Here is a 288358-nt window from a genome sequence, read left to right on the forward strand (position 1 = left end):
TTATGTCAAATCTCCCATGATGACCAGATTATAGACTAGTTCAGTAGAGAAAACTTGTACGAAGTGCCACATGTCACTGTTTCAACCTTAGGACCTAAAACTGATACACAGAAAACTACATTCTGCTTGATTTTTGTAACTTCTAATGAAATTTCAATCTGATGCTGAAAGAGAAAGTTATGATGATTTTCCCAAGGTCACCTGTTTGGGATGTAATTTGGGGGCTTGCAGAAACCCTAAATGTCTTGTACTGTATCTCCGAAAATATAGCCCAGAAAAATATGAAATTTGTGCCCGAGCTTCAACAAGATTGTGGCTCAAATGGGTTTAATTTTAGAGTCTAAACCTTCGTAGAAAACAATTTATAGCGAAAATTCCATGATGACCTGTTTGAGATGAAATTCTGGAGCTTGCAAAAACCCTAACTTCCTTAGATCATATCTCCGAAAATATAGCGAGACAAGATCTGTAGTCCGGACCTAAGGTTCAAATTGATTTCTTCTCAAATGGGTTTTTTTTAGCTTCTAAAACTTCGTAGTGAAACAGTTATTGCGAAAATTCCACGATGACATGTTTGGAGCGGCAAAACCCTAGAATCCAAAGCTCTGATACTAAATGTTATGAAACCAGCTCACAAAAAGATAGTAAAGATAGATCAACGCCTTAGAAATAAGTCTCTTCGAGGGGGCAACCTCTTTTACATTACACAAATGAACAATTCTTGGATGATACAAATGACAAGACCTCCTTTCTATATATAGGAGTCTAAGAGGTCATAATATAATCAGAGCCGACATAACAATAATAATGTAAGGGTACAATAATAACAATAGTGGGCTTCTATGGGGCATAATAATAGCAATATGGGGACTACATGGGCACAATAATATAATAAGGGGGTTGTACTAATAACAATAAGGGGTTATACTAGTATTATAGGGACCTAACAACATGACAAAGAATGAAAACGAAAAGTGGAGCGGAGATTGCTCTTCTCAATATTCAAAATGATTAAATAGATTACATTGTAAACATCAATAATAAATAACTAAAGTAAAACTCGACACCTAAGGGGTAGAACTCAAGTCAAACTGAATTGTCTATGAAACCTAACAGACAACATAATCAAATATGATGACACCTAATTAACAACTAACTGACAGTGAGATTAATATCTCAATACTTACCTTTCCGTTTCCACTTTGTACCATCTATTGCTACCAAAGGTTCATAGGTGTTGTCACTATAATATGGTTTGTGCTATCAAAACGAGCCTAAATGTGGTCTAAGTGTGGTCTAGGTGTCCTCAAATCGATCTGTAGGTGAAGAGGAAGAAGCTTACAAGTAGCTCCTGATGTGTTGATAGCATGGCATCCAGAAAACAATACAAAGGAGGTGATGTAGTGCATTATGAGCCCACATATATGAAATTGCTTGAAGAAGACCCTGCTTTTGTGTAGTCATTTGCCAACATGGGATGTCTACGATTTTTCCAAAAATTGCAAGGTTTTCATACGCAAATTACTAAAGACTTCGACATCAATTTCACCGGGATTGGTACGAAGGTTGGCATCTTGAGTTTGACTATCTCTCTAGACACCATTTCCCATGCTACTAAAATCCCAAGGTCAGGGGAGACGTGGTTTAAATTCCAAAATTTCTAGTTACAGAATTGTGATGAATTTTTGAAGGAAGAACATTGAGGGATTGATATGACAATAGGCATCTCCAGAACCTACCTTAAGGAGCATTATTCCAAGTTGTTGATGGTTATTCAAAAATATTTTACATGTGAAGGAAGGTTCCATATGATATACCAGTACCACTTCAGATTGTTGCTCTACTTCATAGGTAAACAACCCTTAGATATGCCCTTCCATCTCTTCAGAAATCTAGGGAAAATGGCTAACAAGGTTCAAGCTAAACCAGATACAAGAAATAACTTTGTTTTTAATCATGGACTTACCAAAATGTTGGCGGTTAAAGAGTTAAATAGATTAAACAGAGACTTCCTTACCTTCTTGTTCCATATGAATTAGATGTTTCTATCCCCCTATAGGAGAACTCCAAAATATAAATCCACAACCCTTAGAAAAGAGAAACAACCAGTAGCAGAGCAATCAGTAGCAGAGAAAAAATCAATGGTAGAGCAACCTGTAATAGAGACTTCCACAAGCACCAAAAGGAGGATGACTAGAAGACAAAATAGAGAACAGAGTACAAAGAAGGGCAAGCTAACTGATATTCTAGAAGCTATAGAAATTGAAGAAAACCTAGTTGAGAAGCCTATAGAAGTAACCCAAATTGAAACCAATAAGAAAAGAAAGAGGGCCAAGAAATTAGACTTTACTCAAGAGGAACATGGTTTCATTTTTAGGCCAAGGAAACCTGTCACAAGATCAACGCAGCAAGGTGAGGAGATATCTGAAGTACCATTGGACAAAACAAAACCATCAAAGAAGCCAACAAAGAAAAAGAAAGGCAAGGAGGTTGTTCAAGAAAAAAGTGAAATAGAGGTTCTACAGGAACAGTTAAGAGAAGCTAGACAAGAAGTTATCAAAACCAAACTTGAGTTTGAAGAATGGAAAAATGAAGTGTCAAAGGAGATAGAATTTTATGATGAAACTGCAGACAAAATATAAAAGGATGATAAGGAGGAATTTTCCTTTGTTCAAAATATTGTAGCACATTTGTAAAAGGAATAGCTGGTTACAAGAAGATAGGAAAAGCTTATAGGGATAAGTCACAACACTGGAAACCTAAACTGAAATGATCAAGGTTGAACTCAAAAAGATAAATCTCAAGATCATTGCTAAAGTATATGCTACTCCATGATATGGTAAAATTCTCAATTTTGTCTTCACTATACCTAAACCAATAAAATCAACCTTATATATATTCAACATGGTATTAGGAGTAATAAGGAAGCATTAAGAATCATGAAAATTTGAAAAACTCAAAATTTCGAAATTTCATAACGATTCGCCATAATGAAGCTGAGAATTTGCTACGAAATTGATGTAGCTTTTCATGGAGGTTAAGGCTGGTCTAAAACTCAACAAAGGAAGTTATAAAGGCATATGTTTAGCTTAAAAACATCAAATAAGACCTCAGAACTAACAGAGAGAGAAAAGAGGTAGCATAAGGGTGTTTTTTGAAGTTGTTACCAAAGTTTTCTACAAAACTCATGAAGACTCTGTTTCTTGCTACGAAACTATAAAAACTCTATTTTTTCTGCCTTTTTTGAATATTTTGAATATCAAACCTCCAAGCTCCAAATGGATTAAAGATCATGAAGGATGTCCACTTCATCATTCAAAACTCCTATTTTCAGAATGCCAAGTTAGCACATAGCCACATTAGCATAACAACCAGCTCATTAAAGAAGACAATCAACAAAAAGAAATTTCGTCATCAACAACATGTCGAAGGTGTAATGACAGTCTAGCAAATTTAGCAAGCAGTTGAGCTCGCTTATATTCATCAAAAGAAAGTGGTTAGAGTTTTAAAATCTAGTAGAGTCCTAGTTGAATTCCAACTATGTAAAATAGAAAATCCTTATGAGGACTCTGTCTGTTAGAAGAAAAATAGAAATAGGTATCTTAGATAGTGGATCGAATCTGGCCTAGGTGGCAAGTTGATGTAAAGAGATCTTTTATCTATAAATACGTAGCTTTTAGATTTTGAGAGGGGTCAATGGATAATGTGAAGAACTTACCTTATGTAATCTTTTGATCCTATTAATATACATGTTGCAGCAACTCTATTTTACTACCTGAGACTCATGTGTTTGGATTTTTGTTTTATGTTTTCTCATCATGTTATTTATGTTTCTATGTTTCTATCAGTGTTCATGGCAATTTGATTACTTGGAATTCACAACAAGGCTCCAATTTCCTTCATTTGTTGTGTATGACTGTAAATGTCTATTTGATATCATTTTTAAAGCCAGATATGCCTCAGTTTCCATTAAGCACTATTGCTTGTCAATGATTTTTCTTTATCTGACTCCATGCCCAATGGAAACAACCATCACATTCTCCTTCACCTGTAAAATCACATAAAAAAGAAAACCAAAGTTAGCCATTTGAATTTTTAAGCTTATCATAGTCAAATTTTTAAGTATATTGAGAGAGCCCTCTCATATTAGAAGGGCTAACTTCCAATCAAAAGTTGGTTTGAAATGGTTATGCTAGGTTGAAGGTTGACACAACCCAACCTATTCTAGCTCAATGGTAATAAGGAGCATGGAAAATCAGTGAGCAGTTGAATAGAGAAACCACAAAATATTTTCATGAACCTTTCATAGAAGGCCTTCAGCTGGTGATTGTTGTTTCATACTTCACATGATAATTTTTAGACTCTTTTGGTACATTCAAAATTATATGATAGTTACCTCAATTTCTTTTTTGTCTTTTTGATGGTTTTGATGATGCCTTATATGAAGTTGCTTTTGTATTAGATCTATGATTTTGCAACAACTTTATATATGTGATATGCGTAGTTGAGTATGTCTCTCAATTTGTCAAAGAGATTTGGTTTTGGAGAGTAATGCATTATATGCATGCATTTAGTACATAGAATACGCAATTTTATTCTCATTAATAAATTTATAGTTTTTTCTTCAAAAAAAAAAAATTAATGGTTGTTGGAGCCTTGACAATGTCTCGTATTCTCAAATCCACTTTATGATTTCGTCTTACACCCTCGTGATCTCCCTTCTATGGAGATTGTGCTCTATAAATATCGTGATTTTATATATCACCCAATGCACTAATTTTCTCCTCATCATGGCATTATTAGTCACTGTTATCTAGCCTTATGTGTGATATCCCGTGTTTTTCTTTTAAAATATGTGACTATCTTTATAATATTGTTATTATTGTTTGAACTTAATGGTTGTGGAGGCCGTGATTGGAATTAATGGATTATGTAATTAAATTTTATATGATGAATAAATGATTTTGGTTTTAGAAATAAATTGGAAAGAGCACATGAGTAATAGAGACTTATTGCTATTCTAGAAAGTTGTTTAGTAGTCAAGTCCACATAGTGGACCTTTCCAAATATTTTCCTAGAAATCCCAAGAGAAAATTGTTATTTCAAGAATAGCATAATGGAGAGAGAAAGATTGCGCTACGATAAAGTAGAACTTAGATGGAGAGAAATTCTAAGTTGGGTGAAAAGAAGAAGAAATCACATCAGGAGAGAAAGGTGTGCATTAAAGGAAAATGGAAAGAATTTTTCCTAATTAAAAATAAAAAGACTAGGTAATTAAGGCGTGCATACCCTAAAAGTAGCACACTCTAAGGGAAAATATTTAGGGAAGAATTATAAATACCACTAAAAATATAGAAAAGGTTATTATTCTTGAGGGAAAGAAGTTTAAGCTTGGGGGGAGTTGTTTCTGGTAGCTCACTGGTTGGGAGGAATGTGTTGTCTCCCTAAGTTTTCCCAAGTGATTGATTGCTATCAAATGATTGTGATTTTCCTATGCTTGCTAAGCTATAAGTATGTTTATTAATTATTTTTGTTATTATGAATTCAGTTTGAATTTATTGACTTATACATGGATGGTAAATAAGATGGTTGGTCAAAGCATATATTTGCATGCGCAATAGTATTTTATATATATTATAAAGTAATGAAGTTGAATGTTTAATTCAAATTGATCTATTCATTTGGAATGGCGTGTGCATATATCTATCTATATATATATATCTATATGCGTTAATTTTGAAAACTAAAAGTATAGTGGTTCACCCTATTCCATAAGAAATTAGGATCAAGAGTCAGTGGGTGGAATTAATACAAAAACTAGATTGTAGAACTCTATCCTCAAGTAAAAAGAAATGAGGATGAAGCTAAAATATATACCACATGCAAGAAGTGTGATATTAAATTTGAAATCATCAAGTGGAGTAGATAAAAATATAATGTTTAGTCAATTTCTCTAGAATTAAGTATGGACAAGAATCTTATACAAGGAAACATGGAATATATAAGTAATTTTAAAAAAACAATTAAATACTAAATTATGTTTGTGATTTTGGTTAAGACCCACTGTCTAAAATATTTCAAATATTTGTATTAGTAGAAAACTATCATCATTCTACTATAACTAGGCAATAACTTAGGTAATAAATTACACAAGAAGAATATATAAACAATTGTATGTAAATGCCATGCAATATATGTATAGAACATAACCTTTAAATGAAGTTCAAGAAACATAAATTATAATGAATTACTATGCTTAGGGTAAAATATGTATGCGAACTTTATGGTTAAAGAATAATGACATGCTAGAATAAGTGGATATATATATATATAATCCCTTGAGAATATGAATTCATTTATGTATGTTATATATTCATAGTATGGGTTCGTGGAGAGTTATTTCATGCTAACATTGTATTCTTGGACTGTAGACAAAAGTTTATTATAAAAACAAATAGCCTACATGGGAGACGTATGTCCTTGTTGGCTTAGGGGTCCTGACCCAAGTTTAGAGTTAGTTGTGCCAAATAAATCCCTACACTACTAGCCCTTTCAGCATCAATTTGCAGTGCACGGACTGAAGTCTCACCCAAAGCAGTATGGGGGGATGCTGGAACCAAGTTTTCGCACCCAAATATCATTGTGGTTTCCTTTTGGCAACCTAGATCTACCTTCACACAGACCTCTAGGCTATTGTGGTCTAGTGTTGTAACTCCCTTTAATCAACCTCTAGACCTCCGCGAAGGTCTACGACTAGCTCCCGCGGACCTTGAATAGGTCAATTAGCTACTTACATGCGTTTTAGAATACCCTTAGATCAATAATTACTCAAAATTACCTAAGTATTTGATAACTTTAACAGAGAGTGTTATTATCTTTGCATAATCACTTAACATTAATTGCATTCAAATAATAATACAAATCAAGTAAATTCGCGTGCCAATACATCATTATTTTATAAAACCATCATTCATCACATCATATAGCGCATTCGTACATAACAAAAGTAAAGGGACTAAACACAAGAATTTCAGTAACAATCTTCTTTATTGATATTCAACTAAGGTTTATACACTCAAAACTTCCCTGTGCACTGAGTTGCAGGGGTCCGTGCACTCAGTTGTAGACACTACTCTAGGCCTCTGCGCATTTAGCTACAGAGCCTTTCCTTCCCTTAAGACTTATACCTATGCGTTAATCTTCTTCGCTCGTACCCATAGACTTCTTACTTACTTCCCTCAGACTCTCTAAGACACACCTATTTATACAATCCCATGGTCTGCGAACCATGGGTAGATCTTCAAAAGCCAACTCTAGTTACATAAAAGAAGGGTAAAACCATTTTTGACTCTTAACTACATGCTCCACAACCACAATTGGCGGAGACTTTACATCTTTTTACATCAAAACTTAGGCTTTTTCCCCAAAACTGACCCAAGGGACCCCATCCCAATAGGCTCCCAACACAAATCTTGTGAATCACCCTCAAGTCACTCAGTTAGCATAGAGATCTTGCTGCGAAGATCCCCCAGCTCCACCTGCACCACTGATACTTCAACCCCGCTCTGCATGGCTGCCTGCTTCAACTATTCGATCAGCTGTTCTATGGATGGTCCTTCGTTGTCTTACCTGATCTTCTATTGTGTAAGCTACACGCTCACTAACTTTTCATGTATGTTGGTGAGACTTGGTAGGCTTCTTCCAACCAAGGATCTAATTGTGCCTTAAGGACTGCCTCTTTTTCCTACACTGCTTCCACTTGTGTAAGGAGCTGCTTCCCCTCCTACAACTTGGTGAGGCATTACGTTGTAGCCATTGAGTGTGTCGTCGCTCGCACTTCGTCGTACTAGTACTGAAGCTCACTAGTCTCTCTTTTTTATCTCTATAGGTATGGATCTTCTGGTTGGGTTGTTACTACTTCCATGGTCTGCTCAAACAATGTGGTGGAGTCCACAACTGTAGCATCCACAGTGGCTATTGCATCCTTAACAACAACTTTGTGCTATTCCCTAACTTTTGGTGGGGTCGAAGGCTGTGACTTGAGATCCAGTTATGTGATTTTCATGTTGAGCTCGAACTGAACTCAGGCCACCTCTACCTAAGCATTACAGACACCTGCTGCAAGTTTCCTAATCTTGGACTCAAGCAGCACCTCCTCAAGTATGTGCAACTTTGGCACTATCCTACAAGCCTTTGCAACTGCAGCTACTAGCTTGGACACTCTACGCCTGGATCGTTTCTTTGGCCTTCAGGGCCTCCATCTTTTCGGAGAGAAGTTTCTCATTGTTCACCCGATATTCACTTATTAGGATGAGAGCATGTTTCTCACGTGCTTGTAACTCTGTTGTCACACATGTCTACAGCGTGTGAAGATATTCATTCGGGAGCGCTGCGAAGTTGAGGCCGTTGTTCTTCAAAGTACTCATGATGACCTTGTCATTGGCCGATTCCATGCTCAAGGACCCTTCTGGTAGCGCAAATGCTCAAAGATCCACTGACCTGACCATCTCGACAGCCTAACTAGTCCCTGGTACCAAACTCGTCTATGTGGTGCTCACCTGCCATGCGCCCACCTGGATCTTGTTGGTCTAGATCTGCAGTTCATGCAGATCCTTCTGAAGAGTGCCTAGCGACTGCAGGTTATTTTGTGCTATGATGTCACGCACTTTATGTCCAATCTCGTTGCGATTTCCTTCTGTGAGTGTAATGGGATCGAGTGGTGGCTTTGTCGATTTTGACTTCTTCTGGGGCCCCTTCTTCTGTTGTTCCCTGTACCTCTTCACCTAGAATGGGGTGCTCTGTCCTTCATCACCACCACCGCCCTACTCTGACTGTTCTTCTTCCTCAGTCTGAGGCGAAGGGGATTTACTACTTCACTCAGAATCACGTTGTTCCTGTTTAGCCTACTGCTTTGCAGTGCACTCCTTTTCCAGTTGGGCCTTCTCCTTGGCCTCCTTCCTTTACTTCTCAACCAACTGCTGGACTGCCTACTTTGTTGCCTCCTTCTTCTTCTTCTCCATAGAACTCCCCATGCTTTTGTTGGTACCCGTGGCTAGAATGGATGGAGAGTGCCAATCTACTGACCAACGCTTGATGATTTCCTAGATGTCATCATCTGTGGCAAGATAGGGCAAATAAAACTACTTATGTTGTGGATCCTTCCGTGCCCTGATATACGTGCGTTGAAAATTTGCCTTGAACTCTGTGTATTCTGCCAACTGATCATACACAATTGGGGACAACCATGGTCACTGGTTGTTTACCAAGAAAATGCTCACCTCCATCAGAACCTAATTTTTTTTTGTCTCTATGACTCGCGCAGAGTCCTTCGTGGCCCACAGGGAGGCAAACTAGGCGACCTTTGGTAATACTTTCTCCAAGGGAGGAAAATGACTATCCTCCAGCAACTCCCAAGCGACGAGCACAATGGAGAGCAACAACCACACATAGTGGAAGGTCTTTCTCTCGTCTTGAGCCTCATGAAAATTCGCAACGAACTCGCTGCAGAGGTAGCGTGACCAATTAAACTGCACGCCCTCTGCGTACTATGCAGCTAATGAAATTACAAGTGTCGGAACCTTGTTTGTGTGACCTTTCCTAATTACTTTACCAGCTAAGATTTGCGTAGCTATTTATACCACGGGGTCGGTGATGGACATAGTACCCGCGCGGCTCTTTGACTACGTAAAATTTCTTCTTCCTCTTTTCTGCCAAGTTGTCCTCACTAGTCTTTTCGCCAAACTCCTTGGCAGGATTCAAGCCTGAATGTGGTAGGAGTGTGATCTGATGGATCATCATGTCTGTGAGGGTGATAGTGGGGCACCCACAGTAGGTTCAGCAACCTTGATTGATTTGCTCCACGAATCCACTCCACTGGCTCCAACGCAGTGACATCATATTATTTATAATATACCTGCTTCATGTAATTTTCCATCGCAAGGTCAGGAAACCTCTCATGGTCTGCCAAATCCCCGTCTTGCATTTTTAAATGGGGAATCTGCTCCAGGTGCAGGCCTTCAAAGGTGATTCTTTCTGGTAGCAGGGGCATACTAATGAGGAATTTCACCATGTCTGGGTCCTTAGTGACCTTCACCTTTCCCTTGTGTGGAGGCATATAATTCAGAAACTTAGAGATGGACTCCACACCCTCAGCATCTATATCCTCCGCACTGTCTTTAGCCTCTAAACCTACGACCTTCTCCTTATCCTTCGCTAGTGTCTTTTCTTTCTATTGGGTTTAGGTAGCAGAGTGATTTCTCGGTGACTCACGCACTGGCATCGGCCACTTCTGCTTGTCTTTATTCGTCTTAGGGTTCTCACGCACTAGTGTAGGCTTTGGCATAGACGACCTCGACATCATAGGCACAAGAGCCGAGGCCTCCATGCTTATAACTTCTGGAGCCGCTCCTTCAGAGGCAATAGTTCCTCTAGTGCTCGTAGTCTCACTTGGTCCGGACATAGTGCTAAGAATAAATTGCTGGGTATGCTTAGGTAAAGTATCAAACATAGATCTTGTGACCAAATCTGTGAAAACCTGAGGATTCATAAATGAAGGAAAACATAGCTCAAAAATTCTAAGGATGCAAAGTGTTCTTTGCTGGATGGCCATGCGTAATTTGTAGGAAAATTTGAATTCAAATCCGACCATTCCCCCAAAAATTCATCCATAAATGCTGCTTTGGCGGCAGATCTTCAAATATTTTAGCCTTAAATTTCACCCCCCTGCTCCTCTTAACTGTCTCGTAGTTGTCAAATCATGAACAGTGACAGTAACGGTCCTTTTTTGGCTACGATGTGCAGTATCTACCCTCATAGCGCAACTTCCTTCATGCACCTTCTAATACTGTGACATCATACTTTTTCGCACAGCTCCTTTGTCACATAGCTCTACAAACCAGGTAGTGTAGTTTATAGTCCTGCGCTCCATTACAACTGTATGGAGCGTTAAGACTATCCTACTGTCATGTAGTCATTGAGCTGGATCCCTTGTGTATGGCTTCAATTGGCTTCCATTTACCCTTCCCAGAAATGGTTCTCCATTCAATTTCGCGAGCTGAACTATGCCACCATTTGTGATTTCTTTGATGACATATGACCCCATCCAGTGCATCTGAAACTTTCCTAGAAACTTAGCGAACTTACTATCATATAATAAAACCAATTCATTTACCTTAAAGGTGCGTAGTTTGATGTGCCAATCATGCCAAGATTTTTCACGTTCCTTCTGAACCTGCTGATGGAATCCAGCCAAAAACCTATCTTCTTCAAGCTCCATTAGCTGCGCGAGCCATTCTTCCAAGGCTCTGTGGTCCCCCATTCCTATGAAATCCGCTATGCGTAGACTGGGCACGATATACTCCATAGGCATTACAGTCTCCATACCATAAACCAATCGGAAAGGCGTTTGACATGTCAGCTTTTTGCAAGTAGTCCTATATGCCCATAATATTGCTGGTACACACACATCCCAATCATTCTAGTGCGCATTGCTAATCTTCGGTAGCGCATTCTCCAATATCTTATTGAAAGCCTCAACTATTCCATTGGCCTATGGATGATATGGTGTACTTTTCTGATGGTAAACCTAGAACTCTTCTATCAGGGCATTGATTGTTTCATTGAGAAAGTGTGTACTGTGATCACTCATCAATACCTTCGTGAAACTGAACAGCGAAAATTTTAAGGATGGAAATTTATCTTAAAGTTTAGAAACCTTGGCGAATCCCACTAGTCCATAATATGAAATCTATAAAATGTTTGGAGATATTTTTGTAAAAATATTCAAATTTATAATATTTTATATAACCTATATATAATTTTTTGGTGATTTTTAGGGTAAAATAATTTCATTCTATAAAATTTGGGTGAATCAGTTTTACAAAAAAATGGAAATTTGTGAATCTTTTTTTTAGAAAAAGTATAGTAAATTAGCCCATGGGGGAATATTAGTCCCTAAAATTTTCCTTGCAACCGAACCTAGTCAACACATATTCAAACAAAAACTTTGCCACTAATGTCCTTGTACATTCTTTCACAGGATGTGCCTCTGCCCATCTGGTGAGGTATTAGGTTGCGGTGATGATATAACACACACCTGTTTTCTTGTCTAGGGTTGAATTGGTCCTACAAAGTCAATAGCCCATTTCTCAAATGGTTACAATGGCACCTGAGGATTCAAAGGCATCTCATCCCATCGTGATGGTCTACCCATTCTTTGACATGCATCACATGCCCTACAATATGCTTTAGAATCTTTGTGCAGCGTAAGCCACCATAGCCCAGTGCACAAAATCTTCTGCGTTGTTGCCTTTCCTACATAATTCACTCCTCTAGCTCCACCATGAGCTTCAGTGAGGATGCTATTTCATTCAAAATCAAGCACATAATATCAAAGTATCTCATCTGATCTGATATTATACAAATGTCTGGCAATTACGGAGAAATCTGCCGCACGCACTACCAACTCTCTTTTCTGTTGACTGGTGTATCCTTTTGGAGCTGTCTCTGTAGTTAGAAAGTGGATAATATCCGCAAAGTGGTTATCTGCTATGCACATCGCGAAGAGTTGCATGTTAGGTATGCCTTCCTCCAAATTAGTAGGTTCCTCTCTTGTCTCAATGTGCGATAGATGGCCAGGTCCTGCATTCAACCTTCCTGGCTTCACAATTACCTCAAAAACATATTCTTGAAATAGCAACAACTGTCTGCATATTCCCCACCCCCCCAGCATAGGCTTATTGACTAGGTACTTCAAGGCGGAGTGGTCTGTGTGCATCTTGAAATGTCCACCCAATAGATAGTGCCTGAACTTTTGGAGTGCATACACCATAGCCAATCCTTTGTGCTCTGTTGTCGAGTAATTCTTCTCAGCCTTTGACAATTTTTTTCTTGAAAATTCTATAGAGTGATCCAATTCTCCTTCACCAACCTGTGTCAACACTGCTCCTAACACAATACATGAGGCATCTACATGCACATGGAATTCTTTCTTCTAGTTCGGGAAGACCAAGATCAGCGTGGTAACCATTTTCTCCTCCAATACATCTAGACTGAGCTGCCATTCTTCATCCCAACAGAATGTAGCATCATTATTTAGCAACTTTTCCATGGGCATGGTAATCTGCGCATAAGCCTTGATGAACTTTTGATAATACCTAGTATGGCCTAGCATTGCGCGCAACTTTTTAACACTCCTTGGGGCTTCCAAATTGATTATTACTACGATCTTGGTAGGGTCCACCATGGGTCTTTTCCTATATACCACATGACCCAGCAAAATCCCAAAGGGGACACAAAATGAGCACTTCTTCAAGTTGAGCAGAATCTGATATCTTCGGCACATATCCAACATTAAGCGTAGATTGGCTACGTGGTGCTTTACCAGCCTAAACACTGTCTAGTCATCAAAATATACTTCCAAGAATTTGTGAATAAATTCTTTGAATGCCGTGATGACTACGCAAGAGAATATTTCATCCAGCACGCATGCACTTTCTATATCTACGGTAACTCCTTGCAATCATCCCATGGGGATGATCTTTTGCTAGTTCGTCATCCTCAGTTGAATCAGAGACCACTACAACGCAGGTCTCCCCATTCTCTCCTAGGTTTGTTTAGGCAATACGTTCATGTCAGACCCCAAATCCAAAATAACTTGGTCCATCTCATAATCTCATATTTGTGCGATAAGCCTCATCTTGCATCTTGTTCTTGCCTTATTCTTACCAATATTTCTAACTACGTAAGGTCCATTAGGAGCATTATCCTTACCGACACACTTGTTTATCAACTCTTGTAGTCCTTTCACAGCCTTGCTATCGTGGAGTAATTTCATAGAAGATTCCAAGAAGGTGGTAAGCATAGAAGGGTCAACCTCTGTAGGCATGTTGGTGTCTAAAAGTTTGTTCTGACTTCCTGAGGTAGAGGCCTCAGCGAAGCTTTTCTTTACTTCCATGAACATTTCCTTCACACACTCCAGATCAAACCCAACCTCCTTTTCTGGAGCCTTGCAGACCCATCCACCTTCTTCATGTTGTTTTCCCTTATCGTCACCAATCACAACCCTGCTTCATAGCAAAATATTCACATTCGGGTCCTCTTCGTGGGGCTTGGCCTTCATCATCTGTAAGTTATAGGTAGGATGATGAGGCTGCATCTTCTTCTCCTGCATCTTGGTCGTTAGCACAGGACATTCTTCATTGTGTGGTCAAACTAGGTGCAGTATTGACATGATGGGCATGTCTGATTCATACACTCCCATGCATAGTGTCATGGCATTCCACAATTGTAGCAAATGACCTGCCCATGACCCCTACGAGGTCCTCCTCCTCCTCACCAGCCTCGTCCGCGACCCTGATATCCTCCTCACGCTCCCCCGACGCCTTGATCCGAAGGTCAAGTTTCTGCTTGCATTCGATACATAGGTGTCCTCTCCATCATTAATCCATAGCTTCTATGGTGGCACTCATCATGGCCCACCAATTTGCAGAAATCGCAAAAAAATTGTTGCGGTGTCTGCACAAAGTTTTGTAGTAAGTGACAATTATTGGTTACATGTTTTCCTGCCACTTGACAGATAGTGCACCATAGTGTGGGCCCCACACTTGGTCCTGTTGGATCTTTCTGCCTTAGGGGCATCGACTTCCCTCCTCTTATATAATTCGCAAAAATAGGGCAATGATCTTTATCATGCCCCTAGTTTTTACACTTGAGACAAGAAACTTCTTCACGCACTTCTGGATAAGCCACTTTTTCTTTTTTCAAGCTCTGCAGTTCCAAGAAAAGGTTCTGCAAATCTCCGTGTATCTGTAGAACCCCCATCAACGCATCCTGAATAAGAGTTTCATGCAATCTCATCGCAATTTCTATGGCTTCCGCTTGGGTTCCTATATTTTGCCGCGATAAAGCAATCCTTAGGTGGGGCAGGAGCGCGGCTATGAACCAATTGCGGTGTTGGCTATCTCTGGGATTCGCGTTAGCTACATTGATCCCACACTTCAGTCTCTGGTCTAGCTCCCATGACGTTTCACCGTGCCTCATCATGATTTCCTTAAATCTAATTACCGACTGTGAAGCTAATTTAGGCTTATCGAATTCCTTGTTTAAAGCGGTTTGAGTATCTGCTAATGATGCCAATGGATTATTAGTGTAGTACTTAATGTTATAGGTCTATTTGGGCACATCACTCCTGACATTCAAATCAGTACTATTAGGGCTCATCAAACCCTAATTTAGTTTTTACATACCCTAGACAAGTCAACTCATTGAATGCTTCCTTCTATAAAAGTTTCCTGGCCTGAAACCTTCCTGAAATGCCTCCTTGGGACACCAGCAAAGCCTAAGCCTTGAGATAATGTGCTGTAGAGAAGGCAAGCCCACTGTGGCCTGCACTACAGTGCACTTAGGCCCTCTTTAGCCTGCGCTGGGCGAGATTGAGTGAAATTTTTATCGGGTTCTGGGAATATTCCTTCATTCTAGATGATTCTAGAAGGTTCCCATCTCTTATCTCCTCCTATGAGCTCAAAATTGGATAGGTTAAGGATCCATTAACCTCCTATCCTCTCATCCCTTGCTCCATGGAAACTAACTCCAAGTTTGGAAGGCCATTCAATACCATCATTTATGACAAAACCACTTCCATTTCTTATAAATTAAGCACTCATCATAGTGATCAAGGGGCTAGAATCTGAAGTTTGTAAGGATATTCTATTGGTTTGAGGATTGAGTTTATGTTAAGAAATGTTATGCTGCTGGAGTTGTGTGGTTTCGATGTGGCAAGGGTTGAACTGAAGCTGGAAGAGTGGCACAGGATAAAACTTTATTGGGTGATACTCTTCCTTCTACATCAATAAAGAGTTTATTCCTTTTCTCATATTATTGTTCATATCTATGATGATTATGTTTTTCAATGTCTTCGATTCCATTGTTTTATAGTAGATAGATCATGTATGCTTTCGTCATTTTTTGTTTCTGTTTCTCTTGATACAAGTACCAATTGAGCGTGTTTAGTTCAAGTGGGAGCAATGGGAGCGATTCAAAGGGGATTAAGGAAATGAAAGACTACACGTAAGTTCCTTCATCTCATCCATCTACTATAGGAAAAGGTTAAACTACTTTCTTTCTGTTGTTCTAGATGTAGCTACCCACCTAGGGAAAGTGTGTTTATCTGTAGATGAAAATTCCATGTAAAAAATTGGCGACCATACTAGGGAATGAATGTCATTCTTTATGGCTTACCCTCATCATAACACACCCTAGTATACTTTGCTTAGCTTTATTTATCTTATCTCAATATTTTTGAAGTGTTTTTAGTCAAAAATTGTCTCCCTCTCTGGCCTGCGCTGATTCCTCTTAGGCTAAAAAACCCACCTTTGGTTTGATTTTTCCAAAGTTGCTTCTCTTGTTGTTTGCTGAAAGATCAATGATTTGTATGGTTCTAAAATCAAGTTGTATTTATCTTCCTAGCCCTGCTTTGGCCTTGATTGTTTAGTGTTTCTTAAATGATTTCTTTATCATTATTAATTCATTGTCAAAGTTAGCTTATAGTCGATTAATCTTTTCTGAAAATAAAGTGTCATAAAAGTCTTGATTTCTTTCGAAAATGAATTGTGGTTAAGTCTCTGTTTCTTGCAAAAAGATTGATAGATTGTATGTGCATTTAGTTTCCAGGGTTTTGTTCATCTAAACATTAATGGAATTGAAAATAAAAACTTGCATTATGAAATTAGAGGTTTGTGCGTGCTTATAGGAATAGTATAGGGAAATTGCATTGGATGTGCTCTTTGCTCTTTGATTAAACACTCTAATTTATCTATCCCTTGTAGTTAAGGTTTTCACTGTTCAAATTAAATGAAAAGAATGTTTCTCATCATAGTTGCATTCTAGGAATTTCAAAGACATCATGTGGTGAACCTAAAAGACAAACTCTTAATCAAGATCAACTTAAAAGTTATCTCAATTAACCTAATGGAGCATTGTCACCTAACAAATAACATTTAGAGGTTCTAGGCTAGAGACGTGTTCCGTCATCATAAAAAATATCAGTTATCATTAATTTTTTGCGATACATTCTGAGTGTGATACCTCATTCCATGTACATAGGTATATTGTAGCTCGTCCACGTACCTTCGGGTATATAGGGCGGTGTTATAGTACGAAAAGTATAAAGGAATGATCTCACTATGTGGTTTCACATTAGATAGTGCTAACATGGATTGGACCTCCATGTACTATCGGGTATATATGGGAGGAATACATTAGGTTGCTATCCATCCTTAGGTAACCAAGTCAGCCGCCTTGTAAAATGTGATACACCAAACACAACATTCAAGGAGATTGCCTGCACATATGTTAAGTCCTTGTTTTACTGAGGCAATATATTGCAGTTCACAGTTGCTTGGTAATCCTTTTGCCTAGATTATCCCTCTTTTTTTTTGTTATGTTATTTTGATTAAAATGAAATTAATTGACCACGGATAACATCCTCCATGTCACTCCTTAGTCGATCTTAGGTTGAGACATATGGCAACAACTCCGAAATCCACCGATCAAGGAATTCCTTTTGATGGGAATCCTACTCCTTTTCCTCCTTTCAGAAATATTGGTGCTCTATATATGGCTACATTATCCCTTCCAGGATTTACTATTGGCTTGCTATTATGGTTGTTTTCAACCTCCTTGGTTTTAAATGTTGTGATTTCTCCGCAATTGAGTACTCCACCTAGACAAAATCAACCTTCAGTTGATCTTAAAGTTGAACCTTTACCTTCTTCGTCGGTTGTTCCTTCCTCTTCGCCTAGTGAAAGTATTAACACTTGTAACTAGGTGGATAAGAAGAAGAAGAAAGGGAAGAAGAAGAAGAATAAGAAAATTCAGGAGGGGACAACCAGGTAATCATTGCTTCAAATGCAAATTCTAATGAGAAACCATCTGGTAAGCCCCACAAACTTTGATATCCTTGCAAACTTTGTACGGGAGACCATCTTCTTTGAAACTATTTTGGTATTCCTCAGATCTTAGAAGAATGGTCTTCTCGTTCACATCATCCTGTGTTATCAACTTTTGGAGATCATGTTGGTGACACACCATCACCTAGTGGTAGTAAAGTTGATGGAAAGAAGGGTAAGGTTAAGTTTCCCTGTAGGTTATGTGAAGGGAATCACCCCATTCACCTTTGGCCCTATCTGGATGAAGCCCAAAAAGTGTTGGATAACCATCCTGCTTCTCTGCAGCGACTTCCATCTGGTTACAGGAGACTCTCCCCTAATCCTTCACTAGTTTATGAAGTGACTGACCCAAATCAACCGTTGGTCAAAATCTACTCTCTCTAAATATAAATCCCATGAGTCTATACTCAACCCATCATGGGTCAAGGAAACAGTTGACCTGATTTCACCTTCAGTTAATCGCACCTTTCCTATAGAGAGTGAGTATGATACCACTCAGGTTCTTTTCATTTCTTCAGATTCTAATGAGCTTGGAGGCAACCCTCATATTCCATCAAGACAGGAAGAAAATCCTCCCATTCTCGTAACTCAAGGGGGTAATTCTCCTGTTCTTACGGTACCCCGTCCAAGTAGTTTGGTCACTTCCTTTGATTGGAATCAACTGGCAGGATGTCATCTTCCTTCTTATGTGCCTTTCCATATCATTGTACAAGTTTATAATATGATTGTATCTGGCACTATTATAGATGAAGGTGCATCTGTGAGTATCCTTTCCTCCATTGCTTGGCAAGCACTCGGTTCACCGCCACTTGTGCCTGTTACCCAGAATCTGTTGGCATTAAACAGAGGAACCAGTCAAACATTAGGGATCCTTCCTTAGTTGCCTATTACTTTGGGAGAAAAATTTGTTTATCTCAATGTGATGGTAGTCCCATACCCTTTATATTACAATTTACTTCTTGGGCGTGACTATGTTTATGACATGGGAGCTATTGTTTCAACACTCTTTCGAGTGATGTGTTTCCCGCATGAAGGCAGAATTGTCACCATTGACCAGATTACATTTCCTGGTCCAAATATGGCTTCCATTCAACCATCTTCCATAAATGGTCCTTTTGTCCCATTGGTATCTTCCCCGCCACGGGTCAATTATGTGGTAACCCGTTCCATGCCTACATCAACTGACGATAAATTCCGTGATGTTATGCATTATGTACTGGGGTCATTGGAACTAGATCTCTCTAATGGATTCCTTGCTACGTATCCCTCCCAGAGCATTGTTCTCCCATCTGATGAGAACCTCTTGGAAGTCATGACATCTTATGGGTCGTGATCAAGGAATCATGAGCAGAGTTCCTTATCTTGTGTCAAGCTCATTAAAAAATGAAACAAGGAATATGAGGATAGTTATTTTACTGTGTCAACCTGATTAAAAAAATGAAATGGGTCCCAGAGCATAGTTCCTTGTCTTGTGTCAAGCTCGTTAAAAAATAAAACAAGGAATATGAGCAGAGTTCCTTGACTTGTGTCAAGCTTGTTAAAAAATGAAACAAGGAATATGAGGATAGTTCTTTTACTGTGTCAACCTCATTAAAAAAATTAAATAGGTCCCAAAGCATAGTTCCTTGTCTTGTGTCAAGCTCGTTAAAAAATAAAACAAGGAATACGAGCATAGTTCCTTGTCTTGTGTTGAGCTCGTTAAAAAATGAAACAAGGAATATGAGGATAGTTCCTGACCTTGTGTAAACCTCATTAAAAAATGAAACAAGGAATATGAGCATAGTTCCTTGTCTTGTGTCAAGCTCGTTAAAAAAATGAAACAAGGTCCCCTGGAGCAAAGTTCCAATTTGAGTCTTTGATTAGATCTCGTAAAATCCTAGCCAAGTCTTTCACTTGATCTTGTAAATGAACCTTCATTCTATCCACTTGATATCCACAAGTAGTCTACTTAGGTGAATGTAATGAAGCTTAGGGGGCATGCACCTAGAATCGAGTCATCATGCTGGGGGCATGTAAACCAATCCAAGCATAGTGTTTTCGTTTCTAGCTTGTGTCAAAATGACACTGAATCCAAGCATAGTTTTTCATTTTAAGCTTCCGTAAACATGAAACTGAATCTAAGCATAGTTCCCTATGGTTCAAGCTTGCGTAAAAATGAACCCATCTCCATTTCAACCCTCGTGATTGCCATTCTATCAACATCTTTCGTCAGATGAGCCTTGGTTTTTCTCCTTACATCGTCACTATCTACTTGGCCGATCATACAATTTCACTTGGTTGTTTTACCCTTTTCGAGGAACAGTTGTAATGAGTGGTCTTATTAGCCAGCCTCTACACATAAATCAACATGTTTTGAGACGTTCTAACATCACCGTAACCAGTTTCTATCCTAGAAACCACTCGTTCCTCTAAGTGGAGTCCTCTTTAAGCTTTTTTCAGACTCTCGAATTATGAAAATATTGTCGAGCACTTGTCCTTTTCAACTCATTAACGGATTGGAAATGACATCTACTCAATATAAGTTTAACCCTTTTCTGGACTGAGATAGATTATTTACGAAACAGGAATACATTGATCAAACATGGTCAATAAGTTCTCTCTTGTATTATTTTACGCTTTTTTAGACTTGAGAGACAAATTTACGAAAGAGAACTTGTGGAGTTTCCTTTTTGTCCCTTTTCAAACTCTCTAAACATGAAAATTACCAAGTTCTCATTGTCGTTAACTCGTTAAAAACATCAAATAGTGACAAACTTGTCCATCATGAAGAGACAGAGTTTCACCTTCACTAGACTTGTTAAAAGCATCAAATGGTGACAAACCAGTCCATCATGAAAAGACCGAGTGTCACCTCCACTAGACTCATTAAAACATCACATAACAATGGATTCACCTGAAGGGTGGAATTATACTACAAGAATATGTTATCCTCCTCAAGCTTGTTAAAAAATAAAGAGGTATTGGTTAGCAATGACTAGGGAAATGGGAGAAGGGATAAATCACTTTATGGTAGTGTTATCACCCCAAGAAACTCTCCTAGGTTGTATCTCAGAGATGCTCGGGAACATTAAAAGCTCAACAAAGTTTTGGAGATGGATGAATGGAATGAATGATGCTTGTTCAAGCCAGATAACCACTTCTACTATGCTTAACTCCAGACATGGGTGAACATCCCAGACTACAAAGCTTTAGACCACCAATTACTCACAATTTGAGGATTAGGTGAACATGGAGAATACTATTCATACCAGTAGATGCACAAGACCATGTGATGGCTGGCTGCAACCAGTAAAGAGGTCTGCAAATCTATTTCCTAATGCACACACAGGATGACAGCTCTCTAGCACTAAGTAACAGAAACCTGCATAACACATTCAATGATACATACTAGACTTCAACACAGAGGTGGGATGATAACCCCTATAATGCTAAATATCAAGAGCACATGAATAAATGCATAACAGGCACAACCTAGAACAGAGTAGAAATGGAGAGTGAGCAATTAACAGCAAAAGAAGCTTGTATTAGCTAAAAATGAAGACCAGATGCTACAAGTATCAAAGTAGTTACAATCTCCAGAAGTTGAACCTTACTTCAAAACAACAACCATCAACCCTGACTACATCTATTTTTTGGGTATATATAGAGTTTGTTTACCAAGATATGCTGTTGTGTTATGCGTGGAGGGGTCATAATGGACTACCAACCACCTTAACTCTCTGAAACAGTATCTGCTACAGTCTGCGTGCTTTAATGAACAAAATTGATCTTTCAGCTACTCTATTGTCCTTCTCGAATAGGTGGAGTGTAGTATAGGAGACATTCCATGACTAATAAATGCTTGTAACTGCTCGAGGCACGTCCTTTTCTTCTCGGCCATACTTTGTTGAATGCAGTTGTTGAGGAGTAATTGCACTGGGTACAGGTAGCTAGCCACCTTCATCCTTCGAGAGCATAGAATGGTTATGGACGTGGATAGTCGGGACAGGCGGAGGAAGAAAATCAGTCGTTGGATTAAACGAATGAACAGCGGGGATCTCTTGGCAAGAGGCATCGAGAGGAAGTGGGGCAGAGTGATTATGAGCCATTGGATCTCGTCGATGGATGGTGGAGATCAGTTTACAGGAGGTATCGGACGGAAACGGGAATGGACAAACGTGAGCCATTGGATTTCATGCGGACAGATCCGATGGCTATCGGGCCGAAAAGATGCACGGGATTAACGGCCGGGGAAAATGGTTTGCGCGGTGGGGTGGTATTGATCGCACCGCTTACGGGGAATGGGCGATATTCTTATACAAGTGAGCGATGCGAGTAATCGGCCGACGCGTGGCAGATAGGACAAGGAGGAAACTGCTTTCCCCACGAGCTAACGTGCGGTTATGTTATGGCAGCGGGGGAAGCGTATGCCGTTGGATCTCATGGTAAACGATCAGATGGTGGGGTTTGAATATGCACATTTTTTACTGATGTGATATGAAAAGCTGGAGAAAGTGCGTGGTCATGTGAACTTAGTCATATGATGGCTAAAACTTAGTGCTCGGGGGTCAGACGAACCATGGAATTACACAGAGTTTCAGAGGTAAAATGGAGGTAGCGGGTTTGAAAATATAAGTGGGGGTGAAGGGGAATAAGGAATGTGACTGGTGTAGACCTTTTCTGAGAAGAAACTGAGGAAATGAGCTTGCTTAGTCCCCTTGAACATCAGCAACCTGTAGCAGAGCTAACACTGGCTCCTTCTGGGGATGACATCCTCCCTATGAGGTATCAAGAACCTAGAGATCAATGCCTTTCTGATGAAAAACAAATTAACAAAATTCCTAGTGTTCCATTTGGCATGGAGTCTAACTAATCCTACACTAAAACTGATAAAATAAAATATTTACAACTTTAAGGCCAAAAGACCTTAAACAACATAAATTTTCAGAAAACGCCCATTAACTGGGCCATCAAAAACTGTCTCCCCTCCCATACTTTTCAACATGAAGGTATTGTTCCCTTGAATCTGAGAAATGATAAAAGGCCATGTCCAGAAAGCATCAAACTTCCCATGGTTGCCTTTCTTGTCTTTCAATGCATCCCATTTCATAACCAAGTCTCCAACTTGAAAATTATTTGTTTTTGCCTTCTTGTCAAAGGCTTCCTTGATCTTCTTCTGATGTGTTGCAACCTTTTCAACCAGCTGATCTCGAATTTGATGTACCTCCGCCAAATTAGTGATCCTTCGTGCCATGCCTTCTTCCTCATTCTGCTCTTCTTGAAGGAATTTTGCCACAGGGAGAGTTAATTGAATTGGGAATAAAGCTTCAGTACCATATACCAGCTTGAAAGGAGAATTCCCTGCTGTGGATTTCTTGGTGGTTACTCTGTCAACCCATAGTGCATACTTGAGCTTGGAATCCCAATTCTTTTTATTATCCTCCAACAGCTTCTTAATTATCCTTATTAGGCTTTTATTAGAGGATTCTGCTAGACCATTGCCTTGAGGATAATATGAGGTGGAATGAACCAGTTTAATACCCATTGAATTGCACATATCCACCAATTCTTTTGCTCTGAAGGTTGTTGCATTGTCTGTAAATAATTTATGTGGATAACCAAATCTGGTGAAGATATTCTCTATCAAAAACTTCATGACCACATTATGATCGGCCTTTCTGGTAGGGATTTCTTCAATCCACTTAGTGAAATAATCAGTGGTTACTAATATCCATCTGTGTTGGCCACTGGCATGTGGATTGACCTCTCCAATGAAATCCAAGCCCCACTACTGAAAACTTCCTTTTGCATGTATTGGTTTTAAGGGAAAGGACTTCAACTGCTGTTTCCCTTCAAATATTTGGAACCTGTCACAAGATTTAACAAATGAAAAGACATTAGAAAACAAGGTGGGCCAATAATACCCAGCTCTAAGGATCTTATGGGCAGTGGTTTTCTAATAATGTTGTCCTCCACACATGCTGGAATGAAACTGTTGCATAACCTCCATTGATTTTTCTTTGTCCATACACCTCAAAAGCATTCCAGATGGATCCCTCCAACAGAGCAGATTTTTATTAATGCAATATTTAGCTGCCCTAAGCTTAATAGTTCTAGCTTGACTTGTGCTTGAGCCTGGAGGGATTTCTAGCTTCAGCAAGAATTTAACTATTGTAGAATACCAATCACAAGAAGTTAGATTTTCTGCCACCGACTGCTTTCTCTCTAGTTCAGTTGCTTCCTCTTCTTCTGTTTTCCCCCTTTCTGCATCAGTGCTTATGAGATTTATGTCCAATGTTCTGCAATTTTCTTCAGCCAATAGTCTGGCAAGACCCTGACCTCTGACCAGCTTAGTGGGCTTCAATTCTATATTAAATTCGATCAACTTTGCAATCCATCTAGCCCTTCTTCCATCAACATCAGGCTATGTTAGGACGTCTTTTATTGAAGTAGAGGGTACATATGCAATTATCTTGGAATGCAGAATGTAGACTCTGAAAGATTTCAAAGATTTGACAAGAGCATATGCTTGTTTCTCAATAATATCATACCCAGCTCAACTTCCCTTAATGTTTTGCTGAAAAATGCTATTGGATGCTCTGAGCCTTCCTCATCTGCTTGCAATAAAACTGCTGCAAGGGTGTCTTCAGAGGCAAATGAAAATATATGGAACTCCTTGCTATAATCTGGACTGCTTAGAGTGGGAGTTTCCATAATGGCTTTCTTGATGGACTCAAAAGATCTTCTTGCTTAATCATTCTAATTTATCTCTGACCCCTTTCTCAACATGGAGGTAATATGCTTCATCAGCTCTGCAAAATTTGGGATAAACCTCCTCACAAAATTTATTTTTCCTAGAAAGGACTGGATATCTTTCTTTGATCTTGGGACAGACAAAGTCTGTATTGCTCTTACTCTTTCTAGGTCAATTCAGACACCTGCAGCAGAAACAATATGTCCCAATAGCTTGCCTTCTTCTAAAGCAAACTGTGACTTCTTAGGATTGACTGAAATCCCAAACCTTCTGCACTTCAGGAACACCTTCTTCAAATGTTGCAAATGATCTTGATGGCTGCTGGAGTATACTATTATATCATCTAGGTAGATGAGGACAAATTTATCCTTCTCTCCTACAAATGTTATATCCATAGCTCTCTGAAAGGTGGCTCCAGCATTCATTAATCCAAAAGGCATCTTGTCATACATAAAAGTGCCCCAAGGAGTGGTGAATGCAATCTTCTCTTGGTCATCTGGATATACAACAATCTAGTTATAGCCTGAAAATCTGTCCAGGAAAGACATTACTTTGGCTCCTGAGACCTTCTGCAGCAAATGCTCCATCCTGGGAAGAGGGTAATTGTCTTTTTTAGAGCACTTGTTCAAGTTTCTGAAATCAACGCAGAGTCTGATTTCTCCACTTTTCTTCCTCACTACCACCAAGTTGGCTACCCATTTTGAATATCTGAGAGGGACTATGATTTTGGCAGCTAGCAACTTTTTAATTTCTTTTTCAATCAAAGGAAGGAGCAAAGGATTTATTGGTCTCAACTTCTGTTTGAAAGGTATGGTGTCTTTCTCTAGAGGGATTTTATGTTGGATGATCTTTCTATCATAAGTTTTCAGGTCACTATATTCCCAGGCAAAGACATCAACAAATTGTTTCATTAAATTGCAGTATTCAGAACTTTGGTCAACAGACAGGTGAGCGGATAGATTTATGTATCTAGGCTGACCTGGGCTCCCTATACAATGCTTACAGACTGCAGATTGATCTTCTTTTTGGGTAGCCTTGTAAGGCACATCATTTTAGTCAAACAGTCTTTCTAAAGGAATTAAACCCTTAGGTATATAATTGCTGGGAAGCTGGACAATGCTATCTTTGCCAATTTTGTTTCTAAGCTGGGATTGGGGACTTTCTTCCAAGGCTTCATTTTCTTGGTCAATTTTCATTTCAAAAAACTCATCAATGACTTGTAGAAACCTATTTATTTCATCATCATCTTCAAAAACTTTCCAATGCTGGACATTATCAGGCAAGGATGGCCTATATTTTATTTTGACTTCATAAACTAGGCTAGGAGGCATGGGAGGGATAAACATGCTAGCAGACACAACAAGGGAATCAGCAAGTTGGTTTTTGGCTCTAGGGATATATGAAATACAGAAATTATCAAAGGAATCTTTGAGTCTCCATACCTCATCTCTGTATGCTTTCAGCCTTGGGTGCTTTGCTTGAAATGTTCTGTTTACTTGCTGAATGATTAGATCAACATCTCCAAACACCTTCAGGTTCCTGATCCCTCTGTATTTTACTGCATTAAGGCCCAATATCAGAGCCTCATACTCTGCTATATTGTTAGTGACTTGAAAAGCCAGCTTAAAATATAGTTGTGTGCTTTTTTGTTCTAGAGATATTAGCACCACCCCTTCTCTTGCAGTTTCCCTAGAACATGCTCCATCAAAGAACATCTCCCAAACCTAACTTCCTTGCTCTTTCTCAACCTGATTTGTTGGTTTCTTGAGCTACATTGACGCCTTCTGTGATTCTTCAATTTAGAGAATACATGCTCCAAAGTCAGTGTCCACAGCATAAATGGGATGATTAAAGGGATTCTTCTCATCACTGATGATGTATGCCAACTATGATTCTTTGTACAATCTCCTGCTTTCTCCTCAAAAAACTGGGACAGTGGCATAAGATAGATCATTCTGTAATGTCCCACCTAATGTCTTAATCCATCCCCTGGACAGCAGCATGCCAAACTTGGGAGGGACATCTGCTACCACAATATCCATCATCATACTCTTCATGGGTAGCTGAGTTAGGGTAATGGCTAGGTCTTTGATCAATCCCAAACATTTCACCTTTCTTGAATCAAATGAGAATAAATCATGATATGGTCTGGTGATGTCAAGGCCTAACTCTTCCATGACAGCTTTAGGCATCAAATTGTGGTTGGCCCCTATGTCTAGCAAGAAATTGTGGAGGATTTTGTCATGAATGGTCAAGGAGACATAAAATGATGGAGAATTATTATCAGTAGGTTCAATCATGGGGCTAAGCACAATGGAAGGCTTGTCATCTTTCAAATTGATAGAGTCGGTGGAGGTTTGTGTGGTTTTCAGCTCAAGAGATTCAAGGATATGCTTTCTAAACACTTCAATCTTTACCAACTCTACCAAAGGCACATATATTTTTAACTTTTGGACTTCTGATTCAAAGCTGAAAGAGGGAGGTAACTTGTTAGAACCTCTTACCTCTTGAACTGGAGCTTTAAGGATGACTGGGTCAGTTGCTAGTCTTCTTTGTCTGATATTTTGTGCCTCTGTTTGGACAACAGCTCTTTGGGAAGGATTCTCCTTGAATTTTTTTGCATTTGACGTCAGATTATATCTCCGCTGCTCCTCAGTTTGTAGAACAACTTCTCTGTCCCACTCCTAACTATCTTGTTCCTGCAGCAATGATTCTTCATATGCAGCCAATGTCAAAAATGCAGCACTGCCTTTATCTTCCATGTAGTGAATTTCATCCTCATCTTCAAACTGTTCCTCCTCCATGACTACATTCTGGAAAGGAGATTTAACCTTTTGTTCTTCATTTGTTTCTTTACCCCTCTGAATGATTTGCAACTGTTCATTTACTCTTCTGAATGGATTCGGATTTCTAGGAGCAAATGTGTTCTGTTGCCTTGTCTTCCTAGAGTTCTGCTCAATCTTCAGCTTAGATATCTCTGCAACCAATGACTCTATCATTCTAGTCATTTTATCTAATTTAGGCTCTAAAGATGAGGCAGAGGAAGAAGAAGCCTCACCTCTCTGCCTCCTTCTATCAGCATGTGTTTTGAGCTTTTCTGCAGCCATAATATTAGATTCTACTTCTAGGGCTGCATCTTGCATATCCGCTAGAGTAGCACATCTTCTTTCTCTCAATAACAGGTAGAAATCAGAGTCAAAAGCATTGGCATAGGTGAGTTTGGCAGAAGTGGGGGTAGGCTTTACCTCAGCTGGTATCTTACTATACATACGGTTAAATCTTTTATTAAAATCAGACAATGATTCCCCATTTTCCCTCTTTAGGTTACCAAACTCAGTATGATAATATAGCAAGTCTTTTTTATCTCCCCAGTGCTTCAAAAATGCATCATCCAATGCTTCAATGCATGTTATGGACCCATGGGGTAATTCTCTGAACCACTTCCTAGCCTCACCATCAAGGCTCTGGACAAAAACTCTCATCCATACATCATCTTCACTGATATCTAGGTTATCTGCATAGCTATAAAAAGACTCAAGGTGTTCTTCAGCAGTTACTCCCTCTGTACCAGTGAATTTAGGCATATATTTTTGATACTCTCCTACAGGCATGGCATTCAAAGGAACAGGCAAGACCAGGGGTCCATACCTAGTAGCAATAATTCTTTCCATCTTCGTAGGTGCTTGCTATCCTGCCATGACTAGGGTATGTGGAAGGACACTGACAGATTGAGTAGTTTGAAGCAATGTAATGGATGGCAAAGACAAGGGAGTATGATGGACTGTATGGGAGACTTTGCTTGGACTAAGATCCAAAGGGGAACTAAATGAACCAGGAGCTGTATGAATCTCTAAAGGAAATTTCTCACTAGCAACACTAGGATCAATAGCTTCAAATTGTATATTCTCAACTATAATATTCTCTTGTAGAGATACATAAGATTTCTTGGGCTTACTTGATCCTGATGCTCGTTTCTATGATGTTTTCTTCTGCTTAACGATCTTTTCAGGGTCAGGCACTAGTTCAACTGGTGATTTCTGAGGATTTCTTCGAGTATGTCTCACAAACTGAGCCAGGACTATACTGTGGAGTCACCAAAGGTTGGTCTTCCTCCAGTGGAGTCGCCAAATAGATGATTACAACCAGAAATGTGTCCAGACTTTGTCTATCATCAAAATCTGGAACTGTGTCATTCTCCCAGGGAAGCTGAGTTTCAATATCCTCTCCCCGGCAACGGCGCCAATTAATGTTATCACCCCAAGAAACTCTCCTAGGTTGTATCTCAGAGATGCTCAGGAACATTACAAACTCAACAAAATGTTGGAGATGGATGAATAGAAGGAATGATGCTTGTTCAAGACAGATAACCACTTCTACTATGCTTAACTCCAGACATGGGTGAACACCCCAGACTGCAAGGCTTTAGCCCACCAATTACTCACTGTTTGAGGATTAGGTGAACATGGAGAATACTAACCACACCGACAGATGCACAAGACCATGCAATCGTCAGCTGCAACCAGTAAAGAGGTCTGCAAATCTATTTCCTAATGCACAGAAAAGATGACAGCTCTCTGGCACTAAGTAATAGAAACCTTCATAACACATTCAATGATACATACTAGACTTCAACACAGAGGTGGGATGATAGCCCCTCTAATGCTAAATATCAAGGGCACATGAATAAATACATAATAGGCACAACCTAGAACGGAGTAGAAATGGAGAGTGAGCAATTAACAGCAAAAGAAGCTTGTATTAGCTGAAAATGAAGACCAAACGCTACAAGTATCAAAGTAGTTACAGTCTCCAGAAGTTGAACCGTACATCAAAACAACAACCATCAACCCTGACTACATCTGTTTCCTGGGTATATATAGAGTTTGTTTACCAAGATATGCTATTGTGCTATGCGTGGAGGGGTCATAATGGACCACCAACCACCTTAACTCTCTGAAAGAGTATCTGCTACAGTCTGTGTGCTTTAATGAACAAAATTGATCTTTTTAGCTACTCTGTTGTCCTTCTCGAATAAGTGGAGTGTAGTATAGGAGACATTCCATCACTGATAAATGCTTGTAACTGCTCGAGGCACATCCTTTTCTTCTCGGCCATACTTTGTTGAATGCAGTTGTTGAGGAGTAACTACGCTGGGTACAGGTAGCTGGCCACCTTCATCCTTTGGGAGCACAGAATGGTTATGGACGTGGATAGTCGGGACAGGCGGAGGAATAAAATTGGCCATTGGATTAAACGAATGAACGGTGGGGATCTCTTGGCCGGAGGCATCGGGAGGAAGCGGGGCAAAGTGATTATGAGCCATCAAATCTCGCAGATGGATGGTGGAGATCAGTTTACAGGAGATATCGGGCAGAAATGGGAATGGAAAAACATGAGTAGTTGGATTGCGGGCAGACAAATCCGACGGCTATCGGGCGGAAAAGATGCACGGGGATTAACAGCCGGGGAAAATGGTTTGCGCGGCGGGGTGGTATTGATTGCACTTCTTACGGGGAATGGGTGGTATTCGTACATGGGCGAGCGATGCGAGTAATCGGTCGACGCATGGCGGATAAGACAGGGAGGAAACCACTTTCCCCGCGAGCTAATGTACGATTATGTTATGGAAGTGGGGGAAGCGTATGCCGTTGGATCTCATGGTAAATGATTGGACAGCGAGTTTTGAATATGCACGATTTTTACTGATGTGACAGGAAAAGATAGAGAAAGTGCGCGGTCATGTGAACTTAGGCATATGATGGCTAAAACTTAGCACTCGAGGGTCAAAGGAACCACATAATTACACAAAGTTTCAGAGGTAAAATGGAGGTAGCGGGTTTGAAAATATAAGCGGGAGTGAAGGGGAATAAGGAAGGTGACCGGTGTAGACCTTTTCTGAGCAAAAACCAAGGAAATGAGCTTGCTTAGGCCCCTTGAACATCAGCATCCTGTAGCAGAGCTAACAGGTAGCAAGTCGCTCTTGAACATGACACTTTCACTTCATCTCTGTGACTATTTGGGTTGGGTTATCTACTTGATGGTTATCATACCTATGGTCTATGACACCATCCATCACTTTGGTTTTGGTTCAATGCCACCAATTCATGAAACGAGTGTAATGATTTTGAATGAATCCCACATGATGTATCCCACCAAAATCATTACACTTGTTTCATGTCATTGATGTGGGATACATCAAGGCCCTCCTGCGAGTGTAATGATTTTGAATGAATTATAACGAGTGTAATGATGTATCCCACATCAACGACATGAAACGAGTGTAATGATTTTGGTTTCAATGCTACCAATGAAATGAGTCTCCAAAATCATTACACTCGTTTCATGTCGTTGATGTGGGATACATCAAGACCCTCCTGCGAGGAGTCGCTTCTTGTCGACATCAACACATTATCCAAGAAGTTGACTTAGAAACACCCTTACAGTACCTTGAGGCTTGGATACATCAATGGCAAGTTGTCCGCTTCCGGCGATAGGTTGACATAACTGGCCTTCAACTGAAATACTTTGTATGGTGTTCGACATCAAAACATTTATTCACACCATCCAGAATGTACTGCAATACCTGAAGAATCATTATCATTATCAGTGATCTCTCTTGCCTCTGCTAACAACTTACATCATTGGCTGGTAATCAGACGGTGTCTTCCCATGTTCAACTTTAGATCATATATTCACATGGCTAGACTTGTACTTGAGCAAACGCTTGGACGAGATAGAAGACCCCGAATCTAGTTTCATCTATCCAGGCTGCAATTTTAGGAGAGTACTAAATCATCTGTATGATGGCTTTACACTGATGGTCATCCCATCATGGGTCTATATCTATAGACGACTATCTATGTACATGTAATGAAATTTTATATGTTGAGTATGGGTATGCCTTCCCTCAACAATTCATGAAAAAATCCAAAATATCATGATGTTATGTATTGTAATCGATGCAAGTCACCATCCACTTCAGTTCCTCTCTATCACATCGTAAAGCATATCACTCGACATTATCATTTTCGACTTCATGCTTTAGGGGCAACTGTTACAGGTCTATTTTGGCACATCACTACCGAAATTTAGATCAGTAGTATTAGGGCTCATCAAACCCTAATTCAGTTGTTACATACCCTAGACAAGTCAACTCATTGAATGATTCCTTCTCTGAAAGTGTCCTGGCCTGAAGCCTTCCTGAAATTCCTCCTTGGGACACTAGCATGGCCTAAGCCTTGAGATAGTACACTACAAAGTAGGCAAGCCCACTGTGGCCTGCACTACAGTGCACTTAGGCCCTCTTTAGCCTATGTTTGGTATTGAGCGAAATTTTCATAGGGTTCTGGGAATATTCCTTCATTCTAGATGATTCTAGAAGGTTCCCATCTCTTATCTTCTCCTATGAGCTCGAAATTGGATAGGATAAGGATTCATTAACCTCCCGTCTTCTCATCCCCTGCTCCATGGAAACTAACTCCAAGTTTGGAAGGCCATTCAATACCATCATTTATGACAAAACCACCTCCATTTCCTATAAATTGTGCACTCATCATAGTGATCAAGGGGCTAGAATCTGAAATTTGTAAGGAAATTCCATTGGTTTGAGGATTGAGTTTATGTTAAGCAATGTTATGCTGCTAGAGTTGTGTGCTTTTGATGTGGCAAGGGTTTAACTGAAGCTGGAATAGTGGCACAAGATCGAACTGTATTAGGTAGTTCTCTTCCTTCTACATTAATAAAGAGTTTATTCTTGTTCTCATATTATTGTTCATATTTATGATGATTATGTGTTTCAATGTTTTCGATTCTATTGTTTTATAGTAGATAGATCATGTATGCTTTGATCATTTGTTGTTTTTGTTTCTCTTGATACAAGTACCAATTTAGCAGGTTTAGTTCAAGTGCAAGTGACAGGAGCAATTCAAAGGGGATTAAGGAAATGAAAGACTACAAGTAAGTTCCTTCATCTCATCCATCTACTATAGGAAAAGGTTAAACTACTTTCTTTCTGTTGTTCTAGGTGTAGCTACCCAACTAGGGAAAATCTGTTTATCCGTAGATGTAAATTCCATATAACACTTAATGTACCATGTCAGCACGCGATCTTGCAAAGAAGTAACCAACTGCACCTTCTTTACATTATCATCCGTAATTTGTTGTGTTGTCCAAACAGCTTTCGCAACAAACCAAAACTGATCCGGGTCCTCACTTCCTTAGCCCTTGAAAACTGGAAATTTCATTATATTTGACATGTTGACCAGCGGTGGTGGTGGTGGCAGTGTGGGCGAAGGTGTATGTTGTGGAGGTGAAGGTGGAGGTGGTGTGGACGGATGAGGTATTCATGGAAAACCCTACCTTATCAATTGGACATCGCTCTACGGCAAAGCCTGTGCTTCTCCCTCGTCATCACTCATAGGAGTTTCAATCAATGGGCTATATTTAGGGCATGTTCTCCCTCTATTCATGAAGAGTTTTCCACTTTGCATAGCTCCAAACATCAAGGAAGTGGCATAACCCATTTTTCACATAACAACATCTTAATCCAAGTATTCAAATATCATAAATACTTACCTCACGGTCCTTTGAAGAAGCGTCGCTCTGCTTCGTTGTAAGTGACTAAGGTATCAACCACGAACTCTATAAAAAATCCTCCTATGACTCGATCAAGACAGTGATCAACTGCGCACACGACATTATCTTCAGAAGCTTCCAACCTCTACACAAGCTCCGGGGTCCACACTATCAGACCGTCAAGCCTCCAACTTCCTTGGTCATCTACCAATTTAGCAATCCACTCGTATGGTTTGATTGGGAAAGTGCAGAAAAAGATTTCGCATATTTCTGTGTATAAATATATGTCCATCCACTGTTCTTTTGTCAAGCATGGATTCATCTTTTCTTGTGCCGCGAATTCGTTGATCTTTCTATCCAACAACTTCTCAATTTCCTTCTTGGTCGGATTCCAGTGATGCGACATCACACATCTCTTTATGCAGATCCTGGTCCCGGCAACAGAACCATTTTTTGGATTAGGGGGTCCTGATCCAGGTTCAAGGTTAGTTGTGCCAAACAAATCCCTACATTTCTGGCCCTTTCGACATCAATCCATGGTGCGCAGACTGAAGTCTCATCTGAAGCAGTATGGGTGGATGCCAGAACCAAGTTTTGCACCTAGAGATCATTGTGATGTCCTTTTGGTGACCTAGATCTACCTTCACATAGACCTCTATGCTCCTATGGCCTAGTGTTGTAACTCCCTTTAATCAGCCTATAGACCTCCACGAAGGTCTACGACTGGCTCCCGCAGACCTTGAATAGGTCAATTAGCTACTTACGCACGTTTTAGAATACCCTTAGATCATTAATTACTCGTAATTACCTAAGTATTCGATAACTTTAACAAAGAGTGTTAGGATCTTCGCGTAATCACTTAACATTAATTACGTTCATATGATAATATAGATCAAGTAAAGTCGTGCATCAATACATCATTATTTTATAAAACCATCATTCATCACAACATATAACGCATTCAGAAATAACAAAAGTAAAGGGAATAAGCACATGAATTTTTGTAACAATTTTCTTTATTGATATTCAACAAAGGTTTACAAACTCAAAACTTCCCTGCACACTCAGCTGCAGAGCCTTTCCTTTCCCTAAGACTTTTATCTATGCGCTAATCTTCTTCGCTCGTACCCATAGAATTCTTACTTACTTCCCTTAGACTCTTTAAGACACACCTATTTATACAATCCCATGGTCCGCGGATCATGGGTAGATCTTCAAAAGTTGATTCTAGTTACATAAAAGAAGGGTAAAACCCTTTTTTACTCTTAACTAGCTACGCTCTCCGCGACCACAATTTGCGGAGACTTTACATATTTTTACATCAAAGCTTGGGCTTTTTCCCCAAAACTTGGACTTTTGCCCCAAAAATGACCTAGGGGACCCCATCCCAACAATCCATATGTAGAGGCAAGAGAAAGAATTGAGGAATCTAAGAAAAATTCATTAAACAAATTTCTAAATAAGTAGGGTGATAGCCCAATATCTGTTAAATAGGACACAAGAGAAAAACCCAGATGTGGGTATAACTAAATATTTAGTTATGAAGCAAACTTTGGAGGAACTAACAATTCCAATTACAATAATCATATAAGAGTATGGCAATAATAAAATCAAATAATTTTTTAACTAAATTTTCTACGCAGAAGCAAGAGTGAACGACTGTGTACAAATCGGCCGAATAATTGCTATTCAAAGAAAGTCCCATAGTATATATACAACAAAGGTCGATATGGACCTATATTTGCAACAAAATAAGTACAATTATAGGCTTTTATCCTTTCTAACAATGTTTATAACAAACAAGCGACATATTTCCTTTGACAATTAAATCCCTCTTAGGGAATAAACAAAGCATTTCTCTTAATGTATAATCCATAAAACATCGGTGTTGTATTCTCTACCAAGGATCCAAGGAACAAAAATTACAAATAGATTCTTGACAAATAGCCATAAATCAAGTGTGATCATCCTAAGAGAAGAAAAGTCAAGTTTAGTTTAAGGAAATGAAGGAAAATACCAAGGATGGATCAGAGTAATGCATATGAAACTCCATTAAACTAGTATACTTGTGACAATGTCAAAACAAACCAAACCAGAGAGAAATTTCATGTGTATTACATTATAAATATCACTTTGCTAGAGAAATGAAGGAAGAATAGAAGAAATACATAAAAAGGGAATTTACCCCAACTTTTTGCGATCTATCGATAGGTTATCATACGAATAAGTTATTAGTATATTTCATATATGGGCAAGATAATTCATTTGCAAAAAAGAAAAAATCCCGGAAGAATGATTTAAATCTAATTTAAGTTCAGACATTCAATTTATAATAGAACACTTCCATGGTTGATTTCTACATAGAGTATGACAGTGGTATGCCAAGGCTATACCCTTAAAACCCTAGGTCAAGAGATGACCAAACCCTGTGATGTAAATGAAGAAAATGCATAAAGAAAAAAGGAATGAGATGAGCTTACCTTAGTAAGAGGAAACCATGTCAAAAGAATAATATATTGACATCACTTCCGCATAGGATGCCTATACAGTAAAAATGAAATGGGTTAATTAAAAACCATGCTATAAATGTGAAAATCTTATATAAATTATAAAAATAACCATGAAGGCAAGGATTACCTAAAGGGGGTGTGAGCAATGATAAATTTGGATTGTAATGATGAGTCCAAAAGGAATTTTTTTGCCTCACCATGAGAATTCCTCCTTATTAACCTACATTCTAACTAAGTAAAATAGATTAACTTGAACATCGAAACTCAAGAATTGAGAGAAGAATGAAGTGCATACAACACAATACATAGTTAATATTTACTCTTACCAAATGTTTCCATGGAGTTGAAATGAATCTCCTTCAATTTTGGGCAACTTGATGTGTGAAGGGAATGGAAATTAGAACTATTGCATTGAGTGGAAAGGTGGCAAAACCAAATCCTAGTAGCAAAGCAAAGCCAAGTAACACTCTGTCCATAAGTTTCTAAGTGAGAAAAGACCAAATGAGTTGGTGGTTCGATTTTCTTTTAGCATAATAGAAACCCCCTTAATCACCACCATTGAATTTCCAAGACAGATTGAAGTCATTGATCCAATGGATACACATGACTATGCATGATCATCTGAAGGAAGGTTGGGAGTATGTTTGTGACCCCATCAAACTCAATTACATGACCAAGCATTGGTCCCACAATACAGTCACATGCCACCTCAAATGTGGAACAAGGCGAATCAAGACCCATAAATACATCAAGCATTAAATTGAAAGTTTTGTTCCATAGTCATGGTATGAATATTATTTTTATGAAAGGATTAAGGGGAAAAAGAGAAGATTCCATAATCCTTGTATATATATATTTTCATATAAGTGAACCAAAACCTCACATTAGCTTAGTAATGAGAACCAAACAATATGCATAGCTTTATTTCTATAATGAAATGGAAGCATCATAAAATACTTGAGAGAGTCAACATGTTATCAAAGGCATAAGCCCAATTCATTCCATAAGGAGTATATGGAAGCTTGTAAGTAACTCAAAATGCAAGAAAGAGATTAATGTATAAACATGATATTTACATATAGTTTATTTCGTGTTGGAAATTATAAATTATACAGTTGGGGTGATCCATGTGGATATTGGTGGTCACCTGCCTATTCCACCTAGACTTCCTAGCCAGTTTCATCTGTTTCCTTGTTCATTTCAGCATTTACTATTTTTATCATTTTTTCGGGTCCTGCACTTCCCGAGCAGTTTTGACCCCCTAGACAACATTTTTTTGGGGTCTGCAGCAAGCCCATGGACATAGGTAGGGGCATGGAGATTAAACCTGTAGTACTCAGCGAGACCTTTCCAACAGGGTATCGTACACACCAAATGGAGATAATATGACCAAGTTACAACCCTGGGAAGTTGGCGGTCCAACTAACCCCAACCGGGCCCACAAACTCTTGGTGTTACATATCCTGGGGTTAGGGTTTTGGTTGTTTAGAGTTTTCTCATATTTTCCAATAATAAATAGGCCCTTGAGCCTCATTGTAACATAGTTCAGAGGCATGTAGCCACCACATCTCTTCTTAGAGATAAGCTACCATCACCCAAGCTATCTTATTTCCATTATGTTTGTAAGCATAGTTCATTATTTTTCTATTAATGAAATGAAATTTTTTTCTGTTGCATCTCTGTGTTTATGATTATATATGTAAGTTGTTGCATTCCTATTTAAGTTCGGATCAGTGTTATCAGAGCGGTCTTCTCTTTCTCTGCTTTTCTTTGCATGTCCCCAACGATGTCAGGATATAAGGAGTTAGGGCTTGATCTAGTTGAACCATTACAAGATTAGCTTCGTAAAACCTGATGAGCTCCCATGGTGGAAGAAAATAAAGATGAGGGGACAGGAGATCCTTTCAAAATGGACACGATGATGGATAAACTTTCCCATATCCTTCGACGACTACCCACAGGCAATGCATCTTCATCTAGCAGCCACTCTGGAGGTGCCACTCCTATTAAGGTACAAGTTAACTTTGATATTCCCATATTCGAAGCCCTGATAGTTGTAGATTCCATAGATAAATGGTTAAATCTGTTGGAAGGATGTTTTTTAGTTCATGACTTTTCCAATCGGGAAAAGGTTACTTTTTCACTTTTCAAAGCTGCCCCACACGTCAAGGACTAGTGGGAAACCTACTGTGAACAAAAGGATGAGAGTGAACCCTCGCTGTTTTTAGCCACACCCACTTGGAATTATTTTTGAGATGCCATCAAGGAACAATATTACCCTGTCGAGAGCTATGAAGATAAATACATAAAGTGCACCATGTTACGTTAGGGAAGGGACCAAGATGTGCCAGAGTTCACAAATATTTTCCATACCCTTCACACGAAGCTGGGTATCAAGGATACTGAGTGGAGTTTTTTACTCAAGTACCATGGTTTTCTAAACAAGTACATCTAGGATGAGATGGAGTTACTGGACATTTCCTCGCTCGGCACAATGTATCAGTATGCTATCAAGATTGAGCAGAAGTTTAAACAGAAGAAGTGAGACTTTGGATCTACAAATCCAAAGCAAGGAAAAGGCACCCCCAAACCATAGAAAAAAGGATCAAGCCAAGACGGGGCTACCCAAGATAACCTATCGAAGTTGCAAGCAAAGAAAGACACTGCGGAGATGAAGAAGGACACGGAAAATGGTGTGAGTTCCATAAGAGCTCCACTCACAATACAAGTGAGTTTTGGGCCAAGCAGTCATTGATGACCGAGCTGAAGGCTTCCAAATCAGACACAGGTTTTGACTCTGAATTAGAACCTGATAAGGGAAATAACAAAGGGAAGTAGATCATTGATTTGGAGCCCAGTGCCACCATGGACACCTCCAAGATCTAGAAGATTAGCCTGAAGATCCAGAGGAGGGGGAGTGCATCTTCCACTCATAGATGTGGATGAAGGGTTCTCTGTTGTAGTTCATTGTCGATAGAAGGAGCTAAAAGAACCTCATTCAGAGAGAGGTCATGAAGTGGATGGGCCTAAAGACTACAACACATCCATATTCATACACCATTGGGTGGCTTCATGAAGGACAAGATCTTCGCATCAGCCAGCAGTGTTGTCTTCCTTATAGCATCAAACCCTTCATGGATGAGGTACTATGTGATGTTGGTCCTCTTGAAGTTTGTCATGTATTGCTAGTATAACCATACTTGTTGAAGGAACATGTTGTATATGAGTCTAGATCTCACTCTATGATTATTACTTTGGCTAATAAGTTGTACAAGATACCGTAGGTAGCCTCGCCTACCGCCATCTCTTTGATCATTGCAAAGCAATGCAATAAGATCATTTCCCAGACCAGGAAATTTTTTTTCCTTATGGTTCACCCCCAGAGAAAGAAGAAGTTTATGGCCACAGCTTCTAGGCAGGGCTCCTCTACATAGAAACAACGGATGGAAAAGGTCGTGGAGGAGTACAGCGATATTTTTGCCTCACCCATAGGGGTACCTCTGCACTATCAGGTCAAGCATTAAATCAATATTACCCTAGTCACGTCGCTGCCCAATGGATCGATATATCAATGCTTTGTTCTAGAGAAAGATGAGATCAAGAGGAAGATTCAGGAACTATTTTAGAAAGGCACATCGGGCCAAGCTCATCACCTTGTGAGAGCCCGATTATATTTGTACAAAAGAAGGATGGGACCTGGTAGCTTTATATTGGCTATCGGGTGCTAAAAAATATCATTGTCTGGAATAGGTACTCAATCTCGTGGATTGATGACCTTCTAGACCAGCTCAAGGGATCCAAATATTTCAGCAAGATTGAATTGAAGTCAGGTTATCACCAGGTGCCTATCAAACCCTTCGATGTGTGGAATATTGCCCTCAAATCCAAGGAGGGTCTTTTCAAATGTTTGGTCATGCCGTTCGAATTGACGAATGCCCCTGTAACCTTCATGATACTGATGGACGACATCTTGTGACCCTTCACCAATGCATTCATGGTGGTGTATTTAGATGACATCTTGATCTTTAGCTAGAGTTTGGAAGAGCACCTCCACCATATTCAACATGTCCTTCAAACCCTACGACAACACAAGTTGTGTGCTAACTTGGAGAAATGCACCTTTGGCTTGGCCCAGGTTCAATATTTGGGATACATCATTAATGAGAATGGTGTACATGTGGACCCATCCAAGATACAATTCATTCAAGATTGGCCAGCCCCAACCACTCTAACAAAGCTCTACAGCTTTTTGGGTCTTGCAAATTTCTACGCTAGGTTCATGTTGGGGTTCTCTCATATCACTTGGCCTTTAAGTCAAGTCACCAAGGGCGGATTGAAAGAAAAAAAAAATTGGTTGAAAACCCAACAAAAATAATTCTCCGAGTTGAAGAATTACTTCTGTTCTGCACCAGTGCTCACATTACCAGACCTGCAACAACCATTTGAGATTGATACATATGCCTCTGACTATGCTATTGGTGTGGTTCTTACTCAACATGGGCATCCACTTGCTTACCATAGTGAGACACTTTCAGACACAGTCCAAAAGCACCCCACTTATGACAAAGAAATGTATTCCATTGTGCAGGCCTGTCGTCAATGGAAGCATTTGTTGAAAAGTGTGCAACAAGAAATGCTTGTTGAGAATGCAACAAGATGATGGATCTTAGTGGAAAGGAGTCGCCTTCACTAAGTGGGCTTGCAGGAAAATTATGGCGCAAAGTCTATTTTTGGATCACAGCAGGAGGGATCACAGTAGGAGTGATCACAGCAGGAGTGGTCACAGCAGGAGTGATCATAGCAGGAGTGATCAGAGTCTATTTTTAGACTGCTAGTCAAAAATAGTGTCTCATAATAATATTTAGACTATAAACTTTATCTTATCCTCTTGGAGCACTTCAGTTTGAGCTACAGATGTGGCACATGCAGCTGTCAAAAGGAAATACGTTTTCTTATTTGTTAGTTGAGCTATTGCATGCAGGACATCAGTTAGAACTCATGTGGTTGAGTTCTGTGGAGTTGGATGAGCAGTTAATGGAGTTGTGTTCAATTTGACTTAGTTGAACTAGTTGTATTTAGTCTAACTGATCAATAGACTAAGTGATGAGTTGTGTGAATTAGTTATTAATTAATTCACTAATTATTAACTCATAATGCAACTGAAGAATGTACAGTTAAGTGGAGGCAGGTGTTAGAGGTTGAGATTGCTATCAGTTGTGCATGAGATTGTGCACATGCATGGGATTGAGTTATGCCAATGATCTCTGCGTAGTGTGGGCCAATACCAAGTGAAATATAGCTTGTGCTCACATGATTTACAGTGTGGGTGATTTTCACAAGGTAAATAGGAGTTTGGATCAGCCATTCTTATTCATTCTCTTGCAGGCATTGTGCAGCGGAGGAGATTTGGAGATCAGATCTGAGCTGTATTGTGTGTAGCATGAGGAGATAGTACTGAGTACTTGGGATGAGTATTGTACTATGTATTGTTACATGATTCAATCAATATAATATACAGATAGTTGGGGTTTTTAGCGAGATGCTTTCCCCGAGAAAATATTGTGTTGATATGTGTGATTGATGCCTCAATGTGTGCATGTGAATGTTTCTGCTTCTACAAAATTGATGATCAACGTAGAGGAGGTTATGTATTATGCATGTTCTGCTTATAAGTGTATAATCGGGATAATCTCTGTGAATATGTGTCATATTATTCAAAATTTCTACAGCATTACATTCTGGGGAAGAAAACGGTCATCCACACAGACCACCAACCTCTACAGTTCATACAAGCACAAGGGAAGTTTCAGAACGATCGCCATCAAAAATGGTCCACCCATTTGCAACAGTTCCAGTATAAGAATGGAAACACCAAGAATGCCGCCAATTGCCTCAGCCGACCACCGTTCATGATGTTGATCATTGTGCTTGACTCTTGTGGGCACGAGATAGTGGGGTGGACACATCTTTTCAAGAATGATCTAGAATTTGGTAGCATATACTTGACACTCCTGGAAGGGAAGCAAGTTCCAAATTTTCACCTTGAGGATGCACTGTTATACCACCTGGGACACATCTGTGTTCCTTCAAGTGAGCGTGCCAGGATGATTTTGGAGGCGTATTGCAATCGGGTCATTCGAAATTTCATAGTAGAGAAAATAGTGGTGGTATTGCAGAAGTATTTTTATTGGCCAAAACTTCTTTAGGATGTTGGGAAGTACATTAGATATTGTAGCGCTTGTGCCATTTCCAAACCAACCATCAAGAATCAAGGCATGTATACTCCTCTACCTACTCTTAGCCAGCCTTGGGAATCTGTCTCCATGGATTACATGTCGGGCCTTCCTTCTACTAAGCACAACAACGATTTTGTTTTCATGGTCGTCAACAGATTCTCTAAGTTGGTCATCATGGCAGCCTGTAGGAAGAGTATCACAACAGAAGCCACTGCTAAGCTCTTCTTTGAATGAGTGTGGGTACACTTTGGGATCCCATAATCCATTGTCTCAAATCGGGGCAACGGATTCCTAAGTACATTTTGTTCAAGTCTCTGGTCGATGCTGGATACAGAACTTACTAAGTCCATGACTTTCCATCCCTAAACTGATGGCCAAATAGAGGTTATCAATAGGATGATTGTACAGATTCTGCGCATGTACAATGCGAAGCATCCACAGACATAGGATGAAAGTCTCCCCTATGTCCAAAATAGCTATAATAGAGCTCTTCAAAGCTCAATAAGCCACAACCCCTTTCAGGTAGGGCTAGGATTTCAGCCATTATGCCCCATTGATGTGGCCATACCATTTGCAACCACTTAGGTAGATTCAGCTCACATTTAGTCCAAAGTTAAAAGGGCTAACAACTTCATTGAGCACATTCAACACATCTGCCAATAATTCCATGATATATTGGACAAATCCAATGCTAAGTAAAAGCATCTCCATGATCAACATCGAGTGCCACACAAGTTCTAGGTGGGTGAAAAATTTTGGCTAAATTTGCCGAAGAAGTTCCTTGCTAGACCCCACCACAAGCTTCGCTCGCTCTGATATGGGCCATACACCATCACCAAGGTCATCACTGACAATTCCTTCGAGCTTAGCATCCCACTGTTCCTTGGTCTACACCCAGTGTTCAATGTAGATTGCCTTCGGCCATACTTTCCACCATTATTGGACAGATCTGACATTGCAGAATAGCTCACACCCACAAAGCTCAACCCAGACTGCATGGAATAGGCCAGAACTGATAAAATCATGGACACACAGATCAAGAACACTTGCCACCAGAAGATACAGTTATATCAAGTTGTTAAAGTAGTCCAACTCCTTCACCAGGGCAAGTGGTTCACCAAGGATCAGGTTCAACAGAAATTTCCTCACATCATGGTCACTCTACATGCAATGGTAACCATTTCTTCCTAAGGGGGGATGAATGATCCAGGTAGATATTGGTGGCCAGCCGTCTATTCCACCTAGACCCCCCAGTCAGTTTCATCTGTTTCCTTGTTCATGTCAACATTTACTATTTTTAGTAGTTTTTCAGGTCCTGAACTTTTGGAGCAGTTTTGACCCCCTAAACTGTGTTTTTTTGGTGTCTGCAATAGGCATATGGCCATGGGCAGGGTCCTGTTGTGAAACTTGTAGTACTCGATGAGAGATTTCCAACAAGGTATCATACACACCAAATAGAGATAATATGACCAAGTTACAACCCCGTGAAGTTGGTTTCCCTAACCCCAACGGGGCCCACAAACTCTTGATGTTACATCTCCTGGGTTAGGGTTTTGGTTGTTTAGGATTTTCTCATGTTTTCAAATAATAAATAGGTCCTTGAGCCTCATTGTAACACATTTAAGAGGCATGTAGTTGCCACATCTCTTCTTAGAAATAAGCTACCATCACCTGAGCTATCTTATTTCCATTCTGTTTGTAAGCATAGTTCAATATTTTTCTATTAATGAAATGAAGTTGTTGCATTCCTGTTTAAGTTCAGATCATTGGGCGAGAGTGTAAACTCAACCTTGTAGCCCAATATTATAAAGACAACTTGAATAATGATCATGTTGATATTGTAGGCATATATATTATCTAGATGGAAATTTGATTGCTAAATATACCAGCAGAATATATATGTGTGTGTGTGTGTGTGTGTGTGTGTGTGTGTGTGTGTGTGTGTGATAGAGGTATGTAAAATTTTGATTTAAATTGATAACATACACATTTGTATGCCATAGAGATAGGACGAGAGGGAAACAATAATCTCAATGTTCTCATCGTGGAAAGATACAAGAGAAAACAATGTTGTGGTCCATGTGTGTCAAGTTTGTAACGTTTTTGATGCCTTACAATCCATACATCTCAAGTATAATTGGGAGTGTATCAATATTTATACAGTGAGGGCCCACTAGTAGAGCACTGGAAAGAGACCAAGGGACTAGCATAGTGAGAAAAGTCATATATGCACCAAAAGAGAGACATACCTTTAGGTTGAATGCATAAACCAAGTTAATCATTTCTTCAAATTCCTTGGGTTCCGTTGTCCATTTTTTCTATTTTGTGATTGTAGGTAAAGAACCATACTCAAATCTATTTAATATAGGGTTCAAAATTGTAGATCTGAGTGGCAGAGGGGAAATTCTAACCAGCCTGCCTTGATAGCATGTTAAACACACACAAATTGATAGGCAAGATTCGATAACTCCTATGATTCAATTCTATTAAAAAATTGTACATATCGATACATAGTTTTCTAACCCTTGGTTTTCATTTTCCAAGAGGCCACTTGGACTCAATGACTATTGGAATTCCTCCACAACAACCCTAATAGATTAGGTGTCCAATAGTATTCATATGGGATGGTATGAATATATTTTACTATGATGATGTCAATAAGTAATTTACAATTGATAATTATTTATTTGAACTTTCTTTTTGGTAACATTTTCATAATATTACCATGGATCGGGTGACATGCATGGATGAAAGGGAGATGGGATTTCACTACCCCACATAGAAAATGGGTCGTGGGACATGGAATCCTACCCCTAGTGATAATAAATGGCATACATGAAGAACTTAACATGCACTCATCAATGCAGTCAAAGCAACATTGGGAGGTGATAAGCACACTGGGCAAGGGAACGAAGCATGTGGAGCACATGAAGTTGGTGATTTCAACCATGGTGATTTACTTTAGGGTATTTACATAGATCGAAGAAGGGGGAAAAAGAGTGAAATAAATCAAATGGATGTCAATCTAAAGAGGCTTTTATCTCTGAGAAGATTTGGGTCATTAGAAAAGTGGGAAGTCTGCACAGAGAAAGATAGGATTTAATCCAACTGAGAGCACTCCTGGTGGTAGGGGTACTGGAACCATAGGCTCTACAAAATGGTAGAGCATGGAGGATAATAGAGTAATTTCACTCTACACTTATTTTCATGGTTGTAGCTAGTTTTAATCCCTAGAGTGCTCAACATATGTAAGGTAAATCAATAAGGTGCAACAATATTGCTTTTATTCAATCCAATGGGGTAATATGCAGGTGCACTAAAGAGTAATTTAGGTGTGACAATCTTTTGCAGCTCCATTTATGGGATCTAGTAGTTTCCTCTCCCCTTTACTAGCATTTAGTGAAGTTTTGGACATGTTCTCTAGCTAAAGTAAAATGGTTTTGAGCTCAATTTCTAATTTATGGTAGTATTTATGTTAGTTGTTTCCTTTTAAATTATCAATTGATATATTCTATTTTTCAATATATCCATGGGGGTGCATGATTTCTATGTGTGTATCGTTGTACTATTTTGTATTTTCATTGGGTTTCTTACTGGGGGTGGAGGGTTTTAAGTGTTATTTTTTCTGGGCCACCCAAGTCTCAATCAGACACCCTATATTTGATTTACCAATGTGTTGGAAATAATATTGAGAGGGGAGGGCGGGGGTGAATCGGTATTATTAAATCAATATAACTTTTTCATTTCCATATTAAGATTCATATACGCTACTTCAGTTAAGGCAAACCGCGTGTATATGCAACTGTTTGTAATGCAACAAGCGTATATCCAGTAAAATTATGATTCATTTAGTTGATCCTTAATGAGTGCATCAGAACATTATTAACCATATGAACAGTAAACAAGAGCAGTAAAATAGAATAGATCATCGCACACAAGAAGCACACATGAACACCATGATGTAAGGTGGAAACTCAATGTGGGTGAAAACCACTTGCTACAAGTCATCTCAATCTTCTTTTTAATAAGAAACTTCTTTTATAATGGTTCTGTACTGGTGCAGTCTTATACCAATACGCAGGCTCCTACCTACAGAAGGATACAACCTTCTCTCGTTCTCCAGACTCTCCTGGAAGGGAGCTACAACCCCCTTAGCTCTTGTACAAGCTGATCCATTTACTAGTACGTAGGTGTCGACCTACAGAATACTCCAACCTTCACTCGTTTTCCAGCTGCTACTGGAAGGGAGCTGCCACCCCTTAGCTCTTGTACTAGCTGATGTACTAGTACATAGGTGCTGACTTACAGAAGGCTACAACCTTCTCTTTCTTCCTCTAGGTACCACGTTTCATAAATTTTCAGACTAGATACTCCTGAAGCACAACACCATAATCTGAAGGCCACGTTTCATCCAATTTTCATACTGGACCCATCAACAACATTGAAGCACAAAATCAATCACTACTGCAAAACACCCATCAACTACACCTACATCATCAATCTCTGAATCACCCAATATTGAAACACTGAAACCCTGTCAACAACACAATCACCAGAACGCAGAACAGACAACAGAACTCTGCAACAATAACCAGATCCAACTGCAACTTCAAATATCATGTCTCATAATGTATACGCTACTATGATGAATCAAACCAGCGTATATACGTGATTTCACCAAATCCAACCCGCGTACAGATCTGCAAATATTTACTCATAACTCTGCAACTGTTCTAGACATCAGTCATACCCAGATCATAACATTCATATAATAAACATGCGTCAATAATTCAGATCTAGTCTATCCATAATCAAACCATATAATGATAAAACATTCCAAGCCTTAAGATCTTGATCCATCGTTCATCATCATTCACATGGGTGCATCCTTGGTTCAGATCAATCACAACATCACCAACCCATAACCAGCATACTAGATCTCACATTTCATCAGATATTCATCACTTCTCAAAAATTGCCTTTGCCTAAAGATCTTATTCTCCTTTTATAGTCTTAGGCCTTACTCAATACCATGGTCCAAAACCATTTAGAACCAATACTAGGGACCCAATGCCTTGGTTCAACTCTTCGAATGCAATACCAAGGACCAAAACCATAGGTCTAAATACCATGGACCCAAAAATAAGCTTTCCCACATGTACGCGCTTTTCCGTGCATGAAAGTGTGTGCATACGCATACGCGACTTTTGATCAGCAATCTCGTGTGTATACGCGCCTTTGTATAGTGAACCTGCATGTATAACCTACGTGTATACCCTACTTGGTATATAGCAAACTTGCATATATATGCGACTTGGTACATAGTGAACCTGCATATAACATGCATATGTATGCGACTTGGTATATAGTGAACTTGCGTATATACTCTTCTTTCTTCATTTTTGTATCTGATCATCAATTCTTTTCTATTGACCTGCTGCACTATAATCTGTCATCTTGCCATCAAGGACAACACTTGTATCATAATGCCAACAATCTCCCCCTTTGGACTTGATGGCAAAGCTAACTTGTCATACTGAGAACTGTCATTTGATTCCTTTGAGCTGTCCTGCATCCCATGTATTCTATCACATCTGATATCTCTTCTGTAGATTCATCTAGATATATATAAGTGAGTTTTTCTTCTACGAGTGGGTTTCCATCAAGTACAACACATGCATCATAATGCCAACAATCTCCCCCTTTGGACTTGATGGAAAAGCTAACTTGTCGTACTGAGAACTGTCATCTGATTCCTTTGAGCTGTCTTGCATCCCATGTATTATGTCACATCTGATATCTCTTCTGTAGATTCATCTAGTTATATATAAGTGAGTTTTTCTTCTACGAGTGGGTTACCATCAAGTACAACACATGCATCATAATGCCAACAATCTCCCCCTTTGGACTTGATGGCAACAACACCAAATCACTCTCCCCCTTTGACATCAAGGGCAAAGGGTGGACCAAGATATTCTCTTTCCTTGATAAACCTTCCGCTATCCATACTCCCCCTGAGTACCTGCTGAAATCTCTGAATGAGCTCCCCCTTTGTATATGCCAAGGTGTACCAATCTGTCCATGCTCCCTCTAAGTACATGCTAAAATATCTGCTCTGTTGAAGTGTGTTGTTCATGCTCCCCCTAACTGTAAGCAATGTCTGCAAAAAGATGTTCTACAAGAAGAACATGACTCTATACATCATAAATGACCTTCCTATCACCAAAGACTCATACATACATCCATCTCTCAACCAAGTGGGGATATACCAATATTGACTCATCCACCCAACCAAGTGTGGATATACCAGATACCAATTGTTTATACATGACTAAAATATTACATCATCCTTCCCATGCATAGTGGGGGTACAAATTACATCATGTGACCAAAAGGGATTCATCAAATGACTACAATAGATAGAGACAAACTATACATCCCGAGTCTTGATATGACCTTTACATTGAATATATATGACATTTATAACAAAGACCAAAGATCTAAATAAGACCATGATAGTCATCAGCAACTATCAAACACAGTGTATGATCTGCTCCATAAGGATTTGTCAACAGCATCCAGACCAACAACCTGTATATGTCCATTAGTGTAGATAGCATAAACTTGTGACAAGATATGTCTGCATATAGATATCAATTCATTATCATAGCCTTCCATGAATGAATTCTACATATACAAAATCATTCACATTATATCATATGTGAGGAACACCATAGCCATCTCTTCAACATCAAGATCTGCATGATCTTATATATCATCCATGTATCATTACTTGGTAACATCTGCATCAATCAACATATGTAAGTATCAACCTATCATCATATAGGTAAGAACTCATCATCATCATGTCTCCAACAATGCAACTTTGAGTAATCATCCATGTAGCCAACGTACTATATATAGCACTATGTATCTTGAGCTCAAGATCTTTTGTCAAGACTTCATCAATAGCAACAATCCTCATCCATGAGAGTACCAAGAACTATAGGAATCTTGCATCATAACTGTATTATATGTTCTTTATGCATATGACAACAGCAACATATGAGTGACTCATCACCAAGTACTTTGTATTTCTCCTTATCCTTATGAAGATCACCATGTAAGCACCATATATGTATCATCAAAGAATCAACCACAAACACCAACTATGTAACCCCAAGAATCATATGAGATGGAAAACTCATAACCATATCATAGCAAGATATATCATTTAGCCATACAAGCATCATCACCAAGGACTACTAACCATAATGCCAACAATGCATTATTAAAGGCATATGCTCCCCCTGAACCTGTGCCATCTTGCTCACTATCAGATCTGATCATGCATATATCAGCAAGAAGTATCATCATCCACAAGTTAAGATCAAATCATTCCTAAACATCTTACAAGTATCAAGCCATTTCCACACAACATCAACAGATTGTAACCATTATGAAACATATCAAATAATGGACTGAATCATATCAGACCCCTTTTCCTAAGCCTGTCCCACTGCTTTTCCTCAAACTAACATATACGCAACTATGCAGTAGCCAACTCGCATATATACACAACTTCCCTTTATGAAACTTGCGTATGAGATTTAGGACACTGAAGTTTTGCACTTTCAGGTCCCTCTGAGTCTGTTATGTTTGTATATTGTGTTGTGCCACATCTTTCTGATTGTACTTCCTTCTTCTTCCATATCTTCAAGTGTGATGATGTTTTCTCCTTTTGGTATGGTGCCCGTACTTTGTTCCTGCATTCCTTTGTTGTATGTCCAATCTTGTTACATGCATAACATCTTACATGTTTCATATTCCTTCTATAGTAATCAACAGATATGTGACCAAACATATTGCAAGCAAAGCAATATCCCTTAAAGTACCTGGAACATGATGATCTTTCTGAGTGATAGTCTTGAACCATTCTTCTTCTGCATCTGGCTGCAACATGTCCAAGATTATGACATGCATAACATTCAACATTATTCATCAGAGGAGTAAAAGATTTTCTTTGAAGAATTTCTTTCCTCGGCCGTTGATGGGGTTGTCCTCTCATCTCCTTATTGATTATTTTAGATTTCTCATTAGAGTTCCTTGCCTCTCCTTGTGAGCTAGATTCATCTTCAACAGATTCATAAAAACCAAGGCCAGTTTTGATAGTAGGAGACCTTTGACTACTAAGAATATCATCCAAGATCTTAGTACTATCTTGAAATCGTAAGAGCTTATCCTTTTCTTCTAAGTTATCTTTAAGAATATTTACCTCAACCTGATGTTGCTCCTCCTTTTCATGATACTGCTTCTTCATGTTTTCTTCAGCTTTTCTTCCTTCTTCCAACTGATGTCTTAGTTCAAGAACTTCGTTTTCTTGTTTTTCAAGAGCTTGGAGTAGTTCTTTATTCTGCCTTTTTGATTCTTCAAGATCTTCTTTTAGTGAGAGGATCGTAGCTTCAAGACTTTCATAGTAACTGGATCTATCTCTGAGTTTCTTGATTGTAGTGCTCCTTTCATTGACTTTATTTCTTAATGATGTCACTTCATCCTGCAACTTTTGACATTGATCTTCCTTGTCCTTGAATAACTTCCTTACCTTGTTTCCTTCCTATAGTTGGGCTTTTAGTTTGGTAGCTTCTTCTTTGAAGGCACATTCCCTTTTGCTCAATAGATCTTGTTGATCTCTAATTTTGTCTATAAGCCTTTTAAATTCTGCCTCTATTTGATATCTTTCTTGCTCACCCATAAGAGCAAATTCAGTCGTTTCGTTATCACTTTCATCATCTTCAAATGGATGGATACCAGAGTATAACAAATTCATACCTGCTAGTTCTTTTGCTTGTTCATCTTCATTCTGAAGTGATTCTGAATCTGAAGTGCTTCTTCCACATATTCCCCAATCGATTCTCCCACTATCATAGCTCATCTGAGATGTCTTCTTCTTCTTAGGTGCTTTCTTCTTAAGCTTCTTTCCCATTGATCTATGGATCTCCTTCAAGCGATCAAGCTTCTACCAAAGGACCTGCTCTGATACCAATTATTGGAAATAATACTGAGAGGGGGGGTGAATCGGTATTATTAAATCAATATAACTTTTTCATTTCCATATTAAGATTCATATATGATACTTCAGTTAAGGCAAACCACGTGTATACGCAACTATGTGTAATGCAACAAGCGTATATCCAGTAAACTTATGATTCATTTAGTTGATCTTTAATGAGTGCATCAAAACATTAGTAACCATATGAACAATAAACAGGAGCAGTAAAATAGAATAGATCATCACACACAAGAAGCACACATGAACACCATGATGTAAGGTGGAAACCTAATGTGGGTGAAAACCACCTGCTGCAAGTCATCTCAATCTTCTTTTTAATAAGAAACTTCTTTTACAATGGTTCTGTACTGGTGCAGTCTTATACCAGTACGTAGGCTTCGACCTGCAGAAGGCTACAGCCTTCTCTCATTCTCCAGACTCTCCTAGAAGGGAGCTACAACCCCCTTAGCTCTTGTACTAGCCGATCCATTTACTAGTACGTAGGTGCCGACCTACAGAATGCTCCAACCTTCGCTCGTTTTCCAGCTGCTACTGGAAGGGAGCTGCCACCCCCTTAGCTCTTATACTAGCTGATGTACTAGTACATAGGTGCTGACCTATAGAAGGCTACAACCTTCTCTTTCTTCCTCCAGGTACCACGTTTCATAAATTTTCAGACTAGATACTCCTGAAGCACAACACCATAATCTGAAGGCCACGTTTCATCCAGTTTTCATACTGGACCCATCAACAACATTGAAGCACAAAATCAATCACTACTACAAAACACCCATCAACTACACCTACATCATCAATCTCTGAATCACCCAATACTGAAACACTGAAACCTTGTCAACAACACAATCACCAGAATGCAGAACAGACAACAAAACTCTGCAAAAATAACCAGATCCAACTGCAACTTCAAATATCATGTCTCATAATGTATACGCTACTATGATGAATCAAACCAGCGTACATACGTGCTTTCACCAAAGCCAACCCGCGTACAGATCTGCAAATCTTTACTCATAACTTTGCAGATGTTCTAGACATCAGTCATACCCATATCATAACATTCATATAATAAAACATGCGTCAATAATTCAGATCTAGTCTATCCATAATCAAACCATATAATTATAAAACATTCCAAGCCTTAAGATCTTGATCCATCGTTCATCATCATTCACATGGGTGCATCCTTGGTTCAGATCAATCACAACATCACCAACCCATAACCAGCATACTAGATCTCGCACTTCATCAGATATTCATCACTTCTCAAAAATTGCCTTTGCCTAATGATCTTCTTCTCCTTTTATAGTCTTAGGCCTTACTCAATACCATGGTCCAAAACCATTTAGAACCAATACTAGGGACCCAATACCTGGGTTCAACACTTCGGACGCAATACCAAGTACCAAAACCATAGGTCTAAATACCACGAACCCAAGTGCGTGCATACGCATACGCAACTTTTGATCAGCAATCCTGCGTGTATACGCGCCTTTGTATAGTGAACCTGCGTGTATAACTTGCATGTATACCCTACTTGGTATATAGTGAACCTACGTATATACACGACTTGGTACATAGTGAACCTGCGTATAACATGCATATGTACGTGACTTGGTATATAGTGAACCTGTGTATATACTCTTATTTCTTCATTTTTGTAGTCTGATCATCAATTCTTTGCTATTGACCTGCTGCACTATAATTTGTCATCTTGCCATCAAGGACAACACTTGTATCATAATGCCAACACAATGTGGGGTTGTGGTATGGTCTTTATGGATTTCTTACGGGTCTGTTAAACCTATGATTTGTGGGTTGTTACTTCAACAAAGGTGGGAAACCTACATTGAAATCTTTTTTGTGGTAACCTTGGAGGGGATTAATTATCTATTTTTTCTCTGGGGTTGTACTAGCTATATATATGTATATATATATATATATATATATATATATATATATATGTATATATATGTATATATATATATATGTATATATATGTATATATATATATATATATATATATATATATGTATATATATATATATATATATGTATATATATATATATATATGTATATATATATATATATATGTATATATATATATATATATCTATATATATATATATATATATATATATATATATATATATATATATATATATATATATATATATATATATATATATATATATATATATATATATATATATATATATATATATATATATATATATATATAGATATGGATATGGAATTTGTTATTGGTCCCCTATAATACTGTGTGTAGGTACAGGGCGAAGTCATGTACGAAGCAAGAAATTATGGGGAGAAATCACCTATATCAAAACGTTGACCTCCTCATCTAGGTCATCCCCTAGTGTAGCTGGTGTAGTCCCTTGAACCCACGTCGAGTGAGAAGTGTTAATCATCTCAAAGGAACATTTAATTGGGTGAAGGTGTAGATAGCTATAAAAAAATCTACAAACTAGGCAGTCATGCCAAGACAAAGGGCTCACATTAGGAAAGGGAAAACTTACTACCAGGAGAGATCCTAGTGAGGAAACACTTGAATACACCACCACATGGAAGGGTTTTCTTCTCTATATCAGGAATTAACCCTAGATAATATTCAAGAAGAAATCACCTAAGTGAAAGGGGAGGCCTCTTATTATAGAACCTCCCTCTCAAACAAATAGGTGTTGATGGAATGGATAGACTAGATACCAGACATTGGTCATATTAGCAGTGGTTCAACTAGTACATGTAGATGGTGGATCTGTATTGGAAAATGATTTTTTTGTTAGGGAGGATGATCTTGGACCACCATGAATCCTATTTAGACATTTTTCAATCATCAGAGCATATGCACAAACACTTTCTGAATCTTTATTAGAGAATGGATCAAACCAAGTGCCACTTAGGCATTCTCCTAGCAGCAGGGAGACCCCCAGATGGCCCACTTAACCCTATCCTAGTGGAAGGCCTGGATTTGGACCTCATGGCATGACGATGAATTGAAATTGTTGGTTGTTTTTATTTTTGTTTTACTTATCTATATGGCTAGTTAGGCATGTGTACCAGCTTCAGCTTGGATAATTTTGTAATAATGTTCTCTTAATTGTCTATGTCATTGTTAAGGAGAATACTTTTTTGGCTATGATCATGTCTCCCATGCAAATGACTATTTGAAAATATGTTGTCCTTTTTGTACACCTCATATTTTTCATATAAGAGAAATTCACTTCACAAAAAAAATGTTTTTATAATAGTAACAAAATTTCCATATTTTCAAATTCCAAATAAAAGTGTCCTTATTAAATATATAATATTTCTCAAATAGGGACCTTTTTGGAGAAAATGAGGGTTTCTATAGGTTCAGTTGGCATTAGGGCTCTATAATAACAATCATAGGTTACATGTTGCAAGCTCAACTTCCTCTCTTTTTGTGACATCTCTCTATAACCACTCTTTTTTTGTTTGCTTTTACCTTCAATCAGCTATGACCATTGAGGTGGAGCCAATCAAATACTTTGAGGACCCACTCGAGGAGGCGTAAATCTAGGCCTCTCCCCTCGAGGACACCTCTCGTGATGACTCACAGGTACTATCATTTGACAATCTTACGGCATCCCTCTTCTTGTCCTTAATAGTTGATGAATCATTGAATGTGACCCCCACTTAATACATACAAAACATGGAGGTATGTGATAATATTCCTATTTCTCATTCCAAGGAAGGTCCTGAGATTCATCCACCCTATAATTTTAAGCCTTCAGCTATTAAATTTTTTGAATGGAGATCGGATTTTCCACAGTGCTCATGTTTTTTGGTCGACGTTTCGAGTCTGAAACTAGACTCATCATCAGGACAAAATGTGAGGAGAAAAGAAGGAACTGTTAGGTATAAATATGAAAAACCCAGCTTGTGAAGACCAATGGCTGACTCTTTGCCTCATTGATGATTTAATTTATTATTGTTATTTAAGATTTTTCTGATTTTATAATTAACTATTTTAATAACTACTTTGTTAATTATTATTTTATTTTTTTTATATTAATAATACAATTTTTATATTTTGTCTTATTTTATCATTAAGCCTCATAAATTAAATTTTGCTTATTAATTATGGTCATGCTTATTGATATTTATATTCTTAATTGATTACAATGAGATTTTATTTTTATTATTATATAAGTTTATTTATTATTAATTTATTTGTTATTAAAATCTCTTATTTAGTAATTCTTAGATTGTTTAGTAATATTCTCATTAGTATTTTAATATTCATGCTTTTTTGTTTATATTTATTATATGTTATTGTTAATGTTATTATAATTCTATATTATCATTCTGCTCCTATTATCTATATTATTCTTGATGTTACTTACTATGATATTGGTTCAAGCTCTTTTATATATACATCTTGTTATCTATTATAATTGATATTTATTATGATATTTATTAATGTTCTACTATATATACTTATTGATATATCCATTATTTATCTATTATAATAGATGTTTGTTAATGATAGTTGCTAATCTATATTATTATATATGTTATATACTAAGATATTTATTAATGATCTTCTAATGCTTATTATATCTAAAATAGATTCTAATTGTTTTTATATTTGACGAGGTTAATGTTAGTCTCATTATTTAATTAATTTTAATTAATGTTAGTCTCATTATTAAATTTTTTACTTATTATTCTTATTTTTCCTATATCCACTAGATATGACATCTATGCGTAGTACTTTTTCAATGAATATTATCGTTTCACCATCCTACGACTCTACTCCCACACTCCCCACACTGTAGTGTGGTTTCCTAAGTAATATCCTGACCATTGATATGTTAAGTAATAGAATTAATCCAATCCAACTCCCCCCTTCTCCTCTTACAAAGGGAACCCAAAACAAACCAAAAAATGTGTTAAGAGGAAATTCTAGTAGCCTTATCATGGTTTAGGAACATACATCAAATTGCATGAAATTTCCAAGACGGAGCACTTAGCACTAGTTGGAAGGTTTGCAAGTAAAATATGCTCAATGGTATCCCTAAGTAAATAAAAAAATCAATAAGTTATCCTGATCCAAATTTGTGAAGGAATGAAATGAAATAAAGATATAAATAGAAATGCATAGATACAATTAAAACAGAACTTCAACTCATTAATAACAAAGTACTAAAAACTATTTACATGCAAAATGGAAATAGACTAGCTCAGGTGATGGTAGTTTATCTCTGAGAAGATATGTGGCAACTACATGCCTTATGAAATTTGTTACAATGAGGCTCGAAGGCCTATTTATTATTGAGAAATAATGGAAAACCATAAACTTCCAAAAACCTAACCCTATGAGATGAAGTGCAAAAAGTCTGCGGGGCCCATTGGAGTAAATTGGTACATCAACTTCGCAGGGTCATAACTTTGGCATATGATCTTCGTTTGACATATACGATGGCTCATTAGAATATCTATATGAGGACTACAAATTTCAATTACAAACCCATGTCTTAGGTTATTGTATTTCCCACTTTCCAAAAGACCGTCGTTTAGGGCCTCAAAATGGCTTCGAAAGTTCAGGACCCGAAAAATGCCAAAAATAGTAAATTGTGCTACAATTAAGGAAAATGGAAGAAACATTTGTGGGAGTCCAAGGGATATAGGTGGCTGGCCACCAATATCCACCTGGATCATTCCTCCCCCTTAAGAAGCAAAGTCCCCCATTATGTTGAGTGTCACCATGAGATGGGGAAACTTCTGCTCAACTTGGTCCCTAATGAGCCACTTTCCTTGGTGCAGGAATTGGCTAGCTTTGATAACCGAATATAATTGGATCTTCTAATGGTGAATATTCTTAATCTACATTTTCATGGTTCGATCAATTGTGGCATGTTCCATGTCGTCTGGGTTTAGCTATGTTTTTGTGATATTTTCTGCAAAGTTTGATGTGTCTAGTAATGGTAGAAAATATACCATTGAAGACAATACACATTGAACATTGGGTGTAGGCCAAGGAATGGGGGAATTTTGTGCTCACAAGAATTGTATCCCACAACCTTCGTGATGGTGTGAGGCCCATATTAGAGTGTTTTAAGCTTCTGATGGGCTCTAGTAAGGCATTATTTCTACAAATGCAACCAAACTTTGCCGCCCACTTGAAACTTGTGTGCCACCCGATGTTGATCATGTCATTGCTTGTACTTGGCATTGGACTTATCCAAGATACCATGCACCTATTGGCAGATGTGTTGGATGCATTCAATAAAGAGGGTTTCTTTATTAGCCTCAGATTGTATATGTGTGGATTCTGTCTGTGTAATTGCATGAGGCATGGAAACATTAATCAAACAAAATGGTTGGAAAACCAAACCCATTCAAAAAGGACTACGACTAATCAAGCTATGGAGAGATTTGTTATAACTATGCTACACATAAGGAAGGCTCTCATCCTAGGTTGATGGATTTTTGGAGTTGTACATGCTTAGTATGTGCACTATTATCCTATTGATGACATCTGTTTGGCCATTAGTATGGGGATGGAATGCAGTCAACTTGGTGAGCTTAGTGTCTAATAATGTCTAGAGGATCAACCAGAATGTGCTCAGGAACCTACTATCCTGATCTAATATAATGGTCTGCAGGATTCTAAATTGTACCCATACTCATTCAAAGAAGATTTTGGAAGTGTCCTTTGTTGTGATACTCTTCTTGCAAGCTGCCAATATAGCCATATTAGAAATTTGACCATGACCATAAATACATAGTCATTACCATGCTTGCTAGAAGGGAAGGCCAAAAAATAGTCCATGGAGATGGATTCCTAGGACTAACTGGGAGTAGACAGAGGAATGTATAGGCATTGATTCTTTATGGTTGGTTTGGCGATGGCACAGGAAGTGAAGGATCTGATATATTTTCCAACATCCTGTCAGCATTTGGCCATTAAAAATAATTTTGTAGTGTGGCCACAATTTTCTCCACACGAAAGTGTCCTGTGAACTCACTATAGCGTGCCTCCCAAATCAGCTTGGCACACTTTCTTAAAGGAACAAAAATGTGGCCCAAGTAGCATAATAATTCTTCCTAGAGGTGTAAATCTAGAACTTGCTTGCCATCCACTAGCATCTGCTATGTGGTGGAAAAATCTGGATCAATTTTGTAAAATTGGAACCATCCATAGTGTTACACAAAATATTGTCACCATGACTATTTGCAGTTAGTATGTGTTTATCATCATTCATATTGTCCTCCTAAGCAAGTCTCAAACCTCGGCTCTTCATGTCAAGCTTTGAAAATGAGAGAAAGACCTTAAAAATCAATAAAACTTTGGTTCCGCACTTTCTCTCACTATTTCCTGCGGTTTCGCACCCCCTTTTCATGTTACCTGCGGACCTGCCCGCTCTATCTCTAAAGGAGTGGGTGCGGACCCCTGTGAAAGTCAAAAAGGCGCAAGTTTATTATTAAAAACTCACTTTGGGTTAATTCTAGATGATTCTAGAAGGAATTTTGACGTGGATGGTTCGCTCCTAGGTGGTTCATGCATCCCAAAAGTGAAGGAGCTAATACCTTGATGAGAGGAGTTATCCCTTTGAAGGAGGGCTTTATCCCTTTGAAGGTGGACCTAGTAACTTCCCTCCATTGCACTATAAATTAAGGCATTAGCCAGGTTGCTAGAGAGGTTAGAAGCTGAAAATTTTTTAGGGTAAATGCTGGTGGAATTGAGACTTCCTAGTTAAGCTTGAGAGGAGAGATCACATACCTTTTGGCTTCATTGGGAAGAGAGTGAAACTTTTCAAAGTAGAGGAGACTTCTTGTTGGACCCTGGGAGGAGCTTGTACAGCATCAAGGCACAGGTTGTAAAGTTCTTCTTTGATTTAAATTAATACAATCGGATTCATTTTTCTCAACAAATTGTCTTATGTGATTTATTTCATGAATTCCTTGATCATCATGATAAGTATGTTTTATTATATTGGCTTTTCAGGTGCTATTTAATTTGTGTGCTTGTTTGTGTTTGCATATTCGCTACAAGGGATCTCATTTGGATCAAAGGAGTGAGGCTTCCACAAACTTGCATTGGACCCAAGGTAGGCCTAAAACACTTGTTTGCCTTTGTTTATAAATTGAATATTTAGAGAAAGATAGAGTTTGATTGGCTTTCTTGTCACTAGATATCATTAGATACTAGGGAGGTCGGTCTTGTCCGCAAGAACGACTCATGGCCTGGTCCTTATGTTGTTAAGCGAAAGCTAGCAAAAGGGGCCTATGAATTGGTAGACTTTGACGGGGTCTCTTTAGGTAAACCCAGAAATGGTCTTTACCTGAAGAGGTATTATGCTTAAAATCTGGGTGTGGAGATTTTTAGTTAGGTTAGTTTTCTTTCTAGCTGGTGTTTTTTAGTTTAAAAAGTGTGCTTAGCTTAGAGAGTGTTTTTCATCATTATTCCTGCTTATCTTGGTTTTACTCTTGATATTGTAGATTTCGACGCCTCTCCAAACATACATTGGTTTTGCTGATGGTGCTTGTCGTAATACACAAAACATTTCTTCCACAGCTTGGGTTATTTATTCGCCCTCTGACGAGTTGGTATCTATGCATTGGGTAAACCTCGGTCAAACAACGAACAACATTTCCGAGTATAGTGCAGTGATTGAGTTATTATCTGAATCTATTTCATTTGGGATTCGGAGTTTGATAGTGAGGTTAGATTCTGAACTCGTTGTATTACAACTTAATAGAGTATATGCCATTAGAAATCCAGTGTTATTGAGATTATTTTTTAGAGTGCGTCTCGTGGGACGTGAATTTGACTATATTGAATATCAACATCTTCCAAGATATTTAAATACATTAGCAGATGCAATTGCTTCTCAAATGTTAAGTAGACATTTGCAACAATCATACAAGTAAATTTAAAAACATTCCATAACATGTTTTACAAGATAAGCCGGTAATAGTGATATAGTATAATATAGGAGTGTGTCAAAATATACATCGTCTTCGATCATAGGTTGAAAAACACCTTATGATCAGCAAAAATGATAGTACAAAAATCAAAAAATGTCATATGTGTCTGCAATAGGCGATCATCCTATCACTGGTGATGATCTCGATAAGAAACCACTGTACGGGCCACCTTACAAAGGAACCTCCTGAAAGGTCCCGGGACCCCATTCACATAGCGTTGTAGTCTAAGAGGAATTTCATCTATGCCAGTCTCCGGAATGTCTCTTGTAAAACGCTCTAGATGGCTTTACAATTCAGCCAAGGTCTCTGCTGATTCGTCCTGTGGGGCTGGTGCCGCTGCAGCTGGTTGTTTCCTCTCATAGGGCCGAAGAGCGGCTGGTCGCGTGGACCTACATCTGCATTTGAAACTTTTACTATCAATTTTGGGACGAGATAAAAACAAAAAAAATAAATTAGGAAAATGTTGAAAATGATTTTACCTGAGTCATCCCATTGCTCTCCTGGTGGAAGAGCCATGTCTGGGTCACCATGAAAATCTACCCCAGCGTAAGGAAAGTCTTGAATAGAAAAAACTTGGTTTTCCAACCAATGGAAATACTCAGGAGTGAATCGAACGACCTCTGTCCCCTCCTCAGGATGACGGGCCATAACTGCAACCCATCGCATCAGTTTGGGCTCTCGACGAAGTCCAGCTCCAACAGTGAGGTGTTGTGGGACCAACATTGGAACCCTCTCCTAGGTGGTTCATGCATCCCAAAAGTGAAGGAGCTAACCCCTTGATGAGAGGAGCTATCCCTTTGAAGGAGGGCTTTATCCCTTTGAAGGTGGACCTAGTAACTTCCCTCCATTGCACTATAAATTAAGGCATTGGGCTGGTTGCTAGAGAGGTTAGAAGCTGAACATTTTTTAGGGTAAATGCTGGTGGAATTGAGACTTCCTAGTTAAGCTTGAGAGGAGAGATCGCATACCTTTTGGCTTCATTGGGAAGAGAGTGAAACTTGTCAAAGTAGAGGAGACTTCTTGTTGGACCATGGGAGCAGCTTGTACAGCATCAAGGCACAGGTTGTAAAGTTCTTCTTTGATTTGAATTAATACAGTCAGATTCATTTTTCTCAAAAAATTGTCTTATGTGATTTGTTTCATGAATTCCTTGATCATCATGATAAGTATGCTTTATTATATTGGATCTTCAAGTGCTATTTAATTTGTGTGCTTGTTTGTGTTTACAGATTCACTACAAGGGAGCTCATTTGGATCAAAGGAGCGAGGATTCCACAAACTTGCATTGGACCCAAGGTAGGCCTAAAACACTTGTTTTCCTTTGTTTATAAATTGCATATTTAGAGAAAGATAGAGTTTGATTGGCTTGCTTGTCACTAGATATCATTAGATACTAGGGAGGTCGGTCTTGTCCGCAAGAACAACTCATTCCGTGTGACACATAGGTCTTGCAGCATTAAGAGTTGAGAATAATAGCCAGTGCTACAACTAGGGGCCGAATGAGGCAATCTAAAACATGATTGACATCGCTCTTCTTTTATTTAACGTTCAAGTGAAATTGATACAGATATGTAGACCATTTATGATGTCGATCCTTCTACAACTTCCCTTATGTCTTGATAAACAAAACAGGTCAGTGATATGTGCGGATGACCATCTCCTTCCCTAGAATGTGTTTCCATTCTTATCATGCATGTACGATGGAATGAATCTCTTTATCATAGGTGGGGTATTTCCAAATTGTATCAGAAAGTGTCTCACTATGATAGGTCACTAGATGCCCCTGTTGGGTGAGAAGTACACCAATATCATAGTCGAAGGCGTCTATCTCAATTTTAAATGGTCGTTGCAAGTCTACAAAAAAGAGGTGGTGCGTTAGTTCAACGAATGCCTTTTTTTGGGACTCGAATCAGAAAAACTTTGATTTTTCTCTACCCGTGGTAATGTGACTCAGAGGCCAAGTGATAAAAATTGACAAGGTCCAAAATGTTCTGAAGCTCTGTTAGAGTGGTCAGGGCTGGAAAATCCTGGATGAATTGGATCTTAGATGGATCCACATGCACGCCTTTCTCATCAATGACATAGAGTAGATATTGGACCTAGCTCATGAAAAATGTTCATTTCTCCAAGTTTTCATATAGTTTGTGTTGCCGCAAGGTTTGAAGGACTTGTTGAATGTGTTGTAGGTGCTCTTCCCAACTCTTGTTGAAGATGAGGATGTCGTCCAGATATACAACCACGAATGAGTTGGTGAAGGGCTACAATATGTCATCTATCAGCCTCATAAAATTTGCAAGGGCATTTGTCAACTTGAAAGGCATGACCAACCACTCAAAAAGGCCCCCCTTGTATTTGAAGGTGGTCTTCTATACAGATGTGGGTTCTGTTGGAAAGTGGTGATAGACATACTTCAAATTGGTCTTGATGAAATACTTGGCCCCCTTGAGCTGGTTAAGAAGGTAAATAATCCATGGGATTGGATAACTATTCCTGACAGTGATTTTGTTTAGTTCCTGATAATCAATACAAAGTCTCCAGGTTCCGTCTTTCTTCTGTACAGGTACAATCGGTCTCCCATAAGGTGCAGAACTTGGTCAAATATTCCATTTCTACATCAAATCCTAGATCTTCCGTTTGATTTCTTGATTTTCCATAATGGAGCGGTAGTATATTGACCCATTGGGTAAAGGTTCTCTAGGATTCAGATTGATCGAATGCTTGACCTGACAGCGCAAAGGTTCCCCTGTGGGTGAGGATAATATGTCCCTATGTTCTTCCACAAACTTATCCACCTACTTATGCTGTGTGGGGGAACCCTTCTTGGGAGCCATGGATGTGGACACTATCTTCCCCTTGCTTTGAGAGTGAATCAGATAGAAAAAAAATTCTCGGACTGGGAGATGATCTTACTACATTACTTAGCAGAGATCAAAGAGACTGTGGTAGATGGGGCTACCTCTAATATCTTGTATAACTTATTCCCTAAAGTAATAATAATAGTGTGAGGCTTGGAATCATACATAGTATGACACTTCCACAAGTATGGTTAGCCTAATAACACATCACAAACTTCAAGAGGAGTAACATAACATAGTACCTCATCTGTGAAGGAATTGATGTTGTACAGAATTCGACACTGTTGGATGATGCGGGGATCTCATCCTTAATGAAGCCACCTGATGGTGTATGGATCTAGGTGTGGTCCGGTTAGTAGGCCCAAATACTTCATGACCTTTTCTAAAATTAGGTTATTTTGGCTCTCGATGTCAACAATGAATAACAACAGAGAACCATTCACCCACATTTGTGAGTGGAAGAGACGCTTCCCCTCCTCTAGATCTTTGAGCTCAATCTTCTAGCCCATGGTGTTGGCAGTAGTGGCACTAGGTTCTGTGTCAATAATCTTCTTCCCTTTGTCATTACCATTTTTGGGTTATGTCTCAAAATTATAACATGCATCAGACTCTGAAGCTTTCAACTCGACCATCAATGACTTCTTCACACGACACTCATTTGTGTTGTGTGTGGGGCTCTTGTGGAACTCACACCACTATCCTATTTCTTTATTTGTCTTCGTGGTGCCATTATTTGCTTGCAGATTTGATGAGTTGCCCTAGGTCACTCCACCTTGGATTTGTCCTTTTTTTTGCGTCTTAAGGGTGCTCTTTCCTTGTTTCTGATTCACAGATCCAAAGTCATGCTTCTTTTGTTTTAATTTTTGTTCAATCTTGGCAGCATATTAGTATATTGCACCAAGTGAGGATATTTCTAGGAACTCCATTTATTCCTTAATGTATTAGTGCATATATTTGTGATACTTGAGAACCATAGGTCTCTTAGAGTCTTTGATACCCAAATTAGTGCATAGAGTATGAAAGATATTTATGAGCTCATGCACATCTTGGTCCCTTTGTTGTTGTAGTGTGGTCCATTGTATGCACTTGTCCTCATAGCTCCCCACAGGATAATATTGTTCATTGATAGCATCTCAGAAAGAGTTCCAAGAGGGGGAAACTATAAATAAAGAGGGTTACTCGGCCCTTTTCTCACAGTAAATTTCCCACCAATCCTTGACACGGGGGAAAGTTAAGTAGTTCAAAAGTAATATTCTCCCTATCGAAGAAACTATGGACTGAAAAATAACCTTACAATAGATTCAACTATTTATCTACAACGTCTAAATTTATTTGACCTTTGAATATAGGGATATTGAAGTTCACTTGTACCTTGAAGGGGGTGGTGCCTCTAAAGTGATTGCTAAATGAAGATGAGTCATCAGTGGGAATCTTCCAAAGGATTTGACCGAAGTTGTCCATAATCTCATTACTTTTCCTCTCAAGGGATTATTTAAGAAACAACTTTATAGGATCTCTCGCCCCCTTTATTTCTTTTCTTCCACCATGGGAGGTCGTCGGTATAGGAAGGAGCAGTCTTGCAAAGGGTAAACCAGTTCAAATCCCAACTCCTTATACCCTGTCCTTGTTGGTGACATACACAGAAAACTAGGTAAAGAGCATACCAATACGATACCAGTGATCTATATTTATGAAGGAATTAAATGAAATACATATATAAACAAAAACACGAAGATACAGTGAAAAAAAAACTTCAATTCATTAATAACAAAGTACTGAAAATTGTTTGCATGCAAAATGGAAATAGACTAGCTCAGACGATGATAGCTTATCTCTGAGAAGATATGTGGTTGTTACATGCCTTCTAAACTATGTTACAATGAGGTTTGAAGGCCTATTTATTTATTTATTTATTTTTGACTTAGTTACTACAGAATCCATAGTACGAACCATTTTTCGTCAACGTTTCAAATCCCAACTGGGATCCATCATCAGGACTTTATGAATGATGATATAAGAAGAGCTTATTTGAAGGATTAATTGAATGATTATTATTCAGAAACAATGGAAAACCCTAAACATCCAAAAACCTAACCATAGGAGATGAAGCACAAAAGGTCCATGGGCCCCATTGGGGTAAATTGATACAACAACTTCCCGAGGTCGTAACTTTGGCATATGATCTATATTTGATGTGCATGATACCTCGTTAGAAATATCTATTCGAGGACTACAATTTTAAACTGCAAACTATTCCTGCAACCTATGGGTTCACCTGTTTTCCAAGAAAACGTCATTTAGGGCCTCAAAATGGCTTTGGAAGTTTAGGACCGAAAAAATTGCAAAAAATAGTAAATTGTGCTACAATTAAGGAAACTGAAAGAAATAATGGTGGGTGTCCAATTGGAATAGGATGGTTTCCACCAACATCCACTTGTATCATTTCCCCTCCTAAGCTATTCTCTAATATGCATGATACTAGTTGAAGGTCAACTAGGTTGCCTCACTTCTTCAAGTGATCACTTGAGAAACTTTTGAAAACCCACAGGAATTATGGCACCCAGGCTTTGTTCCTAGAATGCTAGATGTTGGAATTTGATGCTAGATCAAAGAAGCTCTATGTCTTCCCCATTTGGGTATGCCTTCTTAGCCACCCTTCGATATCCTCGTCCGAAGAAGTCCTTAAGTAGATAGGGAACATTCTAGATTTTTATTATGAATGAGATATGTCATTACATCACATCAGTTATATGGGAATGGTAAGAATACTTCTGGTCTCAATATTTCTTCTATTCTTTTGGACACCATGATTATTAAGGTCTGTAAAACTTCCCACAAGAAAGAGTTGGATTATGAAGGAATCCCCTTCCAGTGTGGGCAGTGTGATACTTACAACCATCTAGGGAAAGACTAAACAATGTGTAAACCTGAGGTCTTAGAAAAGAAACCTCCAAAGTATCATATGGATCATGAAGCATCCATTGTGCCTAAACCTAGAATTGACACACATAATCCTCCATATATTATGACCCCTTTAAGAGATCTTGTGGAATTGTAATCATCTTCAAGGTCTGCTCCACCTGGAATTTCAATCACTAAACCTCAACTTTCTCCAAAATCATGCATTTAGAGGCCTTCTACCATTATCATCTTTAACATTAGAATGAATGTTATTCTTGTTCAAGAGACTCCATCTCTTCTCCCTATTTTGAACCCCCCCTCCCTTTTTAATTTGATTTTTTCACCTTTGATCTAAACTTTCTTGTTTTGAATTTTTGGATAATTTCCCCACCCCAACCCTCATTGTTGGCTCACCCAACAAGAACATCCCTTGATCTATTTTCCCATATGGCCCCTCTATAATCTTCCCTCCCTCTCTTGTTGGAGTTGAGTCTCCCCTTCTCCTCTCCACTTTGGTCCTTCAATCCACCACTAGGTCCTCTTTTTATCTCCCACCCTTTGTCACATTTATATTTCTACCCAAAACATACATTCCATACCCCCTCTTGATAGGACACTCCCAAATTATTCAATCTCTCCCCACACATGGTTTATTGAATGATCCCAACACCTTTATTTACATGTTATGGACTCAGGGGGGTCTTGGTTGTGTTGTGAAGGATACCCTAAAACCCACTCGAAGGGGAAGGAAATAAGCCAAATCATAAATAATATTGGGGAAGTAAAAATCAAATATAAGGGCCTGCAGATTTTCATCCCAGATTCATGTTATAAAATGAAATTTCTCTCTCTCAATAGTGGAGGGCTAGCTATTCCCCCTAAGATATTGGCTCTCAAAATACATGGAAATTCACTCTCCATAAATACTTTTAGTTGGAGAAAACATGATGGACAAGTCAAAATTTGTATTGTTTCTCAAAATATTACTCCACTCGTTGTCCTTTATTTATATTGTTGTTGGAAATTGTGGAGGCCTTATTGTAGCATGGAAACACATATAGATAAAATGCATGGCAATGTGGTATTTTAGATCATGCTTAGTAGTGGAGGCCCAAGTAGTAAATTATAACAATATCTTCACCTGTATAATGTGTATGGTCCTTAAAAGGAAATAAAACCATTTGGTTAAATAATTTTAGTCTCCCATGTTTAAAAGAAAAAATTTTAATTATAGGAGGTGATTTAAATTTCACTCTAGGACACATAGAAATCTGGGGAGCTTCAACTCATGTGGATAACTTAGTAGATTTCTTTATTATAACTCTGGATTAAGTTAGATTGGTTGAGCTCCTCCTATCAAATTAATATTTACTTGCAGTAACAAAATAATAGGGAAATCCCAAATTGCTAAAATATTGGATCAATTTCTAATATCCAAAGATTTTCTAGAGAAAAAAACTCATAATTTGTTAATTTGTAAGCTCTAGAGGGAGTTTGGACCAATCCTGTATACTATTAGAAGTGGATATTACTACATAAAATATAATAGGATATTTCAAGCTAAATCCTCACTGGTTGGATGATCAATCACTCATATCAAATTTAAAACAATCATGGATTCCCTTTAACCCCTACTCTCGGGAATCCCCCCCATTATAGTTTCAAAAAAACTTGAAGGTAGCTAAAAGGATCATCTCAAAATGGCCCAAATTGAAAAGGGAAGTTAATGTTAAACTTGTTGTAGAAGTGGAATCATAATTGGAGTCTCTCCTAAGCTCCATTGATCCAACCCACTTGATAAAAAAAATAAAAGGATCTATAAAAGACCTTGAAGACAAGAAAAGGAAACTTTCTCCTTGAAAAAAAAAGGAATGACTACTCAAAAGTAGATTCCTCTAGCTACAAGTAGGGGATGATAGATCCACAGGCCTTTCATAGAAGGTATTTAGGTGAATATCCCCATTTTAGTTTACACTTGACATATTATGAACTTCTTTGGTATATGCAAGATTTTAGCACTATCTTTCCACCTTATGTCTCTTTGATGATTTTGGGAAGACTTAAAGGTTGTTATCTTTTGTAAAAGACTTATGATATTTACATAGAATGTCTTTTTTTTGTTAAACTTAGGCATGTCTATTGGTCAGTCAAAGAGATATGGTTTTTTGGCCTCAGTGGTGGTTATGTATCCTATCCATGTGACTCACACATACAATATGTAATTTTATTTGCATTAATAAAATTACAGTTTTTTCCTTGAAAAAAAAGCAAGGGATGATGGCACAAAACTTTTTCATAGAATTGAAAATAAAAGGAAGGCTATCAATATTATTTGGGAAATCATTAAATGGCTTGAAATTCTCTTCTTTTGAAGATATTGCTTCAAAAGGTTGTTAGTATTTCAAAGAAATTTTCAACAAAATTGCAGGGAAATCATAAACAAAATTATCAAAATTGCGAATAATTTCCTAAAATTTATCATTCTCTAGGAGAATGAGGACTTTATGGGTGATATTTCAAAAACGAAACAAGAAATTATACTCCACATTTTTCAAAAAACAAAATCCTGGGGTTGGATGGACTTCTTATTGAATTCTGCATTAGTTGTTTTTACTACATTGGGGATGATCATCATATAGTAGAAGAATATACAAGAACGACAGGCAAAATATTGAAACCTTTTAAGTCTATCTTCCTTGTTGTCATCCCCAAAGAGGACTCTTCATCCTCTTATTACCTATTTTTTCCTATCTTTATTTGCAACTCTATATATAAGAACTTAAAAAATAAAAAATTAAATATCATTTTTTTCTTTTAACTTAAATGGTTCAATCTTCCCTCATAGGATCTATGAGTAAATAATGTTTTTTAGTTAACCTTTTAAAAATAATATGTATTGTGTGTATAGTTAATCATACTAAGTTTGAATATTTATTATGTATTTTCTAACTTTTATGATATGGACAAACCCTACCATGCAACATTTGTCATTCAATCCTCCTTTGCAATCTCTATAAGTAAATAACCAATTTCTTATGTTAGTTAATATTTGGCAAAGAATACTTCTTACTTGTGTACTTAATCATATTAAGTTTGGTTATTCATTATCTATTTTCTAAATTTTATGATAGGGATTAACCCTATTATGCAACACTTGTTATAATAATGATAATATATCATTGCTTAAAGATTCACATTCTACATCCCATTATGAGGGAGATGTGGCACATTCTACATCCCATTATGAAGGATATGTATCATTCGTTATGTGCTTTGTGGCTAGAGGTGTATTTTACAACCCAATACGAGGATATGCATAATTCCTTCCATGCTCAACCTGGAGTTGGCACATGTCCCTTTTAAAATAAAAATAAAATATTCACTAAATAAATAAATAAGTAGAAAAATAGAAACAAATATACATATTACTTAATTTTAATCAAAATCACTATAAAAGATCAATAATTTCAATTTCATTGTGCTCGGTATATTCCTTGAGTACTTCATATATATATATATATATATATATATATATATATATATAGATATAGATATAGATATATGGGGAAAGAAATCAGCCTCCCACTTAGCCTGAGGACTAGAGTGAGTAGCCCACAAATATACTCACTTAAGATTTCACAATTTTAGGCATTGGGGACTGCTCGAGGAAGAAAGTCGACCTCCTTCTTAGCCCAAAGGCAAGAGAGAGGTTTCTAGCTTGAAGGCAAGAGATAGGTTTCTAATACCAAGCCAACCCATAGTATAGGCTCAATTAAGAGCACAACATAGTTACTTTATTCTACAATGTAAAAATGTCAACTTACAAGACTTGAACTTGGGTGGGGAGGATAAAAGCTATTCTACCCAAACACCCAAACTAAACTCAATTGTATGTGTGTGGGAGAAATATTCTTATCACATTAAAAAAACAAATTAAAATGAAAAAATGAAGCCCACAAGTATACTCACTTAAGAGTTCACAATTTTGGGCATTGGGGACTGCTCGAAGAAGAAAGTCAGCTTCCTTCTTATGACAAAAAGGCAAGAGACAGGTTTTAAGTACCAGGCTAACCCATAGTATAGACTCAATTAAGAGCACAACATAGTTACTTTATTCTACAATGTAAACATGTCAACTTACAGGACTTGAACCTCACTGGCGAGGGTAACAACTATTCTACCCAACCACTCAAACTAAACTCAATTGTATGTTTGTGTGTGTGTTTGAAATATTCTTACCATATTTTATATATATATATAAAATCAGGGTTTTAATAAAATTAAAAATAAGAATATTTCTCTATATAGAAATATAAAATCTATATAAATACAAAAATAATATTATTATCATTTATGACCCAAAAGGAATAAAATAAGTTAAATATTCTTTTGTTCTTGGCATTGCCGCAAATAATGAATCAGAATCCCTTGAAATACTAAAGAAGTTCACCCTTGTAAAAAATAATGGAGTTAACAAATCCATAGTAATTGGACACTCTATGGTTATTATCAAAGTTATACATTATAAAACACTCCCTCTTGCTAGAGTGTGTCAATGAATCACGACTATAGCATTTAAATTTGAGTCTACTAAATTTTATCATATCCTTCTTGAGTCTATTAAATTTTATAATGTGCTCCACTCACTAGGAATTAGCCTCAAAAGTAAATAAGGGGTTATCACTTTGTAAAGAATCTCTTAGTGTAAGCAGGGAGGAGGGTTAAGTAAATTATATTAGTGTCTCCCATTCTATGAATGCCATTGGGGCAATATCATACCACACATCTACACATCTAAGCATGCAATCAATGGCACTGGTATCAATTAGATCCTCTTACCTCACTCTCAAGGATATTGTTCTTATATATACATGTATGAGGAAGATTATTGTGTTTTCATACGGGATGTTTAGGAAATTTGTCGAGATGAATATGGACAAAAGGGAACCAAAACATGTAACTGACAAGCTTGGCATAGTTATGAGCCTCCATTTAGGTGTAGATAGTCTTGATTGGAGCCTTCTCCATGTCGATGGTGTCCACTCATGAATTCCTTTATCATGGTTGGTGATGTATCATCTATGATTTGAAAAAGCTCTAGAATGGTCTAGAGCACCATGAGAGGAATGTTGAGGAGACTAACATAATTGTGGCTTCCTTACCCAAGCAATTGAGATGAAATAAGAAGGAAATACCTATTACCAAGGAAATGGAGCAAGATAGAGCTACAAAACATGCGGACTTAAACAATGTTGCCACTCATGCCATAAATATTTTTTTAAGCTTTTAATTTACAATGTTGTTTCATTTTTCTTTTAAAATAGGTTGTTAAGCACTATAGATCTAGATTGACAACTAAATGTTTTTGGAAGTTTGAATGTAAGTATTTTTTTTGGAACATATTTGTAGGGAGAACAAGAAGTACATCTATGATGCCTATCTCAGGTTTTGTAAATTTAGTATGATCTTTTTAATATAAAATAATTATGTATCAACTCTTTATTTTTTTCAAATAAAACTTCTCTAATATTATAAAAAAAAAATACAAAACAATTTTTCTAATATTATGAAAAAAAGATACAAAAAAATTTGAAGAAATAATAAAAGAGAAGGAAGACAAAAAGGTAAAAACGCGTAAAGAATAAGATATCATATAATTCATTCTCATGTTCTCAACAATGATATTGAGTTTTGGGTAATGTTTTTGATGTTTAGAATGGTTTGTAAGGGATTTCGCTTGTAAAAACTATTGACCTTTTTGGTATGTTGTGTAATATATATATATATATAGAATTTGTTGAATAGATGTTATATGTTATATTTTATGTAACAAGTTATATATAGTTTTTATTGATTTTTAATAATAATATTATATTTGTGTAAAAAAAATGGTGTACTAATGAAGATAAAAGAAGTCTGAATTTCATTAATTTTTCATAATATTATTAGTGTTGGTATCTTCCAACACTCCTTTTTCTAATGACCCAATTGTTATGAGTTATAAGCTCATGTAGGATTTATTATATGACTAGTTTTCATAACTATATTTAGCAAATGTTAGGTCTCTTCAATTATTACATATGGAGGAGTTCGTGTAATTGATACAATGAATAATATATGATACTCTTTCATGGTATCAAAGAACAGGTTCCTTATCTTGCTGGCTTGATTTGATTATATCTTAATTTTTTTCATATCTTAATGGGTTCTCTCATACTTTTTAATTACATATCTATATGTCTACTTATGTTACTTCACATTTAGTTCTCTTTGCTTCTATGCAATCTTCCAAAGTTGCAAATAGATGATGCACTGAGCATGGATCTATACCACACAGACCTGTACTATTTTAGTTTTAGATCATGATTTTCTCACTACCATGATTGTGATCATCTGCTAGCTATTGATATCATCTACTAGATTTGTTCAAGTGAGACAAGGATTGTATTGTGCTACTGAGGATCTTTTTTTTTGCCCTTTCTTTTGCAAAAATTGATTGTTCCTATATGAGTTTTAATCTTTGATTTCCCAAAGAAGTGACCAATTCAAGAATTCCTAAATGCACTAGATTGTGCTTCTTCCCATGGAATATTGGGTTGCACTCTTGGTGGCTCCTCATTTCACTTTAAAAGATTGTGGCTCCTCTTACTACTAATTTTAAGCAATTTGCTTTTGCAGTAGCTCATGGTAAATCTCTTGATAAAAAATCATGGTAGATCTATTTTTTTAGAATTAACTATGTTAATGACAATGACCACCTTGCTATATGTTGTAAATCAGATTGCATCCTTATTTCACACCCATATTGGAAGAAATTTTGGTTATTTTTTAGACAAATTCATGTTACTTATTAAGGTGATTTCTCTATTGTAAGCATGATAGGTTGCAATCTTCAATCCTCTTGTTTTGGCTTGAGTAATGCCATGGTGATCCATGTCTACAACTAATGACAATAAAATGTTAGCTAAGGTGTTTTAGGTCTATGAGTTTTAGGACTTATAGCATAGGTTTATAAGCACCGATTGTTGTTCCTCTTTGTTGTCAAACCCAAATTGTCGGAAAATGTTTTGGTGCTTATCTCTTAAGTGTTGTATCGCTCTCAATACTATAACTTTTCTCATGCCTCAGAAAAATAAGGATTTTCTAATCTTTTGTTTCTTTAGCGACATGATTTCACCTCTTCAATCACGACTTCCTTTCCTACTAGGGGCCATAGGGATAATGAGTACTAGTGCACCTCGGAGTGAAAATTCACATTTGAAAGGCTTTAAAATTACTTGAAAAGATCATATGGCTATAAATATTGATAAATATTTGTTGGGTGATTTAACATCAACATGTATTTTATTTTAATCATGGAAATGTATATTTTAGGATTAAAAAATCCATCAATAGTTACATTTTTTTGCGGCGACAATTGTAGGTTTTAATCGTGTAAAATGATGTTGCAAACATATTCTTAATCAAATATAAAATATGCAATGGAAAACACACATACACAAATAGAAATAGTTTTCCCTAGAAAAACAAAGCATGGAAACTATATATATATATATATATATATATATATATATATATATATATATATATATATATATATATATATATATATAGATATATATATATATATATAGATATAGATATAGATATAGATATCTATATATAGATATATAGATATATAGATATATATATATATATATATATATATATATATATATATATATATATATATATATATATATATATGTATATATGTATATATGTATGTATGTATGTATGTATGTTACAATATTACAATACAATATATATATCCCACTACATCCATAAATTTTTGATACATTTACCCTTGATTATAATACAACTATAGTTCCTTAGCCAAAACTATAAAATCATGGTCTAAACCACCATGTGCCACAAAACAACTAAAGTTCAAAATCATGAATTGAAAAATTCTACAAACAAATTCAATGAACCACCCAAAAAAAACTGGAGGAACTACAGTAAGCACAACATACAACACATGGAGATATTCAAAATGGGTCATAGAAGTACATTATGATCAATTCAAGGAAATAATGACCATTAGTTCTACATTAAGACAACTTAATGCTCACATATTTTGTTGATTAATATGCAACATTCTTCAAAGTGTCCTCCTTCACAAGAAACACCTTCTTTTCTTCAATCATGTCTCTCACAAAGTGATACTGAACATCAATTGATTTGCCTTAAAATGATATCTAGGGTCCTTTGCTAAGAAAATTGCACTATGTCTATCACATTCAATCAGCGTAGCTCATTATACCAACTTAATACCCAAACAAAATATTGGTAACCATACTACTTATTTTCTTGCATGATTGGCTTCCATGTTGAATGTACCATTAAAAATTTTCTCAATCTCATCCAACTGATTGCTCCTCTAAATAGGCTAAACATATACCCACTTGTAGAGTTTCTACAATCCAATTTTGCAGCCTAGTCTATAACAACAAAGTCGTGTATGTCTAACATTGTGTCCAAACCTGGTCTTCCTTAATAGCATAAGCCATAACTAGTAGTACCATGCAAATACTTAAAAACCCTCTTTATTGTTGTCCAATGCTCCTTCCCTGGTTCTGACATATATTTGCTTAATACTCTCATTGCATATGTAATGTCCAATGTAATGCATACCATTGCATGCACTAAAATTCAAATTGCATTAGCCTATGGAGCATAGGACATGTAGTGTTCCTCTTCTTGTGTCTTTCAACATTGTTATGTGGATAATTTTACACCTACAAGAATAGCGACCTACCAGTTTAAATTCTTACATATTGAACCCCTAAAATTTCATATAGTTTAACCAAAGTTCCATGTTTTCCTGATCTCTTTTAATATCCATGTCCAAAATGAAAATTTCAACACCAAGTTCCTTAATTTCAAATTTAGAGGACAACCGAGTTTTCACTTCCTAGGTGATTTCCCTGTCATTTTCAATCAACAACATATCATCCACACAAGATACCAAATAAATAATATAATTACTAACTAATTTGAGATAATGTGGTGATCTACTTTACTCCTTCTAAATCCAAGTCCAAATATATGTTAGAAATGTAGCAATAGAGGATCAATTTGAATTGTTCCTTAGTCAAATTGAGTAATTCGATTTTCCACATCAGCAGGATGACTTGGATTGAAATTAGCTAGAGTGATATGGTCTTGTCTACTAGTTAAGTCAATAAATTCGAGCTATAGGCTTGAAGTAGAGTTGTGCATGTAGTGATTGCTAAAATTTAGCAATCTAGTTCAGTTATTTTCAGTTGAACTCAGTTAACTGAGATTAAGTAATTAATTAAGTTGAAGGTCAATTGAGTAGTATAATTGTTGTTAACTCAGTGATCTCTCAGTTAAACTAGTCAATCAGATAAAAATTTGAGTTTCCCATACATGCATGAAATTTGAGTTTCCCAGCTAGAGTGGAGGAGAAGGCACATTGTAGTCATCCATTGTATACTAGTTGAGTGTATAGGCTTGGCAGTTAAGCAGGTGATTAATTCTTTGGCATTTGTGCAAGGAAATAGGGAATTCTCTTATTATTTAGGAGCTAAAATTTTCCTGAAATGCATAAGGAAATAGGAGGAAGCTGGATGCTTGAATTGGCTAAGTGTTGCCCAAATCAGGACATTTAGTAGGAGAATAGATTTACACTGCAAGGTTTGCTTCAGAGTTGAAGCCATACATTGTAATAGTTTATCATTCTCATCTAATTAATAAAAAGAAGTGGAGCGATTTTTCCCAGTTGGGTTCCCCTGTAAAATCATTGTTTTCTTGTGGTTTTGATGGTTGCATGTCATTGCATGTGTTTCTAAATTGTGATTTCCATTCCACAGTATTTCAGAGGAAATTTGTAATCCCTTGTTTTCAGTTAAATTCATCAATAGTAGCGAATTTATATTAATTTCTACATGGTATCAGAGCTTGAATTCACAATAGAAACCAATCAATAGATATTCTCCTTCACAAATTTCGATTTGTAGATTCAGTGAAGTAGTTTTCTTTAGTGCAGGAAAATATCTTTCAATGGATTGAGATTAGAGTATTCCTTGTAGGGAACCTCAAATTTCATAGCTTGGAAGGACATAATGGAAGTTGTACTCAATGATAATGGAGTGTTGGAATACACCAAAAATGGCATTCCAAAACCAACAGTATTGGATGCACAACAGTTAGCCTAGTGGAAGAAGGATATCGTAAAAGCTAGGAGGATCATCCTGGAGGGTGTGAGAGACCACGTAGTCTCGAATTTACATGGAAAAGAAACTCCATTTTCTATGTAGAATACCCTCACTAAGTTATTCAAAAATAGTGATGATTCCAGGAAATTTGCATTGAGGGACAAGCTTAGAAACATTTGATTGCAGAAAAATGAAACCATTCCACATTACCTCTTCAAATTCACTTAGGTTCGAGATGAACTTGGAGGAGTAGGATAAGATGTTCCCTCATCCAAAATTATAAGCCTTGCTCTCCTAGGCCTTCCAAAATCCTGACATAGTTACTAATAATCTATAAATGGAAGGGACAAATTACTAAATTGGAATAGACATTGGTCTGGTTTGTTGCATGAATAAATTCAAAGGAACACCGAAGATGGAGTAGTATCCAAAGTGGAGGAGGATAATTTTTCCTTGGTTTGGAAGGGCAAGAAATTTAATGGAAAGAGGCCCAAAGTAAGCCAAAGTCCATCTATAACAATGGCAAGAAGAAGGTCCTAAGCAAGATAAAATGTTTTCATTGCCACAAATATGGGCACTATGCAACAAAGTGTCCACACAAGAAGTCTAACAATAAGCCTTCAGGAGGAGAATGAGGTGAAGCACTTACAATTCAAATTAGGCTTCACAATAATCACATGCATGGCCAACATTTTAATGGGGAGTGTGTGGTACCTAGATTATGGTGCCTCGTTTCATATGACACAATGCAAAGAATTCTTCAGTTATGCATATAGAACTTGGGGATGATGGGAGGTACAGTACCAAATGAATTGGAACTATGACCTTTAAGAGGGAGTCAGGCTCCCAACTTCATCTAAAAGATGTTATATATGTGCCCGGGCTGAAGAAAAATTTGATATTTGTAGATGTATTGGAGGATAGAGGTTATGATTTGTTTTCAATAAGGGGAATCCTTTCTAAGACATGTAGTTATCGTGCAAGTGAAATAGATTGGAGCTAGATTAAAAAAAAATCTATACAATTGAGGTGGATGCTTGCGTTGTACTGGGTATCAAGGTAGAGAAAGTGCAAAGTCAAGATGTTGGAGAACTCTGGCACAGGCGCATGGGACACTTATACCATGGGGCCTTAAAAATCATGTAGCAGATTACCACTGGTCTCCTGAAATGCACCCTTGACCAACATGATGTATGCAAGGGATGCACACTGGGGAAATATGTCAAATACACCTTCTAGGGCCAAGATATTAAAGAAGGAGAAATCTCAGAGAGAGTCCACTCTGATGTATGTGGGCCATTTTCTATAACCTCTACAACAAAACATAGGTAGTATGTAATTTTTGTTGATGAATTTTCTAGAAAATGGTGGTTTTTATTCATGAGGAAAAAGGATGAAACGTTTTTCAAATTTTTTGTATTCAAACCATTGTTTGAAAAGGATACTAGTCAAAAATTAAAAGCTTGATAAGTGACAATGGAGGAGAAATTGTTTCTAACACCTTCAAGGACTTTTTTATCAAAGAGAGGATTAGAAGAGAAATGATAGCACCCCATAACCCACAGCTTAATGGGGTGGTTGAAAGGAAAATAGAGGCACAGTGGGAATAGCAAGAACCATGTTGCATGATCAAGGGTTTCCATTACATTTATGGGAATAAGCATGCAACAATGTAGTTTATTTGAAGAACATGAGCCCTCAAAGAATACTTGGCATGATCACACTTGAAGAAGCTTTCTCTAAGAGAAAGCTTGATGTATCTCACTTTCAAATTCTTGGAGCTACTGTGTATTTTCATGTCTCCAAGGATAGAAGGAAGAAATTGGATCCTACAATTGAGATGAGGGTCTTTTTAGGATACACAAAGACTCCATATAACTGTAGGATGTATTTTCCCTCACTCAGGGTGGTAGTAGTGAGGAGATATGTCAAATTTTATTAGGAGAAGGCTATGAGATGCTCTATAGAGAGAGATGAGTATCCAACTAGAGGAGGAGATTCTAGCTCAAATGGAAGAGCCTCATGCAGATCTTCAGGATGTTTTGGAGCAGCCACATGTGGAGGAGAAGACAGGAGGCCAAGTGGAGACACCCACTCAACCAAAATATTCTAGAGAGGGGAGGAAGAGAACTAGAGAAGATGACAAGTTGGTGAAAGGAGCTAGGGATCATGTGGGAGCTCCTACATCCTTACACATGCAGAGGAGCTCTCTAAATAAGTATACCAGTTAAATGGCACTCATCACAAGACTCATTGATTCTGAGCCTTGTTCATTTTAGGAATAATTTTCTCAACTAGTGTGTGTTGATTCCATGGTGGAGGAATATGACTCCATCATGAAGAACAATGTATGGGAGGTGGTGTTGAGACCAGAGAACAAGTCAAGAGTTCATTCCAAGTGGATTTACAAAGTGAAGAAAGTAGCTGATGGGAGAATCGAGAAGTATAAGCCCATATTTGTGGCCAAAGGCTTCTCATGGGTAGAGGTACTTGACTATGAGGAAACATTTTCCCTTGTGGAAAGATATTCCTTAATCAAGACTATTCTAGCATTAGCTGCACAGATGAGGTGGAAGATCCATCACATGGATGTGAAGACCGACTTCCTCAATGGAGCTTTTGAAGAATATATTTGCATAGAGAATCCAGAGGGATTTGAGACCTATGATAAGGAGACACATGTGTGTAGACATAGGAGATCCCTATATGGTCTCAAACAAGCACCCCACTAATCTGAGTTGACTCAACTCTTGGATTTAACCAAGATCTTTTGCTTTCATGATGTGATTGTAATTGCATTTAAAATAGCATAAAGGGACAGATATGCATGCTGTAAAGAAGAAGGAACATGACAATCATCAGCAACATAAAAAACAAGGTGTTGATAATGGAGTTCATCCAGGAGGGACTATGTATCCGGGCCTCGGTGTCAAGATGGTGTAGGTTGCTGCATTAAGTGCTGTCAATAGTGATGATGTACATAGGTGGTGATGTCACTATCGTACAAGGAAAATGACCTCACGCAGGAGTGGCTCCAAGAGATGTTTCACTGCAGAAACTCTCATTCAAAAAGGACTCCTATCAGTATGACCTAAACTCATGCATGATGATAATGAACATCCCGCCAACATGGCATAAAAGGGATCTCAATGCAAACATACATGGCGACACATGAGTATCCCATCAACATAACAGCAAAGGGATCTCAAATAAAACATGATGAATCAAGACAACAAGTACATTCCATGAATGATTCTGTGTCACATCAAGCAGGAGTCATGAAACAAGTAAGAAAACAAGATCCCACATCAAACAGGGATCTGTGCAGCACAATGCATCTCATAGCAAAAAGAAGTACATGAACACACTGCATATACCTCACATCCTAGGGCCATCTGAAGAAAAGGATTTCAAACTACTGAAGATGGTTGTACCATCAATCTCATGGCATTGAATCTCATGGAAATGGTTGCTCACACATTAATGCTGACACTTGCACTCCACTTTGAAAAGTGGCCGAAAAATGAAATGAGAAAATGGAAAATCTGAATGCACCATCAAATTTGTGGCATCGCATAGGGTAAAACTGACTGTTAAATTTCTGAATTCTGAGAAAGTGAAAATCTGGGGTTTAAGGAATCTTTTAGATTCCCCCTAGATTCCTTAAAGATGCCCTCCTCCGAGTCATCTGAATATCTGTTGCTCAAATCAGGAAACTAATTGTGCCATCAAGTTCATGTAGCTGAGAGGTGTAAGATCGACATAAAATTTGTCCAAAGAATTTCACCCTCTTGAGAATTTCGCCCAATCATGTTTCTGCCTACCTCTTCTCTGGGCTCATGGTTCCGCCTGCAATAAATTAATTAAAAATTATGTCTCCATTTCCATGCTCCATCTTTTCCTCCACACACTGAGAAAATACGGGTTTATATAATGTTTTTTAGGTGGATATTACAATGAATTGGTCGCTGGCCCAATGGTAAAAATATCGAATTATATTAAGGAGGTCGGGTGGTCAAACCCCAACCCCTCCATATTTACACGCATTTTTTTTTGCAAAACTTTTTTTTTTGGGGTCGGGTCCACATTAGGCGTCCCACCCCTTAACCTCTGTGGCAATTTGTAACATGGTGTGCTGTTGGCTTGGGTCGTTGGTAGATGATGTGACACATGGGGCCACCCAGTGGGGGCCGGATCCGCATTAACTCCTTTGCATACGTTATGGTGGTGTGGGGGTGTGGGTTGGGTCCATTGGAGGTGGCCCACCCACCCCATATGTCAACATTTAAAGTTTTTGTTGGAGGGTTTGGCTGGACCAACGGGGGTCATGGCCCGTCGGTCCTTTTTTAATATAATTTTTGTTATATGTGTGCAGTGGTTGAGGGAGGGCTGGAGGGGGTCACGGCACGTCAACCCATAATTAAAATTTTGATTTTTTTTATGTGTTGGTCGTTGGGGGTGTGGCGGGGTTGGTGGCTCGCCACCCCAATTTTTTTTTTGATATAAAAATAAACACATTTTTCGAATTTGTCTAATATAGGGGATATTAGAAAAATTAAAGATCCAACAAATTCTCCCTCTTTTGGGACCTAGGTTTCATGCCTTGAGGTCGGTCAAATTGTAGGACGCTTGAACCTAGCCCACAACCCAACTTTGACCAAAACTTTGACTGGCTCATTCTCCATCATACGAGCTCGGATTGATGAACCGTTCACACTGTTGCAATCAGGATGACCTTATCTATGCTCTGGTTCTGGTTCAAAAGCATTAAGATCACTTTGATTTTCGAGCTTCCATAAGCCCTCTTTGTCCTGTGTGTGTCTCTAGAGCCACCTAGATCAATACTCCCCACTGAGGAGCTTTTGGTCCTCCAAAAGCATGAAAAATTATATGCAACTTCTATGTACCTTGTCTGCATCACAAGCGTCCTGAAAAGGTCTTGCTTCCATCTCCTTCACCTTTGTTCTTCAGAGCCTTAAGTGATGAGCCAACACCTGCAACCTCTGCAATGTGTAGTACATTGCTTTTTGCAAATTATATGCTTGACTTTCATGACCAACTAATGACCCAAGCATCCCATACCTACCACAAGTTTATAACACATACTCGGTGGTCAAGTTTACGTCAAAATGGAAACAATACCCCAGCTACGAAAACAAGGCCAACATATCATTGTTTCTTCAACAAGTGATGGAAAACACATCATCACTACAACACATGATTTACAAAAATAAGGCCAAACACTATTTTTGTTTTGGCAAGTGATGGAAACACAACATCACTTTTAGAGTGTAAAATGCAACACAGAATAAGATCAGACATCATTGTTGCTTAACATGTGATGGAAAACACATCATCACTTTTACATCTTAAAATGCAACAAATAATTTACAAAAGCACGACCATGACAAGCTAACATATCTAGAACCATTTTTCACTTATTAATGTGAATGGGTTGCCTCCTTGTGGTAGTTTTGCTTGTCGAACAACTGCTTCACTTGGTTCATGCACCGACACTTTTTCTTTAAGGCGCTGCTCTGGATGGGACCTCCAACATGTGGCTCTTTGATGGCCACCTCTGTTGCAATGACTATAATATATCTTCTTCCACCAGATCTGCCTAACATGTTTCTTTACCGGCTATTGAGAGGGTCTTTCACGCCTCATCTTTGTTTGTGCTGCTATTCTTTTCCAACACTTAGAAAATGTATGGTCATGTAATCCACAAAAGGTACATGTTTTTCGATTCCATGTTTTATGTTCATCATTAACAACATGATTATAATCGAAATGACCATTCGAATATCGAAATTGGTTATACCTTTCCTTGTCATCTCTGGTGTCATTATGGTGATAAGAGCTTGCCTCAGCTCTCTCCCTGTAACAGGCACTTCCATGGGATGATGGGGATGTGTTCCCATCACTCTCTTTCCTTGATGATTTCGATGATGTCTTGGAAGAATCTGCCACCTTCAAGCATTCTCCTTCGGTCTATCCCAAGCCTCCAAATCGAGGTCTATGCTTAACCTCCAATGGTTGAGTTATGCCTTGGTTATAAACACCAAGTTCTTTTTCCTCCTCGTGCCTCGTCCTGGTAAGGAGCCTCATTTTTGTCCCTGCAATTGGTATCTCCACATCTCATATAGAAATCATACTATGTGAAGATGAAACCAAAAGGAAATCAACATCTTTTACCTCCTCTGTTGATTTGGAGAGAACTGATGAGGGTTTCTCATCATCTATTGTTGGTGGTTCGCTAGTTGTCTCGACGCATTCCCCAACTTCCGTTCTGACATACCCAAGTCCTACCTGATGGGGTAATTATTCTACTTTGATGGGGTTAATAATGCCTTGGCCATTAATGGCCAAGACTTTCCTTCATAACCCATTTTCTTCAACAATTTGGAGCCAATTCCTATGGTATGATTTTTAAAAATAGCAAAATCATCATCAGGACACATACATGAATTTAGAGAATTACTTTTTACCTCACATGGGTCACGTTGCAGCTTTTCTAAGGCCTCATCCTTAGCTTGTAGCTATTGTAGAAAATTTTGTTTTTCCTCTTTCTCTTCATGTAGAACCATTTTCAATTTAGCATTCTCTGTTTGAAGATTCTATTTGTTGTGCTTCAGTTCTTCCAGGGCCTCTTCTGTGGCTCGCAGCTGAAGCTGCAATCACTCCTTTTCCTCTGTCTCTTTTTGTAGTGCTTCATACATTATTTCCACCCTTATGGAAATTTTGAGCATGGTCTCATACATTGCCTTTTCATCCTCTGTCGATACATGTTCCATTGTTCACGCTTGCAATTCACATCCACACAAAGACCACTCTGATACCAAACTTGATCCAAGTTGACTCAACTCCCAGATTTAACCAAGATATTTTGCTTTCGTGATGTGATTGTAATTGCATTTAAATAGCATAAAGGGACAAATATGCATGTTGTAAAGAAGAAGGAACATGACAATCATCAACAACATAAAACACAAGACATTGATAATGGAGTTCGTCCAGAGGGACTACGTCTCTGGCCCCGGTGTCAAGATGGTGCAGCTGCATTAAGTGATGTCAATAATGATGATGTACATAGGTGATGATGTCACTATCATACAAGGAAAATTCCCTCACGTAGGAGTGGCTCCAAGAGATGTTCCACTGCAGGAACTCTCCGTTGGGTTGTGTTATATTCTTTCCACGACTAGCTCATGTAGTTAATCAGGGGTTAGATGGGGGGAGGTCACAGGGGGTTTGAGGTATACCCATAACCCCACTTTATGGGGTTTGGGGCAACACCCCGAAAAATTTTGGTTTTGGACACTATGTTAGGTTGGGCGAACCCACCTATGGTTTTGTGCATGATTTTCGCACATGTTTTTGGATGCAATGGTTTTCGGTCCATGGTATTGGACGCAATGGTTTTTCGATCCATGGTATTGGATGCTTCGGCATGTATAAATATGTATTATAACATTGAAAGGAATATAATGAAAAATCAAGCTGGTAGTCCTGGGTTTTGGGATCCAGGGGAAAATCTCTGTGTATATGTGTTTTATGTGTTATGTTGTCGTATTGTTTATTTTCTATGTTTTAGAATTCGTATGCAGGTAATTTCTGTATGGGGTTAAACCTACATTTGGTATCGGAGAAATTTTGGCTTCAAGGGGACGCCTTCGTTGCTGAGGGGTTTCACTCAGGCCTGTGGTAGACCCAGTTCAGTGGGAGATCTGTGAGATCGATTCTGGTGGTGAAAGAAGATGGCGAGCAGTGGAAAGATAGAGATCAAGAAATTTAATGGTCAGAGTTTTTAGTTGTGGAACTCAAGATGGAGGATCTGTTAGTGGATAAAGATCAGTGGATTGCGGTAGATCTAGGTACTAAACCAACAGGAGTGTCTAATGAAGAATGGAAGAAGTTGGATCGAAAGGCAAAGAGCACAATACGATTGTGTGTCTCATATTCAGTATTGCTGAATGTATCAGGGGAAGCTACGGCGAAGGCTTTGTGGGACAAGTTAGGGACTTTGTACCAATCTAAGTCTCTGGTGAATAAATTGTTCCTGTGGAAAAAGCTGTATAACCTGAGGACGAAAGATGGAGACTCAGTGACAGAGCATCTGAATGCATTTAATACTGTGGTAAGTTAGTTAACATATGTTGATATTAAAATTTCAGATGAAGATAAGTGCATCAGTTTGTTGTGTTCTCTACCAGATTTGTGGGATAGTCTGGTTATTGCAATAGGTAGCAATGCAACTGCCTTGTAGTTTGATGAAATAGTATCATCCTTACTAATGGAGGAGATGAGACGGAAAAATATGGAGAGCCAGAATGGTGATGCCTTGTGTGTACGAGGACAGTCCTAGAACATAAACAAAAATAAGTCATCGAATGGGAGATCTAAATCTAGAGGGAGATCTAAATCTCCAAGAAAACCTGTAAAGGTGGTGTGCTGGAAATGCGGAAAGGAAGGGCACTACAAAAGGGATTGTAAATCTAAAGCTCCTAACAAAGGAAAGGGATCTGATGATGCTCCCTCTGCAGAGGTGAAAACCACCTCAGATGAAGGTGGGGATGTGTACTTGGCTTCTTCAAGTACACATGTAGATCATGAGGCATGGTTGATTGACTCAGGTGCATCCTTTCACTTCACTCCCCATAGAGAGTGGTTCTACGAGTATGAGAAATATGATGGTGGTGATGTCTTCTTGGGGGATGACGGGAAGGCTAGAATCGTTGGTTGCGGAAGAGTAAAGTTTAAGTTGCAAGGTGAAAGGGTTAGAACACTTCTGGGTGTTTTGCATATTCCTGCATTAGCTAGAAATTTGATTTCTGTAAGCAAGTTGGATGATGCAGGTGTAAAAACATTGTTCGAGAAGGATACCTAAAATGGTTCGGGGAGCACTGGTATTGATGCGGGGAGTTCAGATTGGAACTCTGTACAACCTGCAAGGTAGCACTGTTATTGATGGGTGCGACAGTTCTATGGTTCCTGAAATTGGAGCAGAAAATCTAGTGGTCTCTAGAGAGAAGACCATGTTGTGGCATCAAAGGCTTGGACATATTGGAGAGAAGGGCCTCCAAATACTTCATGGTAAAAGTATGGTAGAAGGTATGAGTAATAGCTCTCTGGATTTTGATTTCTGTGAAAATTGTGTATACAAGAAGCAGAATCGGGTGAGTTTCCCTTCTGGTAGTAAGAGGGCAAAACAGATATTAGAGCTTGTGCACAATGATGTGTTTGGACCTGTGAAGGTTCTGTCACTGGGTAAGTCTATGTAATATTTATCATTTATAGATGACTTCTCAAGGAATACACGGATATATTTCCTTAAGAAGAAATCTGAAGTCTTTGACAGGTTTAAAGAATTTAAGGCTCTCGTGGAAAATCAGACAGAGAAGAAGATAAAGGTGTTGAGGAAAAATAATGGTGGAGAGTTTTTCAGCAAGGAATTTGAAGAATTCTGTAAGAAGTGTGGTATATCACGACAGAAGACTACTCCATATACACCTCAACAAAATGGAGTTGCAGAAAGAATGAACAAGACGTTGATGGAAAGGGAAATAAGCATGCTCAATGGTGTCGGGTTAGGACAGGAATTCTAGGCAGAGGCGATGGATACTGCATGTTACCTCGTCAACAGTTAACCTTCATCAGTGTTGGAGGATAAGACTCCACAAGAGGTATGGATTGGTAAGAAACCCTCTCTTTCACATCTAAGGGTATTTGGACGTGATGCATATGTACATGTTCCAAAGGAGAAACGAACCAAGTTGGATAGTAAATCTGAAAAGTGCATCTTTATTGGGTATAAGGATAGTTTAAAGGGTTATAAGCTTTGGAACCAAGTAACAAGGTTGTGTACAGCTGAGATGTGGTGTTCAAAGAGGTGAAAGATGTTATTAAACATGAAGTCCAACCAAAGGAACCTAAGAAGATAGAGTTTGAGCTAAAAGAGGAAGAATCAGACTCTACAGCAGAGGAGGAATCAGAAGATGGGGAGCCACAAACTCCAGCTGTGAGAAGATCAGTTCAAAGAAGGCAGCCAGAAAGGTATAGTCCATCTGCTTTCTATTCAAATTTTGCTTTGTCTATTACTGATGATGATCCCAGAACTGTGAAGGAAGCAGTGTATTCAGAGGATGAAAAACTCTGGAAAGAGGCCATGGTTGATGAAATGGCATCTTTGCACAAAAATGAGGCTTGGGACCTAGTGGAGTTGCCGGCTGGAAGGAAACCCATTGGCAGCAAATAGGTGTTCAAAAAGATGACAAATGTAGAAGGAAATTGGAGAAATACAAAGCTCAATTGGTAGCAAAAGGTTATTCCCAGGTGTCGGGAATTGATTTTGGCGATATTTTTTTTCCTGTTGCCAAGGTAATTTCTATTAGATTACTTTTATTTGTTGCTGCTGCTTTTGATTTTGAGGTAGAATAGATGGATGTGAAGATAACATTTCTTCATGGAGATCTAGAAGAGGAGATATACATGAAGCAACCTGAAGGCTTTGCAGTGAAGGGTAAGAAAGAACTGGTATGCAAGTTAAAAAAGTCTCTGTATGGGTTAAAACAGTCACCAAGGATGTGGTATCAGAAATTTGATACATTTATACGGGAACTTGGCTTCACTAGAAGCAAAGCAGATCACTATGTGTATTTTAAATTAATTGGTGGCCGTGTTATTTATCTGGTCTTGTATGTGGATGATATGTTGTTGGTTGGAAATGACAAAGAAGTTATCCAAGATTTGAAGACCTAATTGTCCTCCAAATTCGACATGAAAGATCTTGGTGTTGCAAACTATATTTTGGGCATGGAAATTAAAAGAGATCGGATAAAGAGGAAGCTCTGGTTAAACCAGACGAAGTATGTCAAGACAATATTGCAGAGGTTTAATATGCAGGATAGTAAACCGGTGAAGGTTCCTATTCCTGTCGGTGTGAGGTTATCTACTGAATAGTGTCCCAAGACACAAGAAGAGGAAGAGGACATGTCCCGTGTTCCATATGCAAGTGCAGTTAGTAGCCTGATGTATGCAATGGTCTATACTAGACCAGATATTGCACATGCAATGGGAGTATTGAGCAGGTTTATGTCAAAACTAGGGAAGGAGCACTGGACAGCAGTGAAGCGGGTTTTCAGGTATTTGCGTGGCACTAGTGATTATGGTTTGTGCTACCAAGGAAGACTAGGATTGGATAGAGTGTTGGATATTCATGGATTTGTTGATGCAGAATGGGCTGGAGATCTAGATCAGAGAAGATCTACAAGTGGGTATGTGTTTAACCTATTTGGAGGTGTAGTCAGTTGGATGAGTAAGAAACAATCTGTAGTGGCACTATCAACTACAGAGGCAGAATACATCGCAACCACTCATGCAAGCAAGGAAGCAGTTTGGTTACAGAGATTGTGTTCAAGTATGAGGTTAGTATAGGAAGCTATAAGGATATACTCTGACAACCAAAGTGCAATTTTCTTGGCAAATAACCCTGCATATCATTCAAAGACAAATCACATAGCTGTTGAGTATCACTTTGTGATGGATATGATAGAAGACAAAAAGGTGTTGCTGGTAAAGGTGGACACTTTGAAGAATACCGCAGATGCATTGACAAAATCTGTGAGCTCTGAGAAGTTCTCTTTGTGTAGAGAAACAATGGGTGTTGTAGGGCTGGATAAATGACTAAGGTCTCTTGTGGACCCCTGTGGAAAGAAAACAACAAGTGGGAGAATGTTGGGTTGTTTTATATTGTTTCCACAACTAGCCCATGTAGTTAATCGAGGGTTAGAGGGGGGGAGGTCACAGGGTGTTTGAGGTGTACCCATAACCCCACTTTATGGGGCTCGGGGCAGTGCCCCGGAAAATTTTGGTTTTGGACCCTATGTTAGGTTGGGCAGACCCACCTATGGTTTTGTGCATGATTTTCGCACATGTTTTTGGACGCAATGGTTTTCAATCCATGGTATTGGATGCGATGGTTTTTCGGTCCATGGTATTGGATGCTTCAGCATGTATAAATATGTATTATAACATTGAAAGGAATATAATGAAAAATCAAGCTGGTAGTCCTGGGTTTTGGGATCCAGGGGAAAATCTCTGTGTATATGTGTTTTATGTGTTATGCTCTCACATTGTTTATTTTTTGTGTTTTAGAATTCGTATGCAGGTAATTTCTGTACGAGGTTAAAACCTACACTCTCATTCAAAAAGGACTCCTATCAGTGTGACCTAAGCTCATGCATGATGATAACGAACATCCCGCCAACATGGCATAAATGTGATCTCAATGCAAACATACATGGCAACACATGAGTATCCCATCAACATAACAACAAATGGATCTCAAATAAAACATGACGAATCATGACAACAAGTACATCCCACGAATGATTTCACGTCACATCAAGCAGGAATCATGAAACAAGTAAGAAAACAAGATCCCACAGCAAACAGGTATCTGTGCAGCACAATGCATCTCATAGCAAAAATAAGTACATGAGCACACTACATATACCTCACATCCTGGGCCATCTAAAGAAAAGAATGTCAAACTGCTGAAGGTGTTTGTACCATCAATCTCATGGCATCAAATATTAGGGAAATGGCTGCTCACACATGAATGCTAACACCTGCACTCCACTTTGAAAAGTGGCCAAAAAATGAAATGATAAAATGGAAAATCTGAATGCACCATTAGATTTGTGGCGTCGAATAGGGTAAAATCGACTGTCAAATTTCTGAATTCTGAGAAAGTGAAAATCTAGGGCTTAAGGAATCTTTTAGATTCCCCTTAGATTCCTCAAAGATTCCCTCCTCCAGGTCATCTGAAGGTTTATTGCTCAGACCAGGAAACTGACTACGCCATCAGGTTTGTGTTGCTAAGAGGTGTAAGATCGACATAAAATTTGTCCAAAAAATTTCACCCTCCTGAGAATTTCGGCCAATCATGGTACTGCCTACCTCTTCTTTGGGCTCATGGTTCCCCCTGCAATAAATTAATTAAAAATTATGTCTCGATTTCCATGCTCCATCTTCGCCTCCACACACTGAGAAAATATGAGTTTATATAATGTTTTTCGGGTAGATATTACAATAAATTGGTCATTGGCCTAATGGTAAAAATACCGAATTATAATGAGAAGGTTGGGTGGTCAAAGCCTGAACCCTCCATATTTACGCGCATTTTGTTTTGCAAAACCCACATATTTTTTTTGTTTTTGGGTCGGGTCCACATTGGGTGGCCTGCCCCTTGACCTCTGCAGTAATTTGTAACATGGTGTGTTGTTGGATTGGGCCATTGGTACATGGTGTGACACATGGGGCCGCCTGGTGGGGGTCGGCCCACATGGGCTGGGCGGGTTCAATCACCACCGGCCCCACATTAACTCCTTTGCATACGTTATGGTGGTGTGGACGTGTGGGCTGGGTCCACCGGAGGTGGCCTACCCACCCCATATGTTAACGTTTATTGTTTTGGTTGGAGGGTTCGGCTGGACCAGTGGGGGTCATGGCCCGTCAATCCATAATTAAAATTTTGATTTTATTTATGTGTTGGTCATTGGAGGGGTGGCAGGGTTGGTGGCCCGCCACCCCATTTTATTTTTTATTTTTTTTAATATATAAATAAACACATTTTTCAAATTTGTCTAATATAGGGGATATTAGACAAATTAATGATCCAACAAATTCACCCACTTTTGAGACCTAGGTTTCATGCCCCGGGGTCGGTCAAATTGTAGGACACTTAAACCTGGCCTACAACCCAACTTTGACCAAAACTTTGACTGGCTTGTTTTCCCTCATATGAGCTCGGATTGATGAACCATTCACACCGTTGCGATCAGGACGACGAGATCTACGCTCTGGTCCTGGTTCGAAAGCATTCTGATCACTTTGATTTTCAAGCTTCCATAAGCCCTCTTTGTCCTGTGTGTGTCTCTGGAGCCACCTAGATCACCCGTCCATGGTGCACTCAAATTGACACATATCTTAGTGGAATGGACTTCACCAAAAGTGAATCACATGCCAATCTATATCACATTGTGGTAGACGGAAAGTTTCTTATCTTAGTATTGTATGTTGATGACTTGATACTTACAGGGGATGATCATTGATCCACTCTTAGAAGGAGGACATTGCAAGAGAATTTGAGATGAAGGACATGGGATTGATGCATTACTTCCTTGGGCTGGAAGTATGGTTGGGTGATGATGATTTATTTGTGAGTCGGGGGGGATTATTACTCTAAAATACTTTAGAGATTTCACATGGAGAACTGCAATCCTATGGACACTCCTCTGACTAAAAATTGAACGAGCATGGTTCTTCAGGAAAGGTATTAGAGGCTACCATCTACATAAATCTTGTGGGATCCTTGATATATCTAATGAACAGAAGGCCCAACATATGTTATGCAGCTAATCAATTAATTCAAGCCATGGTTAAGTCTACCAAGCTATATTAGAAGGAAACAAAGCATGTGTTAAGATACATCATAGGCACAACCGAGTATGGGTTATGGTACATGAGGACAGAGGGAATGAATCTTCAAGGCATCACTAATGCATATTGGGTAGGTAGTCCATCAGACAGGAAAATTACTTCAGGTGCTATCTTCAATGTCGAGTCTACAACTATTTCCTGGTATAGCAGGAAACAATGGTTTGTTGCACTCATCTCAGTAGAGGTTGAATACATGGATGCAATTTAAGCAACATGTGAGGCCATATGGATGAGGAAAATACTTGTTGGCCTTTTTAGTTAGGAGATAGATCCAACATGTAATTATTGTGATAATTAGATTTGTATTAAACTCTCTGAGAATCCAGTATTTCATGATAGGTCCAAGCACATTGATATCATGTACCATCACTTGTGGGATTGTGCGTGGAGGAGAATTATGAAGCTACATTAAATTCCAACTGAGAAGTAGGATGCATATATCTTGAAAAAGGAATTATAAAGAGGAAAATTCTAATTCCACAGGTGCAGGATAGGGGTGGTGCAAAATATCTTTCTGGATATGAGGGGGTGTTAGAAATTGTAGCAAGAAAGTCTCAATTTGACTTGCACCTTAGTCAAATTGAGTAATTTTATTTTCCAGATCAGCAGGATGACTTGGATTGTAGTTAGAAAGAGTGACATGGCCTTGTCTACTATTTAAGTCAATAAATTTGAGTTATAGGCTTGGAGTAGATTTGTGCATGTAGTGATTGCTAAAATTTAGCAATCTAATTTAGTTATTTTTAGTTGAACTCGATTAACTGAGCTCAAGTAGTTAATTGAGTCAGTTGAACGTCAGTTTAGTAGTAGAACTATTGTTAACTTAGTGATCTCTCAGTTAAACTAGTTAATAAACTAAAATAGCCCAGACATGAATGGAATTTGAATTTCCTAGCTAGAGTGGAGGAAAAGGCACATTGTAATCATCAATTCCATAGTAGTTGAGTGTACAGGATTAGGAGTTAAGCAAGTGATAAATTCCTTGGTATTTGTGTAAGGAGATAGGGAATTCCCCTATTATTTAGGAGCTCAATTTATGATGAATTTCACAAGAAAATAGGAGGAAGATGGAGGCTTGAATTGGCTAAGTGTTGGACAGAGCAGGACAATTAAGAGGAGAACAGGTTTACAGTGCAAGGTGTGCTTCAGAGTTGAAGCAAGACATTGTACTAGTTTCTTATTCTCATTTGTTTAATGAAAATTAGTGGAGGGGTTTTCCCAGTTGGTTTCCCCTGTAAAATAATTTTTTTCTTGTGGTTTTGATTGTTTCATGTCATTGCATGTGTTTACAAATTGTGATTTCCATTCCACGGTATTGTAGAGGAAAATTGTAATCTCTTGTTTTCCACTTGAATTCATCAGTAGTAGAAAATTTCTATTAATTTATACAATATATAACTATCAAGTTTTTGATACCACATCCTTGATGATTACTTTACCCAATACATGAATTTTCCACCTTGGATGCTAGTTCTTTCTTTCCTTCAATAAAAAAACCTTATGGATGTTTCACGTATATTTTTCCCCATGTAGGAAGGTTATCTTCACATCCATTTATTCTACTTCAACAAAAGTAAATAGCAATAGATGAAAGAAATCCAATAGAAGTTAACATGGAAACAAGAGAAAAAATATCATCAAATTCAATTCCCTCTACTTGACAATAACCTTTTGCTACTATCCTACCTTTGTATTTCTCCATGTTGTCTTTTTTTTTTTTCCCTTAAGGAAAAAATCGTAATTTTATTCATGTTGATAAAATTACATTTTGTAGATGCTAATAGCATATGCAAATGGCTGAACCTGTAATAAGGCAGCAGATAAAAAGCACAAAAATAGCAAAAGACTGATTCCTGTAATGACAGGAAGTCAAACAGATAATAGTAAAAATTGTGGCAGCAGGCCTATATTTTCCTGCCCTTTTTCTTTTCTACTTTGCGCCAGATTCCAGTGTTGTTGGTGGGAACAGTTATAGCAAGTTGGTTTTCCTCTGTGTACACTGGTTGTTCTTTATCTGAGTCCGATCCTTCGGGGCTATGTGCTCTTTTGGCACCGCTTATTTCCAATTGTAATTCTTGCTGCTGTACCAAGCTGTGTGACTCCAAATTTGGCCTATCAGTGCTTTCTTTATGCTCTTTTTCCTGACTCCTTTGTTCATCTGTGGATTCTGTGTTCAGTGCCTCCTCCTCCAGTGGTTCCGTATGCTGCCAACCTTTTGGTTTTTTCTGTTGTTTCTTGATCCCTTTTGGCTCCTTACTAGTTAATGGACATGCATATTGAAGGTGCCCTGTCTGCATGCAGCTGCGGCATCTGAATGCCGTGTTCTCGTAGTCAAGTTTTTGCGTCCACAGTGAATTATTAAAATTCAATGTGATGTGTTCTGGGAGTCCTTGACTTAGGTCCACCTCTACACATATTCTGGCATATGTGAAAATTCCTCGCATGGCTCTGTCTTCATCTATTTTAAGATGTTTTCCTAAGGAGTTCCCAATGGCCGTTAAGGCTTTTCGGTGCCAAAAATGCAGTGGGAGGTTATGCAGCCTTACCCAAACTGGTAACGTTGAGACGACCATGGTGTTGGCATCAAATTCCGGGAACCAGGGGGTGATAAAGAGACCAGCATTGCCCCAAAACCAAGGCCCCTGCTCTATGATATTGTCTCGTTCCAGTTCTGTGCTAAATATGACTATAAAGAAGCCCTTAGGGCATAGATATATTTCACATTTAGTAGACCATGATGTAAAGACCCATTGATGCAGTGCATCAGCTTTGGGCCAATAACCATTAAATCTGCATATAACCGCATTATGGATTAGATCTGAGTATAGATCTGTTACCTCCGGCAGTGTTACAGTGAGTAAAGGCGATTCTAGCTTCTGTTCCACTATGTAGGGTCCTGGAAGCTCTGATGTGGGTGTTGATCTGTGATTCAGTGGTTCCTTTCCTTTGACTGCATCGCGAAAGGATCCTGTAGTTTTTGAGCTGGTTCCCTTGCAGCCTCCTTTTAGTCTCAGGTTGAGTATGATGGTTGAATCATTTGCAACTCCATAGTGCTGGAGTGTGAGGTGGTCCTGCATGCAGATTCCGGAGAATAAGAGATTTTGATATGTAGCCGGAATTCCCAATTTGATCTGGAGCTCCTTTTTTAACCCTAAGACGTCCATCCCTTCCCTGATCTGTATACAAAGGTGTCTTCCTTCTACAGATCTGATAAAAATTTGTTTCAAATCTGATGGATCAACCTTGTCCAAGCCCCGATCTATATGTTTGATCTCCAGATCTGGCGGATCGATGGCATTGCCGTCCAGCTCACATTGGTTGTGGCTGTGCCCCAGCGCTATGCTTCTCTCATCGATCTGTAGCAGCCGCCTCGGATCTAACGATAGCCTGGATTCTTTGATCAGCCATTTGGACGCGGGCGTCGGGCTTCCATCGAAATCTACCATGGCTCGAAGCATGCCCTTCCAGATCGGGAAGCGAAAGTTTCTGAAATGGCCTGATGCGTCCATTCGTAACCCTAAGTCCGCCGTTTTCCGCAGAGTCGATCCTTCATGTCGAAACCCTCTGGAATCATTCAGATCCAGGATTCCATTCAGATCCAGCGTCCTGGGGTCGCTCCCCTGACAGTCCCTACTCTTAGAGACGTCAATAGTCCGCGCTGCGACGACAAAAACGTGATCTTCCTCATAAGCGGACACGAGATCTTCCTCAGAAGCAGAGAGGTTGTATGCGGCGCCCAATCCAGATCTGGGCTTGTCCATCAGCAAGGGCTTGATATCGTTGCACAGGATCCAGTAATGTGAAAGGGCATAAATCGCTCCAGATTCGATGGCGAGACGAGCTTCAGGGGAGGAGATGGGCGCCGAGGACTCAGCTTGAAGTTTTGGTAACCAGGCGCTGCGGCCCTGTTCTGCAGCGGCTGCGCTTACTGTTGCCATTATTTCCTGCCGAGAGCTAGGGTTCCGCAGATCTATCACCCATGTTGTCTTTTGTGTTCAACTTCTTCTTAAATACCCATCTTCTCCCAATGGGATTTCCTCTAGCCTACAACTCCACTAGATCCCAAGCCTCATTTTATCTAGGGCTACCATTTCTTCAAACGGCCTCTTTTCTAGAGTTTTCCATCCTTTGAATCCACTTCCTCCTTAATATTTTAAATATCATCATAGTAGGAAAGTGGAGTATAAATTTCAAGTTTTCTTCTTTCCTAAACTAATCTCCTCAATACTGAACTATATGGTTCTTCTTCTTCTAAATCTTCTTCTTCTATAGAGTGTTATTCATCTTCCTTTAATTAAAAGTCTAAATTTTCTAGTTCTTTCTCCCTTTGTAGGAATTCTTGTTTGAAAACATATTTGATTTCTCTAAATACCGCATCTCTAAACCCTCTTAGTTTTTTGGTTCCACATGTTATAACCTTTCAGACAATAAGGATAAATTTTTTAGCTTTATTACCTAGATTTCTCCTTTTCTCCTTTGGAACATGAACATAAGCATCACAACCAAATACCCTAATATGTTTAAGAGAGGGTTTCTTACCATTCCATACCTCATGTGGAGTATTTTCATGTAACATTGATGAGGATGATCCATTTACAAGGTAACAAGCAATTTTCACTATATCTTCCCAGAATTCTTGTCTTAACCTGACACCATTGAGCATGCTCATTGATTTTTCCATTAGTGTCATGTTCATCCTTTCTACAATTCCATTTTACTAAGGTGTGTTTGGAGTAGTTTCCTACCATTCTATAATTCATTTCTTATAGAATTATTCAAATTCATTCCTTCATAATTCTCCACAATTATCTATCCTCATTAATTTAATTTTATTCTCTACCTAATTTTTCACAAGAACCTTAAACTCTTTTAATTTATTAGACTTCTTTATTTCTTCCTAAGGAAAAAATCCATGTATTCCTCAAGAAGTACATAGATCTACCCAACGATGGAACCGACACAAGTCCAAACACATCACTATGCATCAATTTTAATATTCCCCCTAACCTCATAGAACCAAAAGAGGATATTATCCCATTATGCTTATATAAAAAAAATCATACAAATAAACATCTAGAGAGTAATTATACATACCTTCTACAATACCATTACCATGTAGAACTTGAAGGCCCTTCTCTCTGATATGTCTCAGTATTTTATGCCACGAAATAGTTTTTTCTCTAGAGGTGTAGGAGTTTTTCCTTCTTCTACTCCTAACACAGGAACAATGAAATTGTTCGCTCCATCATTAGTATCCCTTCCCAACAACTTATATAGAGTTCCAATTTGAACACCCCTTAGTAATTTTCTCCTCTAAACCATCTTGCAAGTATCTTTTTCAAACTTCTTTTTTACACTTGCATCACTCATCTTTCTTACATAAACTAAAACTATATCCAATCTTGGGATGTGTAGAACACAAGGAGTGTTATAATCCTTCCACCTATGAGCTTAAATTTCACTTTTCTTCAGCATATGATAGTAGCTATTGATTCATCTCCAAAGAAAGCATCACCACCATTGTATGTTTCATACTAGCAAAACCACTTCGTATGAGGAGTCATATGAATGAATGCACCTGACTTTACTAGTTATGCCCCATTATCTACATGTGCACTTTAAGAAGAAAAATACACATATCCTCCTTCATCTAAGGACATTTTTTCTTTTGTAGTAAGAGCATCATCAAATCCCTTCCCTTTCTCAACAATTTTGGATTTGCAGTGTTTCTCTTAATTCCCTTATTTTTCGCATCTCCAATATATCTTTTTTAATTTTCCTAGATATTTATATCTTCCTATAGATTTAGATATTCCTCTAGATTTATATCTCGCACTTGAGGAATTCATATTTCTGTTTTGGAACTATCATCATACAAACAATTCATTTATGTTCCGACTCCATATTTTCCTGTCTCATCTCCTATGACAACAAAGATGAGACTATATATTTGAAACTTAAAGTAGTTTCATTACCACCCATGGAAACAACCAAAATCTCCCATGAGTTTGGTAAAGAACAAAGAAAATGGATACACTTATCTTCATATGAAATCTTAATATCAATAGATAAAAAGTGACATACCATAGTATTGAAGGTGTTTATATTCTCTATCAACGAGTCTCCATCCTTCATCCTTAGGTTATACACTTTTTCCAAAGGAAGAATTTTCTCACTAGGACTTAGACTGATACAAAGTCCCTAGCTTGTTCCACAACACCTTGATTGTAGCTTCTCCTAAAACATTCAATAATACTAAATATCATAGACACAAGTGTATTGTGATCTTTTCCTTTCTATCCAACATGATACAATCTTCTGTCAACATCCATATTGGTGTAGTACTTAGATCCATGGCTATCTAGTAATATCTGTCCACCAATATATATTCATTTTTGAGATTCCACAACTCAGAACTTTTCCCATTGAATTTCTTGATCTATTCCATTGAACTAATTTCCATTTCCTTTTACCACAATAATAAATTCTGCAAATCTACCACGGTAACATGGTCTACCACAAGCCTGAGAAAAAACCCTTAGCCACAAAATCATCCCCTTGAAGCCAACGTTGTTCTAATACCAATTGTAGGTTTTAACCCTGTATAATTAATTTCCACAAATAGATTCTTAATAAAATAAAAATGAGGCAATTGAAACACAAACATTAGCATAGATATTTTACAATGGAAACCCAAGCCAAGAAAACTAGAAATGTGTTTCTGTATATTATTCATTGCATTATTACAATATATATATATATATATATATATATATATATATATATATATATATATATATATATATATATATATATAGATAGATATATATATATATATATATATATAATTCTGTTGCATCCATAAACCACTAATCCTTTTACCCTATATTAGAATACAAGCACAATTCCTTAACCAAAACTACAAATCCATAAGCTAAACAACCATGCACCACAAAATAGTTAAAGTCAAAAACTATGTTGAAAACCACTAAAAACAAATCCAAAAAACCGCCCCAAAAAATCCATTTCAAGGGAACTTCCCAATAACCCCCAAAGAAAAGGGTATTTTCACCCCCCTTATGACACCCTCATTGTGCCTGACACAATGTATAACACATGGAGGTAGCCACACAAATAATATAACACATACCTAACAAAAATCATCCAATTCACCATTAGGCCAAAAGAGGAATTTATTGGTTAGATAAACAGTGTTGAGGTAGTGTAGTTTCATGGATTTCATCTTGTGTGGTGTGGTAGGGTTGAGAATGCTTGTTAAGCTCATTTAATTGTTGAATTCATCAAGATATATAAACCTTTATTTCTAAAGAAAGTTTTAAAAATATTGTGATCCAAGAGTACAAATAGATCACAATGATTCATCCCTTATTCTATTTGTTTCTACAATGCATGATTAACAGTTATTTGCAACAAAAAAGGTGTTCTTCCTTGTGATTGTTTAACAACATAATTTCATGGATGATAGCCATACCAATTTGTAACACTCTTAGATATTTTAGGAAACTCTTTAGGAGATGAGGGAAATCTAATTCTCCTCCTAGATATGACTAGCACATATTTGACTTGGTGTGAGTCAATTGGTGGATACTCCTTGTCAATTCATTTTCCATCTTATTGTATTGTTAACATTTTTTCAAAATGGGTAAAATATTGCAAGAACTTCGTGAGAAGAAGGGAGTTGATCAAATTTAGAACAAGGTCCTTAACTTATAGTCAATCATCACTCTCTTGCAAATAGAGAATGAATAATTGAGAATTAGTTGGAGACTACTATTGCTAAGAAAATTAGAGAAGTTGATGGTCTAGGGTCAACCATGGGAAGTTTTTTCACTAATCTTTCACATGAATTTGAGGTCAATGCCAATTTTCTTGATGATTTGGAGGATGAATTTAAGGCTCTCCCATTCAAAAAATGTTCCCTTGTGTAGTATACCTAGGGGGGATAATATAGGGTACAGAGGGAGGTACCCAAGGGAATAATATGATGTCATAATATAATGGGACATAGTTAATAAATAAAGTGGTTAACGCACATTACGAAAGGGACCACAAGTAGTTATGAAATAATGTGATAAACCCATTGTAATGGATGTATTGTGTTGAGATACCCATGGTATTGTATGTATGAAGCCTATATAGAGGCTAGAGACTCTTCATTGAGACATGTCAAGGATTATTGTATTGACAAACATATGGATTGTGCAGTGAACTCCTTCCTTAAGGAGTGATTGTATGGTGTTTCCCTACCTCAAGGGCTTTTGTTGGCTAGAATATTGGTTAAGATTAATCCTCGGAAGGGACTGTTTGAAAACCTCAAATTATATTATGATGGGGGTTGTGACATTCAACAACTGGACTATGAGGAATTTCCATTCTAGTGCAAATGTTGCCACCAACTCGGACACATGGTCAAAATTTTTCCTTTGGGTTATAAAGGAAAAAGAAGGAAAAGTTCAGTCTCAACAGAAAATGGGGGGATCTAGAGCTATTAGGATAGATTCAAAATGCAAGGAGCCAAAGATGGTATGAGCCTTCCTCCAACAACACAAATGGATACAATGTCAGGCTAGAACATTGGAGAAGGAAGTATGGACTTGGACTAGGGGATGCGGGTAGAGACTCAGTCTGGTCCAACTGAAAATGGAGACTCAAGAACAAATGATGGCAATGAGAAAACTCTTATCTCTTCAGTTTCTACTCCTCTTACTTATTCTTACACTCTTTCAAAAATTGTTTCCTTTGTTTCATATGTTCTAGGGCCTGGTCCTTCCAGGCCTTCATCTGCTTCTATCAATATAGGTTTCAATGGTCTCGGTAAGCCTTTGGACAGCATTTTTACAACCATCTCTCCCCTCCACCCATTTTTAGTGTCTTGGTTGAAACATGATTCCTCCCGGCAAAACTCAAATTCTTATAACCTCCACCCTAGGGTTCCTAAGGATTCCTCCATAGTCCAAATGGGTGGCCTTGGGTAACTTTTATCTCAACCTTCTTTAGCAAAAACCAAGGGTAGAAAATCCAACATCTCAAAGTCACAATTGAAAGCTCCATTAGACACCATTGATGGTAAGACAAAATATTTGTATGGGGCACTTAGAGCAGCGCAGGCCCCTAGAGTGGTTTCCCAATTTTAGACCTCTCCTTCAATTATAGGGGTTTATCTCGTACTCGCAAGAAATTAGCTTTAAAGAGACTTATTTCTTATTATTTCCCTGATATTATAATGATTCAAGGAACTCTTGGTCCAGGGGACAAAATATCTGAAATTCTCAATAGGATCTTCCTAGTGTGGCTCTTTTTTTCACTGGATGTGAGAGGGAGATCGAGTGACCTATCTATAGGCTTCAATCTGATCAAGCTCAGGGTTATAAACAATTGGAGCTCCGAGTTGGTCCTTCGAGCATAGATTTAGTCAGATGAACTATGTCTAGATATAATACTCATAAACATTTATAAGCCCTGTCAGGATCAGGAACAGTTCTAGAATTCCCTACTCGCAAAATATTTTATGAAGACAGGAAATTTGGTTTTGGAGGTTTGGGGGGCCCAATCCCATGAAGATCCCTTTGTAGAGTTATTTACAAGGAAATTGATGGATCATAGGTTCATTGACATAAACCTAATAAAATATAAGCCCACCTAGAGGAATAGGCACACACGAAATGAAATGGTGGCAAAAAAACATGACAATTTTTTTATGGTAGAGGATTTAGTGGACAAATTCAATTGTTCTGAAAATGGATCAGGTCAAGAGGATACTCGGATCATCATTTGATCTTTCGATAAGTTAATTGTAGCAGATCAAAGCCAGGAATTCCTTTCAAACTCAACTCTTCTTAGTTACAAGACGAGAGTTACATTCAACTCGTTCGTGATACATGCAACCCCTTCAGAATTGAAAATATATGGTTTGCAACACAAAAATTCATGGAAAACCTCAAAAGAGTGAAACAAGCATCAATACAATGGGAAACTCTCAAGAAGATAAGGGTTGAGGAGGAAATCAAAGTAATTGAGGTAGAGATTGAAAGAATGGAGACCCATGAAGAAGGTGGATATGAGTCAGAAGAGACTAATAACATGATTTCAAAGTTATAGAAGAAAAAAAGGAGGATCCTACTAGAATAGGAAGAACATTGGTGACTCATGAGAAAGATAGACTGGCTCAAAAGTGGTGATGAAAATTCTAAATTCTTCCAGAATTTCGATAGAGATAGAAATAATATCAATACGATTTGAAAAATGTAAAGAGATGATGGAAGTATAACAAAAACTTTTGAGGAAATCGCTTCGCTGGGTAAGGATTATTTCAAAAGTATTTATTGAGATCCCAAAGAGGCTACAATAGCATAAGTAATTAGAGATGCCTAACTCTTTCGTCATTTTAGAGAAGAGGATGATAATCAGAACTTGATGGCTTCGATCTCTAAGGGGGAGGTGGAGGCCACCCTCAAGATAATGCAAAAGGACAAAAGCCCAAGTCTAAATGGATGGTCCATGGAATTTTATCATTGGATTTTTGAGTTGATTGGAGATTTTTTTTAATAGTTATTGAATATTCATGTCAAATGGGGAGCATTCATGATCCCTTCAAATCCACCTTCCTGGCCCTAATTCTAAAAATAAAAAATCCCTTATTATTCAAATACTACAAGTCGATATCCTTATGTAACTGCATTTACAAGATTATAGCCAAAATAATTGCAATATTTCTCCATCCCATCCTCTCCAGGAATATTTCTAGAGAACAGTTTGGATTTCTAGATGGGAATAAAATTCATGAAGCCATCAGTGTGGCTTAAGAAGGAATGCACAACATCAAAACCCAAAGCTGAAAGGATTCATTGCAAAAGTTGATTTATCAAAATCTTATGACTGAATAATTTGGGTCTATTTGAGTATGCTTATGACACACTTGGGCTTTGAAATTCCATTCATTAACTAGGTTATGGGGTGTTTCACACATGTATCATTTGTTGTCATGAATAACGGGTCAAACTCTCCCTTCTTTCATTCTCAAAGAGCTTGAGACAAGGTTGTACTTTATCCCCTCTTCTTTTCTTGTTGGAAGCCGAAGGTTTTAGCATAATAATTATAACAAATAGGAGGAGGGGGGAACTTACAAGGTATTAAAACGGTGTCCAACATGTTCATCACCCACCTCCTCTTCATATATGATATATTGTTATTCATTAATTATTCCAAGTATGATATAGAATTCTTAAAGAAGGCTTTATTGTTATTTCAAAAATCAACCTAGATGATTCTCAATGAAAGGAAATCATCTCTTTCATATTAAAGTCTATCTCAGAGAGAAACCTAGGATGTCCAACGCTTCCTACCATTTGAGGCAAAGCCAATTAAGGAAAGATTTAAAAATTTGAGATTTCATCTAAAGGAAAATGACTATAAGAAGGAGGATTGGAGGTGGCTATTGGAAAACGTTGAAAAAGAATCATCCACTGGAGTTTCAAGTGGTTGTTGAGAGAATGGCATCTGGTGTTGATACAATTAGTGATAAAATCAATCCCATTTCCAAAATCTTGGAGTGGATGGCGTCTGAAATATCTTCCTTCAATTTCCAAATCGTTATTAGTGAAATCTAGTTGGAGGCTAATATCAATAGATAATCTATGGACAGTTGATGTGTATAGGAAATATATTTTTCCTTTATGAATGGACGAATGGGTAAGGAAGCCTGTCAAGAGGAACCCAACCTCCCTAGTCATATGGAAGGCGACAGTAGAAGCTTTCAATATTGTTGGCTCCGGCCTGGCATGGAAAGTAGTAATGGTGAGAAATTTAGAGTAGACCTTGACCCCTTGGTAGGAGGACCAAAAAATTTTAGCGTGCCTCGAGAAATGGTGAATTGTTTAAATAATCAACGAATAAATTTCTTAAGCCAGGCTACGGATAATTGAAGGACAAATTTCCGGTCCCAAGGTTGGGTGAGGGAAGATTAGTTACAATTAAATGATGAGTGTGCAAAAATTTGGAAAGAGTATGTAGCAAAGTTAAAATGATCGCATATTAAAATTAGAGAGAGAGAAGACAAGCTAAAATAGATTTATGTGCCTTCAAGTTTCTATGCTCCAAAAGTTGAATGCCTTGTCCAAATTTAGAGGCAACTACAAATCAAACACGAGTGGTGGTGGAAAAGGATATGGAAACTAAATTGTCCATCAAAAGAAATACTATTTATTTGGTGTATCATCACAAATACAATCGGGACATGGAATAATTTACAAAGAAGGCTCAAGATGGTGCATACTATGTAAAAATGTGGAGGAATCAGTAAAGCATTTGTTTCTAAATTGTCATTTTACTGAGCACCTTGGAGCATGTCAGACAGGATTTGGGGATAAACCTGGAATGGGGAGGTCAGTTTTTTGGGGAGGCCTAGAAATTGTGGTGGGATAGGGCACAGGGAAAAAGGCATAGGAGCATACCTTGATCTATTTTTGTATGATTGGTTTTGTTGTTATAATAACAATTACAGATTTATAAACATGAACTTGCTTCTTGATTTTTGTGTTGAGGTTTCCTTAGTTGTTGGTGCTTACAAATAGGTAAATTTCCTTAAGTTAAATGAGACATTCATGAGAAAAATAGCTTCAAAAAATGAATAATGAACAAAAAACATGCATAGTGCAACAAACCATCAAAGAGACACATTAACACAATATTTTGATGAAGGAGTTCACCCCTTCTATGCTACATCTCCTTGGTCCAGCTTCCATGGCTTGGGCCTCTCTATTAGCTAAATGTGGCAAAAATGTTGTTTACAAAGCTCTATGGCTCCTAATACATGTAGGAATTTGTTCAGAAGGTCCAAATTAGCCAATAACACTCCATTTGGTCGAAAATTGAGCAAGTTATGCTTCATTCTATTTTTCCTAGGAAACCCTACTAAATCTGGAGAGACTCTAGTTAAGTCCACCAAAACTGGCAATTTCCGCCTAATTTGGCGTGCTGCCAAATCCGCCACAAACTTAATCCAAATTTCAAGCGCGCTTACTTAAAGCTTTAAATGAAATTAGTTTTTAAAAAACATGATTAGCACTAAGCGCTATCCATTGTTGGCCCTCGGTCACGTACTTGAGGTCGCATGGGGTGGGGGCTAGCCTGCAGGGCTAGCTCCCACCACTTCGTCATCGGACTTAACTGCACTTTCAAATAGTTGTTTGCAGAAATGAATTACAACGGTCCTGCCAGTGGCCCAACGAAAAAAGCATAGTATTTGGGTGGGGTAGGTTACAGGTTCAAACTTGCCTCCACCCAACCCATACATTTTTACCATACCATAATATATGCGCCATTTATATTTCATTGCCCATTGACCTTTGTATAATGCGGAAATTTGGTTAATATTGTTTAATATTTAAATATATATATATATATATATATATATATAGAGAGAGAGAGAGAGAGTTAAAAAACTATCTAATATAAATAATAACTATATATAATACATAATAATATTTAAATAAAAACAAATTTGAATTCCACCTTGGAGCCAACTAGGAAATTTCACGTTCTTTGAGCCAAACTGGTGAATCCAGAGGTGACACTTATCACATCTCCATTGAGCGAAAACTAAAGAAGATTCCCCTTGCTGAATTGACTATTGATTGGATTGCCATGTCATCATTCTGTCCCATTCTGCAATTTTTTTAGCTGTTTAGGAAAACAAACAGTAGGCCTTTTCTCCTTCATCCGGACTCTATTTTCGATTAAATTAATTGTGTTGTGATCATCTTGACGAGGTAGACATAGTCGTATAGTTTTCAAACCAATCTGAGAAATTTGATTCTTGAGCTAAATACTGAGCACCTGGTCATTCTTCCCCACTAGAAGCCTTTTGGACCCCAAAAGACACTATTATCTGACAAGTGGAAGAGGGTACATCCCCCTCACCTTTCCAAGCTCGATCCAATTGGATTTTGAAGAAATTGTTTCCTTGAGATCCTCTCTAAGGAAATCAACACTCACTTGCCTTGAGGACCCCGTTCTTCTGTCACATATGGCATCTTGTTGAAACTGATTCATAAATTCTATAGGAATGCATTCAAAATGTGAAATCTTAACATTCTCTCCTTGTTCAACAACTTGAAGCCTCTTTTTGCAAACTGACACCATCTTGCACCGTCGACTTGAACCCTGTGATTGACATGATACTTGTACTTGTCTTTTCCATTTTCAAGTGGATCTTGCACTGTTTGTTGCACCTTTTTCAGTCATTCATATAAACTCATGGTTTTTTCCATGTCGCCTTCAAAAGCAACATCCTTCTTACCAATATGACATAACAATATATAATGCAAATGGATGACAAATTTCACTACTTGGTTTACATGACTCAAGCCCGATTGTACATCTTGAAAGTATGAAATTTTCTGAACATAACTTTCATGTAAAACATAATGACTCCTGAATACAACAGTTACATAACCAATAGGCCTAAAAGGCATAACAATGAACTTTCTTCTTATACCTCTTTTGTATCTTCAAACTAAGTGAAAATTTTGACAAGTATCCATCCAATGAAAGTGCATGGATCACTGCAACTTAATCTTTACAACATGAAAATATTTTAAATGAAATAATATGGTGAAGTTGCTTTCATAAACCTGAAACTCAAATGAAACTTTCAAGTTTGAAAGAGCATAAAAAAGAATTGAACCGATATTTTGGTTTGAAACAACACATGCCTCTTGTTGTTTTCCTCCCCACTGGAAGACTTTGCACACACATGACAATGCATGCCAAGGAGCTTCGAAAGAAGAAATGTCAACAACAACTCTCCTCCAACATTGGGATGCTCCCAACAAACCTCTTATCAAAATGACGATCTTGGGCATTGACCAATCAACAATGGAATTGAAATTGGAAAGGCTTGCCTTCAACTTACCTCCTCCAATATCATGGCCCAAATGCATCAAAGAAATGAAACCCGACTTGTACTTTGATATCTTCAAAACATCAAAAAAATTTCCTTCATAGATGACATGTGCATAAGAAAACTTTCTAAACATGTTTATGTTACCCAAGTGGATAATTTATTCAAGGAAGGACTCTTTTTTTACATAATTCAAATACATGTATGTAATAGAAGTGTTAAAAAGAACATACAACATTAAAATCCATACAAACCATTCTTGTTTGGTGGTATGTATATTCTTGCACTGACCTATTTTTACAAGTTTGCTTTGGCAAAAACTACTCCTTTTGTCCTTTTTCTTGAAACACTTACCATTCCTCTTTGGCACAGTAACCATTAGTGCACAACATGGCGTAAGGGATGATTGAATGAGCCCATTGTTCAACAAAATTTTGCATTGCATTGGTGTCTCTACACTTTGCAATTTTGTCGACCCTTACATGCTAACATCACAAAGAGAAACCTCTTGCTGCAAAGATATTTCATGTGAAGTTTCTTTCTCCTTAAAGGACGATTTTCTCACAACCTGAAATAATTCATCACTCCGATGAACTGAACCAACCAAATCAGAATTGAAACTTGCATTACCTGCAACAACATTTTCATAAACAATATCATCATTTGGCTTGAACATGAGAAGTACTAAACTTTTACTTGAATTCACTAGTCTTTTTGCCTCCCCTGCATTAACCAAAGAAATTTTCAGCTTTTTGTGATGGGTTCTCACTATGTACTCCACACCATCCTTGAACAAGTGATACTTGTTTTCATGGCGGTAAAAGACTACTTTCTGGTCATACAAATATGGACTACCCAACACCACACCTGAAATATCAAGCAGTACCACATCTAACTCTACTTCATCAACAAAATTTGTAGTGATTGCAAACTTAAACAAACATTTTCTTGTAACCTGTAAATTGGTGTCTCTTGTTATCCATCCCAAAGGGTATGGTTTATGGTGAGGTACAGTTTCAAGATTCAATTTGTTGACTAAGTCTTCAGAGATTAGATTCACTTGTGACCCACTATCGAAGAGTGTGTCAATCTTGGTGTGTTTAGATATGACCCTAACATGAAATAACTCAATTCGTCTCTTTTCATCTATAGTAGTATTAGTGTTACATTTTTGTGAACTAGTGCTTGCAATATCTTGTTTCCTTTGATTCCCATGACAGTGATTTTGTTTTCATCACCTGATTCAAAACCTAAATCTTCCTTAATGATAGTAGTGGTTTTCTATTTCCCTTTATTGTTGAACTTATTTGGTCTGATTTCTGGATGCAATTTCCAGCAGTGGGCTTCATCATGTCCCTCTTTGGAACAGCTTTTGCATGCTATTTTCTCTCCTTCTTTCTTCACACTTGCATTCTTCTTTCCCTCCAATTTTCCTCCTTTCTCTTTCTCCTTACCCTTAGGTGGATTTTTATCACTACTCTCTTCATAAGTGTTCTTTCCTCTAGATTCAAGGTGCGTGGCTTGCACACATACCTCATCTAATTTTTTTGGATTAAACATAAGGATAGTATGTTTAAGATAGGAATGCAAATCCCCAATATATTTCAGCAGTGTATCTTGGGAATTCAAATTCACTACTAATAACGAAGCTCTTTTCCTAAACTCCAGTGTATAATCTTGGACTCTTTGGCCTTTAAGCTGCCTAAAATTATGCCAACTCATAATGGCTTTTTGCATATAGGATAAAGGATAAAATTGTCTTTTAATTACAGAAACAAATTCAACCTAAGAAATGGATATCGTACCATGGATTCTCATTTGCAATTGAGTCTTTGCTTCCCGCCAAACTAGTGCAGCTCCTTCTAGCGTCAATGAAGCCAATTGGATCTTTATGTTGTCTTCTTGAAGGTTGTGAATTCTGTGGTATACCTCCAACTGTCGAATCTAATTGTCTAATTTTTCTACATTCACTTCCCCATTGTACATGGGAAGTTCGAATTTTATGTCCAATTTCAGTAATGGAGTTTTTCCTTTTGGAGTTTTTGAATGAGTATGGGAAGTTTCAGTGGTGGTAGAGTAATATGATGCTGTGTGAGATGATGGAGATGATGAGGAATATGATGAGGATGGTGGAGATGGAGGTGGCTTTCTACCATTCCCTTTCGAATCCTTCTTCTCATCTTTTTTTTCCTTTGAGCTTCCTTCTCCATGTGGAGGTTTAGAACTCTCTCCAACCATTATAGTGTCCCTCTCTTCATAGAGGACTTTAACCATCTCAGTCAAAGTGTAGAAATATTTCTTAAATTCTTCCTCTTCTGAAGAGGGACCTTTCGGCTCTCTTTCTCCAGACATGATGGCTATGGATTTAGGCACAAAAATTTGTCCTGATTGTACCTCTTCAATCTCAATTGAAGGAAAAACTTGAGGAGTTTCAAGTGCAGCTGGAATTGGAACTTTGGGTGGTGGAGATTGTGGTATTATGGCTCTCATTCTTCTGGGCATTACCTCAGGAGTTTCAACCAATAGCTTCCCTTCTCCTCTCTATAACTTTAACCTTGTAAGCATCAAAATTTTGCAACCATTAAAACCCTAACTGCACAAACTCAAGCAATCAAGTAATTCAATCTTGGGCTCTAATACCACTTGATCTATTTTTGTATGATTAGTTTTGTTGTGCTAATAACAATTACATATTTATAAACATGTACTTGATTCTTGCTTTTTCTACTGAGGTTTCCTTAGTTGTTGGTGCTTACAAACAGGTAAATTTTCTTAAGTTAAACAAAACATTCATGAGCAAAATAGCTTCAAAAAATGAATAATGAAAAGCAAACATATACAATGCAACAAACCATCAAATATACACATTAGCACAATATTTTGATGAAGGAGTTCACCCCTCCTGGGTTGCATCTCCCTGGTCCAACTTCCATGGTTAGGGCCTCTGTATTAGCTCAATGTGTAAAAAATGCTATTTACAAAGCTCTATGGCTACTGATACCTACACCAATGTTTTCAGAAGGTCCTAATTAACCAAGAACACTTCTTTCTAATCTCCATTTGGTCGCAAATTGAGCGAGTTGTGCTTCATTCAATTTTTCCTAGGAAAGCCCGCTAAATCTAGAGAGACTCCAATTAAGTCCACCAAAACTGGTAGTTTCTGCCTAATTTGGCATGCTGCCAAATCTACCGAAAACTTAATCTGAATTTAAAGCACGCTTAATTAAAGCTTTAAACGGAATTTTAAGAAAAACATGATTAGCGCTAAGCGATATCCATTGCTGGCCCTCGGTCGTGTGCTTGAGGTCACATGGGGTGGGGGTTGGCTCCCACCATCCTGCCATCAGACTTAACTACACTTTCAAATAGTGGTTCACTGCAATGAATTACAATGGTCCTGCTAGTGGTCCAACAGAAAAAGCATAGTATTCGGGTGGGGGAGGTTATGGGTTCAAACCCGCCTCCACCCAACTCATATATTTTTACCATACCATAATATATGCGCCATTTATATTTCATTACCCGTTGACCTTTGGATAATTTGGAACTTTGGTTTATATATATATATATATATATATATATATATATAGTTAAAAAACTATATAATATAAATAATAACTATATATAATATATAATAATATTTAAATAAAAACAAATTTGAATTCCACCTTGGAGCCAATTAGGCAATTACACCTTCTCTGAGTTGAACTGGCAAATCCAGAGGTGACACTTGTCACAACCCCATTGGGAAAAAACTGAAGAAGATTCCCCTTGTTGATTGGACTGCTGACAAGACTGTCATGTCATCATTCGGTCCCATTCTGCAATTTTTTTAGTTGTTTAGGAAAACGAAAAACAATCCTTTTCTCCTTCATCCAAACTCCATTTTTGATGAAACAAATTGTGTTGCAAACGTCTTGACAAGATGGATGCAATCGTATAGTTTTCGAACCAATCTGAGAACTTTGATTTTTGAGCTAAATACTGAGCACTTGATCATACCTCCCCTTCTCTATTGGGGAATATGGCTAGCCAAGAATAGATCAATATTCAAAGACCAGGCCTCTACCCTTACATTTATAACATTATAAATCATATCCATCTACTCTTTAATGCCTACAAAAGTATCTTTATCAGTTTCTTGAGTAACAGTGGTAGAGAAAATTAACCAATAGATCCCTTGGGCCTACTTTGATGGTATTTTCAATGAACAAGGGATGTGTGATGGTTGGCTAGTTATTTACCTCAATAGGTATCGATGTTTTAAGTCAAAAGTTGGTCTAGGAATAAGGACTAACAATTTTGAGGAGCTCCTCTCCTTAAAAATTTTATTGTGATGGGCACTAGAACTGGGATGTCTGTCTCTACCGATATTTGGGGATTCCTCAAACGTAAACAGTTGGTTCAATGTTGCCTAGAGATGTCATAACCATACTCTGTTGCATATATTAGAAAAAATTGTTCAGCTAAAATCTTCTTTTGACTATGTCATATGTCGCCATATATACAGGGAGTGAAATGTAGAAGCAGACTCACTATCTAAAGTAGGTGTTGGAAAATATTAGGGCATATGTCAAGTCAGTGAATCCATAGAAGGGATAGAACACACATATCAACACCAATCTTTCTTGGATATTTAAAAGAATTCTCCCTTTTTTTCTTTTTGTTCTTTGTTGATGGCACATATAGTGGTCTATTGTATACTTGGATATATGGCAGTCATATAGAGTTGTAGGCTCTAACCCTATGATATCTTTACATACTTTTATTCATGTCTTTTAGTTGATGATATGTTTTGTTTCTTGGGCTGAACAGTTGCTTTTAAAAGCCCAATTTTCATTTACATAATATATGTTGGATCAATGGGGAATGCTTAAGCTGTGTACTTATGTAATTTTTTATAAACCTTAATAAAATGATTACAATTTTTCTGTGGAAAAAAATGGAATTTTACATTACTAATGTCATGTTTGATTTGTTGTAAGTGATCAAAGATGTGTTGAAGTAGGAATTACTAGAGAGAAACAATTTGGGGTTGTCTTGCTACATATTTAAGATTGTGGGTGTTTAAAAGGAACACAAAAACTCTTTAAACCAACTAAAAGATGCATCATTTTTGTCCCATGAAACTTAAAGACAATTTTAGATCCTTTAGTTATTCCCACAAAGATATTTGTGATGGTCCAATCCATAGTTTATAGTGTGAAACAAAGTTCATCACCCATAAAATGATTGATCAGAAAAATAAAACATTATCTACACTTCTCTAGACTCTAAAATAAAATGCTTTATGCAATTGAAATATTTTAATTTCATAAATAATTAACATATTCATTTTTTCTTTAATAGTTAGTATATTGACATCTAACATACTTCAACACTTCGTGCTACAAATACATGCAATCATGTTAAAAATATTTATCTAACAATTTCACCCATAAATAGAATATCTAATGCAAAAGTTTGAATAGCCACGGTTTAAAAACTAATCAACATTAATATCAAACTAATAACCACGTCTTCATAAGCATGGTAGGGTAAGGTGATGAAGGATTATAAATCTAAGTAGTCAAAGGCATTTCCCTTTAACGAGGCATTTTCCTCATTTATTTTGAAATCATCACATAATTTGACTTCTTATGAAATGATATTCATGTTTATTTGGCAATGGCAATCTTAAAACATGACATAAGTGTTTATATTTAATAATAACTTGTTTGTTGTTAATAATAACTCCTTCACATTGCGAATCATGTATAAGTCTACATTAAATAACATTTTTGTTTAAACTCATACAATAAACTCCAAATTTTAGGAAAAGAAAGAGAAACCATCATGTACATATTCATGTGAGTGGAGGTGCGCCGCGATAGTGACTAATCACCATTTCCATCTCTAGGCAAACCTATAGATCGACTGTAGGTGCGCAAGGTAACAGGTATTATCCTTTTGCGTGCCTCTTCTCACTTATCTGCTTGCATGCCTCTCTCTACTTCCGCTCGCCACGTACCTTCCTGGTTGCACTTGCCACCATAGTTTTACTCGACATCCTAGCAGGTGGCTGCATACTCTATATACTCTCCCTTTGCCTATTTGGCAACATTTCACCCCCGGGAAGGCGAGGAGATTTTGCTCTTTACCTGCTTTGAGACTTTCCTTAGTATACTTTGTAGTCTGGTTCTTTCCTACTCCCGGAATGATATTAGATGTGTATGTTCTCAACTCAGCTCACTGGCTCTAGACCTCTAAACTCTATCGCGATGTTATCTCCCTCAACTCTCACTCGTGTATAAGGTTGATTTTAATACAGGAAACAATGCATAACAGTCAAGATACGATCTCTTACTTCAGGTGAATGTTCCCAGCCTGGTATATAGCAGCAACGGAGGTGTCGGGTCTCTCTGGAGGTCTTGCAGTGTTATGGGATCCGAGCTGGATCTCTGCTAGTACTTTTCGATGGCTTGGAGGCATTTTGATAACCGTCAGATATAGAGGATGCACTGATAGGTTTCATATTTTGAATGTCTACGCGCCCTATAAGGATAGAGCATCCTACTGGGACTTCTTTATTGCCTCTGGTATTTTGGACAATGAATCACTCCTCATCGCGGGAGATCTTAACTGCACAATGGGACTAGATGAAGTTTGAGGGAAGGGGAAAAAAGCAGACTCTATTGGGGAGAAAATCAATCAGGGAAACAATGCTACAAAACAACTTTGTTGACATCTGTCCTAAATATTTGTCTCCCACGTGGGACAATGGTCGTTCGGGGGAAGCCTATACTGCTAAGAGATTGGACATATACATCATGCATGAAAAAATGATGGAGAAATATGGAATTTCGAGTTCACATACTCTCCCTGTCTTCATTTCAGACCATTGGCTGGTTTATTTAAAGTGGATGAATCCAAATTCGCAGAAAAGCTACCCATTTAAGTTCAATAGATATTGGTTAGAAGAGGAAGCTTTTAACAATATGGTTCGCGAACTGTGGATGGCCTACAGTTATACAACAGAAGTCTCTCCATCGGAGAACTTGATTGGAAAAATGAGGAATCTAAAATCAAAAGTGAAAGAATGGCATATTCAGAAGAAACATTCTAATTACAAAGAACTGAAGAAAATTGATAAAGAACTAACAGAAATAGCAGACGGTATGACTTCCCGTATCATTCCATGGAGTACTCGGGCTTGGATTTGGATACTTGAAAAAAAGAAACAAAGAATATTAAAGATCGAAGAAATCTCTTGGCGGCTCAAAAGTCGAGTCACTTGGCTGAAGGAAAGTGATAGAAACACCAAGTTCTTTCATCATTTTTCTAGTAATAGACGTGCAACAAACTCTATTTGGAAAATCAAGAACGAAGAAGGAGTCCAGCTACACTCACAAGAAGACATTTCCAATGAAATCGTCAATCATTTTAAAAGACAATACAAATGGGAGACTAACATGCAAATAAATGATATCCTATGGGGTATAGACCCTTTCCCAAAAATGTTCGATGATGAGGATAATGCAAGGCTTTATGCTCCATAAAAGGAGGAAGAATTACTCTCTGTAATGAAGTCATTTAAAAAGGATAAATGTCTTGGCCCAGATGGCTAGACCATAGACATTTTCATCCACTTATTTCATATTATGAAAAGAGACATTATGGGGATGGTGGAAGAAACCAGAAGACATGGGAGTATTCATCAATATATTTCATCCACCTATGTTGCATTGATTCCAAAAAAAAAGAATTCTTTTTCCTTTGCAAATTATAGATCGATTTCTTTATGCAATGTCATCTATAAGATCATTTCTAAAATAATAGCTGAGAGAATCTGTGGCAATTTATCTCTACATATCACAAAAGAACAACATGGGTTTCTAAGTGGCAAGAACATTTTAGAAGCAGTGGCCATAGCTCAGGAGGTTTTGCATTCTATGAAAACAAGAAATGTTGATGTTGCTGTTCTTAAAATTGATCTAAAAAAAGCCTACGACTGCATAGAATGGAGGCATATAAGATGTTTACTTATCAAGATCAGGCTATCAGACCTGTGCACTAAATGGATCATGGCGTGTGTGGAAGGAGTCAACTATGTGATCCTCATTAATGGGTACCCCACACCTTTTTTCTCGGCCGGAAGAGGTCTCCGTCAGGGGTGCTCACTGTCCCCCCTTTTATTCATTTTGGTCATGGATACACTTAGTCTTCACATCAAAAATGCGGTTGCTGCGGGGAATATTGGACCACTTTCCATCTCCAAAGGTAACACTCTTACGCACAACTTATTTGTGGACGACATTCTACTGTTCGCTATGCTTTGCAGAAATACTTGGCATAAAATGCATGAGATTATAAATTTATTTCAAAAGGCCACAGGTTTATATGTCAATGGAGGTAGATCTAATTTTCATTATGGTAAGGTTAACGCAAAAGAGATGGAATATATCTCACAGCTATTTAACATCCAGGTTGTTTCCATAAAAGAGGGGGTAAAATACCTCGGGTATCATCTGAAATCCACGGGCTACAATTCCTCTGATTGGTCATGGATCTTAAACAGATTTTATAAGAGAATATCAGGGTGGGAATTTAAATGTTTATCTGTTGTTAGCAGAATGATCTTAACTCAGTCAATTCTTGCTCAAATCTGTGTATATTGGGCACATCTATTCTACATTCCATCGACTATAATTAAAAAAACTGAACAATTTAATGCCAATCTTTATTTGGGGAGGATGCAAGGAAAAGAGAAAGTATCATCTTACGAAACTGGAGAACATCACCCTTCCAAAAATCAAGGGAGGCTGGGGCATCATGAATCTGCGTCGCTTTGGCATGGCTCTACTGTGCAAATCAATGTGGCGAGCGGTCTTTGGGAATAGCTTATGGAGTCAAACCATTAGAATGAAATATATGGGGAATGAAGATATTTACTTCTGGTACAGGAACAATTTTAAATGGCCCGCTCAAGGATCGGCGATCTGGAGAAGTCTACAAAAGACTCTTCCTTTTTTCTGCAGGAACTGTATATGGAAATTACAAACTGGAAATAACATCCTTATTGGTGTTGATAAAATCAAAGGAGTTGAAATGGATCCTCCAATCACTCCACAGTTTCTATCGCTCCTCCACCATAAAGGTCTCTTCTTCTGGGCACAGGTTATGAATGGATGGCAGGATGACATACCTCAATGGAAATCGGACAGAGAACTCGGACTAGAAGGAGAAATGGCCGCCCAATGGAATAGAATTGTTTGGAATATGAAAAATGCAGGTTTTTATAAAACAGAGGACAGAGATTGCATCGAATGGCAGGTAAAAAAAGGTAGATCCATTGTATTAGTAAGAGACATATATATTTCTCTGATAGAACAGAGAAGGGAGACCTCAAAAAAAATCTTTCCATACTCTCTATGGAAGGTAAGCTGCCCACTAAAAATCATTATATTTTCGTGGTTAGTGTTCCACAATAAAAACCTCACTTGGACAAATTTGCAGAAAAGGGGCTGGCAGGGACCAGCCATATGCTCTATATGCTCAGCCAACATTGAAGACAATCTGCACATTTTTTTAAAATGCCCTCTATCTCAGAGTTTGTGGGTGCAAATGGCGAACTACCTTGGATTTCCTACAATCTCACACCCATCCATGGAGGATGCTTATGAATGGTGGGGATCTCAAAAAACTATCTGGCGTCCCATTCCATTAATTGTTTGCTGGTTCATATGGAAGTGGAGAAACAAAAGAATCTTCCAAAATTGCAAGGAGAGTTTTGGGCGTATTATAGATAAGGCTATTCCTTTTTATCTCTCCATACTCCATAACATCCCCCTACAGAAAAAACAACAGGTGACAGCCTCGGACTCTCAGCAACTTTTCTTCCCAAGGGCCCATTTTGACGGTGCGGCAAAAGATGGAAAATGCGCTTGTGGGGTTTACATTGGTATATCAAATGATCTCCAATATTTCCTGTATTGGAATGGTGGCAATGGGACAAATAACAAAGCAGAGGCCATGGCCCTGCATGGGCTGCTTCTTTTCTGTATTTTCATGGACATCGGCCCTATCAATGTATATGGGGACTCTAAAATAATCATAGATCACGTGAATGGCATACATGTCATAAAAAATGACAGCCTTTCTGGATGGTTGACCAGGATTGCATCTCTATGGAAGCCTGCTTTTTTCCCTATCTCTCATATAAAACGTAATCAAAATGAGATAGCGGATGAACTTTCAAAGAAGGGAATGCAATCTTCAGTGGGTAAGTGGCATCTGAGCATCACCATGGAATCCAGTTCATATGTCATCCAGCCTTTCACTATGCCAGGCATATAAGGTCGATAAATTCTGGTATGCTACAAGCTCCCTTTTTCTGGATAATATCCCAGCTTGCAGGTATATACTTTTTCTGAAAATCCTTTGAAATATTTCTATGTTTAAAAGGTTTCTATATGCTGTCCAAAATTTTGTATATGTAGCAACGAAAGACATATAGATGACAAATATCTGTTGAATAGGAGATCATATCCGGGACAATGCCCGCCATATATTTGTAAATACAGCACTGTTTTTTGGGACATAATATATACTATACTGTTTTTTCTTCTAAAAAACAAAAAAACAAAAACAAAAACAAAAAACTCCAAAATTTTATTTTATCACGCAAACACACAATACAAAAGGGCAACCAAAATACATTATGATTTTTTATGTGTCAAATTAATAAATAAATTATTTTTAATCCTTATAAATAAAGATCTACTCCCATATCTTAAAAAACATAACATTATAAGTTTCACTAATTTTATAATTTAATTTACATAATAATGCTACGTATACTTCTATGTACTTATAAATAATTATAATATACTATTTTTAAATTAACATATTATATATCTAAAAAATATATATTACGTTTTGTTATTAAATATTTATATTTTTCCACACCTGCGAGGTGTAGAATAGACAGTGATAAAGTGTATTGTTAAGTTACTTTGTATTGTAAAAGTCATCAGTTCAAAACTTTATGGGAACAAAAATTCAACCATGCGAAAAATTGGTGTAGCCCTCGCAGATACAATCCCCAAATAATTTTGACAACTTAAATATCTTTGAATCACAATTATTCGAACCACAGATTAACAATACAAACATCTTAAAATTCACATAAACCAATTAAAAAAAAACATTTATATTCCTCCACAATATTTCAAACATTACTTTCCCATAAAACTTTAACTAAACTCAACCTCATTATTTTCCCATAAATCTCAAACTAAACTTAACCTAACCCAAACCATTAATGTTGATAAATTATCCTTCAAAGGAGTTTTCCAAATATTCATTCCCATCTGGATCTAGCAAAACATTACTTTCCCATAAAACTTTAACTAAACTCAACGTCATTATTTTCCCATAAATCTCAAACTAAACTTAACCTAACCCAAACCATTAATGTTGATAAATTATCCTTCGAAGGAGTTTTCCAAATATTCATTCCCATCTGGATCTAGCAAATCCTAATTCCAATGTTAATTATATGATATAGAAACTTTGTAAAATTATAATATTTTCACATTCTCGATGAATACATTCTTCTTTAAACTCTTTAATGGGATGGTATATGTTATGCATTTCTCCTCAAAGAAAAGAATATTGCTCTTTTTATTTTTTTGGCTTGCAAAGAGTATTGCCTTGTCTTCCTTTGGATAGGGTGGCAACATATTATTCGCAAGGGAACCTTGTTTTTTCTATTCCTGGAATACGGTGTCAAGATATTATTCGCAATATTCTAAGGGAATCTTATTTTCTTCTATAATGGGAAATTTTTCTTCGTGCCTTCAAATTCTTGTGGGAATATGTTTTTATAAAAAGATACTATTCCATTCTTATTAAAATATATTGTTCGATCTCTTTAGGTTTCACTTAAAATATATTGTGGAAATATGTTTTTATAAAAACATATCATTCTATTATTATTAAAATATATTATTCGATGTTGTTATGTTTCATTTAAAATATATTATTCCATGTCTTGAGGTTCCACTTAAAATATATTATTCAATGTGTTTGGGTTCCACTTAGCTTCTTGAGACACTTTATATATATACATATACTTGTATATATATCTGCCACTACAAAAACTTTTGTAGGGTATATTAAGAAAGAATGTCAATCAATAACGGTCTATTAAAAATCGTATATACATAATGGGAATAAATATAAATTATAAGTAGTTTTTAGTAAAATAAAACATGGAGTATTTTAAGTATTTGGAATATGAATCATAGATGTTTCAAGTTTAACGATGAGTATTGTTATAGAATTAAAACTTTTCTCACCACATAAATCTTCAAAAATAAAATATTATTTTTAATTATTTATATTTATATCCTAATTAGGATTTAGTGATACAAATTATTGTTTCTTAAAAGTTGATATATCTTGGGATATTTTTAGTTGTGTTAAAAATTAATTTTTAGTTTTTTATTATAATTTTTTTTTTCATCAATTATTTTTATATAAGTTTATATATATATGTTACACTAAAAAATGTCACCTTGACTACTTACAGTTAGTATGGCTCAAATCAACAGTCATGCTACCCTCTTAGGCAAGTCTCATGCCTCTGTTATCCATCTCAAACTCAAAGAAGAGAGAAAGTCTTGTAAAAACTATGTTTATCTCTGGGGTCGCAGGTTCTCTCTAGCCTTACCTGCGGGGACGCTGACCATGTTCACAAAATCTGCGTCCATGGACGCTCTGTATGTTAAGGGACAGGTGCGTCCCTCTGTAAAAGGCAAAATGCGCGAGTTTTATCTTGAAAAAGTTACTTGTGGTTACTTCTAGAACATTCTAGAGGTCGGTTTGATGAAATGGATGCGCCTCCAGTTGGTTCATGTATCTCTATTAAGGGGGAACTTATCCCATCAATAAGGGAGCTATCCCACCCATAGAGGGGGATGATCCCATTGATAGTGGACCTGAATAACCTCTTTACAGCACTATAAATAAAGGCATTGAGCCAGAAGGAGAGGAGGTTGGAGCTATACATTTTCTTTGGGTAAATGCTGCAGGATTTAGGTCTTCCATTAGAGCCTTTGTGAGGAGAGATTGTCTTCACTTGATTCTACTTGGGAGAGGGTGAGCTTTGTCAAAGTAGAGGAAAACCCTTGATGGACCCTGGGAGGAACTTGCACAACACCAAGGCCAGGTTGTAAGAGTTTCTTTGTTTCGTTATTAATACAAACTGGTTTATTTTTCTCAATAGCTTGTGTTAATGAGTTATTTCATGTGTTCCTTGGTCTGCATGTTGAATATATGTTTTATTATATGAAATGCAAGTGCTTGGTAATTGTTTGATTGTTTGTGGTTGCAGGAATTGACTTGAAGGAGGAGCTCATCCGGATCGTCAAGAACGGACTTCAACAACAGCGTTTTGGAATAAGGTAAGCCTAAACACTTGTAGTTTTCATGTTGTAAAAGGTGTATTTAGAGAAAGATCACTCCATTTTGTCTTGTTTGTCATTAGAATGTCTTAGACTTCTAGGAAGGTCAGTCGTGTCCGCACCCTTGACAGATTCCGTGTGACAAATTGGCGACTCCGCTGGGGACTCCATTAATGTGAAAGTCTTTTCCTTTGTGTGAACTTTGCTCTGAGAAAATCATTTTTATTTTCTGGTTTTTGACTGTGAGAATTAGTATTTGGGTGGCTTAGCTTTAGATTTAGTTAGATTTGGTTTTTCTTAACTTTTCCAGAAGGACGCATCCTCTGAGTACTGCACAGTGCGTCTTTGGACGCGCTGTTGCCGTTTGCACAGAGCGGGCCCGCGCCTGTTCTAACGGGTTGCCTGCGTCTTCCTGTAAAAATTTAGGAAAACTCCATTTTTGCTTTAATTGCTTTTAGATTTTGGTTTTTCTTAGTGTTTTCTACCCAGATCCTTTAGTACCCTGTCAAAAATTTTCACCTGAACTTGTTTCATTAGCATTCCTGCTTTTAGCTTTCATCAATTGGGTGTTTTGAGTCTCTTTTTTGAGAAATTCTTAATTTGATTTCCTTTGGTCATTACTTGGAGGTTTCTCTCAGTCTTTTCACAATTTTGCATCTTTTTGCTTTTGTTTTTGCAAAAAAAATTTCCCCCTCATTCGCCGGGGGGGGCTAAATTGTGTATGAGTGTTAATCGCCTTTGAGTGTTTTTTATGTTTTGATCTTTGGAACTCTCACCCAATTTTCTCGACTTGCACTTGATTGGTTCTTAGATTACATTAGAATCATCTTGTGTTTGAGAATTCTCTTGCATAGATCACATTTGCATAATTAGAGTTCTCAGTTTCAGAATATGAATGAAAAATGTGCATAGATTACATTTGCATACTTTTCGAGTGAATTGTGCTTAGATTACAATTGCATAGTTTACATTCTGAAAAATCTATTGTAGATTTAGATCAACTTTCTTTGATTTGAATTTACACAAAAAATAAAAATAAAAATTGGTTTGGAATTGATTTGCATTAGTTTTTCTTGATGAAATTAGTGCATTAGAGAATTTGTTAAATTTTCTCTTAATGATCAATTTTTTGCATTGTTGGAAGTGAATGGAAACTCTCTCCTTACTCTAGTTAGGATTCATCGAATTGAAAGGATTGCATTATCATATTCGATTGCATTCAGTTGAGTCGGGTCATAACACCATTGGTTTCATCTCCATTTACCCATTTGAGTAATAACAGCCTTAATAACACAGCGCTTAATTAAAATTCATCTAGTAATTTTTACATTTCTAGGGCTCTGAAACACCAACATAGCTTAGGCTAGGGTCTTGGAGTAGGTGAGTACTTAACTCTCCAAGACAGCAAAACCAAACAAGTAGTCGATCTTGTGATAGAATCAAATCCAATTGTTACATTTACACTCTGGGAAAGCTCCTCTTAAAGGAGAAGCACGAGCTCGTGTCCGAACCAGTGAGGGGATCATTCCCCCCTCGTTGGGAACGACGCCAGACAGTACGTATTACAAACGGTAAACCTCGGATTAACCATTGTCGAGGAGCCAGGGGTCACTTATCGGTAAACCTTGGATTACTATCAAGGAGCCGGTAAGGGGATTGAGCTTGCTACTCTGCCCTTGCGTGCTGTCGGAGTTTAGACTGTTCCCCCAGGTGTACTTGTGGCCGTTGGTGACCTTAGTGACCATAATCTTTAGGGTTCTACCGAGGTGACGGTGGAGGGAAGGTCCCACTGTACCTGGAGCAGACGTCGGTTATACTCACTTGGATTTTCCGGGGGGTTCACTTCACTTCGAGACGGTTAAAGTGGAGGAACTTGTGCCGGTCTATTCATTAAGCAGGTTGCCGGGGTAACTGTTCCACCCACCACTTCTGTACTGAATTCGGCGATGTTGGGCTTCATCACCAACTAGTGTTTTCGGTCCGGAAGGCTACTGTTTGAGTATGGTTTGACTCCTAGATTTGATAGCGCGTGTTAATTTGTTTGTTTTTACTTTTAGAGACCATAGGTGTGAATTGTGAATTTTAGTTGTTAAGTGTGAATTGTGAATTGTTAATTTTAGTTTTAAATTGTTAATAAAATTCACTGAAGTTGAATATAATGGCAAATGTTCCGGAATTTATCAACCTAGGAACCCCTCCTAATGAGAATCCTAGTACTTTTCCTTACTTTGGAAATGTTGGTCCTCCTTATATGGCTACTTTGTCATTACCTGGATTTACAATAGGTTTACCGATATGGTTATTTTCAACTTCGTTGGCCCAAAATACTCCAATTGTTCCATCTCAACCGGATGCTTCACCTCAACAGAGTTCACCATCTCAACATCACCAACCTTCTGTTGACCCTTTACCTTCTTCGCCTAATTTTTCTTCCTCCATTTCTTCCTCTTCGCCTGGTAAAAGCCTTGAGGCTAGTAACCAGGAGGCTAAGAAGAAGAAGAAAGGGAAGAAGAAGAAGAAGAAGAAGAAGCAAAATAAGAAAGAAGTCAACCAACCAACCATGGTTGTAAGTGTTAGTTGTGTTGAGGAAAATTCCGACATGCATCGTAAACCCAAATACCCTTGCAGGCTTTGTAAGGGTGACCACTTCCTTGTCAATTGTCCTGGTATTCCAAAGGTCTTGGAAGTATGGTCAGAAAAATCTCATCAACTTTCCGTTGATCCATCAACCAGTGATAGTCAGGTTCCTGGGAAAAAGGGTAAAGTTAGGTTTCCTTGTAAGTTATGCAAAGGGAGTCATCAAACTCACATTTGCCCTCACATGGATGAAGCCTCAACATTGTTGGAAAAACTTACTGTTCCACAGCAAGAATTTCCAACTGGTTACCGTAAACTTTCTCCCAACCTACCGTCAACTGACGGAGTGATTGATCTAAATTCAAATACAGTCGATCACACTCTTCCATTGGAGAGTGAAACTCATGTCACTCAGGTTGATGATCTGTTAGTTGATCAAGTGGTCGATTCAATTTCACATTCGGTCGATCATACTCTCCCTTTCGAGAGTAAATTTCATACCGCTGATGTTCTTCTTGTTACATCAGATTCTTCTATGCCGGGGGGTATTTCACCTGTTTCTACAGAACCCCCTCCAAGCACTGAGGTCTTTTCCTTTGATTGGACTAGACTGACAGAACCTCGTCTTCCTTCCTCCATCCCTTTCCAAATCATTGTTAAGGCTGGTGGTAGGGACATACATCGTACTCAGGTAGATGAAGGTGCTTCTGTTAGTATTTTATCCTCAGCTGTTTGGAAAGCTTTGGGTTCCCCTCAGCTTGCGCCTATTACGCAGAATCTGAAAGCTTTTAACAGAACCATTAGTGAACCTTTAGGGATCCTTCCTAAGTTTTCTATTACCTTGGAAGGTAAAACTGTTTGTGTTGATCTTATGGTAGTTCGAGGTCCCTTGGATTTCAATTTACTCCTTGGGCGAGACTATGTTTATGCAATGAAAACTGTCGTATCGACACTCTTTCGCGTGATGTCTTTCCCTCACAATGGCAGTATTGTGACTGTAGACCAGCTTTCGTTCCCTAGTCTTTTTTCAACTACCAATAATATGACACCCCTAAATGTTCCTGATTCTAAAGTGGTATCTACCCTGCCACGGGTTAATTATGTGGCAACCGGTCCCATGATTTCAGTTACCGATGTAAGTGAGCCTCTCACTGTTTGCTCATCTTCCTTTGATTTAGTTCCGGTAATTGACATGGAAAACTCTATGGGATTACTTGAACACGATGTTCTTATCCCTTTTGAGTCCCTTGACATGTGTTCCTTCCCAAGAAGTATTCTTCCTTCGGATGAAGACCTCTTGGAAGCCATGATCAAGGTGTGTCCATTAACATGTCTTTCCTCCAGTTGGAAGCCATGATCAATGTTAGCGAGGATAGTTTTTCCTGTATCAACCTCGTTAAAAAATGAAATAGGAGTGTTTGAGGAAAGTTCCTTTTACTGAGTCAACCTCATCAAAAAATGAATCAGGTTTGAGGATAGTTCCCGTTACTGAGTCAACCTCATTAAAAAATGAATCAGGTATGAGGAAAGTTCCTTTTACTGTGTTGACCTCGTTAAAAAACGAAACAGTGTGCCGAGGAAAGTTCCTTTTACTGTGTCAACCTCGTTAAAAAATGAATCAGTTGATGAGGATAGTTCTTTTACTGAGTCAACCTCATTAAAAAATGAATCAGGTAGATTTTAGGTTACATAGACAGTTAGAAAGTAAGGTTTGAGGATAGTTCCCGTTACTTAGTCAACCTCGTTAAAAAATGAATAAGGTTTGAGGATAGTTCCCGTTACTTAGTCAACCTCGTTAAAAAATGAATAAGGTTCGAGGATAGTTCCTTGTCTTGTGTTAACCTCGTTAAAAAATGAAACAAGGATAGATAGTTAGAAAGTAGGATTTTAAGAGGACAGTTCCTGTTACTGAGTCAACCTCGTTAAAAAATGAATCAGGTAAGAGGACAGTTCCTGTTACTGAGTCAACCTCGTTAAAAAATGAATCAGGTGAGAGGACAGTTCCTGTTACTAAGTCAACCTCGTTAAAAAATGAATCAGGTTAGAGGACAGTTCCTGTTACTGAGTCAACCTCGTTAAAAAATGAATCAGGTTTGAGGATAGTTCTTTTCTTGTGTCAACCTCCTTAAAAATGAAACAACTCCCTTTTCAAGTTAAATATTGAAAGTAAACCTTCATTTCATCCAGCCGGTTGAATGCAATGAAGCCTGGGGGGCATGTACCTTGCTTTGGGGGCATGCGAACTTTTTGAGCATAGTTCCTTGTCTTGTGTCAAGCTCGTTTAAAAAATGAAACAAGGGTAGGTTAAGTAGGTAGATTGTAGAGAATAGTTATGAGCATAGTTCCTTGTCTTGTGTCAAGCTCATTAAAAAATGAATCAAGGATTTTAGAGCATAGTTCCTTGTCTTGTGTCAAGCTCATTAAAAAATGAATCAAAGATTTTAGAGCACAGTTCCTTGTCTTGTGTCAAGCTCGTTAAAAAATGAATCAAGGTTTTTAGAGTAGAGTTTTCGTTAGGTAGACTGTAGAGAGTAGTTTTGAGCATAGTTCCTTATCTTGTGTCAAGCTCGTTTAAAAAATGAAACAACTCCCACAAGTCTTTCCAAGATCTTGAAAGTAAAGCTTCATTCCATCCACCTCATTGAATGCAATGAAGCTTGGGGGGCATGTACCTTGATTTGCGTCATTATGCTGGGGGCATGTGAACTTATAACAAGCATAGTTTTTCGTTTCAAGCTTGCATAAACATGAAACCAAATCCGAGCATAGTTCTTTTCCTGTGTCAAACTCGTTAAAAAATGAAACAAATCCTCCTCTACTTGAGTCGAGAGCTTGACTAGATCTCACATGTTAGGTTGTATTTTTAGGTTAGTTATTTCAGTTTTTTAATTTTCTTACAAGTTTTAGGTCGAGTCTTTCAAATGATCTCGTAACTCAACCTTCATTTCATCCAACTGATTGAATGAAATGAAGATGGGGGTCATGCGCTCTAGCAGTTACGCTTAGGGGGCATCAAGCACAGTTTTCTCTCTGTTTCAAGCTTGTGTAAAAATGAAACTACTCTGAAGCATAATTTTTCTCTGTTTCAAGCTTTTGTAAAAATGAAACCTATCTCGAGTCAATTTCAGTTATTTTCAAGACTCGTTAAACTCATGAAAATCCTGAGATTATTTTGCTATTTTTCATTCTCGTAAAACAAATGAAAATGCCGAGTTCTTTCCGTCTTTTCCTGCTCATAAATTAAATTGAAAGTCGGCCATATGAGTACATTTTTACCCCTTTTTCGAACTCATTAAAATTTACGAAAAAGTGAAAACCATGAGTACATTTTTATCCCTTTTTCGAACTCGTTAAAACTTACGAAAAAGTGAAACCTCAGAGTCATCTTTTAAGCCCTTTTCTGACTCCTAAAATATGAAAAGATTGCCGAGCGTTTCTTTTACCCTCGTTAAAACGGAATTAAAAGACGGTCCCCTTATAGCCCTTTTCTAACCGTAAAATCAGGAAAAGATTGCCGGGTTTTTGTCGTTTCGAACTCGATAAGGAAATAAAACGACGTGTCCTTGATCGCTTTTTACTTTTCAGGTCAACGACACTATTATGAAAGTACTCCTTGGTCGCAAGATCAAGCGGTTCCCCCAGGTATTATTTTATACTTTTTCGGGCTTGAGGGACACAAATATACGAAAAAGTTCAACGTGGAGTCTCCTTTAGTTTTTTCAGACTCTCTAAAATTGAAAAACGCCGAGTTTCTCCTATACTGGGCTCGTTAAACTTTTACAGTAGAGGACCTGTTCAATTACAAACAGGAACGAACCACTCCTTCCTAGGGTTCGAATTTAAACTAGGTTGGACTCATCCGAAGGATGAGCTTATAATCAAGCATATGTTATCCTCCTCAAGCTTGTTAAAAATAAAGAGGTACTTGCCAGAAATGGTGGGGGAAAAAAGAGAAGAATGAACCTATTTGTCACCTTTTGTCTCAGAAGAAACTTTATTACCGCTCTTGAACACGACACTTTTCATTCACCTGGGTTGGGAAATCTTTTACCTCACAGTTGACCAAATCACTTTGAAAGTCTTTAACCGGGTTCCAGGGGTTAACTTTGAGTTATACGTCACCAAGCCATCTGTTGTGTCGTTATGTGTTCAAGAGGTCTGCAAGAAAAAACTTTCATCTGCAAAATACTTGTCATCCATTTGACCATCCCTGAGTCAGTCCTTACAGCAACATTTCTTCAACTTGAACAATGATTTCGTGTTGCGGGCTTGCCTGCAACGGGTCGCTTTCTATCGACATCGACACATTATCTAGAAAGATGACTTAGGAATCGACAGTACCTTGAAGTCTGCATGCATCAATGGCAGGTTTCTCGCCTTTGACGTCAGTTTACATCATTGACTTTCGATCAAAGGATTCCGTGAAGTGCTCGACATCAAAACATCTATTCACATTTCATGGGTTGTGCTTGGTACTTTGAGAACCATTGACATTACTGGTGGTCTCTCTCACGCTTGTTAACAGTTTACATCATCGACTGGTAATCAAGTGGTTTCTAACATGTTCGACATCAAATCATTTAATCACATGGCTAGAATCGTACCAATTCGGGAAGTAGAAGTGAAGACCCTGGATCTAGTTTCTACCATCCAGGCTGCGAGGAGTTTTGTATTCATTATCTATGTAGACTAATCATAAACAGATGGCTGCGTCCATACTGTATCTACAAAAGTCTATAAAAAATGATGTACTGCAAGATCATTCCTGTATCAGAATAGTTAGTCCATTAGTTAAAGTTTTGAATCTGAGTATGGGAATGCCTACCTCAGTGATGATATAATCTTATCCATGTATTTTGTGTTGAAAATTGTAGGTTCCAACCAGGCCATCCACAAGACAATCCTTGAAATGATAAAGCGCTTCACCCTTCCTAGAATTACAAAACCCTATTCTATTCCAGGCTTCGCACTTTAGGGGGCAATCTGTTACACTAAAAAATGTCACCTTGACTACTTACAGTTAGTATGGCTCAAATCAACAGTCATGCTACCCTCTTAGGCAAGTCTCATGCCTCTGTTATCCATCTCAAACTCAAAGAAGAGAGAAAGTCTTGTAAAAACTATGTTTATCTCTGGGGTCGCAGGTTCTCTCTAGCCTTACCTGCGGGGACGCTGACCATGTTCACAAAATCTGCGTCCATGGACGCTCTGTATGTTAAGGGACAGGTGCGTCCCTCTGTAAAAGGCAAAATGCACGAGTTTTATCTTGAAAAAGTTACTTGTGGTTACTTCTAGAACATTCTAGAGGTCGGTTTGATGAAATGGATGCGCCTCCAGTTGGTTCATGTATCTCTATTAAGGGGGAACTTATCCCATCAATAAGGGAGCTATCCCACCCATAGAGGGGGATGATCCCATTGATAGTGGACCTGAATAACCTCTTTACAGCACTATAAATAAAGGCATTGAGCCAGAAGGAGAGGAGGTTGGAGCTATACATTTTCTTTGGGTAAATGCTGCAGGATTTAGGTCTTCCATTAGAGCCTTTGTGAGGAGAGATTGTCTTCACTTGATTCTACTTGGGAGAGGGTGAGCTTTGTCAAAGTAGAGGAAAACCCTTGATGGACCCTGGGAGGAACTTGCACAACACCAAGGCCAGGTTGTAAGAGTTTCTTTGTTTCGTTATTAATACAAACTGGTTTATTTTTCTCAATAGCTTGTGTTAATGAGTTATTTCATGTGTTCCTTGGTCTGCATGTTGAATATATGTTTTATTATATGAAATGCAAGTGCTTGGTAATTGTTTGATTGTTTGTGGTTGCAGGAATTGACTTGAAGGAGGAGCTCATCCGGATCGTCAAGAACGGACTTCAACAACAGCGTTTTGGAATAAGGTAAGCCTAAACACTTGTAGTTTTCATGTTGTAAAAGGTGTATTTAGAGAAAGATCACTCCATTTTGTCTTGTTTGTCATTAGAATGTCTTAGACTTCTAGGAAGGTCAGTCGTGTCCGCACCCTTGACAGATTCTGTGTGACAATATATATATAGATATTTTATAGATTGATAAAAAAAATTAAATATAAAATATTATTAAATTAAAAATGTTTATCCCAAAGTTTTTTTTTTTGAAGGTGGTTGGATTCTAGAAGTTTTATTATATAAGATTATGTAGTTTTGAAATTTGTAAATTTGATGTCATCCAAGCTAAGTGTTATCCTAAGTTACTTTAGGTGATTTTGAAAGTTTGGATGTCACAAAGTTGTGGTTTCTTACACTGCATCTTAAACAAAACAAAAAAAACATAAAAAAGAGGAAGTTTATGTTTGAATTATCCATAAACATTAAAGAAAATAATAACTTAATAATGTACACAAATCCAAAATATTCTTTAGTTTAACTTAACTCCACTCATAAAATTAAATTCACATGATATCATTCCCAATCCCAAATATGCTTTAGTTTAACTTAACTCGTCTTATAAAATTAGATTCACATGATATCGTAAATTTTAAAACTTGAAATTTCAATTCAATCATCATTAATATATTTAATTTATTAATATAATTTAGAATAAAAATTAGTTAGAAATTGTTTTCCCCTATTTGAAATTTTCATATCATACACACTTGGGAGAGAGGGCATATGAATTTGAAGCCAGAAAACATATCCTTTTGTACTTAATATCCAAATCCTCAATATTTGAAGTTTTAAGTTTTATATACAAAGTGTGTTACCAATATCTTTTATGTATGTGTTTTATTTTTCTTTGATGGTTTTTCTTGAAAGTCGATTCTTATTTAATATATCGAATATAATTTATAAGGAGAAAGTCATATAAAAGGAAAAAAATATTAAGCATATAAATATTATAAGAAGAGAATAAAATATCTCAAATGGGGTTTCAAGCACATTTCACCCACATGAAGTCATCCTTAACTAGTTATTAGCTCTTGTTTGTCATCCTAATGAATAGACAAGTGGCAACGCAACAAGGGTTCCATAGAATGCAATGGATATGTTAGATTAATGGGCTACCCTAAAACATTATTATGCATTACTTATATCTACCTTTGGGCATGATTTCAAGTTGCGAGTCGGCGTCTCATCATGCCATTGATGATATGGTTTCAGGAAAAAGTTTCAATGGCTATAACAAGTCTGGTCTTTCACCCCAAAAAAAAGTCCCTTACCTCTCCTTGTAAGCTGGTTTTCCTAGTCCATTTCCTTTTAGTTGTCTGTGTATCTTTTTATAGCCTGAGCTTTTTGGGTGGCCTGGAGCAAGGTTTCTCTCCCCATGCTATTGTACCTCCTTAATCAGGTCTCTCTTCCTTAAACTACACACTCTATGTCCTACCTATGTGAATTCTTGACTCGAAACTCTCCCATCAAAACTCCTCACTATATTGGTTCTCTATTATTCCTTCCTTTACCCTTCATATATTATTATCATTATTCCTCTCCATGGTCCCACTCATGGTTTTTTGGAATATCGTAAGTCTCATATTAATTCTATCTCTCTATAGAAAACCTGTGTAGGTTAACCCAATAATGCAATATAGATCAAAGCAGAATACTATAACCTACTTCTACTATCAATTTGCAAAAACTTAAAGATCGAGCTGAACAATATAACCAGAAGAAGAAGAAGAATCAATGGCACAATACACATGAAAATACTTTGGGGAAAACCTCAGCTAAAAACCCCGCACTATTGTATTATCATACATGGTGGAAATACATAGGAATTATACAAAGCCTTAGCTCTCACAGCTAGCCAGATCTCAGTACAATCCTCACATATGCTCACAAGAAATCTTGGCTTCTCTCCAGCCTTCCTCTTTGCCTTCCAATCTCCTATTTCCTTGTGTTGTTCCTTGTGGATGATTAGCCTATTACCAAGTGGATGATGCTTCAAAACTACGCAATCCTCAAGGATAAATCCTTGACTACATGCATGAGTTTTCTCATGAGAAACCACATGCAACTGATAGTACATTGTCCTTGAACTTTAATCTCAACTGGGTCTTTCTCAGAATAGACATGCATGAGTTTCTGATGAGGGAATCTTCAGTTAACTGGAGTAGCACTGTTTGAGTGCATTAATGCATCAACTGACTGTTAACTCACTATTAGTTCCTCAAATAGTTTGGAACTAATTTAACTAGACTTAACTCAGTAAACTGAGTTAACTAATTACAACTCAAATATAACACAATCTTATCTCCTTAATTTAAGCGATAACTCTTGCATGACTTCAGAAAGACTTCTAACTTGAATTTCTCCAACTAATTAATTTAAAATAAATTAATTAATTATTTCCAAGTAGTTGTTAAGACTAAATTCAATTTTAATTCACAATTTAATTCAAGGACAAATTAAATTGGAATATTCTTGTTGCCATATTTCAACACTCCCTCTCAACAAGAAAGGGATTATCTGCCACCCCGATCTTGTCTCTATGGAAATCGAATTTACACTTTGACAATGCCTTTGTCAAAATTTCAGCATCTTGCTCCTCTGTCGAAACATACTGCAGCAACATGATCCTCCTCGCTACACAGTCTCTGAGATGATGATACCAGATGTCGATGTGCTTGGACCTATCATGAAATACTGGATTCTCAGAGAGTTTGATACAACTCTGATTATCACAATAGATCACAGTTGGATCCATCCTCTGATGAAACAAACCAATTAGGATTTTCTGCATCCAGATGGCCTCACATGTTGCCTGACTTGCAGCCATGTATTCTACCTCTGCTGAGCTGAGTGCAACCAACCTATGTTTCATGTTGTACCAAGAAACTGCTGCTGACCCAAAGTTGAAAATCCCTCCTCATATTCTCTTCCGATCTTATGGACTCCCTGCCCAATCTGCATCAGCGAAGCCCTGTAGCTTCACTCCCTCTATCCGTTTGTACCATAATCCATACTGAGATGTGCCTCTGAGGTATCTCAATACATGCTTTGTCACCTTCCAAAACATCTTGGTAGGCTGAACCATTGCTTGACTCAGTTGGTTCAGCGCATAGCACAAATCTAGTAGTGTGTTCACTAAGTACGACAATGGAACCATTTGTTGGCTTAGTGGGTCCTAACCCAGGTTCATAGTTAGTTGCGCCAAACAAAACCCTACACTACTGGCCCTTTCTGTATCAACCCGCATAGCGTAGGTTGAAGTCTAACTTGAAGCAATATGGGGGGATATTGGAACCAAGTTTCTGCATCCAGGGATTAGTGTGATGTCTTTTAATGCCCTAGATCTGCCTTCGCACAAATCTATGAGCCCCTTAGGGCTCGGTATTGCAACTCCCTTTAAACAGCTTCAAGACCTTCGTGAAGGTCTATGATTGGCTTTTGCGGACCCTTAACAATTGATTTATCCACTTAAGCTCATTAGAAAATAACCCTAGATCTAAACTCATCCAGATCTACTAAAAGTATTTAATAAACATAACATATTGTATCATAATCTTTGTTAAAGTACTTAACATGCAATGTGTATAGTTATTAGACTTATTCCATAAAGTTGCACATCATTAGATCAATATTTCATTATTCCTTCACATCATATATCGCAATCATAAATAGACAGAAGTAAATAGATAAACACAAGAATTCTTCAACAATCTTCTTTATTGGTCTTCAATATGGTGTTACAGACTCAAAACTACCCTGCGCACTCAGCTATAGGGGTCCGCGCACTCATCTGCAGACTCTACTTTAGGCCTCGGCGCACTCAGTTGCAGACTCTACTTTAGGCCTCTGTGAACTTAGTTGCGGAACCTTTCTCCTTCTATCTACTTGCTCCTTACTTGCCCTTTTCCTTTCTCAGACATAGACATGCCTTAGACTCTCTAAGACACACCTATTTATAGCTTTTTACATACAATCCCATGGTCTGCGGACCAAGGGTGGATCTCAAAACTGAATCAACTTTCACATAAATAAGGGGCTAAAACCCCTTTGACTCCTAACCATTTATGCACTCCGCATCCTCAAATCGCGGAGACTTTACATCTTTTACCAAAATTTACATCAAAACTTGGGTTTTTAACCCCAAAACTGACCCAGGGGACCCCATCCCAACAGCAGTTGTGCCATGCGCTCGAATGTTACAATGTGACCACTAAGGAAGGTGAAGAAGATCCTAGGAACATCAACATTCCTGAGTCAGAGGGACAGCGCGAAGTTGCAGGGCCTAAGGAAGAAGTCCATGATATCTCACAGCCCTTGAAGACCAAGTAGGTGAATATTAGATCGGAAGCACAGTCAAAGTTCACAAATATAAGTGACTATTGGGACGAAGACACAGTGGACAAAGTCATGGAGTTACTGTGGGAGTATCAAGACTTGTTTCCCACAAAGTTCTCTGATCTAAAAGGGATAGTAGGGGATCTGGGCGTTATGAAGATCACTCTGAAGTTGGATGCGAAGCCAGTAAAGCAGCGCCCTTATCACTTGACTCCTAAGTACAAGGAAAAGGTGCACGAAGAATTAAATAAGATGCTTGCAACCAAGATTATTGAACCTGTCGAGGAATCATACTAGGTTAGTCCTATGGTGGTTCAAGAAAATAAGGCGCTAGGTGAAATTCGAATATGCGTAGACTTAAGGAAGTTGAATGAAGCCTGTGTCCACGATCCATTTCCTACACCATTTATAGATGAAGTATTGGAAAACGTTGGAGGTCAGGAAGGCTATTCATTTACTAATGGGTTCTTAGGGTACCATCAGATCAAGATCACACTAGAGGATAGGAGTAAGACTACCTTCGCTACTAAATGGGGTTGTTTTCAGTATATAGTTATGTCTTTCGGATTTAAGAACGCCCCTGCAATCTTCTCTAGGGTGGTAGTCATAGCTTTCAAGGAATTTATTCACAAGTTTTTGGAGGTTTGCTTCGATGATTAGACAGTATTTGGGTTATTAAAGAGACATGTTGCGAGTCTTCGCCTCATGTTGGATACTTGTCGAAAGTATCAGATATCCATTAATCTGAAGAAATGCATATTCTATGTACCTTATGGGATATTGTTGGGCCATGTATTCTGTAAGCAAGGGTTGATGGTAGACCCTGCCAAAATTGTAGTGATTATTAATCTGGAGCCTCCAAAGAATGTCAAACAATTATGCACGACATTGGGCCACGCAAGGTATTATAGAAAATTCATCAAAGCGTAAGTGCAGATCATCGCACCCATTAAAAAATTGTTGAAAAAGGATATGACATTTTACTGGCACGATGATTTCCAGAAGAGTTTGGATGTCTTAAAGGGAAAAATGGTCATTGAGCCTATTCTAGTGTTCCCTGATGAGACGAAGTAATTCCACATACATGTAAATTCTTCCTACATGGCACTAGGATTTGTGCTAACCCAACTAGGAAAAGGTGATATTGACCATCTGATAGCGTTTGCAAGTAGAAAGTTATAGAAGGAAGAAAATAATTATTCAACCACAAAGCGCGAAGGTATAACAATGGTGTATGTGCTCCAGACATTCAGGCACTATTTGTTGGGTGCACACTTAAAGATGTATACAGACCATTCTGCTTTGAAGTACCTGGTCAAAAAGCATGTCTTGGGGGGGAGAATCTGTAGATGGTTACTTCTCTTTCAATAAAATGACTTTGAAGTAATTGTGAAGCCAAGGCAACTGAATGTTGGACCAAATCACCTCTCCTGGATTGAGAATGGTGATGAACCTACAAATCTAGAAGAAGGATTGCTTGATGCGTAGCTCTTTGTTGTGTGCATCGCAAATGACCATTTCGTAGACATAATCCAATTCTTGTCTACAAGTACAGCTCCTTAAGGGTATACGACACAACAAAAGAAAGAATCGGTGGTCTGGGCTGTAGATTTCTCTGTTGTCGCAAGACACTTATATAAAATGGGATCGGATGAAGTGTTGCGTAGGTACATCCCGGAGTATGAACGACCAAGTATACTTGTTGCAATGCATGAAGGGGTTACGGGAGGACATTATGCGGAAAGAGAAACTGTGCAAAAGATTCTACAAGCAGGACTATGGTGGCCGACTGTGCATAAGGATTCCAAGGCTTATTGTAGGGAATGTGATGTCTGTCATAGAATGTGGAGACCATTATGAAGAGATGAATTTCCCTTGAACCTACAGGTGTCATTACAAGTGTTTGATAAGTGGGCGATAGACTTCATGGGGCCAATTTAGCCACTGGGAAAGAAGACAGGGGCCATATACATCATTACAGCAACTGAATACTTAACCCAGTGGGCTGAGGTGCAACCTATAAATGATTGTAGCGCAGAAACAACTGCAAAGTTAATTTTTGAATAAATCTTGTCTCGGTTTGGCTGCCCTAAGATCTTGATGAGAGATAGAGGTTCACACTTCTTAAATGAAACAATTGTTTCTTTTCTCGAAGAGTTCCATATGTATCACCAGAAGAGTATGTCGTATCATCCTTAAGTGAACGACATAGTAGAAGCATTTAACAAACTCATGGAAAACACCTTAACAAATTTTGCAATGCGAAGCGAAATGATTGGGATGTGCGCATACCATTTGTTCTATGGGTGTATAGAACTACCTACAAGAAGTTGACTAAACAAACGTCATTCAAACTAGTTTATGGACAGGAAGCTGTAATTCCGGTGGAGTACATCATACCAATTTTACGGATTGGTGCAGCTATAGACATGACTGATCAAGATGCCATGGAAGAATGCCTCATGCAGCTAGTTGAGTTGTAGGAAGATCGTTTCTTCGCAGGTTTTCAACGGCAGGTATAGAAGGATCGTGAAAAGGCATGGCATGATCACCATATCAAACAGCGCACCTTTAAGAATGGATATTTGGTATTACTATATGACAGTAAGTTAACGAAGTTTCGGGGTTTCCAAATGCATTGGCTGGGGCCATATATTATTAAGGAGATTACGGATGGAGGCACAGTACAAATTGTGAAGCTTGATGGGGAGTTGTTTCTAGGAAAGGTTAATGGAAGTCGGTTAAAGTTGTATAGGCACAGTACAAATTGCGAAGATTACTAGATGGATGCGAGATAGTCTTAGTACTCCAGGTAGTTGCAAGGGTGTGTGGGACTATAAACTACACTACTAGAAGGATGGTTTCATGAAGTAATTGGGTTGAGCGATGAATCAAGGGAAGGCACAGAGGAGAGTTGCAACAAAGGAACTATGCTAGAATGGTGGGTCCCATGCAGCTTGGCCAAAAAGTGACTGTTGGAAGCACTGTAGTTGATTGGATGGCGATTTTTCTATTAAGGGGAGTGGGGGGAGAGAATTTATGGAGCATATATTTGGAAATATGTCGCAAAAAATGCATTAATAACATGGATTTGGAGGGAACAGATGGAATTGAATTCAAATTGAGCTATAAATACGGCATGTCGCTCCACATTCGAACACTTTGTTTCCTAAGAATTTTCCTTAAGCTATTACACTTCCGTTTGTGTCAAGAGAATTGTTGTATGTCTACCAAGGATCGAGAAAGAATTAAGGAGCATATTTCACAGCCCGGATTCAAAAATTTAACCGACTGACAGCATGAGATATTCATTGAGAGAATGACTGCAACTCAACTTGAGACAAATACGGCCCAACCTGTCCCTACAGGGTTGCCTACTATAGCGCCTAGGTCACCAAGGCCTAAGCCATTTGCTTCCACAGTGGGAGATAAGAAGCAAAAGAATCCTTTGCAAGCACTGATGCAGCAATCTCCGCACAAAGATCCAACGGAGATCTGACATAAGGGAAAGATTGACTGATCCAGACAATAGGGAACCCCTATACTTAGTTGAGGAAGAACTAGTCGGGGGTGTTGAGGAGATCAATGCATAGGAGGTTGAGCTGATAACTCGGCTACCAACGTATATACCACCAAGAAAATCCACGGTTAAAGTGCCTAAAGACTCGGATTCAGCGAATTTCATGGTCTACACACCTTTGTTGCTCAAGAATGTGTCGTTTGAGGGAAATTTGTTCGCCCGGATAACGTACTTGAAAATGGAGGATTGGGACCTAGGGGACCACATGAAGTTCCCGTAGTTGGAGTCGAGCAAGTACTTAAAGAAGGTATACTATGAAGAGTCAGATGTCACACGGCTTGAGCCAATGAAATGGGTAGCCGATGTTGGGTGTGCGGGGCTACTGAATATGTTGTGGGTATCGTACTTTAGGCGCATCGCTATAAACACAGTCTATGTGCATCAAATTTTGATATTGGTGCATGATGGGTGCCTCTGGTTGGGAGGGACCATCCCGATCACTAATATGCTAATCCACAAAATAACTTTGTTGTCGTATCAAGGAGTGGACCCTGCAGAGGCTTTCGTGGGAAAGTCGCAAGAGAAGAAATTGGCAGATCAAATGAAGAGCGACTTCAAGCTGACAAAGAAGCCATGCAGCTACGCAATAAGTTCCATATCAAATGGCACAGTGCAATTCACTGCACAACTATTGGCTAGAAAAATCATGCGGAAGTGTTGCACGGATGAAGTATCAGTGCCAGTAGTCTCTTTGGCTACATAGTGCGCCAAAGGAGTCCAATACAATTGAGCTCAATACCTATGTCACGAATTTTTGGAGGACTACAGAGAATCCCAGGATGAGGGAAATGTGTTCCACTACACATGGTTGTTGTTGTTTATTGTGTTGGTGGCAAAGAGGATGCCCGAAGAAAGTCAGTTTCCTTAGCATTATCTAGATCTACTTGAGGCCACGAAGTTCACTTCGTTGTGGGCAACCAAAGACCCCGAGCGAGTTATGGAGACAAAGATCTTTTACGTATTATTTGAGTCAAAGTTGAGGATGGTGATTAACCAATGGCCAAGGTTATCACCAAGTTTGCACACACAATACAACAATGTTGCAGATTTAAAGGCAGATTTCCATAATCTGCACATCCGCGTGAAGAAATACGCCACATGCACATGGCACAAGTTGCCATACTTAGTCGCTGAGGATGATATTCTGGGAGTCATCAATAAATAGTCAAGTGACTGGCTAACCCCCTCTGATGCTAGCGTGGGAACTAGTAAGGTTGTTGAAGGTAAAGTAGCACAGACCACAGCAACAAAAACAATAGAAAAGAAGAAGGAAGCATAGAAGACTTCCACAAAAGTGAAGGCACCAGCAAAAGAAAAGGCCACATAGCAAAACGAAGCTACTGTGAGGGAGAAAGAAGCAACCAAAAACAGGTCTTCGCTAAAGAGATCGTCGCTAGAAAGGAGAAGACTGCCACTACATCACAGGCTACCATTGACCTCGGTGAGTCAAACACGGAGCGCACAAATGTGAAGGAAGAGACAGAGGGAGAAGTGGAAGGGGGCGCAGTCTTGGTTTCCCCCTTCATCGTCAAAACGAGGCAGAAGAGGAGTTATATAGCGTCATGCAAGAAGCAGAAGTCAGACAAATCAGCGAGCGTGATGCCTTTGGTCCTCATGGAGGGGGGCCTAGATGAGATTGGTGATGTGGTCTGCAATCCAACAACGAATCTTTGGGGACACATCAAAGAATAGTACCACCAAACGCTAGATAAGGTGCAACAGGGCCTGCGGGAATTACAGGTCCAAACATCTATTATTCAAGCGAGCGTGGGATAGGCAAGCCTGAAGCAAACGAGCCTGAAACAAGCCAGTGGGTTGACATTAGTAGTAGAACTCACTGCAGACCTACGCAAAGTATAGTTACCAAAGGGGTCCCTGTGCATCGAAATAGTAGAAGGAAGGGCACACCTCTTACACATGAAGGATTTGAGTCTGAATCTGGCAGCGCTTCCTATTCAAACATTGCATGAGATGCATCAAGGGGTGTCAGATGAGCTCATAATTCAGGAACAACGTGCACTACTAATCATCAATATTGGCTTGTTGTCTCCTGACCCATGTTCGGATTTAATTAGCTAAACAAATCCCTGTACTACTGGCCCTTTCAGCAACAGTCCGTGGAGCGCAGACTGAGGTCTCACCCAAAGTAGTATGGGGGGGTGTTGGAACCAAGTTTCCACACCCTTGAGATGTCTCAGGGGTTGATTTGGTCCAACTGAGAGTCCATTCGTGCAGGTTACTTCGCAGACTTCTGCGGCCTTCGCGCCCTGATATATTCGCCTTCGCGTAGCCCTAACCAGGGGTTGTGGGGCTTTCACGCTACTGGAGCAGCGATCTGCACTATTTCCCTAAGTCACACTCGAGATCTTACTTATCTTCTTATAACAGTTAATTATCTTCGCGTAAACAAATGCCTTATATTATATTTACTTATTCAGCACATTCATATGAGTTCGCGTAGTAAATAAATAGTAAACTTGCAATTCATACCCAATAATACATAAAACAGGAAAAGATACACAGAAATATGGTAAAACTTCTCTTTTATTAATTCTTCCCACGGTTACAGACTCGACCTGCCCTGTGCACTCAGCTGCAAGGGTTTGCGGACTACTAGGCCTCTACGCACTCAACTGCAGAGCCTTGTCCTACTCTATGACCCAAAGACACGACTTACACTTCGACTCAATGTTTCATCAATTCCTTAGATCCATCCATGCTTCGCTTAGATTCTTTCTACACTTAGAGCCTCGCTCTATTTACACAATCCCATGGTCCGCAAACCATGGGTAGATCTTTCAAATCGACATTACATTACAAAAATAAGGGCGGACAACCCTATGACTCTATTACGACTTCATGCTGCGCTCCCACAATTCACGGAGTATTTACAATGGACTTAGTCAAAACTTGGGCTTTAAGCCCCAAAACATGCCTTGGGGGGATCCCACGCCCAACAAGCCCCCAACACAAACATCATGACTCACCCTCGAGTCACTCTGTCGGTGCAGAGATCTTCGCATGGAGACCCTCCAACTCTGATCAGACGGTTGCAAGGTCGGCATCGCACTAAACGGTTTCCTATTGAATCTCCTGTACTCGTTGTTCCAAGACCGCGGTGTCGAAACTGCTCCCCTGCATATATTTATAGTCCTGTGCCTTCTTCCAGCTACTTGGAGCATGAATATTGTGCTTCTGTCGGCTAGTCAGATGGCTAGGCCACCCGTGTATGGCTTCAATCGACTGCCATTCACTTTTCCTGGGAAAGGTTCTCCATTTAGCTTTACCAGCTACACCGTGCCTCCATCTGTGACCTCCTTAACAACATATGGTCCCAGCCAATGCATTCTGAACTTTCCCGGGAATTTATCAAACTTACTGTCATACAGTAACACCAAATCGTTTACCTTGAAGGTGTGCAACTTGATATTTCGATCATGCCAGGCCTTTTCATGTTTCTTTTGTACAAGTTGATGGAATCCAGCCAAAAACCGTTCCTCTTTGAGTTCCTCCAACTTTGCAAGCCGCTCCTCCGAGGCTTCGTGGTTCGTCATACCTATGAGTGCTGTTATGCGCCAACTAGGCACAATATACTCCATTGGAATTACGGCTTCCACTCCATAGACCAACCGGAAAGGTGTTTGTCCCGTCAGTTTCTTATAGGTTGTCCTATAAGCCCATAGAACCATTGGTATTCGCAAGTCCCAATCAGTCCACTTCGCATCATATACCTTGTTCAACGCTTTGCACACTTCGTTAAATGTTGTTGCGTGGATAACCTTTTGCACACTTGTTTTTTCCATACTCCGTTGTTCCAACTGGAGGGGTCGTTCACACAATTGCCTTGCCCGCACATGCTTATTGACCGTGTCTCCTAAAGCGAAGTTTGTGTGCATCCGCACAGGTTTTTTAAGATATGCTTGTATCCATCTAGACAGGTGCGCGCGTGGAGCGTTCCGTCCAGCAATCTTGTCGGTTAATCACATCTAAGGCTTCCCAAACCGCATGTGCATCATTCTCCTACATTCGTGCCAGTCCTCAAAGCTTCCTTAATGTGTGCCCCACCACCTCCCAAGCATAGCATGCAGTACCCATTTCAAAGCCTCGAAACATTGTTGTTCTGACACTTCTCTTTCAAATCTGTTCAGGAAGACATCTACCTCTCTTAACCCATCATATGTAGGCAGATCTCTTACTTTTGTCGATACACAGTGTAGCGATCTTGTCATCATGTTGCAGTTCAGCATGGTTACCTCATGTAATTGGTTCTGCCATCGCTCTATCTCTTCATCTAAATCCGACGTACAGGAGCTTTCACGCTCTCATGAGATTCACCCATCCATGGTGGGATTTACCTAGTCTTTCTCTCACGCGGTTATCTTGTAGATGCAGTCTAAATCGTCGTCACTTTCATAGTCGCGCACTGGCTCCGTGTAGCACGATCCTTCTACAAGGTCCAAAGGTATTATTACACGCAGGGAATTTTTCTCAAAAATCATCTTGCACTTCTTTAGGTTTATCACCCCGTTCATGTCAGTGGCCCAATCGATTCCTAATAGCACACCGCAGGGATTGTTGTCATCAACAATCTCTATTACTTCCAAGTCTGCTAGCGCACTTTCCCCTTCAATATCTACGGTGATTCCCTGTAATCTCCCCATAGGTATTATCTTTTGTTGGTTCGCCATTCATAGCTAGATGGGAGACCATAGCAGTGTAGGCCTCCCCATGCGCTCCAATGTTTGCTTCAGCACAACGTTTGCATCCGATCCTAGGTCCAAAATCACTTGGTCCATCTCTGATCTAGATTTAAACAGGAATGCAACAAATTACAGAGATAACCATAAACAAAGAGATGCAGCGGAAATAATACTTTATTTCATTAATGTAAAATACTGAAATATGCTTACAAATAGAAATGGAAATAAACCAGCTAGGGCGATGGTAGCTTATCTCTGAGAAGAGATGTGGTGGCTACATGCCTTTGAACTTCCTTCCAATGAGGCTCAAGGGCCTTTTTATTATTGAACAATAAGAGCAAACCCTAAACAACCAAAACCCTAACCCGAGGAGATGTAACACCAAGAGTTTATGGGCCCCGTTGGGGTGACTTCCCGGGGTCATGACTTGGTCATATTATCTCCATTTGACGTGCATGATAACCCATTGGAAAGATCTCTCCGAGGACTATGACCAAATGACGATTTCAGCCAAAAAATTGTGGCAGTATATTTCCAAAAAAACGTCGTTTAGGGCCTCAAAATGGCTCTGGAAGTTTAGGACCCAAAAAACTGCTAAAATAGAAAACTATGCTACAATTAAGGAAACTAAAAAACTGAAAGAAGCAATGGTGGAGATCCAAGTGGAATTGGAGGGTGGCCACCAACATCCACCTGGATCATTCCTCCCCCCTTAGGAAGCAATGGTCCCCATTTCATTGAGTTCCTCCATGAGATGAGGAAACTTCTGCTAAACTTGGGCCCTGGTGAGCCACTTGCCTTGGTGAAGGAGTTGGCCTGCTTTGACAACTCGATACAGTTGGATATTTTTCTGGCAAGTGTGCTTGATCTGTGTGTCCATGATCCAATCAGTTGCAGCTTGTTCCATGCAATCTGGATTTAACTCTGTGGGTGTGAGTTGTTCTGCAATATCGGATGTGTCTAGTAATGGTGGAAAGTATGGCCGAAGGCAGTCCACATTGAACATTGGGTGTAGGCCAAGGAATGGGGAATGTTGAGCTCAAATGCATTGTCTCCCATAGCCTTGGTAATGGTGTAAGGACCATATCGGAGTGGTCTGAGTTTCGGATGGGCTCCGGTAAGGCGTTCGAACTAGACATGAGTCGAATCTGCGTGAGTAAATGCAAATGGCATGGCCACATCAATGGGACATAGTGGTTGGAATCCCAAGCCCACCTGAAAAGGGTTGTGGCCAATCGAGCTGTGGAGAGCCCGGTTGTAGCTGTGTTGAACATAGGGGAGGCTCTCGTCCCATGTGTGTGGATGCTTTGAGTTGTACATGCGCAGAATGTGTACGATCATCATGTTGAAAACCTCTGTCTGGCCATCAGTTTGAGGATGGAAGGCTGTGGACTTAGTGAGTTTGGTGTCCAAAATCGACCAGAGACTGGACCAAAATGTACAGAGGAACTTACTATCCCGATCGTAGATGATAAACTGTGGGATCCCAAAGTGTACCCACACTCGTTCAAAGAAGAGTTTAGCAATGGCTTTAGCTGTGATATTCTTCTTTCATGCCGCCATAATGGCCATCTTCGAGAACCTGTTGACAACCACAAAAGCACAGTCATTTCCATGCTTAGTGGAAGGAAGGCCTAACATGTAATCCATGGAGATGGATTCCCAAGGTCGACTAGGGGTAGGCAGTGGGGTATAGAGGCCTTGCTTCTTGATGGTCGATTTGGCAATGCTGTAGGCAGTGCATGATCTGATGTACTTCCCGACATCCTGTCGAAGATTCAGCCAATAGAAATACTTCTGCAGTACTGCCACTGTTTTCTCAACCCTAAAATGCCCAACAGCCCGACTGTAGCGTGCTTCCCAAATCATCTTGGCACACTCGCTTGAAGGAACACAAAGGTGACCCAGGTGGCATAATAGGGCATCCTGGAGGTGAAAATCTGGAACATGATGACCCTCCAAGAGTGTCTAATATGTGTGTCCGAATTTTGGGTTGCTTTTGTAGAGAAGTGGCCAATCAGAAATCTCGTGTCCACAAGAGTTGAGCACGATGGTTAACACCATGATTGGTGGTCGACTGAGGCAATCTGCAACATTAGTGGTGCTGCCCTTCTTATACTTGATATTCAAATGGAACTGTTGCAGGTATGTGGAACACTTCCGATGGCGATCATTCTACAATTTCCCTTGGGTCTTTATGAACTGCAGGGCTTTGTGTCTATTTGGATGATCATTTCCTTCCCCAAAATGTAACGCTTCCATTGTCGGTGGGCCTGCATAATGGAATACATCTCTTTGTCATAAGTGGGATACTTCCAAACTGTGTCTGAAAGTGTCTCACTGTGATATGCCACTGGATGCCTGTGTTGAGTAAGGACTGCCCCAATAGCATAGTCAAAGGCATTTGTCTCGACCTCAAATGGTTGTTGCAAGTCTGGTAATGCAAGCACTGGTGCCTAGCAGAGGCGATCTTTCAAGTGTGTGAATGCCTTCTGTCGAGATTCAGACCAAAAGAATTTTTCTTTCACTCCTCCTGTCAGCCGGATAAGTCGTTCTTGCAGACAAGACCAACCTCCCTAGTATCTAATGATATCTAGCGACAAGCAAACCAAACAAATTCTATCTTTCTCTAAATATTCAATTTATAAATAAAGGCAAACAGGTGTTTTTAGGCCTACCTCGGGTCCAATGCAAGTTTGTGGAAGCCACGCTCCGTTGATCCAAATGAGCTCCCTTGTAAAGAATCACACAAACAAGCACACACATTAAATAGGACCTGAAAAACCAATATAACAAAGCATATTCATCATGGTGATCAAGGAATTCATGAAAAAAACCATATAAGATAATTTATTGAGAAAAATGAATCTGATTGTATTAACTTTAATCAAAGAAGAACTTTACAACCTTGGTGCCTTTATGTTGTACAAGCTCCTCCTAGGGTCCAGCAAGAATCTCCTCTACTTTGACAAGTTTCACTCTCTTCCCAATGAAGCCAAAAGGTATGTAATCTCTCCTCTCAAGCTCAACTAGGAAGTCTCAATTCCAACAGCATTTACCGTCAAAAATGTTCAGCTTCTAACCTCCCTAGCAACCAGCCCAATGCCTTAATTTATAGTGCAATGGAGGGAAGTTACTAGGTCCACCTTCAAAGGGATAAAGCCCTCCTTCAAAGGGATAAGCTCCTCTCATCAAGGGATTAGCTCCTTTAGTTTTGGGATGCCTGAACCACCTAGGAGCGAACAATCCACATCAAGATTCCTTCTAGAATCATCCATAATTAACCCAAAGTGAGTTTTTAAGAATAAACTTGCGCCTTTTTTACTTTCACAGGGGTCCGCACCCACTCCTTTAGAGACAGAGCGGGTAGGTCCGCAGGTAACATGACCATGGGGTGCGGGACCGCAGGTAACAGTAAGAGAAAGTGCGGAACCAGAGCTTTATTGATTTCTAATGACTTTCTCTCATTTTTAAAGCTTGACATGAAGAGCTGAGGTTTGAGACTTGCTAAGGAGGACAGTATGAATGATGATAGACCCATACTGACTGCAAATAGTCATGGTGACAATATTTTGTGTAACATATTTCCCCCTAAAGTGCGAAGTCTGTAGTAGATGAGGATTTCATTTATCATCTAAGAAGAGTGAAGTACTTTATCATTTAGAGGATCACCTTGTGGAGAGCCCGGTTGGAACCTGTAAAAACATTCAATACAAAATATATATATATGAGATCATATCATCGCTGAGGTAGGCATTCCCATACTCAGATCAAAACTGACTAGAAAACTAACTACTGCTCTGATATAGGAATGATCTTGTAATACATCACAAGTATAGACACATGTAGACACAGTATGGACGCAGCCATCTGTTTATGAATAGTATACTGTATAATGAATACAAAATTCCTCGCAGCCTGGATGGTGGAAACTAGATCCAGGGTCTTGATTTCTACTTCCCGAAATAGTACGATTCTATCCATGTGAATGAATGTGTCGAAGTCGAACATGGTAGAAACCACTTGATTACCAGTTAATGATGTAAACTGTTAACAAGTGTGAGAGAAACCACCAGTAATGTCAATGGCTCTCAAAGTACTCAGTACAATCCATGAGATGTGAATAGATGTGTTGACATCGAACATGTCACGGAATCCTTTGATCGAAGGTCAATGATGCAACCTATCGTCGAAGGCAAGAAACCTGCCATTGAGGCATGCAGATCCCAAGGTACTGACAATTTCTACATCATCTTTCTAGATAATGAGTTGAAGTCGATAGAAAGCGATCCATCGTAGGCAAGCCCACAGCACGAAATCATAGATCAAGTTTGAAGAAATATAGTTGCAAGGACTGACTCAGGGATGGTCAAGATGGATGACAGATATTTTGCAGATGAATGGATTATTCGCACTAACCTCTTGAACACATAACGACACAGAAGATGGTTTGGTGACAATTGACCCAAAGTTAATACCCAGAAACCGACTGAAGACTTTCAATATGGTTTGATCAACTGTTAGGCAAAGGATTTCCCAACCCAGGTGAATAAAAAGTGTCGTGTTCAAGAGTGGTTAAATGTTTTTCTGAGACACAAAGTATGACAAACAGGTTCATTTTTCTCTCTTTTCCCCCACCATTTCTAGCAAGTACCTCTTTATTTTTAACAAGCTCGAGGAGGATAACATTTGCTTGATTATAAGCTCATCCTTCGGATGAGTCCAACTTAGTTTAAATTCAAACCTTAAGAAGGAGTGGTCTGTTCCTGTTTGTAATTGAACAGGTCCTTTAATGTTAAATTTTAACGAGTCGAGTATAGGAGAAACTCGGCGTTTTTCAATTTTAGGGAGTCTGAAAAAACTTAAGAAAACTCCATTGTTGTCCTTTTTCGTAAATTTGTGTCTCCCAAGCCCGAAAAAGTATAAAATAATACTTGAGGGAACCGCTTGACCATTACGACCAAGGATTACTTTTCATAATTAGTGTCTCTGATCCGAAAAAAGTAAAAAATCGATCAACGACACGTCGTTTTATAACCAATATCGAATTTGAAACGACAAAAATCCGGCAATCTTTTCATGTTTTTACGGTCAGAAAAGGGTTGTAAGTGGACTGTCTATTTAGTTCCATTTTAACGAGCTTAAAAAGAAAAACTCGTTAATCTTTTCATATTTTAGGAGTCAGAAAAGAGCTTAAAGGTGACTCTAATGTTTTTTGTCGAAAATGACCAATTTTGCCTGAAAAATCTGTTATCCTGCACAAAAACTCAAACATTACTCATACCTGTTTAAAATAAATAAAAATGCTTCAAAATTTACCTCTTTAAAGTAAAAAATAAACAAATTAAAAAATCATTTATTCAAAAAAGCTTATAAAAAGGGCTTTTGTAAATTCATTTTTACCGTTTGACTTCAAAGTGAGAAAAGAGAGCTTTTGGTCAGAAACTTCCCGTGAAGATTGCGGAAAATCTGTCTGTTGGAATCGAACGTCGTCTCCTCTAGGTAATCCACATCATCTTACTCTTTCATTTCATCCATTTGAAAGTTGTTTTTAGGGCTTTATTTTGTTTTTTAGGAAATTTTTAGGTTAAAAACCCGCGCGCGGGGGTCCGCAGGCATAGCATAGGAAACCTGCGGACCCCAACTTTTTCGTAAAAGGAAAAAAGTCAGGGGCCCGCACCTGTCGTTAAGGCAGAGTGCGGACCCATGCACTGTCTCTAACACAGAGGGTGCGGTCCCTGCAGCAAAGGTTTTCAAACTTAAATTTTTCAAATTCCACCCAAAAATTTTGATTTTAAATATTCTAATCCGCCTTTTTATTGAATGTAGGGTATACATCATGCTTGATTGGCGGGAATGGGAGCACGAGGATGTGGATCTCACCGCGATTAATCATCAACCTTCGATTGATGCATTGAAGGCATGCGGTTTATACAAATTCTGGGCCATACCTGGCATGAGGGCCCAGGTGGACTTTTTGCAGTGGCTGGTAGACAGGTGGAATATACAGGACCAGTGTTTCTTTATTGGTGGCCACCAGCTCAAAATGGAGCTGGAAGACATTTACTTTTTGACTGGTTTGCCTAAGAGAGGTGAACATTTGACTCTATTCGGGACTAGGCCAGGTGGCCAGTCTGTTGTAGGGAAAAGTATCCAATACGGAATGACCCTATCCCACTCTAAGGGTGATAGTACCTCAGCAACAACCGAAGCAAAGCTATCTAAGATTTCTTCTTTATGAAAGTAAAACAGGGGAGAAAGGGATCCACTAACCGATGTCTTTCGCTAATGATTGATCCGATCTTCTCTCCTTGCTGCTTGCTCCCAGCTCCTTGCTCTTTCACTGGTCCAGCTACAAAAAGATCCTGCAAAAAGGCAAGAGAGGGAAACTACAAGAAGCATACATTCATAATTGATTCAAGGATTAGAATAAATCAAATACACAAGTATAACAATACACCATTGAGACACATGCATATAGAAGAACCTCAAATGCTTTATTAATGGAAGAAGTAAAGTTCAAGGAGTGCTACAACCATAAGAGGCCCAATCCAGCAACACCTCCCAGCAGAAAGAAATCTCCTCTTCACCTCCTTCAAAGCAATCACCCAATAGCTCTAAACTCAAACCAACAGCACTTCCTTACATTCACAATATTCCAGCCTCCCTAGACCTCATGAGAGAGCTCTATATATAGGAGTTTTGGAGAAAGGATGAGTCAGCTTGAGGCTGGCTTCAAGCTGACTAGTGTCCTCTCTCACTTCAGTTATACTTCAGTTCTTGAGTCCACTTGGAGATCCTTGCTTCCACTTGGAGTTTAAGAACCTCTTACTCATCACTAGGCGAATTCCCTGATCCAAGTGTCATTTTGGAAGCTTCCTGGGCATTGACACCTTGAGGAATGACTGTGCCACTTGTCCAATCTCGCTCAGCGCAGGTAGCCTTTGTTGGATTTGACATTCAACGCAGGTACAGAGAGGGGCAGTTGACATTCAGCGCAGATGCTCAGTGGAGCAGTTGACATGATCCAGAAATTGCTTGTTTTTTAGTGTTTTCAGGTGGAGAATTGATTTTCAGTGCTGTGGTTTGCTGACCTTGTTCCTCTAGGGGTAGGAACAACATGTTTAGGGACTTTGGATCCCTTAGATTATGGACATTTCATGCTTCATGCTGCAAGGCACAAAAATGTCTATAACAGTTGCCCCCTAAAGTATGAGGTCGTTTATCGGGTGAAATGCTTTATTAGGAGGATCCGAAGCTCATTCAATCGCTGAGAGGTGACCTGTAATAAGATACAATACATTATTTTTCATTCTGCTTTCATGATCTAGCTGAGGCAGGCATTCCCATGCTCAGCTTTATAAATTCATTTTGGTACATAGAACAGACGATCGTCTGATGGTAGACTGATAATTCTCTGCTGAAATTATCATCCTTTGAGTAGGATGATCATCTGCTGCAATGATGTACATGACAAATGTCTTTATATTTCCTGAATATATATCGCAGCCCGGATGGATGAAACTAGATCCGGGGTCTTCAAACTCGTTCGATCTTCACTCTAAGTACAAGTCGATCCATGTGAGAATTGCGCTGAAGTCGAACATGGAAAGACATCGCTTGATTACCGGTCAATGATGTAAACCGTTAACAAGTGCGAGAGGAATCACCGATAATGATAATGATCCTCAAGGTACTGCAGTACAATTCACGTGGTGTGAATAAAGGACTTGGCGTCGAACACCATGCAAAATCTTCTGGTCGAAGGTCATTGATGTATACCTGTCGCCGGAAGTGAGAAACTTGCCATTGAGGCATGCAAGCTTCAAAGTACTGAGGGGGTTGTTCCTAGATCAACTTCTTGGATAATGAGCTGAAGTCGACAAGAAGCGATCCGTCAAAGGAGGGCCTTAATGAATCCCACATCATTGACACGGAACGGAGCTAATGATTTTAGTGGAGGTGAAAACAATCTGTGACATATGATTCAGGGTGGCGATCATGAATGGATGAAGGATAATGTATGGTAGTGGATGGGACACGGTTGACTCTTTCTGAACAACATCTCTTGAACATATAACGACACTGATGCGATGGATCGATAGCATTACTCCAAATGTGGATGGTTTGGCGAAGACCATGGTGATGATACCGGTGAATGAAACAACCCAACCCGATGTGGTACGGAGGAAAAGTGTCATGTTCAAGAGCGACTTGCTACCATTAAAGCTTTGAGGTTCTCCCAATTTTTCCCCAGTCATTTCTGACCAGTACCTCTTTATTTTTTTCAAGCTTGAGGAGGATAACATATGCTTGTTCTATAACCTGCCCTTCGGGCAAGCCCATCGCTATATTTTAACGAGCCTAGCGATAGGGAAACTCGTTCTCATCTAAAGACAAGTTTGTCGCTATTTAATCATTTTAACGAGTCTAACGACAAGGAAAACTCGGTCCTTTTCATTTTTAGAGAGTCTGAAAAGGTACAGAAAGTTAACTCCAAAATTCCTTTTTCGTCATCTAATCCCTTAAGTCCGAAAAAGTATAAAACAATACAGAAGGGATGAGTTTTCGGTACTTTTAACGAGCCGAACAAAACAAGCGCTCGATCTTTTTGTGCAATAATCCCTCAGGTCCAAAAAAGATTAAAATCTAGGGGAGGGATAGCTCTTCCGGTCGTTTAACGAGCTGGAAGGCCAAAACTCGGCAAACTTTTCATATTTTACGAGTCAGATGAAAAGAGCTCAAAGAAGACTCGTCTTTTGAGGAATGAGTGATAAACAGGGATAGCAGCAGATTCCAGGTACAGGTTGGAATTTTCCAATCACGGCAGTGTCACAAGGATGGCTAGGTGAAATCACTCTTCGCAGTTGTTCCTCAAAATGGGTAAACAATCATATGGAGGTGAACGATCGGCCAAATGACGGTGGAGGTGACAGGTGCAAACACGACCAAGGCTTTTTATGGCTGATGAATTTACGATCACAATGGTTATTTACCGGAAATAGGTTCATTTTTTATTTAAAAATGAGCTTAAACTCTGGGGGAAACATTGCTCACTGCTTTTATTTATTTTTTAACGAGCATGAAGACCGCGTTAAAACTGCTCGGATCTTGCATTTATTTTTTAACGAGCATGAAATTTATGCTAAAACTGCTCGATGATAAGTTTGCATGCCCCCAGCATAATAACGCAAATCGAGGTGCATGCCCCCCAAGCTTCATTGCATTCAACTCGGTGGTTGGAATGAAGGTTTACCTTTGAGAAAGGGGATTTGTTTCATTTTTTAATGAGGTTGACACAAGAAAAGAACTATCCTCATGACTCCTTGTTTCATTTTTTAACGAGGTTGACACGAGATTAGAACCGTCCTCGGCGTCCAAATCCATTAGATGTAGAAGGTTTCATATTCCACTGTGGCCACTTCTGCCAGATTACTCGAAGGCGATAGGGCAAAAGTACCCATTAAGGCAGGGTCTTTTAGGAGACCTACTCCGATATTTTGGAGCGAATGATTCCTTCCATGGATCATTGGAATGCTTCCCGTAACTTGCGAACTGTTGGGGAGAAAAGTTTGTTGGTCAACGATTGTAATTCCTCCTTGGAAGGGAAATGCAATCTTCCTAAAATAGGTCGACACAACAGCTACCATGGCATATATCCATGGTCTTCCTAGTAGGATGTTGTAATCAAGATTCCCATCGATGACTTCAACATCTATTTCTACCGTTTTTCCCTCTAGTTCAACTTTCAAGTTATTTAGTATACCATATGGGGTATATGTCCTTCCGTCGAATGCTTTTAACGTTGTCGCAGACCTCGACAAGGTTGGAGATCCTAACGTTTTCCAGCAACTCATCGACATAATGCATGTAGATGCCCCCTCATCAATAATTGTTTGATGAACAGTTTTGTTGAGGGCTTTCACTTGAATAAGGAAAGCTAGTTGAGCTGGTAACTGAGGGTCATATCCTTTATGATCAAAGGCCACAAGATTGGAATCCATTGGGTCAATTCCACCAATTGCTGATAATAAAGCTTGCTCTTGGGAGAAGCAATTTTGTGGTACCTCAAGTGTCGACATAACGGACGGCGATCAGGCCAGGTCCTTTATCTGTGCTATTTTTGCACAAGGATTAAATGTCGATTTGTGTACTGCTCCCTTTTGCGACTTTATCATTGGCTCAGGGATGATGGGTGGCACAACTTCCGTCAAAGTTGTTGTCGAACTACTAGGTTGTTCATTAGCCTTGTTGTTCGACAGCTTTGGATTCCTGTAATCCTTATTCCTCGTCAAAGCATCATTTTGCTGCTTTGATACAGACAACATAAGCACTTGGGATCGGGAAGCATTTTGATTAGCAACCAGTTCGGTTCTCGGGCTTGGAAACGGATCAGTCAACACAGCTAAGGTTTTCGAACTCTTAAAGAATCTTTTAAGCTCAACTTTGTATGGACAATCTGCTGTCCAATGATCCTCATCGCATATATGACACCCCGTAGGGGGTTTCCTTTTTCTCCCTTTCTTTTTCTTCTTGCCCCCTGGTTGCTTCTGTCGTTTGCCCTTGTCTTCCGACACAGCACTTACTTCCGAGGCAAGAAGTTCCTCATTTGCATTTTGACCAGAAATCATACGGGCCTTTTTAGATATAGCCTTTGTCGATTTCATTTCTGTTGCGCCAATCACGCCATCGCCGGCGTGAGAGTCACTATTTGATTTAGGAGGAGGAGGAATTGAAAATTCCGGTCTAGGGGCGTCAGGTATTTTATCATAGAGCGTGCCGGACTGAGTATATACTAAGTCTAGATATTGTGCACGAGCAATAACTTGCTCTTCCGTTACGACTCCCCCCTTGGCCACATCTTCCGTTATGGCAGGAAGTAACGACTTTATAAACCATTCAGCTAACAGCTGATCTGGAACGTAAGTCTTTACCATCCTGCGACGACGACGCCACTCATGTATATGATCGGATATATGTGTGGCCGTCGTCTGCTTGAAGTTGGTTAAGATTTCCGTTCCAGTTTCATACCTTATCGGTAATTGAAAATGGGTTAAGAAAGTCGTGGCTAGGGAACTGAAATTGTCGAAAGAGGCTCTAGGTAATTCAATATACCATTTAGCCGCTGGACCCGTCAATGTCCTCTGAAAAAGGCGAAGCCTTATCGAATCATCGTTCAGGGTGTTCGACGAACACCACAGATGAAAAGTCATGACGTGATTCGATGGGTCTTCACCTGGATTTCCATTGAATTTAGGAATGTCTGATGGAAGTTTATGCGGAATCGTTGGCCACCAAGGGGCATAAGCAATTGGATCATTCGTCAGTCGGTTTAGATCTGGTAATTCTAGAGTTGCTACAAAGGGCAACTGTTGATTCAGGTTAGGCGGAGCATACCCAGGATAAGATGGAATCGCCTGAGCAGTGGGTCTTTGCATACCAGCATAATGTATTTGATGCTGGCAACTTTGACCAGTTTGATGGGCATAACCGTTATTATACGGTTGCCCATTACTTACAAAGACTTGTTGCTCGGGTCCTCGATATGATTGCTGGAATTGCGGTTGTTGAGTTTGAACCAGCTCTGGTTGTTGGACCATTTGCTGTTGTCCAATACTGGATGATTGACCAAGATGAGCCTGAGTCGCTCCAGATAAGGAGGCACTAACCGGAGGTTGTGAGTGAGTTGTCGAGACAAGAGGCTGTTGTATGGCAACCTAAGAAACTTGGGGTTGACATACAACAGGTAGCGCTTGTACTTGCGACGCAATCACCATACCAGGTATAGTGGCAACATTCGACACAGGGTGGACTGGTTGCATTGAATATGCAACCCTTGGTTGCTGAGGCAGTATTGGTACCCAACCGCTGGATGTAATTCCAGTTTGACCTGAACTTTGTTGTAAACTCCCATATGGTTGTTCTCCGGGGGGGAACAATGAAAAGGCATACTGCCCTCCATATGGTGGTAATCCAGTGCTTAAAGGGTAGATTGGCCTTTGAAGACACATTGGATCAAGTTGTTGAGTTTCAACATAAGAAATACCAGATGATAATCCGGATGAAGAAATAGGAACTAACCATGTCGTCGAAACAGTCTCTGATTGGACTCCAGCTTGTTTTTGACAATTTGCCAGGACAGATGGTATACCAGCGAACATCGTTGGAGTAGCGGCAGGAGGCTCTGCCGCTGCTGTGTCGGATGACACAGTCCTGGATGTCGACGGTTGTTCAGACATATCTAGTCTATCCAAAAGATTTTCTAGCGATTCTACAAGAACTTACGGTGAAAAGAGACTAACTTCGAAGATCAACGAGGGAATGGTGATGATTATTCCGTTTAAAATAAATTTTAACGACGCTTTAGACACAACTTTCTTTTTCAGTTTTAAAGAGTCGAGAAAAAGCTAAAGATGACTCTAGTCTCCTTCGATGTTTTAACGAGCCCGAAGTGACAAATGCTCGAATGGACTTTTTCTGTTATAGAGTCTGAAAAAGGCCAAAAGAAACTGCTCTGGAGATCTAGGCAGAGGGTGTGCCAAAATTTTCGCAAAACCACAGAATACTTTTTACGGTACGGGTGGTCGATCTTCGTGAATGCTGTGTTCACTGCATTGCGATCAGTAGGGCGGCCGACACGGCTTCCGAAGGATAAAGGATATATGCCTATAGGGGTCTCCCAATATATACGCGACGGTACGTGGGAGCACAAGTCCGTATTAGTGCAATCGTCCCTCAGGAGGAATCACCCACCTTCTTAGAGATTGACAGTCACTACGTTTAACGACGCCGGAACATGTCTCTACCTAGACCTCTACTGTGAGCGTTATGTTGCAAAGCGTTGTTAGATTCATTCAATATATTTTAAGTTGATCTTTTTTAAAGTTTGTCTTTCAGGATCACCACGAGATGTATTGGTACAAATTCCTAAATGCAGTCTAAGATGATAAGCAAGCTTTATAATCTTTCAACTTTGAAAATCCTAGCTACCAAGGGAAAAGAGAGTGACTATCTTTTCTCAAAGAGCAATCAGCACACTCTAATGCACTCTTCCTAAATCCAATCATGCAAACTTATCAAAATGCAAAATGCACAATGCAGGTGTTTGTTTTCACTTTCTTAGTATAAATGCCTACAAAGAAAGCTTTTTGCACAACTTCGAATTTTCTTTTAAATGACTGAAAATAAACAAGTTTACTTTTTCCCAAATCAGCAAGGGTAGAAGAGATTACAATCAATTTGCGATTTTTCGAAAGAAATACTTGTTTCGACACTTAAAAATGACAAATTCAAACCAATAAGCAAAAGCAAATGATAAATCAAACTACAAACAGCCAATGAACTCTCTTCTAAGATCACAATCAATCACTCAATCAGATCTGAATCAAGGCTACAGGATGACTATTTCGCTCATGCAAAGGAAAACTGTAAATGACGCCACAAACACATAAAAACACTTACAGTCTTTTTGTACAAAAATGAGGTTGAATACAAGCAAAGAAAAGGGATTACAGATGTGGTACCTATGCTGGTTAAAGGCAGCAAAAACAGAGATCAAAACAGGGCAAAAGACAGCAAGGAACCCCAGCTGCACAAGGCCACACTGGTTCAGCGCAGGTAGAACACTGTCAGTTTGACATTCAACGCAGGTAGCCTTCACGGGACCTGCGTTGAAATGCAGACTGCCTTCACAGTGCCTGCGCTGAAAGGAGAAACTCTCGTCTCTCTTGGTTTCCGGGTCATAAAATGCTCAAAAATCAACTGTTTCAGGCCAAATCAAAAACACAAGCAAGGTATAAACAGAGGGATACTTTGAAAGGGTACTAAAGACTATCACAAAGGATCATCAAGTCATTTATGAGTCCATTGTTAAGATCATAGACAAAAACCCAGTAAAGGATCAAAGCAGCAACATTCTACTTTGCAAAGCAGTTCGATTGTTGCCGTTGAGTCTATGAAGTAAACAATGATGCAAGCTCAAACAAAATGACTAAAACAAAGTTCTTCCCTAGTGGAGTCGCCAGTTTGTTGTAGGGAAAAGTATCCAATACGGAATGACCCTATCCCACTCTAAGGGTGATAGTACCTCAGCAACAACCGAAGCAAAGCTATCTAAGATTTCTTCTTTATGAAAGTAAAACAGGGGAGAAAGGGATCCACTAACCGATTTCTTTCGCTAATGATTGATCCGATCTTCTCTCCTTGCTGCTTGCTCCCAGCTCCTTGCTCTTTCACTGGTCCAGCTACAAAAAGATCCTGCAAAAAGGCAAGAGAGGGAAACTACAAGAAGCATACATTCATAATTGATTCAAGGATTAGAATAAATCAAATACACAAGTATAACAATACACCATTGAGACACATGCATATAGAAGAACCTCAAATGCTTTATTAATGGAAGAAGTAAAATTCAAGGAGTGTTACAACCATAAGAGGCCCAATCCAGCAACACCTCCCAGCAGAAAGAAATCTCCTCTTCACCTCCTTCAAAGCAATCACCCAATAGCTCTAAACTCAAACCAACAGCACTTCCTTACATTCACAATATTCCAGCCTCCCTAGACCTCATGAGAGAGCTCTATATATAGGAGTTTTGGAGAAAGGATGAGTCAGCTTGAGGCTGGCTTCAAGCTGACTAGTGTCCTCTCTCACTTCAGTTATACTTCAGTTCTTGAGTCCACTTGGAGATCCTTGCTTCCACTTAGAGTTTAAGAACCTCTTACTCATCACTAGGCGAATTCCCTGATCCAAGTGTCATTTTGGAAGCTTCCTGGGCATTGACACCTTGAGGAATGACTGTGCCACTTGTCCAATCTCGCTCAGCGCAGGTAGCCTTTGTTGGATTTGACATTCAACGCAGGTACAAAGAGGGGCAGTTGACATTCAGCGCAGATGCTCAGTGGAGCAGTTGACATGATCCAGAAATTGCTTGTTTTTGAGTGTTTTCAGGTGGAGAACTGATTTTCAGTGCTGTGGTTTGCTGACCTTGTTCCTCTAGGGGTAGGAACAACATGTTTAGGGACTTTGGATCCCTTAGATTATGGACATTTCATGCTTCATGCTGCAAGGCATAAAAATGTCTATAACACAGTCTATCGATAGCCTCCGGCTAGAGTTTTGTAACGACCAAACTAGAGACAAAGGGATTGATATCAAAACCATCTCCCATCTTGAGCTCAAAGTGATTGCGTTTATTGTTACCAGGCTCTGCGGAAGCGCAGCACTACATGTGGCCACTGGATCCCAAATGCAGATGGCAGTAGACTGCTTTCGAGGCACCATCTTCAACTGGTGCGAGGCTATGTTGGCTAATATAAAAGGCCAACTGACTAGAGCAAAGAACGGACAATTGGAGACCTTTGGATATGGTGCTTTAGTTGTGAGCTTTGGTCTAGAGAGGGTCCCAATGTTGGTCCCACAGCATCTTACTGTTGGAGCTGGACTTCCCCGAGAGCCCAAACTGATGCGTTGGGTTGCAGTTATGGCCCGTCATCCTGAGGAGGGAACAGAAGTCGTTCGATTTACTCCTGAGTATTTTCATTGGTTGGAGAACCAAGTATTTGCTATTCAGGATTTTCCTTATGCTGGGATAGATTATCGTGGTGACCCAGACATGGCTCTTCCACCAGGAGAGCAATGGGATGACTCAGGTAAAATCATTTTCAACATTTTCTAATTTAATTTTTTTTTTTGTTTTTATTTCGTCCCAAAATTGATAGTAAAAAGTTTCAAATGCAGATGTAGGTCCACGGCGACCAGCCACTCTCCGGCCCTATGAGAGGAAATAGCCAGTTGCAACAGCACCAGCCCCACAGGACGAATCTACAAAGACCTTGGCCGAATTGGAGAGCCATCTAGAGCGTTTGACAGCAAACATTCCAGAGACCAGCATAGATGACATTCCTCTTAGGCTACAGCGCTATGTGATTGGGGTCCCAGGACCTTTCAGGAGGTTCCTTTGTAGGGTGGCCCGTACAGTGGTTTCTTATCGTGATCATCACCAGTGATAGGATGATCGCCTGTTGTAGACTCATATGACATTTTTGCTTTTTGTACTATCATTTTTTCCGATCATAAGGTGTTTTTCAACCTATGATCGAAGACGATGTATATTTGACACACTTCTATGCTATACTATATCACTATTACCAGCTTATCTTGTAAAACATGTTATGGAATGTTTTTAAATTTACTTGTATGATTATTGCAAATGTCTACTTAACATTCGAGAAGCAATTGCATCTGCTAATGTATTTAAATATCTTGGAATATGCTGATATTCAATATAGTCAAATTCACGTTCCAAGAGATGAACTCTCAAAAATAATCTCAATAACACTGGATTTCTAATGGCATACACTCTATTAAGCTGTAATACAACGAGTTCAGAATCTAACCTCACAATCAAACTCCAAATCCCAAATGAGATGGATTCAGATAATAACTCAATCACTGCACTATACTCTGCAATGTTGTTCATTGTTTGACCGAGGCTTACCCCATGCATAGATACCAACTCGTCAGAGGGCGAATAGATGACCCAAGCTGCGGAAGAAATGTTCTGTGTATTACGACAAGCACCATCAGCAAAACCAATGTATGTTTGGAGAGACATCGACATCTGCAATATCCAGAGTAAAATCAAGATAAGCAGGAATAATGACAAAAAACACTCTCTAAGATGAGCACACTTTTTAATCTAAAACACACCAGCTAGAAAGAAAACTAACCTAACTAAAAATCTCCACACCCAGGTTTAAGCATAATATCTCTTCAGGTAAAGAACATTTCTGGGTTTACCTAAAGAGACCCCGTCAAAGTCTACCAATTCATAGGCCCCTTTTTCCAGCTTTCACTTAACAACATAAGGACCATGCCACATGGGTACGAATTTTCCAACGCCTAATTTATCATTTGCTTGATCATACAGTAAGACTAGGTCTCCTTCCGAAAAATTACGAGGTGTAACATTTCGATCATACTGAGCTTTAATACGTTTGGCATGAGTTTCGATTACTAATGCAGCATCACGTCGATTCTCATCTAGCTGAGCCAAGTACAACAAATGTTTTTCCTCTTTGGAAGTGGTTGGAAGTAATTCTATGGCCATTTGCAATGACGGGATTTCGCATTCAATGGGTAACACAACTTCCAAACCATAAACTAGTTGGAAAGGAGTGAAACCGGTTGATATTTTTACTGAGGTTCAATATGCCCAAAGCACTGAAAATAGCATGTTATGCCAATTCGACCTATGAATCCCAATTATTTTTCGGATCATGATGACTATAACTTTGTTGATGGCTTCAACCAGACCATTAGCCTATGGATAATATGGAGTTGAACTATCGTGACGCAGGCCAAGTTGGTCTGTTAGTTCAGTCATCATAATGTTTCAAAAATGACACCCATGATCAGTGATAATCACTTGTGGAACACCGAACCTAGCAATTATATGATTGAAAACAAAAATCGCAGCAGTTTTTCCGTCTGCCTGAAATGTAGGCATCGCCTCGACCCACTTGGTAAAATAATCTACCGCAAGGATGATATACGCATGCCCCCTGGTCGAGTGAGGGTTACATGTAATAAAATCGATACCCCATTTCGCAAAAGGACTAACGGCAATTATAGGGTGGAGAGGAGCAGGTGGAGCGCGCATCTTTCGATCAAAAATTTGGCAGTTGTGGAATTTGCGGACCGCGTTAATACAGTCTTTAAACAAAGACAGCCAGAAATAGCCAGCATGCAATATCTTTTGGGTTGTGGCAAACCCAGACATATGACCGCCACACACTCCAGAGTGACAGTCATTTAGAACCCTTTTAACTTCCTCATGAGTTAAACAACGTCGGAAAACAGAGTCCGCCCCACGACGATAAAGTGTATCTCCAATCATTTTGAATTGTTGGAATTGGAATCGTATTTTTTGACGCTCTGATCTTGAAATTTCTGGCCGAAAGGATTGGGTTTGGAGATAAACTATGATATCCCCATACCATGGATCTAAAGTACTGATTAGAAAAAATGATTCGTCCGCAATGGGCTCCTCTGCCACAGTTTCCGTGTCAGCACGCGGGAAGTCACACATCAACTCCGCAAAAACTAAAGATTTCTTTGACTTAGACTTTTCAAATTCTAAGTCAAACTCCTGCAGGATCACAATCCATTTGGAGTACTTGCCCCCTAGCAATTGTTTGGTCAAAATATAGATCATAGGGTTGCAATCGGAAATTACTATAGTTTTGCGTAGTAAAATGTAATGACAAAAACGTTGGACAGCTTGAACAGCTGCCAATGCCAATTTCTCCACATGTGAATATTTTAGCTTAGCTGGATTTAAGGTTCGACTAAGGTAATATATCACATGTTCACTACCGAATTCATCTTCTTGAACTAACACCATTCCAATGGTGGAATGTGAGGCGGCGAGATATAAGAAGCAGCCTGGTTGTAGTTGGGAGGATGCAATAACAGTGCATGGGTCAACGCGTGTTTTAGTGCATCAAAAGATTTGTCAGCTATCTCATCCCAAAATAACGGAGTATTCTGTTTCAACAACCGGGTAAAACCCTTTGTGATCTCGGCGTAGTTAGGAATGAATCGACGTAAAATGTTTGCTTTCCCTTGCAAACTTTGGAGTTGGCGAAGACTCGAAGGAGGAGGCAATTTGACAATAGCTTCAACCTTCAATGGATCGATGCGAATGCCGGCTTTCGAAACAACAAACCCCAGTAACCGACCCGTTTCTATACAGAAAACACACTTGTGTGGATTCAACCTAATTCGATAATGCCTACACCTCATAAAGATTGCTCGTAAATGGATGAGATGATCAGCTCGATGTAATGAATGAGTAGGTAAATCATCAAGATAGGGTTGCACAATGTGCTTGATGTCATGAAACGCGTAAGACATGGCTCTTTGAAAATTTGCCCCGGCGTTCTTGAGCCCAAAAGGTAATTTGCAATAAGCAAATGTCCCCCATGGACAAATGAAAGCTGTTTTTTGTTTGATCTGCAGGTAGAATATTTATTTGATTGTATCCGGAAAAACCATCCATGAAGGAGAATATTTCACTTCCAGCACAATCATCAATGATTTGATCGATATAGGGAGTTGGGTAATTGTCTTTTGGACAGGTTCGATTAATATCCCTATAATCGATACATATTCTTATTGTTCCTTGCTTTTTGTTAACAGGAACAATATTCGATACCCAATCCGTTAACGAAATTGGATAAATGAAACCTGCTTTCAGTAATTTTTCAATTTATGCTTTAATAGCAGCAGCTTTTCGTTGTTGGATCTGACGCAAATGTTGTCGGACAGGTTTAGCATCCGGGTAAGTTTTGATTTCATGAACAACAATTGTTGGGTCAATTCCTGGCATTTCCTCATATGACCAGGCAAACACGTCGCATAATTCTTGAAATAGCGCCTTTTATGTTTGAATTTCATCTTCCGTACAAGAGGCACCTATATGAATGTTTTCAACAATTCCGAGCTTAACCGAAATGTCAATAGGAATAGTTCGAGAAATGTTTCCCAAATTTAACTCAGAATCAAGATTTTTCATTGGATTCTGAGGTTCCTTGACATAATCAGTCGTAAAAATAGATGAAAAATCATTTCCAAAGCGATCAATCTCAGGTAAAAACGAAGATATATGATGAAGATCTTCCCATGGTAAATCATCAACACACAGGATTTCACGAATTTGCTCATCAGTTTGAACAAGTTCGGAAAACATTGTTGAATCTGAGTTTGATGTTGAAAGTGATTCTTCATGGACCACATTCATTAAGTCAATTTCAGTTGAAGAAGGGTCGGAAAACGACTGCATGGCCTGATACGCAATTTCATATGGACTCAAAGGCATAGCATTACCAAATGAATCTATCTCAGATTCGGAAGGTACGATCCAAGGATCATCATAAACAATAGTGTCTGATGAAATATTATGAATGGTTGCAGTAGAAGACAATGAGTTGAGAGGAGGAAAGGGAAAAGTTCCTAGTAAACCAGAATTTTTAACCAGTCCTACTCCAACATCCTTATAAGGGATAGTATTTTTACCGACATGCTGAATACTTTCAGAAGAGGCTGAGTCAGATGAAAAGTAAGTTAGCTAGTCTATAGTTACGATCTTTCCATTATGAGGGAACTTTATAAGCCGAAAGACCGATGAAACAACAGCTGTCATAGCGTAAGACCAACTACGACCCAAGAGAAGGTTGTAATCTAGAGGGGCATCAACCACCTCCACATCTAGATTAACCGTTTTTCCTTCTACCCCTATAGGTAAATCCTGTAGAATGCCAAAAGGATGGAACCCACAGCCATCAAAGGCCTTTAGAATCATCGGGGATTGATTAAGTGTAGGAGAACCAAGCGATCTCCAACACTGGATCGACATAATACACGTTGAGGCTCCCTCATCAATCACAGTCCTATAGCAAGGTCTATTTTTTACTAACACTAGAATCTGGAAAGCCATTTGATGAGGTAAGCGAGGTTTACTATTTTCTAGATCGAAAATTATAAGGTTCGAGTCCTGAATGTCAACAGCTCCTATAGCTGACAATAGAAATTTACGTTGTGTTGGACATGATTGCAGCACCTCCAAAGCCGACATTGCTGAAGGTGAAATAGCCAAATATTCAACAATGTTATAGTTCTGAGCCGCTCTCGCATGTGGATTGAAAGCTGACTTTCAAAGTATACCCTTGGCGGGCAGTTTGATTACTAAGTCTGGGTTAGGTTTCTCAATCTGTAGTGGATCGGAACCGGGAGTTGAAGTTGATGGGTTCGAATTAGAAGATTTTGCTTCCTTACCACCAACAGGACTTTTACTTCCATAATCTTGCAATCGTGTCACAATCCTAACATGGGACATCATCATTATGGGTTCTTCTGAGGCATTTGAGGAAGAACCTATCATCTTACTGTCTTGACTAGGAAAAGGATCCTTCAAAACAGCAGGCGTTTGGGAACCTTTGACGATTTTCTCAACCTCAGCGCGATGAAGGTAGTCTCTTGTAAAATGTTCTTTGTCACAAATGAGATAAGGATAACGAGGTTTGCGTTTCTCATCAGTAGATTCCATTTTTTATGTTTTCTCTTTCGAATTTTTATCTGTTTCATTTTTCTTCTTCCCTTTCTTTTTACCGCCGGATTTTGATTTGGCTATAGATGACTCTACAACATGAATATCGGCGGAAATTTCTACGGAAGAATCTCCTGTCAGGGAATCTGGTAAAGTTATGATAGGAGAAGAATTCTTGGCAGATTTCTTCTTACTTTTGGTATTAACCGTACCAATCATACCATCAGCAGCATGAGACCCTGAAGGAGCTGCAGTTATTTGATTTTGTTTAGGAAGGTCGGGGATTTTCTCGTGTAACGTACCTGACTGTGTATAAACTAAGTCAAGGTACTAAGCTTGAGCAATTACTTGCTCTTCAGTAACGACTCCTGCCTTAGCTACATCCTCAGTGATTTTCTGTAATAAAGATTTGACAAACCATTCTGCTAAGATCTGATTCGAAATAAAAACTTTCACTAAACGTCGTCGACGTCTCCATTCATGAATGTGATCTGAAATGTAATTGGACATTGACTGTTTTAATGAAGTTAATAATTCCGTGCCATTTTCATACCTGACTGGCAACTGAAAATGAGTTAAAAACGAAGTAGCTAACTGACTAAAGTTATAAAAAGTGGCTCGTGGTAACTCAATGTACCACTTGGCCGCAAGACCAATTAGAGTGCATTGAAAAAGCCTTAAACGGATTGAATCATCTGAAATGGAGTTAGACGCACACCAGAGGTGATAAGTCATCACATGGTTCGACGGGTCCTCTCCTGATTTGCCTTCAAACTTAGGAATATCACTAGGCAACTTATTCGGCATTGGCGGCCAAAACGGAAGATAGTTAATTGGATCGTTCGTAAGGCGCGACAAGTCAGGCAAGTCCAAAGTTGCAATGAATGGTAACTGATGATTAGGGTCCCTGAAACCCTGGGTCATGAGACCAGCCCCAGGAGGAGGATATCCAAGATAACTAGGAATTGGAATTGCATTTGGGATATTATATTCTCCCGAAAAACTAGGATTAACTGGACCGTACTGGGGTTGTTGAGGTTTTTGATATGTATATCCAGGGTACGGTTGATATTGATAGACTGGCTGCTGCACAACAGGACCGAATTGGTATTGTCCCTTGTACGGTTGATAAGTAAATTGAGGTTAACTTGTGACAACCGTACTTGGACTAGGTTGTCCTACAGGCATTTGAACCGAAGTCTGAATTGTGGGTCCAGACTGGGGTAAATATGCTTGAGGAGTTGATACAAGAATAGTAGAAACTAGAGCTGTCGATACTCTAGAAGTAGGTGGGTAGATTGAACAGATGTTGCAGCAGTTGCAGCAATCATTTGAGGCAGAGTTCGAGGTGAACTAGGCCCAGGCTGAGAAACTACAGAAGGTGCAGAAGTTTGAATAGTAGACTGGACAGGTTGCTGGGTTGAACCAGAAACCAAGGCTTGTCCAGATTGAGATGACAACTGTTACAGGGAAAAGTGTCTATGCAGAACTGCTAATCCCACCAAGGTGTGGTAGCTACCTTAGAAACAAACAAAGTAAAGCTACTTTCATTTTTCCTTTATGAAAGATAGATGAGAGAAGAATAAAGGAGACCAACCTCTGTCTTACGCTTGGCTCCTAGTTCGATTCCTCTCTCTTCTGATAGTCCTTTGCTACTTGCTTCCTTGTACACCCAGCTTCATAGAGTACCTGTAGAATCAAAGTAGCATAACACTATACAAGAACATGGATCTATTATCACAAACAATCTAGGATCAGATGTAAATTGACCATACAAATGCATAAAACATAAACGATATAAGAGTATGGAGGAAAACTTGAATAGCTTTTATTGATAATCAAGAAAGAGCCAAGAGAGTTACAACCAGTTGTTCTGACCCAGCATCATCCTCTCAGCAAGTAAGCCCTTCTTCACCTCATGCAAAGCTTAGATCACCCAACACTATGATGTTGTCTCAAGAAACCAACAGCAATTCCTTACAAGATGCAAAATTCCAGCCTCTGGATCTCTGGGATGAGGGATCCATATATAGATATATTAAGGGAGATGAGTCAGCTTGTGATTTGATTAATGTCTTCCCTCTGATAGTTCTTGCTTCCACTTGGAGATTGATGATCTCTTACTCATCCTTGGTCGAATTCAGAGAGGCAAGTGTCACAGGAGAAGTTTCTGGAAGATTCCATGCCTCTCCACCTCGTGGATTGACACTGCCATTTGTCACTTCTCGCCCATCGCACCCCATAGAAGATATTTTTGAAATGCAACGCACCCACAGAGTGTACTTAGGTGAGATGCAACGCACTTTGCCTATGGAGCAGGTGAAATGATCCTGTTTTGACCAGTTCTGAGCAGTTTTTCATGGAGAACTTCTGGGAGAAGCTGTAATCAGTTGACCTTGTTCCTTTAGGGGTTAGAACAACACTTTTAGGGACTTAGGAGCCCTTGGTTTATGGACATTTTATGCTTGGGGTTGTAGTGCCCAAAAATGTCTATAACAGTTGCCCACTAAAGCATGAGGTCGTTAATCTTTTTGATGTCGGGTGAAATGCTTTATCATGAGGATCCGAAGTTCTTTCAAGCTGGGAGGAGACCTGTAATAAGATACAATACAATACATTATCTTCATAATATTTTCATGATCTAGCTGAGGCGGGCATTCCCATGCTCAGCTTTATAAATTCATTTTCATGTACATAGGACAGACAATCGTCTAAGTGTAGACTGATGATTCTGGTAGAGTCATCATCCCTTTGATTGGATGATTATCTGTGCAGCAATGATGTACATTTGATGTCTTTATTTCCCTGAATATATATCGCAGCCCGGACGGATGAAACTAGATTCGAGGTCTTCAATCTCGTTCGATCTTCACTCGCAGTACAAGTCGATCCATGTGAGAGATGTTCTGGAGTTGAACATGGAAAGACATCGCCTGATTACTAGCCAATGATGTAAGCTGTTAACATGTGCGAGAGGAGTCACCGATAATGATAATGACCCTCAGGTACTGCAGTACAATTCACGTGGTGTGAATAAAGGACTTGGCATCGAACACCACGCAAAATCTTTTGGTCGAAGGCCATTGATGTAAACCTGTCGCCGGAAGTGAGAAACTTGCCATTGAGGCATGCAAGCTTCAAAGTACTGAAAGGGGTGTCCCTAGATCAACTTCTTGGATAATGAGCTAATGTCGACAAGAAGCGATCCGTCATAGGAGGGCCTTAATGAATCCCACATCAATGACATGGAACGGAGCAAATGATTTTAATGGAGGTGAAAATGATCTGGTGATATAAGGTTCAGGGTGGCGGTCATGAAAGAATGGAGCGTAAATGTATTGCAGCAGGTGAGACACAGGTGAATTCTCTTAATGACTTCTCTTGAACATATCGGCGACACTGACGTGATGGATTGGTAGCATTAACCCCAAATGTGGATGGTGTGATGGGACCATGGTGATGTGACTGGTGAATGAAACAACCCAACCTGACTTGGATGTGGAGTGAAAGTGTCATGTTCAAGAGCGACTTGCTACCAACAAAGTTTCTTCAAGTTTTCTTCCCAATTTTTCCCCAGTCATTGCTGACCAGTACCTCTTTATTTTTGTCAAGCTTGAGGAGGATAACATATGCTTGTTCTATAATTTTCCCTTCGGGCAAACCCATCGCTATGTTTTAACGAGCCTAGCAATAGTGAAACTCTTTCTTGTCTGCTATGGACAAGTTTGTCACTATTAGGTTTTAACGAGTTTAACGACAAAGATAACTCAATCCTTTTCAATTTTAGAGAGTCTGAAAAGGGACGTAAAGGAAACTCCACAATTCCTTTTTCATCATCTAATCCCTTAAGTCTGAAAAAGTATAAAATAATACAGAAGGGATGAATTTTCGATACTTTTAATGAGCTGAACAAAACAAGCGCTCGATCTTTTTGTGTAATAATCCCTCAGGTCCAAAAAGATTAAAATCTAAAGGAGGGATAGCACTTCCGGTCCTTTTAACGAGCTGGAGAGGCCAATGGCTCAGCAATCTTTTCATATTTTATGAGTCAGTTGAAAAGAGCTTAAAGGAGACTCGTTTTTGAGGAACGAGTGATAAAATTGGGTAGCAGCTGATTCCAGGTAAGGTTTGGAATTTTCCAATCACGGCAGTGTTACAAGGATGGCTAGCGGGATCACTCTTCGCAGTTGTTCCTCAAAAGGGGTAAACAATCAAATGGAGGTGAATGATCGACCAATACAAAGTGGAGGTGATGATGGGAACACGACCAAGGCTTTAAAGGCTGAAGTACGACATTCACGATGGTTATTTACCGGGAAATAGTTCATTTTTTAATGAGCTTAAACGCGGGGAGAAACATTTGCTCATGACTTATGTTTATTTTTTAACGAGCTTGAACTATGTGCTAAAACTGCTCGGTAAATCCATTCGTATAATAAGAATGTCTCATATATGAAAACGGCAATTTTTTAGTGTTTTTCCCCACATCCTTTCTTTATGCAAGTTAGGAAATGACCAATCCTACAAGTTTAAAGGGTTAGAGGACCTACAAATTTAAAAAAATAAATAGTCGCTCTTCGCTTGTACGCCAAAAGGTTTGCATGCCCCCAGGTATAAAATAAAGCTTCAAGGTCACCTTTTGTTCTACCGACAAAACATTTGTTTTATCAGGAAAGGTCTACCTCTTTCAGGTTACCAAAGATTGTTCTATTCACAGCGCAAACAAAACATTTCTTCGGTGATGTCTACCGAAATAGACAAAGGTGAGACAATCCACTCACATAACTTTGACGAGGGAATATTATTCCAGTCTAACCCCCTTTTCCAATCATGGACGGGAGTACAGACTAGTCATATATCTCTCGCGGAAACCTACCCTATACCCGAAGTTTTCCTGCCGAAGCAGACTAGGGTGCATGCCCCTTGGGTTTCAGTCATGTCTCCCGAATGACTCGCGCTCATCAGGTGGATGGACTAGGGATTGGTGAGACATTCCTTGTGTGAGAAGACCATTCAGGGATGGTATATGACTATTTGCTATGTGTGATCCGGGAAATGAAAGCTGGTCTGCGAGCTTGACCACTCTTCCTTCGTGCGGAAAACACATTACTCTAAAGAGTGATGAGACAATGGCTCCCATGCAATAAATATAGTCTCGTCCAAGGAGTAGATTATAATCCAGGGGTCCTTGGACCACCATTACGTTCATGTGAACGGTTTTCCCTCTCAATGTTATGGGCACATTGGGAAGGATCCCTAACAGTCGACTGGTTCCTTTGTCAAAGCCTGTTAGATTTCTCATCTCAGGCAAAAGCGATGGCGAACCAAGCGCTTTCCAAGCAGTCAAGGAAAGGATACTCACAGAAGCCCCTTCATCTATGATGGTACCAGCCATAACCATTCTATATATTTGAGCAATAATTCGGAATGGTACACTAGCCGGTAAACGGGGTCTGCCTAGTTGATTCCAGTCGAAGGAAACAACTAGGTTGCTTGGAGGTGGGACCGAATAGACGGCCGGGTACGACTCTGACGAACTTCCTTCCTGCGATAAAGGAATGGGTAAATTTCCCCCATGTTCATCGGAGTCTGTGCTTATGAAAATAATTTGGACGGTGTCATCCTTATTCTCTTCTGTGACTGTATCATCTGAAGATGGAACCTCTGAAGGCAAGACTAGGTCAACTGCCACCTTGACCTTTTGACTTTCGTCTGGTATGGTTTCAAATGGTCTGTCTTCAATGATAGATGCTTCGGCCGACCACCTGGGCGGGTCAGCCGGATTTTCAACTAGCGACAGACTCGGCAAGAGTTTTTTATATCCAGAAGGAAGTCGTAACAGTGAAACCGGACGATCGTCCAAAACTCTTTTAGCCTCATCTAAGAAGGGACAACAGTGGATGGCATGATCGCCTTCACACAATTTACAAGGAAATCTATATTTTCCTTTTTGTCCTAGGGCTTCACTTTCACTGGTCGACGGTGTGCTTTCAACAAGATCATCAGAGGTTGATGACACCGGGTTGTGCAAACGAGGAGACCAGTCCCTTAAGATCCAAGGGATGCAGGGACAATCTCGATGATAGTGGTCTCCTTTGCAAATGACACATGGCGATTTAGGCCTGGTCGGTGCAGTGTGTGGATTTTCGCTAGACGACGCTTGGTTGCCCCCTTTCGCTTTTGGCTCCTTCTTCTTCTTCTCTTTCTTCTTCTTTTCCTTCTTCTTCTCAGATACTTGATTTTTGGCTTTACCAGCCCCATCAAGCAAAGAGGAAGGAGGAGAGGAAGAATTGGAGGAGGTAGAGGGTTGGGGGGTAACTCTGGATTCGTCTAGTTGCTGACTCGATTGATCAGGAATTGCGGTGTTCTGAACGACAGAGGTTGAGAAGAGCCATACGGGCAAGCCGATTGTCAATCCTGAAAGCGAGAATGTTACCATATGGGGTGCACCAACATCTCACCAAGAGGAGAAGGGACTAGGATTTCCTCCAAGGGGAATTCCTTGGTTGGTGGATTCCATTTTCTCAACCTAAGATCAACGTAGGAAAGGGTGATGATTATTCCGTTTAAAATAAATTTTAGACGCTTTGACACAACTTGTTTTTTCAATTTTAAAGAGTCGAGAAAAAACAAAAGATGACTCTAGTCGCCTTCGATTTTTAATGAGCCTGAAGTGACAAGTGCTCAGATGGTCCTTTTCCGTTAAGGAGTTTGAAAAGGAATGAAATGGACTGCTCTGGAAATCTAGGCAGAGGGATTACCAAACCAATCGCAAAACTGCAGAATACTTTTTACGGTACGGCAGTCAATCTTCCTGAATGCTGTGTTCAGTGCATTGCGATCGATAGGGCGGCAGACACAGCTTCCTATGGATAAAGGATTAAGCCTATTGTGGTCTCCCAAAATATACTCGACGGTACATGGGAGTACAAGTCCATACTAGCACTTATCGTCTCAAAGTGGATGAATCACCCAACCAACAGTGAGAACAACAGTTACCAGGCTTTACGACGCCGGAATATGTCTCTAGCCTAGACTTCTAGATGTTGTGCGTTAGGTTCCAAAGCGTTGTTAGATTCATTAAATTTATTTTATAGTTGATCTTGCTTAAGAAATTTTCCTTTCAGGTTCACCGCGTGATGTAGATGTACAATTCCTAAAATGCAATCTAAGATGATAAACAGTCTTTTATCTTATTTGTGCAATGAAAATCCTAGCTACTTAAGGAAAGAAAGACAGAATTCTTTCAACAAAGAGCAAAGAGCACACACTATATGCATTGTCTAAAATCAAACCAATCAAACAGTCTAAATGCAAATGCACATGCATGTATTTGTTTTCAGCCTTCTTAATATGTGAATGATAAAAAGGAAGCTAATGCACAAATCTGAATTACTTTTCAAGCGACAATTACTAACAAATTTCTTTTCAAAATCAAAATGAAGACTTGCTTTCGACACTAGAAAAACTACAAATTCAGATCAAATACAACAGTAACAGAGTAATTGACTATCAAGAGCAATCAGACTCTCTCCTATGACTGAAAACGACACTTGCGACACCTTCAAATCAAGAAACGACAGTACAATTACGTTACTTTTTGTAAAGGAGAACTGAAAATGACTCAACAAATACACAAAAACATTTACAGTTCTTTGCACAATGGAGGCGGAATATCAGCAAGGAAAGGGGTTTCAAACAGAGGTATATTGACTACAGGCAGCAAAATTCATGAATAGAACTGAAAAGAATGAACACAGAAACCAAAATTGAGGAACAATGCCTAGTCTGATCAGCGCACCTGTAACACAGTGAACTTGAAATGTAGCGCACCTACTACACTCGGGAAGTGCGCTGAATTTCAGATTCACAGAACAGAGACAACGCTGGGCCAGAGACGAGACTTTGCTTGGGTTCCAGTTCACAGTTTGCAGTTCAGTTCAGGGATTTTGGCCGAGCAAGTGGTAATCAGTAAATCAACAACAGGGGTAGATCTAAGGAGGTTACTAGAGCCACCACAAGGGAAATTAGAGAGTTTGTAAATCAGTTGTTTAATTCATAAACAAAACCCAGAGATTGACTGAAGCAGCATTTATCTACTTTGCATTTGCATAGCAAATGCAGTTCGAAAGCTACCTGGCTCAACTTCAGGCTTCGTCTGTAAGTTTACAAAGTAAACAACAAGGTAGATAAACAAACAACCTAGTCGCTCCCCAGTGGAGTCGCCATTTTGTTACAGGGAAAAGTGTCTATGCAGAACTGCTAATCCCACTAAGGTGTGGTAGCTACCTTAGAAACAAACAAAGTAAAGCTACTTTCATTTTTCCTTTATGAAAGATAGATGAGAGAAGAATAAAGGAGACCAACCTCTATCTTGCGCTTGGCTCCTAGTTTGATTCCTCTCTCTTCTGATAGTCCTTTGCTACTTGCTTCCTTGTACACCTAGCTTCACAGAGTACCTATAGAATCAAAGTAGCATAACACTATACAAGAACATGGATCTATTATCATAAACAATCTAGGATCAGATGTAAATTGACCATACAAATGCATAAAACATAAACGATACAAGAGTATGGAGGAAAACTTGAATAGCTTTTATTGATAATCAAGAAAGAGCCAAGAGAGTTACAACCAGTTGTTCTGACCCAGCATCATCCTCTCAGCAAGTAACCCTTCTTCACCTCATGCAAAGCTTAGATCACCCAACACTATGATGTTGTCTCAAGAAACCAACAACAATTCCTTACAAGATGCAAAATTCCAGCCTCTGGATCTCTGGGATGAGGGATCCATATATAGATATCTGTAAGGGAGATGAGTCAGCTTGTGATTTGATTAGTGTCTTCCCTCTGATAGTTCTTGCTTCCACTTGGAGATTGATGATCTCTTACTCATCCTTGGTCGAATTCAGAGAGGCAAGTGTCACAGGAGAAGTTTCTGGAAGATTCCATGTCTCTCCACCTTGCGGATTGACACTTCCATTTGTCACTTCTCGCCCATCGCACCCCATAGAAGGGCTTTTTGAAATGCAACGCACCCACAGAGTGTACTTAGGTGAGATGCAACGCACTTTGCCTATGGAGCAGGTGAAATGATCCTGTTTTGACCAGTTCTGAGCAGTTTTTCATGGAGAACTTCTGGGAGAAGTTGTAAACAGTTGACCTTGTTCCTTTAGGGGTTAGAACAACACTTTTAGGGACTTAGGAGCCTTGGTTTATGGACATTTTATACTTGGGGTTGCAGTGCCCAAAAATGTCTATAACAACAACTGCATATTCGGTTGCAAGATCTGTTGAGATTGAGATGGATCCCACACTAAGTTCATTCCGGGGTACGGACCCATAGCAGGTTGAGCATATTGAGGACCATAACCAAGTTGAGGGTAGGGTTGATAATTCAAAGGTACATTTCCAGTTCCTTGGACAAATGATTGACCGGAAGGTGGTTGGAAACCTTGGGCTGGGTACTGACCTTGAGGTTGATAACCTTGAGGCACGTACTGATACTGGGGTTGACCTTGAGGTACATATTGATACTGGGGTTGACCTTGAGGTACATACTGAGTCTGGGGTTGACCTTGAGGAATGTACTATCCCATAGGTATGTACTGTCCTTGAGGTTGCCCCCCAGGCACTAATTGGGTACCTTGAGGCTGCCCCCTAGGTGATAATTGAGGACCTTGAGGCTGCCCCCCAGGCGGTAACTGGCCACCTTGAGGTTGCAGATTTGGAATGGTACCTAACATCATAAGAATATCTTCTACACTCAACGGCTTAGTTCCGTTATTACCAGTTAATAACCCTTGTTCAATAGGTTGAGGAGATGCTCCCGAAAAAGTACCAGTAAGTGACTGATACCCAGAGGGAACAGAAGGACCCCCATATAAAAAGGTTTATGCAGATTGAGAAAACATGGACGACTGTCTTGACATATTTAACGGAGGATAATAACCCCTAGGTGTTGGATGAAAAGGAATGCGAGGTGGTGAAAAACTTAGTCCCGGGTTTTCCAGAAAATTGGTCAATGAAAGATACCAAGCGTCCCTCCTAGGTGGACTATAAAAGATCGATTCACGCTCCAGAGTAACAAGTTCTTCAATAGCAATAAGTCCAAAAGGAAGATTTTGGGTAATGACTCTTTCTACCTTGGGTGAACCAGGACCACTAGAAGTTGGAGAGGCAAATCCTGATGTTGGAGTAGCTGCAGGTTCAGTTTCAGGTTCAGATATTTCAGTTTCCTCAGCTAAATCACTAGTAGAAGAAAAACTACCAGTAACTTCGGAAAAAGAAACAGGTTCTAAAATATAATCTGGGGCTTGAACTTGATAATCATGATGTACAACCAAAGAAGACTCTCCTTCTTCAGGTGACCCAACTCTACTGTCACTAGGAGTTACAAGGGCTCATAGCCCTTCAAGCTGGCTCGGTGAAAACTCAGGAGGTTGGCCCCGAAGTCTACGGGACTTCCTCGGTAATTCAGCCACGATTAAATATTTTAACTACTTCACACGCAAACAAAGAAAAATCTCAATGAAAACCACCTAAAGTCTCTAAAGAACCAAACAATTTTGAATCACATGCCTAAAGAATCTAGGAGGTCAAACCACACACAAACAGTAACTTTCCGTACCGAAAACACTAGTTGGTGATGAAATCCAACATCGCAGAATTCAATACAGAAATGGCGGTTGGAACAGTTACCCCAGCAACCTGCTTAATGAATAGACTGGCACAAGTTTCTCCACTAAACCATCTCGAGTGAAGAGAACCCCCCAGAAAATCCAAGTGAGTCTAGCCGACGTCTGCTCCAGGTACAGTGGGATCTTCCCTCCACCGTCACCTTAGGAAAGAATCCTATAGAATATGGTCACTATGGTTACCAACGGAAAAAAATATACCTAGGGGAACAGTCTGTGATCCGATACACACACAAGGGCAGAGTAGCAAGCTCAATCCCCTTGAAGGCTCCTTGACATAATCCAAGGTTTACCAACAAGTGACCCCAGGCTCCTCAACAATGGTTAATCCGAGGTTTACCGTTTTTAATACGTGTATATCTAGTATCGTTCCCAATGAGAAAGGATTGATTACCCCACTAGTTCGAACACAATCTCGTGCTTGAATCTTATAAGAGGAGCTTCCCAGAGCATAGATGTAACAATTGGAATTTATCTCCTACCGCAAGATACAGCTACTTGTTTGTTTTACTATCTTGGAGAGTTAATTACTCCCTACTCCAAGATACTAGCCTAAGCTATGTTGGTGATAAAGAGCCCTATAAATAAAAATATTACTAGATAGATTTTACTTTAAGCGTTATTTTTATTGGTTTTTTCTTAAGTCAAAAGGTGCGGAGATGAAACTTATGGTGTGAAGACTCGACTCCAAATCACTAAAAATGCACTTAAGATGAAAAACAATCCTTTTTCTTCAATGAATTTCTAGCTAGAGAAAGCGTTGAGAATGCAAATGCTTGTAAAAACAAATCTTTCCTTAACAAGCAAATCAAAAGAAGAACTTTTTGTCTTTTCCTATACACTCAAAATGAGACAACTAGTTATGCTCACAAAAATTTCCCTTTCTTTTCAAACACTCAAATACTACAAAAACAAACTTTTTCAAAAGAGTTTTTTTTTATTTTTATAAAACACTCAAAACTATAGGAAAATCTAATCTTGAGATCTATAAATTCTAAAAAACTATTTGAAGTAAAAGCTTACAAGATTTCTTTTCAAGGATGTTTTACTTAGTTATGAGCAAACTAAGGACTAATTTGTCCAGAATCACAAATCAGTCAAAAAACAACCAGCTTTTGTTTTCTTTTCTAAAAATGAAATCCAAAACTTTCAACACAAGTCCTTTCGAAGTTTCGCAAAGAGAAAAACAAGATGGATTCCTCAACAAAGGCAGATTTTGCAAAACGGTCAAACTCATAAGAAGGCCAGCAAAAACCAAGGTGATCTGAGGTTTCTAAGGCTTCTAAGCTCTGAGTTACTACAAGACCAAATGAAAATCAAGCCCGGCACACAAAACTCCTAGGAATTTCACCTAAAACCCTAATGCCAATGGAATTAACCTAAGAAAAGTTCCTGACAAGTCACGTGCAGATCTGGGCAGAGGCTAAAAACACATAAACAAATCCTAAGCTGACTGAAAGAGAAAATTTCAAGTTTTTCAAAATTTTGACAGGGTCCGCAGGCCCCCAGTATACCCAGGTGCGGTACCGCTCTGTGTGTAAAACAAAAGTGTGGGGATGTCCACACTGTGTTACAAGTAGAGGGTGCAGTCCTCTCCCAAAAGTACGAAAAACAAAAAATAATTCAAGATCTACTAAACCTACCCAATCCCACACACATCAAGCCAAAAACCAAAAACAAAGACACAGTTTCTCAAGTCAAAGTAAAAGCAAAGGAAAAAATCAAAAATTCAAGTCCCCAGCGGAGTCGCCATTTTGTCGGCCGGATAAGTCGTTCTTGCGGACAAGACTGACCTCCCTAGTATCTAATGATATCTAGCGACAAGCAAACCAAACAAATTCTATCTTTCTCTAAATATGCAATTTATAAATAAAGGCAAACAGGTGTTTTAGGCCTACCTTGGGTCCAGTGCAAGTTTGTGGAAGCCATGCTCCGTTGATCCAAATGAGCTCCCTTGTAAAGAATCTGCAAACACAAACAAGCACACACATTAAATAGCACCTGAAAAACCAATATAACAAAGCATATTCATCATGATGATCAAGGAATTCATGAAACAAACCATATAAGACAATTTATTGAGAAAAATGAATCTGATTGTATTAACTTTAATCAAAGAAGAACTTTACAACCTTGGTGCCTTGATGTTGTACAAGCTCCTCCCAGGGTCCAGCAAGAATATCCTCTACTTTGACAAGTTTCACTCTCTTCCCAATGAAGCCAAAAGGTATGTAATCTCTCCTCTCAAGCTCAACTAGGAAGTCTCAATTCCAACAGCATTTACCCTCAAAAATGTTCATCTTCTAACCTCCCTAGCAACCAGCCCAATGCCTTAATTTATAGTGCAATGGAGGGAAGTTACTAGGTCCACCTTCAAAGGGATAAGCTCCTCTCATCAAGGGATTAGCTCCTTTAGTTTTGGGATGAATGAACCACCTAGGAGCGAACCATCCACGTCAAGATTCCTTCTAGAATCATCCAGAACTAACCCAAAGTGAGTTTTTAAGAATAAAATTGCACCTTTTTGACTTTCACAGGGGTCCGCACCCACTCCTTTAGAGACAAAGCGGGCAGGTCTGCAGGTAACATGACCATGGGGTGCGGGACCACAGGTAACAGTAAGAGAAAGTGCGGAACCAGAGCTTTATTGATTTTTAAGGACTTTCTCTCATTTTTAAAGCTTGACATGAAGAGCTGAGGTTTGAGACTTGATAAGGAGGACAGTATGAATGATGATAGACCCATATTGACTGCAAATAGTCATGGTGACAATATTTTGTGTAACACCTCCCTTAGTGACTTGACTCAAGGGCCAAGTGATATGAGAAAATCCCAATACAAACCTGCGGTAGAAGTTGGCAAGACCTAGAAAGTTGCAGAGCTTTGTCAGAGTGGTTGGATATGGCCAATCCTGAATGACTTGTATCTTGGTTGGATCCACATGCAACCCATGTTCATCAATAATGCATCCCAGATATTGAACATGAGTCATGCCAAAAGTGCATTTCTCCAAATTGGCACATAACTTGTGTTGCCGTAGTGTTTGGAGAACCTATCGGATGTGGTGGAGGTGCTCTTCCCAACTCTGGCTGAAGATCAGGATGTCATCCAAGTATACCACCACAAATGAGTTGGTGAATGGCTACAAGATGTCATCAATTAGCCTCATGAAGGTTGCAGGAGCATTCATCAATCCGAAAGGCATAACCATCCATTCGAAAAGGCCCTCCTTGGCTTTGAAGGCAGTCTTCCACATGTTTCAGGGTTCGACTGGTACCTGGTGATATCTTGACTTCAAATCAATCTTGTTGAAATATTTTCCCCCCTTCAATTGGTCTAGGAGGTTACCAATCCGTGGGATCGGGTACCTATTACGGACATTGATCTTGTTCAGCGCCTGATAGTCAATACATAGTCTCCAAGTCCCATCCTTCTTCTGTACCAACATGATCCAGCTCCCATAGGGTGATGAACTCAGGCGGATGTGACCTTTCTGCAGTAGCTCCTAAATCTGCCTCTTGATTTCATCGTTCTCCAAAATGGAGCATCTATAGATTGGTCCATTGGTCAACGACGCACCTAGGGTCATATCGATGGAGTGCTTGACTTGATAGTGTAGAGGAACCCCTGCGGGGGAGGTGAAGATGTCCTCATACTCCTCCACGACCCTGTCCACCTGTAGTTATCGTGCGGAGGGGCCCTGTCTGGAGATCGTGGCCACCATCTTCTTCTTTCCTTGAGGGCGTATCATCAGGAAAACAAATTTCCCGATTTTGGAAATGAGCTTACTACATTTTTTTGCAGTAACCAAAGAGATGGCGGTAGGCGGTGCTACCTCCAGTATCTTGTAAAACTTATTTCCTAAAGTAACAATAATAGCACAGGGCCTTGATTCATACATAGCATGTCGCTTCCACAAGTATGGTTTTCCTAATAATACATCACAAACTTTAAGGGGAGCAATGTCATACAATCCCTCATACGTGAAGGGCTTGATGTTGTATGGAAGGTGACACTGCTAGCTCACGCGAAGATGCCATCCTTGGTGAAGCCACCCCATAGTGTATGGTTGTGGATGTGCTGTGGTTGGTAAGCCCATCCGCTTCACGACCTTTGCCGAAATGAGGTTCTTTTGGCTTCCGCTGTCGACAATGAACTGTAGCAGGGAGCCCTTTACCCACATCTGGGAGTGGAAGAGACGCTCCTCCTCCTCTGGATCTTCAGGTTCCTCCTTCTGGATCTTCATGGTGGCAATGGTGGCGTTGGGCTCCGCATCGATAATATGCTTCTCTCTGTCATTCCCCTTGTCAGGTTTTGACTCAAAGTCAGAGCATGCATCTAATTCTGAAACCTTTAGCTCGGCCACCAATGACTGCTTGGCCCGACACTCACTTGCGTAATGAGTGGAGCTCTTATGGAACTCACACCACTTTCCCGTGTCCTTTTTTAGCTTCGCGGCACTGTTCTTTTCTTGCAGCTTTGGCGGGTTGTCTTGGGCCACCCTGCCTTGGCTTTGTCCTTTGATCTGCAGTTTGGGGGCACCTTTTCCTTGCTTCAGATTCGCAGATCCAAAGTCTCACTTCTTCTATTTAAACTTTTGCTTGACCTTGACCGCATATCAGTATGCCATGCCAAGCGAGGAGATGTTCAAGAATTATATTTCTTCCTAGATGTACTTGTGCAAGCAGCCGCGGTATTAAGTGCCAAATGCTACTCCGAATCCTTGATACCCAAATTTTTATGAAGGGTATGGAAAATATTGGTAAACTCTGGCACGTCTTGGTCCCTTCTCCGCCACAGCGTAGTCCACTTTATGTATTGATCCTCATAGCTTCCGACAGGGTAGTACTGCTCCTTGATGGCATCCTGGAATGAATTCCAAGTGGGTGCGGCTGAAAATAGTGAGCCTGTATTTTCATCCTCCTGCTCGCAGTAGGTTTCCCACTAGTCCTTGACGTGGAGGGCTGCTTTGAGAAGAGCGAAAATAATCTTTTCCCGACTGGAAAAATCATGAATAGAAAAATAACCCTCTAGCAGATTTAACCATTTATCGACAGCATCTGCATCTATCTGACCCTTGAATATGGGGATTTCAAAATTAACTTGTACCTTAAATGGTGTGGCATTTCCAGAGTAGTTGTTGGAAGCTGATGCATCGCCCCTAGGTAGCCGCTGAAGGATCTGGGAAAAGTTGTCCATCATTGCGTTCCTTTGTCACTCGAGGGCTTCTTCAAGCAATATTTTGATAGGATCTCATGCCCCCTCGTCTTTCTTTTCATCTGCCATGGGAGGCTGTCGGGATTTGCGAGGCTGGTCTTGCAAAGGTTCGACTAGTTCAAGCCCTAACTCCTTATATCCTGACCTTGTTGGGGACATGCAAAGAAAAACAGAGAAAAAAAGCAAACCACTCTGATACCACTGATCTGGATTTAAACAAGAACGCAACAAATTACAGAGATAACCATAAACACAGAGATGCAACGGAAATAATACTTCATTTCATTAATGTAAAATACTGAAATATTATTACAAACAAAAATGGAAATAAACCGGCTAGGGTGATGGTAGCTTATCTCTGAGAAGAGATGTGGCGGCTACATGCCTCTGAACTTCCTTCCAATGAGGCTTAAGGGCCTTTCTATTATTGAACAATAAGAGCAAACCCTAAAAAACCAAAACCCTAACCCAAGGAGATGTAACACCAAGAGTTTATGGGCCCCGTTGGGGTGAGTTGGACAGCCAACTTCCCGGGGTCATGACTTGGTCATATTATCTCCATTTGACACACATGATAACCCATTGGAAGGATCTCTCTGAGGAATACGACGCAAAATACGTTTTTAGGAAGAAAATCATTAGCAGTAGATTTCCGAAAAAAAACGTCGTTTAGGGCCTCAAAATGGCTCTGGAAGTTTAGGACCCGAAAAACTGCTAAAAATAGTAAAATGTGCTACAATTAAGGAAACTGAAAAACTGAAAGAAGCAATGGTGGGGGTCCAAGTGGAATTGGCGGGTGGCCACCAATATCCACCTAGATCAATCTCATATTCTCCAATCTATGCGGTCAACCTCATTTCTCTTCCCGTCCTCATCGCGTGCTTTCCAATCTTCTGGATTACACACGGTTCTTCTCACACGGTCCCAGTGCATCTATTTATGAGTTCTTGCAGTCCTTTTATAGCCTTACTTTTGCGCAGCAGCGTCTTGCATGTTTCCAGGAATGTCGTGAGCATCGATGGGTCCATTTCTAGCTTGGTTTGTCTTTGCTTCCTAAAGTGGAGGCATCAGCAAAGCTCGTACGGGCTTCCACGAAGGTTTCCTTAGCGCACTCCAAATCAAACTCTGGTTCTTTCATCAGAGCCTTGCGAACACAAGTGATATATTTAGGCTGCTTGCCTTTATCATCCCCCATCATCATCCCACTTCAAAGCACAATATTTATGTTAGGGTCTTCCTCGCACAACTCAGACCTCATCATTTGCATGTTCTGAGTCAGACGAGGTTGGAGCGCTCCGTTGATGCACAACCTCACTATCAGTGTGGGACAATCCTCCATCTCATGATCAAACAATGTACAATACAAGCATGAGGGTCATGTTGGATTCATACAATCACTAGCATAATGTCCTACCCCCCCCCCCCCCCCGCAATTGTAACATATCAGTTGTCTGTGACCTCTTCGAGGTCCTCCTCCACCTCGGCCTCGTCCGCACCCCTGAAATCATGTTCGTGCCAATCCTGCGTTCTGGTCAAGGGGCCGCGTTTTGGCCTGAACTCTATAGGTGGGAGTCCTATCCATCATTAGCTCATAAATTCTATAGGTGCACTCATCGTGTCCTACTAACCTACAAAAATTATAGAACAACTATTGTGAATTCTGCATGTACTTCTGCAACAAATGGCAGCTATCCATAGCATGTTTTCCTCCTATTTGACAAATCGTACACCACAAAGCAGGCACCGCGCTAGGTCCTCCTTGTGCCTCTGGTCTTAATGGCATTGGTCCTACTCCCGCGAGATAATTCGTGAACACTGGGCAGTGATCCATGTCATGACCCTGACCCTTACATTTAACACACCATACCTCGTTGTGTACTTCTAGGTGAGTTGTCTTGTCCTGTTTCAGACTCTGCATCTCAAGGCACAAGTTTTTCAACTGCACATGGATTTGTTGAACTCCCAAGTTAGGATCCTATATCGGGGTTTCATGTAGCCTCATCGCAATCTCCAAGGCCTCAGCTTGATTTGTTAGCCTCTGTTGTGGCAGCGCATTCCTTAAATGTGGCATTAGTGATGCTACAAACCATTCGCGGTGTTGTCCATCCGTCAAAGTCATATTAGCTTCGCGAATTGTGCACTTTAGTATCTGATCCAACACTGAAGGAGTCTCATCTGGTAGCATCATGATCTCCTTAAACCCAATGATCAACTGTGCCTCTAACGTCGGTCTACTAAATTCTCTGTTCAGCGCAGTTTGGATGTCTACGATCCCCGCATTCGGATTGTCATTAGAATTCTTAATATACCAGGTCAACGCGCGATCCTGCAAAGCACTGACCAATGTTGCTTTCTTTATATTGTCATCTGTAACTCCCTGTGCTTCCCATACAGCTTTTATCACGAACCAAAACTGGTCCGGATCTTCATTTCCTACTCCCTTGAACACCGACAACTTTATCACGCCTGCCAGATTGTCTCGCGGTGGTTACGGAGGTGGTATGGGAAAAGATGGGGGTGAAGGCGATGAAGCTGGTGGTGGAGTGGGTGGGGGTGGTATGCGTGGAATCCTCTGCCTTATCAAATTGATCACACTTCTTGGTGAGACCTTCGCGAGCTCTTCCTCGTTCCCTCACGGAGGTGAAATCAAGGGGCTAGTTTCTAGTTCTACACTACCTTCGTTTTTGTAAATTCTCCCACTTCGCGTAGCCCTGAACATCAATGTATTCGCATAACCCACTTTTAACATAATAGAATTTTAATCCAAGTGTTCAAAGACTTAACATACTTACATCGTGGTCCTTTGAGGAAGCGAACTCAGTGATGAATCCTCCTATAATTTGATCGAGCCAGTGATCAACAGCGCACATGATCTTATCCTCCGATGCTTCCAATATGCGCACCAACTCTGGGGTCCACACAATAGGACTGTCGAGCTTGCACCTTCCTTGGCTATCTGCTAGCTTTGCGATCCACTCGTACAGCTCAGTAGGGAAAGATGCGAAGAAAATTTCGTGGATCTCTGTGTACAAGTAGCAGTCTAACCACTCTTCTTTTGATAGTCGCAGATTCCTGTTCTCCTACACCGTGAACTCATGAATTCTTTTGTCCAACCAACCTTCAATTTCTTTCTTAGTTGGATTCCAATGATACGACATCAGACATCTCTATGTAGATCCCGGTCCCAGCAACGGAACCATTTGTTGGCTTGTTGGGGCCTAACCCAGGTTCGGAGTTAATTAGCCAAACAAATCCCTGTGCTATTGGCCCTTTCAGCAACAGTCCATGGAGCGCAAACTGAGGTCTCACCTGAAGTAGTATGGGGCGTGCTGGAACCAGGTTTTCGCACCCTTGAGATGTCTGAGTTGATTTGGTCCAATTGAGAGTCCCTTCGCACAGGTTACTTCGCACACTTCCCTGGCCTTCGCGCCCTGATATATTCGCCTTCGCGCCCTAATATATTAGCCTTCTTGCAACCCTAACCAGGGGTTGAGGGGCTTTCGCGCTGCTAGAGAAGCGTGTAGGTTTTAACCTCATACAAAAATTACCTGCATACGAATTCTAAAACACAAAAAATAAACAATACAAGAGCATAACACATAAAACACATATACACAAAGATTTTCCCCTGGATCCCACAATCGAGACTACCATCTTGATTTTTCATTATGTTCCTTTCAATGTTACAATACATATTTATACATGCCGAAGCATCCAATACCATGGACCGAAAACCATCACGTCCAAAACCATGTGCGAAAATCATGCACAAAACCATAGGTAGGTCTACCCAACCTAACATAGGGTCCAAAACCAAAATTTTCCGGGGCGCTGCCCTGGACCCCATAGAGTGGGGTTACTTGCACCCCTAAAACCCCCTGTGACTCCCCCCGCTACGCAATCGATGCAATGAAGGGGGGGCTCCACCCCACTCCTAACCCCCCAGTTAACTATGTGGGCTAGTCGTGGAAAGAATATAACACAACCCAACATTCTCCCACTTGTTGTTTTCTTTCCACAGGGGGCCACAAGAGGGCTTAGTCATTTATCTAGCCCTGCAATGCCCATTGTTTCTCTACACCAAGAGAACTTCTCAGAGCTCATAGATTTTGTCAATGCATCTGCAGTATTCTTCAAAGTGTCCACCTTTACCAGCAACACCTTTTTGTCTTCTATCATATCCCTCACAAAGTGATACTGAACATCATTGTGCTTTGTCTTTGAATGATATGCAGCGTTCTTTGCCAAGAAAATTGCACTTTGGCTATCACGGTCTATCCTTATAGCTCTATGTACTAACCCCATACTTGAACATAATCTCTACAACCAAACTCCTTCCTTGCTTGCATGAGTGGCTGCCATGTATTTTGCCTCTGTAGTTGATAGTGCCACTACAGATTGTTTCTTACTCATCCAACTAACTGCACCTCCAAATAGGTTAAAAAAATACCCACTTGTAGATCTTCTCTAATTCGGATCGCCAGCCCAGTCTGCATCGACAAAGCCACAAATATCCAACACTCTATCCAATCCTGTTCTTCCTTGGTAGCACAAACCATAATCACTAGTGCCACACAAATACCTGAAAACCCGCTTCACTGTTGTCCAATGCTTCTTTCCTGGTTTTGACATAAACCTACTCAATACTCCCACTACATGTGCAATGTCTGGTCTAGTACAGACCATTGCATACGTCAGGTTACCGACTACACTTGCATATGGAACATGGGACATGTCGTCTTCCTCTTCTTGTGTCTTGGGACACTGTTTAGCAGATAACTTTACACCTACAGGAATAGGAACCTTCACCAGTTTACTATCCTACATATTAAACCTCTGCAATATTGTCTCGACATACTTCCTCTAGTTTAACCAAAGCTTCCTCTTTTCCCAGCCTCTTTTAATTTCCATGCCCAAAATATAATTTGCAACACCAAGATCTTTCATGTTGAATTTGGAGGACAATTGGGTCTTCAAATCCTGGATAATTTCTTTGTAATTTCCAACCAGCGACATATCATCAACATACAAGACCAAATAAATAACATGGCTACCAATTAATTTAAAATACACACAGTGATCTACTTTGCTTCTGGTGAAGCCAATTCCCCGTATAAATGTATCAAATTTCTGATACCACACCCTTGGTGACTGTTTTAACCTATACAAAGACTTCTTTAACTTGCATACCAGTTCTTTCTTACCCTTCACCGCAAAGCCTTTAGGTTGCTTCATGTAGATCTCCTCTTCTAGATCCTTGTGAAGAAATGATGTCTTCACATCCATCTGTTCTACCTCAAAATCAAAAGTAGCAGCAACAGATAAAATTAATCTAATAGAAGTTACCTTGGCAATAGGAGAAAAAATATCACCAAAATCAATTCCCGGCACCTGGGAATAACCTTTTGCTACCAACCGAGCTTTGTATTTCTCCACCTTTCCTTCTGCATTTGTTTTCTTCTTGAACACCAATTTGCTGCCAATGGGTTTCTTTCCAGCTGGCAACTCCACCAAATCCCAAGCCTCATTTTTGTGCAAAGATGCCATTTCATCAACCATGGCCTCTTTCCAGAGTATTCCATCCTCTGAATCCACTGCTTCCTTCACAGTTCTGGGATCATCATCAGTAATAGATAAAGCAAAATTTGAACAGAAAGCAGATGGACTATACCTTTATGGTTGCCTTCTTTCTCGAACTGATCTTCTCACACCCAGAGTTTGTGGCTCTTCATCTTCTGATTCCTCCTCTTCTGTAGAGTCTGATTCTTCCTCCTTTAGCTCAAACTCTATCTTCTCAGGTTCCTTTGGTTGGACTTCATGTTTAATAACTTCTTTCACCTTTCTAAACACCACATCTCGGTTGTACACAACTTTCCTTGTTACTGGGTTCCAAATATTATAAGCCTTTAAACCATCCTTATACCCAATAAAGATGCACTTTTCAGATTTAATATCCAACTTGGTTCGTTTCTCCTTTAGAACATGTACATATGCATCGCATCCAAATACCCTCAGATATGAAAGAGAGGGTTTCTTTCCAGTCCATACCTCTGGTGGAGTCTTATCCTCCAACACTGATGAAGGTGATCTGTTGACCAGGTAACATGTTGTCTCCACCGCCTCTGCCCAAGATTCATGTCCTAACCCAGCACCACTAAGCATTCTTCTTGCCCTTTCCATCAATGTCTTGTTCATTCTTTTGGAACTCCATTTTGCTGAGGTGTATATGGAGTAGTCTTATGTCGAGTTATACCACACTTCTTACAAAATTCTTCAAATTCCTTACTGCAAAACTCTCCACCATTATTTGTCTTCAGCACCTTTATCTTCTTCTCTATTTGGTTTTCCACCAGAGCCTTAAATTCTTTAAACCAGTCAAAGACTTCAGATTTCTTCTTAAGGAAATATATCCATGTATTCCTTGAGAAGTCGTCTATAAATGATACATAGTACATAGACTTACCCAGTGATGGAACCTTCACAGGTCCAAACACATCACTGTGCACAAGCTCTAATATATGTTTCGCCCTCTTACCACCAGAGGGGAAACTCACCTGATTCTGCTTCCCATATACACAATTTTCACAGAAAGCAAAATCCAAAGAGCTATTACTCATACCTTCTACCATACCTTTACCATGAAGTTTTCGAAGGCCCTTCTCTCCAATATGTCAAATCCTTTGATTCCACAGCATGGTCTTCTCTCCAAAGACCACTAGATTTTTTGATCCACTTTCAGGAACCATAGAACTATTGCACCCATCAACAACAGTGCTACCTTACAGCTTGTACATAGTTCCAATCCGAACTCCCCGCATCAATGCCAGTGCTCCCCGAACCATCTTGCAGGTATCCTTCTCAAACACTGTTTTTACACCTACATCATCCAGCTTGCTTACAGAAATCAGATTTCTGGCCAATGTAGGAATATGTAGAACACTCGGAAGTGTTATAACCCTTCCACCTTGCAACTTCAACTTTACTTTTCTGCGACCAACGATTCTAGCCTTCCTATCATCCCTTAAGAAGACATCACCACCATCGTATTTCTCATACTCACAGAACCACTCTCTATGGGGAGTGAAGTGAAATGATGCACCTGAGTCAATCAACCATGCCTCGTGATCTACATGCGTACTTGAAGAAGCCAATTACACATCCCCACCTTCATCTCAGGTGGTTTTCGCCTCTGCAGAAGGAGCATCATCAAATCCCTTTCCTTTATCAGGAGCTTTAGATTTACAGTCCCTTTTGTAGTGCCCTTCCTTTCCACATTTCCAGTACACCACCTTTACAGGTTTTCCTAGAGATTTAGATCTCCCTCTAGATTTAGATCTCCCACTCGATGACTTATTTTTGTTTCTATTCTGGGACCGTCCTCGTACAGACAAGGCATCACCATTCTGGCTCTCCATATTTTTCTGTCTCATCTCCTCCATCAGCAAGGATGAGACTATTTCATCAAACTACAAGGAAATTGCATTTTTACCTATTGCAATAACCAAACTATCCCATGAATCTGGTAGAGAACACAACAAACTGATGCACTTATCTTCATCTAAAATTTTAATATCAACATATGCTAACTGACATACCATATTATTAAATGCGTTCAGATGCTCTGTCACCGAATCTCCATCTTTCATCCTCACGTTATACAGCTTTTTCCGTAGGAACAATTTATTCACCAGAGACTTAGAATGGTACAAAGTCCCTAACTTGTCCCAGAAATCCTTCGTCATAGCTTCCCCTGATACATTTAGAAATACTGAATCTGAGACACATAATTGTATTGTGCTCTTTGCCTTCCGATCCAACTTCTTCCATTCTTCATCGGACACTCCCGTTGGTTTAGTACCTGGATCTACCACAATCCACTGATCTTTATCCACCAACAGATCCTCCATCTTGAGTTTCCACAACTCAAAACTCTGACCATTAAATTTCTCGATCTCTATCTTTCCACTGGTCGTCATATTCTTTCACCACCAGAATCGATCTCGCAGATCTCCCACTGAACAGGGTCTACCACAGGCCCGAGCGAAACCCCTCAGCAACAAAGGCATCCCCTTGAAGCCAAAACATCTCTGATACCAAATGTAGGTTTTAACCCTGTATAGAAATTACCTGCGTAAGAATTCTAAAACACAAAAAATAAAAAATGCGAGAGCATAACACATAAAACACATATACACAGAGATTTTCCCCTGGATCCCAAAATCGGGACTACCATCTTGATTTTTCATTATGTTCCTTTCAATGTTACAATACATATTTATACATGCCAAAGCATCCAATACCATGGACTGAAAACCATCGCGTCCAAAACCATGTGCAAAAATCATGCACAAAACCATAGGTAGGTCTTCCCAACCTAACATAGAGTGGGGTTACCTGCACCCCACAAACCCCCTGTGACTCCCCTCACTACGCAATCAGTGCAATGAAGAAGGGGCTCCACCCCCCTCCTAAATCCTCGGTTAACTACGTGGGCTAGTTGTGGAAAGAATACAACACAACCCAACACAGCGATCTGCACTATTTCCCTAAGTCACACCTGATATCTTACTTATCTTCTTATAACAGTTAGTTATCTTCGCGTAAACAGATGCCTTATATTATATTTACTTATTCAGCACATTCATATGAGTTCGCGCAGTAAATAATTAGTAACCTTGCAATTCATACCCAATAATACATAAACCAGGAAAAGATACACAGAAATATGGTAAAACTTCTCTTTTATTAATTATTCACCGAAATCAATTCCTAACACCTGGGAATAACCTTTTGCTACCAACCAAGCTTTGTATTTCTCCACCTTTCCTTTTGCATTCGTCTTCTTCATGAACACCCATTTATTGCCAATGGGTTTCCTTCCAGCGAGCAACTCCACTAGCAAGGTTAATTTTAGGGGCGAATAATAGCCCATTGGCGAAATTTAAGGCTTTTTATATTTTAATGGGGCGAATTTTTAATTAAAATAATATATTTTTTTTTTATATAATTAGCCCATATTTTATTTAAAAATTAATTTATTTTTTTATTTTAGCCCAGGGCGGATAAACTAACCGAATGGTATTTGATCAAAATAGCCCCATTTTGATATTTGCAGAATGGTATTTGATCAAAATCGCCCCCATTTTGATTTACAGTTTGGGTTTTCTGGTTTGGGAGTGGTTTGTGAGGGTCGATTTGGTCCCGGGAGTGGTTTGTGAGGGTTGATTTGGTCATGGGATGAGGGTCGATTTGGTCATGGGATGTTAGATTTATTTTGAAATGGAGGGCGGCTCCCTGTTTTGACGGATTCAGCCCGCTGTTTTGGTGTATATGGCTCCCTGGGTTCCTGTATAAAAATGGTTTTGAAATAGGTTTTTTCATCCTAGTTCACAAATCTAGCAGCAGCAGTTTCGGTGGGATATTCTTGCATTTTCAGATTTCAATCCGCTTATTCTTCTCTGGTTTCGGTATCCATTGTTTCTTGGATTTGAACGGCTCATGATTTCTTTTCTCAGGGATTGCAATTGCTTTCCGGAAGATGGGGTATACCTGTTCATGGTACTTCGTAATATTCATTTGTATTTGTTGATTTTATACTCATGGAACTTGTTTCTTATTTGCAGCGGTTTATAATTCACCAAGTACTCGGTATAACCCACGCATTTGTGTACAAACCAGTGTAGACGAAATAACACGAATATCTCCGGTAGTCAGTCCATTTCCATCAGCCGGCCGGTGGGAGCGGTAAGTGTCTTTTGGTTTCTTTTATGTGATAGCTAGTTGATGTTCTGTTGATTGTTTATCGATGGTAGTCTAGTGGATTCAATCTCTCTAGTCAATGAGATGGTCTGATCAGATGTAAGTGATGATTTTAGAGTTGATGTAGGTTTGCTCTTTCAAACCAGCAGCACCCAGCCGGGATAGCCTTTCCTTAATGCTTCTTCTATGAAGTGCCAGGACACAGATATAGGGTTGGTTTCAGGGCATAGGAAGTGAAGATCTGAGATTGCATTACATTATCAATTTTATTTCATGACTTGTTATTAACTAATGCAGGATGTACAGGACATGTGACCCCATAAAGATGATATTTCCCATTTTCTGAACAGATTATATAAACGTATTTGAAAGGAACAGAATTTCCTGATTTCCAAATAAACCTGGACTTTGACCTTCTGAGGATATATTTGGGGATTTTCTGTTTCAGGTCTCCGCAACATGGTTTCGGTTTCCTCTCAGTGCATAGGTCCACATTAGTATTGTTCTAGTAGTGGGCATGTGTTCATGAGACAAAATTGTCTGGGGTCAGCTTGTTTAAATGCATCTTTCGGGCAATGGCATTTTTGAATGTGCAAGATGCGTAAAAGTTATATTGCAAAATAGATATGGCTCGTCTTTCAAGCTTGATGAAGTTCCTTAAGAAAATTGCAAATAATACTATCCCATGTGTTACTGGTCACTGAATAAGTACTGGTTAATAAAGTCGGAGGATATTTCTAAATTGGGATATTGAAAATTGCCCTATTCCTGGGGAAGTCCATCCAGCGGATGTAGCAGGTAATATTAGGATGGCTCTTGGGTTGCATCCAATGGTTACAGGTGTTGTCACTATGCTCTCGGCATTATGGAGATTTTAATAATTTTCCTCCAAGACTGAGAGAAGGCTGTCAAAAGACTGGAGTCAACCTCATTGACCTTCCCAATGGAAGGAAAGATGCAGCATATAAATCGATTTTAGTGTATATGTTTTCATTTTCTCTTGATAATCATCTTCCCTCTACCATTTTATTGATTTCATGAGATGTTTATTTTTCTCTTGCTTTGCACAAACTAGGGAAATGGGGGTATACAATTGTTCTTGCATTTCCAGATGGAGTGGGTGTCTCTTCTTCACTACACAATGATGGTCGATTTGTGTGGGATTAACCATGTTTGGCTTGAGGTGAAGGTCTTGTTCCAGCAAAATCCTTGTCTCTAGCACCCGATTTCACTTTTTATCATGTTGGTTGTCTTTCAGGTGATGACTCTGTTATGCAAAATGATGAAGAATCTACTGTCTATAGAGGGAGCTCCAAGAATGGATACAATATTGGAAATGCTCCAAACCAAATTTATTGTATAAATCCAAAGCATGTTTCGATGGATTGGACAAAAACGTCTCATTTGGTTGGAGAATATAACCCAAATTATTTCATAAGAAATGACAATAATGTTATAGGAATGCATTCATGGTCAACACAATATCCAACTCCGATTTCAAGGACTCTACCCACCCATGCAGGTAAATCTTCTTCATTGCAAAGGACTCAAACATCTAGTGTCATATTGTCTGCACTTGATAAGCCTATGCAGACATTATCTGTCACAGATTCTGGTCAACATAGAATGCCTTCTAATGAAACAAATTCAGGACAAACTTCATATTTTTGGGTCCAACCTAGCGATATTCAAGGTTTAAAGAGACAACTTGTCCACATTCTCAATATATATAGAGGAAGTATGCTTCTTGCACATGTTCCATCTGAATATCAAAAGGTCTTTGGCAGACCTCTATCTTTAGTGGAGTATGGTTCTTATAAGCTAGTTAATTTGATAGAAAAGATGCATGATGTCTTCACCATTGAAGGAAACGGAAACAATAAGTTTTTGTTTTTAAGAGAGTTATCAAACAAGTTCATGCAAGGTAAAATATAAATGAACTCTTCTACCAATGATTCAACAGATGTGATTAGGAAGAAAGAACATAATGGAAAGTTAGAGAAGGGAAAAGTTTAAAGGATTCCAAGAATTCACAGATCTAGGTGCTTGTAATGACCTACGTGATGACTTTGATCCATATGACATAGAAGTGAACATGGCTTCACATTCAGATGAAGGTTCATATGATGGAAGTTGAAGTGAACAAGATGACGAAGATGGGGATGGAGAGATGATCCTCCAAGGAGATGTGAATGTTGATGAATATGAAGCATAAGCAAGCCTAGAAATATTCAAACAAGAACTGCAGGGGCTTTTGGTAAGCCATGCCTGTGCAATTCTGCTGGCAAAATTTTCAACACTGTACCGACAAAGATACACCAAAGATCTCGGTTACCAGGTATTTGCTGTTAAATAACTTGAAGCACTAATTCAAAAATTTAGAGATGTTACAATTGTGTTGGAGGAACGCGACATTAAATACCTGGTAGTCTAGTGGATTCAAACCAGCAGCACCCAGCCGGGATAGCCTTTCCTTAATGCTTCTTCTATGAAGTGCCAGGACACAGATATAGGGTTGGTTTCAGGGCATAGGAAGTGAAGATCTGAGATTGCATTACACGATCTAAAAGAGCGAAAGGCTTCCTAGTGGGCTCGGGTTCCTGGTATAGGTATAAGAAAGCCAGTAGAGCTAAATAGAGAATGGCTGGAACATAAGGTGGCGTGTCTGCTTGAACCACCTCCTATCTAGTAACATTTGCCTGCCGTTGTACTCAGTTCTTTAGTGCTCTCGTTCTCCTTTTGGACCAGTTGTCCATTCTCCTCACATGCAAAGCATGCATTCACATAAAATTCACCAATTTTAAAAATAAAAGGTTACCTGGCCTCTTCTGATGCCTCCAACATCAAATTTTGTCTTCATTCCATGCTTTAGGAAGGTACTCCTTCTCTTTCTTCTATTCTTATGACAACTATGAATGATTGTCCCTCTTGAAAATCCTTATCATCTGCATCTATACACATAGCATCAGTATCATAATCACCAAGCTCTTTAGCCCCATATGGTATATATGTTAGTGTTATGAGCACTTCTAGCTAACCTCCCATGAGACTTTCATTTATTGTCTCATCGACATCCTCTTTGTGTAGCTCCCTCTACTGTTATGATGCTTTTTCCACCATATCTTCTATCAACAAATCCATATGTTGATTTGAACTCTTTATGCAGTCCATGAGACTCTCTGATAGTCTCTCTTCAACATCTTCCTCATCATCAAGGACTATTCCCTGCTCTGGTTCAAAATAGTGAACTAATTCAACTTTAGGCTCAACAGGTGCTTCATCTTCCTCCCTAGCTTTCTAGCTTTAGGGGGCTTCCTCTTAAAATCTTTTTTCTGACAAGTAATTTGGCCTTCTTCCTTAGGTCCCATCTCTACCTTTGGTATTCTCTTTCAAGCCTCATTTTGACTATGTTGAATCTCTCCTTCAACTCATAAATCTCCTTTTCAATTTCTTCTTTACTCATGCCATTTTCCTTGGCATGCTTCTCCCTTTTGTTATGGCCTCTCTTTGAATTATGTCCATCAGTAGCCATCTTCTTTCCTCCTTTCTTGTGAGCTTTCTCTTGCTCATTGTGAGCTACACTCAAGCCCCTTTAACAATTCTTCTCCATCACTTGTTACCCAATATCTCACCCACTTCACCTCAACCTAGGCTTTTGGTATTCCTCTGGTTCCCTCCTCTGGAACCCACTTGAGCATGCTCTGGTCTTCTATGGCTTCTACACTTTTCTCACCTTTTGAGAACTCCACTTGTTCTCTTCTCTTTGAGGACCTCAGCTAGAAAGCTTCTATGTTTTGTTTTGTAGCCTATTTGTCGTAAGTTTCTTGCCATACACTTTAAGAACTTTATTGGTCCTCTGTTACCACTCCTTCTACTATTACCACTGTAAGGATTAACTCCTTGTATACATTTAAAAAAAAATACAAACCAGTTACCTACTAGTTCCTTAACCTCTGAGGTCTCAATATCTCAGTTCTTCCTAGCTCTACACTTGGTTTGTACTTCTTTAATATGCTCCAATCCTGTATTCCGTTCTCAATCTCTTTCTCTCCTCACTTTTTTTCTTAGGTTCCTCTTGCCCAAAATTTTCTTGGTTTCTTTGTCTCAACTTTGATGTCTCTTCTTCACGAGCAAGCTTGAGGTTTGGCAGTCTCAGAATTCAGTCATACATTTTAAGGACAGAGTTAACTGCATATATTTTAATACAAAGAGCTTGGGGCTGGCCACAAGGTGAGGATGCACAGGAGACATGAGCTGCATTGTAACCAGATATGTCAAAATAGAAACTGAGCAACCATTTGAAGCTAGTTTTTCCATTTGTGTTTCCAAAGTAAACATGGTGGCCATTGTGTGTTGAGTGAATTGAAATTATCCTTGTTTGAACAGTCTTGGATGGTTTGAATATTTCTCTCTGTGGGAAGAAAATAAAATCTGTGTAAGAGTTATATAGTGTTTCCTCTATATGAAAGATGCTGCCTATAGTCATTAATGCTTAATGGTGAATTCTCATGTATAGCTATGATTGTTCCACTCAAAATTTTATTATCCATTGGTAATTGATAAATGCCAACATCTCTCTATTCTCCACCATTCATTTTTCTTTGAAGTTGAAGATATAAGGTTGCCATTAATTAACTGTTACAATTAGTTAGTAGGTTTCCTAATTTCTTTCCACAGAGCAGCAAAGTTAGAAGCTTGAGACCGTTGGTATCCCATACCCACTTGCACGCTAAGGAATGCACTTTTGTGAGGCCATATGCCTCAAATCTATTTATCCCTAGTGAGGCCATCCACTGTCTCTGGTTGTTCTTTGAGCCTATATGCATGTCGTACAACCGTTGCTTGGTAGGCATCTTCCTCATCCCTGAGTGCGTAGGATTGGTGGCTGGGTGTTGTTTCAACTTCAATTTGTTGGACAGTGGACTAAGGTAGTTCATTATAGATTGGTCAGGAGGAATCACACCAGTATTTAATTGTTTTCTTTGGCAAAGCATTGATATGAAGATGTTTGTCTTACTCTCACATTCCGGGACAGTCATCTCTTATAATTCAATTAAGACTATCTCTCATATGTTTAAATAATAAACCATATTTAATTGTTTTCTTTGGCAAAGAATTAATATGAAGATGTTTGTCTTACTCTCACATTCCGGGACAGTCATCTCTTATATTTCAATTAAGACTCTCTCATATGTTTAAATAATAAACCATTTCATATACATGATTTGTTTAACTGCTAACTCATATGTGTGGTTGAATTGGTTTTTAATGAAGATGTTTGTCTTACTCTCACATTCCGGGACAGTCATCTCTTATATTTCAATTAAGACTATCTCTCATATGTTTAAATGATAAACCATTTCACATACATGATTTGTTTAACTGCCAACTCATATATGTGTGGTTGAATTGGTATTTAAGTGAAGGGATTTGAGATAAGTATAGGAAATCTTGAGAAGAGAAAGATATTCCATGGCATTTAGCATTGTGGTTTTGTCATATTTCATATTTCATTTAGGGATAAAAGGAAGACGTGTTGAAGCCAATGCTGCCATTGGAGTTTGATTCTTGAATATCATGGAGATTAAGAAGAATTATGTTCCATGCTCAAGGTTAATTACAGTAACGTTTTATGTGCTTACTCTACAAATGAATTTGAACAAGTTTTTCATGGAAACCTTTCGAAAAGAGAAAAAAGACCTTGCATTATAGTTAATTGGTGGATTCCTATATTTTCTTGGTTGTTGTTACATGTTGACTATTGGAAGATTTGTTTATATTACTAAGAATCTTTCACCTGAAAATGGAGCAGTAAAGGACATATTAACTGTTATACGCTTTTGATTTTTCTGCCTTTGAGAACCTTGTGAGTTGTATGTCATTGAAGAGTGACTTGGTTTGAATAGTTAGCTTTGGAGAGTAGTTAGAGGAAGAAATAACTCAAACCCAAACTCAACAATGGAATTTTTATCAATGTGTCCATTCCAATAGATTATTATTCTAAATCTGGATGATGTGGCAACAATAATTATATGTTTTTTGGAATGTACCTCAGTGAATGATCACCTTTTGTAATATTTTAAGTGCCGCTACATAGAGATGTTATTTCTATGCTTAATTAATTGCATTGATGTGCCATAGAGCAATGCAATGCATCTGGATACTTGAAGTCTTGGAATTGCAGAGCAGCATTTGCTTGATTCCTTGGTAGCTGTTTGAAGATCCTAACCAAACTGATGTTTCTTTCATAATTGTGGTTCTTTGTCATAGTAGTATAGTACGCTGTTCCTGAGATTACCTTTGGTTCTGTTCTGAGATCTGTAGAGAATTGTTGAGCAAGGGGGAGGATAGCTTCATCTTAAAGCATCCCTCTACCCAACGTTAAGCTTGATGGGAAGAATTATCCTATCTTCAAGTGAAGGGTGCTAAACATATAATTGAAGAATTGATTGTTAAGACTTGTGGAGGGTAAGAAGACAAATTGCACTGTTGCTAAAGAATTAGTAAAGCTATAAGACAAATTGCACTGTTAATTATCTTAAACAGTGAGACATTTTATTATGATATTGATTTTAATATAATTATATTTGATCTGCTCTTTGTTTTTCTTCTAGTTGAAGATTATTTTCAGCACTAAGCTAGTGACTAGATTTAGGGAATGGGAAGTATTGTCCTCTCGCAACGTTCCCAAATAAACCCTGTAGGTTTTATGGTTTAAATTAATTGTAGTGGTCACATTATTTGGCAGAGGTTTTTTATAAGAGGTTGGCTAGCCCCATATCATTCCAACTTGGTACATAGCACAGTGATGTGTCTCTGGAATCCTTGGGCATAGTTAGCGTGGAGAAAACACCTATAAAATCCCTCTTGTCTAAAGGGTGTAGATTTTGATATTTGGAGTCCCCTATTCATGAAAGGGTGGATAAATTTCTCCCTAGAATCTCTTACTATGCTGATACATATCTCTAGAGAACCACATGGGTTGCAGGGTGGAGGAATCTTTGCTTTGGAACCCCCACACCAGCCACTGACTCAATACCTTACACCATGAGGATGGATGCCAGATTAGACCTCTGTAATCTCTATAGGTCTAGTAAATGGAAAAAATTACACAAGCTAGGGGGTGACAGTTACACAATTTCCAGCATATCAATGGTTGGGAGAAGAATAGTTGATTTTATCCCAATACCCATCAATGAGATACATAGTTCTTAGTGCCTTATTAATTGTGATGTCCAAACTATGCATGGATTGATCACAACATACCCATCTATTTGTGATCCTCATATTGTTGTACTGAGTGTGGAACTTCTATTGGTCCTATTTTTTGGAAGTAGCTTTCTTGTAATCACTGTCTTCCTAACCAAGAAGATGAAAGATACTATGATTATAAATAAAGTTTTGTGTATATTGAAATCATTCCTCTTCATTAAATGATAATTACTCTAACTCCTTTCTTAGGAGATGGGAAGTAGCTAACTATGTGAGAAATTGTATAGAAAATCCTTACAGGACCTGGAAAAGTACACGATAAATTTACCAATAGCCTATTTCATCTTTGCAGCAATGCCCATCGCACAAAGCCTCAATTGTGCCGAATTCACATTATCCATGTGAAAGGAAAAGAAGGAAAAATTGAGTTCATAAAATGGGTGCTTCTTCTTAATCTAAACCATACATCATCGTCATTGTTGCCATGAAACGTTTCATGGCCTCTTTTGCACTTCGATGACTTTTTATTGTTTTCTTAATATCGTACCATTTTGGATCGAGGGGTCATAATATCAATTACATGCATCTATCTTTGTAACCACATGGAATATTGTTTTAATGTATTCTTATCTGTTTCTTCTAGAGGTTACAGTATACATGCAAGTATGCATGTTACTGCAAGGCTTCATCCTTGTAACATCTATTAGTGACTCACAATTTCTAACCATATCTACCTAAAATTACATGTTCAAAAACCTATTAGAGTCTGTGCCTATGGTAATATTCAATGTGTTCGAGTACGTACAATAGATTTGTTGTTTTATATTACATTAGCATCATATCTAATCTGTAGGTGATGGTAGCCATGAATAAACAATGAGTGGATGCAACCTTAAATTTTCCTTCTATTAGTTAGTGTGCATGTGTGCACGAGTTTTAGGTAGGTAAGGATAGGATAAGGTTATCTATGTCCTTAATCTCCATTCAAAGTAGATAGTAGATTGAAGATAGTACAATTTTATTTTTAGAATCTTTTATGTCTTGGAGTTTGACCTTTATTTATGGTGTAGATCCGAAGGTAATATGAACTCTTGGCTTGGATTTCACCACATCATCATCTTGAAAATCCATATATCTATGATTAGATCTAGTTTTGTATACCCTAAGCTCGCCTTTTCATTTCTATAAAATAAATGTAAGGGTATAGATCAATAACAAAGACTTAAAATTCAACAATTTAGTGGTTCTTCTGTAGTAGACTTTCATGTGCATAATTAATGATCATTAGTGATAGGTTTTGATAAGAAGTTGGTCATTTATGTTATTGTTTTCTATAATATGTGTTTATAAATTTATTACATATATTTTTTACGAGAGGTTGCTTAGTTTAGGTTGTTTTGGTTTCCTGTGGTAATTATTTTCCAGTTTTGAATCTACATTCCATGTTTAGATAATTTTTCACTAGTGATGTTCTATCAGATAGTACACACTCCAAATTCAATAGGTTGAAGCTGTGGTGATAAGATGACATTTTTTAGGTCCAATTTTTTACCATAAAGTAGGTCGACGAGATAGCTGATTACAATAGTGTTAATACAATACCAAAAGATAAAGTAGCTCGTTCTTGAAGATAGGACACTGAAAGTAGACCCATATTTTCGATAAACACTAGAACCCTACAACATGGAAGTATGTGCATTGTAATGAAGACCTATTTTTCTGTATTCACCATCGTTGTGTCACACGAATTCCCAAGCTAATATTTCTCACTAAGGGCTCACACTCAGTTTTTCCGGCAAACATGTGGTTACAAAACTTCCATTAACCATAACTGTGACCTATAGTCGAACCATGAGCAACTCCATGGTATGCTTTTTCTCAAAAATATCTACATCCCATTCTATAAGTAAAATTCCCTACAAGCTTAGGTAGAGTAGCCTTGTCAATTTCAAGTACTACCCTAACTATATTCCCAATAGCTTTCAAGATATTTAGCTTCACATCCAATGGAATACCCAACAAGGAAATACTAAGGGATACTATAATGAATGCTCACTTTATCTTTGGTTCTTTTTAATGCAAAAATGATAAGCCCCTTTTTGTTTTTTTTTGGTGCCTCTTATAAATTCCCTCAATCAAGAATTGGAGTCTATTTTCATAGGAATTTCTAAATTATAAATGTAGGAGCCTTCTTTGGAGAGGATAATTCTTTCTAAATGCCTAATAGGAATTTCATTTGCATGTCTTTTCATACAAATTCATGTCCAAACATGTTCAAACCTTGGATCCAATGCCACCAAATCTTAGCTCTGAAAAATGCATCTAAGCTTGAAGTATGTCTTAGTTTTACTCTTATTATTTGATCTTTCAACTCCTTTGGAATCAAGATATTGATGCTGAAATACAAATAAAGGAGAAAGCCAGTTGTTAAAATCCAAGGGAAGATGTTGAAAAATACCAAAAAATATAATTAGGACATAGAGAGGTTACCCATAAATTATATTAGACAACTAAAATTAGATCATATCTAGGTGAATCATTCTTGTTATGATCCCATCGGTTTAAAATTGTACTCTTTCAATATCTTTTGTGATAGAGTTAACTTAGAATGTATAAATGTGATTTTTCACAAAGTCTCCATTTCAAATAGTGTGCTCATATTTGGTTAGACACACTATTTTTATATTTTGGAACTCATTTATACCACTTGGTTTAGGTTTTCCACCCATGGATCAAATTCACAATGTGTTTTTTGATGAAGTGATTTGCAACTTTGCAAAAAAATATGAACCCTAAACCCATTATTTTGTCGGACTCGTGAGATCAGCAGATATTTGTAAGCATCCTTCTACTATGATTCCATTATCAAATTAGCAGATTTGTGTCAAACCATGATTTTGGGATCAGTGGAGGATGAGAGAATGTTTAGTGCATTATCATTCTTGAAGTCAAAGTTGAGGAACAAGCTTGATAAACATGTGGATACATGTTTAAGATTATATGTAACAAAGTATGACATTGACAATTTTCCATATGAAAGAGCGCTAACTCTTTGGCGATCAGATTGTGATAGAAGGGGAGAAAACAATATAATAAATCTATCTAATGAACTTGATATAGAACATAATGTTTTGGAGGCTCATAATGACAGTTCATTTAGTGAAGATCATGTTCACAATTTAGAAAATGAGGACCAAGATGAGAACTGGGAAATTGAAATACCCTAGGACTCTTATTTTGGTATACATGTTCCATTGATCATGCAAAATTACTATATGTCAACTTCAGGTAAAAATAGGTTCTATATTTGTATTTTTCATTGTAACATTGCAGCAACATTATTTTGATGTGTGTTATTTTAAGATTGATGTTTCATATTTAATCATTACATTGTTTGTTTCTTATCTGTGACAGGAAATAAAGTTGGATTTGGTGAGGTTGGGACCTATTTCTTTTCATTTGCTAGCCATTTCTTGTCAGTGATTTGTCAGCCATGTTTTCAAGTCTTTTAGGTACTAAGTTGTTCGGGTCCCCACATGTCCTTAGGACCATTAAGGGATGAGATAACATGAGTCAGTCCAACTCATGCCCCGAATTTACTTTTTACCTATTGATGTAAGTGTTTTGTTACCACTTATCACCAACAAAATTCTACCATAACATAAACCAACTTGAAGACGACACTTCTCATCTTCCTTTTACATAAATGCTCTATGGATCTCCCTACTATACTTTTCCGAGACCAACGTCCCTTCTTGGTAGGTCTCTCCACCATACCACTAATCACACAATAGTAACTACTGCCTTATATAAATCTCTCTAGTCTCAGTTATTTGTGTCCTTGTCACACTCGACCAATATAATCTTGCAGGTCTACTTTTTTATCATATCTTTATTTTTTGTTATTTTGTGTATTTAACATTAGTACCATCCAAGAGTAACGAGTTAGTGTCCTTTGGATTTGATCTTTGATTTGAAATGAAGTCAGATTTGATGAAGCTGGGACCTATTTCTTTTCACATAGACAGTGTCCTAGTATTAAATGATAAATAACTAATTTAAGAAGTCTAACGCTAAGCAACAATGGGCTTATTCAAGTACATGAAATTGCATTGATTTCTAGCTCTAATATCTTAGAAAATTTTAGCAGTTTGTTTGCTGCTTGTTTAGAGGATTTTGTCAAGTTTGAAATTTTTGGTTTATTTTGGTCATATTTTTTTAGTCGCTTGACTTATTTCATGCATAGATCGACAGATCTAGTTTTATTTTTATAATTATTGTTGTTTTCTTTATATATTTGGTGGTTTGAGGAAAGATATTTGATTTCCTTTCACTTTGTGGCATGATTTCAACATCTTCACCTTTTAGAATATAGTAAAATATTATTCTTATTTTATGTTTTCTTGGAAAAGAATTATTGATATTTGGAAAGGGAAATAAGCCCTAGGTAGCTAAGCGAAGAGAAAAATGGTCTATGTACTAGGTTCCTGCGCATTCATCGTAGGAGACCTATTGGCATGAGACCGACATTCCTTTTATGCAATTACACTTTTTCAAGGCGGAGCTGAGTTTGCTGACTTGGGAAGAACACTGACAGCTGATCATAATGCTAAGGAGATTATAATGTTGGTTTCAAAAACAGGATTGTGAAAATTGTTTGCACTAGTTCTTCTTTTGGTCATATTTACTACCAAATTTGTGTCTTGCTGATTTTTTACATTTGTAATGACCTTGTGCAGAGATGGTTTGAAGAGCCCGATGTTAGAGTGTGAAGACTCTCTACAAACCACAAGGACTACATTTTCTTGGAGGGCACTCGATGTTCTTGGTGTTGCTGAGTCTCTTCGCTCGAAGCGTAAATGGATACAATGGTATGGCCATAACATCACTTAATTTGATCCTCTTTACTAATCTCCTAATATCATTTCAATACATCAAATTGCTTTGTTTTCATGGAATCCAAAGATACATCAGTAATGTTATTTTGTCTTGGAAATACTAAATTATTTTTTTTTTGATATCACCCAGTTTGAGTTGTTCTTTGCAACTACCACTTGATCATTTAACAAGCATTTGAAATTCAAAGTGAAATAAAGCTCTTTTAGTTTTTTTCCAGAAGAAGATTAGATGTTGATTGATTTCATTTTCCAACAAATGTGGTATTTAAGTTACTTTCTTCTTGCAAGTCGATTTTACCGTTATTAGTACACTGCTAGTAGATTTGTTTGACATGATCATTTTCTTCAATTTCAGGGTCGACTAGCTTAATGATAGTGTCCTTTTGCTTCAGCTCATGTTCATTCATCACTTCTCAATTGATTCTCTCTGTGTTCAAAATGGATTCAAGTAGCTTAGGAATTACATCAATTTCCATGTTCATTCATCAGTTCTCAACTGATTCTCTCTGTGTTCAATGGATTCAAGTAGCTTGGAAATCACATCAATTTCCTTCTATATTGTATTAAAATGTACAGGAATGTCATAGTGGAATTGCTTTCCACAACAATACTTCTTTGTAACTATGGACTTTATCTCAACTCAACTGGATTTCATTTCTAACAAGAGATTTCCTTAATAAATTCCTCTTGACAAATTTTTCTGTTATAAAACTTTGCAAAAGCATACCCTTGGTATAGCTCACTACACAAGAAAATTCATTTTTGAAGCATAATTCTTATACTTGCAACTTTCATTTCTCTGTATAGACTTTCTAGAAAATAAATTGCGTGTAAAGAGTCTATATTCCACTCTTGGATTCATTTTGTTCGAGAGTTATGTGAAGGACTAACGAACCTAGTAGTCACAGGACGAAACAAACCCTGAGGCAGTAAAAATTTGTACATGGGTCCACATTTGCTCCCGTTATGGTCCTTACAGAGAGTGCATTGAAGGTAGGTATGTTGCAGTTGGTAGAATATGACGAATGTGCTCCCTTCATGTTCTCTAAGACGACAACTTACAATTATTTGACAATTTCCTCATCCAAATGATTTTGAATGAGTAATTTCATCTAAATTTAACTAATTTTCAAACTGGGATTTAGTCTTCTTAATTTAACTGATTTTCAAACTGAGATTTAGTCAGTGTTATTGAGGAGTGAAATAGAAACTGATTTTCTCTTGCAGAGAATAACAAGGATTGGTGTGAGCTTATACTCTGCCTTATAGACCTTCAAATACAAATAAGCTCTTGTATCCCTATTTCAATCACATAATTTAAATGAATATAATGTCATTTTATTAGAAAAATGCAATGAGTATGAAATAGATCATCAGAATGGCCACTGTAGCCCAGGCTAGTGAGAACTTGAGTATTTTATATCTGACTAAACACATGCACATGAAAAGAAACATCACCTGACACAGACATGAACAAGATAGAATCTAGATATTAGAATATTGGGGAAAAACAATTGTGCCTTAACAGAGAGCTTCTTATCCTACACCACACATTTCACTCTTTCAAGGTGGAGTTACAAACTGAACATGCAATGACTGAGCTGCATGGTCACCAAAGTTGTAACACACCCAAAAAAACAATGCTTCATATCGGCTTCTTAATTATGTATGTTTAGCATTAGTGATATAGTCTCTTCTGAACTTTTATTTCAAGTAGAAATTTGATTAAATTTTAGAAGTGCAAGAAATCACAGAAAACCCTCCGGCAGTAAATTGATAGGAGAAATCTTCAAAAAAACCTGGAAGCTGTCCTGTTCATATTGTCCTGGACTTTCCAGCCAAGTTAATATGTCTGTAAAGAATACTATTTTATCCTGAGAAAAGATTGACACTTTGTTTATCACCAGATGAAAATAAATTAGAAGCAAAACATCAGGTTGGTGACAAATCCAAAACAAGTTGCAAGACTGTAACCCAATCTGCAAAACATCAAAAAACTGATTGTCCCAGAGTGGGATGCACTATGGGAAGCTGTGCTGTCCCATCTTTTACTAGTGTCAGCTTCATAGCACCTGCTTCCATTTCTAGCAGCTCTGTCTTTAAGAGAGCATCGGCCTCTATCTTGATAGTGTTGTCATCAAGAGATTTGTAGCTGATTTCCATTTTTAATCTTTATGGCAGCTGTTTATAGTCCTGTAGGACTGAACGTATGGATGTTGCAAAGCTTCATTAGCTGTTATTCTTTTGTTTCCATCCACTTGTAACATTTGTTTCAGCAAATCCACACCTTCTAGACACCCAACATTTTTAACAAATCTTGTGAGGGATGGGAAAGGCTTTCCCGGATTTGGAAATATGATATCCAACTACTCCTTTACAGATTGCCCACGAAATAGCGGCTCACCGATGAACAATTCTGCCGACATGTTATTTGTTGCTTTTTTCTAGACTAGCTCTCACAAAGCATTTGAGTTGTTCCTGTTCCTGGTTGGTTTTTTTATAATTTTATAGACAAGTTCCATGTCGTGGAAATGTGAAAAAAGATAGTGATATTGCCACCATGTGGCTCTTATCATATATGGTTTTATACTTCTTCAAAAAATTCTCTAAGAGTTCACAATGCTAAAATTCACTAGGACTTTACAAAGTTTTATTATTTAGTGAAAGACTTGCCAAGTTCTTACAAGATTTTATAATTGAGTAAAATATTCGCCATGCCTGGTGAGAGATTCGCCAGAAAATTATATATACATATTATATTATTGATAAAATCGCCTTCCATTTTTCCTATATACCATGGAGATTCGCCCAATTATTATATTTATAAATTTGGGGGGGGTTCTTAAAATTTTCCCTGTCCACTAGATCCCAAGCCTTATTTTTGTGCAAAGATTCCATTTCATCAACCATGGCCTCTTTCTAGAGTTTTCCATCCTCTGAATCTACTGCTTCCTTCACAGTTTTGGGATCATCATCAGTAATAGATAAAGCAAAATTTGAACAGAAAGCAGATGGAATATACCTTTCTGGCTTCTTTCTTTCTTGAACTGATCTTCTCACAACCAGAGTTTGTGGATGTTCATCTTCTGATTCCTCTTCTGCTGTAGAGTCTGATTCTTCCTCCTTTAGCTCAAACTCTATCTTCTCAGGTTCCTTTGGTTGGACTTCATGTTTAATAACATCTTTCACCTCTCTGAACACCACATCTCAGCTGTACACAACCTTCCTTATTACTGGGTTCCAAATTTTATAACCCTTTAAACCATCCTTATACCCAATAAAGATGCACTTTTCAGATTTACTATCCAACTTTGTTCTTTTCTCCTTTGGAACATGTACATATGCATTACATCCAAATACCCTTAGATGTGAAAGATATGGTTTCTTACCAGTCCATACTTCTTGTGGAGTCTTATCCTCCAACGCTAATGAAGGTGATATGTTGACCAGGTAACATGCAGTCTCCACCGCCTCTGCCCAAAATTCTTGTCCTAACCCGGCACCACTGAGCATGCTTCTTGCCCTTTCCATCAACGTCTTGTTCATTCTTTCTGAAAATCCATTTTTATCAGGTGTGTATGGAGTATTATTTTGCCGTGCTATACCACACTTCATACAAAATTCTTCAAATTCCTTCTTGAAAAACTCTCAGCCATTATCTGTCCTCAGCACCTTTTTCTTCTTCTCTGTCTGGTTTTCCACCAGAGACTTAAATTCTTTAAACCTATCAAAGACTTCAAATTTCTTCTTAAGTAAATATATCCATGTATTCCTTGAGAAGTCATCTATAAAGGATACATAGTACACAGACTTGCCCAACCCAGTGATGGAACCTTCACAGGTCAAAACACATCACTGTGCACAAGCTCTAATATATGTTTCTCCCTCTTACCACCAGAGGGGAAACTCACCCAATTCTGCTTCCCATATACACAATTTTCACAGAAATCAAAATCCAGAGAGTTATTAGTCATACCTTCTACCATAAATTTACCATGAAGTATTTAAAGTCCCTTCTCTCCAATATTTCCAAGCCTTTGATGCCATAGCATGGTATTTTCTCCAAAGACCACTAGATTTTATGCTCCACTTTCAGGAACCACAGAACTGTTGCACCCATCAACAACAGTGCTACCTTGAATATTGTACAGAGTTCCAATCCAAACTCCCTGCATCAATACCAGTGCTCCCCGAACCATCTTGCAGGTATCCTTCTCGAACACTGTTTGTACACCTGCATCATCCATAGAAATTAGATTTATGCCAATGCAGGAATATGCAGAACACCCAAAAGTGTTCTAATCCTTGTTACACTAAAAAATGTCACCTTGACTACTTACAGTTAGTATGGCTCAAATCAACAGTCATGCTACCCTCTTAGGCAAGTCTCATGCCTCTGTTATCCATCTCAAACTCAAAGAAGAGAGAAAGTCTTGTAAAAACTATGTTTATCTCTGGGGTCGCAGGTTCTCTCTAGCCTTACCTGCGGGGACGCTGACCATGTTCACAAAATCTGCGTCCATGGACGCTCTGTATGTTAAGGGACAGGTGCGTCCCTCTGTAAAAGGCAAAATGCGCGAGTTTTATCTTGAAAAAGTTACTTGTGGTTACTTCTAGAACATTCTAGAGGTCGGTTTGATGAAATGGATGCGCCTCCAGTTGGTTCATGTATCTCTATTAAGGGGGAACTTATCCCATCAATAAGGGAGCTATCCCACCCATAGAGGGGGATGATCCCATTGATAGTGGACCTGAATAACCTCTTTACAGCACTATAAATAAAGGCATTGAGCCAGAAGGAGGGGAGGTTGGAGCTATACATTTTCTTTGGGTAAATGCTGCAGGATTTAGGTCTTCCATTAGAGCCTTTGTGAGGAGAGATTGTCTTCACTTGATTCTACTTGGGAGAGGGTGAGCTTTGTCAAAGTAGAGGAAAACCCTTGATGGACCCTGGGAGGAACTTGCACAACACCAAGGCCAGGTTGTAAGAGTTTCTTTGTTTCGTTATTAATACAAACTGGTTTATTTTTCTCAATAGCTTGTGTTAATGAGTTATTTCATGTGTTCCTTGGTCTGCATGTTGAATATATGTTTTATTATATGAAATGCAAGTGCTTGGTAATTGTTTGATTGTTTGTGGTTGCAGGAATTGACTTGAAGGAGGAGCTCATCCGGATCGTCAAGAACGGACTTCAACAACAGCGTTTTGGAATAAGGTAAGCCTAAACACTTGTAGTTTTCATGTTGTAAAAGGTGTATTTAGAGAAAGATCACTCCATTTTGTCTTGTTTGTCATTAGAATGTCTTAGACTTCTAGGAAGGTCAGTCGTGTCCGCACCCTTGACAGATTCCGTGTGACAAATTGGCGACTCCGCTGGGGAATCCATTAATGAGAGAGTCTTTTCCTTTATATGAACTTTGCTTTGAGAAAATCATTTTTATTTTCTGGTTTTTGACTGTGAGAATTAGTATTTGGGTGGCTTAGCTTTAGATTTAGTTAGATTTGGTTTTTCTTCATTTTTCCAGAAGGACGCACTCTCTTAGTACTGCACAGTGCGTCTTTGGACGCGCTGTTGCCGTCTGCACAGAGCGGGGCCGCACCTGTGACAACGGGTTGCCTGCGTCTTCCTGTAAAACTTAAGAAAATTCCATTTTTGCTTTAAATTGCTTTTAGATTTTGTTTTTCCTTAGTGTTTTCTGCCCAGATCCTTTAGTACCCTGTCAAGAATTTTCACCTGAACTAGTTTTGTGAGCTTTGAGTGTTTTAGTGGTTTTCAACGAAGTTTAGACCTAGGGTTTGATTTTTGGAAAGGCTTTGTAGTGACTTTGATAGTAGAAAGTTGTCCAGCCTTAGATCTCTCTGGTTAGTCAACCTTCTTAGAAGTCGGGCCTGTCGTAAAGTCTCCTTTTGTGAGCAACTTGCCATTTGAGTTGTTTTGGGTCAAATTTCGAATTACTTGTTTATAAAGTATTGATTTCCATTTTACAAAAAGAACAAAAAGATTAGAGTTTTGTTTTGGCTAGTTTTTGATTCTGCAATAAGCTAGTCCTTGATTTGATTGTGATCAAGTAAAACACCTTAGAAATAATCATTGTTAGTTTTGGCCTCGTTAAGATTGCTTAGAGTAAATTTGCCTTTAGTTTGCTTATGAGTGCATTTTCATAGATTTTAAGAGTTGTTAAGATTGATTTTTTGGTTATATTAGATTTATTTGCTTTATTAAAAGAAAAATACAAAAACATCTTCTTAAAAAGTCTTGTTTCAAGTAGCTTTTTGTTTTCAAAAGAAGAAAAGAGTTTTTTCGTGCATGTAAAGAGAAGTTATGTTTTTATGCTTGGAAAAGAAAAACGAATTGTTTCTTTGATTGTCTTCAATTAAGAAGTTGCTTTTATAAAGATTGCATTCTCTCAACTTTTTAGTTAAGCAATTCATCGAAAAAGTAAAGTAGTGGATAAATCATTCTAGGTGCATTTTGTAGTGGTTTCGAGTCGAGTCAACACACCACTGGTTTCACTTCCATCACCTTTTGACTTAAGAAACAACCTTAAAAGTAACGCTTAAATTAAAATCAATCTAGTAATCTTTATTTTTCTAGGGCTCTGAAGCACCAACATAGCTTAGGCTAGGGTCTTGGAGTAGGTGAGTACTTAACTCTCCAAGACTACAAAACCAAACAGATAGTCTATCTTGAGTAGAACAAATCCAATTGTTTCAGTTACATTCTGGGAAAGCTCCTCTTAAAGGAGAAGCACGAGCTCGTGTCCGAACCAGTGAGGGGATCATTCCTCCCTCGTTGGGAACGACGCCAGGCAGTACGTATTACAAACGGTAAACCTCGGATTAACCATTGTCGAGGAGCCAGGGGTCACTTATCGGTAAACCTTGGATTGTTGTCAAGGAGCCGGTAAGGGGATTGGAGCTTGCTACTCTGCCCTTGCGTGCTGTCGGAGTTTAGACTGTTCCCCCAGGTGTAATTGTTGTGATTGGTAACCTTAGTGGCCATAATATCTAGGATTCTACCCAAGGTGACGGTGGAGGGAAGGTCCCACTGTACCTGGAGCAGACGTCGGTTATACTCACTTGGATTTTCTGGGGGGTTCGCTTCACTTCGAGACGGTTAAAGTGGAGGAACTTGGTCCAGTCTATTCATTAAGCAGGTTGCCGGGGTAACTGTTCCACCCACCATTTCTGTACTGAATCCTGCGAGGTTGGGCCTAATCACCAACTAGCGCTTTTGGTCCGGAAGACTACTGTTTGTGTGTGGTTTGACGCTCTAGATTATTTAGGCGTGTGCTTCAAATTTGTTTGCTTCTTTAGAAGACTTTAGGTGGTTTGATTTGAAATTTTTTACTTTGTTTTCGTGTGTTGTAGTTAAAATCTTTAATTGTGGCGGAATTACCGAGAAGGTCCCGTCGAATTGCGGGCCAGTCTCCTGAAGTTGTTTCTGTGGCCGAATTGTTGAGAAGATCCCGTAGACTTAGGGGATCCCCTCCTCGAGACGACCCAGGTAATTTAGAAGGGTTAAAGGTCCTTGTAACTCCTCCTAGTGGCAGTAGAGTAGGATCACCTGAAGAAGGAGAATCTTCCTTGGTAGTCCATCCAGATTACCAAAGTTTAGAAACAGGTTACAATCCCGAAGCTGTTACAGTTTCCGAGCTTGCTGGTAGTTTTTCATCTGCCAGTGAAACAGGCGAAGAACCTGAAATTTCAGAACCTGTTACTCCAACTCCTAGTGTTCCTGATTCACCAAGAATAGAAAGAATTATCACCGAAAATCTTCCTGTTGGATTAATTGCTATAGAAGAACTTGTTCCAGAGGAAGAAATAGGCGTTTCTGATTCTGAAGATCTAATTACCCTTGATCTAAGGGAGCGTGAATCCATCTTTTACAGTCCTCCTAGAAGTGAATCTTGGTACCTTGCATTAACCAATTTTTTAGACAACTCAGTAGGTTTTTCTACACCTCGTACTCCGGTTCCACCTAGAGGAATTCATTCTCCTGTAAATATGTCTGGTCAGTCATCTGTGTTTTCACAAAGTCCTGAATCATTTTTACATGGCGGTCCTTCTGTTCCTACTGGGTATCAATCACTTTCTGGTACCTTTGCGGGAGCATCTCCTCAACCTGTTGATCATGGGTTATTAGTTGGAAACAGTGGTAATGTACCATTGAGTATAGGTGACGTTTATATGATGTCAGGTTCAACTCCCATTAACCAACCTCAAGGTGGCCAATTACCGCCTGGGGGGCAACCTTCGTTAATGCCTGGGGGGCAACCTCAAGGTACTTCATTCGTGACTGGGGGGCAACCTCAAGGGTATCAACCCCAAGGGTATCAACCCCAGCCTCAATATGTACCCCAAAGTCAACCTCAGTATCAATATCAACCTCAAGGATGGCAACCTCAAGGATGGCAACCCCAAGGGTATCAACCCCAAGGGTATCAACCTCAAGGATACCAACCTCAAGGTCAAGGTCAACCCCAGTATTCGTATTTACCTCAAGGTTATCAACCTACGGGTCAATACCCTGGTCAAGGTTATCAACCACCTCAAGGGCAATCATATGGGACTGCACCTTACAGTTATCAACCCTATCCTCAATACGGCTATGGATCTCAGTATCCTCAACCTGTTACGAGTCAATACCCTGGAATGTTAACATGGGATCCGTCACAGGGTCAACAGATGTCGCAACCAAGTATACAGTCGGTACCTCAAGCAGGACAACCTGCAGTTCCTGGTCCACCCCAGCAACCGCAACCTGTCCAGTCAAGTGTTCAGACCCCTGTAACTTCTGTAGTTACTCAGCCGCCAATTGCACCTGGTACTCCACCTCACACGGCTGCAGCAACTACCGCTTCATCTACCATGCTTACTTCTGGAGTATCGGCAGCTCCGGTTTCTACTGTCCCTGTAACCACTCCTCAGACATCTGTACCGTTGTCTGGACCCACGGTTCAAACCACAGTCCAGATGCCTGCAGGCCAACCTGGTACAAGTACGGTTGTTACTACTCAACCTCAATTTGTTCAACCTCCGTACCAGGGACAGTATCAACCTGGGCAAGCTGCCCAACAACCGGTTTACCAGTATCAACCGTATCCTGGGTACACTTATCAACCACCTCAGCAACCCCAGTACGGTCCGGTTAATCCTGGTTTTCCAGGAGGATATAATATCCCAAATGCGACTCCTGTTCCTAGTTATCCTGGATATCCTCCTCCTGGGGCTGGTATTGTGACTCAGAGTTTTAGAGATCCTAACCGGCAGTTACCGTTTATTGCGACTTTAGATTTACCCGACTTGACGCGCCTAACGAACGATCCAATTCAATATCTTCCGTTCTGGCCGCCAATGCCAAATAAGTTGCCCAGCGATATACCCAAGTTCGAAGGTAAGTCTGGAGAGGATCCGTCTAATCACGTGATGACTTACCACCTCTGGTGTGCATCAAATTCCATCTCAGATGATTCCATCCGCTTACGTCTTTTCCAGCGTACACTCATTGGTCTCGCAGCCAAGTGGTACATTGAGTTACCACGGGCCTCTTTTTACAACTTTAGCCAGTTAGCTACCTCGTTCTTAACTCATTTTCAGTTACCAGTCAGATACGATAATGGTACAGAATTATTAACTTCGCTAAAACAATCGACATCCACGTACATTTCTGATCACATCCATGAGTGGAGACGTCGAAGGAGATTAGTGAAAGTTTTTATCCCGGACCAAATCTTAGCTGAATGGTTTGTCAAATCATTATTACCAAGAATTACTGAAGATGTAGCTAAGGCCGGAGTAGTTACTGAGGAGCAAGTCATTGCTCAGGCACAATACCTTGACTTAGTTTACACTCAGTCGGGTACGTTACACGAGAAAATTCCGGATCTTCCAAAGTCAAACCAAATCGCTGCTGCTCCTTCGGGATCTCATGCCGCTGATGGTATGATCGGTATCGTGACTACGAAGAGTAAGAAGAAGTCTTCCAAGGCCTCCAATACTCCAATTATCACTTTGCCTGATTCTCCGACAGGAGAGTCTTCTCCTCCTGAACTTACCGCCGACATTCACGCTGTAGAGTCATCTACGGCCAAATCAAAAAACGGTGGAAAGAAGAAAGGAAAGAAGAAGGCTAAAGCAGACAAGGCTCCAAAGGAGAAAACGGAAAAGTCGGAAACCAATGACGAAAAGCGCAAACCTCGATATCCTTGTCTTATTTGTGAAGAAGATCATTTTACGAGAGACTGCCCTCATCGGGCCGAGGTAGTGAAAATAGTCAAAGGTTCTCCCACTCCTGCTGTGTTAAAAAATCCATTTCCAGAGCAGGAGAATAAGATGATAGGTTCTTCTTCGAATGCCAGTGAAGAACCCATTTTGATGATGTCTCATGTCAGGATTGCGACTCGATCGCAAGATTATGGTAGTAAGGCTCCTGTTGATGGTAAGGAAGCAGAATCTTCTCACTCTAACCCATCAACCTCAGCTCCTGGTTCCGATCCACTACAGATCGAAAAACCTAACCCAGACTTAGTGATTAAGCCGCCCGCCAAGGGTGTACTTCGAAGGTCTGCTTTCAATCCACATGCGAGAGCAGCCCAGAATTACAACATTGTTGAAGACTTAGCTGTTTCACCTTCAGCAATGTCGGCACTCGAAGTGCTGCAATCATGTCCAGCGCAACGAAAATTGCTTTTGTCGGCTATTGGAGCTGTCGATGTTCAGGACCCGAACCTAATGATCTTTGATCTAGAAAGTAGTACACCGCGTCTCCCCCATCAAATGGCTTTCCAAATTCCAGTGATAGTCAAAAACAGGCCTATTCATCGGACTGTGATTGATGAGGGAGCTTCTACGTGTATTATGTCGATTCAATGTTGGAGATCGCTTGGTTCTCCTTCGTTGAACCAATCCCCCACCATCCTTAAGGCCTTTGATGGCCGTGGGTTCCGTCCGTTTGGTATTCTACAAGAATTGCCTATAGGGGTCGAAGGTAAAACCGTTAGTCTGGATGTGGAAGTGGTTGATGCCCCTCTAGACTACAACCTTCTTTTGGGTCGAAGTTGGTCATATGCTATGACAGCGGTCGTTTCATCGGTCTTCAGAGTCATTAAGTTTCCACATAACGGTAAGATCGTGACTATTGATCAGCTGACATACTTTTCATCCGACCCAACCTCTTCAGAAACTATCCAGCATGTTGGTAAAACGACAATCCCTTATAGGGACATTGGTGTAGGTTTAGTTAAGGATTCCGGTTTACTGGGAACTTTTCCTCTCCCTCCACTCAATGCAGACCCTTCGTTTGCAACAATTCATATGATCACGTCAGAAAACATTATTTATGATGATCCTTGGTATGTTCCCTCTGACTCTGAGCTAGACTCACTCGGTGATGTTATGCCGTTGAGTCCGTATGAGATTGCTTATGAAGCTCTTATGTCTTTTACCGACTTTCATTCAACCGAAACCGACCAAATGAATGTGGTCAGTGAAGAGTCACTTTTCACCTCACCCTTAGAACGGATAACGTTTCCCGAAGAAGTGTCATCTGACGAACAACTTCGCGAAATCCTAAGTGTAGATGATCTACCATGGGAAGATCTCCATCACAGATCTTCGTTTTTACCTAAGGATGATGCATTTGAAAATGATTTTTCATCTATCTTTACCGCTGAATATGTCAAAGACGCTCAGGATCCAACGAAACATTCTGATTCAGAGCTGAATTTAGGGAATATTTCTCGTACTATTCCCATTGATATTTCAGTGAAGCCCGGAATCGAGGAGAACATTCATATAGGTGCCGCATGTACTGAAGAAGAAATCCAAACTTACAAGGCCCTATTCCAAGAATTCCGCGACGTGTTTGCCTGGTCTTACGAGGAAATGCCGGGAATTGATCCTGCCATTGTTGTTCATGAAATCAAAACCTACCCGGATGCTAAACCCATTCGGCAACGGTTGCGTCAGATTCACCCTCGAAAAGCGGCTGCGATTAAAGCAGAAGTCGAAAAGCTGTTGAAAGCAGGTTTCATTTATCCGATCCCGTTAACGGATTGGGTATCGAATATTGTTCCCGTCAATAAAAAACAAGGAACAATAAGAATCTGTATCGACTATAGGGATATCAATCGAGCTTGTCCAAAAGACAACTATCCTACGCCTTATATCGATCAAATTATTGATGATTGTGCCGGAAGTGAGATGTTTTCCTTCATGGATGGTTTCTCAGGCTATAATCAAATCAATATTCTACCTGCCGATCAACCAAAAACGGCATTCATTTGTCCATGGGGGACATTTGCTTATTGCAAATTACCTTTTGGGCTTAAGAATGCCGGTGCTACTTTTCAACGGGCAATGTCTTATGCATTTCATGACATCAAGCACATTGTGCAACCCTATCTCGATGATTTGCCTGCTCATTCTTTACAACGAGCTGATCACCTTGTCCACCTACGAGCAATCTTTATGAGGTGTAGGCATTATCGAATTCGGTTGAATCCCCACAAGTGTGTTTTCTGTATAGAAACAGGTCGATTGCTGGGATTTGTTGTTTCAAAAGCCGGCATTCGCGTCGATCCCTCGAAAGTCGAGGCTATCATCAAATTGCCTCCTCCTTCGAGTTTGCGCCAACTCCAAAGTTTGCAAGGGAAAGCGAACTTTTTACGCCGATTCATCCCAAACTACGCCGAGGTCACTAAAGGTTTTACACGGTTGTTGAAACAGAACGCACAATTCTTTTGGGACGAGATTGCCCAACAATCTTTTGATGCACTAAAACACGCGTTGACCCATGCACCGTTATTGCATCCTCCCAACTACAACCAGGACTACTTCTTATACCTCGCAGCTTCGCATTCCACCATTGGAATGGTGTTAGTTCAAGAAGATGAATTCAAAGCAGAGCATGTGATATATTATCTTAGTAGAACCTTAAATCCCACTGAGTTAAAATATTCGCATGTGGAGAAATTGGCCCTGGCAGCCGTTCAAGCTGTCCAGCGTTTTCGTCACTACATTCTTCTCCGCAAGACTACAGTTATTTCGGATTGCAACCCTATGATTTATATTTTGACAAAACAACTGCTAGGGGGCAAGTACTCTAAATGGATTGTTATCCTGCAAGAGTTCGACTTGGAGTTCGAGAAGTCCAAGTCTAAGAAATCTTTAGTTTTTGCGGAATTGATGTGTGATTTCCCGAGTGCTGACACAGAGACTGTGGCAGAGGAGTCCATTGTGGACGAATCTTTGTTTCTTATTAGCACTTTAGATCCGTGGTATGGGGATATAATCATCTATCTCCAAACCCAAACCTTTCGGCCTGAAGCTTCCAAGGAAGACCGTCGAAAAATTCGGTTTCGATCCCAGCAATACAGAATTATTGGAGATACACTTTATCGCCGGGGGGCAGACTTAGTTTTTCGACGTTGTTTAACTCACGAAGAGGCTGAGAGAGTTTTGAATGATTGTCACTCTGGAGCATGTGGCGGTCATATGTCTGGGTATGCCACAGCTCAGAAGGTGTTGCGCGCTGGCTATTTCTGGCCGTCTATGTTTAAAGATTGTATCCTTGCTGTCAGAACATGCCACAACTGTCAAGTGTTTGATCGAAAGATGCGCGCTCCACCTGCTCCTCTCCACCCTATAATTGCCGCTGGTCCATTCGCCAAATGGGGCATTGACTTTATTACTTGTAACCCTCACTCGGCCGGGGGGCATGCGTATATCATCCTCGCGGTTGATTATTTTACAAAATGGGCCGAGGCGATGCCTACATTCGACGCAAGCGGCAAGACAGCTGCAGTTTTCGTATTCAATCATATCATAACTAGGTTTGGTGTCCCACAAGCAATCATTACTGACCATGGGAGCCATTTTCGAAACGTCATGATGACTGAGCTTACAAGCCAGCTTGGTTTGCGCCACGATAGCTCTACTCCTTATTATCCGCAAGCCAACGGTTTGGTTGAGTCAATCAACAAAGTTCTAGTCATCATGATTCGACGGATCATTGGTATCCATCGAACGAATTGGCATAACATGTTATTTTCGGCGCTATGGGCATATCGAACTTCAGTGAAAAATTCAACAGGTTTCACCCCTTTCCAGCTAGTTTATGGCTTAGAAGCTGTGTTACCTATTGAATGCGAAATCCCATCACTTCAAATGGCTGTCGAATTACTTCCAGCTACTTCCGAAGAGGAGAAACGGTTATTATACTTGGCTAAATTAGATGAGACTCGACGTGACGCTACTTTAGCTATCGAGACTCACGCGAAACGAATGAAAGCTCAGTACGATAAAAATGTAACCCCTCGAAGTTTTTCGGAAGGAGACCTAGTACTATTATATGATCAAGCTAACGATAAGCTAGGTGCCGGAAAATTCGTTCCCATGTGGCATGGGCCCTACATTGTAAAGCGAAAGCTAGCAAAAGGGGCTTATGAGTTAGTTGATTTTGATGGGGACTCTTTGGGTAAACCCAGAAATGGACTTTACCTAAAGAGGTATTATGCTTAAAATGATGGGTATGGAGAAATTTTTAGATAGGTTAGATTTCCTTTCTAGCTAGCAAGTGTGTTAGTTTAGTCAGTGTGCTTAGCTTAGCGAGTGTGGTTTTTCGTCATTATTCTGGCTTATCTTGGTTTTACTCTTGATATTGTAGATGTCGACGCCTCTCCAAACATACATTGGATTTGCTGATGGTGCTTGTCGTAGTACACGGAATATCTCTTCCGCAGCTTGGGTTATCTATTCGCCCTCTGACGAGTTAGTTTCTATGCATGGGGTAAGCCTCGGTCAAACAACGAATAACATTGCAGAATACAGTGCAGTGGTTGAATTATTATCCGAATCTATTTCATTTGGAATTCGACGTTTGATAGTGAGGTTAGATTCTGAACTTGTTGTATTACAGCTTAATAGAGTTTATGCCATTAGAAATCCTGTGTTATTAAGGTTGTTTTTGAGAGTGCGTCTCTTGGAACGTGAATTTGATTACATTGAATATCAACATATTCCAAGGTCTTTGAATACATTAGCAGATGCAATTGCTTCTCGAATGTTGGACAGACATTTACGATAATCATGCAAGTAAATTTAAAAACATTTCATCACATATGTTAAACAAGATAAGCCGGTAATAGTGATATATATAGATAGAAGTGTGTCAAAAAATATATACATCGTCTTCGATCATAGGTTTAAAACACCTTATGATCGGCAAAATGATAGTACAAAAAGTCAAAAATGTCACATGTGACTACAAAAGTGACTAGTCAATCACTGGTGGTGCTCTCTGTACGACACCACTGCGCGGGCTACCTTACGCAAAAATCTCCTAAACGGTCCAGGGACCGCGACTACGAAGCGCTGAAGCCTGATAGGAATGTCGTCCATAGTAGTCTCAGGTATATCTGCCGTGAGACGCTCTAGATCATGCTCCAACTCAGCTAGTACTTCTGCTGTCGCATCCTGTGGGGCCGGTACCGGTGCAGCTGGATGTAGTCTATCATAAGGCCGGAGGTTGGCTGGACGCTGTGGACCAACATCTGCATTTTGAAAGATTTACTATTAGTTTTGAGACGATATATATAAAAAATACAAAAAATACATAACTAGAAAACTTGTGAAAATAAAAAGTACCTCTGTCGTCCCATTGTTCTCCCTGTGGAAGAACCATGTCCGGATCACCTCTGAAATCCATTCCGGCATACGGAAAGTCCTGTATCACAAAAAGCTGGCCCTCTAACCAGTCAAAATAACTATCTGAGAATCGAACTACTGTCGCGCCCTCGTCAGGATGCCGGGCCATCACCGCAACCCATCGTATCAGCTTTGGCTGCTGGGGACCCAAGATATCAACAGTGAGTTGCTGAGGGATCAGCATTGGAATTCTCTCCAAGGCAAAGCTCACGACTATAGGCCCATATCCAAAAGTCTTTAGTCGTCCGTTCTTTGCCTTGGTCAGTTGGCTCTTCATATGAGCCGACACAGCTTCACACCAGTTGAAAATGGTGCCTTGGTAACAGTCAATTGCCATCCGCATTTGGGATCCGGAAGCAATGTGTAAAGCGGCCGCGCCGCAAATTCTGGTAACCGTGAACGCTATGACTTTGAGTTCCGGTAGAGTGATGTGTTTTATCTCTATGCCTTTTGAATGGTGAGCCCCAGGTGTGCACCAATTCTCGCGGAGACTATCAAGGGATTGGCCACCCGGCCTAGTCCCCGCAAGACTGAGTTGCTCACCTCTGTTTGGCAAGCCAGTGAGAAAGTATACATCCGAGGGCTCTATCTCGAGCTGGTGCCCTCCTATGTAAAAGCATTGTTCTTGTACGTTCCATCGCTCAACCAGCCATTCCAAGAATCTTACCTGGCCCCTCATGCCCGGTATGGTCCAATATTTGTATAATCCGCATGCTCTTAGGGCATCCAGGGAAGGTTGATGATTTATTGCAGCTTCATCTTCCTCTACATGCTCTCTTTCTCTCCAGTCTAACATGATTAATGCCCTGCATATCAAAAATAGCAATTAGAAATTAATTTGGGAATTTTTGGTGGTTTTTTGAGAGAGTTGGGGTTTTGAAATGCGCGTTTCTCGGAGGACGCACCCCGGCTTTGTAGCACAGGGCGCCCGGACGCAGCTGGCCTGAAGGCGGACTGCGTCTTCCGACCTTTTTCCCGTATGAGAAAAAGTCGGGGGACGCAGGTCACCCGAAGGGCACCTGCGTCCGCCGAGAGGCGCATTCCAAAACCAAAACCCCCCCAAAAAATGAAACTAAAACCTAAAAATTGATTCTAAACGGATAGAAATGCAGAGTAGGATGTGTAAAATACCTGGATGAGACGGCGTTCGATTCCAACGGTCAGATTTTCCGCAGCGACCACGGGAAGTTTCTTGTCAAAAGCTCCTTTTTCAACCTCAACAGTGAAACGGTAAAAATGACATGGTAAAAGGTCTTTTTATAGGTTTTTTGGATGAATTAGTTCATTTTTTACCATGAAAAGATGTTTTTGAATGTATTTTTGCCTATTTTAAACAGGTATGAGTAATGTGTCGCTTTTGTGCAGGACAAAGGGATTTCGAGGGAAATTGTAATTTTTCACAAACAAAAATATCAGAGTCATCTTTTAAGCCCTTTTCTGACTCCTAAAACATGAAAAGATCGCCGAGTGTTTCTTTTTCACTCGTTAAAACGGAATTAAAAGACGGTCCCCTTTTAGCTCTTTTCTGACCGCAAAATCAGGAAAAGATTGCCGGGTTTTTGTCGTTTCGAACTCGATAAGGAAATAAAACGACGTGTCCTTGATCGCTTTTTACTTTTCAGGTTAACGACACTATTATGAAAGTACTCCTTGGTCGCAAGATCAAGCGGTTCCCCCAGGTATTATTTTATACTTTTTCGGGCTTGAGGGACACAAATATACGAAAAAGTTCAACGTGGAGTCTCCTTTAGTTTTTTCAGACTCTCTAAAATTGAAAAACGCCGAGTTTCTCCTATACTGGGCTCGTTAAACTTTTACAGTAGAGGACCTGTTCAATTACAAACAGGAACGAACCACTCCTTCCTAGGGTTCGAATTTAAACTAGGTTGGACTCGTCCGAAGGATGAGCTTATAATCAAGCATATGTTATCCTCCTCAAGCTTGTTAAAAATAAAGAGGTACTTGCCAGAAATGGTGGGGGAAAAAAGAGAAGAATGAACCTATTTGTCACCTTTTGTCTCAGAAGAAACTTTATTACCGCTCTTGAACACGACACTTTTCATTCACCTGGGTTGGGAAATCTTTTACCTCACAGTTGACCAAATCACTTTGAAAGTCTTTAACCAGGTTCCAGGGGTTAACTTTGAGTTATACGTCACCAAGCCATCTGTTGTGTCGTTATGTGTTCAAGAGGTCTGCAAGCAAAAACTTTCATCTGCAAAATACTTGTCATCCATTTGACCATCCCTGAGTCAGTCCTTACAGCAACATTTCTTCAACTTGAACAATGATTTCGTGTTGCGGGCTTGCCTGCAACGGGTCGCTTTCTATCGACATCGACACATTATCTAGAAAGATGACTTAGGAATCGACAGTACCTTGAAGTCTGCATGCATCAATGGCAGGTTTCTCGCCTTTGACGTCAGTTTACATCATTGACTTTCGATCAGAGGATTCCGTGAAGTGTTCGACATCAAAACATCTATTCACATTTCACGGGTTGTGCTTGGTACTTTGAGAACCATTGACATTACTGGTGGTTTCTCTCACGCTTGTTAACAGTTTACATCATTGACTGGTAATCAAGTGGTTTCTACCATGTTCGACATCGAATCATTTAATCACATGGCTAGAATCGTACCAATTCGGGAAGTAGAAGTGAAGACCCTGGATCTAGTTTCTACCATCCAGGCTGCGAGGAGTTTTGTATTCATTATCTATGTAGACTAATCATAAACAGATGGCTGCGTCCATACTGTGTCTACAAAAGTCTATAAAAATGATGTACTGCAAGATCATTCCTGTATCAGAATAGTTAGTCCATTAGTTAAAGTTTTGAATCTGAGTATGGGAATGCCTACCTCAGTGATGATATAATCTTATCCATGTATTTTGTGTTGAAAATTGCAGGTTCCAACCAGGCCATCCACAAGGCAATCCTTGAAATGATAAAGCGCTTCACCCTTCCTAGAATTACAAAACCCTATTCTATTCCAGGCTTCGCACTTTAGGGGGCAATCTGTTACACTAAAAAATGTCACCTTGACTACTTACAGTTAGTATGGCTCAAATCAACAGTCATGCTACCCTCTTAGGCAAGTCTCATGCCTCTGTTATCCATCTCAAACTCAAAGAAGAGAGAAAGTCTTGTAAAAACTATGTTTATCTCTGGGGTCGCAGGTTCTCTCTAGCCTTACCTGCGGGGACGCTGCCCATGTTCACAAAATCTGCGTCCATGGACGCTCTGTATGTTAAGGGACAGGTGCGTCCCTCTGTAAAAGGCAAAATGCGCGAGTTTTATCTTGAAAAAGTTACTTGTGGTTACTTCTAGAACATTCTAGAGGTCGGTTTGATGAAATGGATGCGCCTCCAGTTGGTTCATGTATCTCTATTAAGGGGGAACTTATCCCATCAATAAGGGAGCTATCCCACCCATAGAGGGGGATGATCCCATTGATAGTGGACCTGAATAACCTCTTTACAGCACTATAAATAAAGGCATTGAGCCAGAAGGAGGGGAGGTTGGAGCTATACATTTTCTTTGGGTAAATGCTGCAGGATTTAGGTCTTCCATTAGAGCCTTTGTGAGGAGAGATTGTCTTCACTTGATTCTACTTGGGAGAGGGTGAGCTTTGTCAAAGTAGAGGAAAACCCTTGATGGACCCTGGGAGGAACTTGCACAACACCAAGGCCAGGTTGTAAGAGTTTCTTTGTTTCGTTATTAATACAAACTGGTTTATTTTTCTCAATAGCTTGTGTTAATGAGTTATTTCATGTGTTCCTTGGTCTGCATGTTGAATATATGTTTTATTATATGAAATGCAAGTGCTTGGTAATTGTTTGATTGTTTGTGGTTGCAGGAATTGACTTGAAGGAGGAGCTCATCCGGATCGTCAAGAACGGACTTCAACAACAGCGTTTTGGAATAAGGTAAGCCTAAACACTTGTAGTTTTCATGTTGTAAAAGGTGTATTTAGAGAAAGATCACTCCATTTTGTCTTGTTTGTCATTAGAATGTCTTAGACTTCTAGGAAGGTCAGTCGTGTCCGCACCCTTGACAGATTCCGTGTGACAATCCTTCCACCTTGCAACTTCAACTTGACTTTTCCACGACTAATGATTCTAGCCTTCCTTTCATCCCCCAAGAAGACATCACCACCATCATATTTCTCATACTCGCAGAACCACTCTCTATGGGGAGTGAAGTGAAAGGATGCACCTGAGTCAATCAACCATGCCTCATGATCTACATGTGTACTTGAAGAAGCCAAGTACACATCCCCACCTTCATCTGAGGTGGTTTTCGCCTTTGCAGAAGGAGCATCAGATCCCTTTCTTTTGTCAGGATCTTTAGATTTACATTCCCTTTTGTAGTGCCCTTCCTTTCCACATTTCCAGCACACCTTTACAAGTTTTCCTGCAGTTTTATATCTCCCTCTACATTTAAATCTCCCACTCAATGACTTATTTTTGTTTTTGTTCTGGGACCTTCCTCGTACAAACAAGGCATCACCATTCTGGATCTCCATATTTTTCCGTCTCATCTCCTCCATCAGTAAGGATGAGACTATTTCATCAAACTGCAAGGTAGTTGCATTGCTACCTATTACAATAACCAGACGATCCCACGAATCTGGTAGAGAACACAACAAATTGATGCACTTATCTTCATCTAAAATGTTAATATCAATAGATAATAACTGACTTAGCACAGTATTAAACGCATTTAGATGCTCTGTCACCGAGTCTCCATCTTTCATCCTCAGGTTATATAGCTTTTTCGGTAGGAATAGTTTATTCACTAGAGACTTAGATTGGTACAAAGTCCCTAACTTGTCCCACAAAGCCTTCGTCGTAGCCTCCCCTGATACATTCAGCAATACTGAATCTAAGACACATAATCGTATTGTGCTCTTTGCCTTCTGATCCAACTTCTTCCATTATTCATCGGACACTCTCGTTGGTTTAGTACTCAGATCTACCACAATCCACTGATCTTTATCCACCAACAGATCCTCCATATTGAGTTTCCACAACTCAAAACTCTGACCATTAACTTTCTTGATCTCTATCTTTCCACTGCTCGCCATCTTCTTTCACCACCAGAATCGATCCCGCAGATCTCCCACTGAACAGGGTCTACCACAAGTCTGAGCGAAACCCCTCAAAAAAAAAGGTGTCCCCTTGAAGCCAAAACAGCTTTGATACCAAATGTAGGATTTAACCCCATACAGAAATTACCTGCATACAAATTCTAAACACACAGAAAATAAACAATGCGAGAGCATAACACATAAAACACATATACATAGAGATTCCCCTAGATCCCAAAACCGAGACTACTAGCTTAATTTTCCATTATGTTCCTTTCAATGTTACAATACATATATATACATGTCGAAGCATCCAATACCATGGACCGAAAACCATCGTGCCCAAAACCATGTGTGAAAACCATGCACAAAACCATAGGTAAGTCCGCCCACCTAATATAGGGTCCAAAAAAAGAAATTCCCTGGGTTGTTGCCCCGGACCTCGTAGAGGGGGCCTAACCGCCCCCCTCAAACCCCCTGTGACCCCCCCAGTGTGCAACAAAGGGGGGCTAGTCGTGGAAAGAGTATAACACAACCCAACACTTTTGTTGTGACAAAGCAATCCTTAGGTGGGCAGGAGTGAAGCTATGAACCACTCGTGTTGTTGACCATCTGTGTGTTACATATTAGCTTCGTGAATCACACAATTCAGCCTTTAATCTAACTCCCAAGGCGTCTCATCAACCCTCATCATGATCTCCTTAAATCCAACTACTGACTGCGAGTTGGACTTAGGCTTACTAGATTTTTTGTTTAAAGCATCCTTAATCTCTGCTAGCATTGCTACAGGATTATCAGAATAGTACTTAATATACCACGTCAGTGTGTGATCCTACAGAGCGGTAACCAATTGTGCCTTCTTTATATTTTCATGAGTAATCTAATGCGTCGTCCACACAGCATTTGCAACAATGCAAAACTTATCGGTATCTTCACTCCCTATACCCTTGAAAATCAAAAGCTTCATTGTATTCGACATGTTGAGGGGTGGAGGTGGTGGTGGAGGTGTGGGCGAAGGTGTATGTTGTGGAGGTGGAGGTGGAGGTGGAGTGGATGGTTGATGTGTCTGTGGAAAACCCTGTCTTATCAGTTGAACAACACTCGCGATGAAGCTTGTCCCGCTCCCTCGTCATCACTCGAAAGAGGTCTAATCAATGGGCTATATTCAGGACTTGATATTTTCGATCTCTGAAGATTTTTCCACTTCACATAGCTTCGAACATCAAGGCAAGGGCATATCCCATTTTTCACACAACAACATTTTAATCTAGGTATTCAGATATCTTAGATACTTACCTCGCAGTCTTTTGAAAAATCATCGCTTCGCCTTGTTGTAACTGACTGAGGTATCGACTACAAATTCTGTAACAAATCCTCCTATAATTCGATCAAGCTAGTGGTCAACAATGCGCGTGATCTTGTCTTCAAAGGCTTCTAATCGTCATACCAGTTATAGAGTCCACACTATTGGACCATCAAGCTTCTACCTTCCTTGGTCATCTACCAACTTCGCTATCCACTCAGATAGTTCGATCGGGAAGGTAAAAAAGAAAATTTCATGTATTTATGTATACAAGTATCTGTGCAACCACTGCTCCTTTGATAGGCACAAATTCCTATTCTCCTGCGTCGCGAATTCATGAATTTTACTATCCAGCCACTTCTTAATTTCCTTCTTGGTCGGATTCCAATGATGCAAAATCACACATATCCTTAAGCAAATCATAGTCTCGACAATGGAACCATTTGTTGGCTTAGTGGGTCCTGACCCAGGTTCAGATTTAATTGCACCAAACAAAACCCTACACTACTGGCCCTTTCGGTATCAACCCGCGTAGCGCAAGTTGAAGTCTCACCTGAAGCAATATGGGGGGATATTGGAACCAAGTTTCTGCATCCAGAGATTAGTGTGATTTCTTTTAATGCCCTAGATCTGCCTTTGCGCAGGTCTATGAGCCCCTTAGGGCTCGGTATTGCAACTCCCTTTAAACAGCTTCAGGACCTTCGTGAAGGTCTATGATTGGCTTTTGTGGACCCTTAATAGTTTATTTATCCACTTAAGCTCATTAGAAAATAACCCTAGATCTGAACTCGTGCAGATCTACTTTAATTATTTAATAAACATAACATATTGTATCATAATCTTCGTGAAAGTACTTAACATGCAATGTGTATAGTTATTAGACTTATTCCATAAAGTTGCACATCATTAGATCAATATTTCATTATTCCTTCACATCATATATCGCAATCATAAATAGACAGAAGTAAACAGATAAACACAGGAATTCTTCAACAATCTTCTTTATTGATCTTCAATATGGTGTTACAGACTCAAAACTACCCTGCTCACTCAGTTGCAGGGATTTGCGCACTCAGCTGTAGACTCTACTTTAGGCCTCTGCGCACTTAGTTGCGGACTCTACTTTAGGCCTCTATGCACTCAGCTGTGGAACCTTTCTCCTTCTATCTACTTGCTCCTTACTTGCCATTTTTCCTTTCTCAGACATAGGCATGCCTTAGACTCTCTAAGACACACCTATTTATAGCCTTTTACATAAAATCCCATGGTCTGCGGACCAAGGGTGGATCTCAAAACTGAATCAACTTTCACAAAAATAAGGGGCTAAAACCCTTTGACTCCTTACCATCTACGTGCTCTGCATCCACAAATCGCGGAGACTTTACATCTTTTACCAAAATTTACATCAAAACTTGGGTTTTTAACCCCAAAACTGACCCAGAGGACCCCATCCCAACAGCAGTTGTGCCATGCGCTCGAATGTTACAATGTGACCACTGAGGAAGGTGAAGAAGATCCTAGGAACATCAACATTCCTGAGTCAAAGGGACAGTGTGAAGTCGTGGGGCCTAAGGCAGAAGTCCATGATATCTCAAAACCCTTGAAGACCAAGCAAGTGAATATTAGATCGGAAGCGCAGTCGAAGTTCACAAATATAGGCGACTATTGGGACAAAGACACAGTGGACAAAGTCATGGATTTATTACGGGAGTATCAAGACTTGTTTCCCACAAAGTTCTATGATCTGAAAGGTATAGTAGGGGATCTGGGCGTTATGAAGATCACTTTGAAGCTGGATGCAAAGCCAGTAAAGCAGTGCCCTTATCACTTGAATCCTAAGTACAAGGAAAAGGTGCACGAAGAATTAAATAAGATGCTTGCAGCCAGGATTATTGAACCTGTTGAGGAATCATACTAGGTTTGTCCTATGGTGGTTCAAGAAAATAAGACACTAGGTGAAATTCGGATATGTGTAGACTTAAGGAAGTTGAATGAATCTTGTGTCCACGATCCATTTCCTACACCATTTATAGACGAATTACTGGAAAATGTCGGAGGTCAGGAAGGCTATTCGTTCACTTATGGGTCCTTAGGGTACCATCAGATCAAGATTGCACCGGAGGATAGGAGTAAGACTACCTTTGCTACTGAATGGGGTTGTTTTCAATATATAGTTATGCCTTTCGGATTTAAAAACGCCCTTGCAATCTTCTCTAGGGTGGTAGTCATAGCTTTCAAGGAATTTATTCACAAGTTTTTGGAGGTTTGCTTCGATGATTAGACAGTATTTGGGTTATTAAAGAGACATGTTGCGAGTTTTCACCTCATGTTGGATACTTGTCGAAAGTATCAGATATCCGTTAATCTGAAGAAATGCATATACTATGTACCTTATGGGATATTGTTGGGCCATGTATTCTGTAATCAAGGGTTGATGGTAGACCCTGTCAAAATTGTAGTGATTATTAATCAAGAGCCTCCAAAGAATGTCAAACAATTGCGTGCGACATTGGTCCATGCAGGGTATTATAGAAAATTCATCAAAGCGTATGTGCAGATCACTTTGACCATGAAAAAATTGTTGAAAAAGGATGTGACATTTTACTGGGACGATGATTTCCAGAAGAGTTTGGATGTCTTAAAGGGAAAAATGGTCATTGAGCCTATTCTAATGTTCCTTGACTAGACGAAATAATTCCACGTACATGTAAATTCTTCCTACATAGCACTAGGATTTGTGCTAACCCAACTAGGAAAATGTGATATTGACCATCTGATAGCATTTGCGAGTAGAAAGTTATCGAAGGAAGAAAAGAATTATTCAACCATAGAGTGTGAAGGTATAACAATGGTGTATGTGCTCTAGACATTCAGGCAGTATTTGTTGGGTGCACACTTAAAGATGTACACGGACCGTTTTGCTTTGAAGTACTTGGTCAACAAGCATGTCTTGGCCAGGGGGGATCTATAGATGGTTGCTTCTCTTTCAATAAAATGACTTTGAAGTAATTGTGAAGCCAAGGCGACTGAATGTTGGACCAAATCACCTCTCATGGATTTAGAATGGTGATGAACCTACAAATCTAGAAGAAGGATTGCTTGATGCGTAGATCTTTGTTGTGTGCATCGCAGATGACCATTTCATAGACATAATCCAATTATTGTCTACAGGTACAGCTCCTTAAGGGTATACGACACAACAAAAGAAATAATTGGTGGTCTGGAATGTAAATTTCTTCGTTGTCACAAGACACTTATATAAAATGGGATTAGATGAAGTGTTGGGTAGGTACATCCCGAAGTATGAACGACCAAGTATACTTGCTGCAGTGCATGAAGGGGTTACGAGAGGACATTATGTGGAAAGAGAAACTACGCAAAAGATTCTACGAGCAGGACTATGGTGGCCAACTGTGCATAAGGATTCCAAGGCTTATTGCAGGGAATGCGATGTCTATCATAGAATGGGGAGACCATTACGAAGAGATGAATTTCCCTTGAACCTGTAGGTGTCATTACAAGCGTTTGATAAGTGGGCGATAGACTTCGTGGGGCCAATTTAGCCACTAGGAAAGAAGACAGGGGCCATATACATCATTATAGCAACTGAATATTTAACCAAGTGGGCTGAGGGGCAATCTATAAAGGATTGTAGCACAGAAATAGCTGCAAAGTTCATTTTTGAATATATCTTGTCTCGGTTTGGCTTCCCTAAGATCTTGATGAGAGATAGAGGTTCACACTTCTTAAATGAAACAATTGTTTCTTTTCTCAAAAAGTTCCATATGTATCACTAGAAGAGTATGTCATATCATCCTTAAGCGAATGACACAGTAGAAGCATTTAACAAACTCCTGGAGAACACCTTAATGAAGATTTGCAATGCGAAGCGAAATGATTGGGATGTGTGCATACCAGTTGTTCTATGGGTGTATAGAACTACCTATAAGAAGTTGACTAGACAAATATCATTCAAACTAGTTTATGGACAGGAAGCTGTAATTCCAGTGGAGTACATCGTGCCAATTTTGCGGATTGGTGCAGTTACAAACATGACCGATCGAGATGCCATGGAAGAATGCCTCATGCAGCTAGTTGAGTTGGAGGAAGATTGCTTCTTCGTAGGTTTTCATCAGCAGGTTTAGAAGGATCGTGAAAAGGCATGGCATGATCACCATATCAAACAGCGCACCTTTAAGAATGGATATTTGGTATTACTATATGACAGTAAGTTAACGAAGTTTCAAGGAAGTTCCAAATGCATTGGCTGGGGCCATATATTATTAAGGAGATTACGGATGGAGGTGCAGTACAACATGCGAAGCTTAATGGGGAGTTGTTTCTAGAAAAGGTCAATGGGAGTTGGTTAACATTGTATAGGGGTGATCCTGCCCCTGTGTAATGACTAGATGGATGCGAGATAATCTTAGTACTCCAGGGAGTTGCAATGGTGTGCGGGACTATAAACTACACTACTAGAAGGATGGTTTCACGAAGTAATTTGGTTGTGTGATGAATCAAGGGAAGGCACAGAGGAGAGTTGCAACAAAGGAACTGCGCTAGAATGGTGGGTCCCACGCAGCCTGGCCAAAAAGTGACTGTGGAAGCATTGTAGTTGATTGGATGGTGATTTTTCTATTAAGGGGAGTGGGGGAAGAGCATTTATGGAGCATATATTTGGAAATATGTCACCAAAAATGCATTAATAATAGGGATTTGGAGGGAATGAATGGATTTGAATTCAAATTGAGCTATAAATACCACATGTTGCTCCACATTCAAACACTTTGTTTCCTGAGAATTTTCCTTAAGCTATTACACTTGCGTTTTTGTCAAGAGAAGTGTTGTATGTCTGCTAAGGATCGAGAAAGAATTAAGGAGCATATTTCATAGCCTGGATTCAAAAATTTAACTGACTGGCAACATGAGATATCCATTGAGAGAATGACTGCAACTCAACTTGAGACAGATCCGACCCAACCTATCCCTACAGGGTTGCCTACTATAGTGCCTAGGTCACCAAGGCCTAAGCCATCTACTTCCACGGTGGGAGATAAGAAGCAGAAGAAGCCTTTGCAAGCACTGATGCGGCAATCTCCACACAAAAATCCAACAGAGATCTGACATAAGGGAAAGATGAACTGATCTAGACAGTCAAACGGAACCCCTAGACTTAGATGAGGAAGAACTAGTCAGGGTTGTTGAGGAGATCAATGCATAGGAGGTTGAGCTGATAACTTGGCTACCAGCATATATACCACCAAGAAAATCCGTGGCTAAAGTGCCTAAAGACCCAGATTCAGCGAAGTTCATGGTCTACACACCTTTGTTGCTCAAGAATGTGTCGTTTGAGGGAAATTCGTTGGCCCGGATACCGTACTTGAAAATGGAGGATTGGGACCTAGGGGACCACATGAAGTTCCCGCAGTTGGAGCTGAGCAAGTACCTAAATAAGGTATACTATGAAGATTCATACATCACACGACTTGAGCCAATGAAATGGGTAGCCGATGTTGGGTGCACGAGGCTATTGAATATGTTGTGGGTGCCGCCCTTTAGCCGCATCGCTATAAACACAGTCTATGTGCATCAACTTTTGATATTGGTGCATGATGGGTGCCTTTGGTTGGGAGGGACCATCTTGATCACTACTATGCTAATCCACAAAATAATTTTGTTGTCGTATCAAGGAGTGGGCCCTGCAAAGGCTTTCTTGGGAAAGTCACAGGAGAAGAAATTAGCAGATCAAATGAAGAGCGACTTCAAGCTGACAAAGAAGTCATGCAGCTACGTAATAAGTTCCATATCAAATGGCACGGTGTAATTCGCTGCACAAATATTGGCTGGAAAAATCATGCGGAAGTGTTGCGCGGATGAAGTATCGGTGCCAGTAGTCTCTTTGGCTACATAGTGCGCCAAAGGAGTCCAATACAATTGAGCTCAATACCTATGTCACGAATTTTTGGAGGACTACAGAGAAGCCCAGGATGAGGGCAATGTGTTCCACTACGCATGGTTGTTGTTGTTGATTGTGTTGGTGGCATGGAGGATGCCCGAAGAAAGTCAATTCCCTCAACATGATCTAGATCTACTTGAGGCCGTGAAGTTTGCTTCGTTGTGGTCTACCAAAGACCCCGAGCGAGTTATGGAGACAAAGATCTTTTACGTATTATTTGAGTCAGAGTTGAGGATGGTGATTAACCAGTGGCCAAGGTTATCACCAAGTTTGCACGCACAATATAGCAATGTTGCAGATTTAAAGGCAGATTTCCATAATCTGCACATCCACGCGAAGAAATACGCCACATGCACATGGCACAAGTTGCCATACTTAGTCACCGAGGATGATATTCTGGGAGTCATCAGTAAATGGTCAAGTGACTAGCTAACCCCCTCTGAAGCTAGCGTGGGAACTAGTAAGGTTGTTGAAGGTGAAGTAGCACAGACCACAATAACAACAACAATAGAAAAGAAGAAGGAAGCATAGAAGACTTCCACAAAAGAGAAGGCACCAGCAAAAGAAAAGGCCACATAGCAGAAAGAAGCTACTGCGAGGGAGAAAGAAGCAACCAAAGAACAGGTCTCCACCAAAGAGACCGTTGCTACAAAGGAGAAGACTGCCACTACGTCACAGGCTACCATTGACCTCGGCAAGTAAGACACAGAGTGCACAAATGTGGAGGAAGAGACAGAGGGAGAAGAGGAAGGGGGCACAGTCTTGAAGTCCCCCTTCATCGTCAAAAGGAGGCAGAAGAGGATTTCTACAAGGTCATGCAAGAAGCAGAAGTCAGACAAATCAGCGAGTGCGACGCCTTTGGTCCTCACGGAGGGGGGCCTAGATGAGATTGGTGATTTGGTCTGTGATCCAACAGCGAATCTTTGGGGACACATTGAAGAACAGTACCACCAAACACTAGATAAGGTGTAACAGGGCCTACGAGAATTGTAGGTCCAAACATCTATTATTCAAGCGAGTGTGGGATAGGAAAGCCTGAAGCAAACGAGCCTGAAACAAGCAAGCGGGTTGACCTTCACAGTAGAACTCACTGCAAACCTACGCACAGTGTGGTTACTAGAGGGGTCCCTATGCATCGACATAGTAGAAGGCAAGGCACACCTCTTACACATGAAGGATTTGAGTCTGAATCTGGCGGTGCTTCCTATTCAAACACTGCACGAGATGCATCAATGGGTGTCAGATGAGCTCCTAATTCAAGAACAACGCGCACTACTGATCATCAATGTTGGCTTGTTGGGGCCTGACCCAGGTTCGGATTTAATTAGCCAAACAAATCCCTATACTACTGGCCTTTTCAGCAACAGTCCGCGGAGCGTGGACTGAGGTCTCACCAGCTAGGGCGATGGTAGCTTAGCTCTGAGAAGAGATGTGGCGGCTACATGGCTCTGAACTGCCTTCCAATGAGGCTCAAGGGCATTTTTATTATTGAACAATAAGAGCAAACCCTAAACAACCAAAACCCTAACCCGAGGAGATGTAACACCAAGAGTTTATGGGCCCCATTGGGGTGAGTTGGACACCCAATTTCCCCGGGTCGTGACTTGGTCATATTATCTCTGTTTGACACGCATGATAACCTATTGGAAAGATCTCTTCAAGGACTATGACAAAAAAGATGACTTTAGGAAAAAAATCATTGGCGGTATATTTCCAAAAAAAATGTTGTTTAGGGCCTCAAAACGGCTCCAGAAGTTTAGTACCCGAAAAATTGCTAAAAATAGCAAATTGTGCTACAATTAAGGAAACTGAAAAACTGAAAGAAGCAATGGTGGGGGTCTAAGTGAAATTTTCAGGTGGCCACCAATATCCACCTGGATCATTCCTCCCCCCTTAGGAAGCAATGATCCGCATTGTGTTGAGTTCCTCCATGAGATGAGGAAACTTCTACTAAACTTGGGCCCTGGTGAACCACTTGCCCTGGTGAAGGAGTTGGCCTGCTTTGACAACTCAATACAGTTGGATATTTTGCTGGCGAGTGTGCTTGATCTATGTGTCCATGATCCGATCAGTTGCATCTTTTTCCATGCAATCTGGATTTAACTCTGTGGGTGTGAGTTGTTATGCAATGTCAGATGTGTCTAGTAATGGTGGAAAGTATGGCCAAAGGCAGTCCACATTTAACACTGGGTGTAGGCCAAGGAATGGGGGAATGCTGAGCTCAAATGCATTGTCTCCCACAACCTTGCTAATGGTGTAAGGACCATATCGAAGTGGTCTGAGTTTCTGACAGGCTCTGGTAAGGCGTTCCTTTTAAAAATGCAACCAGACTTTGTCGCCCACCTGCAACTTATGTGGCACCCGATGTTGATCATGTCATTGCGTGTACTTGGCATTTGATTTCTCCAGAATGTCATGGACCTGTTGGCGAATATGTTGGATGTGCTCAATGAAGCTGTTTGCCTTATCTGTTTCGGAATGGACATGAGCTGAATCTGCATGAGTAGCTGCAAATGGCATGGCCACATCAATGGGACATAGCGGCTCGAATCCAAGCCCACCTGAAAAGGGTTGTGGTCAGTCGAGCTGTGGAGAGCCTGGTTGTAGCTGTGCTATAGGGGAGGCTCTCGTCCCATGTGCGTGGATGCTTTGAGTTGTACATGCGTAGAATGTGTACGATCATCCTGTTGACAACCTCTGTCTGGCCATCAGTTTGAGGATGGAAGGCTGTGGACTTAGTGAGTTTGGTGTCCGGCATCGACCAGAGACTGGACCAAAATGTACTGAGGAACTTGCTGTCCTGATCTAAGATGATAAACTCTGGGATCCCAAAGTGTACCCACACTCGTTCAAAGAATAGTTTAGCAGTGGCTTCGGCTATGATATTATTCTTGCATGCCACCATAATGGCCATGTTTGACAACCTGTCGATGACCACAAAAGCACAATCGTTTCCATGCTTAGTGGAAGGAAGGCCTAACATTTAATCCATGGAGATGGATTCCCAAGGTCGACTAGGGGTAGGTAGTAGGGTATATAGGCCTTGCTTCTTGGTGGTCGGTTTGGCAATGGCGCAGGCAGTGCATGATCTGATGTATTTACCGACGTCCTGTCGAAGATTCGGCCAATAGAAATACTTCTGCAGTATTGCCACCGTTTTCTCGACCCTGAAATGCCCAGCAGCCCGACTGTAGTGTGCTTCCCAAATCATCTTGACACACTCGCTTGAAGGAACACAAAGGTGACCCAGGTGGCATAACAAGGCATCCTGGAGGTGGAAATTTGGAACATGATGACCCTCCAACAGTGTCTGGTATGTGTGGCCAAATTCTGGGTCGCTTTTATAGAGAAGTGGCCAATCAGATGTCTCCTATCCACAAGTGTTGAGCACAGTGGTTAACGCCATGATCGGTGGTCGACTGAGGCAATCTACAACATTATTGGTGCTGCCCTTCTTATACTTGATATTCAAATGGAACTGTTGCAGGTATGTGGACCACTTCTGATGGTGATCATTCTGCAATTTCCCTTGGGTCTGTATGAATTGCAGGGCTCAGTGGTCTGTGTGGACGAATGTTTCCTTCCCCAAAATGTAATGCTTCCATTGTCGGCATGCCTACACAATGGAATACATCTCTTTGTCATAAGTGGGATACTTCTGGACTGTGTCTGAAAGTGTCTCACTATGATATGCCACTGGATGCCCGTGTTGAGTAAGGACTGCCCTAATAGCATAGTCAGAGGCATCTGTCTCAACCTCAAATAGTTGTTGCAAGTCTGGTAATGCAAGCACTAGTGCCGAGCAGAGTCGATATTTCAACTCTGTGAATGCCTTCTGTTGAGATTCAGACCAAAATAATTTTTCTTTCGCTCCTCCCTTGGTGACTTGACTCAAGGGCCAAGTGATATGAGAAAATCCCAATACGAACCTGCGGCAAAAGTTGGCAAGACCTAAAAAGTTGCGGAGCTCTATCAGAGTGGTTGGAGATGGCCAATCCCGAATTACTTGGATCTTGGTTGTATCCACATGCACCCCCTATTCATCAATAATGTATCCCAGATACTGAACCTGAATCATGCCAAAAGTGCATTTCTCCAAATTGGCACATAACTGGTGTTGCAGCAGTGTTTGGAGAACCTGTCGGTTGTGGTGGAGGTGCTCTTCCCAACTCTGGTTGAAGATCAGGATGTCATCCAAGTATACCACTACAAATGAGTTGGTGAATGGCCGCAAGATGTCATCCATTAGCCTCATGAAGGTTGCAGGAGAATTCGTCAATCCAAAAGGCATAACCAACCATTCGAAAAGGCCCTCCTTTGCTTTGAAGGCAAACTTCCACACATTGGGGGGTTCAATTGGTACCTGGTGATATCTTGACTTCAAATCAATCTTTCTGAAATATTTTGACCCCTTCAGTTGGTCCAGAAGGTCATCAATCCGTGGGATCTGGTACCTATTATGGACAGTGATCTTGTTCAGTGCCTGATAGTCAATACAGAGTCTCCAAGTCTCATCCTTCTTCTGTACCAACATGATCGGGCTCCCATAGGGCGATGAACTCGTGCGGATGTGACCTTTCTACAGCAGCACCTGAATTTGCCTCTTGATTTCATCATTCTCCAGAATGGAGTGCCTATAGATTGGTCCATTGGGTAGCGGCACACCTAGGGTCAGACCGATGGAGTGCTTGACCTCACAGTGTAGAGGAACCCCTACAGGGGAGGTGAAGATATCCTCATACTCCTCCATGACCCTGTCCATCTATAGTTGTCGTGCAGAGGGGCCCTATCTGGAGGTCGTGGCCACCATCTTCTTCTTTCCTTGAGGGCGTATCATCAGGAAAACAAATTTCCCAGTTTTGTAAATGAGCTTACTGCATTGTTTTTCAGTAACCAAAGAGATGGAGGTAGGTGGTGCTACCTCCGATATCCTGTACAACTTATTTCCCAAAGTAACAATAACAACACAGGGCCTTGATTCATACATAGCATGTCACTTCCACGAGTATGGTTGTCCTAATAATACATCACAAATTTCAAGGGGAGAAATGTCACACAATACCTCATCCGTGAAGGGCTTGATGTTGTATGGAAGGTGACACCGCTAGCTCACACAAAGATCATGTCCTTGGTGAAGCCACCCGATGGTGTACGGTTGTGGATGCGTTGTGGTCGATAAGCCCATTCGCTTCATGACCTCTGCCGAAATGAGGTTCTTTTGGCTCCCGTTGTCGACAATGAATTATAGTGGGGAGCCCTTTACCCACATCTGGGAGTGGAAGACATGCTCCTCCTCCTCTGGATCTTCGGGTTCCTCCTTCTAGATCTTCGTGGTGGCAATGGTGGCGTTGGGCTCCGCATCAATAATTTGCTTCCCTTTGTCATTCCTCTTGTCAGGTTTTGACTCAAAGTCGGAGCATGCATCTGATTCTGAAACCTTTAGCTCAGCCACCAGTGACTGCTTGGCCCGACACTCACTTGTGTTGTGAGTGGAGCTCTTATGGAACTTACACCACTTTCCCATGTCCTTTTTCGGCTTCGCGGTGTTGTTCTTTACTTGCAGCTTTGGCAGGTTTTCTTGGGCCACCCCGCCTTGGCTTTATCCTTTGTTCTGCAGTTTGGGGGCACCTTTTCCTTGCTTCAGATTCGCAGATCCAAAGTCTCGCTTCTTCTATTTAAACGTTTTCTCGACCTTGACAACATACCGATATGCCATGCCAAGCGAGGAGATGTTTAGGAATTATATTTCTTCCTCGATGTACTTGTGCAAGCAGCCGCGGTATTTGAGTACCAAATGTTGCTTTGAATCCTTGATACCCAATTTTGTGCGAAGGGTATGGAAAATATTGGTAAACTCCAGCACGTCTTGGTCCCTTCCTTGCCGCAGCATGGTCCACTTTATGTATTGATCCTCATAGCTTCTGACAGGGTAGTACTGCTCCTTGATGGCATCCTGGAATGAATTCCAAGTGGGTGCGGCTGAAAATAGTGACCCTGTACTTTCATCCTTCTACTCGCAGTAGGTTTCCCACCAGTCCTTGATGTTGGGGGCTGCTTTGAGAAGAGCGAAAATAATCTTTTCCTGACTGGAAAAATCATGAACGGAGAAATAACCCTCTAGCAGACTTAACCATTTATTGACGGCATATACATCTATCTGACCCTCGAATATGGGGATTTCAAAATTAACTTGTACCTTAAATGGTGTGACGTTTCCAGAGTAGTTGTTGGAAGCCAATGCGTCGCCCTTGGGTAGCCGCTGAAGGATCTGGGAAAATTTGTCCATCATCGCATTCCTTTGTCGCTCGAGGGCTTCTTTGAGCAAGATTTTGATAGGATCTCCTACCCCCTCTTCTTTCTTTTCATCCACCATGGGAGGCCATCGGGATTTGCGTGGCTAGTCTTGCAAAGGTTCGACTAGTTCAAGCCCTAACTCCTTATATCCCGACCTCATTGGGGACATGCAACGAAAAACAAAGAAAAAAAGTAGACCACTCTGATACCACTGATCCAGATTTAAATAGGAACGCAACAAATTACAGAGATAACCATAAACACAAAGATGCAGCGGAAATAATACTTCATTTCATTATGTAAAATACTGAAATATGCTTACAAACAGAAATGGAAATAAACCAGCTAGGGCGATGGTAGCTTATCTCTTAGAAGAGATGTGGCGGCTACATGCCTCTGAATTGCCTTCCAATGAGGCTCAAGGGCCCTTTTATTATTGAACAATAAGAGCAAACGCTAAACAACCAAAACCCTAACCTGAGAAGATGTAACACCAAGAGTTTATGGGCCCCGTTGGGGTGAGTTGGACAGCCAACTTCCCGGGGTCGTGACTTGGTCATATTATCTCCGTTTGATGCACATGATAACCCATTGGAAAGATCTCTCCGAGGACTACGATGAAAAAGATGATTTTAGGCAATAAATCGCTGGTGGTAGATTTCCAAAAAAACATCGTTTAGGGCCTCAAAATGGCTCTGGAAGTTTAGGACCCGAAAAACTGCTAAAAATAGTAAACTGTGCTACAATTAAGGAAACTGAAAAACTGAAAGAAGAAATGGTGGGGGTCCAAGTGGAATTGGTGGGTGGCCACCAATATCCACCTGGATCAATCTCATATTCTCCAATCTATGTAGTCAACCTCATTTCTCTTCCCATCCTCGTCGCATGCTTTCCAATCTTCCAGACTACGCGCGGTTCTTCTGACGCGGTCCTAGGGCATCTATTTATGAGTTCTTGCAGTCCTTTTACAGCCTACTGTCACGCAGCAGCTTCATGCATGTTTCTAGGAATGTCGTGAGCATCGATGGGTCCATTTCCAGCTCTAGTTTGTCTTTTCTTCCTAAAGTGGAGGCATCAGCGAAGCTCGTCTGGGCTTCCATGAAGGTTTCCTTAGCGCACTCCAAATCAAACTCTGGTTCTTTCATCGGAGCCTTGCGAACACAAGTGCTATCTTCAGGCTACTGGCCTTTATCATCCCCCATCGTCACCCCACTTCAAAGCACAATATTTACGTTAGGGTCTTCCTCGCGTGGCTCAGACCTCATCATTTGCAGGTTCTGAGTCGGGGGAGGTTGGAGCGCTCCCTTGTCACGCAGCCTCGCTATCAGTGTGGGACAATCCTTCATCTCATGATCAAACAATGTACAATACAAGCATGAGGGGCACGTTGGGTTCATACAATCACGGGCATAATGTATTGGCCCCCTGCAATTATAACATATCAGTTGTCTGCGACCTCTTCGAGGTCCTCCTCCACCTCGGCCTCGTCCGCACCCCTGAAATCCAGTTCACGCCACTCCTGCGTTCTGGTCATGGGGCCGCGTTTTGGCCTGAACTCTGTAGGTGGGAGTCTTATCGATCATCAGCTCATAACTTCTATAGGTGTGCTCATCGTGTCCTACTGACCTACAGAAATTACAAAACAATTGTTGTGAATTCTACGTGTACTTCTGCAACAAATGGTAGTGGTCCATAGCATGTTTTCCTCCTATTTGACAAATTGCACACCAAAAAGCAGGCACTGTGCTAGGTCCTGATTGTGCCTCTGGTCTTAACGGCATCATTCCTACTCCCGCGAGGTGAATCGCGAACACTGGGTAGTGGTCCTTGTCATGACCCTAACCCTTACATTTAACACACCATACCTCGTCGCGCACTTCTAGGTGAGTTGTCCTGTCCTGTTTCAAACTCTGCATCTCAAGGCACAAGTTTTTCAACTGTGCGTGGATTTGCTGAACTCCTAGGTTAGGATCCTGTATCGGGGTTTCATGCAGCCTCATCGTGATCTCCAAGGCCTTGGCCTGAGTTGTTAGCCTTTGTTGTGACAGCGCATTCCTTAAATGCGGCATTAGCGATGCTACAAACCATTCACTGTGTTTTCCATCCGTCAAAGTCATATTAGCTTCGTGAATTGTGCACTTTAGTCTCTGATCCAACTCCTAAGGATTCTCACCTGGTAGCATCATGATCCCCTTGAACCCAATGATCGACTTTGCCTCTGACTTCGGTTTGCTAAATTCTCTATTTAGTGCAGTTTGGATGTATGTGATCCCCGCATTCGAATTGTCATTAGAATGCTTAATATACCAGGTCAGCGCACGATCCTGTAAAGTGCTGACCAATGTTTCTTTCTTTATATTTTCATCTGTAACTCCCTACGCTTCCCATACAGCTTTTATCATGAACCAAAACTAGTCTGGATCTTCATTTCCTACTCCCTTGAACACCGGCAACTTTATTACGCTTGCCATATTGACTCGCATTGGTGGCGAAGGTGGTATGGGTGAAGATGGGGGTGAAGGTGGTGAAGCTAGTGGTGGAGTAGGTGGGGGTGGTATGCACGAAATCCTCTGCCTTATCAAATTGATCGCACTTCTTGGTGAGACCTTCGTGAGCTCTTCCTCGTTCCCTCGCGGAGGTGAAATCAAGGGGCTAGTTTCTAGTTCTGCACTACCTTCATTTTTGTAAATTCTACCACTTCGCGAACATTAATGTATTCGCATAACCCGCTTTTCACATAGTAGAATTTTAATCCAAGTGTTCAAAGACTTAACGTACTTACATCGCGGTCCTTTGAGGAAGCATCGCTCTGCCTCACTATAGCTGACTGAAGTATCTACCATGAATTCAGTAATGAATCCTCCTATAATTCGATCAAGCTAGTGATCAACAGCGCATGTGATCTTATCCTCCGATGCTTCCAATCTGCGCACCAACTCTGGGGTCCACACAATAGGACTGTCGAGCTTGCACCTTCCTTAGCTATCTGCTAGCTTCGCAATCCACTCATACAACTCAGTATGGAAAGATGCGAAGAAAATTTCGTGGATCTCTTTGTACAAGTAGCAGTCTAACCACTCTTCTTTTGATAGTCACGGATTCCTGTTCTCCTGCACTGCGAACTTGTGAATTCTTTTGTCCAACCAACCTTCAATTTCTTTCTTAGTTGGATTCCAATGATACAACATCAGACATATCTATGCAGATCCCAGTCCCAACAACAGAACCATTTTTTGGCTTGTTGGGGCCTAACCCAGGTTCAGAGTTAATTAGCCAAACAAATCCCTGTGCGACTAGCCCTTTCAGCAACAGTCCATGGAGCACAGACTGAGGTCTCACCCGAAGTAGTATGGGGCGTGCTAGAACCAGGTTTCCGCACCCTTGAGATGTTTGAGGAGTTGATTTGGTCCAATTGAGAGTCCCTTCGCGCAGGTTACTTCGCACACTTCCCTGGCCTTCGCGCCCTGATATATTCACCTTCGCGCCCTGATATATTAGCCTTCATGCAACCCTAACCAGGGGTTGTGGGGCTTTCGCGTTGCTGGAGCAGCGATCTGCACTATTTCCCTAAGTCACACCCGATATCTTACTTATCTTCTTATAACAGTTAGTTATCTTTGCGTAAACAGATGCCTTATATTATATTTACTTATTCAGCACATTCATATGAGTTCGCGCAGTAAATAAACAGTAAACTTGCAATTCATACCCAATAATACATAAACCAGGAAAAGATACACAGAAATATGGTAAAACTTCTCTTTTATTAATTCTTCCCACGGTTACAGACTCGACCTGCCCTGCGCACTCAGCTACAGGGGTCCACGCACTTAGTTGCGGACTACTAGGCCTCTACGCACTCAGCTGCAGAGCCTTCTCCTACTCTATGACCCAAAGACATGACTTACACTTCGACTCAATGCTTCATCAATTCCTTAGATCCATCCACACTTTTCTTAGATTCTTTCTACACTTAGAGCCTCACTCTATTTATACAATCCCATGGTCCGCAGACCATGGGTAGATCTTTCAAACCGACATTACATTACAAAAACAAGGGCGGAAAATCCTATGACTCTATTATGACTTCGCGCTCCGCACCTGTTAAGGGATAAATTCCCCTAGGGTCTTGGGTTGATACCCTAGCAGATCGGAGGTTATTTACACAGAGAAACACTCATTCCATACAGCCATGATGCTAATATAAACAAACTATACGAAAAAGGGGTGCACCTAAGGTCCTTCGTTTGAGAAGATCCAGTTAGGGTCCAAACCCTCTTTTAGTTCCTTTTAGTCCTTCAACCTGCAAAACCAAAAATTCCAGAAAGTACAACAGTATATTGACCAAGCATCATAAAGAAATCATCTTCATAACATAAGGAAATGCAATTAGTTATACAATTAAAAACAACCATTCACATATGAATTATAACATTGACATCATGAACATGAAGAAGATTTATATCAGGAACAAGACAAGTGTTTCTTTTATTATAAATAACTAAAGTACATAAAGGAATGATTTCACCTGATTCATCCTTTTGCAGGCTCCAAGCGGAACCGTCCTCCGGATTCGTCCAGTCTCAAGCCTTCAACAAACTCCTTCCATGACTTACTCCATGATCTCTCAAGTAGAAAGACATTATCACACAAGGAAACAAGGGTTTCCTGCAAATGGGGGAAGTGCTGGAAGCACAAGGATCTTCAGACCTGGTCAGGGAAAATCTCAGCAGAGTGATCTTTCTCTCTCTTCTCTCCTCCCTTAGGCCTTCCCATTGAAGCCTTTTTATACTTCTCCCAAAGTAGTTTTTTAGTTGGGAATTCATTGGGAACAGTTGGGCCACGAGCACTAATAGGTAATCAGCAGGTAAAACCCGTGATCTCCACCTGAAATTAAGGAGTTTCAATTTTTTTAAGTGTTTTAAAACATATATGTGGGTTGGGTATACACAGATCCGCGTACACACGCGTTTATCTCAGGGCAATGTCACATATAGGGAGTAAAACATTGTTTTTTGAATATTTGGACCAGGTGTGGAAGGAGGGGTTGCCCTAGGCCATGAGTGCATCATCACAAACATCAAGAGTGAGGTTTGGAGCTATAACAGATGCCCCCTAATATATGAGGTCAGAAGGGGTACATGATGGCCGAAATGTATTAAGCAAGTTCATGGAAAGGAAATCTTCCAAAAACTGAGAAGGACTTCACCAGAGTTCAGCCTGCCAAGCCAAAAAAGGAGATCAGAAAGAAACATTGTCTGAGGCGGGCATACCCATGCTCAGAGAAAGTAAAGCATGTCCGCATATCAAGTACAAGCGGATCCACTAAGTATACAAGTATAAAGAACTAGAAAATACATAATGGATCATCTGATCACGATCGAACAAGTACATGTCTGAATATCACATATAAGAATGTGAATGATGCTGAAGAATGAACCGAATCACTGATATCAAGGACTTATCACAAAAGGTACCAAATGGACATGATGGAGTAGGATGGTACTACACTGCAAACTTAGGTGCCAGCATATAGAATGTCACCATGAATGACTGCAACTTATAAGGTAGAGTGGTATCAACTGGCAACAACAGAAACAACTGTCAAGTGACCCAATAAATGATGATGCAACCTGAGGTCTTCACCGACCGCCGTAGTACATTTCTACACTATGGGAATAAATGATCTGGAGTCGACCATGTGAGAAATCGTTTGATTACCGGTCATTGATGTATACCGTTAACAAACACGAGACTACTCACCGATAATGATAATGAGCGTCAAGTACCCAGTACAATCTAACAAGTGTGAATAGATGAACTGGAGTTGAATACCTGTAAGAATCTATTAATCAGGAGACAATGATGGTTTCCCACTATCGATAGCGAAGGATCTGCCACTAATGACTGCAAACCCCAAGGTACTGCCAAATGGACTCTAGATCTTTGCCCCAGAGCAATGAGTCGTAGTCGATGGGGAAAGATCTGCTAGAAGGAAGGCATTAAGGTATCCTTCATCAATCTAGCACGAGTGTTACCCGTAGGCCAATAATGTGGAAGGAATCGGACAAAAAAGATGTAGTAACCCGACCGAAGTACGTTTCCAGCGTACACAAGATGTGTCTAGCGCACGACAGAAACCCTCTGAACTAACCAATAATGAAAGCTGACACAGAGGCGAGGTATCCACCAATAGGGTCAAATGGAAACCAAGGTACTGCACGAATCCCAATGTGTGATAATGTAAGCTGATGTCGAACACAAGAGAAACCACTCAATCAAAGACCCATGATACTGATCGATGTTGAGCACAAGGTGACCTATCAATAATGAAAATAGGGCCAGGGTGCAGCTCTAGGCCTGTCCTCAGAGCAAGATGTCGTCGTCAATAAGGACAAGACCCGCCAGCAAGAAGTCAATGGGGACCTTCTCAAACCAGCACGAGTAAGGGACCAATATAGCTGATGTGATGATAGACATGATACTGACAACCAGGGATGGCCGACTGAAAAATGAGTCAAGAGACACCGCAGAGAGGCCGACTCAGGCTAACTTCCCTTGAACAAAAGCATGACTCAATGTGACTATGTGGTAGCATATGATGACTTTGTATAAGTTCGTCATGCAGGAGGCACGAACGAACCCTCCATATGATTGGAAGAGATAACCAATCGGGGGAGGACTGACTCAATAACAAGGTTAAGGCGTGCCTAGGTCAAACTAAATCCCGCCCAAATGGAGGAGACTTTTCTTTGAGTGCTTTGTTCAAGGGTGACACGACTGACTCTAGCTGCCAACAATAAGTGGAAATATTGTCCCGTTCCCGCTCTTTTTTTGGAATATATAATTTTTTTGTCTTTTTCTTTAAGCTGGAAAAAGAATAAAAGAATGCTATAGTACAGTGGAAAGAACGAGTGTCGGTGAAACAGATGATCTAGTTCCTGGGATTGGAACGTTCCTATGCTCAATGCAGGGAGGTGAAAACTGGTCAAAGACACTCAAAGGTGTGTTCCTTCCACGGGTCAAGGTGTGTCAAGTTGCAGAAGTCAAAGGTATGCAAGTTTGCTTTTGCATTCATCATGGTCAAAATTTGGCTTAAACACGAGTCCAAGTGGAGCCAGCTCAAGGCCAAAAGGTGCAAATGGTCAAAATGTAATGCAGTAGTACAACTCAACATAAAGGAGCCTCTAGGGTATAAGGCCAGAACGAAGCGAAGAAGCAAAGAGAAATGAGTCTTCATCGCATAAGTCATGGCGAGACTACAGAGGACTCCTGAGCCTACTCAGATCGGAGCAGCATGGGCAACAAATTTCAGTGAGGTGCTAACTATGATGCCCATGAAAAGGATGGCTCTACCATCGTGTCATGATTAAAAAATTGGCGAGTGAAGGTGGTTTACGAACCATAACACGATGGGATCGACCCTATGGAAAATGTATCAACAAATGGAGAATGCATAATGCAACGGAAAAATGGCTTCTCTAACCTATATGCCTGTGAGAAAATGATACCTGCCATGACGAATCAGCAGTCATGGAACCGTCTCGAAACCGTCGAAAAAAACGTCCAAAATGTCCTGAAAATCAAACCATTCTCGACATTCCAAGCTCCCAAGTTAAAAGTTACATGAGGCCAAACAAAATCAAGTTTTGAAAAAAAATTGCATTTTCAAAGCCTATAAAATAGTTTTTGGACTCACCATTTTCACCATTTGAGCTTGAGAGCAAAGGATTGGATCAAAAGAAGCAAACTTTTCAATACGCCAAATTCAACCGTTTAGATCCTTTCAAAATCACCAGGTAACCTCTATACTTCTCTTGCATTCAATTGTGACTAGTTTTAGAATTTTTAATTTATGTTTTACCGTTGAATTTTTTGTCAAAAATTTCACCGCGGCGTATACGCGGGTTGGAAATGTGAAACCCGTGTACATGCGGGCCCTACACGCAATTGTGTGTAAATGGACCCGCGTATATGCCGCGAACATTTCAAAACAAAAAAACTAACAGTCTAAAATCATTTTTTCTTCAGGATTCCAGTCACTTGGCGAGAAAGAGAGCATACCGCAGTGGATGATGAGGTCATGAACGATCCCAATGCTTTGGATGCCTTACGGGGATGTGGTTTGCTAAAATTCTTCAAAATGCCAAATATGAAAGCAAACACACGTCTGCTTGAGATGCTCATTAATTACTAGAGTATCGAGGATGATGCATTTATGATTGACCAGATGCCACTCAGGATAGAAGTGGAAGATATTTATTTCATCACAGGCCTTTCCCGAAGGGGAGAGGTAGTACATTCCAGGGGCAGGACACGAGGTAGTCTCTCGATCGAGGACTATGTACATATATATTGCCTGAGACATCCAAAAAAGGTTGGAAGTCAAATTTAAATCACACATGTGGAGAGTTTATCGCTGAGGATAATCTTGTTCACTATAGCCAGAGTGAACGGATCAACGTCTCTGCACCAGGCATCATGGCTAGCCATGAGCTTGGCGGTAGACTGTCTTACCACCGTATTTGACTGGTGTACTCCTCTTCTAGCTAGCCTGAAAAGCCAGCTTACTTTCATCAAGAGAGGGTAGGCCAAAAACTTCAGATATGGGACTATTTTATGTTCTTTCTTTTTTGAGAGGGTCCCTACACTTCGTCCTAGAGTATCGGTTTCAATCAGCACCCCACAAGATCCACGCATGGGCAGGTGGGCTGACTTGATGAAACGTCTAGGAGGTGGGGACGTCCCACGGACTGCCTTTGACGATGACTTCTTCTCCTGGTGGGATTAGCAGATCATCGTCGCAGATGACTACCCTTATGCTGGGTTGGATTTCCGAGGAGATCCGGATCTAGTATTACCACCGACCGCAGCATGGGGTGACATTGGTAAGTGTTTTTTGATTTTATGATTTTTTTTGGATTTTTCAAATATAATAATGAATTTTGAAAAATGTTTTTGATAGCATTCAAATGACTAATATGATGAACATGTTCCAGATATTGGGCCGGTACGACCAGATGAGTTCCCACGACATAGACTTCGCGGTCGAGGAGCCAAAGAGGTTGCTGCAGACACAGAGTGACTACTTTACACAGTCCAGCGGCACTTGGTGAGACTCACTCACGGAGTACCGATGGCTACCATAGAGGATCTTCCTGTAGATATGCAGCGTCATGTGGTTGGCATGCCACGTGACTGGGTTCGCACTCTTAGGCGTGTGGCCAATGTGATAGTTACCTACTTAGCCGCTCATCCTGAGTCGGGGCATTAGATGTACTAGACATGATTATGGGCATTTGAGTCCCAATTTTTGTATATTATTTTGGACACACTTATGTACACTCGAGATGTTTTATGATATATATATATATATATATAGTTTGACTTTTTGATGCTTGATTTTATTGTGATGAATGATTGATGTGCTAGTCTAATGCTTGATTAGCGATAGAATCAGCTAACCAATTATGAGATCTTGGAATGTGCAAATAATTAATATAAGTAAATGATCTTTGCAACAACCTCACCCTTAAATACTGGCGATATAAACATGGATCCCTTACCTGATAAATGTTATTCAATTGTGACACTATCAATTGTGAATCAAGATAAACTACCAACAAGTCGATTTCATGGGAAATTGCCTCAGATAGTAAATTAATGATGGAATTATACTCAACCATATTATTTGAAGCAGGACCAATGCATACTCCCCTTGATACCATCAACTGACCAGTTGGATAGTAGAGTACCCAAGCTGTGGAAGCGAGGTTCTGAGTGTGCCGACTAGCACCATCGGCGAATCCAAAATAGACCAAGTCATCCATCAACACCTACCACAGCAGACCAAAAAGTGTTGATATCAAAAACTCTCGATGAGATATGTACAAATATACACAATGTACAAAGAATTCATTGCCTAGCTACTACTTAAGCAAAGTACTTCTTGAGGTAGAGCCCGTTTCGGGGCTCCGCCAATTTGTTTCCTTCAAAATTAATTAACTCATACGACCCTTTTTCTAAAACTCGTTTAATTATGAAGGGACTATACCACATAGGCTTGAACTTACCTACCCCCAAGGCATATTTATCTTGGTCATAGACCAAGCCAAGGTCGCCTTCAGTAAAGACTCGAGGACGGACAGCTTTATCATACTGAGTTTTAACCCTTTTCTTATGAGGCTCATTCACTGTGGCAGCATCTCGACGCTACTCATCGAGATGTTCCAAATGAATGAGGCGCTCTTCGAGACTAGAAGTCTATTGAAGGAGCTCAATAGCTAACTTAAGGGATGGGATTTCACATTCAATAGGAAAGATAGATTCCATCCCATAAACTAACTGAAAAGGTGTAAAACCTGTAGCAGTCCTTACGGAGGTTTGGTATGCCCAAAGAGCCGAATACAACATAAGGTGCCAATTGGACCGATTTTTGTTGATTGTCCTTTGCAGGATCGTCTTGAGAGTTTTTTTTACTACCTCGACCTGTCCATTGGCCTGAGGATAATAAGGAGATGAATGTTCCTGATGGAAACCCAATTTAAGAGCCAATTCAGACATTAGTTGATTCTGGAAATGACTGCCATGGTCAGTGAAAATATCTCTCGGGATACCGAACCTTGAGATAATCTAATTAAAAAGGAACAATGTCGTTGTTTCACTATCGTTTTTATAAGTAGGCATGGCCTCAGCCCACTTCGTGAAGTAGTCTACGGCCACAATAATGTACTTTTGATTCGCTACTGAAGGTGGATTACAAGTTGTAAAATCAATACCTACTTAGTAAAAGGACTAACAGTGACAACGGGAAAAAGAGGAGCTGGATGTGCGTGCATCTTCCGAGTATAAATTTGACACGGGTGACAGCGTTTGACCGCTTCAACACAATCTTTGAAGAGTGAAGGCCAAAAATAGCTAGCACGTAAGATACGTTGGGCTGTAGCAAGCCCTGATAGATGACCACCACAAGCTCCACTATGGCAGTCATTGAGCACTGACTCTGCTTCCTCTAAGGTTAAACAGTGCCGAAGGATTGAATCAACCCCTCGACGATATAACGTATCACCAATGATCACATAATTTTTGGCCAGGTGACGTAATTTCCGGCGTTCATCCTTAGAGAAAGTAGAGGGAAACTTCAAAGTCTGGAGATAGACAATGATACCTCCAAACCAAGGGTCGAGTGAAGAGATGAGGAATAAATGTTCGTCGGGAAAACTTTCCTCATAAATAATATCCTCTCCACAAGGCAGCTCGGAAATTAGCTCGGCGAAAACCATGGATTTCTTAGACTTGGCGGACAAGAACTCGAGATCAAATTCTTGTAAAATGACTATCCATCGATTATATTTGCCCCCAATCACTCGCCTACTGAGGAAAAATTGAAATGGATTGACCGTCGCTAAGACAAAATTTTTGCATAGCAATATATAATGACAGAGCCGTTGGACAGCATGGACAGCTGCTAAAGCCAACTTCTCAACTGGAGAATAGCGAAGTTCGGGACCTATCAAGCCTCGGCTCAAATAATAAATCACATGCTCCGTGAGAGCATCGTCTTCCTAAATGAGAACCATCCCAATGGTTGATTCTGCTGCCGCGAGATATAAAAGGAAGTCCCTACCATAATCCGGTGGACTCAAAAGCGGGGCAGAGACTAATGCCTTTTTCAAAGCATCGAATGACCGCTGCACAAAGTTGTCCCATACAAATGGAACTCCTTTACGTAGAAAATGCATAAATCCTTTAGTGATCTCGGCATAGTTTGCTATAAACCTTCTTAAGAAATTAGCTTTCCCTTGAAGACTTTGAAGTTGTCGAATTGAGGACGAGGGAGGCAACTGAATTATTGCCTCAACCTTGAAGGGATCAACTCGAATCCCTTCATTTGACACGATGAACCCTAATAACTAACCAGATGTAACCGCGAAAACACACTTATTGGGATTCAACCGGATCTTATAAAAACGACATCGCTCAAAAACCAATCGAAGGTGACTAGGATGATCAGTTCTCTTTCAAGAACATGCAGCTAGAACATCCAAGTATGCTTCGATGATATGTTTAATGTCGTGGAAAGCATATGACATGGCCCGCTAGAAAGTAGCTCCAGCATTTTTAAGACCAAAAGGCATCTTTCTGTATGCAAAGGTACCCCAAGGACATATAAAAGCTGTCTTATGTTGATCTTCAGGACGGATAGAGATTTGATTATAACCGGAAAAACCGTCCATGAAGGAAAAAATCTCATTACCCGCACACTCGTCAATAATCTGATCAATAAATGGTGTGGGGTAATTATCTTTGGGACAAGCTTTATTTAGGTCCCTAAAGTCAATGCAGACTCGGATTGTTCCTTGCTTTTTATCCACAGGGACTGGATTAGAAACCCAATCGGTAAGAGGAACAGGGTATATAAAACCCACCTTGAGCAGCTTCTCTACTTCAGCTTTAATGGCTGCTACTTTCCTAGGATTAACCGGTCGAAGCCTTTGACGAACTGGTTTGGCGTTTTCATATGTCTTGATCTCATGTTGAACTATAGATGGATCAATGCCAGGCATTTCTTCATAAGACCAAGCGAATACATCTCGAAATTCCTTGAAAAGGTCAATGTAAACTTGAATTTCTTTAGGGGAACATTCGACTCCGATGAAGAGATTCTCGATCACGTTAGGGTTCGTAGAGATGTTTATAGATATCGTTTTTGAAATCACCGACATATTACCTTTGGCACGAAAGTGTGTTGGAGCCAAAGGATTTGATATCGTACAAACATCACAAGTAAAGAGCTCGGAGAACCTAGATTCTACTTCCTGGAATGCAGGAAGAAAATATGAACCATGGTGTAAGTCTTCCCAAGGTTGATCTACACCCATCATTACTTCTAGGATTGCTTCTTCAGAAGGTAAAACAGTATCTGAGCAGTCCAAGGTGGAGGTAGAATCAAGGGTCCAGGCCGGGGCCACACCATCTAGCTCCTCCTCAGAAAAAGGAGTAGAGTGGTCGTCTGCAGAGTTAACGATAGACTTGTTTCTAAGCTCAGCTGTAGATATAGGGAATTCCATTCCATTAACTTGTCCTTCAGCTAATGTGGGCGTAGGTGAAGGCAAGGTCCAAAAATAATGAGTTCAGAAGAACTCTTTTTGAGGAGACTCCTTAGATGATGAAACGACATTGATTCTAGCGATAGGATAGGGAAGATCAAAGGTACCCATCAATGAAGAATACATTCCAACTCCTAGATTCTCAGTAGGTGAACGATGGTTATCCACTAAAGGAACAGTAGACTCAAAAGTTTCTTGAGGATCGACTGGACAATAATCCAATTGATCAACCTTAACAATTTTCCCTTCATGAGGAAAGCAAATGACATGAAACAGAGTCGAAACAACAGCGTCCATTTCGTATACCCAGTTCCTTCCTAAGAGGAGATTGTAGTCTAGGTTAGCATCAATGACTTCTACTTCAATATTAACGACCTTCCCCCCAACACATATGGGAATAGCCAGGATAATCCCATGTGGCTTATGAGAATGTCCATCAAATGCAGTCAGGAGGGTGGGTGAAGGAACAGCCGAAGGCGATCCAATAGCCTTCCAGCATGACATCGACATGACGCACGTGGAAGCTCCTTCATCAATAACGGTACGAAAAATGTTAAATTTTCAGTATGTAGACTTTATTTGAAAAGCCATATGATGAAGGAGTCGCTTTTTAACATTTAACATGTCGAAAGTGAGCACTAAAGTGTTAGTTGGATCAACTACCCCAATCGCCGAAAGTAAAGCACTTCGTTGAGTTGGACACGACTGGAGAACCTCTAAAGCAGACATGGCACATGGACTCTGAGCCAGATCCTCAACAATGGAGTAATTCTGGACGTCCCTAGCATTAGGATTAATAGTCGCGCGTTTAGCGGAACCTTTCATTATCTATGGCATAGTCTCGATAGGGGGTCGCTCAATATGAAGGTCGGTATTTCTGGGAGCAGTTTTGTCCTTGGAAGTTTCTGCTTCACCATAATCACGTGACCGAGTGGCCACATGGACATTGGAACCCATCATGAAAACATTTGATGATTTTTCCCCTTCCTGGTTGCCCCCTGCTGAGGTACCAGGGTTTGAACTCGCGCCAGTAAGAAGTTGTTGCCCTTGGGGAAAAGGGTTTGTTAACACAGCTTGAGAGCTAGAAGTCCCTTGCTGCCCTAACAAGCGCTGAGCGTCTTGAATCTTGGGGTAGAGATGAGTTAAATGGTCCCCACTGCATAACTTGCATGGAATCTTGACTTTCTTTTTAGACTCATTTCTACCACCACTAGCATTATTGCCAGGATTATTTGCGTCAATCTTCCCATCTTGACTCTTTTTCTTACATCTTCCTTTCTTCTTCCCATTGAAATTTTGATTTCCTTTGGGGTTGGTAGATTGGACGGCATTAATATAAGAGGGTTAAGAAGATGAAGGGCTAGACGATGTGACCTGGTTGTTAGAAGCAGTTTGTAAAGACAACTACTGCAATTGGCTCAACAAGTTCACCGCATTTGTGTCTACCGATCCAATGATACCATCCGCATGGGGACCTGGCTTCGACTTGGCTATATCAACCTTAGATCCAGGAGCATCTGGCAAGATTTTTTGTAGGATCCCAGACTGAGAGTAAATCAATTCTAATTGCTGGGCCCTAAAAATAGCTTGCTCCTTAGAATAGACTCCGGACATGGAGACATCCTTAGAGATTTCAGGTTGTAAAGATTTCAAAAACCATTCGAGACGGTATTCCGGGGGAATCTCAACTTTAATAAGCCTCTTTCTTCGTCTCCATTCCTGAATGTGGTCAGAAATGTGAGTTGTCGTGTCCTGACGGAAATTGGCCAGAAGTTCAGTTCCGGCATCATAATGGACGGGCAACTGGAAATGATTTAAGAAAATATTAGCTAAGTTGGCGAAAGATGTAAAGCTACCCCCTGGCAACTCTATATACCACTTGGTTACATTACCAGTCAAGGTGCGTTGAAAAAGTCTCAACCTAATCGAGTCATCAATAAGGGAGTTTGATGAGCACCACAAATGGAATGTGGTTACGTGGTCGCCCGGGTCTTCACCACCCTTTCCCTCAAACTTTGGAATGTCCGAAGGGAGTTTGGTTGGGACCGAAGGCCAGGCCGGATTGTATTTGATTGGATCGTTTGTTAATTTCGTGAGATCTGGAAAATTCAAAGTTGCCAGAAAAGGAAGCCTAGGAGGACCTTGGGGATTCCACCCAGACTGGGTGGAGTTCCCAAAGTTCTGAAAAGATTGGCCTGGATTTTGGAAGGCACCAGGCTGCCCGAAGTAACCCGCAGAACCAGCTGAACCAAAAGGCAGACCTTGTGATCCAGCAAAACTCAGAGTTTGACCAACTCTGGCCGAAAAACCTCCATAACCGACGAAGCTCCCTCCTAAAGGATTATAAGGAGTCGATAACCCCTGATAAGGATTCCAAGCAAAAGCTAAGGGAGGAATACTTCAAAACGAACTAACTATGGAGTACGGCCTATTCCCTATTCCTAGTTCCCATGCCACTAACCGCAGGGTTAGTCCAACCTTGAAAGGGATTACTGCTTTGTCCTGTGGCGGAAAAAGGCATAGATCCTATTGTCGGGTTGGAATGTGGTATATGACCACTTCCAAAAGGAAAACCCTGAAATGAAGCCGATCCACCCATCATGGATGTGGAGGCACTAAATGGAACTGACGGAATACCCTGTGAATGGGTGCCAAATGGGAAGAATCCAGTACTAAAAGCATTGGCTTGGGAATTTCCACTTGTAGAAGGAATGGAGGTAGACCCAACTAAAGATGTGCTAGCAAAAGACCCAAATAAAGATGCAGAGGGGATGGAGATGGTTCCTCCCCCTTGTACTGATGTTGGAGTCTGCATAGTTGTAGCACTTGTGGTAGAAGCCATGCTTCCAGTAGTAGCCATCGATGGTAAGTGCGTAATATGACCTGGACTTGACGGTCTATGCGTCGGAGACCCAACGTATTGTAATACTTCTAGATAACTAGAAGGTAAGGGAGAATTCGGAGCCGCTAACGACTCTTGAAATTCTTCTACTTCTATGTTATCTTCCGATTGAAAGAGAACTCGAGAAAGAACTGGAGTGTTCCTCTCTTGTTCCGCGGAAGTACCAAGCCTGTTTTGAACACTAATGTCCCTATGAGGAGGATCAATCCCCGATGCGTCAGCTGCCACGGAATGAAACCCACTGGAAGTATTACCTCTACGCCTTCGAGGAGAAGGCTCTAAACTTGGTGGTGAAAGACCACAAAGTCTTCGAGACCGTCTGGGTGATTGGTCAGCCACTTTGAATTTTTTATTAAGATCTAACTACAGAGTCCAAAAATTGAAAGCTAGGCCAACTAGGAGCACAGAGCACACACTAAAAAGTCCCTAAAAGATATCAGTTAGTCAAACAACTTTCGAGTATTTCCACTCCGAGTGATGAGGATTGGACACCAAAATACAAGAAAGTGAAGTAAAGGGGCCTTCTGAAGATAGTCTGGGATAATGACGGCCCAGTCCTACCAGTGAAGGTAACAGAGGAAGTTACGTTGACCTCCTAACAATAGCCTGCGTCAGTGCAAGCCCCCAAGCTTTGCAAGGGTGCCCTCCAGTAATGTCGTTGAGAGTGATACAACGTCGACCTCAGGTGCCATGGGATTCCCCTCCGCGGCCACCTATGTTTGACAATTTAAATGGCCTTGGAGAGTTTTCTCTCCACTCGCCTAATAGAAGGCCCTAAAATATCCTAAAACTTGTTGGTGTGTCTAACTTGACAATTATGAAAAGTTCTAGTATATTTTAATTAGCGCTTGTTTTTAAATGGGTTGTTCTTAAGTCAAGGGATAAGCGGAAATGAAACTTGTGGTATTTTGACGCAAAAGAAATTAATAAAAACCAAACTATATGCAAATGCACTCGTTTTGTTTTCGATGAAAGAAATTTCTACTAGGTTCAGTGGAACTTCAAAGAAAGCAACAAATTTTTCTTTTCTTTTCTTTTAATCAAGCTTCACACTCACAAAAGTTAACAAAACTATGGATGTCCTAAAAATATGTGCAAGTTTATCCTAATGCAATGAGTACATGTTGATGCAAGACTTAAGACTACTCTAAATCAAGAAATGAAAGTAGCTTGTTTATCAATATGATTTGCCACTTAAAATGTTTAGATGGAATATGAGTTGCTAATGCTCATTTTCGTCTCTACACTAAAAGCAAGTTTCAAGACAAACAAAAATGCACTTTCATTCACTAAAAGAAACTAAATCAAAACAAATTTCAAGAAAGAAAAAACAAGTTTTCAAGAAGTTTTCTTCAAAATCAAAAACAAAAACGTCTTTTCAAAAGTGCTCTCAACAAGACTGAAACTTTATGATTGAAAAATCAGAAAAAAAAAACACTTTGCAAGATGACAACACAAAATGGATGAAAACTCACCAAAAAAAATGTGTTTCAAGATGCTCTTAAAAATCAAAAGCAACAATAAGAGCTTGGCAACAAAGACCAAAAGATCAAAAAGACAATTTTCAAGAAAGTGTCAATCAACAACTTTCGGAAAACAAGAAAAGTAGATGGTTACAAAAATGTAGTTTCGACAAGCAAACAAAAAGGTCACCAAAACAAGTTTTGACACAAATATTGAGATCAATCTTTCTGCCCTGAAGAATCAGAGCAGCCAAGATTCCTAGCAAGAAATCTCGCGTGCTTAAACAAAAACGATGATGCTTGCAAAAGAACAAAAACAAGACCAACACTTCTCACAATCAGAGAGAATTTGAAATCAGATACTTGATGTAAAACTAAAGACTGACACAGAAAAGTAACTGTTCAGGACTAAATCAAACCAGCTTACAGACCTTCAAAAACAAAAAGATTTGAAAAATCTTGAAAATTACGAAATATACGTGACTGTGTTAGTGCACAGCTGCGTGTATACGTGACTCAGCCTAAGGAAACATGCATATATACACTTCTGTAAACTGGAAAAACAACGTATATAAAAGATTTCAAGAAAAAACAAAAACAGTTCGAAGAAATTGATCAAACTTACAATTCAAGTTCCTACAAGAACAGACTACACAGTAACAGCAAGCAAACAGACAGTTGAGCCCTGATTGGCTTGAATAAACCCAAACTAGGAACAACAATACTATTGTCCCCAGTGGAGTCACCAATTCTGTTAAGGGATAAATTCCCCTAGGGTCTTGGGTTGATACCCTAGCAGATCGGAGGTTATTTACACAGAGAAACACTCATTCCATACAGCCATGATGCTAATATAAACAAACTATACAAAAAAGGGGTGCACCTAAGGTCCTTCGTTTGAGAAGATCCAGTTAGGGTCCAAACCCTCTTTTAGTTCCTTTTAGTCCTTCAACCTGCAAAACCAACAATTCCAGAAAGTACAACAGTATATTGACCAATCATCATAAAGAAATCATCTTCATAACATAAGGAAAGGCAATTAGTTATACAATTAAAAACAACCATTCACATATGAATTATAACATTGACATCATGAACATGAAGAAGATTTATATCAGGAACAAGACAAGTGTTTCTTTTATTATAAATAACTAAAGTACATAAAGGAATGATTTCACCTGATTCATCCTTTCACAGGCTCCAAGCAGAACCGTCCTCCGGATTCATCCAGTATCAAGCCTTCAACAAACTCCTTCCATGACTTACTCCTTGATCTCTCAAGTAGAAAGACATCATCACACAAGGAAACAAGGGTTTCCTGCAAATGGGGGAAGTGCTGGAAGCACAAGGATCTTCAGACCTGGTCAGGGAAAATCTCAGCAGAGAGATATTTCTCTCTCTTCTCTCCTCCCTTAGGCCTTCCCATTGAAGCCTTTTTATACTTCTCCCAAAGTAGTTTTTTAGTTGGGAATTCGTTGGGAACAGTTGGGCCATGGGCACTAATAGGTAATCAGCAGGTAAAACCCGCAATCTCCACCCGAAATTAATGAGTTTTAATTTTTTTAAGTGTTTTAAAACATATACACGGGTTGGGTATACACAAACCCGCGTACACACGCGTTTATCTCAGGGAAATGTCGCATTTAGGGAGTAAAACACTGTTTTTTGAATATTTGGACCAGGTGTGGAAGGAGGGGTTGCCCTAGGCCATGAGTGTAGCATCACAAACATCAAGAGTGAGGTTTGGAGCTATAACAGCGCCCACAATTCGCGGAGTCTTTACAATGGACTTAGTCAAAACTTAGGCTTTAAGCCCCAAAACATGCCTTGGGGGGATCCCATGCCCAACAATTAACGAGGTCAAAACCAATAATCAGCAAATGTTCGAGGAAAAGGAACAGGCCCTCAAGGAAAGGGAGGAAGTTATGGTGCGAAGTAAGTAGATGGAAGCAGCAATTACGTAGGCCTACAGTGAGCTTCTCGAGCTCCGAATCTAGCAGAAACAGCCCCTACGGAGAAGATTCAGAAGCTAGTTGTCGCAATGAAGGAGTCGAAGGAGAACATTTTCAAAGTTAGATTTGAGCTACAGCTACAAATCTCTGACCTCCAACTCAAGCTACAGCCAACCACTCCTCCATAAGTCAGAGAGCAACGCGAGGTTGCTATTAAAGGAGAAATGGCTACCTTAGAAGCTTTAGTGAAACGCTGCACTCAGTTGTTCGAACAAGCCATGGAATTATGGACCTTGCAGTAGGAGGATCTAACTCTGTAGAAAACTGAAGCAGATATCAGAGAAAAGCAAAGGCAGTTCGACGAAATTAGGTCTATGGCGCAAACCTTAGCACTTGTGCAACGGTTCACTACATTACAGGAGGGAAGCTCATCCAAGGATAAATTGATAAGTTGCGTCGCAAGGAAGCCATTATATCTTCAAGGACACAGCCCTAGGTGGATGAAGCAAGTTAGTTAACTATGTCTGTGAATAGCAAGTTGAAAGCAATGCAACAGACACAAAGAACCATGGGCCTTGCAGTCGAAGGCCCAACAATAGAAAAATTGGTTGTGAAAGTCTGACAGGCTGCTATGTAGGGGACAATAGACCTAAAAGTGTTAAAGATTGAATTCAGTGAGTTGCAAGTGAAGATTGAGGCACCACCAGCAGAGTGACTCGAGGATGAGTCATGACTTTGTGTTGGGGACCTATTAGGATAGGGTCCCCTAGGGTCAATTTTGCAAATAGTTTTGTATTTTTGGAAAGTATCCACATTTTGAGGAGAGGAGTGTGAAGGTAGTTAGGAGTAAAAGGGGATTTAGGAAGGTCAAAGCCCCTTAGTTTTTTAGGAATTAAGTTGTTTTGTGACCCACCCATGGTTCACAGACCATGGTATTGTAAAAGAAGATGATATATAAGAGTCATAAAAGGTCATAGGGAGGTCAATAAAGATAGCGAAGAACATAGATATGCAATTTTTGGGTCTTTATTGCCTACTCTGTACGTAGGCGAAGGGGAAGGCTCTTGCAGATATTTGCGCGGAGACCTTGGTAAGTCTGCGGTTGAGTACGCGTGCCCATGCAGCTGTGTGCTCAGGGAAGAAAGAGTTTCTAATAGAAGAGTTGAATATAATAAAGACTATTTTGGAGAAAAACCTATGTATCTGAATGTTTATGTTTACTTCTACATTTACTGTAAATTCTCTCTATTCATTGCAACTGTCGTAAGTGACACTTAATAGATGCGTGAAAGTGGTATATATGTTAGTTTACTTGATGTTATGAATGTTTAAAGCAATCGACACAGAGTTAGATCTGTTTTATGTAAGTTATTGTAATTTTTGCGTGTTAAGGATTAGGGTTTGTGAAGGTCTGAATAAAGCCCTAGAAGTAATAGAAACCCATCACACAGACCTCTAGATGCAGAAACCTGGTTCTATCATCCCCCAATATTTCCTCGAGTGAGATTGTATCCCACGCTATGCAGGTTATTGCCGAAAGGGCCGACAGTGTAAGGTTTTGTTGGTTGGTGCAGCTAACTCTAAACCTCAGTCCAGACCCCCTCAAGCCAACATGCCTAATGAATATCATGAAACCCTAGAATGAGATGATAAGGTTGAAGACAATAGATGCTTGGTTCTAGATGATGATGTCATAACTCTTGTTTGATAAGAATGTCATCAATTAATATGTCAAGTCACTAATGAAGAATTCTTAAGAAGTGCCAAGTATTTAGAAGCCCTTGATGAAATATGGAGGACTACATTTGATGATGTCATACTCTTGATGAATGACCACGATTGATGATGGCACTTGATGAGGCCTTGATAACATGGTTGGAGATCATTTGATGGTTGTAAGACTATTTTGGAGTTCTCCTAATGATGTTGCACTATGACTGCACTAGTATATGATGACATTGTTGATGCATCATGCTACATAGATTCTTCACTCCTACATAATGACTACATGATCCTATGATGACATTGATAACAATGAAGAAGCCAAAGAATGAAGAAGCCACGTTATCCCAAACATTCCTCGTGATGTCCCAAAAATTTTATGCGTAAAATTTAAGGACAGTCACAAAGAAAAATTATTTTGGACACCGTGGAGGAATCCTTTCAAAATTGATCCTACACCATCTTAAAGAGGATTGTTTCCTCTTTCTAACGAGCCTTTATTTTCCCCAAAACTCCTAGTAGTTTGTGAGATATTGAATTTTTAAGTCATGGAAATAATTCCTAGCAGTGAGCCAACCTACACTCATTCATACAAGTCGGCCTCACTCCAAATAGATATGTCCCTTCAATTGTAAATGAAATCACTATAAATATAAATCTAAATTCATCCATTCAAGCTCATATTTTTCTATGGAGACAGGACAAAAGGTAGAGAAGAAACTGCAACCTAGAAAATTAAGGAAGACAAGTTTGTGGAATTGTTCTTGGGTTAAATACTGTCCCACAGGTTCAATCTAGAAGAAGAGAAGTTGTTGTAGTTGTTGTGGTCGAAGTTGTCGTAGTTGCCATAGTTGAAGTTTTCACATTTGTCATGGTTGAAGCCACCATGGTCGAAGTTGTCATAGTTTTCGTGGTCAAAGATGTTGTAGTTGTCATGGTCGAAGCTATCGTAGTTGTCGTGATTGAATTTGTCATATTTGCCATGGTTGAAGTTGTCGTGGTTGAAGTTGTCGTAGTTGTCATGGTTGAAGTGTTGATTTATTGGGATTGGACAAATAGAGCTTGTTTAAATATTCTCTTGAGAACAGAATAGGGTAGATGTGAAGCAGCATATTGAAGATTTTTAGAGATCATTGAAGACCATGATGCATTGAAGCCATCATGAGGTGAACTTGAAGAATTTTTTTTTGGGTAACATGAAGAGCAGTGTTGACACCTTCATGTGAAGAACAAGGTTTTCATTGATAATGTGATGTGGAGACTAAGTGAAGGCATAACGGAATATTGACAGGGCTTTTTGAAGAAGCCATTGGGAGCCGTGAAGTATAGCCAAATACATCTTGACGAAGTAAATAAAGGGTTGGAGCCCAAGAGGTTGGAGCCTTGAAAAGACAAGGTTGGTTCCTTGGAGGATAAGGTTGGAGCCCTAGAGGATTGAAATCCTCAAGAAACCAGGTCAAAGCCTAAACCAGATATAGTGCTGGAGCCCTTGAGGTTGGTGCCTCAAAATTGACAAGGTTTGAGCCTTGGAAGTCCAAGTCAGTCTTTGGAAAATACAAGTTGGAGCTTGGGAGATTGAAGATTGGTGTCTTCATATAGGGTTGGATCCCTACATATATTATACTTGATTTATTGTAAAGAATAAATTAATAAAAGCATTTATTCTTATTGTTCATTTTGTTTTCTAAATAAAAGTGATCTAACTAGTAAAAGTAACAATTGAAAAGAAATATTAATTCGCACCCCCCCCCCCAGTATCCAACAGTACCGGTTGTAATGGTAATTCATCATGATGCGACGGTTTTCCAACTCTCTAACAAACATCACTCCCTTTTGCATATTCTTTGGCATATTTTTAGAGTGTAGGCCACCATAACCTTGCTTCCAAGACCTTCCTCGCCTTTTCTTTTCCCCCTACATGCCCTCCTGCAACTCGAGAGTGGAACTCCCATAGGAAATCTTGCCTTTCATGCTAGAGGAGACACTGCCGCAAGACTTGATCGAGGCCCAACTTATATAAATGTCCTACGATTAGCTAATAGTCAACTACTCGCACCACCATGTATCTCTTCTACGTCGCCATATGTCCCTCTAGACATTGCCTTGTGGCTAGAAAAGTTGTGATTTCCTCCAAGTAATCAGGTATTGCTTCTATGCGGAATAAATCAGTGTTTGATAGTTGATCATCTAGGGAGCCCCCACTTTCCCTTAATTCCATTATGGAGAGGTGATCCCGTCCCACATTCAATTGGCCTGGTTTAATGATAACCTTGAACATAAGCTCCTGAAATAACAGTAGCCACCTGCAGATTCTTCCCTCTAAGACTGGCTTGTTGACCAAGTATTTTAATGTCGAGTGATCTGTAAAGAATTTGAACGGGGCTCCAAGTAAATAGTGTTGAAACTTTTGCAAGGAGTACACCATGGCTAGTGCTTCTCTCTCAGTCGTGGTGTAGTTATTTTCTGCAGTCGACAGCTTCCTACTTGCAAAGTAGATTGGATGATCCAAGTTCCCTTCTCTTGGTTGCGCCAACACTGCCCCTAGAGCAATGTTTGATGCATTGATGTGTACATGGAATTTTTTGTTCCAGTCTGGGTATACTAATATGGGTGCACTTACCAACTTTTCCTTCAGGATGTTCAATGTCACTTGACAAGTCTCTGTCCAGTTGAATGCTTCCATCTTCTTGAGTAACTTCTCCATGGGAGTGGTTATGGATGCATAGTTGCAGATGAATCGGAAATAATACCCTGTGTGGCCCAGTGTCGATCGCAATTGCTTCACATTGGCCAGTGGATCCATATTTACAATTGACGCAACTTTTGCAGGGTCCACACAAACACCGTCTTTGCAAACGATGTGGCCCAACAACGTACCAAATGGAACTGCAAAGATACACTTCTTCAGGTTTAGGGAGATTTGTAGCTGTCTACACCGATCAAACATTACTCTAAGTAAGCTGGCATGCTTCTTCAACAGATTGTAAACTATCCAATCGTCCATGTATACCTCCAAGAACCAATGAATTTAATATCTAAAAGTAGCGATAACAATTCGGGAGAACACGACGGACGCATTCTTTAGGCCAAAAGGCATGATGTGGTATGCATACGAGCCCCATTCTGTGGTGAACATTGTTTTCTTCTTGTCGTCCTCTGTTATTCGAACCTGATGGTACCCTAAGAACCCATCTGTGAAGGATTAGGCTTCATTCCCCGCAACATTATCCAAGACCTCATCACTGAAAGGCGTGGGGAATGGGTCATGGACACAAGCGTTGTTGAGGCTACAGTAGTCTACACAGAGACTTATTTCCATGGCATTCTTTTTGTTTTGGATCACTATTAGGCTGATCCATTCTAGTTCATCTACTGAAAAGATGAGTCATGCCTCCATCTTTTTATCTATCTCCTTCTTTACCTTTTCTTTTACTCTTGGGTTCAGCCTATATGGTCTGTGCTTCATAAGCTTGGCATCAGGATTTAACACAATCTTCATTTCTCTGATATCTCCTTTGATTCCTTTTAATTCAGCGACTAAAGCTGGGAATAAATCCTCATACTCCCACAATAGATAATAAAAAATTCCTTAGTCGTGTGCTCGTCCCAGTAGTCCCCTATTGATGCCATATTTGGTTTGTCCTTCATCCCGATGTTATGCTTCCACAGTTTTACTGGGAGAAAGTGAGGGGCATATGTTACCAGTCCCTCTTGAATATCCCTTTCTCCTTCAGTCTCTTGAAATGTCAGGTGCCTTAGTCCCTCTAGATCATCCTCCTCTGGATCTGTGCTCACCTTCCCGCAAGCCATGGACTCTGGGTACCCTAACTCATAAAAGTATTGCAGGAACTTTTCGTCAATGCATCCTTCCCACAATTGTCTTGATGTGAAGAGTATTATTTTGATGGCATACAAAGCCTTGGTTAGCCATCTGTCACTATCTTTGAATGAAAAACTGCTACTAAATTGTTCAGCTAGTGCATCCCAGTCCCCAATTTGTCTTCGAATTTCTTCTTGTATGTACCATGCTTGAGGGACTATACCCAGGGTGTGTACAAACATGTGTACCCATATTTTCCTTCAGGATCTATTGCCTATTCCATTTATCTGTGCAGATTTCTAGGTGTTTTCAGGGATCAAAGTACCCCCCTGTATTTTACACTCTCTCACAGTCGGTCCCCTTCCTGCTTGAACCTTTCTCTCATGGCCCACTTGATCTTATCCCAATCACGAAGGGTGTTGCGGTGAGATCCCCACCACTGTGTTGGGGTTTCTTGCAGTGCAATGTCTAGCAACAGTACCTTGTGGCTTTCCCTTATGGTTCTATCAACCTTACTTAGAAATATGTCTATCGAATCTATGCCATGGAAAGTAGGATAATCACTTACCTCTATCCCAATCTAGTTGATGTGGCATATTGTAGTGCAGTGTCTTGTATTGACTTCGTATCCTCCTTGCTACCAAGCATACCATGCAGCCTCAAAGCCAACCTCTGAGCTTTGTATACTCCTCCAACTGACTGACTCCTCCATCGTGGGATTGATGTAATCTTCCCTCCTCCTTGTTGTTAATCGATAGAGTTGGTCTAGTGTTCTAGGTTCATCTCGTTCGACTACTGGTTTCGTGAATCTTGGCCCTTGGTACAAATCTAGAGGTTGTATTACCCACATCCCTTCCACCTCAAATATCATCAACTCCTTCTTGAGATCGATGACAAAATAATTCTCATAAGCCCAGTCGATGCCAAGCAGTGCTAGGTAAGGATCTTTGTCCCCCATTATATCTATTACCTCAAATTTTGTGTGTGTCTTCACCCTTGTGACATTTATTTCCACATCTTCTAGCCTTTTGATGGGCAGAATGCAGTACTGGTTAGCCATCCGCAACTAGATTAGTGAGTACTTCAACTGTGGTTTTTCCAGTGCCTCCCATGTTTTCCTAGGTAGAATGTTAACATCTGAACCCAGGTCCAACATTGTATCTTTGATCTGGAATCCTACCACTTGTGCGCCAATTCAAAACTCACTAGCTGTTCTTTTCTTATTTCTTTGAACTCTTCTCGTGTGCTTTTCTGGTAGATTTGTCGAGATTCCTTCTTCCCCAATTTCTCCTTCCAACAAAAAAACTTTTAGACTCCTACGTAGCTCTCTTAACATTTGATCATTGTCAACAATCTGCAAGAACAGTCTGAACCATTCCTCAATCGAGCAGAAAATAGCGGGCTTTGCTAAATTTGGTACCTTGTCCTTCTGGGATTCCGCCAAGTTTTCGAACATTTTTGCTGCCTCCTGATAGTATTGTTTCTGTTGTCCAAGGTCATATGATTTTTTTGAGGAAGCTACTTGAACAATCGGGGGTTTATCTGGTGCACCCCAATCAACAACCGTCTTCTTTCCTCCTTTGGTGACTATGTTTATATTGGATAGTGGAATTATTTCAGTAGCCCTCGATTCTGCATTGATCAATTTAGTTCCTCGTTGCCTGGTTCACACTTCCCATCTTGTGATCAACTCAGGGAAATCCTCTGTTCCATGTGTGTTAACCCGGCATTGAGAGCACCAATGTATTCTTGGAAGAGGACAGTCCCTGGTGACATGTCAATCTTGGATGCAGTTGTATCATTGCACAGGTCTCCAACCCCCTGTTGTTGCTCCTCTCATTCCTCCTCCCCCTCCTCACCCTCTGTGAGTGGTCTCATTGATCCTGAAAGTCGACCGGTCTAGCCACTCTAGTGCATCCAATTCTCGACACTGGTCAGTGTGGTGAGTCATGGATGCACATAACTCATAGTATTTATTGTTTGGTATGGTTGAGTACTTCTGCAATATCGAGCACAATCGTGGTGTGTCCATATCTCCTACAGACCTCACAGTACTCAGGTTGGTTTCAGCTCGGAAATGCTCCTTGCAATCCTACCACCACAACCCCAGTTATAGGTGGAGCCCTCGATGGTCTGATAGGCCCTGAAGTAGGATTTGTGCCTCTTAGCCTTGGGCACTCAGTCGCGACGTGATCGTCGACCAAACAATGGGTGCACCAAACATTGGGTCTCGCTCGGCAGATCAACTATAAGTCTTTCAATTTCTTTGTTAGGTTGTCTATCTGGTGCTAGAGTCCCATGATCGACGGGTCTAGTGACCCTACCCCCTGATATTCATTTGGGTATCCTGCCATCGCCTCAATGCGAGTTGCATACTCTAGATAATCTTGTAGGGTCTCAATCTTCTATTGTGTTAAGGGCATCCAGGTAAGGGGTAGGAGTGCCTTGATAAACCAATCCCTCTAATGATTGGGGTCTATGGTGTAACTCAGCTTGTTGATTGCATCCTTGAACCTCTGCATCAACTCCCAGGCGTTCTCTCCATCCCACTGCTTTATCTCCCACAAGTCCGACAGGCCTTGTTGATCTATCTATGGAAGCTTTAATTCTTGTACAAAGCTCTTCTTGATGTCATCCACCATTGGATTTTGGTTTAACTCTGCCCATTTGATAAACCATCTCAAGGCTCTCTCCCTAAGGGTGGTCTAGAATTTGATCAACTTCACATTGTCCGGTGTCTGGCGAGCTCTCCATATAGCTTCGCAGAGGTACCAGTGTTGCTCCACATCCTCATTCCCTTGACCATAGAACTTCGGGTATCTGGTAAAGGATCCTGCCATTCTGGCTTGAGCGCATGCTAGAAGCACAAAGCCTTGGGTCCCAGGTTGTTGAGATCCTTGCAATCCTAAATTACTAATACCACTATTCCCACTATTATTAGAGGTACCAGAATATGTTTTATATCTAACATGCACACTATGTATCTGTATTGCTTTAAGCAACTTAGCAACAAATTTACCAGGACTGTTGTAAAGTACCAGGGGAAGGTCGAGGTGAATGCTACCTAAGCTTCGAGGGATAGGATACTTGATTTTGTCTGGCATGTTTCCCTCCACCAATAGTCGTCTCATAACATCACACGTCTCATCTTCCATATCTTCCTTGGGATTATTGTGACCACATCCATTAGACACTGATCTGGAATTTATCAAGGATAAAGAATGAAAGGTATTACAGACTCATGTGCATGGATGTGCCCATGTTACTTATGCAACGGATCGATAAGATTGCTAGAATACATAGACATTGAGGCAATTAGAGAAAACATAACAATAAAACATGTAAACAAAACAAGTTTAATAAGGAGTTCACCCAATGCTTTTGGGCTACATCTCCTGGTCCAACCTTTCAATGGTGGCCTCTCTATTATGTTTTTCAAGCAGAGTTTTACAACAGTGAGCTCGATTCGAGACTCACTAAACAGAATGAAGTTAGTAGGAATGGAGTGCACAGACTCTCCTTACTGAAACTCGACCTCTAAGGGTCACAGTAGTATGACAGGCCTATGCCGAGGAGTTGCTTGAACCTCTCAAGCCTTCACTGGAGTACACAGACTCTCTAACTCTCTCTGGCTCTATCTAGCTCGATGTTGCCTTCAGGTCAGCTCAGCTTCTACTCTCTATTCTCTGCTATTATCTTTCTGCGTCTCTGTGTGTTGCTCGTCCTCTGCTTTTGTTAGTTCATGGCTTTAAAGCCAGTCTCCTCTTTGACTACTCGTTTCCGCTTCTCGGCTTTCTGGTTTCGTTTCCTCTATCCGTTCGAATTCCTCTGCTCTGCATCATCATCACTGGGTAACACAACTGGGTGTTAGATTCCCTGAATCATACTCGAATGTTCGTTAAATCTATTTTCTTCAAGATCACCCGCGAACACGAATCATTTGCCAACTCATCATCCACATCGAACGTCAAATCCCTATCATCTTGCTTTTCAACCTGTCAAATCCGGTCAGTCATCGGGGCGTATCTCCATCGTCGATCTAGACCCCTAAGATCCTACAGTCATCCTTCATATCGGGCGGACAAGTCACACGACGTTTACCCGTCCGATGCGGCCGGTTTCTCTCTCTTCTACCAAACGTGTGTCGCTCGATGTGTGGCATCAAGCGGGACTCAGTCAAAACTGCTTACCGCCTCAAAGCCTTCTGATATCCTGCCACTTTTGGGGAATCCACTCTACAAAACAAAAACAGTTACTTTTCCAAATTTTGTAGCGACTTCGGGTCCAGGCGCTTCGGGGCTTTCCCTCACTGAGGGGGACACCTTGCGATACACGATTAGTGCTAATCGCATATCAGAATCCGCCTTTGTTTCCTGAATTAGACTCTGGATTTTCCAGTTTTGTGCCTTTGTGCTTTACCATGGGCCAACGGTCTGCGTGCTCGACCGAGGGTCCTCGTTGCTCCACTCTGGCCACAACTGCAATTGTTATGAGGATTCCTTTTGATAGCTTTGATCTTTTCTAGGACTTGAATCTTTTAGCATAAATTGAAACAGTCATGAAAACTTAGAGAGTTTTTAGGATCCAATTCGGATCACGGCCTTCCCACTGAAAAAGCTTTTGGACCACCAAAAGTTTGTTTTCTTTCAAGCATCAATCAAGTGAGGGTATTGCTTCCTCGCTTGCACAATGTCTATCCATTTCGCATTGCTTGGCCTTGAAAATTTGAGTCCGATTCTGAGGTACTGAACATCCCCTCTTTGTGTAGTTCTTACCTTCCTGTCTAGAACTGTATCTTCCTACAAATCATTAATATATTCAGGTAACAGATCATTAATAGAAGGCAGTTGACTCTCCTCTTCGGGATCTTCAGTTAATGAAGGTTCAAATAGTCTCAAGCTATCTGCGTTAACAAGTGAGTAGATGTGAATGTAAGCTGGTAGATCAAGGCGAAAAGCATTCTCACCAATTTTCTCAAGTATCTTGAAAGGTCCATACCTTATTGGCTTCAGCTTCTTACCTTCACCTTGCATTCTATCTTTGCTGATATACAACCAGACTTGGTCACCAACTTGGAAACTATGCTCCATCCGATGCTTGTCATGCCTTGCCTTGTACTTGGCTTGGCTCTTTTCCAGCTGTTCCTGTACTGCCTAGTGAATCTCTTGGATTTGTTCAATGAACTTGGTTGCTTTTTCCACATCACTGTGTCCATCAACTGCTATGTCTTTACCAAAGACAAAATCCAAGGGAGACCTTGGTGTGAAACCAAAATAGGTCTCAAAAGGAGATCTCTATGTAGAAGAATGTTTAGCTCGGTTGTAAGCATGTTGCACATAGCATAAATGTTCATCCCAAAGTTTGGGATGCTTGCTACAATAGCCTCTGAGCAACTAGATCACTGTCCTGTTGACCACTTTTGTTTGGCCATCTATTTGAGGATGAAAAGTTATGCTTTTCTTCAGCCTGGTGTCCATCAATTCCCACAAACTTGACCAAAATTTCCCAAAAAATCAAGTATCTCTTTCAGATATTATGGAAGTGGGTAATCCAAAATGAACCCACACATGCTGAAAGAAAAACTTTACATTTTGTTCAGTTGTAATATGTTTGTTACAAGGTATTAAAATACACATTTTGCTGAACCTATCCACAACAACATATAAATAGTCATGACATTTCCTAGATTTAGGCAGTCCTCCAACAAAGTCCATGGAAACACTTTCCCAAGGATGAGAAGGAACTGGTAATGGAGTGTACTCGCCTAGTTTTCTATTGATGGGCTTGCTTTTAGCACACATGGTGCACCCTCTTACATATCTAGAAACTGTCTCATTCATTTTCGGCCAATAACAAAATCTTTGCAGCTGTGCAACCGTTTTGCTTACACCAAAGTGACCTGATATTAGAGAAGTGTGTGCTTCTCGAATTATCTTTACTCTTTCAGTTTGTGGAATGCATAGCTTCCCACAATGATACAAGAGTTGGTCCTTAATATGATAATCCAATTCTTCTACTCGTTTTCCTTGACTTAAAGTTGCATATACATCTTTAAAATCTATATCTTGAGCATATTGTTCAATGCAGCTCTCATGCAATATTGAATTATGCTTAAGTATAGTAGATGCATTCATAATTGGTCTAGATAACATATCTGCAACTTTATTGTGTATGCCCTTTTTATATCTGATGACTAAATGAAACTGTTGTAGAAAACCCATCCATCTATACTGTCTTGATTGCTGCAACTTAGTTTGGGAGTGTAGATATTGAAGTGGTTGATGATCAGTATGTATAACTGTCTCTTTGCCCATTAAGTAATGTTTCCACTTTTTCACACTCTATACTAATGCATACAATTCTTTATCATATGTAGGATAGTTAACTACCACAGAATTAAATGTCTCAGAATGATAACATATGGGTTTACCACGCTGCATCAACACTGCTCCCATGGCATAGTCACTAGCATATGTTTCAATCTCAAATGGTCTTTGAAGATCGGGCAGTGCTAGTACTGGTGTTGTACTAATCTTTTCTTTCAAGGTGTTGAAGGCTTTTTGTTGTTTGCCTCCCCACTGAAACACCTTGTTCAATCTTGTTAAAGCATGTAAGGGAGCTGCAATTAAGGAAAAGTTAGAAATAAAATTTCTTCAATATTGTGCTGCTCCTAAGAAGCTTCTAACCTCTGTAGCAAATTTGGGTTTAGGCCAGTTTACAATGACTGCAACCTTAGAGGGATCTATCTTCAATTCACCACCCCCTACTATATGTCCCAAATAATTCAAGGATGTTTTGCCAAATTCACATTTTGAGAGTTTAACATAAAGTTTTTCTCTTTTCAGAACATCTAGTGTCTGCTTAACATGCTTTAAATGTTCTTCCCACGTTTTGCTAAATATAAGAATGTCATCCAGATATACAATAAAAAAACCATCAAGAAAAGGTTTGAGTACATCATTCATTACTCTCATGAAAGTAGTAGGAGCATTAGTTAAGCTGAAAGGCATAACCAGCCACTCATACAATCCCTGCTTTGTTTTGAAAGCAGTCTTCCATGCATCTTGCTCTGCGACTCTGACCTGATGATAGCCACTATGCAAGTCTAACTTGGAAAAATAAACAGCTTCTTTCAACTGATCTAATAGATCATCTATGTGAGGAAGGGGATAACGATTTTTTATCGTTATCTTATTTAGTGCTCAGTAATCAATGCACATTCTCCACAAGCCATATTTCTTTTTCACCAAAACAATTGGAGACCCACATGGTGATGTTCTAGGTCTGATGAACCCCTTCTCGAGCAGCTCCTGTACCTGCTTCTTGATTTCTGCATTCTATAAAGCAGACAACCTTTTATACATGTGGCTGCGATTGTTGCTTCATCTCATGAGTCTGACCCCAAATCCTTTTGAATAGTTGCAGCAATCTTCTTCTTCTTTCCCTCGAACTTCTTAGGTTTCAGCTTCGGATGTAGAATCCAACAGTGTTCATCATCATGCCCATCCTTCTTACAGTGAGTGCATGAAGACATGCTCTTTTGTACAGTGTTTTTATTCCTCTCTTTCCATTTATTTTTTCTGTTCTCCTTATTTTTGCTTGCAGTGGGTTGGGATGATCCCCCAACTTCTGGGTTCCCATTCTTACCTCTAGCTTCTAGATGCGTAGCCTGAACAGATACCTCATCTATGCTAGTGGGGTTAAACATGAGGATAGTGTGCCTCATGTAGCTGTGTAGACCACCTATGTACTTCAACAGAGTCTCGGGTGAGTCTAAAGAAATTTCTAGAATCAAAGCTCTTTCCCTAAATTTTTGGGTGTAACCTTGTACAATTTTCCCTTTTAGTTGTCGAAGAGTTTCCCAGCTCATCATGGCTTGCTGCATGTAGGCTAGTGGATAGAATTGCTTTTTAATTACAAGAACAAATTCACTCTAGATAGAAAGAATCTTACCATGTTTATTCATGTCAACTTGTGTCCTGCCTTCCCACCATACCAAGGCAGTGCCCCCAAGGTGTAGGCTGGCCAGCTGAATCTTACTCTTGCCTGAGTCAATGCTCTGCACTCTGCAATAAACATCAATCTGTCTGATCCAATTATCCAGCTTCTCTACATTCAACTCTCCATCATATATTGGTAAATCAAATTTAACATCTAATTTAATCAAAGATGTCTTCTTTTTATTTTCAGGGCTATTAGGAGGCGTGAGAAATTTTTATTCTTTCCCTTTGCCTTTGGAGTGGTCGTGGAGGAGAGATTCTTCTACTCCTTTGTCTTGTTTGGAGCTTTATGGATCTTCATCTCTATGTCTCTTAAAGTCCCTATACATTTCCTCCACCATGGATTTCAGGGTCATAAAACTATCCATGAACTGGGGGTCTGATTCCAAGGGATTTTCTTCTGACAGTTTCATCTCTTCCAATTTCTGGGTTAGTTTTAGCCAATTCTCCTTCTCCTAATTTAAGCTTTGATCTAGTTAGCATTCAACAACAAAATCCAGCACAAGCTTGTCTAACCTTAGTAAACCTAAGCTCTGATACCACTCGATCTAGAATTTATCCAAGATAAAGAATGAAAGGTATTACAGACTCATGTGCATGGATGTGCCTATGTTACTTATGCAACAGATTGATAAGATTGCTAGAATACATAGACACTGAGGCAATCAGAGAAAACATAACAGTCAAACATGTAAACAAAACAAGTTTAATAAGGAGTTCACCCAATGCTCCTGGGCTACGTCAACTGGTCTAGCCTTTCAGTGGTGACCTCTCTATTATGTTTTTCAAGCAGATTTTTACAATAGTGAGCTTGGTTTGAGACTCACTAAACAGAATGAAGTCAGTAGGAATGGAGTGCATAGAATCTCCTTACTAAAACTCGACCTCTGAGGGTCACAGTAATATGACAGGCCTATGCTGAGGAGTTGCTTGAACTCAAGCCTTCACTGGAGTACACAGACTCTCTGACTCTCTCTGGCTCTGTCTGGCTTGATGCTACTGTTATCACAAAATCACTACTAAGGGCTGCAACCAAGCAAGATTTCATGTAACTCTTTCAACCAGACTTTAGACCAAAGATTAGCCTCTTTGGTCAGAGAGGGCTCTCTCACAGACTCTTGATAAAAATCCTTCACTACAACAGATGGCTAACTCTTTACTCATTCATGAAAACAAAAGCTGGTTGGATACATATCAAACTGGTCCTCATTGGGCTATGGAGTCTCATACACTAAGTAAACAAGAAAAACATAGTCATTTCATGGAAGTCAAGGCTCTTTGCATTAAATGTTCAAACATACTCCACAAAAACCACAGCTTGCCAAACACACAGGAAGTCAGAGCATAAGATATGAATTCTGAGTGATTGTGCTATAACAAGGCTGTAAAAGAACATATAATATAAAACACCACCACTATATTTGAACAAAATAATCCATCGAGAATCTTGAGAAGAAATCAACACTGTTTTACTATTACTGTAACAAGTCTTACATTGGCCCAAATAACTCTGTTTTTGTATAAAATGTCCAACCTTTTTTACATCAGAGTCATTTCTATATATAGCAAACCAAAATACTACTACCTGAGACTCCTCAACAAGCATGAAGGGAGCTCGGAATTCTATCATTAATTATCTTATCCATATCTTAAACAAACTAATTAATTACAAAGGTATTGTGCTGCGAAAACAGAGGGTTCCATTCCCATTGAAACTTCAAGACTATCTCCTCGTGTGCATTGATGCGTTCTTGAAACTTGACACCTGTAGCACTTCAATAATAGCCAAGCTAAGCTGGAAGAACATTCACTGAATGAGCAGCTTCGGATGCCTGATATGTGGATGATTCATCAACAGATAAGAATCTGTGCCCTATGTTCACGGTCTCTGCCTCCCATTAGCGTTCATGCATTTAAGATTATGCTTCAAGCCATTTAATCCTCTAATAGTCACGTATGATGGAAGAAACTTAATGATCTGGCCATCTCATAAACTGAACAGGTGTACCACTCAACATCTCGGCAACCCTACCAGAACCCTAAAAATTCGGATATAAAGTGAAAACTTTAACAAAAGACAAAATTTCACCTTTTCCTTAAATACTCACACCTGTCACCTTTTTAAACATCTGAATGGCTTTATATAATCTTCATGCTAGCCTCGAGTCATCCCTTTAAGATTCGCTGACCTCAGCATCAATCTCAAATTTTTCACATAAACAGTCATCTACAGCAGTTTCGTAGCGCGCTACGAAACTGCTGTAGGTAATCAAAACTAAGCATATGAACCTTAAAGCAACAATGACTGAACTCTGTGATTTCTTCAGCTATTTTACACAGGTGTAAGGACTTCAAAAAGTTTCAAAAAGTTTCAAAATGATGACAGCCAAAATTTACCAAAATTTGGAAGGCAAATTTCCCCTTGGATCAATTAGCTAGTTTGCCTAGCTTCCTCTTCAAGCTGCTAACTGCTTCCTTTAACACCTTGTTTTCTGCTCTTAAGCTTGTATTCATTTGTTTCATGATTTTTGCCTGCTTCAGAGCTGGCACAGTCCACACATATGCATCAGATACTGAGTCAGTTTGGCTGATCAAACTTGTTCTGCCTTTCATTACAGCCTTTTTATAATTTGCATATCTTACTGCCCTTTCCTTAGAAACATTTTTAATCTGAGGTATTTCTTCCTTTGTTGCTCCAGCTTGTTTCTTGCTAGTAATAACATTTCCACCTTGACTGATGATAACCTTATTATCTTTATTCTTGCTTTTGGCTGCTTGAACTATTCCGGTGAAAACCTCAAGTATCTCTGTCCTAGGCACTTCTAAAGGTGCCTTCTCTTTCTGTGTTTTTTCCACTTCTTTGATTTGCCTTCTTGTGACTGGTCTGCGTGGCTTAAAAGCATATTCTTTACTAGGCTCTTCAAATTTCAACCTTTTAGAAGCCCTTGATTTTTTAGAACTTTCAGGTGAGGACTGAGTGAGGTCAATATGCATTGGCTGCACCGAGTGATCTTGCTCAAATTCTAGTGGTTCAATTTGTATTGGCTGATCTTGCTCTAGTTCAATGGCTTCAAGTAAGTCATTTAAACTACCTTTTGAAATAGAACTTTCTTCCACAGTAACTGACTTTCCTTTCTCCTTGTTTAATTGACCTCTGGTTCTCACCCTTGAAATCTTTTCAACTTCACTTGATTTAGCTTCATCCTTCTTTTTCTGAATCTTCTGCTTTGATGACTGAGGTGTTTCCTTAGATGATGACTTAGGAGTTTCCTTTTCTGATACTCTAGACGGCTTAGGAGTTTTCTTCACTGATGCTTCAGGTGTCTCTTTAGCTAATGGCTTAGGAGTTTTCTTCACTGATGTTTCAGGTGTCTCTTTAGCTGCCACAGACTTCTCTGACTTCCTTGATTTAGTTTTAGGCTTCTTATAGTCTGTCACTTCTCTTCTAAGTTCAGCCAAAGTGGGTTCTTCACTCCTTTCTTCCCTTTCTCTCACAAGCAATGGAGTGAGGCCTGTTTTGCTTGGGAAGCCGGCCATAAACACAAATGAATCCCAATCTCTGCCAATTTTTTGTAAACTATCCAACACCAGCAATTTTACTAGACCATGATGAAAAAGGGATGTTTCACAACCATCTTTCTTTAACTGAATTTTATCACACATTTTGCTAATGCTCCTGAACAAATAGAAAGGTATGTCTATTGAAACCTTACCTGTGAAATGTAACAGAAGTTTGAAGTGGTAAGAGTAAACTTTATTGTACCTACCCTCGCATGTCAGGTATTTCTGGATGCATGTGAGGAGCATAGCATAATTCTCTTTTATATAACTCCTTGGCACCGCTTTGGTGAGATCTTCATCTACATAAGGTTCCTTCAAAAACTCTTTACAGGGACTCATGTCGAACTTGAAGTTTTTGAACCATTCTTGGCCGCCCCTCGGAATTTCAGTGACAGTGGAAATAACTTCAGGAGACACCGGAAACTCTAACATTGCCACCTTCGAATTCAGTCCAGTGAAATTTAATTCGAAAGCCTTCGTCACCTCTGCATGTCCTCCTTTCAATTTTTCGCAAAACCTCCAGCAACCAGCATTTCGAAAGGCTCTTGCTACACCTTCATCCCTGAGAGTAACATCTAACCCCTCCGGCTCTGTCCTCACACACTTACCGGATCGGTGTTCCCTCCTTTCCATCCTGCTTTGAATATTTTCACACAGGAAACTAATGGTAGCTTGTAGCACGAAAACAAACTTCGACTTTGGAGTGCAGGCTCGCTTGCAGTAGTCCTTTTAAATAAGAACTTGGGCTTCTCATACAGCAAACATGTTTACATATTATGAAAAACCCATTATGATATAACCATTCCTTGTAAAATCCCTTAAACTAACACTCAAATGCATGACTCTGGACTTTATGGTGGAATAATGGTTTATCATGACATGGAGAGGACGTAAACTGACAATCATGAACGGACCTATGACTCACTTCTCTCGGATTTGACATTCAAAGGAAGAGCGCTACAGAAAACCCTGAAACCCCGATTTCGTAGCGCGGGCAGTTCAAACTTAACAAGATGCGCTACTAAATCGCTGACAAACAGAACGCTGCGAAAAAACGAAAACATCATTTCGCAGCTAAACTGACCAATCAAACCTGCGCTGCGAAACTGCGCAAAGTACTAATGACATGACATGCTTTAACTAACAATGATGGAGGGTGTCTAATGATTTTTCCTTTACACGAATTCACATCAATACCTTTTGAAATTCAAATTTCAAATTGACATACACCAATAAACCTATTCACAAGACTTAAAACCTTTATATCAAACTTATGGACAACCTTATATACATGAACTATAGTTCTAAGTGATAACAGTGGCTCCACTTGGGATAGTGTGCCCTTGTGGTGCACTAAGAACCTGCAGCTCCAGTGCCTTATAGAATTTATTTGACAAACAGAAACTTGCTTGACCAGCATGACTGTAGGAGAAAGAAAGCTACATCTACTGAAAAAGAAAAATGCTCAGTTAACCTTGAGCTTATTTGCATTTACCTACCTACCTACCCTAACAATTCAAACTTCCCTCAGCTCAATCAATATGAAACTTCCAATGTAGCCAATCATTTATCTTATCTGACATTTGAGTCCTTTGACCGCATCGGATTTCAGAGCTAATATGATAGTCTGATGACCACTGCCACTGAATTTGCCTCTGACTGTATCGGATTTCAGAGCCAATGTGATAGTGTAATGATCGCTGCCACTGAAATTGTCTCTGATCTTCATAGGAAAACTGAAACACTGGAGAGTAAAACTCTTCCATGTAATCAGCTATAGGATCCCAGAACACATGATCAGCTTGTCCTTCCTTGAAACTTTCCAGCTGTGCAAACTGATCTTCAACCACAGTGTTCAGTTCCTCAAACGTGAAAGAGAGAGGAACCAGCATAGTCTCCTTGCGTTCAGCCATAAAATATTTCTGAGAATAATAATCATGATCAGGAAAACTGTATGCCTGAATTTGTCCTTCTAAACCTTCAATTTCTTTCTCAATATCTTTGGCAAATTCATCAAAAAATTTCATCTTATCCTCTGACTTGCAGTCAAAGGATTTCATATATGAGGATAAGGACAAAGAAAAAGATTCATTTGTTTCTTCTTTACTATGATCATTATTCCATTGTTTAAAACCTTCAACTGAGGGAGAGTCTGCCACCACCTCTGTCCTATCTGTCCATTCCTCCAAAAACATAATCCAAAGGTCTTGAAATGACTTAATGGATTCGGCAGGCAAGCATTCAACCCACTGTTTGCATTTCCCTTGAAGTGAATCATAGAATAACATAATGCAAACATCCTCATGTTTAACTCTAAGAAGTTGTGTAAATTCACAAAAATCTGATATATGATTCAAGGTTAAACTTAAATCCTCTCCGTTGAATTTTGGACCATTCCTTAGAAAGTATGCATCCTTGGGAAAATGATTTGGGAAACCATGAATTCCTGAGAAATCTATGCATGCATACCTTGAACAAAGAAGAGAAGCTTCTGGGTCTTTCATAACTCCAGTGGAATCACCATGAATATATAAACCTTGAATTCTTCAACAATGGAGTCGCCAAGGTAGTTTTGCAGCCTTGAAAATCATTTGAACTCCTGCTACCTTCAGAAATTCAATCTTAAGCTCCCGGCAGACGCACCAAAATGTTATCACAAAATCACTACTAAGGGCTGCAACCAAGCAAGATTTCATGTAACTCTTTCAACCAGACTTTAGACCAAAGATTAGCCTCTTTGGTCAGAGAGGGCTCTCTCACAGACTCTTGATAAAAATCCTTCACTACAACAGATGGCTAACTCTTTACTCATTCATGAAAACAAAAGCTGGTTGGATACATATCAAACTGGTCCTCATTGGGCTATGGAGTCTCATACACTAAGTAAACAAGAAAAACATAGTCATTTCATGGAAGTCAAGGCTCTTTGCATTAAATGTTCAAACATACTCCACAAAAACCACAGCTTGCCAAACACACAGGAAGTCAGAGCATAAGATATGAATTCTGAGTGATTGTGCTATAACAAGGCTGTAAAAGAACATATAATATAAAACACCACCACTATATTTGAACAAAATAATCCATCGAGAATCTTGAGAAGAAATCAACATTGTTTTACTATTACTGTAACAAGTCTTACATTGGCCCAAATAACTCTGTTTTTGTATAAAATGTCCAACCTTTTTTACATCAGAGTCATTTCTATATATAGCAAACCAAAATACTACTACCTGAGACTCCTCAACAAGCATGAAGGGAGCTCGGAATTCTATCATTAATTATCTTATCCATATCTTAAACAAACTAATTAATTACAAAGGTATTGTGCTGCGAAAACAGAGGGTTCCATTCCCATTGAAACTTCAAGACTATCTCCTCGTGTGCATTGATGCGTTCTTGAAACTTGACACCTGTAGCACTTCAATAATAGCCAAGCTAAGCTGGAAGAACATTCACTGAATGAGCAGCTTCGGATGCCTGATATGTGGATGATTCATCAACAGATAAGAATCTGTGCCCTATGTTCACGGTCTCTGCCTCCCATTAGCGTTCATGCATTTAAGACTATGCTTCAAGCCATTTAATCCTCTAATAGTCACGTATGATGGAAGAAACTTAATGATCTGGCCATCTCATAAACTGAACAGGTGTACCACTCAACATCTCGGCAACCCTACCAGAACCCTAAAAATTCGGATATAAAGTGAAAACTTTAACAAAAGACAAAATTTCACCCTTTCCTTAAATACTCACACCTGTCACCTTTTTAAACATCTGAATAGCTTTATATAATCTTCATGCTAGCCTCGAGTCATCCCTTTAAGATTCGCTGACCTCAGCATCGATCTCAAATTTTTCACATAAACAGTCATCTACAGCAGTTCCGTAGCGCGCTACGAAACTGCTGTAGGTAATCAAAACTAAGCATATGAACCTTAAAGCAACAATGACTGAACTCTGTGATTTCTTCAGCTATTTTACACAGGTGTAAGGACTTCAAAAAGTTTCAAAAAGTTTCAAAATGATGACAGCCAAAATTTACCAAATTTTGGAAGGCAAATTTCCCCTTGGATCAATTAGCTAGTTTGCCTAGCTTCCTCTTCAAGCTGCTAACTGCTTCCTTTAACACCTTGTTTTCTGCTCTTAAGCTTGTATTCATTTGTTTCATGATTTTTGCCTACTTCAGAGCTGGCACAGTCCACACATATGCATCAGATACTGAGTCAGTTTGGCTGATCAAACTTGTTCTGCCTTTCATTACAGCCTTTTTATAATTTGCATATCTTACTGCCCTTTCCTTAGAAACATTTTTAATCTGAGGTATTTCTTCCTTTGTTGCTCCAGCTTGTTTCTTGATAGTAATAACATTTCCACCTTGACTGATGATAACCTTATTATCTTTGTTCTTGCTTTTGGCTGCTTGAACTATTCCGGTGAAAACCTCAAGTATCTCTGTCCTAGGCACTTCTAAAGGTGCCTTCTCTTTCTGTGTTTTTTCCACTTCTTTGATTTGCCTTCTTGTGACTGGTCTGCGTGGCTTAAAAGCATATTCTTTACTAGGCTCTTCAAATTTCAACCTTTTAGAAGCCCTTGATTTTTTAGAACTTTCAGGTGAGGACTGAGTGAGGTCAATATGCATTGGCTGCACCGAGTGATCTTGCTCAAATTCTAGTGGTTCAATTTGTATTGGCTGATCTTGCTCTAGTTCAATGGCTTCAAGTAAGTCATTTAAACTACCTTTTGAAATAGGACTTTCTTCCACAGTAACTGACTTTCCTTTCTCCTTGTTTAATTGACCTCTGGTTCTCACCCTTGAAATCTTTTCAACTTCACTTGATTTAGCTTCATCCTTCTTTTTCTGAATCTTCTGCTTTGATGACTGAGGTGTTTCCTTAGATGATGACTTAGGAGTTTCCTTTTCTGATACTCTAGATGGCTTAGGAGTTTTCTTCACTGATGCTTCAGGTGTCTCTTTAGCTAATGGCTTAGGAGTTTTCTTCACTGATGTTTCAGGTGTCTCTTTAGCTGCCACAGACTTCTCTGACTTCCTTGATTTAGTTTTAGGCTTCTTATGGTCTGTCACTTCTCTTCTAAGTTCAGCCAAAGTGGGTTCTTCACTCCTTTCTTCCCTTTCTCTCACAGGCAATGGAGTGAGGCCTGTTTTGCTTGGGAAGCCGGCCATAAACACAAATGAATCCCAATCTCTGCCAATTTTTTGTAAACTATCCAACACCAGCAATTTTACTAGACCATGATGAAAAAGGGATGTTTCACAACCATCTTTCTTTAACTGAATTTTATCACACATTTTGCTAATGCTCCTGAACAAATAGAAAGGTATGTCTATTGAAACCTTACCTGTGAAATGTAACAGAAGTTTGAAGTGGTAAGAGTAAACTTTATTGTACCTACCCTCGCATGTCAGGTATTTCTGGATGCATGTGAGGAGCATAGCATAATTCTCTTTTATATAACTCCTTGGCACCGCTTTGGTGAGATCTTCATCTACATAAGGTTCCTTCAAAAACTCTTTACAGGGACTCATGTCGAACTTGAAGTTTTTGAACCATTCTTGGCCGCCCCTCGGAATTTCAGTGACAGTGGAAATAACTTCAGGAGACACCGGAAACTCTAACATTGCCACCTTCGAATTCAGTCCAGTGAAATTTAATGCGAAAGCCTTCGTCACCTCTGCATGTCCTCCTTTCAATTTTTCGCAAAACCTCCAGCAACCAGCATTTCGAAAGGCTCTTGCTACACCTTCATCCCTGAGAGTAACATCTAACCCCTCCGGCTTTGTCCTCACACACTTACCGGATTGGTGTTCCCTCCTTTCCATCCTGCTTTGAATATTTTCACACAGGAAACTAATGGTAGCTTGTAGCACGAAAACAAACTTCGACTTTGGAGTGCAGGCTCGCTTGCAGTAGTCCTTTTAAATAAGAACTTGGGCTTCTCATACAGCAAACATGTTTACATATTATGAAAAACCCATTATGATATAACCATTCCTTGTAAAATCCCTTAAACTAACACTCAAATGCATGACTCTGGACTTTATGGTGGAATAATGGTTTATCATGACATGGAGAGGACGTAAACTGACAATCATGAACGGACCTATGACTCACTTCTCTCAGATTTGACATTCAAAGGAAGAGCGCTACAGAAAACCTTGAAACCCCGATTTCGTAGCGCGGGCAGTTCAAACTTAACAAGATGCGCTACTAAATCGCTGACAAACAGAACGCTGCGAAAAAACGAAAACATCATTTCGCAGCTAAACTGACCAATCAAACATGCGCTGCGAAACTGCGCAAAGTACTAATGACATGACATGCTTTAACTAACAATGATGGAGGGTGTCTAATGATTTTTCCTTTACACGAATTCACATCAATACCTTTTGAAATTCAAATTTCAAATTGACATACACCAATAAACCTATTCACAAGACTTAAAACCTTTATATAAAACTTATGGACAACCTTATATACATGAACTATAGTTCTAAGTGATAACAGCTACCTTCAGTTCAGCTCGGCTTCTACTCTCTATTCTCTGCTATTAGCTTTCTGCATCTCTGTGTGTTGCCCATCCTCTGCTTCTGTTAGTTCATGGCTTTAAAGCCAGTCTACTCTTTGACTGCTCATTTCTGCTTCCCGGCCTTCTGGTTTCCTTTCCCCTATCCGTTCGAATTCCTCTACTCTCCGTCATCATCACTGGGTAATGCCTCGCAGGGAGGTGGCCACCTATTTGCTAATGAACTAGGTGTCAAATTCTTTGAATCATACTCAAATGGCTATTAAATATGTTTGCTTCAAGGTCACCCATGAACACGAATAGTTTTCCAACTCATCATCCACGTCAAACGTCAAATCCCTATCATCCTGCTTTTCGATCTATCAAATCCGGTCAGTCATTGGGACGTATCTCTGCCGTTGATCTGGACCCCCCAGATCCTATGGTCGTCCTTCATATTGGGCGGACAAGTCGCACTACGTTTCCCCGTCCGATGCGGGCGGTTTTCTCTCTCTTTCGTCAGACACGTGTCGCTCGATGTGTGGCATCGGGTGGGACTCAGTCAAAACTGCTTACCACCTCGAAGCCTTCTGATATCCTGCCGCTTTTGGGGAATCCACGCTATGGAACCGAAATAGTTACTTTTCCGAATTTTGTAGCGATTTCAGGTCTGGGTGCTTCTGAGCTTTCCTTCACTGAGGGGGACACCCTGCGATATGTGATTAGTGCTAATTGTGTGTCAGAATCCACCTCTGTTTCCCGAATTAGCCTCCGGTTTTGCCAATTTTTTGCCTTTGTGCTTTACCATGGGCCAACGGTCTGCGCGCTCGACCAAGGGTCCTCATTGCTCCGCTCTGGCCACAACTACAATTATTGTGAGGATTCCCTCTGATAGCTTTGATCTTTTCTAGGACTTGAATCTTTTAGCATAATTTGAAACAGTCATGAAAAATTAGAGAGTTTTTAGGATCCAATTCAAATCAGACACCTACCCCGCAACTGAGGAGGGAGGGCTCCTACTACCTTTCGGGCTTCTGTCTGGCCTATCTGTCCCTATTCCTTTCTCTGAGTTCTCCACGATATTGTCTCTTCCTTTTGGACCCCTCGACACCTCTCCTTCTTGGTGTGGTCCCTCCGCATGCAACTTCATTTCCTGCATGGCCCTTTCCTTCCACTTTTATGCTATCAGCGCCCTCCTCTGCGCTCTTACTTCCCTAGCTCTTCGTGAGTCTTCTACATTCATAATTTCAGTGGCATCATAGTCCCCTATTCTGTAGCATTTACCCCCCTTTGATCCTTCCCCCAGCACTGGGGTTTTACGCTACCATGCTCGACTCTTGGAAAGAAATTAAACCTTCTTCCACCATCATAATTTTAATCCAAAGAGGTACTTCCTTCATAAATTTTCCTCTTAGCCCCGATCTGAACAAAGCATCAACCTTTGAGAAGGACTGATAACTTTATTTCATGAACTTGACCACGTATCCCTCCAAAGTAGTTTGTACCCAAAAGTTTGTCACTCTTGTCAGACTGGTGTCCAGGTGGTTGAGTGTTGCAAGATCAGCGAGGCCCCAACCGCGACGAGATGGTTGTTGTTTTTTCAGTCGACCCTTCACTTGCAATCTCTGCAACCAATTGTATAGTTCTTCCGGGAACTTAGACAAAAATATCTCATATTGATCCCTGGAAGCTTCTGAGTACAAGATCTCGTCGTTCACCTTAGCAATAGTCTGGCTTCGAAGGACAACTTGTTGTGACACAAACAGATCCACTTGGTCATCTCACCATTTTCGTATTTCTTTCTTAAAAATCCTCGATACCATATTTTGAACCCCTCTTTTTGATTTATGGTCCTGGAAACGGAACCATTTGTTGGCACAAAAATGACAACAGGGAAGAGACCCTGGGTTTAATCTCAAGGGGCCAACAAGGCTCTGCTATAGTCTAGGACAACACCGAAATTTTCACCTTACCCAGAGAGGAAGGAGTCTCACCCGAGGCATGTCATGACCAAAGTTATATGAGGTTGGACGGGGTATTAAGGAAATGAAAATAACATACAACAATAGCTCATCACACTCAATTCTCTGTACTATCCAAGACTGTCATTCTACTCATACCATCACAGGAAACTACCTAGTTATTGATCATTCATTTAAAAAATTAAATAACCCATAAGGAACAAAAAAACACAATATGGAACCCAAACTATTTTTTTCATTAACTGGAATATAAGAGAGTACATGACATATTACAAAAGGCTCAAAGCCTATTCATCAAATACACAAAGAGTACATTCTCAGAGAACACAACTAACAAGAATGGACATAAACAGAGCAGAGGATAGTCCTCACCTTTCCAAAACCGAGTCGACTCTCAAGATCCTTCCCTTGCTCATTCACTTCATCACCAACCCCTTCCTCGTGTTATTGCCTTTCATCCTTTGCTCTGCATTCCCACTGCCATTTCCACTCGACTGACTCTGCCCTCGGCTGCCTTCTATTTCCCTTGCTTGGTTTCTTCTGTACTCTTCCGCCACCTTGTCTCAACTGCCCATTCACTCTTAGTTCTTGTCCCTTTCCTTTGGCTGTCAGCTCCACAACTCAAACCATTGTCCTCGCCACCTGTTCTTGGCCTTTCTTCCCACCAAAATCCAAAATTCAAAACAAAGGGCCCAACAAAAATAGTCAGCGTTTTGGGCTTAAATTAACTGAGTTTATTCATCTCACCCCCATGAATCTAATTTAATAATTTCAGGGTGAATGGGTACAGGGTTTAAGAGATATGGTGAAAATATGTTTGCGCAACGAGTTGTCTTTGCATGGCTTTAATCACATGCTTGAACTTTAGTTAAGCAAAAATGGATGATTGATGATGTTGCCACCCTTGTAAACCTTTTTTAAGTTCCCACACACAAAAATAATGCCAAAAATTTGAGTTTTACTTAAAACCTAATGCTTTTGACAGTTTCGCAACAACTTGTGCATCATTCCAAGTGTTGTATACTTGCAACCATTCTTTGACAAAATGAAATTGATGGTTCATCTTGTAATGTCCTAGTGAAGTTTATGAACCTATGAAATAGCCCCAAAACTAAAATCAAGCCTCCAAAACACTATCTCACTTTGTTATCGGATTCCCAACAACTTTCGCAACACCTGTGACTAGGGTTCTTTGAGAGACAACCAAACAAGGAGTTGATCAATAATACTCAACTGGAGTTCCAAAAAGATATATGTAGGGTTCAAGGCATACATTCCCACTGACTTGATGATTTCTTGAGAAAGATCACATATTGTAATCGGTTCCTCAATTACACAATAGTGTCCAAATTTCCCAGCATATTGAACTTAAAAATATGCAACCCTTTTCCTTTATACCTCAAATGAATAGAAAGACTGAAATGACAAAGATTCATATAATATAGGACCCTAATAGTTTTATCATCAGACATCTATTATCGAGATGGAAGGTAAGCTTTGTGATCAAGTTGTTTCTATTTTGATTGACCTTGGATCTAACTATAGTTATATTAGTCCTAACCTGGTGGATAAGTGTGGTTTGAATAAAGAAGTTGTTGTAGCAGCTATAACCACCCTCCAAAATTTTGCCTATGCTTCGATTTTGGAGCCTCCCTTCTTTTCAACAGGAGCTCATCTTGCATTGATCCAGGTATCCATGCTTCAACTGAGACTCATCTTTTCATTTTTACTTGTGTTTGCTCACTCAGCTGATTCTTCTAAGTCAGAAGTTGATCTCCCAACTTGGTCTCACAACAGTTATAGGCTTGCCTCCAGAAATTGTGCAATCCTTGGGGGCAAGCAGCCTTTATGACAGCAATTGCATAGTCTTGATTGGTATTCAGCTTTGAGCTCAGGAACTACGCATTCATAGAAGGTAGCCCAGTATTGAGCCCAGAAACTACACAACCCTCACTAACCTCAGGTACTACGCAACGCATTGAGCCAGAAAGTTGCCAGTTCCCCAAAACTATGCAGTCTTTCCTGACAGTGTGCATGGCAGGTTTCCACATAAAAAGCAAAAAGAAAAAAGAAACAAGCATCCCCAAAAATTACAGATCTATTTTTAGTATCCTAAAGGAGGCACTTGCACTTATTTTAGAAACTTCTGCCAAGTGTCGATTTTTCCTTAATTTTATCCATGCACGTCATAAACCCTAATTCGCCCAAATCTATTTAATCGACACTTTTAGATCTCATTTGCACATCGATCTTGGAGCTCTAACGTTCCCAAGGAGATCAAGGAACCTTTGGTGTGATCATCGTCACTTTTTCAGGTGAGTTATGTTTTTGTGTGTTTTTTTCTGCTTTTTTCTATCAGGTTTATCATTTGGCTTGTGTGAGTGTTGTTTCACTTGTTTCTCTTCATGGTTGCTGGAATTTTAACTTGTTTTAACTTGTAGAAGTGTTGTTTTAAGTTTTAGAATGTCTTTCCTAAGTGTCACATTAGTTTTCCTATTTTTTCACCAATGGTCGTCGTTGCGGTGACTCTCCTCACATACTTCATTTTCCTTCCATTTGATTAGTTTTTGCACTTGATTCACATGCATTTTTTTGGGCATGGAATCCCCCAAAAGTAGGTTTTGGGGCTTAAAGCCCAGGTTTTGACCGAATCTTTTTGTAAAAGCTCCGTGAATTGCGGGCGCGGGGCGCGAAATTATAATAGAGTCACAGGGTTGTCCGCCCTAGTTTTTGTAATGTAATGTTGACTTGATAGACCTACCCATGGTCCATGGACCATGGGATTGTATAAATAGAGCAAGGCTCTAAGTGTATAAGATAACTAATAAAGAAGATAGAATAGAAGAGGAGGAGAAGTCTAAGTGATTGAGAAGCAGTGTAAAGTGTGTCTTTGGGTCGTAGGGTAGGGAAAGGCTCTGCAGCTGAGTGCGCAGAGGCCTAGTAGTCCGCAGCTGAGTGCGCGGACCCTGGTAGCTGAGTGCGCAGGGCAGGTCAAGTCTGTAACCATTGGAAGAATTAATATAGAGAAAGTTTACCATATTTTTGTGCATCTTTTTCTGGTTTAATATATGATTGGGTATAATTTGCAAGTATTATTGTTTATATGTTGCATGAACTTATTTGAATGTTTTGTATAACTAATTATAACATAAAACATCCAAGTATGCGAAGGTAATTAGCTGGTATAGGAAGATAAGTAAGATCATGGTTAATAGCATAGAGCGTGGCTCTAGCAACACGGAAGCCCCACAATCCCTGGTTAGGGCTGCGCGAAGGGAGTATATCAGGGCATAAGGGGCAAGGAAGTGCGTGGAGTAACCTGCGCACAGGGACAAATAGTGGGACCAGTCGAACCTCTCATAGATCTCAAGGGTGTAGAAACCTGGTTCTAGCACCCTCCCATACTACTTCGGGTGAGACCTCAGTCCGCGTTCTGCAGACTGTTTCCGAAAGGGCTAGTAGTACCGGGATTTGTTTGGCTAATTAACTCTGAACCTAGGTTAGGCCCCAACAAGCCAACAAATGGTTCTGTTGTTGGGAATGGGATCTGCATAGAGATGTCAGATGTCATATCGCTGGAATCTGACAAAGAAAGGAATTGAAGATTGGTTTGACAGGAAGATTCACGAGTTCGCGGCGCAGGAAAACAGGAATCCACGACTATCAAAGGAAGAGTGGTTAGACTGCTACTTATATACAAAGATCCACGAAATTTTCTTTGCATCCTTCCCCACTGAGTTGTACGAGTGGATCGTGAAGCTAGCAGATAGCCAAGGAAGGTGTAAACTCGACAAGCCTATTGTGTGGACTCCAAAATTGGTGCGCACACTGGAAGAATCAGAAGATAAGATCATGCGCATTGTCGATCACTGGCTTGATCAAATCATAGGAGGATTCATCACCGAATTCGCAGTAGATACTTCAGTCAGTTATAGCGAGGCAGAATGATGCTTCCTCAAGGGACTGCGAGGTAAGTACGTTAAATCTTTGAACACTTGGATTAAAATGCTACTGTGTGAAAAATAGGTTATGTGAATAAATTGATGTTTGGGGCTACGCGAAGTGGGAGAATCTACAGAAATGAAGGTAGCACAGAACTAGAGACTAGCCCCTTGATTTCACCTTCACGAGGGGGCGAGGAAGAGCTTGCGAAGGTCTCGCCAAGAAGTGTGATAAATCTGATAAGACATAGAATTCCGCGCATACCACCCCCACCCACACCACCGCCAGTTTCACTGTCTTCACCCTCGTCTTCGCCCATACCACCTCCGCAACCACCGCGAAGCAGTATGACAAGCACGATAAGGCTACTAGTGTTCAAGGGAGTAGGGAATGAAGATCCAGACTAGTTTTTTTTCATGATAAAAGCTGTATGGGAAGCACGGGGAGTCACGGATGACAATATAAAGAAGGCAACATTGGTCAGCGCTCTGTGGGATCGTGCGCTGACCTGCATTAAGCATTCCAATGACATCCAAATGCGGGGATCGCAAATATCCAATCTGCGCTAAACAAAGAATTTAGTAGGCCAAAGTCAGAGGCACAGTCGATCATTGGATTCAAGGAAATCATGATCCTACCAAGTGAGACCCCGTGGGAGTTAGATCAAAGACTGAAATGCACAATTCGCAAAGCAAACATGACATTAATAGATGAGAAACACTACGAATGGTTTGTAGCATCGTTAACGCTGCATTTATGGAATGCATTATCGCAATAGAGGCTAATCACTCAAGCCGAGGCCTTGGAGGTCACGATGAGATTGCACGAGACTCTGATACAAGATCCTAACCTGGGAGTTCAACAGATTCACGCGTAGTTGAAAAACTTGTGCCTGGAGATGCAGAGTTTGAAACAAGACAGGACAACCCACCCAGAGATGCACGATGAGGTATGGTGCATAAAATGCAAGGGCCAGGGGCACGACAAGGACCATTACCCGGTGTTCGCAAATTACCTTGCGAGAGGAGGGCCAATGCCACTAAGACCAGAGGCACAAGCAGGACCAAGCGCGGCGCCTGCACTGTGGTGCGCGATTTTTCAGATAGGAGGAAAGCATGCTACAGATAACTGCCATCTATTACAGAAGTATACACATAATTCACAGCAGTTGTTCTGTAATTTCTGTAGGTCAATAGGACATGATGAGTGCACCCATAGAAGTTATGAGCTGATGATGAATCGAACTCCTACCTACATAGTTCAGGCTGAAGCATGGCCCCTCGATCAAAATGTAGGAATGGCGCGCACTGGATTTCAGGGGCGCGGATGAGGCCGAGGTGGAAGGGGACCAGGAAGAGGTCACAGACAGCTGATATGTTACAATTGTGGAGGGCCAGGGCATTATGCCCGCGATTGTATGAATCCAACGTGACCATCATGCTTTTATTATACGTTGTTTGATCATGAGACGGAGAACTGTCCCACACTGATAGTGATGTTGTGCGATAAAGGAGCACTCCAACCTCCCCTGACTCAGAACCTGCAAATGATGAGGTCTGAGCCATGCGAGGAAGACCCTACTATAAATATCGTGCTCTGGAGTGGAATTACGACTGGGGATGACAAAGGCAAGCAACCTGAAGAAAGTACCTGGGTTCGCAAGGCTCCAACGAAGGAACCAGAATTTGATTTGGAGCATGCTAAGGAGACTTTCATGGAAGCTAAGAGAAGCTTCGTTGATGCCTCCACTTTAGGAAATAAAGACAGAATGGAGCCAGAAATGGACCCATAGATGCTCACTACGTTATTGGAGACATGCATGAAGTTGTTGCACGATAGAAAGGTTGTAAAGGGGCTAAAAGAACTCATAACTAGATGCGATGGGACCGTGCCAAGAGAACCGCGAGTAGTCTGGAAGCTCGGGAAGCACATGACACAAATAGGAAGAGAGATGAGATTGACCGCATAGATTGGAGAATATGAGATGGACCAAGTGATTCTGGATCTAGGATCGGATGCGAACGTCCTACCAAAACAGACATGGGAGTGCATGGGCAGGCCTGCATTGTAATGGTCTCCTATCCAACTGCGAAAGGTGAACCAGCAAAAGATCCTACCTATGGGGAGATTGCAGGGAATCACAGTAAATATTGAAGGAGCAAGTGCACTAGCAGATTTTGAAGTAATAGAGATTATTGATGACAGCAATCCCTACCCCGCGCTATTGGGAATAGATTGGGCCACTGACATGAATGGAGTGATAAATCTGAAGAAGTGCAAGATGATCTTTGAGAAAAAGTCATTGCGCATAGTGGTACCTTTATACTGTGTAGAAGGATCGCACTACATGGAGCCAGTGAGCGACTATGACAATGATGATGATCTGGACTACATCTACAAGAGAACCGCATGGGAGCAAGACTGGGTAAATCTTATTGCGGATGGCTAAATCTCATTGGAGTGTGGAAGCTCCTACACATAAAATTCTGACGAGGAGATAGAACGATGGCAGAGCCGATTACACGAGGTAACCACGCTCAACTGTAACATGATGACGAGATCACTGAGCTGCATAGTGACAGAGGTAAGAGATCTGCCTACGTATGATGGGTTAAGCGAGGTGGATGACTTCTTGAAAAAAAAAGTGTCGTAACATCATTGCTTCGACGCTTTGAAATGGGTACTGCATGCTACACTCGCAAGATGGTGGGGTACGCTCCAAAGAAGTTTTGAGGACTGGCACGAATGCAGAAGGATGATGCGCATGCGATTTGGGAAGCCTCTGATGCAATTAACAGACAAGATTGTCGAATGGACCGGCCCGCGCACCCACCTATCTAGGTGGATACAGGCATATGGTGCGAAACCTACACGAATGCACACCGTCCTCATGGTAGGAGACATGATCAGTAAGCAGGTGCGAGTAAGGCAATGGCGCAAATGACCCCTTCAGTTGGGACCACGAAGTATGGAAAAACCAAGTGTGCAAAAGGATATCCACACAGAAGCCTTTAACAAAGTACTCGAAGCACTGAACAAGGTCCACAATGCGAAGCAGACTGATTGGGACCTGCACGTACCAGCAGTAATTTGGGCTTATAGGACAACGTGCAAGAAAATGATGGGACAGACACCTTTCCGGTTGGTTTATGGCGTGGAAGCTGTCATGCTAATGGAGTATATTGTACCTAGTCTGTGCATAGCAGCGCTCACAGGTATGACGGACCGCGAAGCCCTAGAAGAAAGGCTCGCACAGTTGGAAGAACTTGAGGAGGAACGGTTCCTGGTTGTCTTTCATCAACATGTGCAAAAGTAGCGTGAGAAGGCCTGGCATGATCACCATATTAAGTTGCACACCTTCAAGGTAAATGATTTAGTGTTGTTGTATGACAGTAAGTTTGATAAATTCCCAGGAAAGTTCAAAATGCATTGGATGGGACCATATGTTGTTAAGGAGGTCACAAACGGAGGCACGGTACAGCTAGTCAAACTAAATGGAGAACCTTTCCCAGGCAAAGTGAATGGCAGCCGATTAAAGCCCTACATGGGTGGCCCGACTATCTGACTAGCTGGCAGAAGCACAATCTTCACGCTCCAAGGATCCAGAAGAAGGCGCGGGACTATAAACACATTTAGGGGATACACGCACAGATGCAGAGAAGCACTTCCAACACAGTGGTCTCGGAACAACGCATGCAGCAGATCCAGCAGGCAGCAGCTCAGTGCGTTGCCGACCTTATCGCAATTCGAGCAGAATTGGAAGGACTCCGCGCAAAGATCTCCATGCTGACAGAGTAACTCGAGGGTGAGTCACGATGTTTGTGTTGGGGGCCTGTTGGGCATGGAATCCCCCCAAGGTAGGTTTTGGGGCTTAAAGCCCAATTTTTGATCGAATCTTTTTGTAAAAGCTCCGCGAATTGCAGGCGTGGGGCGCAAAATTATAATAGAGTCACAGGGTTGTCCGCCCTAGTTTTTGTAATGTAATGTCAGCTAGGTAGACCTGCCCATGGTCTGCGGACCATGGGATTGTATAGAGCGAGGCTCTAAGTGTATAAGATAACTAATAGAGAATATAGAATAGAAGAGGAGGAGAATTCTAAGTGATTGAGAAGCAGTGTAAAGTTTGTCTTTGGGTCGTAGAGTAGGGAAAGGCTTTGCAGCTGAGTGCGCAAAGGCCTAGTAGTCCACAGCTGAGTGCGCGGACCCCTACAGCTGAGTGCGCAGGGTAGGTCGAGTCTATAACCATTGGAAGAACCAATAAAGAGAAATTTTACCATATTTTTGTGCATTTTTTTCTGGTTTAATATATGATTGGGTATAATTTGCAAGTATTATTGTTTATATGCTACGCGAACTTATTTGAATGTTTTGTAAAACTAAATATAACATAAGACATCCAAGTACGCAAAGGTAATTAACTGGTATAGGAAGATAAGTAAGATCATGGGTAATAGCACAAAGCGTGGCTCTAGCAGCGTGGAAGATCCACAATCCCTGGTTAGGGTTGCGCGAAGGCAATGTATCAAGGCATAAGGGGCAGGGAAGTGCACGGAGTAACCTGCGCACAGGGACAAACAGTGGGACCAGTCGAACCTTTCAGACATCTCAAGGGTGCGGAAACCTAGTTCTAGCACCCTCCCATACTACTTCATGTGAGACCTCAGTCCACACTTCACGGACTATTGCTGAAAGGGCCAATAGTACCGAGATTTGTTTGGATAATTAACTCTGAACCTGGGTCAGGCCCCAACAAGCCAACACATTTACTCACACTTTGTCAGATCTGCACTCAACTTCACACTATCTCTCAGATCTACTCGTTTTCCACACTTCCCTTGAGCAAATCTGAACTTCCCTTAGTCGGTTTTCACTTTTCCCAACTGGCACTACACAATCCTAAGGCTAAAGCCACAATATTGGCCTCTAGAATTTCATAGTGCATAGTCCAAGATGGCTCCAACTATGCACTGTGTAGTTCCATAAGATAGCCTATCATCTTGGCCACTGAGACTACGCAATGTGTAGTCTCTCCCATACCTCTGCACAAGTTGAACTGCACATTGCGTAGTTTCAAGCCACACGCTTCTACCTTGGTTGTTGGGAATGCGCAGTTCCCACAAGCAGCTAATCCCTCTTGCCAATGAGAATTGTGAATCCTCCCCATCGGATGCCCGATTTGCTGCGTGAACTCCCTTGTAAGTAGATATTCTTAAGATTAATATTTCATTGCCATGAGTGTCCTTTCTATCCCAAAGGTACAATAGTTGTTGAGCACCTCTCCAGCAGGCATTGTTACTATGGCACCTAAGAGAGATGTTTCAAAAGAAACCACTAAGGGAAGTACTGTGGAAGAATTTGAATAAACATTAGTTGATTTACCATCGTATGTAGATACTCAGTTGTTTATAGAAAAGGGATCATCACTGACATTGCAGCAGGTTATAGATGCTTTTGCAAAGGACTTTGAGGTAGACTTAGAGGACCGGCAGGTTTATCTCAACATCTGGAAGTCAAGGCTATACAAGGTTGCATGCGAGTATATGGCTTTCCCGTGTGCAGATGTCATCAGTTGGATTGTCTCACACATTGATGAGAAGGCCATGACATTAAGATTTCTAGATGACAGAAGCTTTCCACCTTCTCGATAGAATACTTTCAGCAAATGTATCACTTTCCTGAGGCAGTAGAGTGTATGGAATCACTCTTCTATGCCACACACAGCTATGTGAACACGATAGACGTTATCAAAAGCTGGGTGAAGGAGCCATCAAATTTTTTACAGACACCCACCCATGTGTATAAGACAAAGTCCCTCAAGAAGGCTAACCAGCTCTTGGTTATCTTTCCCTGTAGGATCCATGGTCAAGAGAGCACGAAAGCCTTTCCTGAAGGGTGGGAAATCTTATTAGACTAGGTGGTGAATGAGGGGAAATTGTTCAACTAGTCATATATGTTGGCTTGACAGTTGAAGGCCCATGTAGCACAGGCTCGGAATCCTCTCAAGGGTGAATGTGCAACGTTCTATATGTTTGCATACTTACTGGATGCAATTTGTGCACAGCAACAGTTCTCTGGCATGAACTGGACATGGACACCACGAGAAAATTTCGTGCACATCTAT

General features: G+C 39.8%; 1 pseudogene; it reads left to right on the plus strand.

Moving 5' to 3' along the window:
- Positions 1-99156: 99156 nt before the first annotated feature.
- LOC149140052 (uncharacterized) lies at positions 99157-222927 on the plus strand (annotated as a pseudogene).
- The last annotated feature ends 65431 nt before the right edge of the window (positions 222928-288358 follow it).

This window comes from Pinus tabuliformis, chromosome X (genome assembly GCF_031772625.1).
Source record: "Pinus tabuliformis cultivar Carrire ecotype Pingquan chromosome X, CPIR1, whole genome shotgun sequence".
NCBI lineage: Eukaryota > Viridiplantae > Streptophyta > Pinopsida > Pinales > Pinaceae > Pinus > Pinus tabuliformis.